Source organism: Lynx rufus, unplaced genomic scaffold (assembly GCF_022079265.1).
Source record: "Lynx rufus isolate CCGP_SWC_20201006 ecotype Redwood Valley unplaced genomic scaffold, mLynRuf1.p SCAF_7, whole genome shotgun sequence".
NCBI lineage: Eukaryota > Metazoa > Chordata > Mammalia > Carnivora > Felidae > Lynx > Lynx rufus.
In genome coordinates, this window is record NW_025814889.1 from 136,665,075 (window position 1) to 136,942,879 (window position 277,805).

The window sequence follows — 277,805 nt, forward strand, 5'->3', positions numbered from 1 at the left end:
TCTTTTTACTAAGAAATTGTTCTCATCACTTTTCCAACGATTAGCTCATCTCATTCCTCATAATGACTCCAGGAAGTGATGCACTCAGATTACCTGCATTTCACACTGAGGCCCAGAGAGGTGAAGTCACTTGCCCGAGGTCGCACAGCTGAATACTAGCAATGCTGGGGCTGGAGCCCAGGCAGCCTGGCTCTGGTCTATGCCCCGCACTGCTACACGTCCGTGTGTCCAGAGGGCCCATCCTACCCCAAAGCGTTGTGCAGGGGTTCTGGATGGGCTTGTCCTTCCCCTGACCCCAGAAACTCTTGCCCTGAGTACCTTTAATGGCTCTGCTGTAGGGCAGTAAGCAAAGGGCTTTGCGAACTGACAGATGTGTTTCTAATCCCAGCTCTGGCAGTGACCAGATCGGAGACCTTGAGTAAGTCACTCCACCTCTCTGGGCCTCCATTTCCCCATCTGTAAAGTGGGGGTGACCAGGGCATCTCTCATCGGGATGGTTGTGGGGCCTCAGCGAAGCAGGGATGCACGGCAGCAGAAAGGTGCCGGAGAAGCAGCCCCCGCCCCTGCCCCGCCCTCCCCAGCGTCCCAGGGGCGTGACAATGGCGACCATCTGTCCCCTGCCAGCCACGACGATAACCACAGCCACCAACCCTGGTGCCTTTTAAGGGCTCAGCGCCATGGGGCACTTCATGCCCGAGACCCTTACCAGGTGGTAGGTATTTTGTCCGCATCCTGACAGTGACACTCAGGACCTTGGCATGAGACCCAGGGTCCGGCACCAGGAAATGACAGCACTGAGATGGGAACAGAAGCGGTCAACAACCCTCGGTCACGCTCGCCCCGTGGCTGTCAGAACTTCCTCTGCACTCACCCCCACCTTCGCTCCCTCCTCACTCGCTGAGCCAAGCCGAGCCCCTGGGGGGGGGGGGGCGGAATCCCAGGGCAACCAGACCAAGCAGCCCAGGGGACCTGGATGTAAGAGGCAGGGCACCCAGACAGCGGGGAGTGCCAGCCTGCCCCGAGCCAGAGGGCCAGTCAGGCGGGGGCCTGGCCTGGTGGCCCCGCGAGCCAGCAGGGGAGCGAACAGGGGACCCCGCGGGGACAGACAGACCACCTGGGGGGTGAGGGCAAGGGCCAGGGCTGTTTCACCTTCAGGCCACTCCCCCAGGCCAGACACCGGAGAAGGGTCCTGGTGGCCTTCTGCACCCACACTGCCCTGCCTGGCTGGTCCCCGCGTCCCCAGCTGTCCCTTCTCAGCTTCATCGGGCTCCTCTCTCCGTCGTGCTGTGGCCCTGCTCCCTTTCTCTCCCATTTCCCGAGGGAATTATTTGGGGAACAGCCTCCTTCACCACGACCTTGCTGGTCTGTGTTCGGGGCTCTCCCAAGCTGTTGCAGCCAGGACTCCACGTTGACCCCATCTGCTTCTCACGGTCCCAGCTTTTAAGAAATAAACTCACCTGGCAAATTCTCGGCGATGACCCTGAGGCGTCGTGTGGGGTCTCGTGCGGAGGCCTGAGGTCACCCGGACGCAGACGCCAAGCCCAGCCTGCCAAGGCCACGCAGACTTCCCGAGTGACCTGTAGGAGCCACACGCCCTGCCCACAGTGCCCTGGCCATCTGTGTGCTCACCCTGTGCATACAGTAGGTGGCCACACGAGCAGGCTGGTCCCACCGGCTCTCTGGGTAACAGGGCAGGTCCGTCTCATCTCAGGGCCATTTGCAGAGGCCGAGTCCAGCCAGAAATTCCACCCCAGCGTGGCCTCGGGTTACCTGATGCTCTTTGTGCCCTGTGTCTCCGATGCCCTAGTGTTTTCCGTCTGTGCCCTGCCCACTGGGTCAGCCTCGCTGCTTCCATTTCAGTGCCGCTGCCTTTTCTCCCAGAAAAGTGGGCCAGGCACTCCCTCCCGCTCTGCCGGGCCCTTCTGGAAGCCTGCCTGGCTGCTGAAGGCCTTCCTCCCCGTGAGGCGCCATCCGGGAGGCACCAGAGCGAGGGGCATTGGGAGTCTGCAGTGGGTGCCGGTCCGTCTTCCGATTTTAGGTGGGCACGAGCTCTTAAAGCGGCTTTTCCTCCTCCTCTGCGGCCGCCTTTACAATTTCTTCAAAGGAATCTGCTTCCTTCATTACAAATGCCTCCAGGTCACTGTAAACAGATAGAAGAGGGTTGTTTTTTTTAATGTATTTTTTTAAGTTTATTTATTTATTCTTTTTGAGAGAGAGAGAGAGAGAGAGGGAAAGAGAGAGAATCCCAAGCGGGTGCAGCACTGTCAGCTCAGAGCCCGACGCAGGGCGCGAACCCAGGAACAGCCTTGGGTTTCAAGGCGGCTGTGGGCATCAGGGGCACTTCGGGGTGCCTTCCCCAAACCGCGTGGTCCCCGTGCTCCCCACCCCAACACACGCACACAGCTTCTGAAATGCCTGCCCCCACTTCTAACCGGGCCCGGCCCTGGTCACCTGCCGGGGCTAATGATCAGCACCGAGGTGAGCCCCGCGGATGCACTGAGGCAGGAGGGGGGCTTGACCTTGAGACTCTGGGGAGGTGGGGTGGGAGCCGGGGGTAGTGTCTCCCCAAGTCAGGAATGTCCTGTTCTCACCACTGGTCCGCATGCGGCCGGCCCCACCACCCCCTCAGTTCCCTGGCCCAGAGGTGAGCTGGCCCTGGCCTGGGACTCACTGCCTGAACTGAGGGCGTGCTGGGACCCGGTGCCACGGTCACTGGGCATCGAGGGTAGTGGACTGTCCTGGTAAGCAAGACAGGCTGGCGTGGGGTCAGTGAGGACGAGGCCGGGACCAGAGCAGATGCTCCTCGCGCATTCATTTCTCAGAGTCACTGAGTCCCCTCGGCCTGCGCCAGGGCCGGTGCTGGGAACTCGGGACAGAGATGTAGACCAGCCCACCCAGGTCCCCTGCCTCCAGGGGACGAGCCAGGCAAGTAACATGTGTGGATTCAAATCCATGAAAATGTCACTTCCTCTGGGAAGCCCTCCCCGATCCCCCTTCCTCCTCCCTAACTGAGGTGGCCCTTCTCCAGCGAAGAGGGGATCAGACTGCCTGGGTTTTCCAGGCCTGGCCCCACCTCCTGCTGGCCAAGGGCAAGTCACTCAGCCTCTAAGCCTGTTTCCTCATCTGTGAAAGGCGGGGGGGGGGGGGGTCAGAACATGGCTTCCCTCACCGGCTTATTGTGAGTGTGAAACAAAATCTGGGTACAAATCCTAGCACAGTGCCTGTCACGGAGCATGCTCTCGATGGCTGTTAATATTAGTATTAACATCAGTATTGCCCCAAGGAGTGACTGTTCCCCAGAGGGACGCGGTGAGGTGGCCCCAGCTCGCCAGAGGGCCACACCAGGCCCAGCCTGCAAATGTCCCAACGGGGAGGGGCAAAAATCCCAAGACAGCAAGGGGCTGGCCCCGAGTCCCAGGCTGCCTCTGGTTCTGCCGGGGTGGGGGCGGGGGGAGGCCCCAGGCCTGAGGTGAGCTGAACCCTCTGTTCCTGCACATCACAGAGCTTCTGTTTCGTATCAGCCTCGAGGGACAGACCTGGGCCGTGTGTCTTCAACATCTTGGGGTCACAGACCCTTTAAGAGTTTGGTGGTGGTGGCCGTGGTCCTTAGCGATCCTCAGCCACCACCCCGCAGGTCTACCCCCGATGCCACGCCCAGGACACCGGGTTCTCTCTCAGTGGGCATCCTCCTTGCTCCTCACCCCTGCTTCCAGACTGTCTCTCCTCCTTCATCCCTCCAATCCCCCGTGTTCGACTCACGTGCCCACTTCACGGTTCATACCCGGGCCTGCTGCTGCTGCCCCTGGACGGTCTCGTGCCCCTGGATGGACCCTCTCGGGCCGCCCTTCCTGGCGACCACGGCATCCACGTTCCGTCCAAGGACCCCCACCCGTTCCCCTGCAAGCCGCGTCCCTCCTCAGGGGAGCCGCAGCCGCATCGAGACCCCCAGGTCACTGACCCCACTGCAGCTTTGCCGCCCCCCACATCCCCTTTCTGGCTCTCGCGTCCCTCTTCCCCCAGCTTACATTCTGTGGCCCACCCGTTAAAAGATACACGGAGGCAGATTAAAAACTGTAAGAGTTTATCTGAGCAAACGGACGTGAACCGGGGCGTGTCACACATGAAGTGGCTGGGAGCCAGGGACAGGACTTTCTAGAGGGGACAGAAGCATAGCAAGGACTTTATCGCCTGGCTGTGACTTGGGCATTTGGCTAACTTGGGAAAGCCTGGTGGGCTGTTTGTGATGGATCGTCCTTAGGTTTTGGTTTCTTCTTTTTTTTTTTTAATACATATTTTTATTTTTTACTTTATTTTATTTCATTTTGTTTCCTTTCCTTTCATTCTTTCTTTCTTTCTTTCTTTCTTTCTTTCTTTCTTTCTTTCTTTCTTTCTTTCTTTCTTTTTTGCGGGAGAATGGGCACAAGTGAGCGAGGGGCGGGGGGGTGGGGGGAGAGAGATAATCCCATGCAGGCTCCGCACTGTCAGCCCGGTGCTCGAACTCACCCAGCTCGGGGCTTGAACTCACGAACCATGAGATCATGAGCCGAAGTTGGATGCTACACCCACTGAGCCGCCCAGGTGCCCCGGGGTTTTGACTTCTCAACCTTGAGGCGCTACAGGCAGGACTGCTAAGCCTTGAGGAGCCACCTCAGTCTGACGGCCTCCGTGATCAGTGAGCTTAACACACCGCGTGCCCCTTTCCTTACAAACACCTTCAATCCTCCTCCCTCTCTCCCTCTGTCACGCTGCCTGTAAAATTCCTAACCCTCTCCAGGAGTTCTACGCTTTCACAAGAGTGGGTGGGAGCTGCTGGAGAAGAGAACACAATCCCGAACACAAGCCCCCTTTCAATGAACGGCCCTGGAGCTCGCGGGCTCAGGCCCTACACAGCCTTGCGAGCTTTGCAAGAACCTCTCCAGAAACCTCTCCGTTCCCGCCCGTATGCGCCTTCCTCGCCATCCACTCTCACCCAGTGACCTCATCGTCACAGAGACTATGTGCAATCCCGTCTCATGTTGACAATCCCCTGGGCCACACTCGGGCCCAATCCAAAGGGCCCTTTTGGCGGCCGGCCCCGTCCAAAGTCAATTGCCTCTGGAAAGCTTCTTCCTCCCACTGGGTCCTTTTCTCCAAGAACCTGTCCAGCAACGTCCTCCTCATCTTCTGTACAACGCAGCCCTCTCTCCTTGACCGTTCTCTCCTGCATACAAAGGCAAGTTAACACCAGCTCTTTATTTTATTTTTTATTATTTAAAAAAAGTTTTTAATGTTTATTCTTGAGAGAGAGAGAGAGAGACAGAGTGCAAGCGGGGGAGGGACAGAGAGAGAGGGGGACACAGAATCCAAAGTAGGCTCCAGGCTCCGAGCTGTCAGCACAGAGCCTGACGTGGGGCTGGAACCCACGAACAGGGACATCATGACCTGAGCCAAAGTCAGACGCTTAACCGACTGAGCCTCCCAGGCGCCCCCAACACCAGCTCTTTCAAAAAGCCCCTCTTGACTGCCCTCCCTCCCTCCTTCTCCACTCCAGCTTCTTCAAGGAGCTGACTCCGCCAGCTGTCCCCACGCTTTCCTCCCCCACCGTCCCCAACCGGTTTTTGTCCCGTGTGCCAAGGCCACCTCCACGGTTCTTCTCTGTGACACCTGCTCTCTAGGCTGTCTCTCTCTTCCCTCCAGCACCTCCCCCCATGTGGGCCTGCCCTGTTTCTCTATTACCCCTCCTGGACGGTCTCCTCTGGTGTCCGGGCTCTAACTACCACCTCTATACCCCAACCCCCCTGAAATCGTGTTAATCTGATATCTGCGTTGGGCTGTCCAGCAGGCTCGCGGGGCTCAGAGAGCTCAGCGCGCCAGACGCGGGACCCCCATTTGCCCTTCTGGATTCACCTCCATCCACCAGCCAGGTCCACTCTTCTCTGCTGCCCAGGTAGCCCACCCACCCCTCCGTCGCCAGCTCCGGCCCCCTCGTGCAAGCACCCCCTGAATAGCTGCCCGTGACTGGCCCCACCTCTTCCGGGGCCCCTGCCCTGCAGGCGGCCGGCAACCCACCCCCACGGCCACCCCTTCTCAGAGGACGGTTTTTCAACACGTGAGATGAAATTCGTGGAATTACAAAGGAAACCACTTGGTTTTGAATCCAGTCATCAAAATCTGTTTTAATCGTGGCTATGATAGCAGATGTGCTTCTTTGTCCGTGCATTAAATAAGCTCTCACACCGGGGGTCTTCTCAGACACCAGGATTTCAAACCCACAAGCGTAAATATCATCTCAGATCCACAACTGCAATGCCATAAAAAAGATCGGTGACTTCCGTTAGGAACAAAGTCGCGGGTGATTCTATTTTTTTTAATTTGATTTTTTAAATGTTTATTTGTTTTTGAGAGAGAGAGAGAGAGAGCATGAGTGGGGAAGGGGCAGAGAGAGAGGGAGACACAGAATCCAAAACAGGCTCCAGGCTCCGAGGTGTCAGCACAGAGCCCAACATGGGGCAGAAACTCACAAACCGTGACATCATGACCTGAGCCAAAGTTGGATGCTTCGCCGACTGAGCCACCCAGGTGCCCCTAGTTTAATTTTTTAAATGTTTATTTTTGAGAGACAGAGAGACACAGAGTGTGAGCGAGGGAGGGGCACAGAAAGAGAGGGCCGGGGGTGGGGGGGACATAGAACCTGAAGCAGTCTCCAGGAGGGGCTTGAACTCACTTGAACTGAATCACTTGAACTCCAGGAGGGGACTTGAACGGACACAGGGCTTGAACTCACGGACCGTGAGATCATGACCTGGGCAGAAGTTGGACGCTTCACCGACCAAACCACCCAGGCGCCCCTAAAGTTGCAGGTAATTCTAATAACACTACCGTGGTTTGTTCCCTACGTTTGCGTGCGAAGGAAATACTACATTGCAGTTAGACGCAGTGAAAATGAAAAGGCACTTCTTTCCCGTCCAAGTTCACCAGCCTGCCGAATTCCGCTAGGTGGCTCTCCCTGCTTTGTAAATAAGATTGCCCCTCCCCTGCCTAAACCCTCAGCTTTCTCTGTTGCAGCAGGTATCACATGGGGACTCCTACTGGTCCCCGAAGGCCCTTGGGCCCTTCCCCTAGATTCCGCCTCCTCCTCTCCTTATCTTCCTGTCTCCCCGCTTTGGAGACCTTTTGCCTGGTCTTAAACTTGCAACTTCGCTTACCCAATTCACCTGTCTCCCTCTGGCTGGCTCCCTCCCTCCCCTTGTCACAAGGCTCTTGCTTCTGATCCCATCTGTTCTGAGGGTACCCACACTCCAAGAAGGCTTCCCTGGCTCTCCCTCCCTGCCCCCCTGCAGCTAACGGTGTCTCGCCCCCTAGCCAGCGGCCGGCCCTCCACCACGTCCTCTTGCGTTAAGAAGAAATAACAAACTCAAAATGGAGTCACTTGTGCTAAGCCCAGATCATCAAACAAAGACTTCATACCTGAGCTAATTTCAATTTCAGCCTCTCCCAGGAATATAGCCCTCAACCAGTTAACCCAGCATTACCTGCTCAGCAGTAGTGAGGTGATCTGCCCATTTGACAGGTTCCACTCCCCTTAAAAGGGCCCAGAAACAATGCATTCTTTGGTAACCATTTCCTTTATCTGCCCCCTGCTGCCTTTAAAAACCTTCCATCTGTGGGGCGCCTGGGTGGCTCAGTCGGTTAAGCGTTAAGCCTCCGACTTCAGCTCAGGTCATGATCTCTCGGTCTGTGAGTTCGAGCCCCGGGCTCTGCGATGACAGCTCAGAGCCTGGAGCCTGCTTTGCATTCTGGGTCTCCCTCTCTCTCTGCCCCTCCCCCACTCATGCTTGCTCGCTCTCTGTCAAAAATAAATAAACATTAAAAAAATGAAAAAAAAAACCCTCCTATCTGCTCCCCATGGCGTGTTGTTTCTGTTCGAGGACCCCAGTGCGAGTGAGCCCCGTTTACCCAGAGTGGTCTCCTGCCTCTGAGACCCCAACCTCGCAGCCCCCCTCTCCTCCCAGTGTCTCCTGGGATCACCTGGCACTCAAATCCTGGTCTCTGGGTCGGCTTCCGGAAGAATCCGTCTAAGACCACACCTAGGCTACTAACGAATAGTGAAGAAAATGTGGAGGTCTGTCAGGTGGTTAAACTTGGAGGAGCGTCTGTGTGTAGTCAGGACAAGGGAAAGGAGGGCGCTTTAGCGTTCATTCCCTCATTCGTTCACTTACTCATTCACTCAATAAACACCGCAAGGGGCTGGCTGGGGGGGCCAGGCTGTCTGCACAGCATCATCTCTGGTGGGCGGGCAATGCTGGTCGGCAGCCACGAAGCCTCTGTGTGTGGCAGGGAACGTCCGTCTGACTTCCCGACGGCTCAGTGACTAGACCCTCGGCGTCGCCCAGGTCTCCCAGAGCCGATTCCATGCCCTCCCAACACGGCCAACGGGGACTGTCCTATTCCCCAAGAGCCAGGACAATTGGGGGAATGCATGTATGACATAGGACTTCCCGGATCCCGTTCTGGGGACAGGGACACACCTGAAAATTATGTCATCCCTGAGGACCAGGGTTGAAGAGTGGGGTCCTGGGACCGGGATGGAGCAAGAGAGGTGTTTATTGGAGATGCGGGAGGGAATCACGTGAATGCATGCGCATACACGGAATGTACCGAAGGCGGGAGAAATCTCTTCTTCAGTTCCCGACTGGGACAGATTTGTGAGAGAAGCATAGTTATGCATTAATATAAGTAATGTGACACAGGAGGTTTCATATAGAAACGAAGACCCAAGGGCACTTGGGTGGCTCCGTCGGTTAAGCATCTGACTCTGGCTCAGGTCATGATCTCACGGCTCTTGGGTTCAAGCCCCGCATTGGGCTCTGGGATCACAGTGTAGAGCCTGCTTCGGATCCTCTGTCTCCCTCTCTCTGCCCCTCCCCTGCCTGTTCTCTCTCTCTCTCAAAAATAAATAAACATTAAAAACAACAACAACAACAACAACAAAGAAATGAATACCCAAAGGAAGGGTTCAACCTGAGCGTTTTAATGCTCAGTTTAACGAAGAGTGGAAAGTCGTGGAAAAATATGGGAGGACAAAGGGTAAGAGGTAAGTGTTGTGAACACGGCTGGAAACTTAGCAGGGCCCATTGGCTCAGATTCCTCTGTCCCCGAATCGTTGCAGACAAGCAGGCTCCTCTCCTCCGGGCATAGGGGAAGCCACCTCCCACGTGAGGGTCTGTGACCCGCTTCAGGGTGGGTCAGAGTCCCTGTAGCTGCCATTTCTCAGATTCCTTCAGCTGAAAATATTCACTACGCCAAGAAGCTATATTCTGGGGGGGGGGGTGTGTTCTGAACCCCATCGATACGTACAATGGACACTATTCGGCTTTAAAGAGGAAGGAGATTCTGACACCTGCATGATTGAAACTTGAGGACATGGTGTTCAGCGAAATAAGCCCGTCACAAATGGGCAGATGCTGTGTGATTCCCCTCCTTTGAGGTCCCTTGGGTATCAAATCCACAGAGACAGAAAATGAAATGGTGGGTGCAGGGGCTGTGGGGAATGGAAGAGGGAAATGTTTAATGGGGCCAGAGTTTCTGTTCTATGAGATGAAAAAGTCCTGAAACGGACGGTGGTGTTGGCTGCATACATTGTGAAGGTACTTAGTGCCACTGAGCTGTTAAAAAGTATTAAGGGGCGCCTGGGCAGTTCAGTCGGTTGAACATCTGACCAGCTCAGGTCATGATCTCACAGTTCATGGGGTGGAACCCTGCGCTGGGCTTTGTGCTGACAGTTCTGAGCTTGCTTCGGATTCTGTCTCCCTCTCTCTTGGCTCCTTCCCTGCTCTTGTGCACATGCTCTCTCTCTCTCTCTCTCTCTCTCTCTCTCAAAAATAAACATGAAAAATTTATTAAAATGGTAAGTTTTATGCTTGGTACATTTCATTACAAAGATAAAGAAGGAGGCGTTGGAGGAGGAGGAGGGGAAGGAGAAAAGTGTGAATTTCAGCCAAAGCTCAGGAGGCTGAGCCCAGGGTGGGGGCTGAGGGGGGTGAAGGGAGGCTGACGCTGGGCTGATCAGGGGAACGCCTTCCCTGAGGCCATTGGTGGCGGTTAGAAAATGCTGAGCAAGGAATATGGAGGCAGAAGGGTCAGAAGCAAGTCAGGGGCACCAAGGGGAGCACAGAAAAAGGATCAGGACACCTGGTAGGTTGATAGAGAAGCCAAACCCTCAGGCTCAGTCCCCGGATGTTGGGGTTTCTTAACTGGGTGAAGGATGCCTGCCCTCATTTTGCCCAGCCCTGCAGGAGGAGGTGAGGGGACTGAGCGAGCACCGTCAGAGCAGACAACTCTGCACTTTTGGTTCTATGGAGGAAAGAACCCCCAGGGTCCACAGAACCCACCTGCTCCCCTTCACGGAGTTTCGGTGAAGTACAGCCAGTCTTCATTATTCACAGTGGTTCTATCGCTGTGAATTATGCTTATGCTTAATCAGTGACCCCTGAATTGTTCTTATAGGAGATACAGGGTTGAGTTCCTATGTGCCTCTGGTCGTTAACACTTTTGCCAACCCATCAATACAGAACCTTTAAGTTACGCGTGTTTTCCGTTTAAAAACAGAAGTATATATTATATAGAAATATATATGTATCTAGATGACTCATTAATATTGAACTCAGAGCCACCACCAGCACTGTAACCTGTGCCTGGACGAATCGTATCTAATGCGGGTATTTTCTCTGCAAGGCACGCACAGCCGTCTCGAACTCGGGAACACCAGACAGCCCTTCAGCATTGTGTGTGGAGCCATTTTAGATAGCAATATCAGGGGCGCCTGGGTGGCGCAGTCGGTTAAGCGTCCGACTTCAGCCAGGTCACGATCTCGAGGTCCGGGAGTTCGAGCCCCGCGTCGGGCTCTGGGCTGATGGCTCGGAGCCTGGAGCCTGTTTCCGATTCTGTGTCTCCCTCTCTCTCTGCCCCTCCCCCGTTCATGCTCTGTCTCTCTCTGTCCCAAAAATAAATAAACGTTGAAAAAAAAAAAAGATAGCAATATCAGCAACAAAAAGCACAAAAATGTGAAATCCATCCATGAATCAGCAGGCCACAAGAAGAACACCTGTTTACAACAGAGGAGTTGAAACAAGAAGGTTGGACATCGCCCTGTCTGACCCCAGCTGGGAAGGAGCACATTGTGCAATTCTCTGCCCTGTTCCCAGCTCCCCACTCCCACAGGCACAGGCTCAGCAAAGCAGGGGATGTCTCGGGCTCAGGAAGGTTTGTGGGTGGGGAGGTCATGTGCAATCCACATGTCCAGGCGCTTCACAAGTGGTATTTTGATATTTTTTTCACGTTTATTTATTTTTGAGAGAGAGAGAGACAGAGAGAGACAGAGCAGGAGCCGGGTAGGCACAGAGACAGAGGGAGACACAGAATCCCAAGCAGGCTCCGGGCTCTGAGCTGTCAGCACAGAGCCCGATGCGGGGCTCGAACCCACAAACTGTGAGATCATGACCTGAGCCGAAGTCCCATGCTTAACTGGCTGAGCCACCCAGGCGCCCCCACGAGTGATATCTTGAATCCTGACAGGAAGCCTGTCATTTTCAGATGAGGACACTGAGGCACAGAAAGGGAGGGGTGACCTGATTCCAAAGCCCACACTCCTTGTACTCCACACTCCCGTCTGTAGAGAAGGGAGGAGGTTTCTCTGTCCACATCGACAGGGAAGTAGGATGGCCCGGGAGATCCAGACTTCTGGCTCCGGACAGATGCCTAACCTCCCTGCACAGGCTGCTGTGGGAATGCTCTGTGCAGAGCACAAGGGTCAGGGGGCATTTTTGGCACTTCCTAAAGATGCCCGCAAACTCCCTCGTTCCTGCACTGCCCACCCCCCAGCACCGGTTATCCCCAACTTCAACTTATCCATGACACGGTGGAACGGAAACCTCATGTCAGTATCACTCAACGAAAAACCTCTACCACTTGCCAGGAAGTGAAGGCATCACACAAAAAACAGGCAAGCAAACAAAAACGGCAGGAAAATCAAGCAAAGACCTTCCACTCTGTTGAGACGCTGGTGCCTGCTGGAGGTTCGCGGTCCCGTGTAAAGAGGGAAAAGATAGTATCACAGGATCCCAAGGAGCTAAGAGGGCGACTGCTACCTGTCTCTGACTTAAGGGATGGGAAGGAACGGGGGGAAAGGGAGTGGTTTCTCTCCAGGACGTGCACGGCCACTTGGGGATGGAAAATTACCCTCCTCCGCCGACCTGGGGGCAAGGTCCTCTTAGCTTCTCCGCCCCCGCCCCCAGCCCTGCCTCCCGAGCCGAGACCCAGGAGCGCCCCCTCCCCCCCTCCCCCCTCCCCTCCCTCTCCCCTCCCCCCCGCCCCCTCCCCTCCCTCCCCTCCCCCCCTCCCCCTCCCCTCCCCTAGCGCTCTGGCGGCCCCTCATTTGCATGGCCCGAGGGGGCGGGGCTGCCGGGCTGACGTCACGCAGGGACTGCTTGAGCCGCGGCCTGGAGGCCGCCCCGGGAGCGCGCGCGGGCGCCGGCGGTGCAGGGCGGACCGCGGCCCGGGACCTGGACGGCCGTCCGCGGCGCGCGCGGACCCGAGAGCCCCCGCGCCGGGCCCCCGGAGCGCCGCCGCTATGTACGACCCCAGGCGCGACTGGAGCCTGTCTTTCTCGGGCTGCGGCTTCCTGGGCTTCTACCACATCGGGGTGACAAACTGCCTGAGCGAGCGCGCCCCGCACCTCCTCCGCGACGCGCGCATGTTTTTCGGCTCCTCGGCCGGGGCGCTGCACTGCGTCACTCTCCTCTGTGGGATACCCCTAGGTATGTCCCGCGCGGGGACGGGTCGCGGGGCGCCCGGTGGAGCTGACATTGGACGCGGACACCGCGGGGTGCATCCCCGGGGCCCCTGCCCGGACAGAGGCTTCCTCCCAAGTGTCCTCTCGCCCTGCGCCGGCGGGTGGCTCACTCGCCAGCCTGGGAGGGGGACGCGCCTGGGGTTGGCTGCCGTGGGCGTGGGAACCCCGAGCGCATCCCCACCCCAACCCCGCCCTGGCGCCCGGGCTTGCGGGAAGCCCTTCGCCCCGGGACTGAGAGTGGGCTCATCTGGAGCGACGCGGAGGAGGGAGCAGGACCAGGGATGGGGCGTCGAGGGTGGAGCTGGCCCCTATGGTCTCCATCAGCTCACAAAGCTTTGGGCGATTTGCCCTGGGTCCGGAGCAGGGCGGGCCTGCCCCCAGGAGCAGGGCGTTGGCCTCTGACCCGGAGTGGGAGCCTTCTTCGCTCTGGCGACTACAGGGATTGGAGACATACCCCCTCCGCCCCACCTCCTGGGGGCTGGGTAGCCTTTCAGGGGGAGGACAACCCTCCAGAGTTTTCCTGGGCAGGTTTGCTGATTTGAGGTTAAAGGGACAAGGCGGGGTGGGGCGCGTGCGGGGTGTGTGTGTGTGTGTGTGTGTGTGTGTATTGGGGGAGTGCTAGATATCGTTCCTAGGGGCTGGGGTAGATCCCTGGACATCCCCCATGTCATCCTTCCACCCACCCCCACCCTGCTCAGTGCCGCTGGAAATGAGGTCCTGTGCTTTTGAATCTTGTGCTAATGAAACATCTGTGTGTGTGGGTAGTTGTGGGAGGGACAGATGTGGAGCTTGTGCCCAGCTGGGCCAAACTAGGGTGTGGCCTGGGGTTCTGAGCCAGGGGACAGGACCTGGGACTGATGGCAGCTAGAGCTGTTGGCACCCAGAGATCCCCAGACCGGAAGACCGTGCACCTCACTGGCCCCTGCTCAACTTCCTTAGCAGTTTATTCTTTGCCTTTCCTGGGAATGGGGACTGTTAGACTTCCACCAGCAGGGAATGACTTTGATCCCGGTGGCCAGGAATCGCCTGCAGTTAGATAGGATCAGTGAGCAGGCCTTGGGCTGACTGGGAGGTGGGGATTAGGAGAGAGGCCCCAGCTGGCTTCTCCACTGACAGGGAGGGGAGCAAAGGGCAGGAATTGTGGCCTCAGGGAGGATTCGTGTGGCCACATAGCCAGTCGGCACACTCTGGGCTTCGGGGGTGATAAAAGACGGCCTTTGTGTGTCAAGGTGGCCTGTGCTGACTCTAGTATAGAGAGGGTTCCTAACTGGCAGAGGACAGGTGCAGTCCTGGTCTGTGCCCTGTAGAACAGGGGGAGGCTTGGGGACCACCAGATCCTTGGAAAGTGGGGTGGTTTGGGCAGGAGCCCTGCTTTAACCTCCTGTCTCATTTGGGGACCACTGAGGAAAGTTTCCTAGGGCTGCAACTTGGAAAGAGTTCCCGTGAGTGCTTCTTAGCCAGGTGCTTGGCAGGAGAGGCGGGCAGAATGTGCCAGCTGTGTGCAACTTTGCCCCTTGCACCTGGGCTCCGTGGGGCCACACGTGTCGGGAGAGTTGAGCTGAGGTCAGAGGTGGGCCAAGACGGGCTGGCTTATGTCTGTCCTTCCGCATCTCAGGATTTATGACCCAGGGGTCAGGGTGGGGACTCGTGGTCCTGCCATGCCAGCGCCGTGCAAATCAGCCAGAGCGGTCCAGGCCGCTGAGTGAGGCTGGACGGAGCACGAATGTGGCCCATGCCCACTGGACAGCGGTAATCCTGGTGTCAGAGCCTGAAGATTAAATCTAGTCCTTTACGAGGAGCCTTCTCTGGGTTGAGTAGCTTACAGATGGTAGTGTATCTAATCCCCTCTGTCCCCAAAGTGAAAACGTGCACAATCTGAGACGGAGAGAGGCAGTGAAGCGACTTTCTGAGGTCGCTCGGCTAGTAGGAACTGGAGGCAGGCTTCGCACTGGGGCCCCAGCCTGCACTCATTCTCTGCTGCCTGCAGTGTTAGGTAGGTCCTTTGTGCTGACGCTCCCTTCCTGAGGAGTTCCCGCTTCGGGCTTTGGGGACGTGTAGGTGAGAGTGAGCTCCCCTGGGCTTCTGGGGGCCTGTTCCCGTGGCGGGAACCTGGGCCCGCAGTGTCCAATAGAAAGACAGTGCAGCTGCGTGTGCTGTTTCACATTTTCCCAGCCGCCGAGCTGAAAAAAAGCGAAAGATACAATTGAAATGAAAATGTCATTCATCCCAATACAGCCAGCCTATCATTTTCATCTTTACAGCTAATCGATATAAAAACATTATTAATGACGTATTTTATTAGATTTTTTTTTTTTTTTGTACAAAGCCTTTGAATTCAGGTGCGTCGTTTATACATCTCGGATTGGACTGAGCCGCGTCGGAAGGGCTCCGTAGCCGCCTGTGGCTGCCGTATTCGTGCAGGACTGGAAAACGGTTGGCAGCTTCCTTGCCGCCTGGTTTCTGGTCACTGCCGTCTCCACGGGGCACCATCCTTTGTATATTTGTGTCTTGCTGCCCCCCAGACAAGATCATGCGTGTGCTCATGGGCCTCGTCTGTGCTGCCAGGAGACGGAACATTGGCATCTTCCATCCGTCCTTCCGTGCGACTAGCTACATTCGAGAACATCTCAACAGACACCTGCCAGCCAACGTCCACACGCTCGTCTCTGGCAGAATGTGCGTCTCACTCACCAGAGTGTCTGACGGTGAAAGTGTGCTGGTGTCTGATTTTCAGTCCAAAGACGAAGTCGTGGATGTAAGCAGTTTGCTTACCCGGGGGATTGTCCAGTAAGAAAAGCGATTTCACTTTGGCTGCAACCCAGAGAGGGCTGTCATAGGCCACTGGCCTCGTTTCTTAAGACACAGGGGAACTGGATTAGGGGGGATGCTGGTTGGCTTCCTGCCCCCATGGTGATGTTAACTGGGTGTGCCTCTGGTGGTCTGGTCCTAGCATAGGTGAACCTTGGATGCCCGCTGTCAGTTTCAGTTTCAAATACTACCTGCCCCCCTTCAAGACGTGGCTCGTGACCACGTCTTCCAAGGATCCCCATCCCCACGATGTGTGTTCTGCGATGAGCACATGTGGAGTGAGGTCCCACGAGGGTGGGATTACTCGCCTCTGGCCTGAGGGTCTAGCTCGGAGAAGATCACTTACTGTATCAAAATTCTGTTTATTTATTTATTTTTCTTTTCTTTATTAAAAAAAACTTTTTTTTAATGTTTATCTATGTTTTGAGAGAGACAGAGACAGAACGCGAGTGGGTTAGAGGCAGAGAGAGAGGGAGACACAGAATCCAAAGCAGGCTCCAGGCTCTGAGTGGTCGGCACAGAGCCTGGCGCAGGGCTTGAACTCACGAGCTGTGAGATCGTGACCTGAGCCGGAGTCGGTCGCTCAACCGACTGAGCCACCCAGGCGCCCCTATTTATTTTTCTCTTAAATGTTTATTTATTTTTGAGAGAGACAGAGACAAAGCGTGAGCAGGGGAGGGGCAGAGAGAGAGGGAGACACAGAACCCGAAGCAGGCTCCAGGCTCTGAGCCGTCAGCCCAGAGCCCGACGTGGGGCTCAAACCCATGAACCGTGAGATCGTGACCTGAGCTGAAGTCGGATGCTTCACCGACTGAGCCACCCAGGCGCCCCTCAAAATCCCATTTAATTTGGCTGATGCCTTTTACCAGAGTTACTCGGACTATATTGCACTTAATATGCCCCATAGGAGCCAGCAGCCTGGCACGTGTAACCAGCAGCATCTCAGCAGCCAGGATCAACCTCTGTTTAGCCTTGTTTCCAGAAGCCTTGTCTAGATAGCCAGCACTGGCCCGTGCTCGCAGGAGCCGGGTTCTCTCAGGGGGTCGGTCCTGCTTCCCGCCCCATGGCTCCATGCTACTCAGTGTGCTGGTTGGACCCCCAGCATCAGCGGCACCTAGAAGCCTGTTCAGATGGTAGGTTCTCGGGTGCCTCCAGCCTGCTACGCCAGAATCCTGGGGTAGGCCGTGGAGCGTGTGGGCGGCATGCTTTCCACGTGACTCTCAGGAAGGTCAGCATTTGCAAAGCCCCTGTCTGGTGTCTTCCCTGTCGGTCAGCGACGCTGGGTCCCGTCTGCGAGGGCCCCGTACGGCTGTCTCCCGTGGGGAAAGGGACAGGAAGTTGATACCCACAGTGTTTTAGGAGCTTATCCTTAGGCCTGAAATACAAGTGTGAGGGTTCGTTTGTTACCCGTTCAGCTCGTTCATGCAAGCACCCCATCTCCAAAGAGCACTCTAGGCTTGCTTCTCTGTTCATTTGAAGAGGGCTCATGCTGGCCCAGGGGAATCGAAGACAGGATGTTCTGGCCTGTAGTTACACTTCTTTTTGTCTCCTCAGGCCTTGGTTTGTTCCTCCTTCATCCCTTTCTACTGTGGCCTAATCCCTCCTTCCTTCAGAGGCGTGGTGAGTCTGCTTTGGTTTTGTTTTTTTTTTTGTTTTTAATCTTTTTTAATGTTTGTTTTTGAGAGGGAGACAGAGCACGAGCAGGGGAGGGGCAGAGAGAGGGGGAGACACAGATTCCAAAGGAGCTCCAGGCTCTGAGCTGTCAGCACAGAGCCCAACGCGGGGCTCAAACCCACGAACTGTGAGATCATGACCTGAACTGAAGTCAAACGCTTAAGCGACTGAGCCTCCCGGGCACCCCGAGTCTGCTTGTATTTGTTTATTTATTTTTTAATGTTTGTTTATTTTTGAGACAGAGAGAGACACAGCATGAACGGGGGAGGGGCAGAGAGAGAGGGAGACACAGAATCCGAAGCAGGTTCCAGGCTCTGAGCTGTCAGCACAGAGCCCGACGCGGGGCTCGAACTCACGGACCGTGAGATCGTGACCTGAACTGAAGTCAGACGCTTAAGCGACTGAGCCTCCCAGGCGCCCTGAGTCTGCTTTTAAACTAACTGCACAGCTCCTGCCTGCAGAGCACTTGCTTCAGGCAGTCTGGGACCCGTCCCCAGATGCAGAGTCTTTTGCTCTCTTGGCCTTTCAGACAGAGGTTCCCTAGCCATAGCCCCCTTCTAGGCTGCCCGGGGAAACAAAACCACCTTCATGTAGAATTAATTATCTGGCTACCTGGAAGGTAAGCTGATTCACTTAATCTTTGCCAGAGCACCAAGGATAGGTCCCCGGTGCCCCGGTTAAAGTATAAGATGCTTAAGGGTCTGTTACTTGCTTAAGGTAGTGCTTTATTCTCAGGGCTTGAGGGTTTCAGCCCACCGTGGGTCCGATTCTGCCCTTTGCGGCCCATGGCTTTAGGCAGAAGCTGCCAACAGGGCTTTGGATTTGGTTCCATTCCACAAGTATGTGTTTTGGCCCATTGCTGAGCCCTACTTGGGATGGGGAAACACAGGCCGAGCTGTCTGTTCTGCAGGCATATATATGGTTTTTTTTTTAAACTATTTTTTTAATGTTTATTTATTTTTTTTTTTTTTAAATTTTTTTTTTTTTTTCAACGTTTATTTATTTTTGGGACAGAGAGAGACAGAGCATGAACGGGGGAGGGGCAGAGAGAAAGGGAGACACAGAATCGGAAACAGGCTCCAGGCTCCGAGCCATCAGCCCAGAGCCTGATGCGGGGCTCGAACTCACGGACCGCGAGATCGTGACCTGGCTGAAGTCGGACGCTTAACCGACTGCGCCACCCAGGCGCCCCAATGTTTATTTATTTTTGAGAGAGACAGAGAGAGAGAGAGACAGAGCACAAGTGGGGGAGGGGCAGAGAGAGAGGGAGACACAGAATCCGAAACAGGCTCCAGGCTCTGAGCTGTCAGCACAGAGCCCGACGCAGGGCTCGAACTCACGGACCGTGAGATCGTGACCTGAGCCGAAGTCGGACGCTTAACCGACCGAGCCACCCAGGCGCCCCAATATGTTAGTTTTTTTAATGTGTATTTATTTTTGAGAGAGAGACAGAGTGCAAGTGGGGGAGGGACAGAGAGAGAGGGAGACACAGAATCTGAAGCAGGCTCCAGGCCCCGAGCTGTCAGCACGAGGCCTGAGGCAGGGCTTGAACCCACAAACTGTGAGATCATGACCTGAGCCGAAGTCTGCACTCAGCCGACTGAGCGCCACTGGTGCCCCTAAGGCGAGCATGTCTTCATGCCTAAGATATGGCTGAGCATGGGCCGTTGTCTGGACTCGTTTAGGCCTCGGGAAGGATTGGCTGGGGAGTCTTCTGGCTGTGATACTTGAAGGCCTTCCTCTGTGGGCACAGACAGCTGAGCTGTGATGGCCTTGGATTTGGGAATCATTCTAGACTTCACTTTGATGGGTGCAGACTTTGTCCAAATTGTACCAAAACCTGCCTGTGGCAGCCTAAAGTTGTGGGAGGATATGGATGTAGGGAAATTGATGCCCACGGTAGCTGATCCCAGATGCCACTAGGCCGTGGATACAAAAAATGTTTTCTGGCCGCCTTGATCCCAGGTTCACGGCCATTTAGGTCTCCAAAGCTCCTCAAGGTGCTCGTTCTGATTTTCCAAGCAGCAAGAGGGGTCTGGAATCTAACCCATGACCTCTGTCACTTTCACGGCAGGATCTACATCATACTCTGTCTCCAGCGCACACAGAGCTCCTGCCCAAACAGATCCCTTTCATGCAAATTATATGGGCACACCTAGAGGTGGCCTCCTGGGCTTCAGACTTGGCCAGCATGATGTGGGCTGGGCTCCAGCCTCTGTCCGCCTCATCGCCAGGCACTTTTTGTGCGGTGCACAAACTACACAACAGGATATAGCAATCCTGAGTGCCAGCCTAGAGCCTGGTCTGGCATAGAAATGTTCAATGAGGATTTGTTGACAGAAAGTTTCCAGAACCTTGTCTTCTCACCATACCAGCCTGAGGCTCTGAGAGGCCTCTCCCCATAATCTGGAATACACATAAAACACCAGCCCGGAGTTTCTGACGCTATGTCCTTTATTCTTCCCCATAAAAGCGATACGTGGATGGAGGAATAACTAACAACATCCCCTTCTTTGATTCCAAAACGACCATCACCGTGTCCCCCTTCTTTGGGGAGTATGATATCTGCCCTAAAGTCAAGTCCACAAACTTTCTTCACGTGGAATTAACCAAGCTCAGTTTGCGCCTCTGCCCGGAGAATGTCTACCTTCTAATACGAGCGTTATTTCCTCCAGATCTCAAGGTGAGTTGGGGGCTGTGTGTTTTGGGGGTGCAGCTCTTCTCTGCTTCCCCATTTGCCGGGATATCTACCAATGGCTCTTTCCACAAACGGAATCAGATCCCTCCCCTCCCCCCCCCCCCCCCCCCCCCCAGTGAAAAGGAACTCAGGGAAGAGTGTCCGTCCTGGGAGCTCAGTGCTGCCCCACTCTGACCACTGGAATCACCTGGGAAGATTTAAACAGCCCTGTAGCTCAGATCCCACCTCCAAGGGGCTCTGATTCTTATCTCCAAGTGTGGTCAAGAACCACACCACATTTGGTGGTTTAATCTTTCTCGATTGTTGTAGGAGGTTTCTTCTCCCTAATATTAAAACAAACAAACAAAAAACAAAAACAGAAAACCAAAACGTAAAACGTGTAAACCCTGGACACGAATGGTGCTCTGGGGAGAAGGAAGGCTGTGTGTAGGCTGTTGTGTGGACAGCGTGTGTTCCAGGCGACAAGGGAAGGCTGGACCTTGGTTTGCATGTGTGGTTTGTATTCAGAGGAGTAGAGACGGCTGCCGTTAACTGTCCCAGTGACAGCTGGAATGGGCCCCGGTATTTGTTAGGGTGGAGGCTGGTCTTGGGACGGAGGGGGCCCAGAGAAACCAGCCCCCGTCATGCTGGGCCACCAGCAAAGGCTCCACGGAGGGGATGTCCTCTGAGCCCAGCCTTGCATGAAAGTGGAACTTGTGCTTTCTCAGAGCACGGAGCCCTTTGTCCAGCGTCTCTGGGGCTGTGCTGGGCCATTGAGCAGCTCGGAGTGGGGAGGGTTCTTCCGTTTGTCTCGGGAGCCTTCGGAATGGCCCCCTCCACTGTAGTGACCTTACTCGATGTGTTGCCAGGTGCTTGGAGAGATATGCCTTCGCGGGTATTTAGACGCCACCAGATTCTTGGAAGAGAATGGTATGTATGGGCGAGGTGGGGGGCAGACGTGTCCTTCTAACAAGCTTTTCGTTAGCAGTCAGAAGCTGGAGGTTGAGGTTAGGTAGAAACTCGGGGCTGAGGGTCTTCACTTCGCAACTTGCTTACCCCACATGTTAGCGTTGTGAGAGAGGAAATCTTTGTCCCATTTTATAAAGGGGGAGATGATGTGAGCCAGGGGCCACACTGCACTCACTGAGCGGCAGGGCTGGGGCTGGGACACCGGGTGTCACAGTTCCAGGGCTCTCTCCCTCCTTAGTGCCACCTGTCTGAACCGTTCTGTTCGTTTTTCTTTTCTGCTCAAACTATTTTGAACGTTTTGGTAAACAAGAGAGGAAGTTAAGCAAGGTGTCCGGCCCTGAGCCCCAAGTTATCTCCAGCCAGGTGTGGGTCACACCCACAAGGTCAGCTGACGTCCTTTGTGGGACAGGTTCCTGCCTTTGGGTCATCTGGCTGGTCTGGGCCGTGGGAGTTGGGCTCTCGCAATATTAGATGTATTTGGAGCTATTTTTCTTGAATACTAAACGTTGGTTCCTGGGGCGCCTGGGTCGCTCAGTCAGTTGAGCGTCCGACTTCGGCTCAGGCCGTGATCTCACAGTTGGCGAGTTGGAGCCCAGCGTCAGGCTCATCACCGGCAGTGCAGAGCCGCCTTCGGGTCCTCAGTTCCTCTGTCTCCCTCTCTCTCTGCCTTTGCCCTGCTTGCGCCCTCTTTAAAAAAATAAAAATAATAAAAGTACGTATGTTTTCTGTATGGCTTCTCGGAATTAGTCTTTGGCCAAGACCACGGAGAAGTCATGGTTAAAAGGACATACACGTATCTGTCCACTCAGAAAGCATTGACTGTATACCTTCTAGGTGCCAAGCTATTGGCTCTGTGCCAGGGATGCCACAGTGAATAGGCAGATGTGGCCCCTGCCCTCCTAGAGCTTAGTCTGGTGGTCAGGTGGGCAGATAAGTAAACGGAAGGATGACGTGTGCCGAGTGCCCTGATAGGAAGATACAGGATGCCGTAGGATCACGCAGGAGGGATCTGCATGGCCTGGGGGAAGGCATGGCTTCAGGAAGATGTCAGTCATGTTGCAACTCTGGGATGGATGGGAGCGTCCTACGCACGGGGGGACACGAACAGGAGGCTTGCAGACCACAGAGAGCACGGTTGGTTGGAGGATGGGAAGAAGGCGCACGTAGCTGGAGTGGCAGGGGGTGGGGGACGCTGAGAGGTGGGCAGAGAGGGGGGAGGGGCAGGGCTGGACCTGGCTGACTCCTGACGCCTGCAGCCGTAGGGAGCCACTGAGGGCAGCTGAAGCAGGAGTGAGGGAGGTCAGCAGAGGGCTTTGGCTGCAGGTGGAGAGGGCAAGATGCTGGTCTCTGGGGGACTGGCGAGGCCCGAGGGGACAGGGCTCAAAGATGACCAGTTAGAGATTCAGGAAGGGGAAGGATCTGGAACGAAGTCCCGGGTCCTGGCTTTAGCAGCCCGGGCAGGGGATGCCCTGTCCCCTGGTTCAGGGCTCTCAGGAGGGGGAGGGAACGTGTTCTTTGGGAAGGGTGGCCTGCTCCTTGTGGGCCGGGTGGGTGTGCAGTGCCCCAGGGACATTTTTGGCCACTTGTGCTGGAGGCAGTTGATGTCAGGGCCCGAAGCGCTGGAGAGCCGTCTGGGCTGGGGACGGAAGTTGGAGGGAACCTGGGAATCGGTGACAGCAGCAGACCCCTTAGGCTCGCACTCAGGTGATTCAGTGACTTTCCTAACTCGGTGACTTTGGACAAACCACCTCCCTCCCAGGGCCTCTGTTTCTCCATCTGTAGCAAAGGGAGTTTGGATTAAGAATGCCCAGGTTGGAGTCTTGGTAATTCCAAAGCCTGGCATTTGCAGCTTCTGTGCTGGGTTTGAGTCTAAAGATCTAAGTGGGGCCCTCAGCCAGGCTGGCCCGGGTAGGGGTTGTCCTCTGGGAACAGATTATTATGAAGTTCCTAACTCAGGGCCCGCAACACAGGCTTAGCCGGTGGTTCAGTCGTTACCCGTTAATTAGAATTCCCGTTTTACCTTCATGCCCCCTCGTGTGGCTGTGGAGCCCACACCGCTAGTGGGTGATCAAGCCAGAGCCAGCCAAACTCACATCTCTCTGGCTTCAAAGCCCCACCCTTCTTTCTCCCTGGCAGGGAACCCCTGCCCTCGTGGATCCCCGCCTCGCCTCGTAGTTGGCTGGCAACAGGCCTACGGCCCGTGGCTTTGCCCCCACGTCGTTCTGTGGGTGGGTGTGTGAGCAGTGACCCCGGCCGCCCAAGTTCACCTGGTGCCTGGTTTCCCGCACCCTTGGTAGGCATCTGCAGCGGGCCTCGGCCGGGCCCGAGTTTATCTCCAGAAGAGTGGGGCTTCCTCGTGCCCCCCTCGGAACACACGAGGCCGGCGTCTCCCCCGAGGGCGGCTGCCTGGGGGACGAAGATGGAGGGAGACGAGCTGCTGGACCACCTGCGTGTCAGCATCCTGCCCTGGGACGAGAGCATCCTGGAGACCCTGCCGCCCGGGCTCACCACAGGTGCCGGCAGCTCGGGTGGCGGGGATGGCAGGCGGTGTCGTTTCCCATGACAGCGACCCAAGGGGCTTCTTTTCTGTGTGTTGTGGAGGAAGGTGACCCGGCCCTGCAGGAGATGGAGAGGGCGGGGTGTGGGGGCCCCGCTCCTGGTGCAGGCCCATCACCCCCCTCGGGCACCTTGCTCAGTCTCTCTTCCCGTGGGGTCATGGCCAGAGGGAAGCTGACTCCAGCTGTTTTGAGTACCAGGCACACTGGATTTCCAGGGGCCACGGGGGCGGGTCTGTTGTTTCAGAACCGCTCTTTGCCTGCCCACCTGTCTCAAAGCCTTCTTTCTTGAGGATCCCCCGCCCCGGTGTTTCCCTGCCTCCCCAACAATGTTGAATCTCCGTTGGGTGGTGATATTTTGTTTTTAAGTTTTTTTAATGTTTTTATTTATTTTTGAGACAGAGACAGAGCATGAGTGGGGGAAGGGCAGAGAGAGAGGGAGACACAGAATCCGAAGCAGGCTCCAGGCTCCGAGCTGTCAGCACAGACCCCGACACGGGGCTCGAGCTCACAGACTGTGAGATCGTGACCTGAGCTGAAGTCGGACGCCCAACCGACTGAGCCACCCAGGTGCCCCAAGTGGTGATCTATGTTTATCACATCATCAACTATTAGGTGGATAGGAGTGCACAAGCCAGCTTCAGATCAGGCACTTGGGGAAATTCAAAGACGGTACATCATCCCTTGCCCCAAGGCACCAACACCCCTACTGTGATAACCGAGCAAGCCAGCAGCTGCCTGGGTTAATGTGATCTGAGGTGTCGGGAGGTGGCTTAGTAGGTTAAGTGTCTGACTCTTGCTTTTAGCTCGGGTTATGATCTTGTGGTTTCAGGAGTTCTAGGATCTCCGCCGGCAGCACGGAGCCTGCTTGGGATTCTCTCTCTCTCCGTCTCTCTCCCCCTCCCCCACCCGTACCGTTTCTGTGTCTCTCAAAATAAATAAACAAATTCAAACAAACAAAAAAAAAAAAAAAAAAGAGGGGAGGGGTAGCAGGCCAGAGGGTTCCAGGCAGAAGGAAGTAGAGTGAGGCTGTAGGTCCAAAGAAAAGTTCATAAAGTCGATGGGGTATTTGGGAAGTTTGTGTATCCCACCAAAACTAGCTATTGTTAAAAATGTTTTTAATGCTTATTTATTTTTGAGAGAGAGAGACAGACAGACAGACAGACAAAGTGTGAGCAGGGGAGGGGCAGAGAGAGGGGGAGACACAGAATCTGAAGCAGGCTCCAGGCTCCGAGCCGTCAGCACAGAGCCCGGCGCGGGGCTCGAACCCATGAACTGTGAGGTCATGACCTGAGCCGAAGTCGGACGCTCAACCGACTGAGCCACCCAAGCGCCCCTAAAAATGGTTCTCATTTAAAAGAGAGTTGTTCATTGGGAACCCTTTGTCCTGTGGGCTATCGAAGGGCTCTTCTGGGCTTACTCCTCGTTGGATCTCATTTGTGAATGCGTCTGATTCTTTGTACGCCAGGATTTACGTATTTCACAGAAATTCCAAGCACTAGCTGGACAAGGTGGTTTGGTGTTCACACTGGTGGGAGGCACGCCTCCAAATTGTATTTTTCAGCTCTGAGTGAAGCAATTAAAAGCCAAGAGAGATGCATGAGCAAGATTTGCAACTCCTTGCCAGTTAAGATCTTGTCCTTTGCGATGCTGCCTTGTACGTTGCCCGTGGAATCTGCCGTTGCTGTGGTCCAGAGGTGAGCGTTTTTGCGTGGCTTTGTGCCTTCCTCCCTGGTTGGGTGCAGATGGGGAGAATCCACGTGAGCGTCTTCCCCCGTGGCCTGGCTCCTGGTCGAGCGGGATGGAGCTCCCTCTCTGTAAGGAGCACCCCGAAAGGTGCCTCACTTCTCTCGATGAAGAGCCCCCCTCTTTTCTCGATGCTTTTCTCGTTTGCTCCCTCTTGTAGGTCTGCGCTTTTCATTTGGGGATTTTATTCATGGTGTGTCGGGAGGGCATGAGGCAGACTCTTGAATTCAGGGTATTTGTCTCACGTCTGCTTTCTTCAGATTCACGTTGGCGTTTACGGTCTTTTTAAGGGGGTTGGTCGGCATGGCCTTCCGTCCACCTTTTAGAGGCCAGACCACCCTTCAGAATCCAGCTCAGTCCTCTTGTCCTTGGTGAACCTGTCCAGATCCCTTCCCCGCTCTACTGAATTAGCCGTCTGCTCCCCGACACCTCTGCCCTGGGGTGGGGTCTGATCAGGTGTTTACAAAGCCCACCGCACGGGTCCTTTTGGCGACCTGGGCGTCAGGGGTCGGGGGAGTCTGCTGGGCTCGAACACAACCCTGGGCTACCTTGGCTATGAGATTCTCTGCATAAGCTACAGCGGGCACCTTGCCCCAAGGGGGAAGCCTGGCAAACCAGGCCCTTTTTCTTTAAAAAAAATTTTTTTTTTCAACGTTTATTTATTTTTGGGACAGAGAGAGACAGAGCATGAACGGGGGAGGGGCAGAGAGAGAGGGAGACACAGAATCGGAAACAGGCTCCAGGCTCTGAGCCATCAGCCCAGAGCCCGACGCGGGGCTCGAACTCACGGACCGCGGGATCGTGACCTGGCTGAAGTCGGACGCTTAACCGACTGCGCCACCCAGGCGCCCCAGGCCCTTTTTCTTTTATTTCCACGTGTACCCCTTGAGCTTTCTGGAGCCCAGAAAGCAAGCCCAGAGTGACCTAACTTTGCTCTGGGGCTTTTACGTCGGTTTGTCTTTGGTTGACCGTCCCTAATCCACCTCCTGGGATTGATCAGATTAGAATTAGGAGTGCCTCTGGCGGTTTACCTGGACAAAGGGCATGGTGGTAAGATACCCGCCTTCCGTTTTGGTTTTGTGTTTGTTTGGGCTCGTTTTCATGCGGCTACATGTGTGTGTGTGTGTGTGTGTGTTTTGTGTCTGTGTTTTGTTTTTATCCCTGCAGACTGGTGACGTGGCTTCCAGATATTCCTGAGGACATCCGATGGCTACAGTGGATCACCTTGCACACGTGTTCTCGAGTGGTGACGCATCTCTTCCCCACGCGCCAGGTAGATGATTTGGTTGTGGGTGTGTGGGTCTGGCAGGCACCCCTTTCATCTGGAAGTGGGGGTGTGTGTGCCTAGTCACGTAGATTCTCGTCGGACCTCAGACTTACCGGTCAGAAGGAGGCGGCCCGGGGATGGCACGCAGTGCAGGCTGGTGGGTGAGCTGGTCTGTGTGAGGAAACTGATGGGCTCTGTTGTGCCCGTGGGCGTCCAGTGGGAAGTGTCCAGGTGGCTGGGAGGGCCACAGGCTTAGAATCCCAGGATGGTGACATCACCCCAGCACGGAAGCGTGGGGGACGCCGTGGCTTTGGACACCACCACCCGGGGGCGCCCAGAGCGTGCACGGTGGGGCGCTCAGCTTTGGCTGGTGGTGTCCCTCCACCCTTGCCGAGACTGAAGACCTGAGTTAGCGTCCTTCATGTGTTTCAGACCCCAGGTGCCGGCAAGCAGCCAGCGGCCTTCCCCGGGGAACGTGAGGGCGTTTCTAGCCTCCTGGCTCCCTAGCGGACCTGCACACCTGTGGACGTCCAGTAGGGGCCAAGCCACTCAGCAGCGCCACCCTCCTGTCCGGCCTGGCCTTTTGGGGCTGGGGTTGGGCAAGACCCCTACTTCCCTACCCTCCGAGGGCAGACGAGTTTCTGAGTCATTTGAGGAGACAAGTTTAGGACGTCCTCTCATAGATGCTAGGCCTTTCTGATCTTTGCAGGGGTACTTGCACGCTGGCGTCTAATGCTCCAGTGTCTGTGACGCGTGGGGTCCTGCCTCTGTGCCGAATTTACAGATTGTTGAAACCCAAAGCGATGTACTGTGTTTACGAAAAGCCAGGCTCAGGCTAAGCTACTTTAGGGTGTGTGTGTGGTGGTCGGGAGCATAAGGAAGTCTGATATGTAAGTTCTTGTGTCTGTTAGCTCATCTGGCTGGGAAATGGCAACGGGAAGCCCGGTGGGGAGGGGCATTGCCAACTCCGTCTTGTAGCCCTCCCAGTGCAGGGTTCCTCACACAGCCGGTGTCGTGACAGGTGGTGGGAGACTTGTGGCTGGGGGCTGGGCTGCCCGTTGTGCAGTGTTGGGGGCTGCAAGGAAGAGAAACGTGATCCCATCTCCCATAGAGGAGGTGGTCAGTGGGGGGGGGGCGTGGGGGGGCAGCCTTCTCCAGGGAGGGCGCTGCTGGTCATGGTCATTAAAAGGCGGTAACTGACTTACGTTTTGGAACACTTTTTTGCCCTAGCCTAAATATGTGATAAGAGTTTTGCATAAAATATACAGGAATCTTATTATCTGTTGCATTATAGGTTATGTGAATCAGTGAGGTGTTAGCAAGCCTTAGGAAAAATCTGGTGCACAGACAGGCATCCCCGGCCCCCAGGCAGGAGCCCAGCACAACAGAAGGGGCTTGTGGTCCGCGCCCCTTTTTCCTCAACGGCCCCTTCCCGCTTCTGTACTCCCAGAGCCTCAACAGAGACAAAGAGACAGGGACCTACCTTCTCCCCAGGTGTGGTTTGTCAGCAAGGACAGAGTAATGTGACTCAAGGTGAAAGGTGCTGTTTTCATTTATGCATTCAAGTGGAACAGAAAAGACACTGATCAGTTCAAAATCCTCAGCATCAGCTCACAAAGCTGCAGCTGTCACCTATGCTGTGTAAGCATGTTGCAGCTGAAGAACCAGCAGGTTCAGACAGAGCACTTCCTTGCAAACACATCCCCTTGAAAAGGGAATGTGGTTCTAGGAACAGCCTCTGTGTGAGCCTTGAGCTGCCATGAGATTGGGACCTCCCAGGCAGGCTCCTTGTGAACATTCGGGGCCACCGCCCAGCGCACAGAACCCCGCTTTGTGGCTCCTTGCTGGGTCCTTGTGTCTCCAGGATGTGGGCACCAAGGCTCCTGTTCTGAGAGCGCTTTGCCCCCTAAGTGAGGCAAGGGCTCGTGAGCGGTAGGTTCTCCCCGCCTCTTGAGCCCCAGAGCAAGGCACTGTCCCCCTTGCTGAGCTGGCCTGGGGGTAGGAGAGGCCGGGTCCACACCCACCTGGGCAATTTGGAGCATACCCTCACGCCTTGCCCTGAGCCCCCGATTCTCAAGTTTCCCAATCACCGCAACTGTTAATGGCTGGTAGAATGACATGCAACTTATTTTCTTACTACTTTTTGAAATGGTTCAACCTCCTGAAAATGAAAACGTGTTTTATCATTTTTAGAAAATGTGTGCTAAGACAAAGAAGGATAATATTCTTTTAGAAATGGCCAAGGCTCCACTCACCACCTGTGCCTTAAATGCCACCCCACTCGCACCCCCCCACAGACCCTCACCTCTCCGGCACTGCTGAGGGTTCTTCTCAGCGCGGAAACACATTCTGAAGTTCCTACCACCTTAGCAAACGAACCCCTTCCTCCTTATATGGTACATTTGTGCTCTGGAATTTTCCACTGTCAGGAATCATCACTGTGTAGTCTACTGAATGCCAGGGAGCCACAGTCTTTATTTGGGGAACAGATAATGAAACTTGGTGCAGAGCATGAACCTAGTCTTGGTTTAACCATGACAAGAGCAACAACAACAACAAAAGGTGTGCATGTGGGTCTATGGAGAAAAGACTGAAAGCATCTTCACCAGAAGCACTGACGGTAGTGATCATTATGCTGTTATCTGTAATCGTAGTTTATTTGTTGCACTTGTGTTTTGCAAATTTCTATGGTAAATACTTATCACTTCCACTGGAAAAGATCTCCTAATAAATGTGATGTTGAAACGTTTTCCGTCGGGTCTGCGTCCTTTCCCAGAAGCCCTGCTTTCGTTTTCTTCCCTTGAGCCCCTTCAAATGCCCCCCCTCCCCCAGGTTTATGGCCCCGCCAGCCAGGTGGTCTCCACATGGACCCTATCCTAGACACTGGCCCAGACCCTCCCCTAGAGTCCCTCTCCTTCTGGGACCCCAGACTGTCCTGAGTGCTGGGCTTGTCCCCAAGGTTCAGCCTTGCCTGCTGTACTGAGAGTTCACAGCTGCATCTGGGGGCCTCACCTTGAGGAACCCCCCCCCCCCCCGTCTCTGAGCCCACCTGGCCACCTCCACTGGCCATTCCTCGGCTACTCACCAGTATAACCCTCCAGTGCACAACTGCCCTGTGCCTGTCAGATTCCAAGTCACCTGAGCTGGGCACCAGAGACTCCTTGAACCCATTCTCCCCCACCCCCTCCAGCTGGTCCCAATCTTGCTGGACTATGGAACCCAGCCTCTTGTCCTGAGCCTACTCACTGGAGCCCATGCCCGGCGGGTGCCGTGTGGGGCCACATGCTCCCGCGAAGCGCCAAGCCTCACCTCCCCTGACCTCGGGGGTAGCCTGGATCCAGGCCGGAGCCTGCTCCCCTCTGGCTGCCTGCCCGGATCCTAACAGTCGTGTTCCAAGCTAAGAGATGAGTGACCTCTATGGCATCTGTGGGGAGACCCAGTGTCCCTTCCTCATGACCTCTGAGATTTGAGGTTTCATTTTATTAGGGGAGCCAGTGTAGTCACTCAACTGCATTTCGACTACTCACGGGGCCAGATCTATACTTCGTGAACCAAGTTTCTCAAAAGCTGGTGTCCTTGCGGGTATCACTAAGGGATTTGATCAGTTAGGTTAGTCTGGGTTAGGTGGCCTTTAACAAAGATTCCCCCAGAAGGTTGATTTCTTATACTGCATACCCATCAGACTTGGCTGGCCTAGCCTGAAACTGTCCCCCCATCTGGAGGGTCACTGATTGCAGCGACAGTGGGAAAGGAATATGGTGCTCAAACGTTGTCATCCAGAAGTGATAACTATCCCTTTGGCCTTCAACTTGTTGACCAAAGCAAGTCACATGGATAGGGGCGGGGAAATGCTACTCTACCTTTTGCCTGATGAACACTGTCACCGAGGGCTGAAGAGCCTCAAAAACCAGAACCCGAAGTCTCTATGACCCAATCAATTCAGGAAATACCGGCTTCAAGAAAGTGAGATAGAGGTACTGCAGGACTTCTCAGAGCCTTCAGTATGTTAATGTGCATTCTGACTGTCAGACATAGTGTTTGAGGATAAAGCTGTGTTCCTGATGTGGCTTCTGTCACTCTGTCACCAGTGCCTTGTACACAATAGGCTCTTGAATATTTGGCTCAGGACTCATTGCCGTCTGCAGGTCAACCTCATGGATTACCTTTGAGAAGACAATAATGAGAAAATGCAGGAAGATGTAGTTTATCCAGTGTCTGCAGTGAGCCAGGCCCCACGCTTTAGCTCATCAAATCCTCAGTATACCGCCATGCCTTAGGAACTGCTATCGTCCCCATTTTCCAGATGAGGAAACAGGAACTGGCAGAATGAATTCTGAGCAAGTGTCCAGCTTGTGTGACTTGTGCTTAAAGTCTGCTCCTAGATTAACTTTGAAAATGTCCAAGTTTTCACATCTCCAATAGCCTCTTGAGTCTGAGCTGGGGTTCAGGAGATACCAATAGACTCACTTTGGTGGTCAGGGACAGGTTTCCTGAACCCCAGGAGCGGGGTGGGTGGGTGGGGGGGGGAGTGTAGACGGGTAGGTCAACCTGCAAGGGGTGCTGGGAGGTTAGGACTTGGCCCTAGCGGCGCTGGCTTGGGTTTCTTCCCAGGCAAGAAGGGGAATGTGGTCTCCAGGGCCCCTGGGGACTTGGGGTGCTATTTAAACGGGAGAGGGTGTCAGGAACTCTGGGAGGGGGCGGGGGGGGGGGAGAAGAAAAGGAGTTGAAATGATACTGTTATCAGAAGGGAGAGGGGAGAGGACACATAATATGGTCCCTCTTCCCCCATCCCATCACTCAGCTGTTTCTCCCTGCTTTCATCACTACACGTGGCTACTATTTAGACATGGTTTTGACGGAGGGAAGGGGACTGCTGCCTCCACCGAGGGGCGAGAGGTGAAGCCCCGTGGCCATCCGGTTCTCCGCCCCTGGCCCGTGCCCGGGGGAGGGGGGTCCCATCTAGCACTTATGGGCTCGGTTGAATGGACGATGGTCGTGCACCCACGGCCCACCCAGAGCCTTGTGCTGTGCCGGGCGTTGTCACGCTCCCTGATTCCTATCCAGAGACGTGGTATGACCCTCCCCTTCCCTTTACCAAACGGGGACAGCCCTGGGGGCTTCCGCGACTGTTAGGACCCGGGCGGCCGGCCGGAGGGGGGCAGGCGCCGACCCGGATCTGTGCTACCCCCGAGGCCAAGGGAGGCGAGCCTCGGCGGTTCGCGGGAGCGTGGGGCCCGCACAGCATCCGCCGGGCCGGGGCGCCAGGAGGACTAAGGGAGGACCCTGGCTGAAGCCCCGGCGCACCCACCAGCGGGTTTGCTCTTTCCCGGGGGCGACTCCGGACTCCCGCTGCCTGGGATCCTCACTCCGACCCGCGCCCCACGGCCAGCAGCTACACGGGCGTCTTAGGAGGCTCCGCGCTTGCGCGGTCTCCAGGCCGCGGGACTTCCCGAGGTCCGTGCGAACATCCGGGTCATGGGCTCTTAAGGACCAATGAGCGGAAAGACCGTGAGCCGGGGGGCGGGTTATCATGGCTGCCCCCAGTGCTCCCCGTCCGAGGGCTTGTAGGCGTCGTACTGACTGACGGCTCCGCCTCCGCGGACCCGCCCTCTGCCCTCGCCAGCCGTGCCGCGTTCGGGTCCGGGGAGCTCCGCGAGGCGGCGGCCGGAAAGGGAGCCATGGGGACAGTGCACGCCCGGGTAAGAGGCCCAGCGACCCGCGGGCCGCGTGACCTCTGGGCAGGCACCGCGGGGAGACGCTCTCGCCGCGGCGCCCGGGGTTCCTCCCAGTTGCGGGGGCGCCGGGGGCGGCGCGGCCTGCAGGCCGGGTGGAAGGAGGCCGCAAAGACCTCCGAGCAGGAGACCGGGCCCCAGAGGAGGGACGTGACTTGCCCAAGGTCGCCCAGCGAGGCAGTGGCCCCGAAGGGACTAGCGAGCTTTCCGTGGTGACCTGGAGCAGAGCAATAAGCCTTTCTCTGCACGACCTGACTTCTCTACCTTCAGCCGAGCCGGGTTACCGGTCGCCTTCCGCAGGCTCCCGCTCAGCCCCTGCCGGGGTCGCGGTGGACCCTAGAGCAAGTATCCTTTGAAGACCTCCGGCCCAGACCCATCTAGAAGCCTGCCTTTCTCCTGCTTAACGGTGCAGAGACAGAACCTCTCCATGCTTTAGTTACCCCTTTTAAAGTGGAGGCGGGAATAGTATTTTCCAGTTTGTTGCGAGAATTAAGACACGATAGGTGAAGGTCCTTGGTGCGTCCTACCTGCTGGCCAAACTGCTCTCCTTGGTCCTAATCTTAACTGAGGGCCAGAGAATGAGTACTTGGCCCAGGTCACACTTGTTAGAGCCTCAGAATGTTCCAAAACTCAGACCTCCCAGCCTTCCAACGTTACTTTTATACTACGACACGGGTTGTTTCACTTGTCCTGCTCAGAAGTTTCCCGTAGTTGGCCGTGAGCTTCCCCAAGTATTTCGCACAGGCCCCTCGGCTTGGCCCTGGGAGTTGGACTTCACTCGGCCTCACAGATCACGCGTTCAAATGAAACACCGTGGCTGTGCTGACACACTCGTTGCCCTGTACTTGCTGTTCCGCGGCTCCTGGCTCACCCACCCCCACACTCGTTCCCCCCTCCTTCCCCCCCCCCCCCCCCCAGCCCCGGGACACAGTCCCATCTTCTAGAGCTCAGTTCAGGCCACTTGCTACATACACCTCCTCCTTATCTGGCCTCATTTGGACACGCTGACTTCCTTGATATTGTTCCTGTGCTGCCCGTCTGAGCGCTGTTTGGATTTTTGTCTTACCCTCTTCTGGTCTAAGTTTCTAGATGTTACGACAGGAGCCGCATCTGACTTGGTTTGCATCCCTCGTAGCATCTCCAACAAAGTAAACGTTCCGCTCATTTATTACCGTAACATTTACCGGTGGTCTGCTAGGTGCCTGGCATGGCTATAGGCGCTGGCGATTCAGAAAACAACGACAAAAATCTTTGCTTTTATTGAGCTCCTTTGACGCTGACGTTGCTGCTCCTTTGATTCATGTGTTGGCAAGAAATGTTCTTTGATTTGAGCGGCACATGTCACCGGCCAGTGTTATTTGAATGTTTCGGTCAGGATTCGCAGTGAGAAGGCATTTTATGTTTGGCGGGTGGTGTTTACTATAAATATCAGTTTTGTTTTCTTATTTTTCTTATTTTTTAATATTTATTTTTGAGAGCGCATGCACCATCCGCATGGGGGAGGGGCAGAGAGAGAGAGAGAGAGAGAGAGAGAACAAGTGGGGAAGGGGCAGAGAGAGGGAGAGAGACAATTCCAGGTAAGTTCTGCTCTTTCGGTGCAGAACCTGATACGGGGCTCGTGCTCACAAACCATGAGGTCATGACCTGAGCCAGAGTCGGACACTCAACTGACTGGGCCACCCAGGTGCCTCCAAAGTTGGAAATTCTGATTAAAGGATATAAATGGGAGTGGCAGATCTTTGGTAGACCATATTTCATGCTTCGAAATTTCAGGAACTGTAATGGAATTTTTTTTTTTTTTTTTGGTATAATGGACTATGCACCTTGTGCGTATTTGCTAAGCATTCAGATTGAATAGAGTCACTACGTGCATATGTTCCTAACCATAGTATATACTCTGCAAAGTTTGCACAAATTTAATATACTTTTTTACACTGTGTAAACTTAAATACAGGAAGCATATGTGTGAAATGGTGCAGGTAAAAAGTTACTTTTTCAATTAGTTAACACTTTGAGAAATACAGTAATGATTCAGTTTTTTGAAATATTGCACAACAGGGGCACCTGGGTGGCTCAGTCGGTTAAACGTCTGACTTCAGCTCGGGTCGTGATCTCCCGTCTCGTGAGTTCAAGCCCCACGTGCTGTGCTGACAGCTCAGAGCCTGGAGCCTGCTTGGGATCCTGTGTCTCCCTCTCTCTCTGCCCCTCCTCCTATCCCTCTGTCTCTCTCTCTCTCTCTCTCTCTCCCCCTCCCTCAAGAATAAACATTAAAAAAAAGTATCACACAACAAAAATGAAAAGATGACGATATGAAATAAATGATCTGTTCTTTGTCCAGCGTGGTCTTCCCTTTTCACTCACGTAAATATCCCGCTTCCGCCACTGTGAGGCAAGGGCTCGGTCTGTCTTGTTCACTGCTACATCCCCGGCTGTTAGCCCAGTGCTCAGCAGGCAGTAACACAGACTTCCAGTACCTAGAGGTGTCCCACTACGGGAAGGGCAGGTTCTGCCCCAAGAAGCCTGGCTCACATAGATGACGTTTAAGGCAGATCGTTTTAGGGAGAAAGTTATTCTGGGCCGAGAGAACAAGGTATGCGCAGACGTGTGCGTAAGGGTCAGGGGAGTGGTGGGGGTTGAACTTGGAGGAGCAGGTGTGGGCCTTCTGGTGGCGGTCCCTCGCTTGCCCTGCTAAGGAATTTCGTTGGATTCTCTATCTGCAGGCACTCTTGAGGGCCATCACAGTCTTTTAGAGCAGGAGTGGAAAAGAGGACATGCCAGGTCGTTACCTTTCCAGAGAACCGGTGACGTGTTGGAGGAAGGACGTACTGACAAGAGTCTGTCTTGTGTCTGGGAAAAGGGGATAGTGTCCCAGAGTCTCCATTGCGGCACACGCTGCAGAGTCAAACGCTTCTGTGCGCTTTGAAAGCACCTATTTGTAGAGAATTGGTGGAGCTAGAAGCAGCCAGATACTGGTTAGGACAGTGTTCCTCCAAATCTGCGAATTTGTGCATTTGCCTAGTGCCACACTGGCCCTGAATCCATACCCGGGAGGGCCTGGGTGTCTCCGTACTTAGGCAAGTCCCCATATTAAACACGTAATACCGTGTGTGTGTGCTTAAACATTCTGTTGTATTATCATGGCCCCCTGGAAGTCTATACCAGGCACAGCCTGTGCAATTCTTATTTCGAAGTTGCTTTAATGCTTTTGAGATGATGTCGGTTCAGTTTGCACAAGTGACTGCTTTCTGGCACATTTTATGAACATACGCAGCTCCTTTTAATGTGTGAATGAGACTTTCAGGGTGTGGAAAAATATGTTTTAGTAACTTGGTTGGTCAACGTAGTTATCCTATCCTAGGATGTATCCAATCTGGATGAAAAACATGAGGATAATTTCTGTAACACCAAAACAATTTGTTTTATCTTTGATAAATGCCTTTGTGGCATCTTATTTTGAACTACTTTTTTCTTGAGATGGGCCTTAGGTATACAGAACCAAACAGCCATAGTCGCATAGACCTCAGTTCGTGACACAGTCATGAGTAATACACTGGCCACCAAGGGCTCACTGCCTATCCGGGGCTTGTACGTCAGCAGTACTTACGTCTACCCTGTGCTCCCCAGCCTCCACTCAACAGAGGGAAACACAGTACCGAGCTTTCTGGAACACCATCTAAAGACAAAACTCAAAAGATTAAAAAAAAATTTTTTTTAAGTTTATTTATTTATTTTGAGAGAGAACGAGAGGAGAGGGGCAGAGACAGAGAATCCCATGTGGGCTCCACACCATCAGTGTGGAGCCGACGTGGGCCTCAGGCTCCTGAACTGTGAGATCGTGACCTGAGCCGAAAGCAAGTCAGGCACTTAGCTGACTGAGTCACCCAGATGCCCCAGAGATTTTTGTGTTTTTGTGTAAGTTTATTTAACTGTGTTTTCTCCCTCCCTTTCAGAGTTTGGAGCCTCTTCCAGCCAATGGACCTGATTTCGGGGCATTAGGAGAAGAAGCTGAGTTTGTTGAAGTTGAACCTGAGGCTAAACAGGAGATTCTCGAAAACAAAGATGTGAGTTTTTGTTGAAGTGCTTGATGAAGTCACTGCCAGAGACATTGGCTTCCATAGAGCCCCAGGGAGACAGAGGATTAACCTGTCTCAGTGCCTTCATTGAAGAAGAGTTTATAGCCAACTGTTTTGGAAAGGCTGGTGACTTTTAGAAAAATAGCTTCTGGTTTTAGAGAAATAGTTTATTTTATTTTATTTTATTTTTTTTAATATACTTTATTGTCAAATTGGTTTCCATACAATACGCAGTGTTCATCCCAACAGGTGCCCTCCTCAGTGCCCATCACCCACCTTCCCCTCTCCCCCACCCCCCATCAACCCTCAGTTTGTTCTCAGTATTTAAGAGTCTCTTATCGTTTGCCTCCCTCCCTCTCTGTAACTTTTTTTACCCCCTTCTCCTTCCCCATGGTCTTCTGTTAAGTTTCTCAAGATCCACATATGAGTGAAAACATATGGTATCTGTCTTTCTCTGCCTGACTTATTTCACTTAGCATAATACCCTCCAGTTCCATCCACATTGCTGCAAATGGCCAGATTTCATTCTTTCTCATTGCCAAGTAGTATTCCCTTGTATATATAAACCGTATCTTCTTTATCCATTCGTCAGTTGTTGGACATATAGGCTCTTTCCATAATTTGGCTATTGTTGAAAGTGCTGCTATAAACATTGGGGTGCAAGTGCCCCTATGCATCATCATTCCTGTATCCCTTGGGTAAATTCTTAGCAGCTATTACTGGGTCATAGGGTAGTTCTATTTTTAATTTTTTGAGGAACCTCCACACTATTTTCCAGAGCAGCTGCACCAGTTTGCATTCTACCTGGGGAAATTTAGACAGACATTTTTATATTTATGTTATTTAAAAAAACAAAACAAAAACCTAAGTGTTTCAAGGATAAACCCAAATTATAATTAAGTTTATACTGTGTCCAGAAAAAAGAGTGAAACGTTTCCTAAACCTTGCTCCCTTTGAAATTTAAATCCAGCTGAAGAAGTGTAAGCACGTTTTCAGTGATTATATGATGAAGACCTTTTGCGACATTCTGATTACCCTCAGTTATGCATTTCCTTAATATTCCGTATTATCTCTGCTTTATTTCTCTGTTACTCATTGCCATCTACTAAACTGTAAACTTGTCTATTGCAAGCCCCTTTAGAAGGTAAGCTCCACTGACTCAGGAATTTATGTCCTGTTCACTACTATATCCTCAATGTTTAGAATAAAACCTGGCTTGTAGGTAATCGGTGCAGTGCACTGTCACTGAATAAATGAATTAAATAAGCATCTACAGACCGGGAGGTGAGAGGCTCTGAGCCAGCATGTATCACGCTTATTGAAATGCACACAAGCGCTCTAGCAAGATGTGCAGTTATTAAGTTAAGTTGGAGGTCATAGCATCAGTGATCATCTGGCTACAGAGACCTTGTAAGTCTCAGTCACAGGAAGTAAACACCTGGCAAAATATAGGTTCAGATAACCAGTTGTTCTAAAAAGGCAGGAAAATAAATGAAGTCTGGAATGAAGAAGTGTGGATCATTAAACTTGAAAAAAAATCCTTGACTTACTTTTCAGACATTTGTCTTTAGCCTTGATCTCTTGTTGTGTCTCATACCTAATAATCAGTGTCCTTTTATAACTACATGCAAAAGAATGAAACTGGACCACTGTCTTTCACCATACACAAAAAAGAAACTCAAAAGGGATTAAAGACCTAAATGTGAGACCCGAAACCATAAAAATCCTAGAAGAGAGCACAGGCGGTAATTTCTCTGACATCAGCAGTAGCAACTTGTTTCTAGATGGGTCCCCTGGGGCAAGGGAAACAAAAGCAAAAATAAACTGTTGGGGCTGCATCAAAATAAAAAGCTTCTGCACAGCAAAGGATACCATCAACAGAATGAAAAGAGAACCTACGGAATGGGAGTAGATATTTGCAAATAAAGGGTTAGGATCCAAAATGGACAAAGAACTTATATAACTGAACACCAGAAAGAGACAAATAATCCAATTAGAAAATGGGCAGAAGACATGAACAGACATCCAAGGAAGACATCCAGATGGCCAACAGACACATGAAAAGATGCTCCACATCACTCATTATAGGGAAATGCACATCAAAACCATATTGCGATATCATCTCACGTCTATCAGAATGCCTAGAATCACACACAGAAGAAATAATAGGTGTTAGCAAGGATGTGGAGAAAAAGGAGCCCTCATGCACTGTTGGTAGGAATGCAACTTGGTGCAGCCACTGTGGAAAATAGCATGGTGCTTCCTCGAAAAGTTAAAAACAGAACTAACCTATAATCTAGCAATTGCACTACTGGGTATTTACCTCCAAAACACAAAAACACTGATTCTAGGGGATACATGCACCCCTACATTTACTGCGGTATTATTTACAGTAGCCAAATTACGGAAAGAGCCCAAATGTCCATCAACAGATGGACACACACACACACACACACACAACTGGAATATTACTCAGACAACAAGAATGAAACCTTGACATTTACAAGGACGTGGATAGAACTAGAGAGTATAATCCTAAGTGAGGTAAGTCAGAGAAAGACAAATACCACGTGATTTCACTTGTATGTGGAATTTGCGAAATGAACAAAAAGAGACAAACCAAGAAAACAGGGTTTTTTGTTTTTTTTTTTTAAGTTTGTTTATTTTTGACAGAGATGTGGGCAGGGGAGGGGTGGAGAGTCAGAGAGGCACAGAATCCGAAGCAGGCTCCAGGCTCTGAGCTGTCAGCACAGAGCCCGACGTGGGGCTCGAACTCACAGACCGTGAGATCATGACCTGAGCCGAAGTGGGATGCTTCACCGACTGAGCCACCCAGGCGCCCCAAGAAACAGACTCTTAACCATGGAGAGCACACTGATGGTCACCAGAGGGGAGGTTGGTGGGGGGGATGTGTGGAAATAGGTGAAGGAGTTAAGAGGACACTTACTGTGGGGAGCACAACATAATGTGTGGAAGTGTTGAATCACACCATACACCTGAAACTCATACAACACTGTATGTTATCTCCACTGCAATTGGAAAAAAACCAAAACGGCATTTAGAACAAAAAAATGACAATCAGTGTCCCTTTGTCACATTTAGGTGGTCGTTCAACACGTTCATTTTGATGGACTCGGAAGAACCAAAGATGATCTCATCATCTGTGAAATCGGAGATGTTTTTAAGGCGAAAAACCTTATTGAGGCAAGTTCTCTCTGCTTGGCCCCGTTTCCCATTCCCTCCCGAGGAACCTCCACGTCTGTCTCAAACCACTGAGCTGCGCCCCAGCCTCTCTGCGCATGACCTTGCCCCCCACCCTGAAGGGGAGCCTTGGTGCGCCCAGGCTGAGCCTCCCCAGCCCCCGAGCGCCTCCCGCAAACCTAATGTGTTTTGCGCACGCCCTCGCCTCTGGTCTCTCCTGCCCCAGAGGCTGGTCCGTCCCGTGTTCTTCGCCGCCCGCCAGCGTTGTCGTAGGCACCTCGGCTGGCTCTCTCTCTGGCACCCCGCTCGGTGCTCCAGCGTGCTCCCACGTGTGGTGGGTGCTCCGCTGTTAGCCGCTCCTGCTGTCACCTTGCGGCCTTGGCTCCGTTTATCCCCTGGTGTCTGTCCTGGACGTCAGCATCTCCGGTCCTCTCCCTGGAGGGCGCCTTCTGTCCTTCTCGGCCCTTGGAACCACATTGGACATGTCCGGGCAGAGTCCCCAACAGCCTCCTCCAGGTGGCCCCTGTCCGTACCTGATGTGGGAAACTGTTGGGGTTCGGAGCTGTTGGCCAAGAGAGAATTCTTGAGATGTCGTGGGTGCAAAAAGCGTGGGGACAAGGACCCGTGGGCAGAAAGAGCTGCCCCAGGATTGTGAGGAGTGACTGGTTACGTACTGGGGGAGTTGGGGGAGGTTTCCAAAAGGACTTTCAGATGCTAAAGAGGATTCCTAAGATACTGGAGGCCTGGCTGCGGTCAAGCTAAGGTGGCTTTTCCCTCCAGCAAAGCATTAACATTGAGACCTTAGGGAGCTCCTGAAGGAATGTTCTACTCTGCCTGCCTCAGGTGTTTGTCAGTGCGCTGCAGGTGGTAAGGAAATTTAGTTCTATCTACGTTTCCTTTTTGCCTTTGTTCCCCACATCAGTACCCAGCTGTTTGGCCTTTCTCACCTTAAGGAAATTGCTATTTAGGGGTGCCTGGGTGGCTCAGTCGGTTAAGCAACTTCAGCTCAGGTCATGATCTCACGGTCTGTGAGTTCAAGCCCCGCGTCGGGCCCTCTGCTGACAGCTCGGAGCCTGGAGCCTGCTTCAGATTCTGTGTCTCTCTCTCTCTCTGCCCCTCCCCTCTCATGGTCTGTCTCTCTCACTCTCAAAAATGAATAAATGTTAAAAAAAAAAAGAGTAAAGTTGGGCTCTGCCCTGACAGCCTGGAGCCTGCTTAGGATTCTCTGTCTCCCACTCTGGCCCCCCTGACATGCACGTGCAATCTCAAAAATAAAGAGAAACATTAAAAACAGGGATTAAGGTAATACATAAGCACAGTGTGATGGTCCCCAGGGCATTGAGCTGAAAGGTAGGTATCCCCCCCCACCGCCGCCGGCCCCGGGCTCGCTCTGCAGAGGTAGCAGGGCTGGGGCTCCTTGTGCAGCCTTTCCGTGATAACCGCTGTGTTTCTGCACCTTTCATTTGTGACGCTGCGTGGAGAGCTCTTTTGTGGAACTTGTGCCCACCTGCCGGGTGAAATACCTGGCCGTTCTCCTCCAGTGCTTCGTCCGTCCCCTCACTCGTCCCGTCTCAGCGGGGCTCTCTTCTTGGTGGCTCGGCACCAAGCACTAAACCTCCGTCCTGGCCACTGGAGGAAGATAGTCTCTTTTCCTTCTCTCACAGGTGATGCGCAAATCTCACGAAGCCCGGGAGAAATTGCTTCGCCTGGGAATATTTAGACAAGTGGATGTTTTGATCGACACATGTCAAGGTACCTACCTGTTGTTGGCCTAGTGTCTCTGACTTCCCCTCCCGCCCATCCTGCGGGATCACGAAAGCTGTGCGTGTGGCCAGACGTAGGTTGCTCCTGGAGGTGTATCGAGCACATAGGTAGTTAGCCGTCCCAGGGGAGTAACTGGGATGATGGTGGTGAGTTTTATGTCTGGCTGAGGGAAGACTGGTGAACTTTGAAGGTACTGTCGTCCGAACCTGTAGATGGTGCAGGCGTTCTGAGAAGGATCGCGAGGGAGGGGGCCAGGCTTCGTTCGGGGTAGCCCAGCCCAGCAGGTGTCCGAACGGGCTCTTGGCAGCCAGGTTCCACCTACACATGTGCTTTAAACAGGAGGGTGCCAGGAATCGAGATCTCACTTTTTTCGTTTTTGCTCATTTGCTCGTTTGCCGTCTGACATTGTGCGAGGCTGTCAGCCTAGTCAACGTTTCTTCTTTGACCGATGAGCACCTGCTTCGGGCAGGCCCTGTGCTGGGTACCAGGGTGAGTCCAGCGGCAGAGCTTCCAGTCCGGTGGGGCGGCCAGCTCCTCTGTGCCCTCGGGGAGAGCCCCGGGCGAGGCTCTGCCCTCCGCGCGCGTCCAGCTCCGTCCTCACCAGAACCTGGGCCCGGGGCTAGCGTTGTTGCAGGAAACGTGTTTCCAGATAAGGAAGCCAGGGCTCAGAGAGGTTTAAGTTGCCCCAGTGACCCAAGTGGCCCTTGCTGCTGCTCCAGAGTGCTCTCCTCCTGGCAGGTCTCGTTGGCAGCTTGTAGCCTTTGCGTTCTCCTGCCTGTCGTAAACGTGACGTGCATGTGGTCCATGGGGGCGCTTCTGTCGGGTTCTCCGCCCCAGCTGCCCGCTAGAATTACCCGGGAAGTTGTGAAAAAGAACGGTTAGGGCAGTGAACTGTTCTGCGTGGTTCTGTGGTGGGGTGCTCGACATCAACCATCTGTCAGACCCTCTAGGAGGTACAGCACCGAGAACGGACCGCACAGATCTCCCTGTATTTTCTCCTGATGTCTCGCTATTATCGTGTGACTTGTGACAGACGTCCCACACCGATGCAAGATGATCAGAGACAGAAGTGTGTCGGGGTGGGGGTGGCTCTATGGGGACTGTCTATACTTTCTGCCTGATTTTTCTATAAACCTAATGCCTCTCGCGACAGTGAAGTCTATTGATTTAAAGAAAAAAAAAAAATGGTGCCAAGGCTGCACCCTGGCCTGTGTCTGAGGACCCAGGAGCCAGTGTTTAGGCAGCTTGCCACATGTGGCCGCTGCCCAGCCAGGGTGGCAGGGTGGGTCCTGCCCTTCTGTGAGCGGCGCCCAGGCCTTGCAGAGCTCGGCCCTGCTCCCTGGCACCCCGGGGCACATGGCGGGCGTCGAGGCAGCTGCAGGCACCGCACCCCTGGCTTCGCAGAAGGACGAGGACAGTTGCCTCTTAATTTGTGCTGAACTGCTTGCTCCTCCTTCGGGGTTGCCGCAGTCCCTCCGGTCACAGGAATTCTGCATTTAATGTCAGTTGCACGGAGGCCCCGCGTGTTTTCAAGGACCCCTCAGCAAATGCCCTCAGCAAATGACGTGTGCTGAAACAAATCCTGCTGCTTGTAGTTCCCTCCTTGTAGCAAAGTCTGACTGTTTCTGGTCTCTTCTGCCACAGGAGCCAGACACAGCTTTCCAGGTGTAGGAGTGCATTGTGGTTTTTGTGTCGGAGTGTTCTCGAACTTTAAGATAGAGGGTGTGTTTTCCGAAGATCGTACAGCACGCTGACTTCAGAAGGCTCTGTCTCCTTGTTAGCAGTGGGACCTACGTGAAATCACAGGTTCTAGCTGTCCTGCTGACCAGCATTTCTCGTACACGTAGGTGATGACGCCCTTCCAAACGGGTTGGACGTTACCTTTGAAGTAACCGAACTGCGGAGACTGACGGGCAGTTACAACACCATGGTTGGGAACAACGAAGGCAGTATGGTATGATGTACTTCCTCGCGGTGGAACTTTCACTTAGGAGCTTTGAAACTGTGCCCGTTCTCAAAACTGAGGGTGGGTTTAAGACTCTGTCACACACCGCCGTCTCTGCGGGCTAACGCGTGATCTCAGCGATCTTCCTAGAATTGATCGTAGTATGTTGTAGTTTTTAACTTAATTATGCTTCCAGTTAGTTAACATGCCGTGCTACGTTAGCGTGGGCACTCGAGGTAGCGATTCAGCAGCCCCACGCACCGGACCCCCGGTGCTCCTCACCTGCTTCACCCATCCCGACCAGAGTACGTTATAGATTGTTTGACAACAATACTAACGTCAGTGGTTCATTAGGGACGATTTGGGGAGTGTTTGTATTAAGTTTTCTAGTTCAAATTCTCCTGATTCCCTGGCTTCGCAGTTAGCAAGTGGGGCCTATCTGTCGTCATCAGGCGTATGTGAGGAGCACATGCACTCAGCATGTTTGTTTTTTCTTTTTTAACATTTATTTCTGAAGGAGAGACAGAGCGTGAGCGGGGGAGGGGCAGAGAGAGACACACACACACAGAATCTGAAGCAGGCTCCAGGCTCCGAGCCATTAGCACAGAGCCTGATGCAGGGCTCAAACCCACGAATCGTGAGATCATGGCCTGGGCTGAAGTCGGACGCTTCACCGACTGAGCCACCCAGGCGCCCCCAACAAAGGCATGTTTTGATGAGTAAAAGCAATTCCAGATGAAAGGCAAGCCCTTCAGTCTGCATTTTTGTCCTGTGTTTAGGAGGACCCCTTGGCAGAGTCCTTCTTAACAGTTGCCATTCCTCCCGTTTAAACCACCGCTGTTTTTCCGTTCCCCTTAGGTGCTTGGCCTCAAACTCCCTAATCTTCTAGGCCGTGCAGAAAAGGTGACTTTTCAGTTTTCCTACGGAACGAAAGAAACTTCGTATGGCCTGTCCTTCTTCAAACCACGGCCTGGAAACTTCGAAAGAAAGTAGGAAGCCAAATAGATCGTTGAGTACGGTGGCTTGGCTGGTTTAAGAGTTAAAGTAGAGGCCTTGGTTGCGAAAAGACACTTGACAGGATCGGCTGACGCTTCTGCCCTGTCACAGGGTGCCGTAGCTTTCCTCCTGAAGATGAACCCCAGAAGTGTATTTTTAAATCTGTTGATTTAAATGTGTACAAGTTATAATCCCTGTTTCAGCTGTTAAAGCTCTGTCCCGTTGTCTCCTAGTTTCTCTGTAAACTTGTATAAAGTCACCGGCCAGTTCCCTTGGAGCTCACTGCGGGAGACGGACAGAGGGGTGTCGGCCGAGTACAGCGTGAGTGACCTCCCGCCCTTCCCTTTCGTGCGCTTGCATGGGGGACCAGGCGCCTGCGTAGCTGACTGCCAAAGTCAGCAAGTGGGGGCGGGCCGGGGGGCGGGCAGGCCTGGCAGCGGGCTGGCTCTCGCAGCGTGCGCGTCGCAGCCGGGGTCACCCTCTGTCCTTGGCCCTCTGCTGTCGGCTGCTTTCCCAGCCAGGCGCCTTGCCACGGGCCACGCTTGGACTGCCGGGGGTCAGAGAGTGGCCCAGCTCCGTCGTGGCGGCTGCGCTTCTGGCTTCCCGTGGGGCCGTGTGCTCATCCTTCCGTGGATGTGCTGAGGCCGACAGCTTCTGAGAGCCGGCAGGGTCGCTTCAGGTTACCGAGGGCCTCCCTCGCTGGTTTGCCCTGAAGGGCGCTTCCGGCAGGACGTGGCGAAGTGCAGCAGGTGGCATTCCTGCCGTCGGACCACTTTTTGGCTTCCTGACCACCCTGCCCTCTTTCCCTCCTTTCTACACTCGTGCCGCCTCCTCCCCTCCTGTTCGGGCTTCGGTTAGTGAGGAAAGACGGCACGCCGTGCCGAGTGAAAGCAGTTCTCCAGGGGTGGCCTTCAGACCAGCAGCATGGCCTCGCCCGTGAGCTGGTTAGAAATGCAAGTTCCTGGGCCCGCCTGCCTGCCGAACCAGCATCTTGGGGCGTCTGCCTGCCTGCTCCCTGGCGGTTCTGGTCTGAGAGCCCCTGCTGGAGCCCTGCCGTCACCCCCGGGGCTCGAGGCTGCTGTGCCGCTCGGCCCTTGTCGGCACCGGGGACGCTGGCCGCTCGGGCTCCTCAGCCTCGCAGACAGACCAGGGTCGGGGAAGCCCCCGGCACGGAGGCGGACCGGCGGCCACTGGCTCAGGACGCGACGTGAGCATTTGTAGCTCCGTTTTCGATTCTCCGTGTGGCCACCTGCCCTGTGTGACAGGAGTAGCCCTCAGACTCCTTCCTGCCCTGTGCAGGGTGGGGAAGGCCCCCCCCTCCAACCCCGGCTGACGCTGCCCTCTCCGGAGGCCACCGGCAGTGTGCCAGGGACTGCAGGCTTTCTCCCCATCCTTCTCCTGTGTCCCCCTTTATCCCTTTGTTCTAAGCCTTTTCTAAATAGCAGATTCTTAGAAATACCTCCTCTATCCACAGGAAATAGCAGAGGCGGAAGCTCTGTTGGAATAGGCCGTGGGGGAGGGGAAAAGGGAGAAGAGGGACAGAGGGCACTTGTGGCTGGCAGCCCTGGGCTTGAGAGACGAGCTCCTGGAGGCATGGTGCGCTCTTGGTGCCAGCGCAGGGTGGGGCTCACTGCGGGAGACGAGAGGCACCATCTGGCCTCTGCCTCGTCCTCCTGACGGTGCACACCGAAACATAAAATGTGTCTTCTGTGGGCAGTTGTGTTTCTCTTGGGACGAGCTGCCTTATAAGTTCTGGAAGATGGGGCGCCTGGGTGGCGCAGTCGGTTAAGCGTCCGACTTCAGCCAGGTCACGATCTCGCGGTCCGGGAGTTCGAGCCCCGCGTCAGGCTCTGGGCTGATGGCTCGGAGCCTGGAACCTGTTTCCGATTCTGTGTCTCCCTCTCTCTCTGCCCCTCCCCCGTTCATGCTCTGTCTCTCTCTGTCCCAAAAATAAATAAACGGAAAAAAAAAAAATTAAAAAAAAAAAAAATAAGTTCTGGAAGAAATGATTTAGGCCAGCAGTACAGCTGCCTCAGGCATTTTGGGGGAGCAGCGGAGTCTCGTGCGGCCCTAAGGGCAGAAATGGCAGGTGAGCAAGGCTGGCCTGTATCTTCTCTGCTTCGCCAACACCTGACGCGGTGCCTGGTGGGTGCTTGATAAGAGATCGAGTTGACGCGGGTGCCCCGCGTTCTCACCCTGAGCGAGGCCCGAGAGGGTGCCCAGCGCCTGACTCGCTCCAGGGAGTGTGAGGTGACCTGGTTTCCTCGTAAGAGTCACCTCATCGTCGCACCGAGGCCACCAGCCAGCGTTCACTGCCGCAGGAAGGACGCTCTTCACTCAGCAGCGCCTCCGTCTCCCTCTTCTCGCCGGCCGATGTGGGTCACGGCCGTCCCCCGGCCTGGCTTGGGATCCGGGGCTGGGAGGGTCGGGTGGGGCCAGGTCAAGCCATCGTAGAGCCGGAAAAGAGGCCCGTGGGTTACAGAGCTGAGTGCGGCCCTCACACAGGCGGCCCGTCTCCTCCCCGGGGCACGGTCCTGCCGCTTTGAGCAGTGTCCCCGCTTTATCCCCTCCCGCTGCCCTTCCTGCCCACCATTCAAAATAATGCATCTTAGGTATTTAACTGGTTGGCCGTGTGACGACGCCTCCTCCTGAGGCCCGACTGGGGACGACTCCCCATGTGTGCTTACAGTTTCCCATTTGGAAGACCAGCCACACGGTCAAGTGGGACGGTGTGTGGCGGGAGCTGGGCTGCCTCTCGAGGGCGGCGTCCTTCGCCGTGCGGAAGGAAAGCGGGCACTCGCTGAAGTCCTCTCTTTCGGTAAGGGCTCCCCTGTCCCACTGCGATTCGCAGGCGTTGGGAGGGTAGTCTCCACGCCCCCCGGGGACCGAGAAGGGCCGTGGGTTGGGCGGCTGGTGGCACCACCCCTGTTACCGTGGGTACTGTCAGTGGTGACAGCAAAGGTGTGCCTGAGAGCCGGTCCTGGGGTGTAGCGGAAGCTGGCGGAGGTCACTCAGGTCAGGGTCAAGCTCCTTGAGAGGTTTGCCCCACCCTGTGGGCCCCCCCAGCTGTGAAATAGGGACGAGGTGCTGCTTTCCCAGAGGGATTTTCTGATGACGAAGTGACGTGATAGGGCGAGGGGTGCGGCCGGGAGCCCAGTCTGAGGTTGGTGCTCAGGAAACGCTCCTTGTCGCCCGACGCGCCCGCTCACAGTGAAATGCCTGATGCGCACGCGCGTCTCTTCCAGCACGCGATGGTCATCGACTCCCGGAATTCCTCCATCATGCCCAGGAGAGGTGCTTTGCTGAAAGTTAACCAGGTACCCTTCCTTCGCAGCGTGGGACCTGCTGGCCGGTGACCCGGGAGGGGAGAGAGCCCCACACGGGAGGCACATTCTCTATACGGCGCGCCTTCCTTTAATTATGGAGATTGTTCTAGAACGGCTGGAGGGGGTGTCGGCTCTGGACCCGTTCCCCGTAGTGCCGTGTCCTGCGTCCACAGACAGAGTGGGGGTGGGGTTCTGGCCTCGGGGCTGGGGTCACTTCCTAGGCCGGGAGGAGGGTTGTGAGTGGGCTGAATGAGTCCCTTGGCCTGGTTAGACACCTCAAGGCAGAGACTCTGGATGCCGGCCGGGTGGCACCCTGGTTGTCCGCCTGGCCTTCGGGATGAGAGGACCAGCAAGAAATCAGATTTTTTCTGGGGCGGGCCGAATTGTACACGATGGGCGAGTTCTGTTTTCCAAACGCTGGTTGGGCGGAACGAGCCGGGCTGCCGGTCTTTTCTCGCTCACGTACGGGAGTCACTGTGCAGCTGTTCACTAAGTTTGAGGCCTCTCCGTTTCTGACAGTCCCCTGGTACCTTCTAGAACAACTGGAATCGAGCTTCTAGGAGACAGACAGAAGCAGTCTCTTGCCCGTTTAAAAGTACAAAACAACAAAATTAAAGAGCCCTCGCGGTGACGTGGTGTCAAAGCCTGGGCCTAAGTCTGCCTGCTCCGTTTTGACCTGCGGATTATTCGCCCACAGGAACTGGCCGGCTACACCGGAGGGGACGTGAGCTTCATCAAAGAAGATTTTGAGCTTCAGTTGAATAAACAGCTCATATTCGACTCAGTGAGTGTCCAGCCGGAACGGCCACCTGCATTTTTGTCCCCCGCATTTGTTGTCAGGAGCTCAGGTCCGAGGTAGTGAAGGCGTGACCCAGACCACAAGCGCAGAACATTCGTGCTTGACCTTTTCAACCTAGCCAGGGTTGAGGAAACTCTGGGGAGAAGCGATCCTTCTTCTCTCTATAAGGAACCCGTCAGCCATTTTATGCGGGACCCAGGAGAGCAGCTTCCCCGTTTGTCGGCTCGGGGCCATCGTGGGAACGTGTATGGAGGACAGAGGAATGTGCCTCCTTTCCCTCCTAAGGTCACTTCCATAGAAATTCTGAGTCTTCACCTTATTTTGCTGAGTCTGCAGGGCTCTGGGCACTTCCAGGAATTTCTTTTCTAGATCTTTAATCCAGTTTGGTCTGGTTTCTCCTGACTTGCTCAGGAATGGGGAGTAAGTGACTGGATTCTGACCGAGGCACAGGAGCCCCTGAGGTGTTCTCCCGTCCTCCCAGAGCCCCGGGGACTGGGGACAGCTCTCTGTGCCCTGCCCCCCCTTCCCCCGACCTGTGCCCTTTGCTACCGTAAAACTCGGGGAGCCAGCGTGAATGAAATGATACACCGGTCTGTTTCTGAAGTCCCTTATCACTGCCCCTGGCCAGGCCTGGGCTCATCACCCCTTGAATTTCCTTCCTGCCTTTCCCCTGCTGCTGCTGGTCCGGTGGCCTCGCTGTTGTCCAGTTCAGTGAGCGGCTCCGGGTCCCCTCCCCGGGCCTCGCCACAGCCCGTGACATCGTCATCACTGGGTGCCGTCGTTTCAGTGGTCTCCCTCCATTTCCTCTTGGTGGAGTCCTGTCGTGGCCTGTCACACTGCCCCTGGATTCTCGGCGAGAGGTCCTACGCAGCCACGGTCCCTGGGGCGTCTCGTCCCGCCTGGGGCTGCAGCTCCGTCCTTGTGCCGTGCTCCCAGAGCTGGGCACAGTCCTCCCTCCCGCCCCCGGCATCATGTGCTGCCAGGCCTTTTGACTGTGTTCCTCCTCGCAGACGCTTCAAATTCGGCGCGTCTGAAACCCACTCTTTCCTCCCTCCCAAATCTGTGTCTGACCCGGGCTCCCGAGTCCACTGGCTCACACACCTGTCCGCCCAGCTGCCCTTGACTGCCCTGACCGCTCAGAGCCCTCGCCCTGAAGGCCACCAGGCGCCAGGTCCCGCCTCTTCTGGCCGCTCAGCGTCCCCCAAATCCCATGCCGCTCTTTCCCGCCTTGGCAGGGATGTCCTTTTCTGGGCCGTGTCTGCTCCCCCTTCTCCTCCACGCTGCAGACGTGCTGGTCTTTCTGAAATGCAAGCCGTGGGGCACCGCTGTCCTGCGTGAAGGGGGTGCCGTTGACGGGGCACGCAGTCTGTGGTCCCGTCTCTGTCCCCTTCTCCCCGTACTTTGGCTCTGCTAAACTTACGTCCCGTCTCCCAGAAGGACGAGGATCTTTTACGTCCAGGCGCTCGTACTTTGTCTTCTGCTGGGGTCCCTTCTTTCTGCTGGTGGCTGGCCTCTCGTCCCAGCCTTGTTAACAGTTTGGCACGGGCTCACCTCCTGCAGGCCTCCTCTGACCCCCGGGCCTGGTCGGGGCTCCTGCTCGGTGCTCACAGCGCCTGTGCTTGTCTCCAGGTGTCACTCATCACCACCCCTCACCCAGCACATCGGTATCGGCTGCCCAGCACCGTCTGGGCACCAAAAGTACCTCAGGAAGTAGAACGCGGCTCCTGCCCCCTCACGTTCTAGTGAAGGGAGACCCACGAGCAGGTCCGTGTGTGTGTGCAATTTAGCAGGCGGCGAGCGTCCTGAGGAATGAGACGACAGAGTAAAGAGAAGCGGCCCCAAGTGGGTGCTGTCTTATGTAAGATAGTCCGGGAAGGCATCCTGGGTGAGGCAGCAGAACCCAGGGCAGAGCAGGGGAGCCAGCCACGGGCTGTCTGGGCACGAGCTGGGTGGGGCCTGTTCCAGGATGAGCCGGGGTCTGCCGGGGCCACACAGGGGGAGGAGGAGGGGAGAGCGCAGGGAGGACAGAGGTTGGACCAGGTGGCAGAGGGCTTTGGGCACCACGGTGAAGGTGAAACTGGTTTCCTCTGGGAGGGAGGCCCAGTTTGGTGTCACCATCGGGGTGAATGGGGCGCCCGTAGGAAGCGGGGAGCGCTGCTGGGGGCTCGTAGGGCCCGCTAGAGATCAGGACACATGTAAAGGTGCCGTCCCCTGGCTGCGTGGGGCGTGTCTCCCACCTCGCTCAGCCTCGCCCCTCCTGGAATCAAAGCCCTGGAAGCCACGCCCTGCTGGGGCTTTGGGCTTGGGGTTTGCTTGTGTTCCTGTGTCTTGTTTGAAATTGGAAGTGGCAGGTTTTCAGAGTATCCACAAAAGACTGTCACCAAGCCAGATGTTCCCGGCGTGTAGCCCCCAGCGCAGAGCTCTGCCCCTGCTCGTGGCCAGATCTTGGTGTGGTTTCCAGCCCAGGGGGCTCGTCGCCGGGAAGGGGCGCGGAAGAAAACGGCTGTGTGTCTGTTCCTACAGGTGTTTTCCGCATCTCTCTGGGGTGGGATGTTGGTGCCCATTGGCGATAAGCCCTCAAGCATTGCCGACAGGTAAGGAGTAATGAGCGAGTGGGTATCTTGCACATGCTTTCCTTTGGCTCTTTTTGGTTGGTTTCTTAGAAGTTCTTTTAGAGAACCTTAACCATTTGGGAGAGGGAATATTTTAAATTTTATTTCAGTTTTTATGTTTAAGTTAACTTCAAAATATCCAACATACCTCATGCTGAATAGGTTTTGCTTTTTTGATGGGGAGGGAGTTAACTTACTTCAAAGTATTAAAAATCTTATATTCCCGGGGCGCCTGGGTGGCGCAGTCGGTTAAGCGTCCGACTTCAGCCAGGTCACGATCTCGCGGTCCGTGAGTTCGAGCCCCGCGTCAGGCTCTGGGCTGATGGCTCGGAGCCTGGAGCCTGTTTCCGATTCTGTGTCTCCCTCTCTCTCTGCCCCTCCCCCATTCATGCTCTGTCTCTCTCTGTCCCAAAAATAAATAAAAAACGTTGAAAAAAAAATTAAAAAAAAAAATCTTATATTCCCTTCTGAGCATGAGAGAATATAGTTCACATGCATTGCAGAAACATAAAAATAGACATTTAAGGAAGTAAAAAAAAAAAAATCCTGCTCGGTGATCAACAGAGTTAACATTTGGAATTATTTCCTTCTAGTCTGTTATTTGTGGACGTGTGCTTGTGTGTGTGTGTGTGTGTGTGTGTGTGTGTGTGTTCACGTGCACATTATGTTGTCAACATACTATAATTTGCATACGCTTTTGTGGTCTCTCTGCTTTTAATTGTTTTACATTTTGTTTTAAAGATTTTATTTATTTATTTTTTTAATGTTTATCTTTGAGAGAGATGGAGAGACAGAGCATGAATGGGGGGAGGGCAGAGAGAGAGGGAGACCCAGAATCTGAAGCAGGCTCCAGGCTCCGAGCTGCCAGCACCTGGTTCCAACCCATGAACCATGAGATCATGACCTGAGCCGAAGTCGGACACTTAGCCAACTGAGCCACCCAGGTGCCCCTTAAAGATTTTAGTTTTGGGGCCCCTGGGTAGCCCAGTCGGTTGGGCGACCGACTTCGGCTCAGGTCATGATCTCATGGTCTGTGGGTTCCAGCCCCACGTCGAGCTCCATGCTGACAGCTCAGAGCCTGGAGCCTGCTTCCGATTCTGTGTTTCCCTCTCTCTTCTCCTACCCCCCCCCCTTGTGTTTTTTCTACCAAAAATAAGCAAACGTTAAAAAAAAAAAAAAAGACTTTCGTTTTAAGTAATGCCTATACCCAACATGGGGCTCGAACTTACAACCCCAAGATCAAAAGTTGCATACTCCACTGACTGAGCCAAAACAGGTGCCCCTGTGTTCTCCCTGCTTTTTAAAAAGTTTTAAAGAAATTGTGGAGTAAACCATTCACCAAGTCATGAGAAATTGTTCGAAAGCTACATTTTAATGTTTCACTGTTTGCATCTAAAGAACCCTGTGAAGAATATGATTTTTTGTTTTATTTTTGAACAAAATGAAGTTTGGTTTTATTTTTGTTTTATTACTTTTTTAAATGTGTACTTATTTTTGAGAGAGAGAGAGAGACAGAGAGAGAGACAGAGAGAGCAGGCAGTGGAGGGTCAGAGAGCTAGAGAGACACAGAATCCTAAGCAGGCTCCGGACTCTGAGCTGTCAGCACAGAGCCCAACACGGGGCTCGAACCTACGAACTATGAGATCATGACCTGACCCGAAGTCGGACAGTTAACCAACTGCACCCCCTAGGTGCCCCGAGAGTAACAATAATTCTATTTTGGTCTGTTTTCTTTTAGTATTATTTTTCGCTTTCTGTAAGTTGGGATTGTACTATTGTATAATTTTTATCTTGCCTTTTTAAAACTTAATGTCACACTGAGCACATAGGAGGTGGTTTTGAAACAGAGCTGTGACGTAATGAATTCTTATAGACAGTAGATAATTCCTTTGTAACGGACAGTCCACACTGTCCCTCGTCTCTATAGAGACGGTCTATAGACCTCTATAGAGAGGTCTTTATTTGTGCCTCCTATCTCACTTATATCCCCCAGAAGTTTGAGGTGTTGGTTTAGATTTTTATGAAATGCCCCAGTACTCCTGTGCGTCTTCCCAGTCCTTCAAAGTTTTGCCATGTGACAGTGTCGCTGATGATGCAGTAGCAGACGTGAGCCTCACTCAAGTGTTTTCTGCATTTCATTGTAGCTTGTAGGTTTTCCCCTGGTGACTTTCTTGTGCCATCTGCCATTCTTTTTTTTTTTTTAATTTTTTATTTTAACATTTATTTATTTTTGAGACAGAGAGAGACAGGGCATGAGCGGGGGAGGGTCAGAGAGAGGGAGACACAGAATCCGAAACAGGCTCCAGGCTCTGAGCTGTCACCCCAGAGCCCGACGCGGGGCTCGAACTCATGGACCGCGAGATCATGACCTGAGCTGAGGTCGGATGCTTAACCGACTGAGCCACCCAGGCGCCCCTCGTGACATCTGCCATTCTGCTCTAGGTTTTACCTCGGAGGACCGACCAGTGTGCGTGGGTTCAGCATGCACAGCGTGGGGCCACAGAGCGAAGGTCAGTCTCTGCTCACGGTACCCGCCGCGCCGAAATTAGGGTCACGTCGCATTTTTGAAAGCGTGCGCGCCAGACCCTTGAACAAAGCGGGCCACCCCCCTCCCCCACGCAGGTGATCTGAGCATAATTTTGCACTTCCCGAAGACTCCACGACGAATGGCCTACCGGAGGCCTCACTGGTAACAGTCAGTCGTCACTTACTCTGTAGGTCGTGTGTCTCATGTACTCTATCCTCACACTAAAGGAAGCTGCAGAAAAGAGAGGGCTGTGAAGGAAATCGTGAGGAGGAGGAAACACTTTTACAAAACTGTACCTAGTGAACATTTGTGTGTAAGCGCACTTGCACGGCCCGCGGCGTGTCTTTCAGGGGTCAGCTCTGTTCCGGTTCCCACAGCATCACACGTCTGTTTCCCCACGGCGCAATTCACACCTAACACGGCGCGTATCTCACGGCAGGCACGGGCAGGTGATTGTTGAGGGAACTGCAGAAAAATGAGAAAATCTAAGGAAAAAACGCTCCGTGCCGACCCGTGGTCCCTCTCCCCAGCGATGATACGCGTGAGCGTTCGTCGTCTGAACAAGCACCCGTTCGCGCCGGTGTTCTGGTCCGTCCGCCCGCTGCGTTCCAACCTGCTCCCCCCACCGCCCTCAGGGGCGCGTACGAGGAAGAGTTTTACGGGAACGAGCACTGTGTCGTTTTTAATAACCTTCGTCTTTTTTTTTGTTCGTCTTACTAAACATACTGTAACTTTTCTAAATGAGTAGATTTTGTTTTTGGGAGCAGTTTGAGGTTCCCAGAAAAGTTGGGCAGAAGGTACAGAGAGTTTCCACGTCCGTCCCCTAGCGTCCTCGATGATCGGCATCTCGCGTTAGTTTTCAAGTCATCTCCGCGTCCAACGTGGGGCTTGAACTCACAACCCGAGGTCAAGTTGCCGTCGTAAGGCAGTACTGACGCATTCTCACTAAATCCCCCGTCCGCGTTCGGGCTCCCGCTGTGTGCTGTGGTGTTCCGTGGGTTCAGGCACGCAGCCACCGTTACGGCGCCCTCCAGGATTCCACCCTCCCCCGCCCCATGCCTGACAACCCCCGAGCCGCCTCCTGTCTCCACGGTTCGGCCTTTTCCAGAGGCTCGCATAGTTGGAATCCTGCAGTACGCGCCCCTTTCACACCGGCCTCCCCGAGGTTCCTCCGGGTCTCTTAGGGCGCGTTTGCTCGTGTCCTTCTACTGCCGAGCGGCGTTCCTTGCGTGCGTGTCTGCACCGTCTCCGTTCGCGGGCAGGTTTTGTCTGGACATAAAACCACAGCCTTCGACTGACCTGGGGAAATAGCAGTTCAGGTGGTTGCTGGGTCGGAGGAGAAAAGTGTGTTGCCTGCGTACGAGATTGCCAGACCGTCTTCCAAGATGGCACGGCGTTTGCACTCCCGCGAGCGGTGAGTCGGGGAGACAAAACCCTGGTCGGTTTTCACGGCCGCGCGTCTCATCCTGTTGCCATACTCTCATCTTCGCAGACCACATCCCAAGCGTTGGACATTCGGGCCTTCTTTTTTCACACGATTAGGAAACAGTGTATCCGTGAATAAGCTGAGTCTCTGTGCTCCTAAGTTTTACTCTTATGATGTGAAGTTGTAGGTGTGGAATTGCTAGGTCGAGGATTTTGAATGTTTTAAAGCTTTGCGTTGCTCTCTGGAAAGCCTGTTTCAGCCATACTTGTGCCGCAGCGTGTGAGAATTCCTGTTTTCTAGAACCCTCTCCGACATTGACACTCTATCCGAGGTATTTCCGCACGTTACTAAAAACTTGAAAAACATCATTTAAACGGATGTGTGCTATTCCGTTACAAAGTATTGGGCCCTGATTTTCTGAACTGTTCTTTTAGTATCTTTGTTGTCTCCGCTCTGTAGTGTGACAAATAACGGCTGCCCTGTGCATAAATTTTTGGACAGAGTATACATTTCTTGTCACTTGTTTTTAGAGTAGTTTATTAGTGTGTCATTTTTTTAAAGAGAAGTAACACATCAGGGGTAGTGTTATCCTTTTCATTACAAGGAAGTATTATATAGTGACTCTATGGAAGTTTAGGAGTTTATCATGTGCCTGAAAATTAAAACACAGTGACAGTCCACGTGGTTCCCAGTCAGCTAGGCCCTTGGGAAGAGTCTACGGGCAGGAACGTAAATTGTATAACTTTTAGTGAAAGTAGTTTGATATTTCATAGTCCGTATCAAGAGCCTAAAATGGGCGAGGACTGTTAATAACAGCTCCAGACTGAGAACTAGAAACCAAATGCCCGTCGACCCTGGAGTGGGCGAGCAATAGCGGTATCTTCACCCCGTGGACTACCACCCAGTGAAGAGGCTGAGTGAGCAAGAGCCCCTGGCCGAATACGCAGGAATGAGCCTCAGAAATGTGCAAAATCAACAACAGCAAAGCCAGGCCCAGGGGAGGCGTCAGATGGGATCCGATCCACGTAAAGTTTAGAGACAGGCTGGAGCGATCTGTGCCTCGGACAGCAGGGGAGCGGTCAGCAAGGAGAGCGGAGCCTTCTGAGGGCTGCACACGCCTGTTTCTCAGTCTGGGTGTGTTCCCCGTGGGGAAACTGACCGAGCTGTGTGCTTAGGACGTGCGTACTTTGCTGTGCGCATACTGTACTGCAAGACAAGGGTTTAAATGTGCGTGCAGGGGACTCCACGGGTTAGTGTCCACCTGTGTCCAGAAATTAGACACCAATATGACAGTAGACAGGAATAGGTAAGTGTGGTACACAAGTGATTATTCAGGCATTGAAATCACATTTCCAACTATCGAACCAGCTTTTTAAAAGCAGGACTAAACTATACGTGTATGTATGTGATGACTCACATTGCATTTTCTGAAGGATTCATCACACTTCACTGGGTGAAACACACCAGCATGTTAGCTGATTGAGTGTTTTAATAGTAGAGATGAAAAGACAGGGGCACCCGGGTGGCTCAGTCGGTTGAGCGTCCGACTTCGGCTCAGGTCGTGATCTTGCGGTTTGTGAGTTCGAGCCCTACATCTGGCTCACTGCTGTCAGCTTGCCAGTCAGGGCAGAGTCCGCTTCTGTCCTCTGTCCCCCCCTCTCTGCCCCTCCCCTGCTTACGTTCTCTCAAAAATAAATAAGCATTAGAAAAAAGAAATTAGAAGATATTTCCCCTTGTCTCTACTTCCCTAGACTTACCAGATCTTCTGCAATGAGTGTATTACTTTTATGACCAGAATAAAATAGGTTGTTTAAAAGGTGGGCAGTTACTGGGAACTGGCGAACAAACACAGCTGACCTCCTGTTACTGGTCATTTTTGTTCCCTCTGGAAGGTCGGTACTAGACCAGGGACTGAGGAGATGGCTGGTCTTTGGATGAACAAGCAGGTTGTTCCTTGAGGTTAATCTTGGAGACACCACAGTTTTCTTTTTCATGATTCTGTCATTTTGTATTAAAGAGTACTGAGCAAGACGCTCTACAAATAGTGTCTTGCAACAAAGTATAAACATTCAGGGTTATTTTTGTTTTCTTGTTGCTTTAACATCATAGTCGTTTATAGTTAAAAAGGGCTGGATGGGAGCATTTTTTAGAAATAATACATTTATGTCTCAGTGGATAGCCTTCAATTTTGGCAAAAGTAACCTCGGTCAAAAAGAAGCAAGCAAACCGTAGGCGGCTACGAACCGTCAGCCGTGGGCCCCTGCCCTGCGCATGTGGAGCTGGGCCTGCTGCTTCCCCACACAGCGGGCCGTGGGCGTGCTGGGCCTTCTGATGACGAGCACGGACGGCCGTTTCCCGACACCGCAGACCCCGTCCTGCGTGCTGGCCCGTGTTGTGCTCTTGAACTTGTGGCAGAGGAATCCACTTCCTTTGCCGGGCGGCCGCGATCCGGTAACCTAGCAGTCGTGGAAAAGACGATTTCCATGAGCTCTCTCGCCTTACCCCAAGTACTCTACAGATAGGATACATTTCTCACGTCATCCTTTTCTAAACGACACTAGCATCGTTCTTCCAGTCCAAGCTTATAAAATAAACCAGGTGAGAAAGAAATGCACCAGGTGAGGCCAGCATGGAGCCCCTGGATGGCTCAGTGAGTTGAGCGTCCCGACTCCTGATTTCGGCTCGGGCCGTGGTCTCACGGTTTGTGGGATCAAGCCCCGCGTCAGGCTCTGCGCCGACAGGTGCTGGCAGGGAGGCTGCTTGGGATTCCCGCTCTCCCTCCCTCCCTCTCCCTCCCTCTCTGCCCCTCCCCCGCTCTCGAGCACACTCACTCTCTCAAAGTAAAGAAATAAACTTTAAAAAGAGGAAAATAAAAGAAACAAAGTGAGGTGGCCAGCACGGGGACTTGGCGAGCTTGCGCAGTGTGTGGCCTGCACCCACACACACCCACACCCACACCCCTCGCTCGTACAGCTTGTGGGGCTTCAGTGTGATTCTGCACGCGTGAGCCTTTGTTTTCTCTGCACCTATTCCTTGACTAGGAGACTACCTGGGCGGAGAAGCGTACTGGGCCGGCGGCCTGCACCTGTACACCCCCTTGCCTTTCCGGCCAGGCCAGGGCGGCTTTGGAGAACTCTTCCGAACACACTTCTTCCTCAACGCGGGGAATCTCTGCAATCTCAACTACGGTAAGGCCTGGGGGGCTCGCAGACCACCGCAGCACCGTGGCCTTTGTGTTTAAAGCACGGCGCGCGTGGCCTCTGTGTTAGATTTCGTAGTCTTTACATTTAGAGACGGCCTTGCCTGACAAACTCCTTACGACGCCTGACATGGTGCTCAGAATAAAATTGGTGAATGGAGCACAGGTGAAAAATCGTCATCGGATGCTGTCCTGCAAAAATCTGCTTACACATTCACTCAGCAGACATTTCTGGAGCACCTGCTCTGTGCTGGTCGTTACGGCCACAGAGCTGAGCTGGGTTTGCTTCCTCCTCACGGGGCTCGGGGCGGAGGAGACTGAGGGCCAACGCATCCGGTTAGGGGGTTGTGAAGAGGTGTCTGGAGAGCTCCCTGGAAGACAAGGCCCTCAGACGGAGGCGTGGAGCAGGAGTGGTGCTGGTGGTCGGGTGCTGGGGAACTGCCCTTTCAGGCCAAGGGGACAGTATGTGCTGGGCCCGGAGAACTGCTTCCGGGGCAGTGAGAGGAAGTATGCTCCCAAGCCCTCTCTTGATTTCAGTCCTAGACCCACTTCATGTGTTCTCCTTGAATAGCTAGGCCACATGGCAGGGAAGAGAGCCAGGGCCTGTCTGAGGACAGCTCACGTGAGGTCACATCCTCTTTCCTCTTTCCTCTTTCCAGGGGAGGGCCCCAAGGCTCACATTCGTAAGCTGGCTGAGTGCATCCGCTGGTCCTACGGTGCCGGGATCGTCCTCAGGCTCGGCAACATCGCCCGGCTGGAACTTAATTATTGTGTCCCCATGGGCGTGCAGAAGGGGGACAGGTAAGTGCTCAGAGTTCTTCCCCGCGGTTACGTTATTGTACCGGCTAGTAATCTTGTTTTGGTTTGCACCTGGTTAATCATTTTGTCCGTGGCCTTTAAGAGTCAAGATTTTTAGTAGAAAATTGCGGAATAGCTAGCAAAACAACGAAAATAGGGGCGCCTGGGGGCTCAGTCGGTTGGGCGTCTGACTTCGGCTCAGGTCATGATCTCGCGGTTCAGGAGTTCGAGCCCTGCGTTGGGCTCTGTGCTGACAGCTCGGAGCCTGGAGCCTGTTTCAGATTCTGTGTCTCTTTTCTCTCTCTGCTGTCCCCTGCTCATGCTCGCTCTCTTTCTTTCTCTGTCTCTCAAAAATAAATACACTTTAAAAAAATTTAAAAAAAAAAAAGAATGAAAAAATATTTTTCTCCATGGTGTTTTCTCCATCCAGTCTGGAGGAAAAATGTGACGTGTTCCCATCCCCCTCCTCACCCTGTTTGCACTCCCTGTTACCAAATGATGAGGGCTCCTCCGTGGGTCCGGGTCTGGCTGGAGGAGTTGGTGAGGCATTATCGATCCTGCTTGTTAAAAATGGAATGAGGTATTTCTGGTGCATGACTTTGCAGGCCAGGAACTGAGCACTGGAATGGACAAGGCTTTGCTCCTGGCCACAGGGGACTCGTTCTCCAGAGCCTTCTCTTGGGAGCAGAGCAACCCGCCATCTTGGCCTTTCTCCACCAGCCCCCTTACTAAGCAAGATTTGTTCAATATTACGTGGTTGCATGTGGCCTGAGGTCATTTATGGTTACACAGATCAATTCCATTTCTTGGTTTATATGGTATCCACCATATGCGTTGTAAGAAGGCCAGAAGTATCATCCTGGTCTGCGTTACATCGGGCTGCTTCGACGGAATGTCACAGCCGGTAGGGCTTAAATGGCAGACACTTAGGTCTTGCGCTTCTGGAGGCTGGGAAGCCCAAGAGCAGGGTACTGGCCACTTCCGTTCCCGGCGAGAGCCCTCTTCCTGGCCAGTAGACGGACGCCTTCTTTCTGTGTCCTCACACAGCAGAGAGAGCACACCAGCCCTGTGAGGCCCCTTCTTACACAGACACTAATCCCACTGTGGGGACCCCTCCTTCATTACCTCATCTAAACCCAGTTACCCCCCAGAGACCTTCCCTCCAGATACCATCTCATGGTTGGGGCTTTAACATAGGAACTTGGGGGGGACGTAAACATTCTGCCCGTAACGGTGTTTATACTGTTTCTTGTCATTTTCATGTTGATACTTCAGTGCCGTAGGCTGTATTTTTCTCTTCTCTGTGTTCTTTCTGCACTCACGTGGCCACCGAGTGGCGGTGCTGTCTGAGTCATAGCCCGAGTCTCAAGCATGACGTTGGAGATTGTCCTGACTTAAGGAAAGACTACTGGCTTTCCTCCCACTGTCTTCTACTTCGACGTGGTCGGTGGTGGTGCTTTCTAGAGGGTAGCCACGTCCCCAGGTTTTGAGAAAGGACTCCTTCTCAGGGTGCCTGGGCCACTCAACTGGTTTGAGCGTCCCGACTTTTGACCTCAGCTCAGGTCTCAATCTTGTGGTTCGTGAGATCGAGTCCCTCATCGGGCTCTGTGCTGACAGTACAGAGCCTGCTTGGGATTCTCTCCTCTCCCTCTGTCTCTGCCCCTCCCCCGTTCACATGCGCGTGCGTGTGCTCTCAAAATAAATTAAAAAAAAGAAAAAAACATACAAAAAGAAAGCACTAGCTGTTAGGTGCAGTTCAGGATCTGTTGTCCGGGTCCCGTGCAGTTATCTGCTCCTCAGGCTCTAACAGGGAGGCTGATTCTGGCTGCAGGGCCGCCCTGGCTCCCAGTGACGTTAGCGCCCTTCCTTCCGGTGCCCCCCGCAGACAGCAGCCGCCCAGATGACTCACCTCCACCCTGTGTTTGTGCGGGAGCCCCGCTGTCCAGGCTCGGTGGTTCTGTGGCTGTGTGACCCAGGGTGAGGGACTTAGCCTCTCTGGTCTCAGTCTTCCTGCCCAGAGAATGGGTGCTGGTGACCTTGCCCGGATGAATGAATGTGCGGGAGGCACTTGGAGCAGTGCTCAGCGTGCTGTGAGTAAATGCTGGTTATCGCTCACGTTGGGCCTCGTGGACTCGCTGTGGCCCTTTGCGCGCAGGAAGCAAAGCGTGTTCCCTTCAGAGACATCTTCCCTCCGCCTACGCACTGGCCGCCCCCTGGCCGTGTCTGAGGTGCTGTAGATGGGATTTGGTTTCCCGATTTCAGAGATAATGAAATGTGAAAACGGGAATTTTTCTCCTAGAGCAAGGTTTTCACGTTCGGTACCTTTCTAGCAGCTTCCATACCTTTACAGTCTCGGGTAAATGAGCCTAGTCTTACAGGCTGCTTTCTGCAAAGCCTTCTTCCCACCACAGGTGCGAATGTGGGTCTCCCTGGCTTAACCACCAGGCGCTAACTGGGAGCACCAGCTGTGCAGGTGTCGAGGCCACGCCAACACCAGGATGAGGTCAGATGTGGGTGCTAAGGCCCCCTGAGCGTGCGCTTCTCAAAGTGTCATGTGCCTCCGTCTGGGGTGGCCCTGACACTGCATCCCTGACGCACTGTCTTGGTGTGGCTGTTGCTTGCGGACCGGCCGCGCCGAGGGAGACCCACTCTGTGTCTTCCGAGAGCCACGAGAACGTTTGCGGAGGGAAGGCGATCATTCGTGTTTATTGAACGCTTACCTTGCACGAGATGCCGCGCGAAGCCCCTGGTCTTGTTATAGAAGCCTCTCGACAGCTCTGTGCGGAGGAGGGTGTTAGTCCTGCTGACAGGTGAGGACGGCCAGCCTCGGCAGGGCCAGCGGTGGGTCCGCGGCAGAAACAGGGGCCAGAACTTGTGTCTTTTCCTCTGCACCGAAACCACGTGAGCACGGACCGCCCCCCACTCCCCCCAGTCCTCTGAGAGACCAGATGTGGTCTCATCCCCACACTGGCTTTTCTGCACCTCGAGTATTTTTTTTAAATGTTTATTTATTTTTGAGAGAGAGAGAGAGAGCGCAAGCAGGGGAGGGGCAGAGAGAGAGGGAGACACAGGATCCCAAGCAGGCTCCAGCCTCTGACCTGTCAGCACAGAGCCCAACGCCGGGCTCGAACCCACGAACCGTGAGATCATGACCTGAACCGAAGTTGGACGCTTAGCCGACTGAACCACCCAGGCGCCCCTCTGCACCTCGTGTACTAATCATGGCAAGAGAAAAATCACCTCTTCCTCACTCGTCTTCTTGGAAGATCTCCTTATTCAAACTCAAATTCTGTAGTTTCTCATTTCAGAGATTATATAGCTTGTTTCCATGACACTCAGTGTGTGTTAATTGTGCTAATGTTAGTGCCAATTATGTAAGTGCGTACGTCCTAACTGCTTTGTATTAGAAAGAAGTGCACGTGGGCTTTTGGCTGTAGCTACACCATCTGTGTAACCAAGTGACCATCGGCCGCCAAGAACTGACTGCTCCTCTCTCGGCCAGTTTTGAGATGGCAGGAGATGTGTGGCCTCTTGGCGGGCCCTGCCTTGTCTCACCCCGGCCTCCTCGTGACTTGGGACCAGTGCCTGGGGCTGTGGGGCCTCCTGCCCTTCAGCTCAGCCCTCCCGCTGCCGTTCAAGGCCACTGGATGTCGCTGTGCTCCCAGGATCCGTAACCCGGCTCCCGAGCCGCCCACAGGCTTTCCTCCACTCACAGAATCTTCACAGAGAATGCTTCCGCTCACCTTTCAGCTTTGCCTCTCTCTGAGTTGGAAAATCTGTTTCAGACACAAATCTCAAGTGTGGTTTCTTCTGGGAGGAAGAGGCATGCTGTGCATATGGTATTTAAAGACCCAAACATGAGGAAACCGCCCTCCCCGCCCGGCTCTGCTCTGTGGCCCCCGATCGTGGCTCTGCTCTGTGGCCCCCGATGGTGGCTCTGCTCTGTGGCCCCCGATCATGGCTCTGCTCTGTGGCCCCCAATCGTGGCAGTTGCAGCAGGTGCTGCGGTGTCCCCTACGCAGGCTCAGCCTGGCACCCGGGGACGTGGGACCCGCTTTTACCCCACGTGTGGCTTTGTTGTGACGTTTTATCCAGCTGGGCGTTTTGTGAAGCTTGAGTGATATCGTCACAGTTTAATCTTCGTTTCTGAAGTTAGGCAGTCGCAGGACAGGGATGGTGTGTGTGTGTGTGTGTGTGTGTGTGTGTGTGTGTGTGTGAATCACCTGTAGGTTTCCCCCCACTCTTCACGCAGACTCTATAATTAGCATTTCAGGCCTTTACACAAATGGAAACTGCTTAGAAACGTTGGCTGCGTTTCATACCGGGGGGGGGCATTGGTGACAGGCACACTTGTCTGAGACCTACCCGTGTTCTGTGGCTCCGGTCTCCCTGAGTGCGGCCCCCAGAGACTCGGGGATGAACATGGGGGGGCTCCTGAGACAGACATGCACCGCGAGGAGGAGGAAGAGGAGGAAGAGGCTCCTCCCACCTGGGGAGGGTGTCCGAGGGCTTCCTGGGGGAGGTGGTTTCCGGGATGAAGCTTTCTGACACAGACAGCTGGGGACTCGCAGGGGAGGGCACTCCAGACTGCAGAGCAGCCCGAGCCCAGGTGTGCAAGCACAAAGTGCCAGGGGCACCAGGATTGTCCTCGTGTAGGCGCGGGAGGGAGGTTCGGGCAGCCCTTGGGCCCGGTCGCTCTAGTCTCGCATCCTCTCTCTCCTTTTCACTTTGGGCGCACACGCGAGGGCTTCGAGTTCCAGCCCTCGTGTGCCTGGTTCGCCACCACCTTCCCCATGTCTCGGCTGGCACCTGGTGTTCCCGTGTCCCTGGGGTCTGTGCCTGTCCCCGGCGTGACCTTCATCGAGACCCCGTGGCGGCCGTCATGGTGCTGAGTTGGAGGCGGGCAGGGTGCAGGCAGGGTCGTCGTCTACGGTGGCACTGGAGGGCACGCGGCCAGGCCCGTTCGCAACCCCGGGGTGGGAAGGGGCCCTGGGGAGATTTGGAGGACCTCCTTCTGAGGTGGACACGCGACGGGAAGGTACGTGTGGCCTCTTGTAACCCTGCGACGCTGTTGTGTTTGTGGGGGGAGGTTTTCATTTTAATTTTTTTTTTTCAACGTTTTTATTTATTTTTGGGACAGAGAGAGACAGAGCATGAGCGGGGGAGGGGCAGAGAGAGAGAGGGAGACACAGAATCGGAAACAGGCTCCAGGCTCCGAGCCATCAGCCCAGAGCCTGATGCGGGGCTCGAACTCACGGACTGCGAGATCGTGACCTGGCTGAAGTCGGACGCTTAACCGACTGCGCCACCCAGGCGCCCCTGTGGGGGGAGGTTTTCTCTGTTGCGCCGGGACGGGCTCCAAACGCGGTTCGAGTGAATGAGCCTTTGCTTGTGCCCGAAAGCCGGGGCTTGACGGACTTGTAGCTTATTTTCAGGCATCTGTCTGAGGAGTGAGTGCAGGCAGGGACGGCTTTCATGGACCCCAGGGTGTAAAATACAAAACAAATCACTTAGGTTCGAGCAGAACTAACTCATAAACGCAGCCCTGGTTGGGGCTGTAGATCTTTGCGTTTCTAAGGACATTGGTGCGGTTTACCGTAGACCACAGGGGCCCCTGTCCCTTCTGGCTGGAGCACCCCTGCGAATGCAGTTGGCCCGCGAGCAGGGGTGCCGCAGGGGTCCCAGCGATGGTGACGGGCCCGCCTCGAGCCTCTCACGGGTTGGATGCCCTGTTCCCTCACTCGCAGGTTGAAGAAGAAAAACTTCCTGCTGGTTTTCATACGCCATAAACCCCGAGGTTGGGCAAGGACGCAGGTGTTATGACGATAAAAATGCCAACTTTTCCTCGAACAGAGGAGCCACCCTCGTTGCCCGTCTTCTGGGAATTGTCCGCAACTTGGGAAAACACCGTGTCCCACGAATGCGCTGTCAGCGGCCATTAGGGCTCAGAAAACCATTTTTCCTCGAAGCTTCCGCTTCCTGGCGTTGACGTCCCCGGGCCAGGCCCCTCTGCCCGTGTCCAGCGGGGGTCCAGCCCCTGGGCACGGCCTCCAGGTGGGCAGTGCCGCGGGCTGGCTCGGGCTCTGCCCTCCGCACCACGACCAGCCCTGTGCCAGTGTGGGGTCCACCGCATGGGTGCCGGGTCTCCTCCCCCGGGTGTGGCCGGGCCGCGACCCTGCCTTTGCGCAGACAGGAGGCCCCATGGCTCGGGCCCTCTGGGCTCAGTCAGCACGGCTCACAGGTGCCCTTGTGTCTGGGCACGGGGTCCCGCTCTCCTCCTGCTGCGACTGGGGCCTCGCGCATCCTGTCGCTTATCTGAAAATGGGCCCTGTGGTCTGCCGGCCGCACGTGGAGTAAAACCCACAGAATAAAACCTGTGGAGTGTCAGCCTGTCGTCAGCATTGTCGCCAGGGCAACTCCTTTGCACCTGTCCTTTTCCTGGGTCAGGAGCAGGTTCTCCCTGTGGGGCTGGGACGCTGCCGCGGCCGTCGGCCCCCGTAATCCTTCTAGAGCCCGGGCGGCCCAAATTCCGCCGGCTTCCCATCCCCCTCATTTCTCCTGCACCGTCTCCCTCTGCCAGCTCCCCCCTCTGCCTCCTCCTGGCCTCCCCGACCCCACTGAGGGCTGTGTTTGTCCCCACCTTCCCCAGCCACCTCTGTGGCTTCCAGGCGGGTCACCTCTCTTGTCACCGCTCTGCTCCGCATAGCCAGCCTCTCACAACTCGCTGCTTGCCCAGCAGCCTTAGAAATAAACCCAAAGCTGTTGTTTTTCCCTCAGGGGTTTTCTTATTGTAAACGTTTCTCTCCTAGGTCCTTCTTTGCTTTTTGCCTCTTGGGGCAGGACTGGAGGACATGAAGGGCACGAAGGAGGGATCTGTGCCCGCTCATCTTAACCATTTGTTTGTCCTCCAAAGGCTGGTTCTTAAGCCAGCAGAGGAGGAAGCCGCAGGGCTGGGGGGTGGGGCCCCCAGGAGAGGGGCCAGTCCGCTGATGGTTCTGGAAGGCCGGTGCCCGTTTGTGGTCTCATGATGCCGGGGGCGTGAGCAGAGCAGCCACGGTGTTGACTTTCTGCCCTTTGCTTTTTTAGGATATGCGACGGTGTGCAGTTTGGTGCCGGGATCAGGTTCCTGTAAGCTGACCGCGTCCTCTAGACCCCGCAGGAGAAGCCCTGGGACTCGGTGGCAGTGAGTCACTTTCCGAGCAGACGCGTTGAGCCACTCTTTGCCATCCTTGTGGGAAAGCACGTCAATAAATTTTAAAGACGAATACTCAGCGGCATCGTGGACGTGATTTGCTTTCCCAACCTCTGTGTCCCACGCTGGCTTTTCCCAAGGACCACGTGGAGGGGACAGGGCGTTTAAAATGGCCATGCATTCTTCCACGGGGACCGCCCCCACGGAAGGTCCCGTCAGACAGCCTCCTGATTGCTTTCCCTCGCAGGCTCCCCGAGCCTCCGTGTCTGGTTCCCTTATACCGGAAAGTACTGGGCAGAGCCCCAGGGACGCCCGGGCTGCTGGCGGAGGGCGTGTGGGTGGGGTGCGGGCGATGCCGAGGGGGGGGGGGGGACCCTCTGGTGGCCGCTGCAGTCACAGTTCTGGGTGTCGGAGCCCTTTAAGCGCATGTGGGTGGCGTGGAAGAATCACGTGTAACGCTGGGGACACCGAGGCAGAGGGGGAAAATGTGTTCTTTAGGGGTAATAGTGTTAGTAAGACAAGTCTACCAGCTCCCGGAGCTGCTCTAACGAGTTACCGCAAACACAACACAGTCACTGGAGGTCGGAATTCCTGAATGGGCCTTATGAAACCAGTGTTAGCCTGACTGCGTTCCTTCTGGAGGCTCCAGGGGAGAGTCCGCTTCCTGGCCTTCCGGCCTCCTCGGCTGATGGCCGTGTCCTGTGTTTTCAAAGCTCACCACCCAGCATCTGCCCGTGTCCCTCTGCTGCGTGCCTTCTGGTGCTTTCTCAGACCCTCGTGAGCACGTTGGGCCCCTCTGGACAGCCCGGCTGCTCTCTCCATGTAAGGTCAGCCAGCTCGGGTCTGTCTGTGACCTGAATTCCCCCTGGCCGTGTTCTGGGACAGTCACAGGTTCCCGGGATGAGAACACAGGCATCTTTGGGGGCCCTTATTCTTCGGAACACACCTCGTATCTGTCAAAGTCACATTTCCAAGATATACATAGTTGGTCACGTGAAAAAAAAAGTGTTTTTGAAAGTTAAACCTCTCTGAATTCTCCCTGTGGAAGAAATGTCGGGGCTGGAGACAGTGCCCGGTAGCATTTTACTCTCTCTCGCAGCTGGGGCTGAGTTCCTTCACTTCCAGGCCTCCCTGTGATTTGTTTGTGTCTTTGCCCAGTGAGCTTGGCTGTCGGGAGCAGCTTGGGACCACGGCCCTCGAGCCCCCCCAAGCACAGTCTCCCCTCCCCCTGCCCTGCCATTGCCTGTGTGGCCTACAGGGATGGTGCAAAGATGTAAGAAGTGTAACAGGTGGACCGTTCCGATTAGTTGGGAACACGGGGAAATACACGTTTCCCCTGAGTTGTTTTATCGTTTACAGTCTCGCATTTGTGCCTTTGGCAAAGTAAGAGGCCCTTGTTACAACACTGCCACGTTCAGACTGTAAATTAAGAACAGAAAGACCCGAGTATTTCTCTCAGACACCGTGACCTTTGAGAACCCGTCTACTACGCCACCGGAGAACTGGAAGGAGAAGTCATTTTTGAAGGGTACGTGTCTCATCAAGCCCTGCCCGGGTCACTGGCACCAGCGCCTTCATTAAAGCGCACCCACCGGGTCCAGCCGCCCCGGTGCGCTCAGGGCACGTGCCATTTGCCAACGAGTGGCCCGGCGGCCGCTTGGCAAGCAGATGTGAAAACGGCGGCGGGTGGAAGTCAGACATCCGCTCGTTCTCAGGCGGAATCGGGTGGGCAGACTGGAGCCGCACTTCACACGGCGCTCCCCGTGGAAGACCGGAAGCCAGGCGAGTTTCGTCGTGGAAAGTAGTCTCCCATCACTGCTATCTGAGGGCATCACATGTGACGGGAAGGAAACCCGAAGAGCTAACCAATCCCTCCGCAGAGTACGACCCGGCCTCCGTGAATCTTCGCATCCTCAGTGTACTCCCTCCATTTTTCTGTAAGTCCCTGGAAGAGAGCTGGATGTTTGTTTCATTAACTGCCGGTTCCAGGCTGCGGCCAGTGGGCCACGAAGGCCGCTTCTCTGTTCTGACCGGGACGCCACCCCGTCCCGCGCCGGGCCGCTCAGCTGTCGCTCGTAACGAGGAGACGAAATCAGCGAGCCCGTTCTTCCTGGGAGGCAAGCCCCTCGTGACGGCTCACGTCCTCTGTCACCGCGGACGTGTGGTCTCTGCACCACTCGGGTGACCTTTCCACGCGGCTTCAGCAGCAGCGTGCTCACCCAGCGGTGCCCGTCACGTCTGCCGGTCCGATGACCCAGCCAGGAGCAAGTGCCACAGTTACCGGAACAGGGGACGGTCCAGTCGGCCACACCGAGACGATCTGCCCCTGGCGTTACCGGGTCACCTTCCCCCCGTGCCAGCTCCTACAGGGGCCCTGCCCTCCCCATACGTGCACCTCCCTAAGCTAAGCATCCTCTTTCTTTGTGGATTTCCTTTTTCTTTTTGAAGACCAGATAAACTAACCTTTGGGACAGTTAGATGTGTTCAGGCACACCGTATGGGTAAAGATCTGCAAGGGAGAGAATGCCTCAGTCTAGAGAACCAGAACCAGAGAACTGCATTCTAAGTGAAGTGTTTAAACTCCGGCATCTGCACTCAAGATTCAGATCTCTAGCTTCTCGTGAGAAACTGGGTCTGACGACGAGAAGCCTTCCTGCCGAGAGCAGCAGAGGGCTGGGGCTGGGAGGTGGTGTTCCTGTAGCCTGCGGCTGCCCCGCCGGCTTCTCCTCTGCGCTTCCTGCCTTTGGCCCGTCAGAAGGGGCAGCGTGTTTGGGGAGGAGGCAAGTTTCCGGGGGAAACTGTCGGGGTGGAACAGCCCTGGGTCAGAAGCCTGGCTCTCGCCCTGTGGGCTGTTCACCGAATCCCCATCTGGCCTCCGGGCCTTGGGTTGTCTTCTGTCAAGGAGAGGATTTTGGTTTGGCACCTCTCGGCGATGGCTTGCACGGCCCTGGATGGCTGCCTGCCGCCTGTGGGTTTTCCAAGGCTTTCTGCCCCCAGAGACACGCTGGCTGATGATGCATGACGCTGTTGACTGTTTCGCCCGGTTTTGAGCATTCGGTGCAGGGGGTGAGGAGTCGGCACCTGGTTGGGATTCAGACCGGACGCCATCCCCCGCTCTGCCACTAGCTGGATGAGGCACTTGCGGCACGGGTTAGGACACTCCCAGAAGTCTCTGAGGCTGTCAGTTCCCGTTCCCAAATGGGAGCGTGGCCGATGATCTCCACAGTGTAACCACTTGAAGCTCGTTCCCGGCACCCAGCACGGGAGCCCCGGGAACGGTAAATAGATTCCTTTTTTTTTTTAATCTTTTTACTGATCTTATCAATCGATTGTTAAATATAACAGCAATTCTCAAACGTTTTGGTCTCAGGACCCCTTCACATTGTCAAAAATTGTGGAGAACCCCCAAAAGGCTTTGGTTTACGTGGGTTCATGCTAATCCTTACTGTATGGGGTCTGAAGACTCAGAAGTAAAAAAAAAAAAATTTTTAATGTTTATTTATTTTTGAGAGAAAGAGAGAGCAAGAGAAAGAGACAGAGCATGAGCACGGGAAGGGCAGAGAGACAGGAAGACAGAACCGGAAGCAGGCTCCAGGCTGTGAGCTGTCAGCACAGAGCCGGGTGCGGGACTCAGACTCATGAACCACGAGATCGTGACCTGAGCCGAAGTCAGACACTCAACCGACTGAGCCACCCAGGCTCCCCAAGACCCAGAAAATATGCAGATCTTCCAAATAGTGGCCCAGTCATGATCGTGTAAGATAAAAAGATCACCGTTGTTAATGCCATCACCGATTTCATCAGGAGAATCCTTAAGCTGCCCAAGTTCGTGGGGGCGGGTACAAGTTCCCCCAGAGTCCAGTTTTTGCACGGAAGCTCACATTTTATCACTGACGGTGAATACTTGTCAGTCGCTTTCCTTGAGGCTCACTTCATTTTCAAGGAAACGTCGACCAAATACCCAAGTCTGAATAACCAGTTGGTCACTCCTCCAGCACAAACGATCGACGCTCCATGACAAGGGTGGCTGGTTCTGTCTGAAGCCCCACCACGTAGCGTTTTCCTGGAGCAGACGTGCCTCCGTGCGCAAGCTCGCCGCTTGTCGTCACGCAGAATGTTAAAGCGGCCGAGATTTAAGGGGATTGGGCATTTCTGCTTCCCTGAGGCCACCGCTCAGCGAGTCTGGCCTCCCGGCTTTGCCCGGTGCGTGCGGGGGAGAGCGCAGTGACCGCGGGAGGCGAGGACTCGGGCACTGGCACTCCCACCTGCCGCACGGTGCAAAGCAGGGAGTACAGATGTCATTGTGAGCCAGATCCCTAAGTTACGCCTTGGTCTTATAAAAACGGTTTTGACCTCACAGACCCCGTGAAAGTTTCAGGGGCCCGGGGACCACACGCCGCCGAGAACCGCTGATCTCTCCTCATCATCTCCCTGCCCTCAGGTTGCTCTTCTGGAGGAACCTGTGTGTAGCAGGAAGTGCATATAAAGGGCCTGGCGCACCAGAGCCCCTGTTGGGGGCGGAGTGGGTATGGGGGTGGGGGCTGGGGTACGAGGGGTGCAGGAGCGCAGTCTGCATCGGTGCACGCGGGCTCTGCCTTGGCTGGTAGATGTGATCCAGAGGACGGCGTTAGCAGGCAGAAAGTGGGGTCTCTTCTGCAATGGTATCGCCTGGAAGTGAGGGAGAGAGAAAATACAACGGCATACACTTGGAATGAAACGGACTCGTCTTACGTTCCCACTTAGTCACGTTTGAGACGGGAGCTGTGGGACGCCGTCTCAGCACTGCTTTGCTGGGGTCAAACCGGCTGCCCTGGTTTTAAAAATGAACAAGGCTTTGCTAGAGTGGGGCTTACGGTCATCTCGGACATCTTGCCCCCGTGCCTGGGTTGTGACTTTCCACGTGGCGTTTTTGTGACGAGTAAATCACCAGATTCCTTTGCCAAATCATCAGACGCCTCGTGAGAACAAAGAACGCTCATACAGAAGGAGATGCACCATTATCTTGCTGGGAAAATAAATAGTTTTTGAAAAGAACACATTCTGTGACTTTGGACAAACTGAAAATTACAGCCTCTCTCTCCCGTTTTTTTTTTTTTTTTTTTCCTCCTTTTCCTTTTCAATCAATTCATTTCTAATGGAGGAAGCATTTCCTACATTTGTCACTAGATAGATGTGCTGGTCAATTAAAATACTCTGACTTCAGACGGTTGAGATAATAGCTAGCCTGGATCCATCCATCACTGTGAAATAGAAGGTGACCTCCCCGTATGGAGTGAGAGACCCAAGTACAATTGCTTCGATCTTATTATCATACCCAGAAATTACTGCTCATCTAAGTGTAATTTCCCTGAAATACGAAGCAGGCAGAGGCACTGCTAGAAATATTAGAGCATAATAAAGAGGCTGTGGTATGGCCTTGACGCTGAACAGGGAGGGATGGAAATTGACACGCCGTCCTCACCGGGAGGAAGTGCTGAGGTCAGCAGGGTGGCGTTTCCCCAGATGTTACCGCTGCTGCTAAAGGTTTCGTAGGATTCCTCGGGCAGCTTTACCCCAGACGCGTTTGCTCACCAGGCGCCCAGAGAAAGAACTACCCCGGGGCGGTTTGGGGGCGGGGGGGGGGGGGGGAGTCCTGCCTCTCCATCCGGCAGCCTCCGTGCCGCCCCCCAGGGCCCCTGCCTGTCTGCACGCTGCCTCCTGCCGTCTCCTCCTGGCGGGGAAAGGAAACAGGCCCGCGGTGGAAAAGCACCGTTTGGGAGTCAGAGCCGTCTCGAATTGTCACTCCTGCCACTCCCGTTGTTCGTTGTTCGTTGTTCGTCTGCTCGTTCATTCCACACCGCGTGCTAGGGCTGGGCCGGGGCCAGGGGCGAGGGCCAGGGCAGGTGCCTCCAACACAGACGGATTCGTTCTGGTTCTCGGGAAACACGCGGTCCTTATCAGGGTTTGTGTGGATGTCACCCTGTCGTCAAGAGAAAATATGTAAGTGTCCCCTTTTTCTGGGCTTGAGTAACGGAAAAAACAAAAAGCCAATCAAGCTAGATATTTACGCAGGCGACTTGGTGGCAGAGCCGAAGGCACACAAAAGGGGAAATGCATCAAGTGCCCCTGGCGCCCCCTGCCGGCCGCGGTGCCCGGGTGCAGGAGCAGGGTCGGGTTTGCTGCGGGCGGGGCGACCCCCTCCCCCCCCCCCCCCCCCCCCCCGCCTGACCTTGCCGAGGCGGCCCTTCCGCGGTCGCCTCCGTTTCCCTGCCGTGAGCCTACGCTGCCCCTGTCTTCTGACTAAGCCAGCAGCAAAAGGGTTAATTCTGAAGTGAATTTTAAGGAAGGTTAGGAACCATTGGTCCAAAAGGATTCTAAAAATAGATGATTGATTTGGAAAGCATCTTGGGGGTGCTGCATCTTGTTCATAACACATTCCCCAGCCGACCCCCTTAGGCGCTTTGAAAATTCTCTAAATCTTTATTTTGCAATAAAGGTGGGGAAAATGCAAGAGCTCTGTGAAAATCAATGATGGTAGTTTTTTGAATACACTTTCCATTTTGTAGTTTTAGATTTACAGACACATTCTGAAAATGGTGCTGAGTTCCCATATACCCCACACCCAGCTTCCAGTATTAACGTCTTACGTTAGTCTGAGTGCATTTTGTTACAATTAACAGACCAATATTCATACATTATTATTAACCAAAGTCTGTACTCGCATTTCCTGTTTCCACCGCACGTCCTGATTTGGCCCAACGACCCGATCCAGGATCCCGCATTACACTGAGTCACCCTGTCTCCTGAGGCCCCTCCTGGCTGTGACAGTTTCCCTGACGTTCCTTGTTTTTGACGACCTTGACGTTTTTGAGGAACTCTGGGCAGGTATTTTGTAGACTGTCCCTCAGTTGGACTTGGTGGTGCTTTTCTCCCAAAAACATGAGAACGTCTGTGGAGTTACGGGGTTTGGGGAGGAAGACCGCAGAGGTAAAGTCCCCTTCCCATCATGCTTCAGGGCATGTGCCACCCACACGACCCACCTTCATCACCTGGCTGAGGTCTGTCTGTCAGGCAGGTTTTATAAGAAATATTGGTTTAAAAGGAAAACTCGGAGTCCCCTGGATGGCTCAGTTGGTTAAGCATCAGACCCTTGACTTTGGCTCAGGCCGTGATCTCACGGTCCGTGGATTCGACCCCCACATTGGGCTCCACATTGACAGCTCAGAGTCTGCTTGGGATCCTCTGGGTCCCTTTCTCTCTAAATAAATAAATAAATAAATAAATAACTACATAAATAAAAAGAAAACTTGGATGAAATAGGGAAGGTGTATATTTCTGGTGATTTAAGTCCCAATCCATCTTTTTTTTTTTTTTAATGTTTATTTTTGAGAGAGACAGAGACAGAGAGAGACAGAGAGACAGAGAGTAAGCAGGGGAGGGGCAGAGAGAGGGAGACGCAGGATCCGAAGCGGGCTCCAGGCTCCGAGCTGTCAGCACAGACCCCGACGAGGGGCTGGAACCCACGACCCGTGAGTTCATCATGACCTGAGCCAAAGACAGACGCTCAACTGACCGAGCCGCCCTGGCGCCCCAAAGTCCAATCCCGTCTCGATGCTCATCCCGAGATGTAAACGTTAAAATCTGGAGTTTGCATTCTTTGCGAACGGAACGGAAATGCAGAGGCAACCTAGGGAACAAGCGGGATCGATGTGAACTGCAAACAGCAGGTTGGTAAACGCCGGGAATGCAAGCAGCCCTTTCACTGACGTGGCTCCAGATTTGACGGCTCCCAAAATGGGGCTGCCGGTGCCTGTGGGGGCCTGGACGGTTCTGGAAGGCCACAGCAATGGGGGCGGAGGTCAGCGGCTCCCCTGCAAGTTCTTGGCTGTTTCATGGGGAGATGAATTAATGTGCCCCTGAAACTGATAAGGTGCAACCAGACACACAGGCAAAAGGCTTGTAGAGGTGCCCGAGTTTGAAATCCAGCGAGGAGTATAAACCTCAAGTACCACCGTTAGTGTCCTGGGCCCTGCCGTGGAGTCTCGACCTCCAGTCAGAACAGTTCTCTCAAACGTTCCTTGTGAGTATTTCCAAATGTCATCTTTCCAAGTAGTAGCAGAATTAGATCAAGCACTTGAAAAATGTCTTTCTCTCTCCAAGGAGAATGAGTACTCTCACATTAAAATCTGCCATAGGGGTGAAGAATTTGACCCTTAAAAGGGCAAAAGGTTGCCAGGAAGTGTTCTATCATTAATAATTTTTAGCCATTTAAAAATGTAAAAATAAAAACCAGGGCGCCCGGGGTGGGGGGGGGGGGCTCAGTCGGTTATGTGTCAGATTCCGGCTCAGGTCATGATCTCGCGGTCTGTGGGTTTGGGCCCCGCGTCGGGCTCAGTGCTGACGGCTCAGAGCCTGGAGCCTGTTTCGGGTTCTCTGTCTCCCTCTGTCTCTGCCCCTTCTCTGCTCATGTTCTGTCTCTCTCAAGATAATAAATAAACCCTAAAAAATAAAAATAAAAATGCACAAACCGTCCTGAGCTCTGGGGCCACACAAAACAGCCGCAGGCCACATTTGGCCTTGGGGTGTAGCTCGCGGACCCCTGAGTGGGTGAAACTGGAGACCACGGGCCAGCGCTGGACCCGAGACGTGTGTGGGAATTCTCAGTATCAATGCTGAGTCCACACAGTGCCCTTCAGTCACGCCAACCTACCGCGTGTGTGTGCGTGTGTGATCTGTGTCCAGAACGTAAGCTGTGTAAGGAGAGCACTCAGTTGCTCCCCCGTGTGATACCGCTAGACCAGAAGCACGTCCGAGGAGTGGAAAGACAGACGCCCCCCCCGGGGGGAGTGGCCAGCCAGGTCTGCGAGGGAGTCAGGCTGAAGTGATCTAGAGCAGGGTCCCCAGGGCAGGAGGGTGCCCGCCAGCCGGGCAAGGTGGGCAGAGAGCCTGGGGGGCTGTGGATGGCTTACTTGGGCGGCTGTGATTGGCGCGGGGCTGACGGGAGGCGACACTGGGCACTCGGGGGGCAAGACCGTGGGGGCCTCGGGCAGCAGGCCCGGCAGGGATGAGCCGTGAAGGCAGGGGGGGCGGTGATGAGCTTGGGTTTTACCCGTTGGGAGATCTTACCTTGATCCAGCTGAGAGATGGGGGTGTGAACGCAGGCTTCCTGGGGGGGGGGGGGCTGGGCGACAGGGACGCAGAGGAGGCCGACCTCACAGGGCTTGGGGCGCGGCCACGGGTGACGCCCCCATCCCTGCCCGGTGGCTGGGTGAATTCACTAAGTATGGCAGGCTTCAGTGCCGTCCTCCAAATACGCCTGCTGTCCCTTGGGTGCCCCTCTGCTAACTTGGGGCTGGTTGTGGCTGGACCCCACTCGAGGACGCCTCTGCACGTCACCAGGCCCCGGAGCGAGCGAGGGCCGCGCCAGCGGGGCACGGGCGCCCGCCTCCTGGGTACCCACCGCTCGGCCCAGCCTGTCCTGGGTGGCGAACGAGGACCAGATTGGAGGAGGGGTGGGCTTTCGGGGAAGAATCTGCCCAAAGTTCGAGGCGTGGGAGAGTGTCTGGGCCGGAGGCGCAGACTAGAGTCGCAGCACAGGGGGGCTCTGAGGCCCGTGGGGATGAATGACAGCACCCAGGGGCGCGGCCCAGGGACAGGAGGCTTCTGGGGGCAAGACCCCGCCAGGACGGGGTGGGTAGAGGAGCCCGTGCTCGGGGAGGGCAGCGTGGGCCTCCTAGAGCCTCCCTAACAAAGCACCACACACCGGGCTCCTGAAACGACAGGCGTTGATCCTGTCCCCGTCTGGAGGCCCCAAGTCCAAACTCAAGGTGTCGGCAGGGCGGAGCTCTCTCCAAAGACTCGGAGAATCCCTCCCCCGCTGCCCTCATCTTCTGTGTCCCCAGGAGCCCTTGGTGCATCCCGGCCCCAGCGTCCACCTCCATCTCCACGTGGGCTCTCCTGGCCGCATCGGACGAAGACCCACCCATGGCGTGCCTGAACTCCATCACACCTGCCAAGACCCCATTTCCAAATAAGGTCACATTCCTGGGGACGGGGTGGGGGGGGGACGGGGGGTGGGACCCAGCCTATGTTTCTTGGGGAAACGGTTCAAGCCACGGCCAGCGGTCACCACGTCGTAACACGTTGCGGGGTCTGGGCCGTGATGTCTGGACTGGCTGAGAAAGGCATCAGGAAGGGGGAAGGGAAAGCGGCAGGTGTGGGGGGGGTGGGGGTCAGGATGGGAGAGGCCCTTGGCCTGTCCTTTGGAGCCTCGTGTGGTGACTCCACTTCCTTTCCTAAAACGGGGGGCTGGGGGCCACCTGGGTGGCTCAGCCGGTTAGGCATCCAACTCTCGATTTCAGCTCAGGTCATGATCTCACGGTTTGTGAGTTCGAGTCCCGCATCGGGCTCTGCGCTGACAGTGTGGAGGCTGCTTGGGATCCTCCCTCTCTCTCTCTCTCTCTCTCTCTGCCCCTTCCTGCCTACTCGCTCTCTTTCTCTCTCAAAAATAAATAAACATCAAAAAAAAATAAAAACAAAACGAGGAACTGGATTTCAAAGGAGACCTTTAGGTGTCGGTGCAGGGGACGTCATGATGACCTTTGTGCCCTTCTCTTGCACAGAGGACGCCTCCTCCCTGTCAGGGGTCAGCACCTCCCTGTCCCACCACCGCCTGGCTCCCCCCGGGTCTCCTGTTCACCGAAAGGGTGGGGGAGAGGGGAGATGGCCAGCACACGAGTTTTAGAAAGTAGTTATTTGAAACACGTGGTTGGCTAACACATCGTGAGTGCGGAAATCCCGGGCACAGGCCTGGTCCCTCGGTTGTCACTGTGCCGCCTTCGTGGCAGGTGGGGTGCTGTGCTTTACTTCGAGGCAACTGACGCTTTAAAGTCGGTCTCCCTGGCCCCATAAACATCAGCATTGCTGAGAAGGCAGCTGGCGTCCCTGGAGGGCAACTTCTCACTCCAGAAGCCCAGGGGGGACACTTTGGTCAAAGAGCCTCTCCACTCAAAGTGCGGTGCAGGGGTATGGAGGGCACCTGGGTTGGACGTGCGGAGTCCGGGGCGCAGCCCAGCCCCCCTCCGCCAGGACCTGCGCTTTCCGGAGACGCCAGGTGACCCGCGTGTGCCTTTTAGACCCACCGGGAAGCGCGGGGAGGTCCGAACCGGCAGCCTCTGCCTGGAGGCTAGAGCCCGGCTCCCCACCGCACCCCCCTTGCCCTCCACAGCAGAGCCCCCCTGAACAAGGCTGGTGACAGTGAAGCTTTGTTCCTAGTGTTTCCACGCCACGCCGTCCTCTCTTGTGTCCCTCATCACTAAGGCTGTCACTGGGGCTGAGTGCATGAGGAGCTATAAATAATTTGCATCGATGGAGAAGAGCTTTCCTGTGGGGGTGCAGACGTCCCCATAACCCCAAGTGGCCATGATAGTCTTATGCAGTCATTACCCCCAACCCACTGTCATCAATCATTTGCCTTTTATTTATTCATTCACTCATTCATAGACTCATTCATTCCCTCATTCATTCATTCCCTCATTCATTCATTCACTCACTCATTCACTCACTCATTCACTCACTCATTCACTCATTCATTCACTCATTCATTCATTCACTCATTCATTCACTCATACACTAATTCATTCATTCACTCATACATTCATTCACTCATACACTCATTCATTCGCTCATTCATTCATTCACTCATTCATTCACTCACACACTCATTCATTCACTCATACACTCATTCATTTGCTCATTCATTCATTCGCTCATTCATTCATTCACTCATACACTCATTCATTCATACACTCATTCAGTCATATACTCATTCATTCACTCATTCACTCATACACTCATTCACTCACTCATTCACTCACTCACTCATTCATTCACTCATACACTCATTCATTCACTCATTCACCATTCATTCACCATTCATTCACTCATTCATTCACTCATTCATTCACTCATTCATTCACTCATACACTCATTCATTCGCTCATTCATTCATTCACTCATACACTCATTCATTCACTCATTCATTCATACACTCATTCACTCATACACTCATTCACTCATATACTCATTCATTCACTCATTCATTCACTCATACACTCATTCATTCACTCATTCACTCATTCATTCACTCATTCAGCAAGCTCAGCTCTTGGTGTGTGCCAGGCCCGGATGTGGGGTACAAAGGCACAGATGATGACCGTCTGGCAGGGAGCACAGACAAATCAGCTGGGAGGAGGCCCCGATGGGGTCAGCTGGGTGCTCGGGGGGGTGGGGGGGGCTGGAGGTGACTTTGCCTAAACAAGGGCCATTCCCCCTGTGCCTGCTCTGCAGGTTAGCGGGGGGCCTGTTTGGTGGCTTCCTCCGCCACCCCAGGGTCTGTTTCTATTGCCTTCCCCACCTCCATCCTTCCCCTCCGGGTCCTGGTCGCTGCTGCCTCGATCTTCTTCGGCTCTTTCTTTGCCAAAGGCCGGCCCTCCGGTGAACCCTTTGCTGCCCCTGACACACCCTCTTACTCTCTGTTCTTCCTTCTTTGTCAGCTCTGTTTCGTTGTCTCTCTTTCCTGCTGCCTCTCCTCTGTAGGAAGGGCCGGGTCTCGCCCGCATCCCAGTGCACTACTTTCCAGTTTATTAAAATTGCCTTTAGTTCGCGGGCTTGATTTACTTTGGGTCTTAGACACAGGATGTAAAAAAAAAAGTTTGGGGGCACCTAGGTGGCTCTGTTGGTTAAGCATCTGACTTGGACTCAGGTCATGATCTCAAGGTTCTTGAGATCGAGCCCCGTGTCAGGCTCTGTGCTGACAGCTCAAAGCCTGGAGCCTGCTTCGGATTCTGTGTCTCCCTCTCCCTCTGCCCCTCCCCTGCTTGCACGCTGTCTCTCCCTCTCAAAAATAAATAAACATTAAAATTTTTTTTAAACAAGTAGATAAAAATTTAAAAACCTGTGGTTAAAAAAATAAAAATGAGAAACATTGCGGTAACATATACATAAGATAAAATTTACTATTACAACTATTTTTGTAAGTTTATTTATTTTGAGAGAGACAGAGAGAGCATGAGCGGGGGCGGGGGGGCAGAGAGAGAGGGAGAAAAAGAGAATCCCAAGCAGGCTCCCCGATGCCAGCACAGAGCCCGATACAGGGCTGGAACCCATGAAACCACGAAAGCGTGACCTGAGCCAAAGTCAAGAGTCAGACACTTAACTGACTGAGCCACCGAGGTGCACCTGTTGCAACCATTGTCAAGTGTATGATTCTGTGGTACGAAGTCCATTCGGAGTGTTAGGCAGCCCCCAGTCCCATCGGTTTCCAGGACTCTTCGTCTTGCAAACCCGAAACTCTGTCCCCGCCAAACCCCCCGCCCCCGGCAGCCCCTGGTGACCGCCATTCTACTTTTCGTCTCGATGACTGTGGCTCCTCTAGGGAATCATACAAGGTTGTCCTTCCGTGTCGGGCTCATCTCACGGAGCACGACGTCCTCCGGGTTCATCCGTGCTGTGGCCCCGGCTCAGAATCTCAGGTGCATACACGTGGATTGACCACGTTCTGTTAGTCCGTTCGCCTGTCGACGGGCACTGGAGCCGTTTCTCCCTTCAGAGACAGGCTCTTGTGACTCATCCGCTATTCACGAAACATCTACTACGAGTGATGCTTCTAGAACAAAGATTCTCGTTTCACATCTCTTTTTCAGATTACGTGGAAATGACCGCGTTCGTTGTCGAAAAATGTCTTCAGTCGCAGGTCTTCTTGGACGGACTCTGCGACACGAGGGCCCGCGTTCGGCTGCCGTGGTGCTCCTGGCGGGGGGGAAAAATTAAGCTCCATATTTTAACAGTTTTTGATACTAACCACTTAAATAGCACTGATGATTGAACAGTCTTTTCAAGCCTTGCAGTTTACTGATTTCCTGGAGTTTGAAATTTTGACAGTCTTGAGATAATTCGCCACACACGGCGGAGCTTCACGTTTTAACACTCCCGATTCGAGAGCATAATTGGCTCACAGCTGCTCAGCCTCTGATCTCCGTCAGTGACAGACTGTGGGAGGTGTGGCAGGTGGATAATCCTGGAACACTTGCTTTTCCCCCTGCGAGCTGGGAACCCGAGCGAACCACTGATAAATGACACTGTTTTCAACTGATGCTCCGGCTCCGCCTGAGGATCCGCTTTCTCAGTCACAACCTGTTCCAATTAGCCCTGAGGTCCGTGCTCCTCACTCCGCGTGAACACCCATTTGCTACTTTTTGCACTGACGGAAAGGCAAAGTTCGCGTTAGTCGTTTCCCCTTGACAGCGTATCTGGAGATTAAAAGGTGGGCTTCGGGGCGCCTGGGGGGCTCAGTGGGTTGAGCGTCTGACTTCGGCTCAGGTTGCGATCTCGCGGCTCGTGGGTTCCGGCCCCGCGTCGGGCTCTGTGCTGACGGCTCAGAACCTGGAGCCTGCTTCGGGATTCTGTGTCTCCCTCTCTCGCCGACCCTCCCATGCTCATGCTCTGTCTCCGTCTCGAAAATGAATCAAACATTTAAAAAATAAGTAAATAAATAAAAGGTGGGCTTCCCTAAAGGTTTATGTACACGTGTAAAATGTATGCGTGTATACACATGTACGTAAAACGTCTGCAGGGGTGGATGTGGGTTTTACAGATTGCTAATTCAGTTCCCTGGCCGTTAGAACGTAAGCTCCACCGGGCAGAACGTAAGCTTCCGCTCCGAGTGTGTCCCAAGGTCTGGGATCATGCTTTTCCGCTTGAAACCACACCACGGATGGTACATCCGCGCGAGAAAACATTCGCGAAATGTTCTCTCGGTGCAGCTGGACTCCGCTATGATTTACGTAATCACGGATGCACATTTAGGTGGTTCCTATTTTCCAAAAAGACAAGCTATGTTGCAATATACTTCTACTTTATATAATAGCACAGAAAGTTTTATAGCACGTAAGAAGTGGGATTGTTACCAACCCACTCTTGGAGGTGCTAAGTTAAAAAGGCATTTGTAACACGAGGAAAGGTTTTGTGTACTTCCTCAGAGCTCAACACAACAGGATCTGAATCCTGGTCATCTTGTAGACGATGATTTTTAGCAGTCCCACCATCGTTACCGCTGTTAGGGCTTTCTGGCAAAAATGGGCGGTAAGTCAAATTCAGTTTGGGTTTGGGCACGATCTGCCCCCGGATCTGGCCCAACGCCTATTTCTGTATGGCCTGTAAGCCAAGAATGGCTTTACATTTTAAACAAGGTTTTGGAAAAAAAAAATCAAAAGAAGATCTTCTGTGACAGGTGAAAATGCTATGAAATGTAAATTTCTGTGCACATAAATAAAGTTTTATTGGAACACAGCCACGCACATTTGCTTATGTATTGTCCACGGCTGCTTCCGGGCTGCAACAGGACAGTTGAGGAGTTGTGACAGGCCGTATGGGCTGCGAAGTTGAAAATATCCGCTGTCTGCCCCCTAACGGACCCCTGCCCTATGCCACTGTCCTTCCCAGCCCCAGAGATGTCCTCATGATGGGCTGTGGTGGCCGAGTCTGCTCCCTCCAGCAGCCAGGAGGAAGTGGGTAGCGCCCTACCCTTCATCGTCCTCCCCGCCACCCAAAGCATGGCTGTCATTCTCTCACTGCTCCCACGTTAAGTGGGAGGAGGAAAGCAAAGCCTTTCATTGTGTAGGCAGATGATACATATATAAGGCAAGTTAATAGTGAAAGAAATTCAGACTAAGGTGTGAGTGTCTAATAGGCCTGGCCTCCGCTCTGCCCACCCGTATAAAAAGTGCTGGCATTTTTCAAGGGGCTTGCTCCCTAAAAGCTTGGGGGAAGTCTTTCTTGAGGGGGATGCATCATCTTTCAGGGGGCCCTGCCGACTCTCCTCCGCGGAAGGAAGCAACAGCTCCGTGCCAACCTCTCGCCCTCTCCTCATCTATAAAATGCTTTCAGGAACAAAGCGCCTATGTGGTTTAGTTTGCCTACTATGCAAAATGGAAACTCAGAGGAGTTGCTAATAAGTGGAAATCCAACTTCCCTTGTTGCAAACTTTGCTGATGTTTCCAAAATCCCCAAGTAAGAGGCTGCTGATCAGGGATTCCTGTTTAATCCGCACGCGGTTGGGGAGAAAGCGTTACCGCGCCAGGTTTTAAATTCCAGGCGAGTGTGGTCATTGTGCGCTCCCGGCGTTTCCCGCGAACATCGCGCGGTACTCTCTTGCCAGATCCTTCCGGGAGCAAACTGATGGCATCGCACCCCCGAAAGCCGACTTTAGAGACGGTGCGGGCAGCCCGTCACTGAATTAATGATTCCCTTCGCTTCTCTACGCACTTGGGACTCGCCCACGACTGCTAGGAGGTTTGAAAATGAGCAACACAAGAAAATGTTTCACAGGCTCCATACGCCCTTGGACGAGTTCCCTTTCCTCTCCCAAAGAGCTAAGGGCTGGTTTGCGTTTTTGGAGAGACACTTGTTTTTAGTTCTGTGAAGGGGCAATAGAAGAGAGCGGGAAGCTCTAAAACCCTCCTTAAAAGCTTCTAGAGCCGAGCCGCGGTGCCGTGAGAGGCACGTTTTTAAGGGAACGCAACCCCAAAGCAGGCAAGGTAAAGAACTCAAATTGTCCTGCCTACAGGTGTCGTTGATTTTTCCCCCAGACGTTACGGAGGGAGAACTGATATGCAGGAAAACGTGCAAACCCTCGACATGCAGGTCTACACCCGTGTGACTACCACCCACACCACCGCACGGAACGTGCGCATGGCCAGGTGCTTCCCGGTGCCCGCATCCGGGCCAGTCCCTCTGCCCTTTGGGGGGGGACCACTGTCATCATAGCAAAGAGGCCATCTGTTCTTACACGTCAAGTGAGTGGATTCCCTCAAGGGTGTACCCTCGCCTCTCGACAGAACGTCTTTGAGAGATCTCTGCCGAAGCGTTGGGACAAATGGCACGCGCTCAGGAGACATTTGTTCCCTGTCCTCAATGAAGCTCCTAAGGAACTGGCCTCTTTGGAAGCCACACTCCAAACGCACATCAAATGGTTTTCTTTCATAGGGGCAGCTGCGTGTAATCCGATTTTCGTAATTATTCTCCATATGTAAAATGGATGTAGAGTACGGGCGTGGGCTCTACGTGTGTGACATGCTAAGAAGAGGGAGGCCGAGTTGGCGAGGACAGCAGATCACGTTTCTGCTCCTTGTGAAATTCTCTCTTTTTTAATGAAAAAACAGTACTTTCCAGTCTTCAGGTGAGTATCGCTGTTTGCTGCTCTGTACCGCGATTTGGAAAGTGGTTTTGGTTAGACTGCCCCGGCAGAAATGCTGTATAAAATCCCTAAGAGCCAGGCCAGGAGGGAAGGAGAGTTTTGGGGGGTTAGATCATTGCCCCTCCTTCATCTAGCCTGGAAAAAAAAATTACAAACTAATCCACGGCCATTAAGTCGAGGGAAGGAGAGTTTTGGGGGGTTAGATCATTGCCCCTCCTTCGTCTAGCCCAGAAAAAAAAAAATTACAAATTAATCCACGGCCATTAAGTTGATTCTTGATTGTTATTTGTGGCACACACACGAGACAAGCCATTACAACGAACGCAATAATTTAAAATAACCTTCAAAGCTGCATTTAATAAGAGATCATCCAATTCTCCAGCCCAAAATGTGCGAGGAAAATTGTGTGTGTGAGTGCACATGTTGTCTCTGCAGAAAAGGGAATGATTATAAACACGACTGAGACATCATCACTTTGCACGGATTTCTTGGTAACAAGCACCACGCCTGCATTTGAAACATGATTATATTTTTGTGCAAACGATTCCTACAAAACTCCAGGAACCCTACTATCCTGTAAAGCCCAGCTCGGTTCCTCTTACAGCTAGGAATCACTTGGTTGTAGTGAGTAGTCCTGCTGGGAACAGGTGGGCCAGGCGTCTTCTAGAGAAATCTGTTCATGGGGTAATGACATTTATTTATTTCTTTTTTAAATTAACTTATTCTTTTGAATGTTTATTTTTGAGAGACAGAGCATGAGCAGGGGAGGGTCAGAGAGAGAGGGAGACACAGAATCCGAAACAGGCTCCAGGCTCCGAGCTGTCAGCACAGAGCCCGACGCGGGGCTCGAACCCACGAACCTCGGGATCATGACCCGAGCTGAAGTCGGATGCCCAACCGACTGAGCCACCCAGGCGCCCCTGTAATGATATTTTTAAAAGTAGGATTCCACCTGTCTCCACAGCGTTCAAAGTAGCAGCTAACAAGCAGAAACTGTAAATTCTGTGTGTTCCCTGGGAAGCCGGACCCACTGATGAAATACTCAAAAATAACTGATTATTTACTTGGGGGGGGGCACAGGACTGTATCCTCTGCTCCCGGGTCTCGTGGCCCAGGAGCACGGCTCTGCTCCCTTTTCCTTCCCACGGCTACCTTTCCACTCGCTGGGACCTGTGGTAGGTGTGCCGAGGGCAGCGGGAGGGTGGGGGTGTCCGTGGGCCCCTCAAAGCGGTAGTGGACTTCTCGCGTGCACACTTCTCTAGAGTAAACCATCAGTGCTGTGCACAGGATTCTCAAAGGGGTCAGAGCCCCCTGCCCTGGATGCCAGCCTCCCTCCCGCATCCAGAGAGCGCTGTCTAGCCCTGACTCTGCCATGACCCCATTGGGATGTCAATAACCGAGTTCACAACCTTTCTGTGTTTTCCCCAGCCCGGTTAGAGACCCCCCCCCCACCATCAAAAGGGGTGTTGGAAGCCTCTGGGACCTCTGACCCTGACCCCCAGTTATTGTCCAAATGTTGTGGTTTGCAACCCTGAGAGCTCATTCTTGTCTGGGCCCTTCCCTCTGCCACGGCCTCCGAGACTCTGGCCTGGCCCGTTTCAGTGACTTGTGAATTGCTCTCGGGCCCTGGGTTTTGCTTCCTTTCATCACTCAGTTTTCCCATTAATCCAACGTGTACGGTCTCTGCTCAGACCCTCTCAGTGGCCCAGGGCTCCTTGAACACGGCATCGATCTGGTTCCCTCCACCACAAAGGCTCAGTCCACGCCAGGCAATGTGCCTTTGTTTCTTGTCACTTCACACCCCCAGGTGCCTGTCTTTACTTAGCATCCTCTCCCCGTCCGTCACCCCTTCTGCCTGCCTGCCTGCCAAGTTTTCTCTCCCTTTACTGAACCAAGGCAGAAGGTTCAGATTTCACCCGGGTCCCAGGTCAGACGGCCCTTTCCGGACAAGCCTCCTCTCCCCCACCTCACGGGGTTCCTAAAGGCATGACCTGTGAGTCCCGTATTACTGCGGGTCAGCATGTGCTCTCCTGGAGGGCAAGGCTCTGTCCTTGTGGTCTGTGCACCCCCAGAGGGAGGACGGGGCTCGGTGCCCGCTCAAGAGCACAGAGTGTGCCGGGGACACGGAGCAGGCACGACGGGGACATCAGCCTCAGGCCATCCTTGCCACCCGAACTCTCCTACCCTTCCCGGCCGTCCCCCTCTGACAGCCCTGCCTCAGACTGACCCAACCCCTCAGCCCTGGCCCCGCAAGAAACAGCCTTAACTCTCTGTCCACTTCCCTCCTAAGTCACCTCGGCGCTGGAGCTGGTGCCTCAGACCCCGGTCTTACGCCTTCACCCACTGTCCCGCTGCCAGCAGCAGTCAGGCCTGCGGACCCCAATCCAATCCCGTCATCCCAGTCCGGAAACCCTCTCTCAGCCTCCAGCGCTTACAAGGTCTGCCCTGCCCTCTTCTCCCCTTCTCCCCTCCCTGGAGCCCCCATCTCGTCCCCTCTGGCCCCTCTCCTCCCTCTGCCTGAACACCGACCCCCCGATTCCAGGTCAGCCCTGGAACCCTCACCCCTCGGGAAACATCCCGAGCTCCCCTAGGACCAGGGGAGGGGTTCAGAGGGCGCCTATCGGCCAGCGCGGCCCACCCCACCGCTGCCTCTTAGGAGTGGGGACAGTTCACAGGGGGTTCCCCCAGCCCCGGGCCTGGTTCCGGGCAGAAGTTCGACGAGCGAAACGCGGTTCTTTGCCGCACGTCGGCCGCGCTCCCCACCGGAGCCTGGGCACCAGAGCCCTCGGGCGCGGGGCTCGAGCGTGTAGGACAAAAGGTCGCCGCGAGCCCCGGGGGTGCGGCCCGCGCGGCCCTCGGGAGCCGAGCCCCTTCACTTCTCGGAGGGGGGAGTACGGGCGCGCGGCGCGGGATCGGCCGAGGGCTCAAGGCGGCGACCGCAGAGCGGGGACGGCCGTGGCCTCTGCGGCAGCGCGTCGGACCCGGGGGCGGGGGGATGGGGGCGGGGACCGAGGGGGGCGGGGGCGGGCGGCGGGGGCCGCGCCCTCCGGCCCCTCCCCGGGCGAGCGGGCGGCGGCGGCGGCGGCGGCGACCCGGGCGGTTCCCACTCGCGCTGCGCCCGCCGGCGGCCCCCGCGCGGCCCATGTCCTCCGCGCCGCTGCGCTCGCCCCCCCTGCGGCCCCCCAGGATGAAGAAGGACGAGTCGTTCCTGGGCAAGCTCGGCGGCACGCTGGCGAGGAAGAAAAAGGCCAGGGAGGGTGAGTGCGCCGGCCGCGCAGGCGTCCCCGCGCGCCCCGCCCGGGTGGCTCCCCCCCTTCCTCTCCCCCACCGCCGGGTCCCCGCGTCCCCGCCCCGCCGGGCCCCGCGCACGCGTCTCCGGGCTCTGCCGGGGTCCACGCGTCCCCCGCAGGGGGTGGCTCCCCGGCCCGCGCGCGCTGCGGTCGCCTGACCCCGCCGGCCCGCGCGGCGCGCCGCCGTGACCTTCGGGAGAGGCCTTGACCCTCGTTCCTCCTCCCTCCCGGGCCCTTTAAACGCCAGCCGGGGGCACTTGGGCGAGCCGGGCCGCCCCCTCCCGCGGCGGGTCGCGGATGGGCGCTCGAGCGGAAGGCGGACGGCCGACCGCACGTAGCCGTGCGCGGTCACCCTCCCTTCGCCGGGCATTTGCTGGCTCGGCCCGGGCCGGGGGGCCCGGCGGGGGACGCCGCCCCCGCCCTGGAGCGGGGAGGAAGGAAGGGGGCCAGAGTGTGCAGAGGCCCCGGGCCGGGGGTGGGGGCGGGGGCTGCGACCTAGGGCTCCGGAGCTCCCCTCCCCCTTCTGTGTGCTTCGGCAAATAATCCTAAAAAGACCACCTGCCTTCCCTTACATTTTAAAAGTTTTCGAAAAGAGTTGCCGCGGACTTCACTTCTGCCGGCCTGTGTGTGCTTCAGATGCACTGCTGTTCCCAGGGCCTCTCGGAGGACTTGCATTCCTGAATTTTCCCTTTGTCTGGCGAGGAGATTCCTCCTCTGGGACAGATTCCGGATGGGCCTGGGTGAGCCGCGCTTACGGGGAAGGGAAGAGGCAGCTGGCCTCAGGCAGGTCCTGGAGAAAAAAGGACCTGAGTTAGGGGTGTGTCGAGTGATCTCCTGAAGCCACCTGGGGCTGACTTATCCCCTAAAAAGCCTTTTGTTTTTCCAGGTTGATTGTACCCCCTGGGACACATGTACCCCAAGGATGCGTACCCACGGGGACACCAACTCCGTTAATTTCCCCCTGGGACGTGTGTATTCCCAGGGATGCCTGTGTGACGCTTTTCCCTCTAGGGGATGCGTTCCCTTAACGGATTTTGGTGGAGGTGGGGGGGTGCACCCTGGCATCTCCCATCAGGGAAGCTTTTACCGAATTAGATTATTCAGTTCCCGTCGGGGGAGGACCTTGTCACCTTTTAGTGGCTTCCCCATAGTCCTGAACAAATTGGCCACTCCTCTCTCGAGCCCTACGAGTCATACCTCCCAAGTGAGATGATATACGTGAGAGTCACCCCTCTGTGTCATTCAGTCTGCCTTGGTGATGTGTGTCCGCACCCACAGTCACGTTGCCCTCAACAAAAGTCATTTCAGGGCCTCAATTGCAGACGTAAGTGACATTTCCTCTCCCAATTTGTTCAGCCTCAGAAGAGACAGACAAGGTTCTTTTTTTTTTTTTTTAATTTTTTAAAGCTTATTTATTTATTTTTTGAGAGAGAGTGAGCAGGAGAGGGGCAGAGAGAGAGAGAATCCCAAGCAGGCTCCGCACTGTCAGCATAGAGCCCGATGCGGGGCTTGAACTCACAAACTGTGAGATCATGACCTGAGCCAATATCAAGAGTTGGACGCTTAACAGATTGAGCCACCCAGGCGTCCCCAGCCAAGGTTCTTGCTTTCCTGGAACAGGGAGTCCGTTGTGATAAGTAAACAGACTAGTGGCACTAGAATAGCGTGTGATCTGAAGGAGACGTGGAAAGTGCAGGCCGACAGAGAAGGGCTCAGAGCAGGTCATGTTTGGGTTGAGATCAGAAGGAACCAGGGGAAGACAGCTCCCACAGAATAGCAAGTAAGTGGAATGTTCTGGACTGCTGCAGCTTTTTAGGGGTGACATCTACGCTCCCGGAATAGGAAGAACACAGGCCTGGAGTGGTGGACTGGTCCCGAGTTCCATAGTGAAATGCTTCTCGTCTGTGCTTTCTCGGAACTAGCGTGCGTCTAGTAAATTGAGGGCCAATCTGGTCTGATGTGAATGCACCAAGAATCCCAGTGGTCAGGGGCATCCTGTGATGAAGAGGGTGGGCAGGGATGCTTGTGGTTTGCTGTGGTTGCTTTTGTGTATGTTAGGCAGGGAGCTCTGCCTCGGTTCTCAAAGTTGGGGTGCCTGGCATACTGGGGGGGGTTCCCCCATACAAACCAAAGGCCCAAAACCCGAATTGAGCTCAGACGTAGGCACTGGGGCGAGGCTGGGCCTAGAAGGGCTTATTGGCTTCCGACTGGTCTTCTGGGAGGTGGACCGCACAGATGCAGAGACTGGATAACGAGGTCCTGAGTAATTGAGGGTTGCCAGGACTCTAGGGGGCCAGTTGCTTGGCCGTGTGCCCTCCCTATCTCTGTGCTGTTCATGCAGTTCTTGAGCTGGGGCGGGACCTGGCCCGGACCTCGGGCCCCTGCGGGATGGCACTCATTTGCCTACCCTGGCACCATCAGGAAGAGGGTGGGTGCTTAGAGATTGTCAGGCACTGACAGGTGTATGGTGGGTTTCATTTTCCTTTTTGTTACAAAGTTGGCGGTGATTTCAGGAGCGTGGGTGGTGACGCAGCCCCTGTGGGGGTGGGGGTGAAGATTCTGGAGGTTAGAGATGTGGGGAGCCTGCAGGCACTGCCCACTCCCCACCAGATTGGCAGAGGTTGTGGTTGTGACAAGGCACAGAGAGACACGTTGGGGTGAACGTCCTGTCTTCTGCAGGATGAGATCATTTTAGGAAATGCGTTGTTCTGGGGTTCGGGGGAGCCGGTGCAGGAAGTGCCCATGGATGAATTCACGGCGTGATTAAGGCTGATGTCCTCCGGGAGGGAACCACATCGTGTCACGTGGTGGCCCGGTTTAGAAAACAGAACTGTGACTAACTGTGGACATCGGAAAGTGTGGGAAGGAACCCTTGAAAACCCCCAAAGCTCCCCGTAGAAGGCCCGGAGACTTTCGGGAGCAACTTATTAGAAGCTGCTTTGGTTTTGCTGGAGCTGGGCAGAGCAGGTGCAGGGGAAAGACTGCCCACGCCGGGTCCCCCTGGTGACCACGGATGAAAGACCCTAGAGGTCCAGTGGGCCACGAGGTGGGGCCAGGGGACATTCCGGGGACCGCAGCTGCCTTGTTAAGTCTTTAGAGGTGAGCAGCCAGTTCTGGGGCCGGGATGGCCCTGGATGGAAGGGGCCGAATGGAAGGCCCAGACACCTGTCCCTCCTTTCTGAGCAAAGAAAGCATTTAGGAAGTTCTTATTGTCTTTTTTTTTTTTTTTTAACATTTTAATTTAATTTTGAGAGACTGAGAGAGACAGAGCATGAGCAGGGGAGGAACAGAGAGAGAAGGAGACACAGAATCTGAAACAGGCTCTGGGCTCCAAGCGGTCAGCACAGAGCCCGACGCGGGGCTCGAACCCACGGACCGCGAGATCGTGACCTGAGCTGAAGTCGGACGCTTAACCGACTGAGCCACCCAGGCGCCCCCAGGTCAAGGTATTTTTTTTTTTTTTAATTTTTTTTTCAACGTTTTTATTTATTTTTGGGACAGAGAGAGACAGAGCATGAACGGGGGAGGGGCAGAGAGAGAGGGAGACACAGAATCGGAAACAGGCTCCAGGCTCCGAGCCATCAGCCCAGAGCCCGACGCGGGGCTCGAACTCACGGACCGCGAGATCGTGACCTGAGCTGAAGTCGGACGCTTAACCGACTGAGCCACCCAGGCGCCCCCAGGTCAAGGTATTTTTTTTTTTTTTAATTTTTTTTTCAAACGTTTTTATTTATTTTTGGGACAGAGAGAGACAGAGCATGAACGGGGGAGGGGCAGAGAGAGAGGGAGACACAGAATCGGAAACAGGCTCCAGGCTCCGAGCCATCAGCCCAGAGCCCGACGCGGGGCTCGAACTCACGGACCGCGAGATCGTGACCTGGCTGAAGTTGGACGCTTAACCGACTGGCGCCCCACTTGGGCTCTTTTTTAATCGAGTTGTTTGATTTCTTACCGTCGGACGCTAAGAGCTCCTTGTGTGTTTCAGATGCACTGGAGCCTTTTGTAGATATTTTCTCCTGGTCTGGGGCTCGTCTTCTGCTTCTCTTCCTGCTGGCATTTGATGCAGAAACATCGATCAACGAGCAAGATGCTGATGGAGACCTCCCGCAGGATCTAAATCTAAAGGGACCATGAGGTGGCTGTGACCTTGAACTGAAGGTTGAAAGCATTAAGCTTCTTAAGTAACTTCCAGGAGAGAATCTCTACACCACCCATCTTACATTTTTTTTTTTTTTAATGTTTATTTTTGAGACAGAGAGAGACAGAGCATGAGCTGGGGAGGGCCAGAGAGAGAGGGAGACAGAGAATCCGAAGCAGGCTCCAGGCTCTGAGCTGTCGGCACCTGGTTCGAACCCACGAACCTTGAGATCATGACCTGAGCTGAAGTTGGATGCGTAACCAACTGAGCCACCCAGGCGCCCCCCTACACCACCCATCTTAAGCCCTGTCTTTTACGGAGTGATCAGCCGTGTTGATTCTGCGTAGACCCCAGCACAACCCGCTCACACATTGCTCTATAATAAGAACACCGGGATAAAGATGCTATGTACTTTAGCCCTGCGAGGTAGGAATTTTTAACTCACTGCAAGTTCTACGCGGGGCAGGAATTTCCCCCTCGTTTTACAGCTGAGAAAACACAACCTCGCCCAGGAGCCACTTCACCATGGGTTTAGTGGTTCTGGGGGTGCCTCTGCCCCCAGGGGACGCTGGCGTTGTCTGGGGACATGTTGGGTGGTCACGACTGGGGCTGGGGGTGCTTCTGGCATCCAGGGGATGCGGGTCAGGAATGCTGTGCACATCCTACAACACACAGGACAGACAGCTTGTGCTGTAACAGCACATAGCAGTGAATTATTGGCCCCAGATGTCCGGTCAGAGTGCCAACGTGGACGACCCGGATGTTTGTTTCTGGAGGTGTCTCGAGAACTCCAAGAGAGGGCTGAGTAGTCCCAGCTGGTGGGGAAGCAACTCCGGGCTCAGCCCCTGGAGTCGAGAAGCCCCTGCAGCCCCGCCGTGAACCTGCCTGGCCTGGGGCTCAGCATCTGGGGCTCTCTGCTCAGTTTCCTGAGGGGGAGAATCCACCTGGCCTCCTTGGGCCCAGGCACCAGTCTCAGGCTCCTGGTGAGCGGGGTCCCGTTGGGGGGCAGGTTCCCAGAGTGTGCGAGATGGGAGAGAGCTCCTCCCCAGAAGAGACGAACTTTCAAACTTTCCTGAAGGTTCAGAGGACGTGCAGCCAGACCCCCTCCCCCCCCCAGAAGGGGGAGGGGGACGTCCTCCCCTTCCAGGACAGCAGAGGGAGGAGGTGGCCCTGACTTCTAGGGCCTAAGGGCACAGGTGGAGGAGTCTTGACGGGCACTTACCTGGCAGGCTGGGAGCTGGTGATGGGGCAGTGACGGCCACGGGCCTGTCCTCGGGAGCTGGCGATCGAGACCTTTGGGGGACACACAACCCGTTCCGGCTGGAGGAAATGGTCCCCCTGATGGCATGCAAAGGAAGGCTGGGAATTAGCCAGGAGGGGGTGGGTGTGTGGGGCTTCCCGCCAGGGGGCCTGGAGGAGATCCCGGCTCGTCCCGGCTTTTGGGGAAATGTAGGCAGTTCACGGTGGCTGGGCTGTGGTGTGGCATGTGGGTCGCGGTCAGCCGCGATCTGCGTTACTTTAGGTCTAGTGGGTGCCGGGGGTGGGAACGGCCACCATGCGCACGGGCACAGGTGGACTTCCCCCAGGCAGTGCGGTGGGTGGGGAAGAATCTGGATTCCCAGACAGTGAGGACAGAGCAGCTGCAGAAGTCATGGCCCAGAGGCTGCTCTAAGAATGAAGACGTTTTGCGCGAAAACATCAGATGAGGCCGCGTTCTCCGCCTCGTCCCCAGCTCCCAGTGCGTGCAGGGCTGACACACCCGGATCGCCACTGGAGTGGTAGTTTGCAGCCCATTCAAGACATTGTGCAAACTTTGAAGTGATTTCTACATGCTGTTTTGTAGCAGAGCTCAACAGCCCGTTGATTGACTTTTATGTTTTTATTTTTATCTTTTATTTATTTATTTTTATTTATTTTTATTTTTCTTTTAACGTTTATTTATTTTTGAGACAGAGAGAGACAGAGCATGAATGGGGGAGGGGCAGAGAGAGGGGGAGACACAGAATCGGAAGCAGGCTCCAGGCTCCGAGCCATCAGACGCGGGGCTCGAACTCACGAACCGCGAGATCGTGACCTGAGCTGAAGTCGGACGCCCAACCGACTGAGCCACCCAGGCGCCCCTATTTTTCTCTTTTAAAGTTTATTTATTTTGAGAGAGGAGAGAGAGAGAATCCCAAGCAGGCTCCGCACTGTCAGCACACAGCCCTACGTGCGGCTCAAATTCACGAACCGTGACCTCATGACCTGAGCTGAAATCAGGAGTCAGATGCTTAACTGACTGAGCCACTGGGCGTCCCTGATTTACCTTTAAAAATAAAAACGGAATGGTGCCAACATAGAGGGAAAGAATTTGTAATGAGCTTCGTGTCTTTGGCCCGGGAGATGGGACTCTTAGAATTCCTTGCGTTTCCAGGCACGCACGTGATCACTTTGCCGATCTGCAGGACCCTTTGAACATGAACTGCAGATCACGTTTTAGGTCAGTGGGACTCCTAACCTGTGAGAAGGGAATGGGACCATGGAGGCATGTAAGTAGGTGAGGACCGGGGCCAGGCACACGGTGGGTTCTAGAATAGTCTACGGTACGAGGAGCCAGTGTCGGGCCCACGAGGTTCTCTGAAGAACTCCGCACCCTTTTCTCCAAACGCAAATGCCTCTACTTTGAGCCACTTCTGTTCATGGGCGGTGCGGAGGGGCAGCTCCGGTCGGAGAGGAAATGCACTGTCTGTTCATCTGTGACTCTGTTCAGCTCCTGGATTGCGACAGATTCCTTAGGGAGGTGGGGTAGAAATCACTGGAAACCGCTGTGCTGTTTTTCCTCTCTCCGGCCCAGAGGAAGTGGCTTTCAGGGAGCTTTTGGTGTGGCTTTGTAGTTTCCTTTGATTATTATCCTGATGGCGATCTTCAAGCCCAGCATTTCTCCTTGTTTGTTTCCCCAGGTCATGGGGGAGGGGAGCGGGCCGGGGGAGGGGTGGTTTTTACAAGAGAAACACACGTAGGCATGTCAACTTGTACCAAACTAGGCTCTTTTTCTTGGTGGCCCACTAACATCTCTTGGAAATCCTTGCTTCGGTGAGAAAGGGAAACTGCCTCGGGGCCCAGAGCGGTGACTTTCATGCTCCTTACCTTTCTGTGCAGAGACGGCCTACTTTAGGAACAGCTAACTCTGGGTGGCTCTCTTAGCATCCTGGTCCTACCTGCCGGGCCCCAGAAGCATCAGTCGCCTTGGCAACCCCACACTCATCAGAGGAGCTCTGCTCTGAATGCCTGTCTTAACTCCCCGGAATTAATATTTATCGCACATCCTGAACTTGCTTTATCATCGTGCTCCCTGTCCGGTCGTCAGAATAATGAAGGGATGTTTATAAGACGTGAGTGGGTACGTGCTTGCTGGGAGTGGTTTTTAAGTGCTCCGTGTGATCGATCCCCGCCCCCCACCCCCGCTGTGGTTGGCAAAGGCCAGGTAGGTACCTTTACCCAGCCGTCTCTTGGTTTCCAAATAGCCGGTTCCGTCACATAAAAGATGTACCCTAAGGAAGCAGGTTTCCTCTCTGGCATCAGCTCTCAGCTCTCGCTTTATGTAGGTTTCAGATGCAAAACTGCTTTACTTCCTAGCGAGTCTGTTTGCTGTTTATTATGTTAACGCAGGGGCTGAAACAACAGATTAGGAGGCTTGGGAGTGCGCTGTAAATATGTTGGCTTGGTGGCGTGAATCTGCTTGTCTGTACTAATTGCTGTTGGGGTAAAGAGAGCATCGTATGGAATGCGCTCAAGTCGAGAATTTTTGGCGGCTCTCGCGTCCTAGCGACCACGCTTTCTGGTTGTCACTGAGAACGGAGTGAGCAGGTCTGGGAGGCGCGGGATTGTCTCCGCGAAGCTGGTGGGGGGGGGGGTCCTTTACTTTTCTCCCGACTCGGAGTGTGGAGCCGTGGGAACCCCCTCGAGGCTCCGGGTTCAAGCTCCGGAGGGGGAGTGCAGGGGAGATAGCACTCCGCGGTTCCCAGCTGGCTCGTCTCGGCTGTTCCTCAGGAGCGTGGTGTGTTCCAGGGGGAGGCCGAGGGCGGTGGAGGAGCCAGGTCTGGGCTTGGCACCCTTGCCGCGTGCGTCTGCTGCTTCACCCCTGAGCCTCTGTCCTGACCACACGGGCCACGTGGAGCCCGGTGGCACTGGCCCTTGGGCCATGCATGTGAGGATAACAGGTGAAGTCTTATGAGCGCCTGGGGGCGTGCCCAGGCCGTGGTCCTTGAGGACGATGTTGGCAAGTGAGGGCACTGACACGGACACCAGAGCCGCTTAGGGGCCGGGCAGGGGCGGCGTGACGGCTGCCTCTTGAGGGCGGACGCCGCTGCTTTTCTAAAGACTGCTTGCTCCTGGGTTAAGGAGGGTTCTGACGCGGCGTCTGGGCTCAGGGGGAAAGCGTGCTGAGATTGATCAGTCAAGCCTGCACTGTACTCCGGAGGCTCACTTCCTTAGTGACGTCATCCCCCCGAACAGAAGCCCCTTCCCTCTTCTCCTCCGGGTCCCGTGTCGTTTCAACAGCTCTGGCTTCTCCTTTCTCACTGCGTTTGTTCCCTGGAGCAGCTAGTTAGTTCTTGGTAACAAAGGCACGTGAATCCTTTAAAAAATACGCGTTTGAAGGGTGCTGGTACTCGACCTTGTGTCCTGGCCCGCCGTGACCAGGAAGTGCAGCGCACGCGCCCTTGAAGGGTATGACTGCGGAGAGGTGGCAACTTCCTCGCTTTACTGAGCAGCTGGTGAAGGGAGGTCAGCTGGGACCCTGGGAAGGGCGGTCAGCTCAGGTGCGCGTCGTCCGCCTGGGTTTCCGATGGGGCTTCCTTGCCAGCTTAGAGAACTGGACAGTAGGCAAACTCTACGTGGTTTTATGCTTCGTGTTCGTAGTCGAAAGTAAACGGGTTTGAGCTTAGGCATCCTGAAAGGACCGCTCTTGGCTGGGGGTCTTCGAGCCTTTGCTCGTTAGCCAGAATCCGTCACGAATGTGGGTTGCCCCAAGTAAGGCTGTCTTAATCTGCCTGTTTTTTTTTTTAATTTAAACAAGTTTTTAAATTTTTAAAAAAATTTTTTGAGAGAGAGAGAGAGAGAGGGAAGAAGCGGGGGAGGAGGGGGCAGAGGCAGAATCCCAAGCAGGCTCCACGCTGTCTGCGCAGAGCCCGACGCGGGGCTCAGACCCACGAACTGTGAGATCGTGACCCGAGCCGAAGTCAAGAGTTGGACGCTTAACCGCCCGAGCCACCCAGGCGCTCCACGCCTGTTGTTCTAAAAACTTACACACTTTTGTACTTTCATTCGAAAAACCGTAATTGCAAAGGATCTAGGCTTTGCTCTAATAGTAAGTTATTAAGGAGGGAACAGACGTTGCCTGACTCCTGGGGCTCGCTCAGAGTTTGCGTGAACCCAGCAGTCCAGGAAGCAGCTGCCGGTTCCATGGAACCGGCGGCTGCTCTCAGTGTTTGCTCCCCCCTCCCCCCACCACGGAGCCTGCCAGAACCATGCAGGTGCTTCTTTGTGGACAGAGCATCCTCGCAGCAGGCTGGGGAGAGGGGGACGCCGTGCTGGTGCAGATGGAATTTAAGGGAGCTCCTTCCCAAAGCTTCATTTGAAGCGTCTTTATCTCTCTCTTTTTCTTCTTATTTTGAAAATGAATACTGCCTTTCAAAGTAAGACCTGAGCGCATCCATACCTGATATACACAAGCTCGATAGAAGATCATCAGGGAAGACGTGAGGGAAAATGATTAAAAGAAGAATTAAACAGGAAGGAAAGCCGGAGTGGGGTCTCCCGCAGCCGCAGCCACGGCCACGGCTAAGCCTTGTTGGGCTCTTGTAACGTTCCGGGCATCACCCTGTCCGTGGCTCACACAAAGCGGGGAAGCAGGTGCTATGTGCTTATTCTCATTTTGCAGATGAGCGGACGGGGCGGGGGGGGCTGGGGGAAGCGAGGTCCCTTGCAGAGGTCATGCCCCCAGCCGGGGAGATTAAAACCCCAGCAGCCTGGCTTATAAGTGGGCCAGCCTTGCAACCTGGAGAAGTGATTCAAATGTGAATAATTTTCCCAGCTGGCTCACAGTAAAGCCGGTTTTCTCCTCTGGCATTTGAGACGCACTCAGCCACGGTGGCAGGAAGGTGCTCCGGAGGAGACAAATGGCATCCATTCTGTGCCGAATGGACTCACTGGCATTTACAGAAAGAAGACAGACCCCCGGCGGCTACAGTCCAGAGCCTTGCTGACTCTGTGTTTTCTGCCCTGCAATCGGCCAGCCCCCGCCCCGCCCTCCCCCTGCTCCCCCCCATCCTTCCCTGGCTGGGGGCCCCTTACAAACGCTGTCCCTCTGCCCCTTCGTGTCACTGGTGCCTCCAGCAGGTTGGGGCCCCTCTCTGCCCCCTTGAATGTTCCCGCCAGAGTTGCTGGCCCAGCGCCCACCTCCCTCCCCCCCTGGCCTGAATCCTAGGCCTCTTGTGTCCTCTCGGAAGATAATGATAAGAAATGACCTTCTGTCGCTCACCCTGTGGTCTTTGTGTATTTGCCCGGTAAGCAGGAAGCAATCAATCCACGTGGCGGTTCAGGGCCACGCATCTTGGAGCCCAGCTTCCAGGGTTTGAACCGAATCCCGCGGCACTCTGGGGCCTCGACCTGGGGAAGGGTACTTCCCAGCCCTGAGCCTCGGGTTCCTCTTCTGCAGAGAGTACTTACCTCTAGCGTTGTTGGGCAATTAAGTGGGTTATTAAATGATGTAATTTGAACTGGGCCCAGTCAAGCCACAGAGTGGGAGAAAATACTCCTAGGGTTCTGGTGCCGGTTCCCCTCCCATCACCCACTCTGGTGCCGACAGAAATTCTGATGTGGGGGTTCTTCTCCCCAGCACTGCTAAGCAGTTCTCTGACACCAGCCGGGTGTCCTGTAATTCAGCCCGATTCTGACACTCTCTCCAAGGACAGGGCTCAGCCCCACACGTCTGCCCCAGCCCTCCAGATGCCGGCACAAGTCTGGGCCCTCACCCGTGCTTCTGACCCGTGGTGACAAATCAGAGGTTCCCATGACCCCTCCTTGGGTGCCCTTGATTTCCTACCACGGCTCGCAGAGCTCAGAGAAACGTTCTACTCTCCAGATGGCTCGCTGGCTTGCATGCAAGGGTCACTCAGAAGTGACCTCCTCGCACGGAGGAGATGCACGGGGCGCCGTGGGGGTGGGTGGGTGCCAGTCTCGTGCACTCGCACACGCTCACCAGCCCGGGAGCTTTCCCAGCCCTGTCCTCTTGGGTTTCTATGGAGGCTTCGTTACATAGGCACGATGGATGAAATCATTGGCCATCGGTGACGGAAGTCCCATCTGTAGCCCCAGAGGGCCGTGTCGGGGTGGGGGAGGCTGAAAGAGCCAGCTCTCTAATCTCCTGGTTGGTTCCCCCTGGCAACCAGCCCTTTCCTTGGGTGACTGTCTCTGTCATCACGTAGGAAGTTGCTAGGGTTTTAGAAGCCCTGGGCCAGGGAAGACCTTGCCGGAGGACCAAACAGATCTGTTTCTGTTGGGGAATTAACACAATTCCCCAAGCACCTAGCTGATAAAGGACTGCTGTCCATGATCTGTAAAGAACTCCTACGACTTGAGCCATGACCTGAGCCAAAGTCGGACGCTTAACTGACTGAGCCACCCAGGCGCCTCTTGAAAACGTTACTGATACAATATTGGGGGGAGCTGCCTGGGCCAGGTGCGTAGCGAGCCCTCCACGGGTGATAGCTGTCACTGTGACCACTGCCTCCAGACCCTACTTTGCCCGTCACATAGAGAAGACGGGTGAAGAGAAGACCAGGGGACCCGCAGTGGCAAACGGGCGGAAATAATAAAACAGAATGAGATCATCATGACGTGTTTGGATGGTTGCTTCCGTTTAAGAACACTTAGGAGACAGAATGTCGGCGAAGGGCCGGGAGCTCGTCAGTTGTCGTTTCTGCCTGTCGCCTGATCAGGTGCGGGCTGCAGGCGTTTGCAGCGACGGGGCGGGAGACGGCGGTGCCCCGAGAGCTGTCATCTTCAAACATCCCGCACTGCTGCTGCTTCTGAGAATGTCTGCACTTTGTTAGGGGAAGAGAGTGTTTTAGTTAAGTCTGACTAGAAAACATATTATTAGTATAATGAGATTTTAATGATTTGAAATTTTGTTGGAGCAGCACGCGGAATTTCAGCCTTACCGTGTGCAGCTGGGCTCTACTTTTGTTTCATTTTTTGCCTGGGCCTCCTCGCAAGGACACGTTTCTACAGTTATTATTTAGTTTTTCTTTCTTAGAGCCCTGCTGGTAGGCCGATCCTAACTTTCTTGCTGAGAAGATCTCTTGGGGGGGGGAGGGAGAAAAAAATACTCTTTTTGTACCCATTTAGCTGGCTTGATCACTTCCACGGTGTGAGTGCTGTCACCGAAGGAGATGTAGGTTTGTTTGAGATTTATGTGGAGGCTCTGCTGATCGTTCAGAATGGCCACGAAGCGGAAACGGCCCCGGATGCCCTTCAGCAGATGGGTGGATGAACACGATATGGTCTGGCCAGACAAGGGAATACTATTCGGCAGGAAAAGGGAATGAAGTACCAATGCGTTCCGCAACTTGGGGACGGGATACTCAGCGACAGAAGCCAGACCAAAGGCCACAGGTTGTGTGGGGCCGTAGTTACGAAATGTACGGAACAGGCAAATCCACAGGATGGAATAGGAGATTCGTGTTTGCGACAGGCTTGGGAGGACGGGGAGTTCCTGGCAGTGCGGGTACAGGGTTTCTTTCTGGGGTGATGAGAACGTTCCTGACCCGACTGTGGTGACGGCCGCAGAAGGGGTGAATATCCTCAAACCCACTGAATCGCGCACTTGACACGGGTGAATCGCACGGAGTGTGAATTCTTTGTCAGCAAAGCAGTTAGGAAAACAGCGCTTGGGCTGAGAGCTGAAGCCTGAGCTTGTCAGTTTCTCTCCCGCCGTAAGTCAGTGTCTTTGCGTTTCCAAGGTGGGCTCTTTAACCTTGGGGTGAGGATGGGCGGTCCGGTCGGCCGTGGGTTGGTGGAGTCTTCCTCCTCATCGTCCTGTCTCCGGTCCCTGCCTGTTTTGGTGGCAGCTGTCCCCCACCGAGGGGCTGCTGCTTGCTCAGATGGTCTCATCCGATCACCACTGCGATGCGTTGAGGCGGGTCTGATGCTGTCCTCGTTGGGGAAGAGAGAATGGGGACCCCCGGCGTTTGTGTGTGCCGTTTTGCTGACCTTGTGTGCTTCGGGAGGGAGACTTTGATGAGGTTCCTGTGGGGCTGACAAATGGTCAGAAGGTCTGAGCTGGGACAGGTGTCTGTGAAACTTTAATTTGACCTTGCCCCCATGGTAAGAAAGGCATTTTACGCAGAAGCACCAGTTCAAACCTACATTTATTCATAGCCACGGACTCCTGTCTTCCTGTAAGTGAAACACGTTGGCCTTTTCTATTCGATTCTGTTTCATTTCATTAGAGAAACGTGCTGGTCACACTGAGCTGATTGACGACCCACTGGGTCAAGATGATGGTTTCAGTATGTTGCTCTGAGAGATGTAAGGAGGGAAGTGAGTCAGTGGATGTTATGGGGCCCAAGGAATTTAATCTTTATTTATTTTTGAGAGAGAGAGAGAGAGCGCGCACAACAGCAGGGGAGGGGCAGAGAGAGAGAGGGAGACACAGAATCCGAAGCAGGCTCCAGGCTCCGAGCTGTCGGCACAGAGCCCGACGCGGGGCTCGAACCCATGAACCGCGAGATCGTGACCTGAACCGAAGTCGGACGCTTAACCGACTGAGCCCCCCAGGCACCCCAAGGGGCCCAAGGCATTTGAGGACTATTATTGTTGGGCCTGGTGTCGATGCTCAGGCCTGGCTTCTCAGACTTTCAATTGTTCCCTGTCATTCGTTATCCTTTGGCCTTCCAGGCAGGTGGTCACTCCTCTATGCATTTGAGCCCCCCTGAGACCAGGGGCGGTGTAGTGGCCCTGCCCTGATGCTGGCCCGGCGCTCACGGTACTGATGGGCTGGCAAGACCCTGTCTGGGGGCCCCCCTCACTCTTGCTGCCCACTCTTTATTCCCCACGATCTCGGCCCCCTTGCTGAAAGTCAGTTGACCATCCGTGTGTGGGTTTGTTCCTGGGCCGTCCCTGCCGTTTCATTGGCCGGTACGTCTGTCCTATGCCAGTCCCACACTGACCTGGTTACTGCGGCGTCGCGGTAAATGTCTTCCACTCTGTCCTTCGTTTTCGACATTGTCTTGGCGAGCTGCAGTCCCTGAAGATTCCCCATGAACTTGGGGGCGGGTTTTCCTATTTCTGTAGAAGTCGCCACCGGGATTTTGTAGGCATTGCATAGAAGTTGAAGATCGCTTGGGGTAGTATCATCGTCGTAACAACGTTAAGCCTTCTCATCCCCGAACGCGGATGTCTATCCACTTATTTAGGTTTTCTTTAAGCTGCCTTAGCAGGTGTTTTGCGGTTCTCGCCGTACAGGGCTTTTTGCCTCCTTGGTTAGGCTTATCCCCGGGAGGTTTATCCCTTTGGATGCCGTGTACGTGGAAGATTTCCATGCCCGGGATTAACCGGGTGCCTAGGCTTCAGCCCCGGTTCCTGGCCGGCAGGGACCCTCTGAGTGGCCCACGTGCTGGTTCTGGCCCCGTCTTGCTGGTGTCTCACTCTGAACCCAGAGGGGAGGTCGAGGCCCTGCCGATGGGGGTGGGAAGGGGCTGGCTGCAGGGGGGATGAGCTCCTGGCCCCGGAGGCGGAATAAGCCGGCGGCTCCCAGGTGTCCACCGGGCAGGTCTGGTAGAGGCCAGGCCCGGGCACAGGGGCCGGTGCATTTGACCGTCATTGAGCTGCATCGCAGCCTGTCTTGGTCACACGTTATCTCCCTGTGCAGCCCCCCTTGGACCCACCCGATTAACGGAGGTGCAGAGGGGCGTTCGTTGCTCTGATAGCGTGAGCCGGGGTGTCGTGTTAAGCACAGAAGGTGCTGCAGAAGCCTCGGTGAGGTCACGGGGGTTTGTCCCGGTTCGTTGTGGGCAGTGTGGAGGGTGCGGCGGGGGCTTGGAGGACGAGGTCAGAGTCTGCCGACTGGAGCCTCAGGGCCCTTATCAGTGAGGCTGGGAACGGCAGCCTGATGATCTCTGATGGCTTTGACGATGAAGCGAAGTCACGCACGCGGAGGTTGAGCACAGAGCCCAGCTGCAGGGAGGCCCGGGGCCCCAGTGTCCTGTCTTCCTCCTCAGCTGGGAGCACACCCGCAGCGCTGCGTGCTTTTCGCGCCTCCGTCCTCACAGCAGGGCGCTGTTGGGACCCATTTCGCAGATGAGGAACGTCGAGGAGGGAGACGAGAGTTTGAACGCTCTGGCCTGGGGCCCGGCGCCTTGGACTTGGGGAGCCGGGAGCCACACCGAGCCTGTGCCCCCGGCCACCGGGCTGTACCCCGCCTCGTTGCCCTGCTTGAATCGCCGTCACCCTCCGCCTCGGTTTCCTCGTCTGTAAAATGGGCACGAGGAAGGCCTTCCTAAAAGACTCGTGGGGAGGTTTCCCTCCAGACGATGCCTGGGACCCACGGCGGAAGTGCAGGGACGTATTCAGGGGCCCTCAAAGCCACCCCAGGACACGGGGATAAAGACATTTGCGGGAGTAGAGCCTGGAGACCCGTGTTCCTCCAGCTGCCTTCATCCATTCGCTCACTGGCTTCTTTGTTCCTTCAGAAGGCGTCGCTGGGGTGGGCATTGGGGGTAGAGCCTGGCCCGTGGCCAGCGAAAAGGCATGCCTTTCTGCAGAACAGGCGGGGGCAGATGAGACCCTCCAGGCCTGCCCCGGGGAGGAGGGACCTTAAGGCATGTGGTGGGGGCCAGCCCTGCCCGGGGGCCGGGAGGGCTCCCCTTAGAGGTGGCTTTTGAGCTCATGCTGGAGGGTGAGCGGGTTTAGCACATGGGGTGTGTACAGCCATAGGGAACAGCCTTTCGGAAGCTGAGGGGCTGAGTCGCATCCCCCGCCATTCCTGTGCTGTGAACCCAGCCCCCCAGCCCCCAGTACCTCCGAGAGCGACCTTATCTAGAGGGAGGGTCTTTGGGGCGGTCCCTGATCCGATGTGCATAGTGTCCTTATAAAAAGGGGGAAATCAGGACGTAGGCACAATACCTTGATCCTGGGCATCCAGCCTCCAGAGTGGGGACAGAGTAGGGAGAGCGTAAGGTCCTATGTTTACAGCCCCGGGGCTGTGGCCCTTCGTGACTGCAGCCCCAGGACACAAATAACAGCCTGTGTGGCTGGAATGCAGGGGACGGCGGGCAGGAGTGTGTAAGGGGAGGCGGGGGGCCATGCAGAGGCTGGCTCAGGCCCCTGTCTGGTCGTGACCACCAGTGACACAGGTGACACTGTCCTTTCAGGTGAAGGATCGACGTCAGGGCTGGCCACAGCCACAGGGAGGCCTGGCTCCTTTGTCCGCTGCCTCTTTCAAGGTGTGTTTATTTAAAACAATTTTTTTTTGTTTGTTTAATGCTTATTTATTTTTGAGAGAGAAACAACACGAGCAGGGGAGGGGCAGAGAGAGAGGGAGACCCAGAATCGGAAGCAGGCTCCAGGCTCTGAGCTGTCAGCACAGAGCCCGACACGGGGCTCGAACTCATGGAGTATGAGATCATGACCTGAGCCGAAGTCGGACGCTTAACCCACTGAGCCACCCAGGCGCCCCAAGTGTGCTTATTTTTAAAGAGGGGCCCTGGCAGAGGAGACCCATTATCCGGCTGGGCAGGAGGGAGACAGAGCTGTTAATTTGGGGGAGGGGGCATTCAGTCCCGGGGGGGGTCACAGTTTGGGGCAGAGTGTGGCCCTGGTCAGGGACATCTGTCTCTCGGTGGGCACTCGGATCCCTTCCTGCCCCAGAGACGGTGCCAAAAACCCATCAACAATAAACAACAATCCCTCCCCTCCCCCAGGATAAAGACCGGGGCCCCAGGGGGCCTTGCACTTGAATGAGGTGAGCTTACACAGAATCCTCATCACTGCTTCCGTGTGCTCGCGGAGCCGCAGGATTGTTCAGGTTGTCGGTGACAGAGATTGCAGTATTTCGGGCAGGAAGGTTTGTCTTACGTACCCAAGCCTAGAAAGGCAGAGGAGTGGCCTCAAAGAGCCTGACTCAGGGATGGGGCCCCCGCCGTGACCCTGCCCTGCATGTGTGGCTCACGTGCCTACAGCATCACAGGGGTGGGGGGTGGAGGGCCCTGCCTCCCCTCCCCCTCCCCCGGGCCACCAGGTCGGCCCCTGGCGTCCTATCCCGAGGCCGGGTCACCCGTGCACCCTCCTGTGTCGAGCTGTGCTGACATCGGCCCCACCACCGAGATCTTGTGGCCACGTGGCCCTGGGAGCTGGCTGCAGGCTCGGGTCCCTGGCCCCCGGCCGTGCTCAGGGCTGGGCCACCTTCCCAGAGAAATGAAATGTAAGCAGAGTCTCCTTGTCAGGAAACGGAGGCCCCGAGAGGGGGTGGGAAGCCGGGTCTCTTGCCGAGTGGCCTTCTCCCCGAAGCCGGCAGGCTTCTGTGTGTCGCTGTCAGAACGGACGACCCCGTCCACGAGCCAGGGCGCTCTTTTCCTCCCCCCTTTGCCCATTGAGCCACCGGACGAGGACCTTAGCTCGCCTCCTCGGGGTGAGCTGCAGCCTGATGAATCTGGGGGTGGTTCCGCACCTCCCCGCCGGTGCGCGAACTGGTGTCCTCCAGGTGACGGCGGGAGCAGGGGACTCACGCGGTGCCACTGGCGCTCCGAGCTCCGTTAGGTTTCTCCGGCAGTAACGGGCCCTCCGAGGCATCGTCCCCACGGCTGCCCAGGCCCCACTGATTGGTTTTGATTTTCCTCTGTGTTGGAGCCGTCCAGTTCGAAGCGCGCCTTCTGAGCGCCTTGCGAGAGCTCTAGGGGCTGCGGTAGCCCTGGAGGTGCCAGGCGGAAATCCAGCTTGAATTGGTACCTCGTTGCTCTGAAAGGCGGGGGCCCCCTGTCTGCCCAGGACGTGGGCTCAGCCACCCGGAACGTGACGCGAGTGCATTTTGGGGCACCGGCCGCGCAGGCCTCGGCCTCTGCGCGTCCCTGGCAGGGGTGGGCTCGCTGCGCCCACCGTGAGCGAGCCCCGCACCTGCTCCGTACTGTGGGCAGGCAGCGCCTGGGGTGCCTGTGCGGGGCTCACCCAGGTCCCTCCCTCCACCACTCAGTCCCCCCCCCCCCCACCCCCGCCCCGCCCAGCAGGGTCTGCAAACCTCCGCTTGCAGAGAGACAGATGGGAGGTTCTCTAGCCTTCGTGGCAACTACTCCACTCTGCCCTTGCAGCCAGAGAAGATCGTAAACGGGTGGGCGTGGCCGGGTTCCAATAAAGCTTTATTTACAAAAAGCAGACCAGAGGCCAGATTTGGCCCCCCAGGGGTTCACTGCCCCCCAGTCTGTGGCATAGACTCCATGCTCTAGATCCGAGGTATATATCCTTTCTGTCTTCTTAAACTGTTATTGGAAAAGAAATGCCAATGGCCCAATCCCTCCGGGGACCTTCCGCACCTGTTAAGACTCTATATGCTACAGACTGGTAGGAAGGCACAGGACCTAGGTCACTTGTCCCCTCTTAGCTCGGTGACCTTGACATGGGCCCAGCCTCGTCCTGTTGTCTGAACAAGGGCTTTGATGACAACAGCTCTCTTACCAATGCCAGGATTGTTCCAAGAATTAAATGAGTTATGGGGCGCCTAGGTGGCTCAGTCGGTTGGGCGCCCGACTTCGGCTCAGGTCATGATCTCACGGTTCGTGGGTTCGAGCCCCGCGTCGGGCTCTGTGCAGACAGCTCAGAGCCTGGAACCTGCTTCGGGTTCTGTGTCTGTCTCCCTCTCTCTCTGCCCCTCCCCCCTCCCCCGCTCCTGCTCTGTCTCTGTCTCTCTGTCCAAAAATGAATACAAGTTAATAAATCACAAAGAATTAAATGTGTCGACACGTGGGAGAAGGCCCCGTAAGCTGTGACGTGTCACCTGAGTGTGCCTGCATTTGTCACCGAGTGCAGAGAAGAGAAAATTGGGCAGAGAACTTGCCGCTGGGAACAGGCCGGGGGTTTATTGTTGCCTGTGCCATGCAAACGCCCCTTTTAGGTGCTGGGGTCTGCTTTTTGCCTTCTGCTCTGTGGAACGAAGTGCCCGGTGCCCTGTGGCTCTCTCCCTCTCGGTGCTGCCGGCTCCTGAGCCCTGTCTGTGCTGAGTAACAGCCACGAGAGGAGAAACACAGATCTTCCGTGACACTTTCCCCAGGCAGCCATGAAAGTCTTCCTGCCAGTTGGTGGAGAGGGTCTCCTTTGACAGGTGCCATGTAATCGAAGACAGGTGCTTTGTGGCTGCAGATTCCCTGCTGCAAAACACACATGTAACCCTGACGAAGTGAGAGGGAGAGCCAGGAAGGGGGGTTACATCACGCGGGCTGTTCGTAGGCGCTGGGGGGGGAGGAATCACAAATAAAATTCAGCGGAGACCGTTCCGCTGGCGAGGCTGCGGCCGTCTGCAGCCTGTGACTCCATCCCTGGGCGTCTGGCCGTTAAGGAGGGCCCTTGAGGCCCAGCCTGGACGCGAGCCAGGCGAGGGGCTCTGTGTCTCCGTGGGCTGGTTTCAGACTTGGCCACGGCCGCCAAAGGGAGAGGAGGAGTTGCCCGCACTCCCTCTTGGTGGAAGGCGCGCTTTCTCTGGTTGGCGTGCGTTTGGTAAGTGACGCCCACAGCAGGCAGCCCTTGGCTTAGGTTCACGTCAGTGCAGCAGACCAAGAGGTCTCCGCGATGGGTCGAATCGTATTAACCGCCCCCCCCACCCCCACCCCACAAAAGATGTCCTGACCCCCAGGGCCTGTGAATGTGACCTTATTTGGAAATAGGGTCTTTGCGGATGTGATTTAGATGTAGGTTAGGATGAGGTTCTGGAGTGGGGCGGGTCCCTGATCCGATCGGGTCGGAGAAGAGAGACGTCACACAGGGGCAGACATAGAGGTGAGGCAGCCACGAGCCACGGAGCCCTGGGGACTGACAGTCACCAAAAGACACCAGGGAGAGGGAGGAAGAACCCTCCCCGGAGCCATCAGAGGGGGCACGGCCCTCCACCTTGCTCTCAGTCTTGGGGCCTCCAGAGCCGTGGGTCTGTGTTAAGCGCCCCCGGTTTGTGGTCCTTGGTTATAGGTGCCGTCTTAGTCTCTGGCCTCGGACCTGCTGACTGCCTCAGTGGGTCTCCAGCCAGGGTGGCCGTGAGTGAATTTGAAGGTCCCACGTGGACGTCGGGGTAAGGCGCTGACCCGGAAGCGCTCCAGGCCTGGCCGCCCCCCGAGAGGCGGTGTGAATGCCGACCAGGCAGGGGTCCGGGTGGGTCTAGGATCCAGGAGAGGCCGAAGGACGTCAGACTCCCCCTCCTCCCCCCAGTCCCAGATCCCCCGCCCCTTGGAAGTATGGAATACGTGTGTTACGAAAAGCCGGGAATCTTTTCTTGCAGGGGTCCAGAGAGTAAATATTTCAGGCTCTGCGAGCCATCTGGTCGCTGTAGAAGCCGTCAGTGCTGCCGCTGTCGCGTGAAAGCAGCTATAGGCGATGCCTAAACGTATAGGTGTGGCCGTGTGCCAGTAAAGCCCGTTACAAAAGTAGGTGTCGGGCCAGATTTGGCCCACTGGCTGTCCTTTGCCAATCCCGGGTTTTTTTTTTTTTAACTTTTATTTATTTTTGAGAGATACAGAGACAGAATGCAAGTGGGTTAGGGGCAGAGAGAGAGAGGGAGACACAGAATCCAAAGCAGGTTCCAGGCTCTGAGCTGTCAGCACAGAGCCCGACGCAGGGCTCGAACTCACGAACTGTGAGATCGTGACCCGAGCTGAAGTTGGAGGCTCAACAGACTGAGCCACCCAGGCACCCCAAGAATTTCCTTTCTTTGTGAAGCTGAATCATATTCCGCTGTATGGATGGACCACATTTAGCTTATCCGTCCGTCCATGGACGCTTGGTTAATCATGCCGCTGCGTCGCAACATATCAGTTAAGCGTCTGACTCTTGGTTTCGGCTCAGGTCATGATCTCGCGGTGCGTGAGAGCGAGCCTCCCATCAGGCTCTGGGCTGACAGCATGCAGCCCACTCCAGACCCGCTGTCCCCGCCTCTCTCTGTCCCCCCCCCGCCCCGATCTGTCCCTCCCCTGTTCTCTCTCTCTCAAAATAAAAAAATAAGCTTTAAAAAAAAAAAAAAAAAAGGAAGGAAAACCTGCCGTCACATGGATGAACCTTGAGGACATCATGCCAAGTGAACGAGTCGCAAACGGACAGACAGTGTATAATTCCGCTTCTGCGAGGTCCCTGCGGGAGCCAGATTCCTAGAGACGGAAAGTAGGTGGGGGCGACAGGGGCTGGGGGAGGGGGGGATGGGGAGCTGTTTCATGGGGACCAAGTGAAGGTGAAAACGTGGAGGTGGACGGGGTCCCGTTGTGTCACCACGGGAATGTACTTAATGCATCGGACTGTCCACTCAACGGTGGTGGAAACGGTAATTTTTCTGTGAAGTGTATCTCACAATTTAAGAAACCAAGGGAAAAATTTATTCCCACGCCGTGCGTGTCCCCGGGACTCTTGGGATCGCCCATCTGCGCGGCTCAGCTCTGAGATGTGGCCACCCCGCCTCTTTGCACCAGTGTGTCGGGTCCCGTGCCAGGAGCACGGTGACTCGGGGCTGAGGAGCACCTGGGCTGAGTTTTGACTTAGATGGAGAGCAGGTGGCCAGGGGTGCGGATGGCGATCTTCCCCTTCTGCCCGTAGCGTCCCCTACCTTCTCATTGGACAGATTGCCCTCTGAGCCCTGGTTTTCCCATCAGCGGATGGGCATAGCCTCGGGGTGTCAGGCTGATTTCTAGAACACATCCAGAGACATCACCTGGGAAGCGCTCCGAAAGGCAGGTCGGCCGAGAGCCAGCACTGGGGTCCTTGCGGGGCCATTGGTAGGAGAAGTCAACACATTTAAGAGTAAATTAAATTAGGGGATTTGTGGTCATCGGCGGCGTAAAGGATTTTCTGAGACGCGCCATGTACCGAACAAGACCTAGCACGTGGTGGCAGGCTCCCTAAATATTTGTGAGAAGGCAGGATAATTTTATGAGCCAGTCGAGCCATATATAATGGGATTATTTGGGTCTCAAACTAATGAAGTGACTGTAGGGCAGGAGCAGCTGCTAAAAATAATCTGCGCTGGTGGAAAATCCAAAGACCGAGAAGAGGCTGGTGCTCAGCCAGGAACGAGGCCCAGAGGGAGCTGGCACACGGTGTCCCGGGAGCCGTCCGAGGGCCCGTGTGGGACCACGGTTCAGAGCCTGGACTTACCCGCACTCTGAGCAGACCTGTCTCAGGGGTGCACCTGCCTTGGCCGAGCTCCGGAAGTCAGCGGGTAGAACCGAACGCACACCCACTTTGCGGCTTTAACAGCGAGAAGCGCGGCCGGGGTCCCGAGTCTCGGTCCTCGGCCCCTGGTGCCTGGGGTGTGATGGAAGGGGGAATCCGTCCCTCCTTGCCTTTTCCTCGTGTCCGGTGGTTCCCACGGTCCTTGGTGACAGTCGGCTTGTAGACACGTCGCTCCAATCCCCACCTCTGTCGCCGCACGGCCACCTGCCCTCTGTGTCTGGTTTCCAGACTTCCCTCTTCCTCTCAGCACACCAGTAGTGACCTCTTCCTTTTTATTTTGTGAATTTTTTTTAATGTTTACTTGTTTTTCAGAGAGAGAGAGAGAGAGAGCATGAGCAGGGGAGGGGCAGAGAGAGGGGGAGACACAGAATCTGAAGCAGGCTCCAGGCTCCGAGCTGTCGGCACAGAGCCCGACGCGGGGCCCGAACCCAGGTCACGCAGGTCATGAACCGTGAGATCACGACCTGAGCCGAAGTCAGACGCTCAACCGCCTGAGCCACCCAGGCGCCCCTGACCTCTTCTTAGTAGCACCTGCAAAGGCCCCCTCTCCAAGTGGGGTCACGTTCGGGGGTTCCAGGTGGGTACGAATTCTGGGGGACGCCATGCCTCCCACAGTACCCCGCACTTAGTACGTGCCTCAAAGCCGTTAGTTATCATTACTGTGATTATTTTCATGGACGAGGGTGTGATGATGATAAGCCGTAAGCCCACGGTCGATCATGTTTTATCTTGGTGCTGCACATTTGGCGGTTGGCCTTGAAGTCTGTTCTTGGTTCTGAAGGGAGAAGGAGGGTCGGTCCTTGCTTTTCATTTGAAAAAGACCGTGGAGCTGTGTGTCTGCCCGGTGCCCCCAGCTTACAAATCGAGAAGCCTATTTATGTATTTACTTATTCTTATTTTTGATGTTTATTTTTAGAGACAGAGAGAGACAGAGAGACAGAGCGGGAGAGGGGCAGAGAGGGAGACACAGAATCCGAAGCAGGCTCCAGGCTCCGAGCTGTCCGCACAGAGCTCGACGGGGGGCTCGAACTCACGGACTGTGAGATTGTGACCCAGGCCAAAGTCAGATGCTTAACCAGACTGACCCACCCAGGCGCCCCTCGATAAGCCCTTGTAGATTCACTTCTGCTTTATAATTTCATTCTCTACAGTTTTTTTGGGGGCATAAGGTAAACAGCAGTTTCTCCTGACGTCCGCTCCTTTAAAACAAACACAGCTCACTGGTGGCCTTGGGGGGATTTGATGAGTGGGTATAGTGTCTCTTTCCTGTTTCTTATTTCTTTTAATTTTTATTTATTTTGAGAGAGAGAGAAAGAGAGAGAGCAAGCAGGGGAGGGACAGAGAGAGAGGGAGAGAGAATCCCAAGCAGGCTCCGCACTGGCAGCACAGAGCCCGACGTGGGGCTCGGACCCTCAAACCGCGGGATCGTGACCCGAGCCGAAATCGGGACTTGGACCGTTAACCGCCTGAGCCCCCCAGGCGCCCCTCTTTCTTGTTCTTCCGGGAGCAGGGCTGGCCGTGGGTGTTGGGCGTAAGTTCAGAATGCCACGTGCTTGGTGTTGATGGTGTTGTGGCTGAAAGAGAGGCTGTCACACGCCGTCTTCCTCGCAGAAGTCTCACTTGGCTTGTTTGACAGCTAAGGAGGTGTGTTATTAAACAGGTACAAAGACTGCTGTCGTCTGATTTCAAACAGCGCTTGTCATCGTCGGGGTGCATTCGCCTAGCACGCCGGAGGGGCGGATGTGACAGTCCTGGGTCGCGTGTTTCCCACGGCAGCGCTCTCTCTCCTGCTTGTCACCAAAGGAAACCGTTTCCTCCTGTTCTGAGAAGGTGGGAAGGATTCAGAAACGAGGGGTGGCTTGTTCCCCGGGAGTTTGCTGGCTGCTTGGCTGGGGTGCGAGGAACTGCTCTCAAACGGAGACCTTGAAACCGTCGAGCAGGACGGGGGCGGCTGGGTGGCTCAGGCGGTTAAGTGTCTGACTCTTGGTTTAGGCTCGGGTCACGGTCTCACGGTTTCGTGGGTTCGAGCCCCGCGTCGGGCTCTGCGCTGACCGCTTGGGGTTCTCTGTGTCTCCCTCCCTCTGCCCCTCCGCCACCCACACTGTCTCCGTCTCTCTCAAGATAAGTAAACTTAAAAAAAAAATTGTTTTTAAATAAACCGTCGAGCAGGACAGACTTCGGCTGAGCTGGAAGTGAGAGAAATGGGTGGTGAGAAGGGTGGCTGGAGCTGGGCGGTTTGGGGTTCAAGTCCTGGTGTTTCTGGCCCGGGCATGAGGACACCTGACTCTGCGTGAGTTGCCCCCCGTGGGCCGGTGTCATCTGGGGACACAGTGCCTGGACAGAAGTCGGGATGAACCCGGCTCCCTCGGGCCTGGACCACGAAGGTACAGTTTGGTGTCACTCGGGAAGAGGGGTTGAGGAGGAGCGTGACAAGGGGGAAAGAGGGCGCCGTTCCTTTCTGGAATACAGTCAGTTCACGGTTCTTACGTCCTCCCCACAAACACTCGGCAGCAGATACGGAACTGCTCTTGGGGGGGGACACAGGGCTAGGTTCCTTGGGGCATCTGGTCACGGTGTTTTCACGAACTGATGAACGTATAGCCTTGTTTTACGTGTGCTCCTGTTTAAAGAAACTTTATTTTATATTTTTGATTCATTAAAAATTTTTTTGAATGTTTATTCTTGAGAGAGAGAGAGAGAGAGAGAGAGCAGGGGAGGGGCAGAGAGAGAGGGAGACACAGAATCAGAAGCAGGCTCCAGGCTCTGAGCTGTCGGCACAGAGCCCGACGTGGGGCTCGAACTCACGAACCGCGAGATCATGACCTGGGCCGAAGTCGGATGCTCAACCGACTGAGCCACCCAGGCGCCCCCTTAATCTCCTCTTTAAAGGCTCTGTCTCCCAACACGGTCACGTTCTGATGTCCTGGGGGTGAGGACTCTGACATTTGAATTCTGGGGGGATACAGTTTAGCCCATAGGCCCCCAAACACGAGAACCAGTAAGCCAGAACCAGCCTCGGGACTGCACTGGCTTCGGGTCGCTCGTAGTTGCTGTCCCAGTTCCCCGGTGTCACCTCTGCGTGAACCTCGGTTTTGTACCGTGTCTAGTGGGGGGGGGGGCTGGGCGGCCCTGGAGGCTGGGATCCCGATGCCCGTGACTGCTCGTGGCCCTTGCCAGCCGGAGGCCCAGCTCCGGACGCCCGTGTCCCCGCTGGGCTCACGCACTTCTGTCTGAGCCAACCTGGGAACTGGAGAACGTACTGAACGGCACCTGCACGGAGAATGTGTTTCCGGGAGTTGGGGGTTGCTTTATCATCGTCGCAAAGAAGAGCTAGTAGCTAATAGTGCTTCCCAGTGCCAGGTGCCGTGTGAACTCGCCTATCCCAGTGACATCCCCACTCTCTAGATGTGGAAACGCAGACACGGGGCCTGTCCAGGTCCCCCAGCTCAGGAGGGGGTGGGGGGGGGCAGGCGGGCCCGGCCTTGAAACCAGATGGCGTGTCCCGTGGCCAAAGCGGGGAGAAGGCCGGTTTCTGTTTCTGCTTCGCGTCTCCCCATTGCGGGCTGTCCCCTGGTCCTTCCGTCCCGGGAAGCCAGGAGGCACCACCCAGGGCACATCGACCAGCCTCCACAGTCTGGCCGCGGCTCTGGCTTCGGCTGTCTGTTTCTGGTGTCTGATTTCTGTTGTCGTGGAGACGGGGTGACAAACGTCGTCCGCGCTGGCCCTCCTGACGCGTCGTTGGCGGCCAGGATGCAGCCTGGGGCGCCGCGGGCCTGCCCCGTAGCCAGGCCTCCGGCGTCGGGCCGAGATCGGAGGCTTATCGGAGGCCCCAGCCCGCCGTGGTTTTTCCCAGAGCCAAATAAACACGAGCTGGGTCACACCGCGGGAGTGGACGCTGTCTTCCTTCCTTCCCTGTGCCCCGTGGGTTGGTTTTCCCGGAGCAGTTTGCTTGCCCACGAGGCCGTTGGCAGCGAGGATAGAAATAGCTCTATGTGGTCGGCGGAGTTCTATCGTCGGAGAGCAGCCCCGTCCTCCGGGCACCCCGATCCCTCACGGGCCTTCCTCAAAGCCCTAAAGAGGCCCCTTCCTCAAATTGCAAGTCATGCCCTCCCCGCCCGTGTCCGTATATGAACGTGACGCGTGCCCCCCGGGTCCCCACCGGGTGCCCGCTGGCCTCCCACTCCCCTGCATTTCTGACGCCTCCTCCAGCCGCACCCCCGCCTGGCCAGTGAGTGCCCCCCGTTTTCTGACCGTTTTCGGCAGGAGTTAAACCCAGGCTGGCCCTTACCCTGTCCCTGCTTCCTGGGGCAAGGGCTGTTCAGACAAGGGAGGGCCCCGGGCTGGAGGGACTTTTGACTTTTCCTGGGAAGGCGTGAGGACGGCGGGGTAGGAGGGTCCTCGGGAACCTCACCTCGGCCCAGATGGACGGGCACCTGCTCTGGGCATTGAGGCGTGTGGGACGCTTCCATCCCTGGGTCTTTGGGCCCGGAAGAGTGGCGCTTGGAGCGTCTCGAGGGACGGACGGATTGCCACCAGGCTTCTTTTAGGGGCTCCCTGAAGTGATGGGTTTTCCTGCAACGACCTTCTGGTTCGGTCTTCCCCCCGTAACTGGCTCTTCCCGTCGCCCCCGGATGAGAGATTCATCCTGTGTTTTCTTCGGCCACGGCAGATGGTGGAGGAGTTTGTGTCGAGGGCGTGGGGGTGCGTCGAGGGCGGGGGGTGCGTCGAGGGCGTGGGGGTGCGCCCAGCTCTGCCCTCATCAGCACGATCATGGCAGCTGGTCGCGGTCACTCTGATGCTGTGTGTTCCCACCTGAGAAACGGAGAGAGGGGGACAGGCGAGGTGTCTCGTGCCAACCTCGTAACCTCGCAGTTGAGGGCACCGAAGCCCGGAGGGGCCGAGTGCCCCACCCGAGGTCACACGGCGGTTGAGACCTGGAGTCGGGTTCGTCTGGAGCTCTTCTCGCCGGCCACCTCCCTGGGGCCTGGAGGGGGGCGGTGAGATGCCGGCTGTTCAGACGCTCCTGTGTCTCTGACAGCGAAAGACGGCTCCTTCCCACCCACCTGGTGGAGGAGAAGCCCCGTTTCTCTTGGGCTCTGCCCGCCGTATCCTTACAGAGAGGGAGCTGATGCTCAGGTGGGCAAGGGAGGTCCCAGGCTGGGGCGCCTGCGGGGGCTCAGGCGGCGAAGCGTCTGACTCTGGGTTTCGGCTCAGGTCATGATCTCACGGTTCATGAGTTCGAGCCCCGCATCGGGCTCTGTGCTGAAAGCGTGGAGCCTGCTGAGGTTTCTCTCTCTCTCTCCCTCTCTCTCTCTCTCTCTCTCTCCTTTCTCTCTGCACTTCCCTGCTTGCTCTCGCTAAATCAATCAATCAATCAATCAATCAATCAATGAACAAACTTGGGGGGGGAAAAAAAGAGGTCACAGGCTGATTTTTGCCCATGCCTTGACCACGGGCTTTTCGTGGGCGTGTGGGGGACATTTCTGGAGGGGAAGCCGGCAGTTGAGGGAGGAGCTTAAGGAGACTGAATGCAGGGGGCTCTCTGCTTTCTCCTCTGCCGCCCTTCAGAGACCGAAGGCCTTACGGTGAGGAGCAGAAAGCATCTGAACCGGGCCTCTGGCTCTTCCCGTGCAGGGGTGGGCCGGGGAGGGGTGGGGGGAATGGGTGGCTGGTGGAGGGGCAGACCCTGCCACCCTCCCCTCAGGCCGTCAGGGGACCTTCTTGCCCCTTCTCCCGAAGCGCCGGGTAGCTGCCTTCCCTGTCTGCTCCCTGGGAGAGGCACGGGGCACGGGAGCACAGTCAAGGCTCTGAGAAGTCCTGCAGAAAAAGTCCCGTGTTTAGCTCCACTTCCCCCACTCCTTCCTCTGCTTCCTCGACCCTGGCTTAATTCCCGCCAGACTGGGAGCGCCCAGGTCCGTGGAGCCCACGTGGGGACCAGAAATGACGGGGGTGAACGGGCAGGCATCTTGCTCACCTGGGCCCCACGGTATTCCCATTTTCTCGGGGTCTGCTGGGCGTCCCAAAGCTAGTTTAAAGCTGTGCTGAGGGGCGCCTGGGTGGCGCAGTCGGTTAGGCGTCCGACTTCAGCCAGGTCACGATCTCGCGCTCCGTGAGTTCGAGCCCCGCGTCAGGCTCTGGGCTGATGGCTCAGAGCCTGGAGCCTGTTCCGATTCTGTGTCTCCCTCTCTCTCTGCCCCTCCCCCGTTCATGCTCTGTCTCTCTCTGTCCCAAAAATAAATAAAAACGTTAAAGCTGTGCTGAACGTACTCTCTGCCGGGAGCATACGGTGGCCGAAGGAGGTGGAGGTCCGTTAAACTCTCGGTTAGGAGAGGGGCCCCGGGCTCCCAAAGCTTGGGGACTGACGGGCCTGCTCTGCTCTGCACCCAGAGGCCTTTTCTGGAACGGCACCCGACACCAGCGTGTCTGTCCCCTCCTGAGGCTCGCGGCCTGCTGCGCGTGCGGGCAGGGTAGGCGTGATGGGGCTCAGGGTAGCAGGTGCGCATTTATTCTGGACGCTCAGCTCGTGGGACGGCGGCATACAAATCCCGGCCCCTCTCTTCCTGGTCCTGGGGCCTCGGCCAGTCCTCTCTCTTCCTCGTCTGTGAAGTGGGGATAAGGGAGGTGGCCTGCCTCACTGCACTTAGACCCCCCCACGGCCATCCACGGGCACCCGGAAGGCACCGCTCTCCCCGTGTCGCTGCCTGTTGTCGTCTCGTGTTCTGCCTCCCCTCTCCCTCCTCCCTACCCTCCTCCCACCCGTGGGGATCCAGGACCGGGAGAGGTTTCTAAGGTTTCTTAACTGCCCGTGACTCCCCCCGACTGCTGCGTCGTGGGTAGCGCTTTGTCGCTGGGGAGACTTGGTTCCAGTAGGAATGTCAGACTTGGCTGCCTCTCCTCGGGCAGGTCGGCTGTGTGCAGAGCCTCCGGTCCCCGGTCTGCAGCGGCAGGGGGAGCCCGAGTGAGCTCGTGGAGGAGGATGTTGGGGGGCGGGGGGGGCTCCCCATAGACAGACTTCCTTCCTCCACGGCGCCAGGTCCGGCCATCTCTGTCCCCACCCCGAAGGCCGTCGCTCGCTGCCCTCGCGGGTGGGGGATTTCGAGGTGGGGGTGGAATGGGGCAAGGCAATGGGACCTTGAGAACGGAGAGGTGGCAGTTTGTTGAGCGGGACTTCACAGACATCCTCTCTGCCCGGCTTATTAGCCAGCCTCCTGCTACAGGAGGTCCCAGAACAAAAGGACACACGTTTCCCACCTGCTGGGAACGTGGGGCCGGGGACTGGCACCGTCTCCCCGCCAGCCTTGTGGGCCAGGGTCCTTCAAGACTCAGTCCCAAGGTTACCTCCTCCAGGAAGCCTGCCTGGACTGCCGCCCGTTCCCTCTCCGGTCCCTCCACTCTTTGTGTCCTGGACGCTGAGGCCTCGGGGCAGGGCCTGTGTCTGCGTCCTTGCCCTGCCAGGCCTGGTTGCTGGTGGATGTCCGCTAGGGGGTCGCCGGGTGAGTAGAAGAGCAGAAGTAAACTGAGCCCAGTCCCCTTGCGGCTCAGCTGTAAACGTGCATCGAAAGCCAGCCTTCTTCTGTGAAGTGGAGGAAATATCGACTGAAAGTGGACGAACACAGGCGCGCCTGCCCTCCCCACCCCCTGACCGTTAACCCCTGTCTGCCAACAAAGGGGGGCCAGGGACTGAACCGCGTCCCTCAGTTCCTCCAGACGCAGACGTTCTGTGCAGCTGGGGAAGCAGGTGCGCTTTGAATTGGGGTCTGCTGGGCGGAAGTGGGGTCACCCCACTCCCACCCGCGGAGGCCCGGGAGGGAGCCCCCCTCGGAAGGGGGGCCGCAGGCCGTGGGGTGACCTTCCCCACCCCTTCCCCTCCGACCCGACCTGCTCACCAGCCCACACTCAGCGGCCCCTCAACTTCGTGCTAAAGCCGTGCGGTCCTGTCGCCTGTGCGGCCGACTGCGTGAGCAAAGCGGACAGAGGGCGGTCGCGGGACCGTGACCCTGGGCTGGGTCAGGGGAGCATTCGACAGCAGCTGTCCCGGCCGCACACTCGGCTGGCGGGTCCCGCCGTCCCCGCCTAGCCCCTGCTGTCACCATTGTGCAGAGCCTCACCCTGCGGGAGCCGTGGCTTCCTTGGGGACGGAGGGGGCCTGGTTGCCGGGACAACCAGAGGTGAGGGGGTGGGAGGCCAGGCCTCCGGCAAATGGCGGAGCCTCCCGCAGCCCCAGAGAGCGAGCGAGTGAGCGGGCGCCCCAGCGGGGCGGGCTGATCCTGGACTGCAGGGCACAGTAGCAGAGGATCCCTGTCGGCACCACCCCCTAGGAAGGGGGTACGGGGTGGGGGGCAGTAGGCGTTACTCGCTGCCTCCTCCCGTGTCCCCACCACCCCCCAGCTGCCTGGCGGGGCCGGGGAGGGTGTGTGGGCACGAGCGTGTGGCCGAGGGCCCAGCACGCAGCAGGGTAATGAAGAGAGGTGCGCACAGCTGCTGAGCTCGGCCCTGCCCTCGGGCCCCCACCCCGCGTGTTCCCCGGAGGCCGGAGGTGGGGCCTGGGTGGACCTTTGTCCCGAGGGTCTAGGGTCAGGGACCCTGCCCCACCCCGGCCACGTGGGCTGAGGGATGCGCACGCCCTACGCCTAGTTCCGCTCTGTTATTGTGCGAGATCGGCACGCTGTTACTATTTTAATACTGCATCGTCTCCGACAGGAACAGGTGCTCCCTGAGTGCAGGGCCCTCTGTCCCCTCGGAGCCCAGGGTGCGGTCTGCAGAGCCCAGGACGGCCGGGCGGGGTCCCTGACGGCCCCGTGAGATTCCGACCTGAGCGAGGGTCCCAGGGAGTCCCCGCCTGGCCAGCTTCTGGGGGTCCCGAGGCGGCTGCAGGAGGGCTTTCCCCCCTCGGCACTGTTCGTGCTTGGCACCGAATGATTCTCGGTGGCGGGACCGGCCGCGGGCGCAGTCGGGTGTGGAGCGGCTTCGCGCACTAGATGCCAGTAACACCTCCTGCCTCCAGGTGGACGGCCGTAACCGCGTCCGGACGCTGCCAGGCCCCTGGGGGACAGAACTGTCCCCGGAGGCTGGGGGAGGGGCGCCGGCGAGATGCAGGGGACAGCGTCCCGGCGCTCAGGGCCGCGCGCGGCTGTGCACGGACGTCTTTTGAAGGACGGCAGGACAAATCCCCGTTTTCCCGGCTCCGTACAGGAGTGGGAAGGGTGTCCTGTGCCTGCCAGAGACCAGGTCACGGCCGGTCCGGGCCCGCGGGGCGCACGTCGGTAGATCCCTCCGGCCCCTAAGCCGAGGCGCCTCTACCCCACGTGCAGGTGAGAACACGGAGGGTCCCGGGCGTCCACAAATGCGGAGGGTGCCTGGGCCCCACTGTGCCGCAAGAGCCCGCAGACGGGTGGCTTGGCAGAAACTCATTCTGTCACCGTCGGGAGGCCGGAAGTCCAAAGTCAGATGTCAGCTGTGTCGTGCTCCCTCGGGGGCTCGAGGGGAGGGGAGGGTCAGCCTCGCCTTCTCCGGCCTCTGGCGGCCTCAGGCACTCCTGGGTTTATGGCTGCACGATTCCGGTCTTTGTCTCTGTCTTCACGCGGCTGTCTTCTCTCTCTTTTTAAAAAAAAATTTTAAATATTTATTTTTGAGAAAGAGAACAGGGAAGGGGCAGAGAAAGAGAGAGAGAGAGAGAGGGAGACACAGAATCCGAAGCGGGCTCCGGGCCCCGAGCTGTCGGCACAGAGCCCGACGCGGGGCTCGAACCCACGGACCTCGAGATCATGACCCGAGCCGAAGTCGGACGCTCAACCGACAGAGCCCCCCGGGCGCCCCATGTCTTCGTCTTCGGGGCACCAGTGGTCAGGGTGGCCTTGTCTCAGAAATATCCGCAGAGACACTGTATCCAGATAAAGCCACATTCGGGGCACGGGGGCGAGGGCTGCACCATGTATTCTGGGGGCTGAACTTCAACCCTCCGTAGCACGTGATGGGTTCTTGCACAGCTTCCGGGTCTGGCTGCCTCCCAAGGGCCGGTACAACCCAGAGGAGGGAGGCCTCCCTGAAGAAAGCGTGCGGGGCTCCGAGGAGGGAGGCGTGCCCGGCGGGCCTCTGGGAGGCAGGCACCCGTGTCGGCGTTTGGGGAACCGCGTGGGCTCATTGTTCGTTCTGATAGAACGTCGTCTATCGCGCGCGGCTCTAGAACTCAGAGATACGACCTGCAGGGCTTTAAACTTTACAACGAAGGAAGCAGCCGTTCGAGGAGCCATAAAGAGTCACACGGGCGGCGTGTTAGTCAGGCTTGGGGACGTAAGTGCAAAGGCCCGGCTCCTTGAAAGCCAGGGGCGGCTTACAGAGCGTGGCGGGGAGCCCTGGATCGGCGTCCCAGGCCCCGGTCCTGCCCCGCTCCCCGCCAGCCCTGCTTGCCTCCTCATGTCGGAGCAGAGACCGTGGCGAGCACTGGGAGAAGCTGCCTTGCCCGAGATCACAGCCGGGTGGGCAGTCAGACCGGACCTGCTTCACCTGAGTCCTCCTCCTGCTCAACCCTCCCCCCCCCACCCCTGCCTGCACCTAGAGAGCATGCTCGGGTCCTGGCACACGTGGGCGAAGCCACAACGAGGTACCTTTTCTTCGTCGGCTTGCTGACGAGCTCCCGGTACCGGTGTCTCCCGAGGCCGGGCGCCGACTCTGGCGTCTGGGCCTGTGTTTCCTGTTGGTAGTGACTTGAGCGATGACCTCGAGAAAGAATGGGTTGACAGCGGCTGGGGCTGCTGCCCGGGATGCCGGGGGGCCGAGATCTAGAGCAGCGGAGGCGGGACTGAGAAGACGCATAGGGCAGGTGCTCCTGGGGCCTAGAGCCAGACGCAAGGGGTCAGGCCCAGAGAGGTCGTCGGAAGGGGCAGGCGCCTAGCGCGTCCCCGGCTGTTCCCCGTGACCCATTCAGTAGCCAGGCGCAGGAGGAGGTGAGGAGCACGGTGGCCCCGTGGGCTGCTGTGGTGGCCGGTCCTGAGCAGCTGCGGGGACGGGAGCCACCTCAGGTCTCGCGAGGACACGAGTGTTCCTTCTGCAGCTAAGGTAACAAGGTGACTCGTGTTAGTGGGTTTGCCACCACGAAGCCGACCTTCTGCGGCCCCATCGTCACACGAGCGTGACCTGGGACGCTCGGGGACAGCTGCGTTTTTATCCACGGCGTTGGCTGGACGCATCCTCTGTGCTCGCGTGTGTCTGTTCCGCTCGCGTGACCCAGGCTGTGCCTGTTTCAATAACGGTTGTGTCCCCGGGGCTTATTAGCTTGGGGTCTGGCACACGGTAGGTGCTCAGTAAAACGGGCGCAGCCAAAGAATGTTCTGGGCCTTTTGAAATGATGTGGCGTAGCTGGGGCCGTCTCGGGGCCGTACGAGTTTCCTGTGGTTGCAGTCACAAATCACCACGTTCAGTGGTTCAGAGCAACACAGACGCACCGTTCTGGAGGTCTTACGTCCTCAAATCCAGGCGTAGGCAGGGCTGCCCGCCTTCTGGAGGCTCCGGGGAGATTCCGTTTCCTTGACTTCTCAGCTCCCGGAGGCTCCCGTGTTCCTTGTCGTGGGGCCTGTCCTGCATCTGCAAAGCCAACAGCGCGGTGTCTTCGGATCTCTCCCTGTCTCTGCCGTCTCCTTGCTCACGGTTCACTTGTGTCCTTTTTTAAAGGACCCTTGCAGTGTCTTTGGGCCCCCCTGGATGAGCCAGGATAATTCCCCGTGTCACGATCCGTAACTTAATCACACCTACAAAGGCGTTTTGCCGTGCAAAGTCACGGGTTCCAGGGATGGGGATGGAAATATCTTTGGGGGGAAGCGGGGCGTTATTCAGCCGGGCACGGGGGCCCTAAAAGAAAATTGCCCTTAGGAGCTCCAAAGAGGAGCACCGGAGGGGGATGTCAGAGTCCTGAAACGTTCACTCGTTCGTTCATCGACAATTTTGCCATCGACTCGCCGTGTGTGTCCTCTGGGCTGGGCCCCGTGCACCTGCCCTTCCAGCAGCAGGTGCACACAGATGCCTCAGACGTGGTCATACTCGAAAGGGCGACAACAGCACGGGGCCCACGGGATTGTGTGGGGTGCCGCGGGGAGCCTCGCTTTGGCTGGCGGGGAGGGGTTCTCCCCATTGGCTTCTAGCTGCTCCTTTGGGGCTTTCCCTCCGAAGGCTGGTCACCGGGAAACCCTCGTGGGTCGTGACGGTCCTTCCCCTTTGTTGCCTGGAGTGTTGCATCCATTCGGGGTGGGTGTGGTCCCGTTTGCCCAGGTGGGCCACCTGAAATGCCACGTCGGCCCCTGGAGTATCTCAGGAGGGGGCGTAGCCGCCTGCCCCAGGGCTGCCCCAAAGCCACCTGCTTTGGGAAGGTGCCCCTCTGCCCAGCGGACCGGATTCTCTAGTTTGGATGGAACCTTTAGCAGATGGTATGTCGTCTAACTTGCACTGGCGGAGATGGGCCACTAGAGGGCGCCATCCTTCAGGCGGTTTCCGCAGGCGCTTCGCTCGTTTTTTCTCTAGTTGAGGTTTCGTGTGGCAGGTGCACATGAAATTTTGTGTGTGTGTGTGTGTGTGTGTGTGTGTTTAACGACTTAATGATTTAATCTTCTTATTTTCTCAGCAGAGCACGCTTTGGATTTCCCCGAATACAACGGGACATTACTGATCAGGTTAATTAATACGAGTTCGCCGAGCAGGGACCAGGCTTTGTTTTTCCCTGCCATTTCCATTTTCTCTTTATTAAGCAGACTTCTCTCCTGGTGTGTTAACCTTGTTGGGCTTGTCCGCTCCTGGAAATGACCAGATTTCCTTACCCGCCCCCCCCCTCTTTGGTCGGGGCACCCTGCCCCACTTGGCCCCAAGGGGCCGTGGCCGATACGCATAAGGGGAGACGTCGGACATCGATGTGGCTTTTTTGAGAATTCTGAGTTTCATTTGGGGGTGGTTTCCCTCCTCTGCCCCCACCTAATGCTTATTCTAGATCCTTCCTCCCTCTTTGTTGACTCATGGCAGATTTTCATGACCAGTGATTGAAATTGCTTCCACGTCCTCACCGAAACCCGGCACGATTGATTGGTAGAAATGTGATAAACTCACCATCCGCAAATCAAGGGAACAGAGCACACACATCCCATCCAGATTAGCACGGATGCAGCCAGGATGTGGTGATTACCAGGCGTTTGTGCGAAGGGCGGGGGGGAGGGGGACCGAGAAAGCAGGAGGCAAAACCGGACGGCCCTTTCGGGGGTCAGGGGAGGCTGGCCGCGGGGACGTGGGTCCAGCTGTTCGTCAGCTCACGGACATGTGCCAAAGGGCACCCCCTACATGATATGATGTTGGCCCTTGAGGTTTTCGGGAAGCCAGGATTCTTCCTCACCCTCAGAAAAGCAGGTTTGCCTGGGGGGGGGGCTCTCCCCCATCCTTTGTTCCTGGCACGTATATGCATTTTAATTTCACTGTGAGTCACTTGAGACATGCTTCTGAGCCTCCCGTGGGCTCTGACTTCCTTGTCCTGGTCGCCGGTCACCATTCGCGGTGGCTGGCCTTGGCTCCCTGCTGGCAGACTTTGGGCGGCACCTTGGACTTCAGAATTGGCGTGGCGGGGGGGGGGGGTCGGGTCACACCGTGTTGCTGGCACCGTCCAGCCGCCATCGTGGTGTTTTATGTAGAGTCGAGGTTCTGTTACAATTCAGCCTGATTAGCGTCTGTTTTAAATGCTCGGCCACCGTATAAAGATGTTCGCGGTGATGCCTGTGCAGTAAATTAAGGATCTTTGAGATCCGATCATGCCTGGTTTGCAGTGAAGTGGATGTTTCCACGTCTGGATTCTTTGGGAACGGGTGACGTGGGGGTTCGTGGCCTCTTGTCATCTGAACATGCAGTTAATGAGGCCGTCCCGCCCCTCGATACTCACAGATGCCTGAGGCTGTCGGGATTCGGTTCGACTCGGTCCCATCAGGTGAGCGCACCTTCGTGGGGTCGTCTCCACGCGGGGCTGACCCCTGGGGACGCAGGGGTGAGGGAGGCCGGCCTCTGCCTCCGGGACTCTGTCATCCGGCGGGGAGACGTGCACACACCCCCTAGGTCGTAGCCTCCGGGAGCACCGGGGCTGTGAGTGAGCTCACGGCCAGACCCTGCAGACTTTCATGGTGCCTGGCCCCCCGGGTGAACCTGTCAGGTGGGTGACTCTCCATGACGCTGGGCCCTCCCTGTCACCCAGCACAGATGCTGATGGCGGGACCGAAGGGGAGAGCCAACACTTCCCGCTCTGCTGTTTCTTGTTAAATTAGTTGTCACGACAACCTCACGGTCGCGTCTGGTTATTATCCCTCTGCGGGGGAAAGACAGTAAAAGACGGAAGGAGATGAAGCTTGTGCCCAAGGTCATTCTGTGATGCACCTGCAGAGCCTCGTGCTCTCTGTTCTGCCCGTCCCAGCACCTGCCCTGGGCCCGGGGGGCTTCGGAGGAGGGCGCAGGGCCCTGGAAGAATGGAGGTTGGCAGCGAACTGTAAGAGCGCACGGCGTGTTGGGCTGGTTCAGCTGCAGGCTGTGGTGCTGCTGGAGGAGGCACAGCCTGTGCAAAGGTCCTGGGGCGCCCGTGCCCGGCCCCGAGCTCTTCAGTGGCGGCTGGGGGTAGGGTGCCATGGGGAGGGATTTGGTCTTTGTGCAGGGAGGCGGTGGAGGACGGGGACGGTCTGTGGGCACAGGAGTGACCTGATGGGCTGTGTTCACGGGACACAGTCTTGAGAACCTGTGGGAGCTGGACCGGGAGGGAGGGACCAGGCACCCGAGACCCGCAGAGACTAGAGCGGACGCCCCGGCCTTGCGCTCGTCCCGCCACGGTGTCCGGCCCCCGAAGAGTCTCCCTGGGGCATCCGGGAGGTGGCTTGAATGAGCTGACCCACTTGCTCCCCGTCTGAGCAGCCGGCACGTCGACTCGCCCCTAAAGGATCAGTCGTCCTTCGTGAGCCAGCAGCCCAGACCCCTCCCGTGTCCCGGTTTCTGCCCGCCAGGTGGTTTATGTGGTAAAGCTGACATTTCACGTTCACCTGGAAGTCTTTCTTCCCACCTCCTTCCCACAGACAATTGGTTTTTCTGTGGTCCTGGCGTTTTTCTGATCAGCTGGGGCGAAGGGGAAGAAAAGGCCTGATCTGGGTCGGGAAGTTCTCCGCTTGACATCAGCCTCTGAGCTCCAGGCTTTTTTTTTTTTTTTTTTTTTTTAATATTTATACTGAAGCAACTTTTGGTATTCAGAAGGCCTGCTTTCCTGGAGACGGGCGGACAGCTTTGTTCTTGCCGGTCTCTGCTCCGGGCGCCTGCAGCAGGTAGCTGGTCGGCGTGCACCCGCCGGCGGCCGAGGTCTGCTCCAGAGGCGGCTTGTCCCAATATGTCCCTAATTGCAGAGCAGAATCCTCCCTCCCGGGTCCTCGCCCTCCGCACAGCCACATCACAGTAATTGGGTCCTTGGTGACCCACGACTGCCAGGCTAATGTAAGCCTTAATGGAAACTCTCTTTTTCCACCCAATTAAGTGGCTGGAGGTGGAATGTTTTGCAAGAACACTCTGTTCCCTGCTCTTCTGACTTTGTGCCTCTCGCCTAAATTCTCCGCTCAGCTCCATTTTGTCTGCGTAAACACGTAGTCGTTCGTCCCTTCCCTCAATATTTATGGCACGCTTCGTGTCAGGCTTTGTGCAGGATACGAGGTCGTGGTCCGGACCAGCACCTGGCGCCTCTACGGCCCTGGGGGAGGGGGGGCAGGGTGCAGGGAGGCGGACACACCCCACAGCCACGTGACAGGGGGCAAAAGATTGTAGCTGTCGCGTGCAAGGGGCTTGGGAACCGGAGGAGCCCTAACTCTGTCTAGGGCGTGAGCGCAAACGGAACGCTGTCCTGACAGATCCGGGGGCTGTAGTTGGAGTTAGCCGGGTGGAAACAGGTCGGGTTCGCTCATCACGTGTTTGGGGGGTTTGGGTTTTACCCCGGAGCCGGTGGGAGCCGTGGTGTGGATTACACCATGGTTAGCTTTGCGTGCCGGGAGGACTGCTGCTTCAGACGGGACTCAGTTTGCAAATGGCAGGAAACTCAACCCAAAGTGGAACAGGAACAAAACAGAAGCCCCCGTTGCGTTTGACAGAAAAAGCTGCCTGTGGCTGGCCTCAGGTAAGGCTTGATCCAGCACACGGATGGTGTTGCTGAACTGTTCCCTCCGTTCCGTTGACCCTGTCTTCATTTCCAGGGTCGGCTGGGGGGGGGGGGTAGGATGATGGTACCGCTCCCACGTGCATCCTTGCTGGATCGAGGCCGTTGGGAGAAAGTGCCCGTCTCGTTCTGCATTCCCAGCATGGTCTCCCTGGGGCCGCTGACCCTGATCAGGCCAAGCACGTTCCTGCCTCGATAACTGTGTTTTGGGGAGAATAGATCCCCACCTGGATTGTAAGTCCCGAGAACGGTGGGTAGATGCTGGGCTCTGTTTGACCAGAAGAAGGGCGACCGGGCACTGGAGAGAAGAAACAGCAGAGTCCAGGATGGTCACCTGCAGAAGCGGAGAGGCTGAGGCGGGACCCGCGGGAGGTTGAGTGGCCCTCCTGGTGACGGGTTCCTCCCCTCTCCCCACCGGCTGCCCCTAGGACCGGACACAGGATGCAGGGTCTGAGGAGGGTCCTGTCTCGCGTCTCGGTTCCTCTCTGTGCCCTTTGCGCGTATATGTGTGTCGGGGACTTTCCACCTTCAGTCACCCACGGCTCCAGATTGAGGTTATCATTCGCGGTGGCTTCTTGTGGTCAGGGCTGTGCTGTGGGGTTCCCTCTTCTGATTTCTCTGTCCCTCCAGATTGCGTGCTGTGTCCCCCGAGGCTGGGGCAGTGCTGCTGGGGGAACCCCAGCCCGATGGTGTGGGCGCCAGCCCTTTGGAAAAGAGGGTCTCGGGAGAAGCCAGGGTGGGTAAGATGATCGCCGTGGGGACAGGCAGTTCTGCGTCTGGCTCAAAATCGAGAACAGGGATTTGGAGAAGGAATGAAATTCTGGGTTCCCCCTCCCGCAGGCAGGAAACGGTCTGTGCTTCCCTCCGACCCCGCTAGAAGCTGGGAGATGTTGTGGTTCGGGGCCTTGCAGGCCCCGGGTGCTCGGACCCATCCCTAACCAGCTGCGCCAGCTCGGAGGTGGCTCGCTCTTTTTAGAGACCTCGTCCCCGGTGGGAGCCTGGCCTGATAGCTCGGGGAAGACGTGCTCAGTAAATCTCCTTCCTTCCTGGGGAGGCAGTCACCTGGGGCAGGCGCTGGCCGGGTAGAAAGTTGCTGAAACGTGGCCCCTGTCTTCATCTCTGAAAGGGACACAGAAGCCGCTCACCAGTTTGGATTTCGGGGGGCCGGTGGGGTGTGCTCGTGTCTTCTAAGTTCTTGCTGCTCTCGGCCCGGCATCGGCGGCGTCACCCTGGGGTGATGGTTACTGACGCTGAGCCTCGGACCCCGCCCAGACCTGCCGGATCAGCCTCTGAGCCCAGGGGCATCCCAAGTTCAGTGCTTCGGGGGGGAGCGGTTAGCCAAGGCCCCAGGGCAGAGGCTCTGGCTGATGACGGGGGGGGGGGGGACGATTGGCATCCCAGCGGTGACAACAGGGGTACCCACGGTGATGTCCCCCTAGGGCTGGTCTCCCTCTGCAGGTGCCCCCTGCTGGGTTCCCCAGGATGTGGCCCCTGAGCCCCCCTCCCACGCCCTTCCCACGCTGATCCAGGCAGCGTGCATTTCCCCGGTGTCACTGGAGACAGAAGGCATGGAATGATCTTTTCCGTCAAAGCACAGAGGAGCAGCACAGGGTCTTAAAACGGTGCTGAAGACAGGGGATTCCAAGGTTCTGAGCTGTGTAGATGCGTCTTGCATCCAGCAGAAGGTATTCTTCTGAGCCTGTGGGTGATGACAGCGACCTATTTCTTCACCCCCAAACCTACGGCTTCTCTCTTGCCCACACGTGAAGGCACAGGCGTGTGGCCCTCTGTGACTTCCTCGGGGTGGGGGTGGGGGGTCTGCTGCAGACAGAGCCCTCTTCCTGCAGGGCCGCCTGGCAAGGCGAGTTCTGCGCCTCGGCCCTTCCTGGCCTCAGAGGTGAGCACCCCGGGACAGGCTCGGCTGCGGCAGGGCCCCCCTCCCTGCGGCATTGGCTGTCGTGAGCTTTGGGGCCGGGGGCACGTCCTCCTACCACAATGTCCTAATAACTTTATTTCACAAGAACGTAGGAATACGGCCATGGCCAAGCCTTCCCCGTCTCCTCCTTTCCTCTGCCCTCCCCGCTCCCAGAGGTTTAACACTGTCCTTGTCATTGAGGACCGGGGCCTTTCCTTCTCTATGAGTTTAGATGCATACACCTAGGAATATATCGCTTTGAGTTTCTGATTGTGCTGTTTGCATAAATATCACGCAGGATTGTCTTGAAACCTGTTTTTTATTTATTTTTTAATGTGTATTTATTTTTGAGAGAGAGAGAGAGAGAGCGAGAGAGAGAGAGAGCATGAGCAGGGGAGGGGCAGAGAGGGGGAGACCCAGAATCCGAAGCAGGCTCCAGGCTCTGAGCTGTCAGCACAGAGCCCGACGCGGGGCTCGAACGCATGAACCGTGAGATCATGACCGGAGCCGAAGTCGGACGCTTAATGGACTGAGCCACCCGGACGCCCCTGATACCTGCTTTTTATAATTCAACACCATGATGCATATTGAACTTAATTAATTATACATTGGGCACCTGGGTGGCTCAGTCGGTTAAGCGTCCCAACTCTTGATCTCAGCTCAGGTCTTGATCTCAGGGTTGTGAGTTTGAGTCCTGCGTGGGGCATGGAGCCTACTTAAAAATATATATATATATATATATATATACATATATATGTATACCTATATTTATCCCATTAGTGCTTTCTCTGCTAGGTGCTGGGCCAGGCCGTTGGATGCCAGGGGCCAGGACACATCCTTCCCCTCCGTCTCCTGCCGGCTCGCCACGATCGGCACAGTGAGGACAGGCTCCGTCTCGTTCTCCCCTTAGTGCCCGGCCGAGCGGCGACAACGTAGGTGACCCTCGATGGGTGTTGGCTAGATCAGCAGGCTGTAGGACCCGGCCCGAGGCTTGCTTGCTGCTGCCCCAACGGGACAGATCTTTAGCCGCGAGCTCTTGATGTGACGTCAGTAACGCCTGCTGACCTCCTGTGGATTTCGCTTTATTGAAATGCTTGCACATTTATTTTCGCCTGTAAACGTCGGGAGCCGGGGTAGAAGCGTGTGCCCCCGGCAGAGCGAAACCCCATAAATCAGATGTCAGACCGAGTGACCCATGTGGTTTGGGTAACCGTCACGGTACTTTTTTGTTGCTGGGGTGGTGTCTGTGCGGTTCAGGCACTCATCCTCCGCCGAGAAACGACCGCGAGGCAAACACACACAAATATACGGAGCTCGTGACGGTGGGCCGGCGTGCTCGCGACGAGGCCAGATGTCATTCCTCAGGAAGAACAAGCCGGATCTGCCACTTTAAAGGTTGAGAGGCTCAGGGGCGCCTGGGTGGCTCAGTCGGTTAAGCGTCCGACTTCGGCTCAGGCCACGATCTCGCGGTTCGTGGGTTCGAGCCCCGCGTGGGGCTCTGTGCTGACAGCTCGGAGCCTGGAGCTGCTTCGGATTCTGTGTCTCCCTTTCTCTCTGCTCCTCCCCCACTTGCACTCTGTCTCTCTCTGTCTCAACAATAAATAAAACATTAAAAAAATTAAAAAAAAAAGGTCGAGAGGCTGTTTTACGTTGCACTACTGGATCGGGTCGCTGGAAGTAATTTCACTCCCGTCCCACATCCGGGTCGGGAAGGACAGCTGCCCCCCGGGGGACTGTCCGCTCCCACAGACTCTGACCCTGGGCCGAACACTGCCCTCCATCTGCTGTTAATTCTGGGGATGGTGGAGATTCAGCCCGGACCCCGTAACCTCCTGGGAAAGACTGGGCCTCCCGTTTCAAGGCCTTTGCGAGCGTGATACGCCGGGAGTAACTCACCCCTTGGAGTTGTGATCTGTAGCTCGCTCTGAACACGGAATCTGCAAGTGTCATGGAGGGCTGTTCATGGCTTCCCCTCCCCCAGCCGTGGAGCGTGTTCTTGCTTAGATCTTCCTTGGGCCCTGTTTTTATGTATGTATGTATGTATTTATTTATGAATGTTTACTTTTGAGAGACAGAAACAGAGCACGAGTGGGGGAAGGGCAGAGAGAGGGAGACACAGAATCCGAAGCGGGATCCAGGCTCCGAGCTGCCCGCCCAGAGCCCGACACGGGGCTTGAACTCGGGAACCGTGAGATGATGACGTAGCCGAAGTCGGATGCTTAACCCGCTGAGTTGGGCCCTGTTTGAACTGTGAGATCTTCACATGAAGTACAATTTGATTTATTGTCTGGAAGAACCACTGTGTTAAGGTCTTCAAGGCTGATGCATTTAGTTATTCTCTTAAAAAAAAATTTTTTTTTTAAGTTTATTTATTTTGAGAGGGAGGGAGAGGGAGAGAACGTGTGCACATGCCTGCGAGTAAGGGAGGGGCAGAGAGAACGGGAGACCCGACTCCTGATTCACGGGGCTCAAACTCACAAACCGTGAGATCGTGACCTGAGCCTTGGACGCTTCAGTGACTCAGCCACCCAGGCGCCCGTAATTATTCTGATAAAGTATAACTTCTGCAGAGAAACGACCCCCCTGAGCGAGGACGGAAGCCGGAAAACTCCCAGGAAGCCCTCACTATTTGGCAGGGGCCTGGAAAGCCTCATCGTTGGGTCTCCTAAAGCACAGGGAGGTTACCGTCCCCCCAACTGTCCTTGCCCCGGCCTTGGCGGGGGGGGAGGGGGGGACACGTCCCTACCCTCCCTCACTTTTCCTGGCAACTCTGAGGACGCTCCGTTCCTTTGAGGACCGGCTGTGACTGCAAGTGGGTGTGTTTGGACTCGGGCCGGTAAGCTTTCCTCCCGGTTTCAAGTTCCTCCTGTAGACGGGGATCGGGTGGCCCGGCCCGCACGCTGTTTTTGTTGGAGTTTTCTCTTTGAGCTGGTTCACACGGGGCTGCTGAAAATTCTCCCCCTGATCTGTTCGGCACCAAAATCAGGACGTGTACATATGGCGTAAAAAGTCTCCCTAGGAGGCAAAGCATCGTGGAAATGACACCCTTAGAAAAATGGCAGAAAATGGAGTTGTCACGCTTGAGCTCCGGGGGCCATGGCTCACCCCCCCCCACCCCCACCCGTGAGGCCTCTGGATCCTCCGCGAAGCAGGTGAGCCCCCAGTGGGCTCCCTGCACCCCATCGTGGCAGGCCTTGTGCTGTGGTCCCCCTTCCTGCCCCCGCGCCCCTCACGGAGCGAGAAGCCGAGAAGCCTCTATGCATTCAGACCTCTGCCTCCCTGACCGTGACCTTCCTCCGTGAGCCAGCAGCTCTCAGAGTTGGGCTTTTGCAGTCATGTCAAAGGGGAAAAAAACAAGGTGCCTAAAAGCATTTTTTTTTTTTTTCTGGGAAAGAGCCTGGGTATAAATAAATAAATGAAACCCATACGAAGGAAAAGATTAAAAAAAAAAAAAATCAAAGATGAAGCCTTTGCATTTGGCCTGGGGTGTGAGTAGCAGGCTTTTTATGAGATATGCTTTCAAGTGTTGAGGTTGTGGTTTTCAATTGTCGTTCCTCCGTTTTATGTGCTCCTAATTCCAGGCAGGAGAGGTGGGGTTTTTTTTGTCTTTTTGTTTTTTTTTAAGCCTTGCCCAGTCCTTGGGTGGGGTGATGGAAAGGGAACGGGGCTTTGGAATCATGCCTTCGTGCATTGACTCAACAGATGCTAAAAGGCGAGCGTTTATGGAGTACTTCCTGCAGCCTGCCCAGGATCAGCTCGTCGGCGGCCGAGCCGGGATCCGAAAGCGACAGGAGGCTTCTGTTGTGTTGTTACCCAAATGCAAAGGCCTGTTGTGTGCACGGGCCGAGTTAGCACTGGTGTGGATGGGGGCGTATGGTCCAGGAAAGAGAGAGTTCTAGGGCTGTGTGATGTGAGCTAGGCAGAGGGGAGCCCGGGGTGGGAAGGGAACACCCAGGAGGGCTTCCTGGAGGAGGTTGCCAATAAGCTGGGGCTTGAAGGTGGGGAGGACTTAGCTGGGTGTAGGGAGGTGCAAGACCAGGTTTGGTCCTGACTCTGGGGCTCACGGGGCGGGGGGGGGGGGGCGGGGGGTGTATGTCAGGTGCATTCACAATGAGGAGACTGGGGCTCAGCCAGGACCCGGCCACTCCCTCCCGCACTTGTTAGGAGATGAGATGAATGGGTGGCATGGAAGGTGCCTGGCCCATAGTAGGTGCTCAGGAAATGTTAGCGGCCCTCAGTCCACATCCCACGGACAGTAAGAACGTGGATAATCCGTTCACTGCCACCTGAGGTCGCAAACCGGTGACCCCTGGTTGGCCGACAGAACTGGAATGATTTGCACACGTTTATAAATTGGGAGATTCCACACTAAACCCTGAATTTCGAGCCTTTTTGAAAGCTCGTGACGCTGGTGACTGCTCTCGGCCTGCCCCCAACCCCAGGCCGAGCGACGGGCGGCCGCTTGGCTCTGTCTCCTGACCCGGGCTTCATCCTGTCCCCCAGGCTCCCGGCATCTCCCCAGCCCTGTGTCCCCTGTCCCACAGCCACGCGGTCACCCCCGCAAGCTGAACTTGGGTGCCGTGCGAACCTTGGCCATCGATTTCCTCCTGGTTGGCTGTCAGGCTTGGCGTGGACAAGGGCGTTCACCTCAAAACAGTGATGCACGCTCAGGAAATCAGTGAGTCCCCAGCCTCGTGACACGGAGCCCCCATCCCTTTGAACGTCCACACCCGTTATACAGCCCAGACGCCGGCCCTCCCAGGCCAGCGGATCTTTCTCCGTGACTCAGGGCAGCTGGCAGTTTGCATCTTTGAAGCGTTCCGCTTTCTGGCACATGGACCAGTACTTTAGAAACCAGAACATTCCAGGGATCAATGGAAAGCCACTAAGCTGGCAGAGTAGGGTCCTTGGGGAGAAGCCACCGCGGTTCAAGCAGAGCGCCTCCTTCCAAATGTCAGACTGACCGTCGGAGGACGGTGACACATTCAGACAGAAAGGTCCTCCGTGACGGGGCTGTGTCCCTTGGGGAACCCCGTCTCTGAGGAGCAGCGGAGTCCTGAAGAGGCGACTGTGGATCCCTGCCGTGGCTCAGGTCCACGTGGCTGCCACGTTGGGCTTCCAGAATCCCGGCTCCGATGTGTCACCCGTATGCTTTGCAGAATCAAGATCCAGATTCTTGATCGTTCAAGGCTGCACCCAATTGCTTCCTCCTACAAGAAGCCCTCCCTGGTTCTTCGTGGGATGCCTCCCCTTTTCCCTCAGTGCCTCAGAGCTTGTGCTGTGAACCCGGAGCTGAGCATTCATGATCTCGCTTATTCCTCAGAACCCCTGCGAGGCGGGTACTGCCGCCGCTCCCACATTACAGACGGGAAAACTGAGGCTTAGCAAGGCAAAGGGACCCACTCCGGACCACGGGCCCGAGCGTGTGGTAAAGTGAGATTCCAACGCCGAGCTCTGTGGGCACAGCCCCGGGCTCATAACCGCCGGCCCTGTCCTGTCCCCCCCGGGCTCTGAGCACAAACTCCTTTGGAATGTGAGTCCTTGAGCCAGACAGAGCCTGGGTCGTTCTGCGAGAGCGTTTCTCGTTTATTAAGGTCGAGAAATCTCGGGTCCTGTTTAGTGTTATCTTTGATGTTCAAGGGCGGGGTGGAAACTTCTCTGTGTTCATGTGACCCAGTTTCTGTGCTTTGAAAATGCGGTTCCTTTCCCTTGCCCTGCTCCCTGTGTCTTTGAGACCAGGCGGCAGGGCCCTCTGGAATCACCTCTATGTCCACGTGCTCTGCCTCACGTCCTGTGTCCCGGTGGGCGGACGACCCGTGTGGCGTCTTTCTTAGAGGTTCCACGGGCTCGTTGTCGTGACTCACCTGTGTGGCGCACCTGTGTCCCAAAGCCCACCTGGGCCACCCCCCACTGACATGAATCCAAAGCCTTTTGTTCTCCTGGGCTGTGAGCATAACCACGTCTCGGGCGGCCTGGACCCCAGCGGACCTCCTTGGCCTCTCGGTCCTTCTGTGATGTCCGCCTGGGAAATGGGATTTAGGAGCTCAGGGTCTCTGCCTACACCCACAAGTATGCGCCTCGTGTATACGTGAGGACTTCCTCTGTAAGAGCTCTTTTCCTCTTTCCTTTTTCTGCCTTTGAACACGATGGGCTGGTTAAAATGGCTTTTGTAACTCGTTACATAGTGAAAAACAATTGCTGAAAGTGGGCGGCTGTTTTCTCGGCTGGCCTGGGCCACCGGTGGGTGTCATCTTCAGAGTATTGCTGGGAGAGTGGGGGTGGGGACTTCTCAGAAACCCACCTGAGCATCCTTTACGCGTCAGGGTGGTGACATTTGTCTGGATCTTGCACGGAGTCAGGCTAAGGGCTTGGGGATGAAAAGACGGCTGCGCGTGGGGCCAGTTCCTAGGATGCGCCCTGTGGGGGTCGGATTAGGTTGTGTGCGTGCGAGGGGCCGACCGCCGGGCAGACCTCCAGACCGGATGTTGTTGGCAAAGCATTCGCTTTTCCTTTCCTCTTTTTTTCTTTTCTTTTCTTTTCTTTTCTTTTCTTTTCTTTTCTTTTCTTTTCTTTTTCTTTCCTTTTCTTTTCTTTTCTCTTTCTTTCCTTTCCTTTTCTTTTCTCTTTCTTTTCTTTTCTTGTTCTTTCCCTTTCTTTTTTCTTTTCTCTTTCTTTTCTCTTCTTTTTTTTTGTGGTAAGACATACATAACATGAAATTGATTATTTTAACCCTTTTTCAGTGGCTTTTTCAGTGGCGTTCATTCCATTCACAGTGTTGTTGTGCAGTCACCACCCTCCCATCTCCTGAAGCTGCTTTTCATCAGGAACTGAAACTCGGTCCCTGTTAAGGGGACTCCCCCTCCCCCCCTCCTCCCCCTCCCCCCACCATTCCACTTCATGTCTCTGGATGTGACGACTCCGGGTCCCTCACTGTGTGAGTAGAATCATACAGTGTTTGTCCTGTTGTGAGTGTTTCAAGGAGCTGATGCCCTCCAGGTTCACCCATGTGGTAGCTGGTGTTAGAATTTCCATCCTTTTTTTTAAACTTTTTAAAAATGTCTTTTTTTAATTTATTTTTGAGAGAGAGAGAGAGAGACAGAGTGTGAGCGGGTGAGGGGCAGAGAGAGAGAGGGAGACACAGAATCCGAAGCAGGCTCCAGGTTCCGATCTGTCAGCACAGAGCCCGACGCGGGGCTTGAGCCCATGAATTGTGAAGTCGTGACCTGAGCCGAAGTCCACTGCTCAACTGACTGAGCTACCCAGACGCCCCCTTCCTTTTTTTTTTTTTTTAAGTTTATTTATTTGAGAGAGATGTGAGCAGGAGAGGGGCAGAGAGAGAGAGAGAGAGAGAGAGAGAATCCCAAGCAGGCTCTGTATTGTCAGACACAGCCTGACGTGGGGCTCGAACTCCCCAAATTGTGAGATCATGACTTGAGCTGAAACCGAGAGTCCGACACTTAACCGGCCGAGCCCCCCAGGCACCCCAGAATCTCCTCCCTTTTTCCGGGTGCACAGCATTCCATCGTGTGGGTACATCACATTCTGCTTCATTCTGTCACCCCTTGCCGGGCACCTGTGTTGTTGGCCACCTTTTGTGAATGGTGCTGCTGTGGAACATGGGAATGCGAAAGTTGACCGCGTAAAAAGCCTCGCCTCAGGCCCTTCACCGATGGTAGAAGCAGGCGACCTGGGGCCCCACTGCTTTTGTCCTTGTGCGGGGCGGAGGGTCGGCTGTCCGCGGAGCCCGCTGTGTGCCTGGCTCTGGGCTGGAGACCTGGTGTTCATCATTTCACCCTTCCAGGGGCCCTGACATTTTGGGGAAAGAGGCTCAGAGGGGTCACTGGGTCTTGCCTGGGGTCACAACACTAGCAAAGTTGGGGGGATCCCCCCCACCTGCCTGCCCCAAAGCCGTCAGGCCCTGTCCCCATGCTACTCTTCACATGCCCGGGATCGGACGTGTGGTTGGTTCACAGTGACTGGGGTATTGAGAGAGAACGCGTGAGAACGTTTCGCGGAAGAGAAGACCTGGGCAAACCGGTGACCGATGGAGAGGCCGGTCTGTGGCGTGTGATGGGGACGGTTGCCCAGTGTCCTTAAGCAGGGCTGTCAAAGCAGCAGGTGCCCAGGCCCCACCCATTGAATCGGATCTTGCGTCTGGAGGCTGGAGTCCCAGGAGCAGCCGGGCGCCAGAGGAAACATAGTGTGACAAGGGCAGGGGTGTTAGTCCTGGGGGTCCCCCATGGAGGATGTGACTCCAGGCATTCTCCTGGAGGGCCTCTAGTGTGGGGAGCGAAGGATCCTCTAGGATCTGAGCCCTGTGACTGTAAAGTGCGCCCTCTACCCAGCACGTGCACGCACGCACGTGCACACACACACACACACACACACACACACACACACTCACACACACAGACACAGGCTGGTGCTATCTAGACCCGAGGTCATGGTGCCTCCAGCTCCGAGCCTGTGGTCTGGTTTGTTGGATCCTATTGTGTGCTCTAACACCACAACCCTGGCCATTACCTGCTTGTCAGCTTTCTGTCCCCTTGAACCTGGCCGTCGACCACAGCGTTGCTTTAAATTCCGGACTTGCGTGTGCACGTGCTGGGAGGGGCCTGCACCCCCAGATTCCGCGGCTGAGGACACAGCTCTGCCGGGAGCAGAGGGGCGCCTGCCTTTGTAGGCCCGGTCGCTGTGATATTCCAGCTTTGTCCATCTCAGCAGCCGTGGGAGGGTCTGGAAGCATCCAGAAGCTTCCGTGTCTTACTCATGTGTTCCAAAGAGCAGCGAAAACAAGACTGGCAGGGCTTGGCGGGCCCGAGAAGTCCTTGGCGAGAGGGAAGAGCCAGGGGATGTATTCTCGGTTCGGAGCATTTTCCCTCGGACTCTTTCTGGGCAGCAGGCCATTTAGGAATGTTTGTTAAAGGCTTGGAAAACAGGAGTTGATTCCTCCCTGTTTCTGCTGCCAACGTGCGAGGCCACGGAATTCTGTTCTCACCAACCCTTGTTTTCCTCTCCCTTCCTGCTCCACAGTGAGTGACCTACAGGAAGAAGGCAGACATGCCATCGACTCGCCGATGTCCCCTGCCTCGGTGGACGTCCACCCCGAAGACACTGTGCTAGGTAAGGCGGGTCCTGCCGGCCCCCTGTCGTGAGCGAGCTGGCCTTCCGCGGCGTGTGCCCGGGGTTGGTGAGGCTGACAAGGGGCACCGTCGGTCGGCGTGGTCTGCGGATCTCACACCATCCCAGCTGGCGTTTGAGAGTCGGGGCTCCTGGCTCAAGGGCACGTTTAGAAAAGGCCGTAGGAAAAACTACATCTTCCTCTGAGAGTTTCCGCCTCTCTGATTTCAGGTGTGAGCTTTGTTAGTATTTAAGTACGACGAGGCCCACAGATCAGGGGCTGACCACCCCCAAAACGATGGCCTGTTACACGCACAGTTCCCGGGGGGGGGGGTTCCTGCCAGGGGCTGCTGGGAGGCAGGAGGGGAGAGCGGGGCCTTTCTCTCCTTGCGGGAAGGGCTGGGTGGGGCAGGGTAGGCAGGTTTGGCTCGGCGACTTGATCATCTCCGTGGGCTCTAGAGGCTCTCTGGAGAGGTCTGTAGCTGCCCCCGGGTGACCAGGGACATGTGGGCAGGGGGTGTGAGAACCCAGTCAAAGAGGTGGCTGGGGACGGGCTCCGGGTTGGTTGGTTTGCCCAGAAAAGGCAGTCGCGGGGGCCTTGTTTGCCATCTTAGGAACTGGCCAGCCCGGGAAGGGGCAGTAGTATCTCTAGGTCCACAGGCCCCGAGGTGTCACAGCATTAGCGAATATACAAAGGAAGAAACGTAATTAGTACACCCCCATCTGTGCGCGAGCCAGAGCTATCCCAAGGCCACGGGCTTGCTAGGGAGGACCCAGCGAGTGGCAAGGCCCCTGCACCCACTTCCTTGGGGCCACGTCACAGCCGGCACTTGAGGAGGCGACAGGCGACGTGTTTTTCTCAACGCGCGTTTTGGGATCTGATCAATCTGAGAGGCCGTTGTGGGACATTCCGTGTATTTCCAAACCCTGGTTCAAAGGGAAGTCCTGGTCGGTCCCTCCCTCGTGGTTTCCACGACAAGGGCAGGCCAGCGGGAGCTTGTGGAGAAATGCAGACACAGGTTCAGCCTGGCAGGCTTGAAGCCCAGGGCTGGACGAGCCCCCTGAGATCCTGCTGGGGTCCACTGTGGCCCCTCTCTCTTCTTGGAAGAGTGTAACCCCTCGCTGTCCTGCTTTTGGTTGTCTTCAGCCAAGCTGAAGTTGCTGTCCAGGCAGATGCTCCCGGGTGACCCTTTCCAAGGGGAACGCGGGGACTAGCTCGTGGGTCCGGAAATTAGCCTGACACAGAACAGGGTTCTTCACCTCGGCACTGTGGACATTTGGCACTGGGTCATTCTTTACTGTGGGGGCCTGTCCTGTGCGTTGTGGGTTTGAGCATCCCTGACCTCTGCCCACTAGATGCCACCAGCTGGGATGACCAAAAACGTCTCCAGACATTGCTATAGCCTCCCAGGGGTGGTGGAGGGACTGTCAGTCCTGTTGAGAACCCTGCTTTAAACCAACAGGAGGGCTAGAAGGTTAATTGGAAACATCTGTCAGGCTGTTGTTTTGTTGATAATGCCTTGAACTTGCCTTTGCCTGGGCCCTAACCCTCCTGTTTTACCATCTTTATAAATAGCTGCTCCTGGGCAAAGGAGTTGGTACCCTTCAGTTTGCTTCGTAACATTCTACTCGTCCCTGAAGCTTGGGTGACCTCGATAAGGACTGACCTTGTCAGCACCTGGAACTGAGATCTGAAGGCCAGAGGGGTTGTGGAGTGGGGGGAGAGGGTGTCAGATGGACAGCGGCATGTACCAAGGCCCTGCGGCAGGCAGCGGTGAGGCTTGCTGAGGGGCAGGGGAAAGCTGGGAGGGCTGGAGTGGAGAGTGCCTGGGACAGCTGGGGAAGCCAGGCTGCAGAGGGCCTTGGAGGCCACGTGGAAGGGTCTGGCCCTGGTCCCAGGAGTACCAGGAGGCTGCTGAGGGCCCTAGCAGGGACATCACAAGGGACCCCTGTGTGGTCCCCCGTATGTCACCTGGAACATCCCTCTCAAGCATCAGATCTGCACGACTCCAAAAATAGTTCTCCACTTTGTCACGTTTTAAAATTTCCTGCTGTGAAGCCAGTGCCACTCAAAGCCCTTTCGTTCCCTCCGGCACGGACTGGGCCCCAGGAGCCTGGTCATTGTCACCTGTGTGTCCTGCGGGCCCACCCCTGCCCAGGCCCCGAGGCCTCCCTCTCCGCTTCCCCCCGCACGCAGTCAGCCGTGCCTCCCACACCCCCTCTCCTTCCGGGTCCTGGTCGGTTTTGTTCTGGTTTGTGTCCGGCCCCCGTGGATCTTCCTTATTGTCACATGAGTCCCTCAGGGGCAGCTTGCTGGGCCCCAGCGTCCTTGGATCAAGGCCTGAACATGGAGCGAAAACAAGTGACAAATAAACAGAACAGGGATGAACACGTTTTATTGTGAAACCTCGCCCACCATCACCCACACTTGTTTTTGCTATTTTTTCCTAATTTTTTGGTCCGTACTGTTTTACGTAGTGGTGAGCTTTCTCAGTATACGTATTTATTAACAGTGGCTGCAGGGAGCTCTTCCCACAGATCCGATTCGGGCCGTGTGCGTGCCGTCCTCTCCCTTCGTCCCCAGCCAGGGGCGGCTTCCTGCTTCCCGTTCAGGAAGGGGCCGGGCCCATCCACCTCCCAGAAGTCGGCTGCCCGTTCCGGCTCGTGTGACTTGATGTGGCACCGTGCGGGGCCAGTGGCTCTCTGCTCTCAGTCCGTCTGCCCCGCTTTGTGTGAGGGGAGCCGGCCGTCCCCGTGCCCCCGCACGCCCACTGGTGCTGACCGTGACTCTTTTCCCCGGCAGAGGAGAATGAGGAACGCACAATGATCGACCCCACGTCCAAGGATGACCCCAAATTCAAGGAGCTGGTCAAGGTAAGGAGCGTCTCGGTTAGCACGTTCCATTCGCGCTGTTGGGCTGCATCGGGGGGCGGAGGGTGAGGGGCTGAGCCCAAAAGATGGTCCCCGGGCCAGGGAGGCAGTGGTGGGAGGGCGGGGGGGGGGGGGGCCCGGGACTGCTTCTGAGCCACGGCGGTGCCTTCTGCGTCCTCCGCCTGATTTTCTGAGCTCCGGCTCAGCGGTGAGGCTGTATTTGTGGCATTTGTGTGTGTCCTCGTGTGGACTGTGGTTTTGACTGCTCTGATCTAAACCACAACAGGGCTTCAAAAGGCAATCCTTCTGACTTTGAGCAAAGGCTCGGGGCGCTGACAGCGTGCTCCCCGCCCCGGGAGACCCGGCTCCGGGCTGCCTGGGCAGCCGTGGAAAAGGTTTCTCTTCTGCAGCTCGAGGTCGGCTCGGGTGACCCCCCCAAGGCGCTGAAAACACCGTGCACGGCCAGGCCAGGCCACAGACATAGTCTATTAAAAGCGCTCCTCAAACATGTTTCTCCACCTCAGCCTCCGCCGTCGGACCCGAGGTGCCTGCTACACGGCCGTGTTCTCACAGGGGCTGACGCAGAATAAAGAAAACCTTGGCAAATTGTGTCCTTTTAAAAACTGACCTTGAAGATGACCGTTTTAGGACCCACCCCCAAATGTGGATTCTTAACAACTTAAATGGCCTAGTTTATTTTTTTGAAGAGTTTTTTTCTCCCATCCCACACAAGAGAATTGGTGAGAAAAGTGACCCTCTCTTTCAGCCCCCCAAGATGTTATTCCAGGGGATGTCGAGGTAGTGGAAAGGGTTCGGCTTCTCCGGAGAAACGGAACCAACAGAATGGATCCATCCGTCTCTCTGTCTGTCTGCCTGCCTGTGTATCTCTGGGACGTTTATTGTGACAAATCGGCTCACACGATTAAAGTCCCACAATTTGCCATCTGCAGCCGGAGACCCAGGAAAGTGGGTGCTGTCGTTCCAAGGCCAGCGAGCCAGGAGAACTGAGGACAGGGGTTGATGTGCAGAAGAGGATGATTCCAGCCTTCCTCCACCTTTTCGCGCCATTCAGGCCCTCCTGTGGATTGCGGGAGGTCCCCTCTGCAATGGGGAGGCTCCTGTGCTTTGCTGGGTCCTCCAATTCAAATGCTAATCTCTTCTGGAAACACCCTCACGGAAGGACAGACGCAGCCAGAAGGAATGTTGAATCAGACCTTCGGCTGCCCGTGGCTCAGTCCTGCTGACACTTAGTATTAACCACCACTGGGCTTTCTCCTTCTCTGACATGTGAGCAAAGCTTGAGAGTTCACAGCTTGAAGCACCCCCAGGGGAGCCGGTGTCCTCCTCGCTTTGACACGGGGACAGAGAGGAGAGGCACCCCGCCCCCCCCCCCCCCCGCCAGCTTACCGTGTGTGTTAGTGAGGTGCACCTTCACTAACTGTGAATTAAGCTGCGAATGTCCACAGGAGATCGGCCGCGTGGCCGAGCATCGACTGGGTGTTGTTCCAAAGCCGTGGCCAGCTCCGTGGTGCCCCTGCCTCGCCCCCCTTCTGGTCACTCTTGCTGGTCTGGGGTTGCGCCCCCCCCCCCGCAAGGGAACAGCAGCCAGCTTGGCCCCAGGCGCTCTTTCTGGGCAAAAGGGGCTCTGCAGACGTAACGCAGGGGTCTTGGTTTGAGAGAGGATCCTGGGATGCCCGGGTGGGCCCAGTCCCGGCACAAGGGTCCTCAGAAGAGGGGGAGATTCGACCACGGGTGTAGATACAACCTGATGATAGGAAAGCAGGTGCTGCGTTGCGGGCTCGGAAGGTGCAGGAAGGAGCCGTGTGCCAAGGAGTGCAGGCGTCGTCTGGGAGCCGGTGAAGGCGAGGAAACGGATTCTCCCCTGGAGCCTCCAGAAGGAGCTGGCCCTCCCACCACCTTGACCTTGGCCCCGTGGGGCTGATTCTGGACTTCTGACCTCTAGGGCTGGAAGGGGATAATACGCGGGTACCGTGGAGGCCGTTTGTTAGAGCAGCCATAGGAAACCTCGTCACCAGACTACCTCACCTCCCTTCCCCAAGGTGCCTCCTCCTGGCTACAGCTGCCGGTTTGTCCCCCAGTCCCCCTGGGTCACTCTGTCAGTTCCTGGAAGGGCCAGCTGCGAGACGCTTCGATGTGGCCGTCCCGCCAGCTTGGAGCACACGTGCCAAGAGATGGGCAATTTCCGGAAGGTTCCGCCTGCTTTCAGGCTGCAGGCAGCATCTCGAGGCAGGCTTGGGGGCGTACTTTTTACCTCCTCAAGCGTTTTCCAAATAAGCGTTAACACGGCAAGCGGGACGGTGGCACTGGGTGGGCATCGGCGAAACATTAGCTGCCGTGGTGGAGTGTGGAGGGGCCGATGCGAAGTGTTCGTTCTCACTAACTGCGGCCTCCCCTTTTTTTTTTTTTAAAGTTTATTTATTTTGAGAGAGTCAGAGAGCAAGTGGGGTAGGGGCAGAGAGAGGGGGACAGGATCTGAAGCAGGCTCCGTGCCGCCCGCACGGAGCCTGACTTGGGGCTCGAACTCGCAAACCTGAGCCGAAGTCGGATGCCCAACGGACTGAGCCCCCCCAGGCGCCCCGGTAACCACAGCCTTTTTGACCAGAGTCGCGTGTGGGGTGCTGCGTGCGGGGCCCGCGCGTGTCCCTGAGTCGGGGTTCGCTTGCGTCGGCACCCGCTTCTCCTGGGAGCAGCGTGCGTGTCCGGTGAGGGGTGAGCCGGGAGGGTCACCTGCCGTCCTCTCCTGGGGCTGGAGGCCGGGACCGTGGCCTGCCCTCGGGGGCCAGCAGCCTGGGCCGCGTCGCCTCCCAGCTCCCCTCTTTGCTCCCCGTGCTCGAGCCCCTGGCCTCTTTGTTGCCGAGCACGTGCCCACCCGGGTGTGAGGTTAGAGCCGCCGGTCCCCCGAGCCCGCCCTCGCTTCTGACGCCAGTTACAAGTTTGGGGTCCCCAAGGCGACATGGAGGTTCGACCCCAGAAAGACTCGCACAGCTCACGGAGCGCTGCCGTGCTCTCAGCCGTGCTTCGTCAACGGTGGAAGGACACAGGTTAAAACCCGCCGAGGGGGGAGGAGCTCAGGGCAGGCCCAGGAGGGCACCGTCCACTTGCCTTCTGGCGGCATCGAGGACAGCGTCACTTACTGGCGACGATATGACCGTGTTCTTCGAGCACTGCCCGCCAGGGAAGCTCCCAAGCCTCGTGGTCCGGAGTGTTTAGGGGAGCACCACCCCGTGGGCGGAACCGACTGCCCTTGCGGCCGGCTGCCCCCAGCCCTTCCGCCCCGACGGACAGAGGGTGACCCAGAGCCCCCATCCTGGGCCACGTGGGTCCCTTCCGGCAGCCCAGGCTCCCGCCCCAGGCACGCCGTCTGGCAGGATGCCCCGGGGGCCTGAGGTGCGGGCCAGCCTGCGCTCTGGGCAGGGTTAGCGTCTGCACCTGTCTGGGCGCTCCTGGCCCCCCGCGTGGAGTACCCTTCTCCCCTTCTCCACTGCCTCCTGCCACTCCCTCCTCCAGCCCCCTCCCTGCGCCCGGGCACTTCGTACCTCCTTGCCCTGCCTGGTCTCCTCCCCTCCACTTCCTGTGGCCTGGCACCTGGCCTTTGGTCTGGCCTGTGTTCCGCTGGGTCCCCAGGGCCTGGGCGTGTGCCCGCACACAGCGAGGCTGATCCGCACTTGCAGGACGAGGAGTGAACCGACGGGGGCGGGGAGGAGGGGGCACCAACGTGTGGTTTTGCGTCAGAACCACTGCCGAGGGCGTGCGGCTTCGGGACGACCCACGTCTCCTTGCCCCGTCCCAGCCCTGCAGGGTCTGAATCTCGGGAAGGGGCTCTGGGAGCACGGGGCGGGGGGCGGGGGCGCTTGTCGATTGGACGCTGACACGGGGGGTCCCCGGAGTACGTCCTGGGAACCGGGAGTGTGGACGGCCTGTCTTTGTGGTCCCGACGGAACGCCTCCATGCCCTTGACCTTCGTGATTCTTGCTGCTTTCCATACCCCCTTTCTGCACCAGGGACTCGCCTGGTCCAAGCCTCTGGTCAATCATGTCTGAGGAGGCCTCGGCAAAGGGCACCTGCCCGTGGTTCTTTGCAGGGATTTGGCTCAGAACCGGGATTTTTGGTGGGGAGTGTGGACCACGCGCAGGCCTGAGCGGGTCTGGGGTGAGGTCCGCTGGCCACGTCCCAGTCTGGGCACCCGAGGGACCCTTCAGCGGAAGTACGGTCAGCCCCCTCCTTTCCTTTCTCCGTTCTCCGTCATCTGGTCTTTTTCACCTCTTGTCTTGACCCCTGTCCTCTCTCCCTCTGTGGACTTAGCCCCGCCAACCTGCTGCCGCGGAAGTGTCACCGTTTAGGATGCTGTGAGCCGCCCTCTGCTTCCTTATAAAAGACAAGCCCGGCTCGGGCTAAGCCAGCTCATAAGGACGAGGCCGTTCGTTCAGAAATTCTCTTTGAGCATCTGTTGTGCATAATGCAGTGTTACGGGGCAAAGGTGCTTGGAGTCTGGCCTCCTCCATTCACATCCCGGCCCGGATTAAAGCAGGAAAGGTGGCGTCGTGACCGTGACGGAGGCTCCGTTATCGCCGTGTGGCAGGTGCTGGAACGTGAGCACGTCCCGGGCGGTGCGGGCACGGAGCAGAATGGGTGGGCCTGCGGTGGGAATCGGGGAGTGGGCACGAGCCTTCCGTGGGTTCAGGAGCCCGACAGACCTCCCGCAGCTCTCTGCTGGTGCTTTGTGCCGCAGTAATTTTCTCTAGCACCTTCCGGAAGCTCCCCGAACTGCTTAACGGGGCGAACGGCTTGCGTGGCCTGGGAAGATTGCAGCTTATAGATGAGACGCTGTGTGTTTTGAATGATCCTCGAAAAAGAGAGCACGGCAGCTGTCATGCTCTCCCGGAACAGACAGCCGGAGAAAGGCCTGCCCCCCGGGAAGCCACGCTGGTCCGAGGCGAGCTGGCCGTTTTCCTCCCCGTGAGCAGATTTCACATCTCATCTCCCGGCTTCTCGGACGAGACTCTTGCTGCTTGTTGAGTTCCGTTTCCTTCCTCCCTTTGTCCCTGTGAAGAAAACAGCTGCATATCAACGGTCTGGGCGGAAGGCAGTGCCGTGAGAGCCAGAGCCGCTCGGAGACGCCCCCTGTGATGCGTCCTGGCCCTGTACCCAGCCCCGGGTGGCCTCCCCGCCCGTGGTAGGAAAGCCCGCCTCAGTGGATTAAGCAGCGATGAGCCTGTTGGAAGTGATTAAAACATAACTGTCATAGCTTTGGGGGAGACAGGCCGCAGATCCTGATTATCATTCAGGAGGAACTAGAGAAACGGTAATTTTTTATTCTGCTTAGTGCACAGAGCGCTCTGCCACGGGCATCATTAATTTGTGTCCTAGACATTTGCCTGCAGGATTTGGGGCTTGCAGATGAGTACGTCCGAAAAATAATAACGGGCGTTCTCTGTAAAAAGCCTTTTGTGAAGCAGAGGACTGAGAGAGGGGACCAGCCGGGAAGTAGGACGGGGTACTTTGTGGTTGGCGTCCAGGCGGAGGTTGAGTCTCCCCGGGGCCGGTGATGAACTTGGGTGGACTGCTTTCGCTCCCCAGAGTCGACCCCCGTTGGCCTGTTGTGGAGAATATGCTTTTCATCCCTTTCTGTCTTGTTCTGTAACTGAGCTTTGATCAGGTCAGCGATCCGATGGCATTTTTAAGTTCTCGTTTCTTGGTAGCAGAAACGTTGTCTCGTGTTTAACGGCAGGACTGTGCTCTGGGCCAGGCGGCCTCTGGAACCAGATGTCCGGGTGCCCAGGAGACCGGCCCTGTTCTGCAGGCAGTGCTGCACTTGATCGGAGCGCCTTGCGTGGGTCTGTTCCAGGTTTAGCCACTGGGGATGTGTCGTCGGGCAAAACAGAGGCCCCACCGTTACGGAACGGACAGGCCAGCTGGAGAGACGGATCTGCCGAACTGTGGTCGGATGGCCGTGAGCGCTTTGCAGGAAGCCAAAACAAGAAGCACGGTGGCTTCCTGTCCCTCTGTGGGAGGTGTGGTGGTCAGGGAGGTGGCATTTGAACCGAGAGCTCCTCGTTGGTACCTAGGGGAAGAACGTCCCCGCAGGGGCAAGAGCAGATGCAAAGGTCCTGTGGTATGCGTGTGCCTGGCATGTATAAGGACCAGCGAGGAGGGCAGTGGTCAGAGATAAGATCAGAGAGGCGGCAGGGACGCCCATGGTGTTAGACTACCAGCAGGACAGGGACCAGTTCTTTCTAGTCGCCGTGGGACTAGAAAGGGGGCCCGGCTCCCGTGTCCCCCCGTGTGTATGCTCCTGCACATGCCCTTCCCAGCAAGCAGCTGTGACACCTTAACCGCCCCGTGTGGGGCACAGATGAGGTCATGTTTATATCTCCAGTGCCTAGGGGGGCCTCTGGTATATACGAGGTGCTGCCGGCTATGCTGAGTGAATCAGAACGGGGCTTTTGACGTGCGGGGAGCTCCGGGGATGGTCACATGCGAAGAGCTCCGGGGGTGGCCACGCTCACGTCTGCGGGGACCGTCGTAGCCGCTTAGGACTGCCAGCCACATCACCTCCCCAGATCCTCAGAATAACCCCGCGGAAGCAGATGTTACCCTCTGCCTTCCTGAGAGTCATTCAGTCACCGCTTTATTGGGATGGAGTTCACATCCCGAACGGTTTGGCGGGAGCTCGGCTGCGCCTACAGTCACGCAGCCACTGGCTCCGTCAATTTAAGAACGCTGTCATTGTCCTCACTCCCAAAAGACCCCCCCCCCGACCCCCGCCACCACCAACAGTCAGTCCCTACTCCTTCCCCTCCCCCCCGCCGGCAGCCACCGTCCCTTTGGAATTATTCCGTCTCCATAAACCTGCCCGTTCTGGGTATTTTGCATAAGGGGAATCATACGATGTGTGGCCTTTTGTGAATGGCTTCTTTAACTTGGCGTAATATTGGAAAGATTCACCTGTGGGGTGAAGTCAGTTTGAGCGTCCGACTTCGGCTCGGGTCATGATCTCGCGGTCTGTGAGCTCGAGCCCCGCGTCGGGCTCTGTGCTGACGGCTCGGAGCCCGGAACCTGCTTCGGGTTCTGTGTCTCCCTCTCTTCTCTGCCCCTCCCCTGCTCATGCTCACTCGCTCGCTCTCTCTCTCTCTCTCTCTGTCAAAAATAAATAAACATTAAAAAAAATTAAAAAAAAAAAAGCATCCGACTCTTGGTTTCCGCTCAGGTCATGATCTCCCAGTTTGTGAGTTCAAGCCCCGCGTCGGGCTCTGAGCCGGCAGTGTGAAGGAAGCCTGCTTGGGATTCTCTCTCTCCCGCTCTCTGCCCCTCTCCCTCTTGCTCTCTCTGTCTCTCAAAATAAATAAATACACTTAAAAAAAAAAGATATATCTGTGTTGTAGCAGCTGTTCCTTTTTTATGGCTGAATAACATTCCATGGTATGCTGGATGGACCATATACCCCCTTCATCTGTTGATGGACCTTGGGTTGTTTCCACCTTTTGGCTGTTTGAAACAGGGAAGGTATTGAACATCTGTGTGCGAGATTTTGCGGGGACACGTGTGTTCAGTTCTCCGGCATTGCTGGGTCAGCTGATAATTTTATGTCTCACCTTCTGAGAAATAGCCAGACTGGTTTGCAGAGCGGTTCAACCGTTTTATGTTCCCTTCAGCAATGTATGAAAGGTCCTGGTTTCTCCATATCCTTGCCAGCACTGTTTATTATACGTCTTTTTTTTTTTTTAAAGTTTTCTTAGTGTTTATTTATCTTTGAGAGAGAGAGAGAGAGAGAGAGAGAGAGACGAAGAGACAGAGCATGAACAGGGGAGGGGCAGAGAGAGAGGGAGACACAGAATCGGAAGCAGGCTCCAGGCTCCGAGCTGTCGGCCCAGAGCCCGACGCGGGGCTCGAACTCCCGGACCGCGAGATCGTGACCTGAGCCGAAGTCGGACGCTCAACCGACTGAGCCCCCCAGGCGCCCCTATTATACATCTTTTGGATCACAGCTACCCTAGGCGGTATGTCCCCATCGCTCTGACTTTCATTTGCCTCATTGCACGTGGCGCTGACCATCTTTTCGTGCGCACGCGTCCTCGGAGAAACGTCTCTTCAGATCTCTTGCCCATTTTAAAACCGGTTGTCTTTTTATTGTTGAGTTCTGAGAGCACTTTATGAATTCTGGAGAGAAATCCTCTCTCGAGATTTGCAAAATCTTCTCCCATTCTGTGGGCTGTCCTTTTACTTCCTTGCCGGGTAGCTGTGGAGGGACAAAAGTGTTTAGTTTTGTTTCAGTCCGGTGTTACCTGCTTTTTACTTTGGTGGTTTGGGAGATTTCTTCGCGGCTCTCAGTGGCGTTCTGTTGGTCTCTGTGTCCGTCCTTAGGCCCATGCCGCGTGCTTTTATTACCGCGGCTTTTTAGTTACGTTTGAAGTCGGGAAGCGGGAGTTCTCCAACGTTTTTTTCCCTCTTCTTCAAGATTGTTTTGGCTCAAGGGGACCCCTTGAGTTTCCATATGCGTTTCAGGACCTGCTTGTCCACTCCTGCAAAGAAGCCATCTGGATGGTGATTTTTTTTAATGGTATTTATTATTATTTTTTTCCTATCTACCACAGCAATATATATAGACACGCTGTGGAAACCTGGAAGACAAAAATCAAACAGAAGGCAGTGGTAATTTTCTTTTATTTGTGTCCCTTCAGGCTTCGTGTTTTGCGTATATAGCTTTTCCTGCGCAGAATTTAGAATCGTTCCAGCGTCAGTCAGTGTCTCAGGGGCACGTTTGGATGAGTATCTTGGCGGAAGCTTCTGGAACTGGAATTGCCGGGTCCCACAGCACACACGGGGATAGGAATTTATTTGTCGTCTTTTTCATGGAGACTCTGAGGACCGCAGGGGCTAAGTGACAGGCCCAAGGTCACACAGCTAAAACCCGGGGAGAGCCGGGCATCCAGCGCGGACCCCGGGTCCCGCGGCGTGGCACGTTTCGTAGGTGGTGGCGGTGGGGGCGTTTGCATGGGATGCGGATGCTTGAAATGTGTGACAGAATATGGCGTTTTAGTTTTCTCTCCACCTGTAGCCAAGTACCCGTTCAGCCGCTTAAAGCCACATGCGTTTATCCGCGCACAGTTCTGTAGGCCAGAGGTCCGCGTGGTGTGGCCGGGCTCGCTGCTCAGGGTGTCACCGGTTGAGTTCCTTTCTGGGGGCTCCGGGGACGCATCAGCTCCGAGAGGCCTGTCCTCTCCAGGGGGGGGGGGCGCCGTCCTCAGAGCCAGCAAAGGAGAATCCCCCCCGCGTGTTGCCCCTCTCTCTCGGACTGTGGTCTCTGACCTCTTGGTCACGTTCAAAGGGCTCACGTGATTAGGTCAGGCCCTCCTGGATAGTCTCTCTTTCTTGAGGTCAACTGGGTCCAAACGAGCCTGATCATGGGGCATATACCATCCTCTTCACAACCCTGGGAGGATCACAGCAGGCCGGGCTCTTAGGGGGCATTTTTAAACTCTGCCCACAGGGGCGCCTGGGAGGCTCAGTCGGTTAAGCGACCGACTTCGGCTCAGGTCATGATCTCGCGGTCCGTGGGTTCGAGCCCCGCGTCGGGCTCTGTGCTGACAGCTTGGAGCCTGGAGCCTGCTTCCGATTCTGCGTCTCCCTCTCTCTCTGTCCCTCCCCTGCTTGTGCTCTGTCTCTCTCTGTCTCAGAAATAAACATTAAAAAATTAAAAAAACAAAAATGCTCCGCCTACAAAATTGTTTGAAATCCATTAGCCAAAAAATTATAAACGACATTAGGGATGTGATTAGTAGTCACTTATCTGGTATTTGTTTGGTTATTTTTTATTTTTTAAAGTTGATTTACTTATTTTGAGAGTGAGCGAGCGCGTGCGTGCGAGCGAGGCCTGGATTCTGCCGTTCCCTCCACTCTTGCTCATAATTCATCTTCTGCGCCCGTCTGCCAGGGGAGCGCCGACTCCCGGAGGTCGGGGACACCTTTGCCCCCCACAGCCTGGCACGGGGAAGGTGCCCAGTGCCAGCTGTTGTGTTAAATGCGACACTGTCACTTGGCTCCAATAATCGCTGTAAAATTATCGATGGAAGGACCGTGGTGGAGCTTTGTGGGATTAAGGGATCGAGGGTGAGGGGTTCCCGCTGGGAGTCAGGTGGCTGGTGGCCAGGGGGAGGCGAAGGCATGGCGTGGGTCTCTGGGGTCCCTGACTCCGCCCCCGCAGCTATGTAACTGGGGCCCTGAGACGGCAGGCGATGGGGTCCAGATGCCTTGCTGGGTCTCTGCCTCACCCCATGGACGTCGGGGCAGGAGGGGGACAGACGTCTTCCCGTCTGCAGATGCTCCCGGCTGCTTCCAGATCTTTCCCTGCCTCCGTGGACTGGCAGCTGTCTCTTCCCTCATGGTGCCTCCAGCCTGTGGTGCAGGTGCAGGTGTCCTCCCTTCCCACGTCATTCCCGAGGCCTCAGCACCGTGGACGTGCCCCACGCACCTGCCCAGCCTGTCCCCCCTCCCTCCCACTCCTGGTCCTCTGCCCTGTTCGCCTGCCCGTTCCCAGGGGCATCTCCGACCCCTATTCCCGCCCTGTGTCCTCCGTCATGTCGGGGTCCAGCCTCTGCCCCCCTAGTGTCCGCGACCACTCTGCTCACCACTGCCCTGAACGGCTGCCCGGCCGCTGTCCTCGAGGCCAGGTGGACGTCCAGGGCTGGCTCTGTGTCTCCCTCCCCGGTCCTCCCACCCCAGCGTCCTGGCCTGGCAACGTCCCCTGCCCTTCCAGGCGGCCACGTGGTTCATGCCCTCCTCCTTCCTATCTCTGCTCAGATGCCTCCCCCCTGATCTCCTGGTCCCTGATACCCTCTCTGCCCCCCAAACTCTGTCCTGTTCTTTCCAACAGACTTTTTTTTTTAAGTTTATTTGTATTTATTTTGAGAGAGATAGAGTCCAAGCAGCGGAGGGGCAGAGAGAGAGAGAGAGAATGAATGAACGAATCCCAAGCAGGTTCTATGCTGTGAGCACAGAGCCCGATGCGGGACTTGAACCCACAAACTGTAAGATGGTGACCTGAGCCGAAATCAAGAGTCAGACTCTCAACCGACTGAGCCACCAGGCGCCCAGGCGACAGACTTGGTTATATTTCAACAGTTTGAAATTTACAGAAAAACAGCAAACATCCTACAGAGGGTTCCCATATGCCCACACCCAGTTTTCTCCATTATGAGCCTCTCCTATCACCGGGGTGCACTTGTTCAGGATTAATGCATTGTTATTACCCAAAGTCCGCCTTTTATCCACATTTCCTTATTTTTCCGTCCGTTTTCTGGCCAGGACCCCCTCCGGGATCCCACGTTATAGTGGCATCGCGTCTCCTTAGCGCCTCTGGGCTGTGGCGATTCCTTGCTTATGATCACCTTGCCCGTTTTGAGGAGGGTGGGTCAGGAATTCTGTAGAATTCCTCTCGGTGGGAACTTGCCTGATGTGCTTCTCGGGGTCAGACTGGGGCGATGGGTTTTAGGAGGAGCCCCAGATGCGTGAAGTGCCGACGTGACTGACCCCATGGGCGTCGTCCTCCATCACGTGGCTGACAGGCTTCTCCGCTGTGTCCTGCCTTGTTTTCTTTATAATATCGAGCACAGTCTGAAGTGTGTCTGTTGTGTTTCCTCTGATGTCCGATTAGAACGTAAGACCAGAGGCCCCTTTTGTCTTATTTATTCCCAGAGCCTGGCGCGTGGCGGAGGCTCAGCAAATTAATTAATCGACTCGGTACCTGCTTCTAGAGCACCAGTGCCGGGCAGGGGTCCCCGCGTGCTGGGGACAGAGCCCCTTAGTGCCATAGCTCCCGCCCTCAGAGAGCTTCAAGTCCACTGGGGGAGATCATTACAGACAAAGGTGTGTTCCCAGTGTAGATGTGAACAGGGAAACAACGCTTGGGTGTGGTGAGTGGGTGGGTGGGGGGTGGCCTGTGGCCTGGGGGGGGGGGCAGGGTGATCAGAGAATGATACAGAAGCTTGAGACCCGAAGGATGAGTGAGAGCCAGCAGCCAGCTGGTGGGGAGGGAGATGTGTTCAGGGTGGCAGGAACGGCATGTGCAAAGGTCCTGAGGCAGAGAGGACTTGGGAGTATTTAAAGAACACCAGCAAGGAGGCAGGATGCTCCATTGGAACCAGCCTTGCTTCGGGGAGGTGGTTTTGTCAAGGGGAGTGAAGAGGAGGGTGTGAAAAGTGGACCCAGTTATGAGGTGGGCAGAAGTGGGGTGAGGGGGGAAGTCCAGGCTCTCGAAAGTGGTAGATGCTGTTCTTCTTTCCTAGAAAAAGGGGCAGGTTTGGAGGGAGATGGATTCTTTCAGAGATGCTTTTAGGAGCACCTGAGCTGAAGGATCGTGGAGGTGGGGCTGTATCTCGAGGGGTTTCTGATTTGGGGACAGCGTCGGAAGGTGTGGGAGGGCATGAGCTGGCCTTGGAAGAGAGTCATCCAGGGAGAGACCTTGGAGACCTGCCTTGTAAAGGTCAAGGAGGACCCTGTCCTCAAGCGAACTGGGAGGGGGGGTGGTCAGAGAGGAGGGCACACGCCGGGCGAGCATGGTGTCCGTGGAAGAGAGTTCTGGAAAGCGGGAGGGGAGGCAGCTCGGCCGGGGGCTGATGGTGCGGTCAAGTCACGGGCAGGGGAGTGGGGTCCAGCTGCTGTGTTGGGATCCGGTCCGTCCAGGCGTCCATTTCGTCGCGTGACGTGCCTTCGGCAGGCTCGGCCAAGGAATCCTGTTTCTCCGTGGATCTTTTCCCCGCTGAAGGCTGTCTTCTCTTACAACACGTCACCGGTGAGGAGAACGGGAGCCTCGTCGAGAAAAGCCTCCAGCGGAAGGCTGGCCTGGAGAAAAGAGCGCGGGTCCCCGTGGGGGCTGGTGCGCCCACATCACAGCCATCACTCGGCGAAGCCAAAAATGTGGCGCCAGCCCGGACGCCCATCACCCGACGAGTGGATCAGTGAGACGTGATAGACACGTGCGCGGGGATATTATTCAGCCACAGGAAGGAAAAAAGCACTGACACGTGGTGCGTCGCCGCGGACGAGCTTTGGAAACAGCCTGCCCAGTGAGAGGAGCCAGACACAAAAGATCACATATTATACCGGCGTGTAATTTATACGAAATCCCGTTTGTGCGAAATATCCAGAATAGGCAAACCCGTAGAGAAAACAGCTGAGTGGTTGGAAGGGGCGGGTAGGGGGTGCCTGCTCCTGGGCGCGGGGTTTCTTTGGGGCGAGGAAGCTGGTCTCCAGTTAACAGTGGTGATGGCTGCATGATCCTGCAAGCAGATTAGAAACCGCCGAATTGCACGCTTTCGAAGGGTGAACTGTGTGGCGTGTGAATTCGGTCTCAGGAAAGCCGTTGAGGAGGACGGGAGTTGCTCAGAGCCCGTCAGTAACGGGCCATAGGGGACCCCCTTCTCTCCACGGCCTTAGGCTCAGGGTGACACGAGCTGCAGATCCTTTGGGAGAGGAGGGATGGACATTTTATGGCCGCGGGCCACGCGGGACAGAGCCGCTAATGTTCCTCGTGTAATCCCTCCTCCTCCAAGCCACGGTGAACGAGTTCATCCTTTCCTTTTGCTGAGAGTTTCCCCATGTACCCAAGTTCCTGCCAGGAGGACGTCCATGGCCACCGTGGTGGCTGCCCCCTGCCCGTCCTCTCACGAAGTCCCACGGGAAGTCTGGCAGCCCAGGAGGTGTTGGGGGGGGCGGGAGATGGGCCTTTCCCATCCTGCCCCGCCGGCCGCTGTGCCGGGGCGTGTCCGTCTCGGTGTCCAGCCGCCTTCAGTTCTGGGCTTGCCCAGTCATCGCCCTGGTCCACGTGGCATGGCGGGTGAGGCCATAACACTGCTTGCCCCCAGGTTCTCATCGACTGGGTCAACGACGTGCTGGTGGAGGAGAGGATCATCGTGAAGCAGCTAGAGGAGGACCTTTACGACGGCCAGGTGCTGCAGAAGCTCTTGGGTGAGTCCTCGGGCATGCCCAGCACAGGGCCACAGCAGGGCGGTCCCGGGGCCGGGACCGGGGCTCGATTCCCACAGGGCGGCACGGGTCACACGTGCTGAGAGCCTCAGAGCCGCAGCCCTGAGCCCACGCTCCTCGGCGGTGGCTCCCGGGCCGCCTCCTCTCTGATCATGTCCACGGTGGGCATTCCGCCAGAGCCCCCGGTCTCGGGGCTGCAGCAGGCCACACAAGGCTTCCAGAGCAGTCCTGTGGGTTGGGGGGGGGGCAGGGAAATGGGGCAAGAGCATCACCCCTTCCTGTGCGGGTCAGCCCTCCTGGCGGCCTCGCGTGCTCCCACATCCCAACGGTGAGGCCTGTGCCGGCTAGTTCCGCGTGGGTGGGTGGGTGGGTGGCCGAGGGTCCCCAGCAGATACTCTGTGAGTGGGCTGTGCCCTGGGGGCAGACGGGTGTGGGGTGCGGGTGGTGACGGCTGTCGGCTGGGGCCAGCGGAAGTCCCGCACCGAAGACAAAGCGCCGCAAGCAAGCGCGGGGGCTGTCGAGTCCCCCAGCTCCTGTGAGCGGCAGGGCCACGGTTTCTAGGTGTGGACGCTGCCCTTTCGTCACCACGGGGGCTGTGGGCTCCTTTTGCCGCAAGTGAAAGGACTGTGTGTCTGGGTCCTCCCCTCCCCCGCCCCCCAAGACGCCGGAAGGGTCCCTCGGCTTCAGGGCGCCCTGATGTGTTTTGGGGGTCCCCGAACACCCTGCGAGGTGGCCTCAAGGACGCAGTGTCCCCTTGTATGTAGATAACACGCTTCCTAGAGGTCAAGAGCAGATCCTGAGCCCCCAGCATCCGGGGGGGGGGGGGCTGCCGTCCTGCTGCCTGGGCTCCCAGCTGCCCTGTTGTCGTAGCAGAGACTTGACATTTCTCCCCGTTGTCGTAGCAGAGACTTGACAGCTGCAGGGCCTGGGGGCCGCTGCTCAGGGGAGGGCGCCCAGGGCGGGAGGACCCTTCCTCGGGCGGGGCGTTCCTGGGCGGGGCGTTCCTGGGCGGGGCGTTCCTGGGCGGGGCTTGCGCCCTCTGTGCGTGGCCGCTCTTGGGGGACCCTCTGATTGGAGGGAGCCCTGCGGGGGCTGGGAGGAGGGAAACCGCCCAGTGACCCGCGCGGAGGACGCAGGATCGATGGTCCACGTGTCGTGTCCTTATCCACCTTGCCCTCAGAAAGTACCTTTGTCATGTTTGTTTTGGTCATTCCTCTGTTGGGCAACGTTTCATCGTGTGGCAGGTGTGGATCTAGGCTCTGGGGACGCAGTGGTAGCAAGAGGGAGGGGGTCCCCCTCGCCCAGCCGTCCCCCTACATTCTGGCAGAGGGAAGAAAGAGAAGTATCATGGGTCGCAAACAGACGCTTTAAGAGAGTGGCCAACGGCAAGGAAAGGAAGCCAGAGGGTCACGGGGCAGAGAGGGGCCGGGCGGTGGGGGCAGCCCCTCTGGAGATTGGACGTCTGAGCAGGCGTCTGCACAGCCAGCCTCAGAAGAACATTCCAGGCCAAGACTCTGAGGTGAGGAAGAGGCTGTAGCATTTAAAGCCCAGTGACAGGAGGCTGCGAGACGTGGGGGGAGGGGGTGGGGGCCTGGATAAAACCAGATCACACGCAGCTCTGGTGGACAAAGGCTTTTATTGCAAGTGACAGGGAGCCACTGGAGGTTTTGAGCAGGGCCGTGACATGATCTGAGTTAAGGGTTTTAAAAAGTCACCTGGGCTTCTGGGTACAGAATGGAGGGGGCGGGGGGCGGGAGTAGGAGCTGAGATAGTCAGAACGCTGTTAGGACAGCCTGGGCCTCAGATAAAGAGACTCAGACTGGGGTGGAGGTGTAGACCCCGGGAGGGTGTGTTGGAGGTGGAGGAGTCAAGGCCGACAGCCAGGTTTGTGTTCTGAACACCCGGTGAATGAGGAGCCCCTTGGGAACAGCGAGGTGGGTGGGGGACGAGGAGGTGGCTTTACCTCGGTGGGGGCCCGTCCTCCCTGAGTCGGCGGCCGGTGGGGGTGGAGCTCGGCGGTGCAGAGATGATGTTTAACACCGTGGGATCCGATGGCCTCTCCTGGAGAGGGTGTTCAGATTCATGATTTGGCTGGATGCCGTGCGGCCGAGAGTTCATAGGTATTTGGCTGAGCCAAGGATCCCCCTCTTAGAATGACTTCTGCGGTCCAAGAATAAATCTGAAATGTTATCGGGATTGTTAATAATGATCACAAGTTTATTACTAAAGATGTTGGGGGTGGGAGTTGCCTGGCTGGCTCAGCTGGTTAATTAAGCATCCGCCTCTTGGTCTCAGCTCAGGTCACCGTCTCGCAGTGGTTCGTGAGTTCAAGCCCTGCGTTGGGCTCTGTCTCTCTCTCTGCCCCTCCCTTGTGCGCACACTCTCCCTATTTATGAAAGAATAAGTAAACGTTTAAGAAATGTTTAAACATTGAATGGTCAGGTTGAGCCATTGTATTTTACACCTGAAACTAATATAATGCTGTATGCAAATTGTACGTGAATAGGAAACAATGTCAGGATTTTGATGTTTTATTTAGTTTCATTTATTTAAAAAATGTTTATTTTTGAGAGAGAGAGAGGAGTGCGCCTACATGTGTGCATGAGTGGGTGAGAGGCAGAGAGAGAGAGAGAGCAGGCTTCCACACAGAGCCCCACGTGGGGCTCGAACCCGTGAACCACGAGATCATGACCTGAGCAGAAGCCAAGAGTTGGATGCTTAACTGCCTGAAACACCCAGGTGCCCCAGAATTTTAATGTTTTGGATCGTCGTGTTGATTGGGTCATTCTCAGGGTCACCCTCAGCACTGTCCGGGACTGCATTGTCCTCGGGGTCACTAAACTAGAAATATGTGATGGCAGACTCTCCTTTTCAATAGAGAAGGGGCGGGAGCCCACGGACCTTAGGCTGACACCGGGTGCGAGCAGCCTTCCGACGTGTCACCAGCTGCCCTCCTCATCGGTGGCAAAGACCTAGCTCCCCTTTGGCTCTCGGACCCATCTCGGACCCTGTGGGTGATGCTGTTATTGAAACAGTGCCCTGACCTGGGGGAGATGCCTCCTAGCGTTTTCAGAAGCAGACTCAAGAGTATTATACTCCCTTAGATTTTTTTCTTTCTGGTTCTTTTGCACGTATCTGCGGCTTCATTCTCCCAGTTGCTCAAAAAACGTTGTGTCCTAAGCCTTCGTGTTAGCAGGGTGGCCGCGGTACCCTGTGTCCGGATCCCGGGACAGGCTGTGAATTTGCATCCACATTTCAGCCTTGGCTGGTCACGAAGGATGCTGGTGCCTCCCTGGTGGTGAGTGACGGGGCGTCTGTAGAGCAGGTGTCTGGTAAGGGGTCTCGCCCCGCAAGGCATGTCCTTTGGGTCCCTGTCTTCCGGTGGCCCCAGCGGGTGCAGCCCTGGGTCTGGAGCCGCTGTGGGACCGCCTGCTACGTAGGTGACCACCTACAGACCGACGTGAGGCTCACCCTGGCTCCGGCAGCCTCTTTTATCACGGAGCAGACGCCCTCCCTTCCCGTTGGAAGATCTTCTCTCCCGCGTGTCAAGCAGACGGTTTGACACGCTCCTCTGAGGAAAAGAACAAAGGGAGAGAATATTCAGATATTAACAGGAAATCAGCGTGTCTCGCCCGGTTGTATCGCTGATGACGTCACCCGTGGGATCACGTGGCCCCTGAGCCCGGGACACCAGGAGTCCTATCGGGAGTGTAGACGAGACATTCGGCTCCCTGTCCAAAGGCAGAAGCCAAGGCCAGGAGGAGTTTGTGGCCGAGTGCCAAGGCCAAAGCTGACTTCTGTGCGTCTAGAGAGAGGAGAGGTCAGAGGCCTGGGCCCCGGGTGGTCGGGAAGGGGTCGGGAAGCGGAGGGGCCCGGAGAGGGGTCTGAAGGGTCCAGCCATGAGGGCGGAGGCACCAGGCAGGCGCCGTGTTCGGGAGGGAGGGGTAGAGGAGAAGGTGATTCGAGGAGGTGGGAGTGGCTGTGAGGACGCAGACTGGGTTGGGCCTCGTGAGGTCACCAAGTGCAAGTCATTGGCAGGACCCCAGACGGGTCCCTCTTCTTGGGAGCAGACTCCGAGGCAGCTGCTGACCCTGCCAGGTGGATGTGACTCTTCTGCGGGTGGACCTTCTGTGGGCAGAGGGAGGGTGCCCACGCTGGGGACCCGGGGGCTCCCCGGCTGGCTCCTGTCCTGCTTCTAACTCCGGGCACTCCCTTCTCCTTGCAAGAGGCAGGCCCTTCCGGCGTAAGGAGTGTCCACGGCCCCGCGTTCAGCATCACCCCCGTTTGCCTGTCGTATCCGAGAATCCGCCCTCCCCTTCCTCCGTCCCTTTCTGTGCTCTGAAGGCAGGTCCTGGCCGCCGCACAGCCCTGAGCCGCCCCCACAGCCCGTCCGTAGGCAGAGTGATGCCTGGAAATGCCGGCAGCCAGATGTTTTATTCTCTCCCACGGGGCAGAGCCCTCCAGGACAGCCGCAGGCAGCACCCAGGCGTAGCCAGCCTCCTCGGGTCCTGTCTCGGGCTGAATTGTGTCCCCCAGAATCCATAAGTTGAAGTCCTAACCCCCAGGTCCTCAAATGGAGACTGGGTCTTTCTAGAGGTCGTTAAGTTAAAATGAGGTCCTTGGGGGTAGACCCTAAACCCGTATGGCTGGTGTCCCTTTAAGGAGATCGGGACAAGGACACATGGTGGGGGCAGGAGGGGGGAAACCCATGTGAGGACACAGCGAGAAGCGGCCCGTCTGCAGGCCAAGGAGAGGGGCCTCAGGAGAAGCCAGCTCTGTCCACCCCCTGATCTCAGACTTTCATCCTCCAGGATCACGAGCACGTACATTTTCACTGCTTAAGTCCTGGGTCTGTGGTGTTCTGGAACTGCAGCCCTAACGAGCTAGCACAGGTCCCTTCCCGTCTCCATCACTTCCCCTCCCCCTTCCCCCCCCCCCCCCAGGTACCACGGCCGCGTTCAGTCTGCAGGGTTGGCTGGCGGAGCTGACCGCAGAGGTGTGCTGGGCGCCCCTTCTGGTGGGCGAGGCTCTCAGACCACACAGCTCTGTAACCCCCCTTCCTTCCCCAGGATCCCCTGCTCCACCCTGTAACACCTGGGGGGGGGCTGCTGTGTATTTTCAGGGTGATCATGCAGACAGACAGCTGTGGGTTATTCAGCCAGGACCTCTTGATGCGGAGGGACATCAAAATATATAAATGGGGACCGTTCCCATCCCCTGCAGCAAAGTTTTGTTTTGTTTTTAGTACTCACCGCTGCCGACCTGATGTTACTTAGATGTGGTGCCTCCCCACTAGAGAGCTCTCTGGTCTGTGCTGTATCTAGCCCCAGGACAGTGCCTGGCGCACAGAAGGTGCTCATATTGTGAGCTGATGGAGGGAGGGAGGTGGGTAGGTAGGCAGGAGGGAAGAGAGGGAGGGAGGAAGGGAGGGAGACAGGGAGGGAGGGAGGAAGGAAGGGAGGGAGGGGAGGGAGGGAAGAAAGGAATGAAGGAAGGAAAGCAGGAAGGCGGGAGGGAGGAGGGGAGGAAGCAGGGAGGGAGGGAAGGAAGGGAGGGGAGAAAGGAATGAAGAAAGGAAAGCAGGAAGGAAGGAGGGAGGAAGGGAGGGAGGGAGGTAGGGAGGAAGGAAGCAGGGAGGAAGGAAGCAAGGAAGGAAAGCAGGAAGGAAGGAGGGAGGAAGGGAGGGAAGGAGGGAGGGAGGAGGAAGGAGGAGAAGGGAGGGCGTGTCCCAAGCCCCGCAGGCATCGCTGTATAACATCATCCTGGAGGAAGCATCCAAAGTGCTTGCATTTCTTCTCTTCGAGGGAGGAGAGGACCTGGGGAGAGGACGTTCAAACAGCGGGGCCTCCAGAGCAAATGCTGAGCCCAGGGCTCTGGGGGGACCACTGAGACCAGCCTGGACTGCTCTGCTTTTACGCCGCCCCTCCCGTCGGTGCCACGGCCGGCAGCTGCCCCCCGGCCCGCAGGTGCCTCTGCCTCTGCGGTGCCGCTGCTGTTGCTTCCCGGAGGAGACCCGTCTGGAGACACCCACGCCTTAGCAGGCGGGGACGTGGAGGGGCCCCGTGGCTGAGGCTGGGCTCGGGGTCAGTCCCCCACCTCCAGGTGGCCGGTCTTGTGTGGCTCCGCCGGGTTGCTCCCCGCTCCCCGTGGGTGACGAGGTAGCGGCGGTACCTGGGAGCGTCTCGTGGTCCTTACGCGGCGTCCGGATGTCAGAGAACCAAGAAGGGCACCGTGAGCGCGGGGAGGCGGAAGGCCACATCCGAGACCCCCTGTGTTCTTCCTCGGAGCCCCCTTCCCGCCGTGCTCCAGCTCCCTCCCTGCACGCCAGCCCCCTGCTTCCGAGGGCACCTCGAGTCGCTTTTTCCACTTTGTGCGCACGGAGCGTTCCCAGGTTGTACCCTCGAACCCCACACCCCCTTTCCGTCCCGGCGTCCTTCCCCAAGGAAGGACTGGGAAGCTCGGAGCTGCGGGGCTCCACGACAGCTCCCCGCTGCTCGGGGACGACGTGTTCCCCCCCCCCCCCACCGGCACAGGGCACAGGAGGGTCCCCGCTGCGGCCAGGCGAGCGGGTGGCCCTGACGCCCTGCCTCCTACTCTCGCCCCTTCTTGTTGCAGAAAAGCTGGCGGGCTGCAAACTGAACGTGGCGGAGGTGACGCAGTCCGAGGTAGGGCAGAGGCAGAAGCTGCAGACGGTGCTGGAAGCCGTGCACGGCCTGCTGCGGCCCCACGGCTGGGCGCTCCAATGGACCGTCGACTGTGAGTAGCCCCGGGGGCCACACAGCCTGTCCCCTCGGCTCTCCACGGTGTCATTCGCTGGGGCTTCTGGGCCTGCGTTTTCCAAACCCGTTCAGGCTGCTGCCCCATGGGAGGCGGCTGGGACAGGACGGCGTCCCCACGCTTGGGAACCAGCTCCTAGGTGAGAGAGGAGGTCTCCCGTCTTATCTTCTTGTCCCCCGTGCTTCAGAGGAGAGAGGAGTTGTTTCTGGTCTGGGGCGTCAGGGGCGGCTTGCAGAGGAAGGAGGGGAAAGACGGAGGAGCTCCGTGGGGCTCCGGAAGGGACCCAACCCCAGGTCCCCGTGGCGCCAGCACCAAAAGGGCTGTTTCACCCGTGACCCACTGTGGCAGGTCCTCGGGAAAGGAATCACGCCGGCCCCCGGGGTATGTCACGGAGCGTGCTGGCACTACAGGCAGGTGACCTCACGGTGTTTCCAGCCTAGAGGCGGAGTCTGAAAGGTGAAGGGTTAAATGAAGCAAGAGAAGCCCCGGGGCGCCCGGGGGGCTCAGTCGGTTAAGCGTCCAACTTCGGCTCAGGTCATGATCTCGAAGCTCACGAGTTTGAGCCTCGCGTCGGGCTCTTGGAGCCTGGATCCTGCTTCGGATTCTGTGCCTCCCTCTCTCTCTCTGCCCCTCTCCCACTTGTGCGCTCTCTCTCTCTCTCTCTCTCTCTCAAAAATAAATAAACTTAAAAAAGACGTTAAAGAAAACAGACAGAAGCCAGAAGGTGCTGTCCCCCCAGCAGGGCAGTCAGGGCCCGGCTCAGAGGCCCCCCCCCCCCCCCGGCAGCCACCAGGGGCCCCTGTGCTTCGGAGGGATGAGCTCTAGGCTGTGGTGAGGAGACTGGCGCCTGGTTTCTTGGCATCGAGACCTGCCACAGACCCCAGCCTACCTCCTGGGTCGTGGGGGCCGTCGGTGGGGGGGAATCGAGAGTTTTGCAAGCCGTGAAGTCCTGCTCAGGACTCACTGTGACCACGGCTGGGCCCGAGGGCTGGAGCAAAGCTGTGTCTTTCCCCTTCCCTTGTGCTAATTTTGCTCTCCTGCCCATCCTGTCTCCTTCTCACACAACCCGGTTGACGCCTTTTAAAAATACCTTGCTTTGGGGGCGCCTGGGTGCCTCAGTCAGTTAAGCATCCAGCCCTTGATTTCAGCTCAGGTCATGATCCCAGAGTTGTGGGATCGAGCCTCGTGTCAGGCTTTGCGTCGAGCGGAGCCTGCTTGGGATTCTCTCTCTGTCTGCCCCTTTCCTACTTACTCTCTGTCTCTCTCCCTCTCTCCGTCCCTCTTCTGCTTGTGTTCGCTCTCAGAAAAACCCCAAAAGCCCCCAGACCCGTGCCCTTGAAAGTGGTCATACATGTTACCTTAAGCCGACAGGAAAGAAAACAGAAACAAGAACTGAGTTCACACAGGGTGCTCGTCACCATCTTTTTTCTGCGGCCCGCACTGTTTTCTCCATGGTTGTTCTCTGCGGTCTCATTTGGACGCAACGTCTTCGTTGCCTTGTGGGCCGGGGCTCCGGGCTCCTGCCTCACCTGGTCTATAGCTGCTCCCTCTTCCCTCCCCTGACCAGCCATTCACGGGAAGAACCTGGTGGCCATCCTTCACCTCCTCGTCGCCCTGGCCACGCACTTCCGGGCCCCGATCCGCCTTCCGGAACACGTGTCCGTGCAGGTGGTGGTGGTGCGGGTGAGTATGGGATGGGGCGGTGGGCTTGCCCGTGGCGTCGCGGGAGGGGCGCCGGGCCAGCTGCCTCCCATAGGTCTCCTGCTGCCTTTTCTTTTTCCCCTAAGAGGCCACCTTCTGTCCTCCCCGCCTGACCCAGTGTGTGTCTCACCCTGGCTTTGGTCCAAATGACTGGAGCGGGAGCAGCGGCCCTGATTTGGAGAGGGAGGCGGATTCAGAGGCATGAGCGTGTTGAATTTTCCAGACTTTTTTAAAAAGAGCATTCATCTGTCTCCAAAGCCAAGTAGCTGGAATTCAGTTCTCTTGAACGAGCTTGCTCCTCACCGGAGAGGGCCGAGTCCAGCGGCATGAACAGATGCCCCGGTTAGAGCTCCTCCGGGTCTGTTCCCCGTCATCCCCCTTGTTCCCCGGCTCTCTCTCTTGGAGCTCGTTCTCTTGCTTCACTTGGAGACGTGGAAGCAGGAGCCAGGGCCCTCCTGACCGAGGAGGGGCCTTTCCTGCCGTGTCCCCTGCATTTGAGGGGAGAGACCCCTCGAGTGGCTTTGTGTTCGGCGCTTGTCCTGTGAAATGTGCATGAAGCACCTACTGTGCGCACAGGCTGTTGGGGACGCTGAACGCGGAAAACACTCGGGTTCCGAACACGAGACCCGTGAGGTTAACGCCCGGGGCCTGGACGTCTGCGTGCTTATGCACTTGTGATGCCCAGCTCCACACTTGCCCTCTTCCGCTCTCTGTGGGCGGCAAGGCTCTGGCCGGCCCCACTTTCCCAAAGCCGTCTGACCCCGCCGTTCCCCCCCGAGCTCGGCCTTGACCCGGCCGGCAGTAACGCCCCCTTTCTGGCATCAGGCGAGGGTCACCCACTGCCACTTGGCCCCGCTTGCTTCCCGAGGAGGGATGTTTGTGGTCAGTGGTGGTGATGGAGACAGAGACCATCCCTGCCGCCCTTCTCCTGGACGTTCACTCGCGGCAGCCAGCCGGGAAAGGCTTCCCAAGGACACGCGGGCGCGTCCGTCAGACTCGGGGGCCCCATGAGTGCCGTGTAGCTCGGTAATCAAGGTATTTCCTTTCAGGCCCACACTTTGGTCCAAGAAAATCTCTTGGGTTTTTAGAAAGTTTTACTGACCCGGGCAAGCCCTTGCTGGTGCCTCATGCCTGACCAGGGTTACGGAAGGATTCTTAGGGCCACGTCCAAAGGGGTGTGAATCAAGAGGAGGTCCCGGGAACTGACTGGCCTCAGGCCTCAGAAGCCTGCCTCCCAGGCCCTGGGGCCTGTCCCTCCACGTCTGGTTATCCGGTCTGAGATGGGAGATGCAAGGAATGTGGGGGTCCATGGAGGGAAGGGATGAGGACAAGGGTCTCATTCACTACATAGCAGCATGGCCTTGGGAGACCATTTGATTTCTCTGAGTTGCAGCGAGTTCCTCATAGAACTGAGCGGATGCTATAAACCTTTGAAATACTCAGCTTCACGTATCCGGTACTCAGCCCTGGGCCTGGCACCCAGGAAGTGCCTAATACACATTGGACGCGTGAGCGAGAGAAGTGTCTCCGACCTCCCGCGGTGGACTGAGTCTCCTGGGAATCAGGCCGAGGCCCTGAGGCCGCTGATGGCCGCCCATGCTGGTTGCTTGAGAGTTCCCTGGAGGCCGAGCTGGAAAGGGGTGGGGAGCTCAGCTCTCAAGAGGTGTCCATGGTGGGTTGGCCAGCAGGAAGGGAGTTCCCCGTGTCTCGAGGGGTCCAAGTAGGGGCTCGCAGTGGTTGGGTGGGCTGGCCGCCCGAGCTCCACCTTGCGGTCCCGTGACATGCGGGCTGCCCCCCATTCCCACCACCACCCCCTTCAGTCCCACCATTGCTGCCTCTTCACACCCGTGGGGCTTTCGGAGAAGTCTGTCACGCACAGGGTCACGTCCCAGGGCCTGCTGTATGTAACACAATACTGCGACCTGGCTGTTTGAAACAACAGACCCTCGCCTGATGCCAGGAAGGAGCATTTCCACCTGCCGGGTCAAGGCCGAGCTCCCCAGGGTAACGGAGGGGTCAGATGGCTTCGGAAAACCGGGACCAGCCCGAGCCTTGCAGCCCGCGTTAGTAACGGAGGCCAGAAGTCCTAGTAACCAAGGGGTTGGCAGGGCCCCACTCTCTCTGAAGCCTCCAGGGGAGGATCCTTCCTTCCCTCTTCCGGCTTCTGGTAGCTTCCGGCAGCCCTCGGCATTCCTGGCCTTGTAGATGTGTCCCCCCAGGCTCTGCCTGTGTCGTCACATGACCTCTTCCCTCTGTGACCGTGTGTGTGTGTGTGTGTGTGTGTGTGTGTGTTTCTCTCATAAGGACTCCAGTCATGCTGGACTTAGGACCTGCCTGGTCCATTATGGCCTCATCCTAACTAACTGTATCTGCAAAGACCCAGTTTCCAAACAAGGTCACGTTCTGAGGTTCCCAATGGACATGACTTCTGGGCGGGGGGCACCTGCCTCAGTCGAGTGCACCTCCCTATGTTATGTTCCTCGTGCTCCTTACTTACTCTCCCAGCGGCACGGCACGGGGGAATCCCTTCGGGAGCTAGGGTTTCCCCTGAGACCCCCATAGCTGCCAGCTCTCAGGGCAAGGTGGAGAGCCTGGGGGGAGGGGAGGGGGCAGTTTCCAGCCACTGAAAGGGTCACCCGCTGTGGCCACCTGCAGTCCACCCGCCACGGGCGTGGCTCGGATGCTGTCCTCAGGCGGACTCCCGGCCCCAGGGCCATCTGCACACGGCTCACTTACCCTGCCAGTGATGCCCTCCCTCCCGTCCCCTCTGCCTGCCCACGTATTTGTATATTTATCTGTTCGTTTTGGGCTTTGCAGAAGCGGGAAGGCATGCTGCATTCCAGCCACATCACGGAAGAGCTGACCACAACCACCGAGTAAGTGGGCCTGTGGGAGCCGGGGACCCGCACGTACGCGGGGGGCTGATTTCCGTGCGACAAACCCCCCCCGCCAGCCTTAGGATGCGATTTTCATGCAAGTCCTGCCCTAGCTTTATGTCCTGCGTGTGCTTTCTTCAAAGATTTTTTTTTTCCTCATGAGGAAGGGCAAGATAGCAGTTTGGTTTGGCATTTATTTAAAAATTTTTAATGTTTATTTATTTTTGAGAGAGAGAGCGCGAGTGGGGCAGGGGCAGAGAGAGAGAGGGAGACACAGAATCCGAAGCAGGCTCCAGGCTCCGAGCTGTCAGCACAGGGCCCCACGTGGGGCTCGAACCCACGAACCGTGAGACCACGACCTGAGCCAAAGTCTGACGCTTAACCGACTGAGCTGCCCAGGCGCCCCTGGTTTGGTATTTAAATGAGGAATTCTCCCAGAGAGAAAAATAAATAATGTGCAGTGCAGGAATTAGAACGTATCTCGGCTGCCCCAAATCGTTTCTGGAAAGACACAGAGAATAATAAACAAGTAAAAACGTAACTGATCACATTCAAGATCTCTTTACAAGGAAGAAAAGGAAAAGGGGAACGTAAAACACTGGGCTTTTGTAGGGTGGGTATGCCAAAGTCTTCAAAGTTTTCTGTGTGAGAACAGAGTTATTCTCCAAAGCTTTTGGACTTTTACTCCTTATTTTAGAAGGTGATCTTAAAGAATGTAGAGGGGGCGGGAGGGAGGAGGTGTTCAGAATGGTTAGGGACCCCTTGTCCCTGCACCCGCTCTGTCGGAGAGGGAGCCGCACGTCTGAATTAGAACTTGCCTTTGAGAGAGTGCCGAGCCGTCTCTCGCCTCTTAGAGAAAGCCAGAGGGCAATTTTTAAGAAGTCTAAAAGGCTTCAAAATCTATTGAAAATAGCAAATCAAATGGTAAATTTTGCGTGTGGCTTTTAGGAGCCCCCACGACACCCCGTGAAGGATCTTTAAAATTCACTTGCGTTTGTGCCTCTCGACCAAACCTGTTTCAGATGAAACAGAACATTCGAGATTGATCTTCTCGGTGAACCCTCCTCCCGCTCTGTTCACGGAGTGATTAATTACTGTGTCACGAATTCAGGGACGGTCTCGCAAAACTTGAGGCTGACCCAGGAAACCACTCCCGGCACGGGAGCTGGCAAATTGGGGAGTCGCTGCCCGGAGGCCTGATGGGTGGCCTGATGCGCGGCGTGTCTGTTCCACGCCTGTGGCCGTGGGGGGGAGGGGGAGAGGGAGAGGGGAGACCCCGGCCAAGGGCCGTGGTGCCCAGCCTGGTACCCCTAGTGGGCCTATGGCAAGCAGCCCGGCCTGTTTGGGAGCCGCAGGAAGGCAGCTTGAGGGGAGTGAGGAGGGGGGTGGCATCTTAGTTATCCACAATTGTGTAGCAAGCCACCCCCAAACCAAGTGGCTTAAAACAACAGACACCGTATTTGCTGACAGTGCTGGATCAGACTGGGCAGGTCCTCATCTAGTCGGGGGGTTGGGGCTGCCTGGGTGGCAGGCCTCTGTCCTTCCATCTGTCCCTCGTCCTCACGGGGCTGGGCTTCCTACCTTTCTTCCCATTTCTTTTTCTAGAGGCCACGCTGAGCTCACCTCCTCCGGGAAGCCCTCCGCGGTTGCCCAGCAGGAGTGGCTGGCTTCCTTTTAGTGCCCATGGGTACCCATGGGCCGTGTTGAAATGGGGGTTTATGAGGGCGGGGCCGTGGCATTTATTGGTATGGGGTGTTTGTTTCTTTATTTCCATGGCTTGCGCCTAGTAACTGCTCAAGAGAATGTTTGTTAAGTAAGACAGAGCCAAAGGACTTGAGCGTGGAGGGACTTGGGGACGAAATAAGGACCTCCGTGCCTCTCCGGAAGGTCGATGCAGGGGGAGGGCCGCGTGCTGGAGGGACCAGCCTCTGTGCCTTGTGGTTTCAGCGTCTGCAGGCAGGAATCAGGGCCCAGCCTGCGCTCCTTCAGGATTCTTCCGTGACTCCCTGAATGAGAGGTGTGCTTGCACCCTTGCACAGGGTGACCCTTGCGCGTTAAAGCTTACGGTTCAGCGGCTCCAGGAGACCCGTTTTCTGCTGAACCGTTCTCTCTCTTAACCGCTGCCATGATGTAACTCCCCACCAGTGGCAAATGGCATCGAAGGGATGGTTTGAAGAAAGGTGGCCGTTTGCTGCCGATCTTGGGCCGACATTTAGAAATCCACACGAGCACCTGCCCTTTGTAATTAGAGGGGCAGAGACGCTATCGAAACGGGATTTACCTCTTTATAAAAAGCCCCTCAGCGGGGCAGCGGGGGGCTGCGACTTCCGCGTTCCCTCCATCGTGGCCTCCTCACGCCGCGTTCTGAGCGGCCCCTCTGACGGCTCCCTCTCTGTTCTGTTTGCAGGATGATGGGTCGCTTTGGTAAGTAAGGGTGGGGGTGGGGAGGCCCCGGGTCGCGGGCACTTTGGGGCGGTGACGGGAAGCTCACGCAGGGGGCAGGGCCGGCAGGACCCGGTGGGGTTTCCTACCCCACCGTCGGCAGCGCTGGGTCTCCGAGGAAGAGTGTGTGGATCCCCCTGGGGTCTGTCTGCTTCTCCGAGATGCCACCGGCCGGTGGGATAAGAAGAGCGTGGTGGGGGTGGCGTGTGAAACGGGGCTGGCGGGGGGGGGCGTGTCTGGGATGTGGCAGGTGCTCTCTGGGACGGGGGGGCGTTTCCAGTGGCCGTTCCCGGAGAGCTGTCCCCTCCCCTCCGGAAGCATGGCACGACCCTGTCTTCATCTCAGCAAGAGGTGTCAGATACAAGGACAGCTTGGGGCGGCATTTGAACCCTCAGGGGTGGGAGGCCCCCAGCTTCTCAACCACAGCCAGAGGCTGAGTGAAGCTCCTTGCTTTGGGGAAGATTTCAAAACAGAAAGCCCTCCACTCCCAAATCGCACGCTCTCCAGTGAGCACAGCTGTTAGAAGGAAAAGTGGAGGGGCGCCTGGGGGCCTTTGCGGGTTAAGCGTCCGACTTCGGTCCCGGACATGATGTCACGGCTCGTGAGTTCGAGCCCCGGGTCGGGCTCCGTGCTGACAGCTCGGAGCCTGGAGCTGTTACGTCCTCAAGCTTTCTTAAGTAGGCCTTAAGCTGCCCTGGGGAAAATCCCAGTCTTTGCTGGGTTTTTTTTTTTTTTTTTTTTGAAGTAAGCAGTTCAGTCGTTTTTAAATGTGTTTTATTATTTTTTAAAGAAAGGGAGAGAAAAGGAAACCCTCCGGTGCTGAGGGCAACAGGGCGACAGTGAGAGGAGCTCAGCCCGGGCCAGCGAGGGCACCTGGGGCGGACACGTGTCATGGCAGCTTGGCCCCCGCTGCCTGGGCGGGGGACACAGTGTACCCTTGTGTCACCTCCCTGTCACTCCTGTGTGGGCTCAGACCTCCGTGGAACCGGGGAGGTACAGAGGTGATCAGAGCGGGCCCTTCAGACCGTTGTTAAGTGTCTTTGATTTTCTGCACGTTGTCACGTCCCTGTTTGGCGGGGGCCCAGTTGGAGGTTTGGGGGCCCTGGGGAGAGTCTGCTCGGCCGGGGGCAAAGGGGGTGGGAGCCCGGCCGAGAAGCCCGCGCGACCCTGCAAATGGCGCAAATGGGGTGCAGGACCGTGATGCCTTGGGAAAGGGCCAGGTGTCACAGTATGAGAACGGACCCAGCTGCTGTGCCGGTGGACACGGGGGACGTGTGAGCCTTCAGGGGCCGCGGAACCAGGAGAAGCTGGTGGAGTTGTTGCTACTTTATAGGCTCGCCCTGCTTAGGAAGTGCAAACAGGCTATTAGCGGGGGACAGGCTGTTAGTTCCGCCCCCAGCTCCGGCTTCTGCTGGCGCAAGCTCCGAGGTCCCCTGGGTACCCAGATGGCAACCTCGGCCGCAGCTGGGCCTCCCCTGGCTCTTCTCCCGTGGGACCCTCGGGGTCCCCGACAGCCCTTGGCCCACCGAGGTCTGACTCTCCTTCCCCCCCCCCCGGGTCCTGGTCCCTGGCTCACCCCTCGAGCTGGAGTCGTACTTCCTAAAGCGCCCCCCAACCCCTCACTCTCCTTCTTACCCCCCACCTTGGCTTTAGCTAAAGCCACAGCCCTCGAAGTGGCCCCCAGACCCTCTCGGACCACCCCTTCGCACACCCCTCGCCTCCTCCCTGGCCGCCTCCCTCCCCCGGCCTGTCTGCCTCCTGTCACGCCCCCCCACCCCCACCCTCCAGCTCCACCTCTTGGAATGCTCTCCCCCTGGATTCCCCCACGGCTCACTCCCCAGCTCCTACCCAGGAGGCCCTCCCTGACTGCCCTGCCCCCACCCAGCCTGTCTCTTCGCTCCCCTCGCTGGTGCTCCCAGGGAGCTGCCACTACCTGGCAGGCTCGGGGAGCCCTCGGCGCCCTCCTTCTGTGCCTTCACACGAGGCCTCTTGAACTATAAGCATCCTATGGGCTGGAGCTGTGTCGTCCTCAGCGTGCATCCCCCTGCAGCCTCCAGCCCTGGGCTGCAGACCTGCCGGGAGCTTCCAGAATGCCAGGTGGACCCTCCTTGGCTAATGTCTGCCCGCTGGGCTTTGCGGGGGGGGGGGGGGGTCCTGTTCAGCACCTGTTTTTCACCTGGGCGCTCTGAGCTCGGGAGGGAGGGGGGTCGCCCTACCCCCCCCCCCCCCCCGCCCCAGGCCCCCTTCCGTGAGTCACCACTGTCCTGGCTGAGGTGGGCTGGGAGGCCCTTCTCCCCAGAGCTGGGAGCTGCTGCTTGGTCTCCATGGCAACAGGCTTGCAGGCTGCCTCTCCTCCGCGGCGGCCCCTCCCCTGCCCTGGGCTTCGGGACAGGGGAGCAGCTCTCCTCTACCCCCATCTCCTCCTCACCTCCCTCCCTTCCTGCCGACAGAGCCCCCCCCCCCGCCCCCACTGCAGCCCGACCGAGCCACCTGTGCCCCTCCCGGTCACCACCCTCTGGGGCTCCTCGCCCTGCCCGACCCAGTCCCTCTGAGCCTCCTTCCCAGGCCACGCCGTCTGCACCCCGCCCTGGCTTTCTTGTGCTTCTTTGTGCTTTCTGATCCCTCTGTCTGGAATGCGCTTCCCCCTCCTCTTGTCCCAGCAAACCCCCGCTCGACCTCAGGGCTCCTGTGTGAGGCCTCCCTCAGGCCCCTGGCCCTCTGTCCCTGGGGGCCTCCAGGGACCAGGCCGATAACACCAAGGGGGGAGCGACGAGAGCATCAGGTGATGCTGTGACTCTCAGCCTGTGTGCCGGGTCGCGGGGTCGGGGGGAGGGCAAACCGGGGAGCCACACCCCCACTTCCGTGGGCGGCTCGTTGACGCCAGGTGGGAATGCGGGCTGTTTGCTGCAGTTTCCCCTTCTTTTAGACAAGCCAGAAACGCCCACTTAGGTTTGAAAACTGTTAAACAGACAACAAATCGGGATGAAAGTCAGTCTCCGCGGGGGGTGGGGGGGGGTTGACCTTGGACAGACAGGGGCATGTCCTGGTTGACTTGGCCTCTCTCTGTGTCCTTTCTGGCTCCTTGTGGGTTCCCGCTCTCTTTGTGCTGTACCTCAGTTTCCCCGTCTGCCTCCACCCAGCCTGTGCCCCTCCCAGGGCTTTACTTCTGTGACTGTCCCCAGAGTCTGCAGAGAGACATGAGGCTGGGGTGGGGCAGAGAGGGCAGCTGGGGCCCTGAGGCAGTGGGCTTGTCCCTCTGTCCTCTGTTTCATTCCTACTCCAGCCGTGAGGTGAGGTAGGGACTATCGTCACTCCCACTTTACGGAGGAGGAAACGGGTAGGGAAGGAAGCAACTTGCCCAAAGTCCGGGACTTTGAAGTCGGGCGTCCGGGATTTGAAATGGGATCTATTTTCATTCCCGAGGCCAGGCTTCCCTCAGGGGTGCAGCGGAGGCTGGCCCGGCCGTGCTGTGTGGTGTCGCCCCTGTGCCCCCGGTGCAGGTAGGGGTGGCTCAGGGGCGGCAGGCCTCCGCACCCTCCCGTGGCGCCCCTGCACGCCTTCGCTCCGCGAGCCCAGCGGTGGCCCAGCTAAATATACGCGGCTGACGTCAGGCTCCGCTCCGCTCCCAGGGTTTTTCTCAAGCTGCATTTAAAGTTTGTATTTTGCTTTGTAAAGATGTAGCTTTTCTCTTCCCCTCCTTAGCAGGCTGTGGTATCGAGCCTAATCTGATTTAAGGGATTAGAAAAATAACGTCCAGCCGTCTTCACAGCAGAGCTGGAGGAGGGGCCTCTGCAAGGCCGGGGCCTCTGGTTGCTGGTGGCTTTTAGGCAGGCGAAACCGGGTGGCCCTCTCCCCAAGCACACGCGCCCCGCCATGCGTGTGTTGTATACGTGCCATGCACACACACACACACACACACGCACACGCACACGTACACACACACGCGCACACACACACATACACGCACCCCATGCATGCGTGTTTATATGCTACACACATACATGACCACGGCCCCCCCACGGGTGCTCATGTACACAACATACTCTCACGTGCACACACAAGCCCTTCCATCTCTCCCTTCCTCCTTGCCTCCCACCTTCCCTCTCCCCACCCCCGAGGCCGAGGGGGTCGCTACCTGGGCTGGGCTGCGAGTTGCCTCCCGGCACCCTCGGCCTTGGACTCGGAGCGCTTTCCTCTTGGGGCCAGACCAGGGGAAGGACTGGGCCGCCTCCCCCAGGAGACCTGGTTCTCTGGCCGGCTTGGGTGTCGGCCTGCCTTCTGATTTCTCCCTCTCTCCCCCTCCGTGGGTCAGGCCGGGCAGTCCTGAAGCTGGCCCTGGGTCAGCTCTGGTTCTGGGCTCCCAGCCATCTCCAGACAGGCAGTGGAGAGACTTCCTGCTCCCACCCCACCTGATCCGGCTGGGCTCCCCAGCCCCCAGAACGCCGCGTTGGGGTTTGCCCCCAAGCCCGTGCTAGTAATAGAGGGCCTCTCTGCTGGCTGGGGTCCTCTGGGCATATGTTGCCCCAGGCACCTTCAGGGAACAGCTGGCTCCTGGAAGACAGAAGTCGGGGCCCCAGGGCCTTCCAGATGCCCTCCTCCCTTTCCCCCTCTACCCTGCCAGGGAACCACTCTGAGGCCTCAACAGACTGGGCAGGTCTGTGTCCCCGTTTTCGGATCCCGGGTGGGCCATGTGAGCAAGGCCCCGCCACTCTGAGGCCTCAGTCTCCCTGCCTGGGCTCCAGGGTGCAGCGGGCTCTGTCCTGCCTCCATGAGGCCCCTGCCATGGCAGGAACAGGCTAGAACCAGGCACGTGGCCCCCAGCCCGCCCTGCTCCCTCTTATCCATTGAGAGCCATGGTGACCTGGCCTCCAGTGGCCTTACGTCAGATGGGTTCTGTGTTGACTTGGAGGGCATGGCTGGGCTCTTGAGTAGCAGAGCGGGTTAGGGCTCTCCTGGAAGAAGGCAAATGGGTGGGACATGATAGAACAGGCCGCCTCAGGCCCTGCAGATGTCCCCGCGGAGGGGGACACCCCCCAAAGAATTGCTGGGGAGGGATTCTGGAGCCGGGTCTCCTGGTTGGTTCATTTGCTCTGAGGCAGTGCAGGGAACAAGCGAGAAAGGTGTTTCAGCCAGCAAGGAGTTGAGAGGCCAGCAGATAATATCCAGCAGGCACGTAAACATTAGATGTCCTTTCAAGTAGTGATCGAGTGTTACAGGCAGCCCACGAGGGTCAGAGGACAGAGAGCGGGTGTGGGGCCCTCTTCTAGATGTGGATGGTCGTGGAAGGCTCTCCGGGGGAGTGATATCTGAGAGCAACCTGAAGGAAGTATGGCAGGTGGACAGCGGGTGCAAAGGCCCTGTGGTGGGCCTATGATGGAGGAGCGGCCTGGAAGCCAGGGAGGGTGCGTGTGTTGGGTGGGGAGGGGTGACTGTGCCTGCTGGATCCCGTGGGGGCACGGGAGAGGGAACGAGCGACAAGAAGCTGTTGGAGAGTTTCGGTCAGGGCAGGGATCGGGAGGGGCAAGAAATGACCCAGTCTACCCTTTAAAGGGCTCGCTGTACCTGCTAGGAGCAGGGATCGGAGGGCTGGGAGTAGAGGAGGGAGGCCAGGTAAGGAGGAGGCCGCCGCCACGTGAGGGCAGTGGGGCAGGCGTGGGGCTGGTAGCCGGGCTGGTGGGGAGACGCGCGACATTTACTGGTACGCGTGGCGAGTGGGGGGAGAGGCAGACAAGGATTCCTGGAGTCTGAGGATGTGATGGGGGCGGGTGTCCAAGTGCCGCCCGTGAGTTCCATGTTGCAAGACAGAAACTGACTTAGAGGAAGCATCTTTTCCTTGATTTTGTCCCTCATCTGCGCCTGCCCTCGGGCTCTGGTGGGAATGAGGGGGATTCTAGGCGGGTGAGAGAGTCAGGGGGGCGGGACATCCCCGGGAGGCGGGCTCCGAAGCTGCCCGGTCCCCGGGGGTGGGCGGCCCGTGCGTTTCCATAAACCCCACCCTGTGTCTCTTCCCCTTCGCCTGTCCACGCAGAGCGGGACGCCTTCGACACCCTGTTCGACCACGCCCCGGACAAGCTCAGCGTGGTGAAGAAGGTAGGCTCTGGGCTGGGCTCTCTGCCTCTGTCTCCAGGCTTTTTTACAGCGTGAACTCGGTGCTGGGAAGAAGGTGGGAACACGTTTGCAATCTCTGAAATGTTTGCCACATGGATTGAAGTGTAATTATAGGCAAAAACGTAACTACAGTGCATAAAATTAGCACCTTTTAACTCAACATCTCCGCTCCCCGGGCGTCTTCCTGCCCGCCCCGCCCGCTCCTGTTGAGTGAATTATCCCGCCAGTGCCACTGTGGTGCTTCGTTCCGACTCGGGGCTCTTTCTCAACGTGGGAATGTTTTTAAGCATGTCCACCTGCTGGCTCTTGCAGGCCTCGTGGCCATGAAGCTGTATTCACAACCTGCCCGGTAAACAGGCAGGCCTTTGAACTGCTCTGTGCGTGCACTTGGCCCATTTCCCCCACCGCCACGCAGGAGCGCAAGGACAGGCCCCCTCCCCGCCCCGCCCCCAGCCCAGGCAGCCTGCGCGTAAGACCCTGGATATGGAACAAACCGTGCCAACCGAGACTGGAGTCAGGGGCTGGGGAATGACGAGCTTCCAGGGGGATCCGCCAGGAGGGATTGTTCTCGCCCGGAAGGAATGGAGACCCAGCCCACTGGAGTTCTCTGAGCGCCTGCAGACTCCTCCCTCGAGGAGGCAACGGGAGGGTGGATGCGCTTTGCGCCTTCCTGTGAAATCCAAGGAGCAATCGTTTCTGCCCTTGACCTGGGGGAGAGAGCGCTTTGTCTGGAACAATTTCCCAGAACAGGTTTCTTAATGCAGGACTTCTCAGGGCCTTTAATATGCTGCCGTGCATTGGAATTCTCCAAGAGGGGGCTGGGTAGGGAGCATTTTCCAAACTTGTTTGTCGATAGTGACATCTGTTGATCCATTTATTTTGTTAAATGCATTAAATTAAATTCCTGTGGAGCCCACTTTTGGAAAATGCCGGTCCAGCCTGGGACCATGAGATTATGAGTTCTTGGAAGCACTTTGCAAAAGGCTGGCACAACCATCCCAGTGGTCCTTCTGGGGCGGAGCCTTCTTAGCATCCTTGGGTCACGAGTGGCCCGCCTTGGGGCCTCAGAGCAGTGCCCCTCCCCCCTCCCCCTGCCACATCTGGCCCCCAGCAACCCTGACAGAACCGTCTGGATGCACAGGGAGATTCAAATCTAGCTGCCCCATCTATCAACTGCAGTTGATAGCGCCCTTCTGAAGGGCACTGAGGATTCTTCTCGAGGATTGTTAACTACATGTGTGTGGTGGTGGGGGGGTGCTGGTGCTGGGGGGGGTTGGTGGATAGAGATGTGAGTTTTCTTCTCCAGCTGGGATAGATTTAGGTTTTATTCCATTAAAACTGAGGGTCGCTGTAAGAACGTGTCATTTCCCACATGAGCCTTTTATTTTAGCAAACAGATTAGGGAAGCGTCTTACAAAGCCAGTGACGGCCAGTGTCACGGCCGTCCCGTTGGACGGGGGTACATCTCTTGCTCACGGTTCCTGTCTCTCTGCCTTGACAGTCTCTCATCACATTTGTGAACAAGCACTTGAACAAGCTGAATTTGGAGGTGACGGAACTAGAGACCCAGGTGAGCAGTGTTTGGGTTGAAGCATGTGTCCCCGTTTTCGGCCCGTTTTCGGATCCCGGGTGGGCCATGTGAGCAAGGCCGGTGCCACCTTGTTCGTCTGCAAGGAATGCCCACCCCACAGCCGGAAGAGCTGGCCCCTGCCGCTCTGGCCTTCTCTCGGGGCCTCTGTCCTAACTTCCTGGGGCTACTGGAAGAAAGAGCCCCAGACTGAGTGGCTTCTACCTGAGACATTTACGTCCTCACGGTCCTGGAGGCTGGACGCCCCAGATCAACGTTGGGAGGGTTGCTTCCTCCTGAGGCTGTGAGAGGGGCTCTGTGCCAGGCCTCTCCCCAGCTGCCCGGCGGGGCTGCTGGTGATTCTTGGCTTCCGTCGGGTTATAGATGCCTCACCCCATCGGGTTATAGATCTCTGCCTTCATTGTCACATGGCATTCCCCCCGTGTGCGCGTCTGTGTGTCCAGATTTCCCCTTTTAGTAAGGACACGGGTTAGGTTGGATTAGGGCCCGTTCTAGTGACCTCATCTTTAACTCAAGTTACTTTAGTAGTGACTATTTCCAAATAAGGTCATGTTCACAGGTTCTACGGGTTAGGACTCCCAGCACATCATTTAGGGACGCACAATTCAACCCGTAACACCCTCTGACTTGCCACCCCCCCCTCCCTCTCCCCCCCCCCCGCCGAAGGGCATTTGCACGTGCAGGTTTTTCAGTTTACATTCCATCCCCCACCCCCCGCTTCTGTTCTCCATCACTATCCTTATTGAGCAAGTGCTCACTGAATACCTGTCCAGTGAGTGTGCACAAAATAGGGCTTCTGCAGGAAGTATATAAAATATACTCCCCCACCCCCTCGGAGCTAATCACATAGCGAAAATATGTTTCGAGGACTCAGCGGGCATTAAGCACAAAATATAATTTTCCCAGGATTAGCTGGGTGCTTGAATTTGTGGAGTCTTTATAAAGTTCTCGGTACAGATTCTTCCCACCCACCGCTGATCCTCTTAAACCCCTGGGTGATTGCCTCCCTCCGTTCTGTCTGTTTCTTTACCTTTTCTCATTTGCTTTCCTAATTAAAAAAGTAATTCAGGTTCATTGTGGAATGTCTGAAAACGCAGATAAGCAAAGCAAATAAAAATCACTCCTAATCCCGACACCCAGAGATCACTGTGCTGAGGGTTTCGTTCCGGACCTTTTCTCTGCACGGCTGGCTAATCGTGGACAGTGTGGGTCCGTATGGGAAAGCCAAACGGCCCGTTTCTAATGAGTGTGTTTATTTGCGCACTGTTTGCAGAGACATTCATTGTTGTTGCAGTTTACGGACATTGCACCCCTCGCCTCTCAGTATTTGCTGTTCGGTCCATCAGCAGTCCCGAAGTGTCCTAACACGTCATCCTTTGTCCCTCCCCGTCTGCCCCCTTCATCGTCTCCAGACCTCACTAACCACAGTTCACGGTTGATGTGTATTCTTCCAGATGGCTCTTATGCATAAATGTATTTTTTTTTAACAACAACATATCATACTGTACAGCTCTCTTGTGATGTGGTTTTCGTTACTTAATTTACTGCCGGCATCTTTTGGTTGGAGCCCGTGTGTGTGTGTGAGCCTGCCTAATCGTCCTCCCGTTGCCTGGTCTGTCTGTCCACACGCGTCGCCTCTGGGGACCGCCTTCTGTTCCGTCCTGGGGCTGCAGTGTGCTTCACTGAGGCAGCTCCTCGTTGCCGCCTTGCACTGGGCCGTGGGGAGCTGTCTGCACACAGCTCTTGGTCTCCTTCTCTGGGACGCGCTCCTGGAAATGGGGCCGTTGGAGCAAAGGCGGTGACGCTTTGAGGGCCCAGGAAGGTTTGCGCACCTGAACATCATGGGCCGTGCTAGCCATTCCCGGCTGTCACTTCCCTGATGGCCCACGCACCAGGATCGGTCACCGGACGTCCGGACTGAGACAGTCTCTTCAATTTGCATTGATCTTTATTTACTCAGTATCCTCCCCCCCCCCCTTTTCTTCCTATCACCACACTTAGCGTAGTATCTGAAAAGTATTTTTAACCACTCCCTGGTCCAGCAGAAAAGATCACTGGCCATAGAAAGGCAGGGAACTGTTTTCTTTTGTTGCAATGGAATCCGGGTATTTGTTTTAATGTTTTATTTATTTTTGAGAGAGAGAGAGCAGGGGAGGAGCAGAGAGAAAGAGAGAGAGAGAGGATCCAAAGTGGGCTTTGCTCTGACAGCTCAGAGCCCAAGGCAGGGCTTGACCCGCTCAGTCACTTGATCGTCCGACTTCAGCTCAGGTCACGATCTCGCGGTCCGTGAGTTCGAGCCCCGCGTCGGGCTCTGTGCTGACGGCTCGGAGCCTGGAGCCGCCTTGCGATTCTCTGTCTCTCCCTCGCTCTCTCCGCCCCTCCCCCACTCGTGCTGCCTCTGTCTCTCTGAAAACAAATAAATAAACTTAAAAACAGTTAGAATTTAGGAACTTCCGTCTTACACGATGACGTGAGCTCCGGGAACAGACAGCAGTGATGGTCGCACGCGGTGCGAACGGACTCCGTGCCGCTGAGAAGCGGTCAAAATGGCAGATTTCACGTTATGTGTATTTTCCCGCCATGAAAGAGGACGAGTCCACAACATCCAAACAAAGAAGTGTCTCGTTCCAATAGGTGTCACGGCCTGTTGGGACAGCACAGGCTCAGACACCTGGAGGCTGGGGTCCTCACAGGGCTGGCCCCACAGGGGACCCAGCAGGTCTCGACCCTTCAGAGACGCCATGTCTGTCCTCTGTGGGGATGGCCAAGACCCCCCTCCCCCTCCCCACCCCCCGGGGCCTCCTGTGCCTCTCTTGTCCCCTCGCCCTCACTGGTCTCCGCTGCTTTCTCTTTCAAAGCTGGAGCTGCTCCCTGGCTTATTGGGGTGGGGGAGGGCTGTCTGCCAAAGAGGGGGGTCTTTTGTTCTAGATGCCCGGTCCCCCTGCTGTGGGGGCAGGTGCTGCTGGGCCGGGTGGCAGGGAGAGGGGCTGGGTGGGGGTCTTGAGTGAGGGCCGCAGCCCGACCCAGTGCCACCGGCCTTCAGGGCCCGGCTAGGTGCCCACGTAGATGGACACACAGGAACTCTTCGTCACCGGGGCTCGAGCGTGGGAAAGCCTTGTCTGGCGCCGTGAGCGCAGCTAGAAGAAGTTGTTCCGTCAGCTGCCAAGGTGAGCGGGCGGAACGGGGCAGCAAACCCCACGCCAAAGCGTAGGGCCCCCCGCCCCTCACGGGTGGGTCACGGCGGCCGCTGACTCACCCCTGCCGGGGCCGCCCGGCCCGCCCTCTCGTCCGCATGCCAACCCTGAGAGATGGGGGGCAGTGTTCCCCCAGGGGCAGCGGTGGGGGGTGGGGTCTAGCAGCCGGGCCGACTGTTTCTAGCGCCGTGGCCCTGACCGCGTGGGCGTGCTGCAGCCCCAGACACCTGCACGGCCCCGTCAGTCCCGAGCCAGACGCTCTGCGCCCGGGGCCTTCCCCTGACGGCGGATTCCGGCCCCAACGAGGGATGGAGCTCTTCCCTTAAGACGTCTTCCTTCTCTTGAACGCGTGTAGAAGGTTCGCCCACCCCGTGTACGGCCCCGAAACCTCACCGAGTGCTTCTGTGCAGTTCGCAGATGGGGTCTACCTGGTGCTGCTCATGGGCCTCCTGGAGGACTACTTTGTCCCCCTGTACAACTTCCACCTGACCCCAGACAGCTTCGACCAGAAGGTACGTGTGTGCTCCCCGTCCTCAGAGTGGCCCGGGAATGTGCTCGTTACCAGGGCACCTCTGGTCCCAGCTGCTTCCCGGGTGCCGTTTTCAGTGGGGGCACAAGGTCCCACGGGGTGGCTCGGGCACCGCTGTCCCCTGGCTCCCTGTTCGGAGGCAATTAACTTGCTTCTGCTTTTTTCCCATTAAAATAATAGGGAGGGGCATCTCGAACGTGTGAGTGTGTGTCCGTCCTTGTGGATTGTTTTCTAGGAAAATTCCCCAAATAGGATCGTTTTGGCCCAGGGGCCTAACCTTTGGGGCACCTGGGGTGGCTCGGTCAGTTAAGCATCTGACTCTTGACTCCGGCTCAGGTCACGATCCCAGGGTCGTGGGATTGAGCCCCGCGTTAGAGTCCGTGCGAGCGTGGAGGCTGCTTGGGATTCGCCCCTCTCCCTCCACCCCTCTCCCCGCCTCGCGCTTTCTTTCTCTAAGATAACAGAAAAAAGGGACCCAACCCGTGAACATGGGCCGCCGCGTCCCCTGTGTCACTGCTGTTTGCGGCCAGGCGTTTTTGCCTCCTGCTCAGGGCTTCTTGAAGTTCAGCCCCTCCAGACGGCGGCTCGTGCGTTGCCTTGCGAAACTTGGCTTGCGGGGCCGTTCAGATTGCTTTGGACTGCCAGGCGTCTGTCATCTTGTTTTCCCAAAGCGCTAGACCCGTGAGTCAGAGAGGCGGACAGCGCCAGCGGGTGACGGCAGCCAGGGAAACATCCGACGGTGGGGCCCGGACTCATCAGTCCGCGTGCTTCTGGCCACCTTGCAGGCCGTTCGCTCGCGGCCGAATGTTGTTCCTGCCTTGCTGCCGAGACGGGCTCAGAGCAGAGCAGAGAGGTCCTGGAACGTTTGAGCCGCGCTGAACGGAGACAGCACGAGCAAGAGGGAGCGAGCAGAGCTCCCAGCAGGAAACAAGGGTGTCTGGGCTGTTGTTCCGGAAACGAGCGTGCAGATCACCTGCTGAAGAGGCTCCTGCGTTCCCAGGCCCGACGTGGCTGGTCGCAGACGCGTTGCTTTCTTTGTTCAGGTTCATGACGATGCTGGCACGCGTGGTTAATTGAGCCAAGTGGCTGGAACCGGGCTTCTTTCCGAGCTGAGGCTGTGCAAATGGCCGGGGCACCATCTCCCCGGCCCCGGTCTTATTCCCTTTGAAACAAAGAGGAGAGTTTTTGTTGGTTGCTGGCCTGGCCTGGGAGGTGTGAGAGGCCCGAGTGGCCGACTGCCTTCGCCTCTGCGTGAGAGCCGTGAGGGGAAGGCTGTGTCAGGGGACGGCGTCCGGCACGCCGGGAGCCCCTTCCCCCTCAAGGAGGGGGAGGGCCCTGGACGCAGCTCTGTGGGCAGGTGGAGCCCACCTTGGGGAGGATGCTGGAATTCTGGTGGATTCTTCTCTGGCACCCCGCCCCCTCCCCCGGATCCTCTCCCTGCTCCTCCTGGGGAGTGATGGTCACCAGAGCAGCCACTGGCAAGTTCTTTGTGCGCTCGCCGTCTTTATTAGCCTCCTGGTCATCAGGACCAGCTCACGGGCAGTGGTGTCTCCCACTGCATAGACCTGAACTCGCTCTAGGCTGGTCCGCGCACCCAAGCTCTCCAGCACTGCGTGTAGATGGGCAGGTGGGCCGGGGCTGCTGGGGGACCACCCACAAAGTGTCCTCTGGGGGCCCAGACTCTGTGGGGCGCGTTTGCTCCAACCCTGAGAATGTAGCAACTCTGTATTTCCAGGTCGAGGGCGCTGTGGTTCCGTGAGCAAAATGAGAGATGTATCAAGGGCTGCTCTCCCCAAGCAGAGTGAGGACCTGTGTTTTTAAACAGTCGTGCTGGATTTTAAAACATGAGGCCAGACGGCTCAGATGCCCTAGGCTTCTGCACACAAACAGTACCCTTTGAACTGAGCCGTCGGTGCGACCAGTGGCTTTTTGTTGTTGTTGTTTTTTAATTGTTTTAATGTTTATTTTTTAGAGACAGAGACAGAGACAGAGTGTGAGTCGGGGGAGGGACAGAGAGAGCGGGAGACACAGAATCCGAAGCAGCTCCAGGCCCTGAGCGGTCAGCAAAGAGCACGACGCGGGGCTCGAACTCACGGACTGTGAGATTGTGACCTGAGCCAGAGTCAGGTGCTTAACTGAGCCACCCAGGCGCCCCTTTTTGTTCTATGATCTTCCTCTGTGGTAGCCACTTTGCTGAGTACCCTGTGCCCATCAGTTACCTTTCTGGAAGACTCCACGGCATCCCTTTCTGTGGGGACTGCAGTGCATCCTGGAGACTCAGTGGTGGTTCTTAACAGGCGTTCTCAGAGTGCTCCTTTCCTTCTGTCCCCCCATCTGATTGTCTCCCTCTGGACAAGGAAACAGAATCTCAAAAGGGCTGAGACACAGCCCAGGCTCACACAGTCAGCAGGGCAGAGCTGGAAGAGCCCACTCCTATTCTGGAACCTTCTACTCCTCTGTCACTTGGCCAGGTTTTCAAAAATCCTTTGAATTGCAGCGAGAAAGGATTGCGGGGCGTCCTGGCCGTGTGGAGGGCTCCCAGGGGCAGCGTGGGGCTTTGGGGCACGGCGTGGGGCCTGGTCCCCTTGGGCCTGGAGAGCTGTTAGCTTTTCTGTCTGCCCCGTTCCGGGGGGCCCGGGCTCAGGGGGGGCTTTTCTGCAGGTAGGAAAGGTCAGTGGAGGCGACGGCGTGGCTGAGACGAGAGTAGGGTGGTGGTGACTTCCTGTCTGGCAGTTTCCTCAGACTGAGAAGGAAGCGGGAGGAAACTTGCCCTGCTGAGCCCAGTAGCTGCAGGGAAGGGGCTCTGGGCGGGAACTGCTCTCTGCAGGAGCACTTTCGAGGAGCCGTCTCTCTCTCTCTCTCTCTCTCTCTCTCTCTCTCTCTCTCGGAGTCTCGGGTCAGGTCCCGCTGTGTGACGAACGGGGACACTCGTCCTGTTCGTTCCCGGCCTCTGCTCGGGAAGGACCCTCGGGCCTGGAAGGGGCCATGAGAAGATGTCCCGAGTCGGGCCGCTCGAGGAGCCTTCCAGACCCAAGTCTTCTTCCCGTCTCTCCCTCTCTGCCACCCTGTCTCCGTCGCGACTCCAAGCCTCTTGTGCCCGTGTGGAGTAGGTGGGCTGGACGGTGCCGGCCAGCGTGGGAAGGGGCACGGATCTGAATCCTGCCTCCGACTCGTCCAGCCCCGAGCCTCGCTTGGCACAGGCCTCCTAACCCATCTCAGCCCCGGGGCCTCCTTCGCAAAGTGGCCGGGACATAGCCCACAGCCCTCCTCCGGGCCGGCTCCGTGCACCTCGGGCTGGGCGTCCGACATCCTGCCTGGCCTTCCCGTTTGGCCTTTCCCGAAGGCCTCGGGAATGGCCCGGGACCCTCCGGCCCCCTCCATCTGGCCATTTGCAGCCCCGCCCAGCCCTGGGTGTGAACGGCCTGTCCCCTCATTGGACCCCTCCCCGCACTGGATGCCTCCCCACACCGGGCCCGTCCCCGACCTGGGCCCCTCCGCCTGCCAGTGCTGCTGGGGGGCCCTAGAGGCCCCTCCACGGTACCCCCAGGCTGCTGTGGGTTTGCCAGCTGAGGGTTATTTTGTCACACATCTTTTTCCTGGTTAATTATTAAAACTAAGTAAAATGCTCATGTTTCTGGTTCACTTACACTGAAATCCTGAAGGTGTTACTGTGGAAAGGATGTTTGATTACTCAGAGCCCCGCGGTCCTTTCCAGCTCTGACTCTGCTCTGTGTTTTATTTTTGGTGCCCCCCTCGTCCGATCTCTAACAACCTTTGCGCTCGGGAGACGGCTGGCTGTGCTTTGGTCACCCTGTGTCTCTGTGATCCAGGTGGAGAAACACAGCAGACAGGGTGTTATTTTCAATCTCTTCACGACGTGTTAGCAGAACACAAGCTTTCAGCATCCTTGCGGGCCGAGTGGGGCCTTTTCATTTCGGGAAGATTCCACGTGGGGGTGGGGGCGGGGTCCACCTTCCTGTGACATCCAGCAGGTGGAGGCCAGCACCAGGGGGCCCCGCGGCCTGTCACCTGCAGCCACCACTGTGCTGGCGTCAGTCCCAGCAGCGTCCCCAGTGCCTGCCCAGTGCCTGGGCCACCGCTGCCCCCGAGGCCCGTGTCCTGCCCGGCTACGCACACAGGCTCCGTGTGTGAGGCCCTCCCAGCACATGGTGGGTGGCCGCTCGGTGTGCAGGGCTGAGGGCCTCTGGGACGTGACTTGTCCTCTCTGAGCCTCATTTCTAAAACAGGGTCACTGCCACGTCTCATCGTGTGGCCCTCAGCAGAGCCGGCCCTTGGGGACGCCCGAGCCCTTGAGGGCGGGTTTTGTGCCTCCCCCCCCCCCCCCCGCACCTCTGAGCTGCCTCTGATCACTGGTGAGGGCAGTGAGAACCATCTAGTAAACATCTCCACCCTTCCCTGCTCCCCCGCCCACCCCATGCCCTGCCCCTGCCCGCCCGTGCCCTGCCCTGGGCCGCTTGGGTCCCAGGGGATGTGCCGACTCCAGGGCTCCCTCTGGCCGTGTTTGTTCCCACCTCGTCCTTTCAGAAGAGAAGCAGCGGGCAGCGGGTGGGCCTGGGAGCGGCTGCAGAGCCTGACCCCTGCTCTTGCTTCCTGGACAGGTCCACAACGTGGCGTTTGCCTTTGAGCTGATGCTGGACGGAGGCCTCAAGACCCCCAAGGCTCGCCCTGAAGGTAATGCCCTGCCCCCGGCCCTGCCTACCCCAGCCCCGGTGCCCCCCGTGCTCGTAGCTTCGGGGACCAGGACCCGGAGGACTGTGCTGGTTTTTAGCAGCCCCTTGACTTGGAGGGCGTGGCCTCCGCCCACGAGCCTCAGGACCTTTGTCCCCCTGTGGGTGCCAGCGCTCAAGCTGAAGATGCTCTTTCCTGCCTTGAAAGGACATTAAAAGCTTGCTGCAGTCAGATGACTGTTGGGTTGATGTCCCTGACGGCCGGCAAAGGGCAGGGCTTGTGAGCAGGGACGAGGCGCGATCATGCCGTGTGGGGGTCTGAATAGCCGCAGGGAGGCCCGGGGAGCCGGTGGTGTGGCCGCCCGAGCAGGGAGCCTGGGGGACCAGGAGCGGGCCTGGTGCCTTCCTCGGACCTGCCCATTCGCAGAGGGCATCGGGCCTGTTGGCCGCCTCCGGCTCGGTGGCTCCTGACCTCCCGTCGCTGCAGCCGTGGCCGGCGGTGGGAGGGTGCCGGGGCCGAGGCCTCAGGACCGGGGAGACCCTGGGAGCCCCGGGTGTCGGTGGGAGCCCCTGAGTCCATTCTGAGGGTGAACCGGCGGGCAGGCCGTTTCTCCTCTGCGAGTCTTGGTCTCCTGTGCCAAACGGGAAGGCGGGGGGCGGGGGGAGGGTTATGCCGGCGCCCTGCGCTTGCCTCCTGCTCTGACAAGCTGGGCTTGGAAACGCTCTGGGACTCCGTGTAAGGACAGCTGTTGGCTCACGGCAGCCCCTCAGCCTGCCTTCCGTAAGAGATGCTATTTTTGCTTCTGGGGTTGAGTCCCTGCAGGGGGAAAGCAAGGTGATCGTGCTCTGGCCCGACAAGGGGCTTTTGCATCCCCTGCCAGTTCTACAGGGGAACAGGACTGGGGCCCAGAGCAGGGATGTCACTTGTCTGAGGTCACAGGGCAAGTGAGAACACCCAGGTGCCCAACATCCAGGAGGACCGGTCCCTTTCCCGCCGAAGAAGGCAGCCTAGACTTAGTAGGCTGTCGGATCCTCCGAGGGTCCTGCCGTGGGCTACCCCCGGCCCCGTTGCCTGGCCTCGAGGGGGCAGGATGGAGTAGCAGCCCCCACCCCGCCCTGCCCCAGAATGCCCACCGTCGGTCCTGGCACCGGATGGCCCGTGGGAGTTGGACCCAGCAAGCATCCTTGGCTGTTGGAGACCCCGCACCACGTGGACACCACTGGTCCCCAGACCGGCCTCGCTGCAGACTCTGTCCCGGCCATCCCAGGTGCTCACTGAGCGGGCAGGTGGCCTGGGGGCCCCTGTGGCAGTCTGTGTCTCGGGACGGCGCTGCCCAGGGCGTCCCGGGTGTGGTGGCTGTCGGTCTTTAAGCCAAAGTGCTCCGCTGTGGACGCGACAGCTGCCCCGTGTGCTCCTGTGTGCTGGCACTCGGGCTCAGGTGTCCTCACCCCGCCCACGGTTTCTGTTTCCTTCCGCAGATGTGGTAAACCTGGATCTCAAGTCCACACTGAGGGTCCTTTACAACCTGTTCACCAAGTATAAGAACCTAGAGTGACCTCGGAGAGCAGCGGAAACCCCTGTGCAGGGCGGGGAGGCCCGCCGGCTTCCCCTCCGAGCCAGGGTTATCCCCGCCCCCACCCCCACTCCACCCGGCCTTTTCGGGTCGTTGCTCTCAAACTCCCTTGTGCAACTCCTGTAACTCTGCAGCGGGCAGGACCCTTGCGAATCCGGGGTTCTGCGCTCCTGTCTCGTTTGTGGCTCCTCCGGTGCCCCGGTCGCACCCACACCTCCCAGCCCGTGGGAGGGGCACCCTGCAATCCTCTGGACCCAGCGATGAACCGCCCCGGGCGATGAGAACAGCATCAGTAGCTCTACCCGAGCCGAGACTCCACTGGACCGTTCTGGGGGAATCTCCATGGAAGCCAGACCTTTTCCGTAAAAAGCATTTTACGGTTTTGAAAACTGCTTTTAAAGTCCCAGGAGCTTTCGATGGAACAGGAGGGCCTGTGCCGTGTTCTGCTTCTTGACCGGTGTTCTTTCATTCACTTTTTGCATAAACATCTAAGACCCAGATGACCCGCTGCCGTGGTGTGGGAGGAAGGATTTGCTGAGGCTATGTCTGTATTTCTTTTCTTCTTCTTCTTCTTCTCTCTTTTTTTTTTTTTTGTGACAGCCAAATGGGTTGTGTTAGGAGCTACACCTGAAATGTTGCTCGATCCATCTCAGAGGCCCTGTTTGGGAATAGATGCGTTTTTCAAACTTCTAGAAAGGGGAGTCTATCAGCTTGCCAGGGGCTTCTAGAACAAGGTGCCACAGGCAGGGGGCTTAGGCAGCAGAAGTGGGTGGTCTCCCAGCTCTGGAGGCCAGAAGTCCCCACATCACGGTGTTGGCTTATAGATGGCCGTCCTCCCCCCTGTGTCCTCGTGTCGTCGTCCCTATGAGTGTCTGCGTCCTGATCTCTTTTTTTTTTTTTTTTTTTTTTTTTTTTTTAATATTTTTTTTTTTTTTTCAACGTTTATTTATTTTTGGGACAGAGAGAGACAGAGCATGAACGGGGGAGGAGCAGAGAGAGGGAGACACAGAATCGGAAACAGGCTCCAGGCTCTGAGCCATCAGCCCAGAGCCCGACGCGGGGCTCGAACTCACGGACCGTGAGATCGTGACCTGGCTGAAGTCGGACGCTTAACCGACTGCGCCACCCAGGCGCCCCTGCGTCCTGATCTCTTATAAGGACACCAGTCATAATGGATTAGGGCCCCCCCATGTGACCTCATGTTAACATACGACCTCTGTATAGACCCTGTCTCCAAATACAGTGACATTTTGAGGTACTCGGGGTGAGAGCTTCAACGTACGGATTCCAGGGGACACTGTTCAGCCCTTAATGGGGGGATATGAAGTGCTCCTCCCCCTCCTCCCGAGTGTGGCTTTCTAGAACCCTGCTGGCCTCTCCCGCTGGTCGCTTGGTGCCACCCGCCCTCCTCCCCTGTCCACCTTGGCTCAGGAGAGACATAGGGCCGTCCTGCTGCCCGTAGGCACCGTCGAGCTGGTGTGTCCTACTAAATCGAATGCCAGTGCTCACGGCTCACAAAACGGCTTAATATTCTGGCTCGGCCCCGCTGCTTCCAGGCCGGGGCTAGTTTCAGAATCGCCGTTTTGATGGAGGTGGTTTCCCAACGGGGGAAAGAAATAATTAAAACAGCATTACCGTGGTTCCTACGGATGCAGTGACATTAAAGATCCACGTTGACAAAATAGCCAAGGCTGGAAGGTTCCGCGCTGACTTCATTACACGCCTAGAATGCCAGCATCCTGAAAGCCGTGGAGACCAGTCGTCTGGCCCCGTTCACAGGCAGGCTTGGCGAGGGTGATCCCTGGGGGCCCCGGGGGCTGAAGGGGGGTAGGAGCGGGGACACGGGATTTGGAAAGCACACGACCTTGGGGTTTTCAGCCCAGACAGGCTCCGCACCGCGAAAGGGAGGAAATTGCCCTGGAAGGCAGGAGGGCTCCGCGTTCCCAGGCGACGAGCCCTCTTCAAGCCCTGTGTGTTTCTGGTCCGAGGGTAAGAGGGATACTGAGATCCGGGTCAACTGTGAACAGGCACCTTGGCCTCACAGTGCTGACTGCTGAAGGTCGTGGGTCCGGCAAAAGATGTCATCTCTCCAAACCGGTTTTATTCGAGTTGGATCAGGGGGGTGGAGGTGCCTTCCGCACACCTGTAAGGGGCCCTGGAGCTGTGTGCACCTCGTTTCCCTCCCTTCCCCGTCCAGTGAGAATCGGAGTGGAAAGCATGGCCTGGACATTTGCACGGTGGTGGGGGGGAGGGGTGCAGATGTGAGGCGGAGGGCAGGGCCACCTCTGGGGACGGTCCCCCCTCCTCCGATCAGCCCCATTGGCCACACTGGGGCATCTCCTTGGAGTGACTTGGGCAGCAGAAGCAACTTTCCTTAATCCCGGAAAGTTCTAGAACCCTTCCTCAAGTGACCCACATTTTCAGTGAATTGTGTTTCCATGAAGGAGGCCCCTCCACAGGAACTAAGGAAAAGCCAGCTCGTTTGTGCCTGAGCGGCAATGGCTCAGGGTCTCCGGGGCCCGAGTGCGGGGTCGGGCGGGGGTGGTGAGCTGGTCACCTTTGATCCTTCTCCGAGTGGCTTTTGTTCGCTTCCTCTGCCGGCCACGGGGAAGCCGCCTGCAGCTTCGTTTCCCTTGTGACAACCGCGGGGTATCCTGTCGGCCGAGCCCCGTGCGCCCCAGTGTCCCAACTGCATGTGACAGAGAGCTGTGTTTTAAAGGAACCAGATGCTTTTTTCAGCCCCTTTGTGTGCCAGTGTTTCACCGTCTTTTTAGTTGTTTGAAGCCATGTCTGTTTTGGGTTTCTGGATATTAAAGAAAAGCCACTAAAACCCTGGCTGTGCTCTTATGCTGCCCCCCTGGCTGGCCGTGGGAAGCTGAGGCTTTTCCTGAGTGCCGCTGGCCAGCACCCTCTATGCAAACCTGATCTGTCCTAAGCCGGAGACTCGGTCAGGAGGGTGCCAGGAAGTGCCAACAGCGTGCTGTTATTTATTCCAATAAAGAACTCGAGAGCGTGGGGCCGTCCGCTGCTTGTGTCTGGTTTTTCTCTCCTGCGCTTAGGGGTCATCGGTTCGCGCCAGCCCGGTGCTGGGGGCTGGGACACACAGAAGCTCCAGGAGCTTCCGATCGGACCAGGCCTGCTGGACAGCGGCGCTGTCTCAGGGGGTGGTGTCCCTACGCTGCAGGGCGAGGGACCCGGGTGGCCCTCGACGGTGGCCAAGGGCTCCGTGCTCCACGCCGGCCCTGCTGTGAGCCTTCCCTGCAGAAGTCACGGGGTGATTCGGGCGCCTCAAAAAGAATCCCCGATTGCCGCCCCAAAGAACCCAGGCTTCGGAGAATTGCCTGGTCCAAACCCGCTTTGTTCCCATGTGACTGCTGGCTGGTTTCCACGGTGGGAACGTCCCTCCAGTTTCCCTCCCTAAAGAGCCACCTTCCTTAATCCAGGTTTGGTTGCCTGTAACTGGGGCCGCTGTAGTTGCTCGAGGCAGAAAGGAATCGAACGCAGGAAATGAGGTGACCCCAGAGCCACGGGAAGGCTGGCGTGGCAGGCTGGGGACAGACCCCCACGGAGGACGCTTCGAACCACACCGTGGTGCCGGCCGTCCCTGCCGTGACCGGGAGGCTGCTGAGTGGCTGCTGGCCCGCGGTTTCAATTTCGAGCCGGATACTTCCCGTCTGCCTCTCCAGATGCCTGTCCAGCGTTTTCCACGCTGGCCTCCCGGACTGCGTCCGTGCGCTGTCTTGCCTCTGGCTTCTGTTTGGGCTTGGCCGGTGGGAGGCCCCGGCAGGAGGGAGCGTGGGGGAGAGTGAGCGAGGTCGGGGGGTTGGTACTCCAGGGCCGCCCCTCTGCGGGGCCACCGGGGTCGGAGGGCCCCTCTACCACACCCCTGGCTGGTGGATCTCTCTCTCTGGGCTCTGGTGTCCACTCTGGCCTCTGCCCCGTCGGGCCCTGGGGTCGTGAGAACTCGCTCATGTCGCTAGTCTTGGGCTGTGGCACTGTCTCTTCTGTGTTCCCTTAACCCGGCCCCGGTAGGCGCTTTGTCCAACACGCTTCAGTTTCCCTGCGTGGATGGGCCATCTCTGCCGGGACGTGGCGGCGCGCCTGGCCCGGGAAGCAGGGGACGCAGGGCCACGCCGTGCCCGCCACACCTGCCCCAGCAAAGCGTGCAGCTGCCCGTCCCCACCATGCTGCAGACTGCCTCTGCCTCTCAGGCTGGTACCTCTGTGAGCAGCGACAATAGTACCTGCCTCGGAGGCTGGTTCCAGTAAACTTAAAGGCCTTAAGGGGCACCTAGGTGGCTCAGTCCACTGAGCGTCGGACTTCAGCTCAGGTCGTGATCTCACGGCTCATGAGTTCGCCAGCTCCCCGTGGCGGGGAGGTGGGGGTCCCTGGCCTCAGTGGCTGGCTTGGCTGGTGCTGCCACTTGGAGATGGGGAGACCACGAGGGACTGCTGGGGTTGCGAGGCGGGGAGGGGAGAGGGAGAGAAGGAAGAAACGGCAGCACTGCGTCTCCTGCGAGGCATCTGAGGGCCCGGAGGTGTGGCTGGGTGGCTGGCGCTCGGGGGGCAGAGCTTTCCGTCGGGGCCGTGGAGGCACCAGGCCCTGAGGCCCAGCGAGGAGGAAGCTCCCTGCAGACGCAGCCCAGCAGGCCCTGCGGAAGCCACAGGCCCGGAGGAAGTGAGCAGCGTGGGGGGTGGGGGGTGGGGGGACCCTGCCCTCCCCCGGCCCCTCCAGCCCCCAGGGTAGGAACTTACTTTTCTCTGGAAGCCGGTGATCACGATTTGAGCTCCGCGGCCTTCATTTCATGGCAGCCAGGTGAGTCTCAGCTCCCGGGAGCCCTGGGCTCGGGGCTCTCTGCCCGTCTGTAATGTTCAGGAGCGAGAGGGCACAGAGGGAGGGCTCCGGGGGTGGGGGCTTGTGGCGGCCGACCCCAGAGAACACACCCTTAGCTGAGGGAGGGACTCGGGCCAAGCAAAGCCCTGAGCCCCTGTGCACCCCCCCCCCCCCCCGCCAGCCACCCACACGTAGAGAGGCGCATTTCCTCCCTCCCGGGGCCGGACAGGCAGAAGGGCACGATCCCACCTCCCCGGTAGCCAGGTGGACAGTCTCCCTTTCTCCGCGCCATCTCCCCTGAGTGTCATCCGGCGTGGGGGGGGGGGGGGGGAAGAAAGGCCACCCTGTTTCAGGTGGAGAAACTGAGGCCCAGGGCGGGGAGGGGCTGCCGGGGGAGGGGAGATACCCTGAACAGAGCTGGGGCAGACACCCCCCGTGTCCGCTCCACTGCCTTCGGTGAGCTCTGAGTCCGGCCCTGTCTTGTAAAGACCTTCAGGACCAGGAAGGGAGGGGAATCGCCCAAAGTCACGTAGGGTGAGGAAGAGCAAGCCTGGAACCCGGGCCTCCTCCTAACCCCCAGGCAGGGCTCTTTCCTCTTCTCTGGCCACGTCCCTCGAGCCGAATCCTGTCCAGAAGGAGGCTTGGGAATTCAGGGGGCAGGACCGGTCCCACAGCTGTGGTCTCCCCCATCCTCTGTTCGGGATGGGGCCTCAGAGGTTCCCCGCGGGCCGGCTGCTAGGGCGATGGGGTGGCCCCTGCCAGTGTCCCCATCTTGCCACAGCTCTGGGTCCCGCTGCTGTAGCCAGGTTTCCCCGGTGGGGGGGGAGGGGGAGGGCTGGAGCTGCCCCCCATTCTGCGGCCCCCCTGTCTTTTTGGGGCCCGAAACGCTGGGGAAACGCGGGGGGCCGAAGAGGAGGGCAAAGCTGCCGGCTGAGCAGGAGAGGAAGTGAGCCCTGGGGCAACAGGAAGGAGGCCGGGCTGGCTTCTCCAGGGGCCCCGTCCCGCGTGGGGTGAGCCCGGCCCCTGCCCAGAAGGAGCACACGAAGGGGGCCGCACACGCCCCTCGCATGCCGGCCCCTCCCATGCCGACGTGCGCAGTGAGGCCCCCAAAGCGCAGAGAGGCTGAGCCCGCCGAGCCCCACCGTGGACAGCCTCGTTCCGCGTCGGGCCAGGCGGGGCCAGGCCGCCCCCCGAGAGCCAGGCCCCCGTGGAGTGGCAGCCGAGCCTGGGGGATGCCACCATGCCAGCGTGGTCCCCGCGTCCGTGCCCACCTGTCTCGGGCTCAGGGACCTGGAAGGGACAGATCCGGTGCCCCCCTCGCCCTGCCCCCGCGGGAACTCAGCCACCGTAGATGTCACCCGTCGGTGGATTCGCCTCAGCCAGCCCTGCCATACGCCCACCCCGGGCATCCCTCTGGAGCTTCACTCCAGGGTTTCCCGGATCTTGACAAGCCCTCAGCCGCGGGCCTCCCTCCACCCCTGCGTCCCGCCAGAATGGGCCCCACGGCCTACTTCTCATCAGGGAGACCCGTCTCCTTGGCTAGGCAGCCCCCGCCCACTCCCCGTGCCTCATGGTCGGGAAGGAACCGACCCATGGCCGGCCCATGGCCCAGAGCCAGCGTGGGGCTCCTCGGATGGTGATGCCCCCTGTCCCCTGCATCCCCCAGGGCCGGCAAGGCAGAAATGGAGCCGGAATCCTTGTACAACCTGCTGCAGCTCCCGAAGGCGGTGGGCCGGCCGGCGGAGGAGGAGCTCCCACAAGGTGCCGGGCCCAAGTGGGGCTGGGGGGTCCGGGCAGGGCGGAGGGGCGGGTCTGCGGGCCGGTCCGGGCCCTGCCTTGCTTCCCAGGTTGTTAACTGAACACCCAATTTGTGCAGCCCCTGCCTATGCCTTCTGCTCTATCCTTGACAACTCCCACCCCCGCTTCTGGAAACTTTGGCAGGTACCCCCATACCGCTCATAACCACACATCTCGCGTTTGAGGATGACACTGGTAACGCGATATTAACTGCTCCTACGTGCTGTGCACGTCCTACAAGCTGCACCTCGTTTATTGCTCTGAGGGTAGGCGTTCCTGCCTCCCTTGTATGCGCGAGGAAACTGAGGCCCAGTGAATAATGTAACAGTGGCAGGTGACTCCGTTAACGCGGTGGAGCTGGGGTTGGGAACCCAAGGAGGGAGCCCCAGCATTCAGGTTCCCCTCCCGCCATGCCCTACTGGCAGATATCTGCAGACATCCGACTTGGCGGGGGATGGGGGTTATCGATCTGCTTCCTTCACTCGTGTGGGTCCCTTTAAATAGTGGGCGGGCACAAGGGCGCCTGGGTGACTCGGACTTTGGCTCAGGTCACCATGTCCGTGAGTTCTAGCCCCGTGTTGGGCTCTGTGCTGATAGCTCAGAGCCTAGAGCCTGCTTTGGATTCCGTGTCCCCCTCTCTCTGCCCCCCCTCTCAAATATAAATAAACATGAAAAAAATTTTTTTCATGTTTATTTATATTTGAGAGAGACAGAGACAGAATGCGAGTGGGTTGGGGCAGAGAGAGAGGGAGGCACGGAATCCGAAGCAGCTCCAGGCTCTGAGCTGTCAACACAGAGCCCGACGCAGGGCTTGAACTCACAGACCGCGAGATCATGACCTGAGCCAAAGTTGGTTGCTCAACCGACTGAGCCACCCAGGCGCCCCCCAAAATTTTTTTAAAAAGTGGGTGGGCATGGGACGGGGCAATTCAATGGGTGTGGGTCCCCCTTTTAGCAAGTCTGTTTTCTGAGCTCAGGGAGTTTGTGGCCACTGCCCCTGAAACCTCCCTTCCCAAGGAGATGTTTGGAAAGGACAACGCAGGTGCCCAAAGCTGTCAATCCCCCTGTTACAGAAAAGAGGCGAATCGGGAAGCAAGCCAAATGTCCCGCTCAGCAAGGGCGTTAAGTGAACTCACTAGAATTTATGTAACCTTTAAGACATAAATATGACGACGGAGGAAAAGTGTGACATAGTTGAAACGTAAGAGCAGGATGCAACTTGAGCTAGACCCTGTGAATACAGCCTGAATTTTAGGATGGGCCATGTGGCCGAGAGACCCCGGAGCAGCGAGCGAGACCCTGGGGGCCGGGCGGGCATTGCCCAGAGTCGAGAAGCTGACTTCCTTAACTGCCTGGTGCTCTCTGTTTATAGATGGTTTAACGCTGGAAAGCATCGCGAGCAAAATTGCTGTTAGCGGTGGGGCTTGGTTATTTGAAAAAATATTTATTTTTTGTTTTGCAGTGGATTTAGAAATACTCAAAGTACTGGCAGGCGCAGCTGGAACATGGGATGATTCAGAGCGGCAGGAAACCTGCTCCAGGAAGGAGCTGACGGGGGCTGGGGGTGGGGTATCGCCGGAGGCTTTCACCCACCCACCCACTCCCCACACATGGGTCCAGAGACTGCCCGGGCCCAGCGTGTTAGATATCCCCGCCTCTTGTCAGGAGATATGGGGCCGGGGAGAACTTGAAGGTTTTCAGATCACCTAGGAAAAGTCTCCAGCCGCGTCGTGGGAAGACAGAGGCATTGCATTTTGGGAACCTGGGCAAGGCAGTGCCCCCCGTGCTGACTCAGTTTCCCCCATGTTCATCGAGACTAGATCCTCTCGGCCCTGCCATTTGTGGGTGCTGCGAGTCTAAGGCATCGGGAAGCTGCTGACCAGAGGGTCAGCCAGGGTGGTCTCGGCGTCCTGCCCGTGCCAGGGAGCCAGACGGACTGGGGTGAAATCCGCCGTGGCCCCCTGGTGCCCGGCCCCTGGGCTCGTGCGAGCCCCTCTGCTTAAGTACGTGGGTAGAATTGCCAGATAAAACACAGGACACCCAGTTATCATTTGAATTTGAGGCAGGAAACAGTTTTCCAGGCGAACTGTGTCCCCAAAATATATTGTTGTGGCTGAGGATGAGCTGGTGCTCATGAGGGGAACCAGAGGGAAGGGCATTTGGGCTGTGGCTGGAACAGCACGGGGAAAGAAAGAGGTGTGGAGGACGAGGCGTGTCTGGGAGGACCAAGTCACTTTAGATGTTTGATGCTCAGGGTGTGTGTGTGTGTGTATCTGTGTGTGCGTGTGCGTGTGCACACGTGTGTATCAGTGACCGTGTCTGTGGATCTGTGTGGGCGCGCGTGTGATGTAGCGGGACCCAATTCCCCGGGTGTCGAGGTGCCAGGCTGCCCAGCCCCCCCCCCAGGGACCCCACACGCATGTCACACTCGCCTCTGCTTCCAGGAGAAAAGAAGAAGTACCTGCCACCCACCTCGCGGGGGGACCCCAAATTTGGAGAGCTGCAGAAGGTACAGCTCCTTCCGCGGTCTCCCCACCCCCCCCCCGCTTTCTCTGGGGGCAGTCTTTCCGTCCCCTTGGGGCGGGGTCTGTCCCGCTCCTCCCCTCTCTGACCTCCGCCTGGCGGGTGGTGACCCTGCAGGTCCCCGGGAGACCTGTTGAATGGCTACGTGAGGGAACATTTATTGAGCACCGACTGCGTGCCTTTACGTAGATGATCCCCACGAGCCTCACGACGGTTGAGAGGGATCGGCCGTCCTGAATCCCATGGAGTGAGTAGGAGGCTCAGAGGGGTGACCTGGCCTGTGGGGGACACAAGGCCGGCCAGCAGAGTTTGACCCAGGCCCCAAAGCTTGTGCACTTGCCCCTGCTCGGCTGCGCACGGCAGTGGAGAGCTGGCAAAAGGGGCAGAACGGGGGGTGAGTCACCCGGGCCCCCCGCGTCTCTCCTTGGCTGGGAGGCTGCCGCTGCACCTGCTGGACCAGCTCGGTATAGGCAGGTTCAGGCCTCCGTTTTCGTCTGCCTTATTGCTCCAGTCTCCACGTGGCCTTTCTGGTGCCTCCTCCAGGGAGGCCTCCTGGCCTGCACCACCTTCCATCCCCCCAGACTGTGGCCGTTTTCCCGTCCCTTCCTCTCTCCCTCCCGTTCCCTGGCTCCCTCCATCCCACCTTCCCCACCGTCAGGCACTGGGACCCGAGTAGAACCAGCGAGGCCCTTCCTGGAAACCTGACGGGGTGCCGACACATCCTAGTTGGGGCTCCTCCTGGAGCTTACCCTGAGAAGGATTTGGGTGCAGGTAGTGAGCCAGGAGAAAGGAAAGCAAGTGGGCGGGCCCCTCCGGGAGCAGGTGCAGAGACGGAGTAGCTGGGTCCCAAGTCCGGAGTAGCCGGTGCTGCTCCCTTAAAGGCACGGGGCTCTGCTTCCTGTGCTCCCGGCCCGTTGAACCCAGGCGGGGACGGACGCCCTGGCAGAGGTGCAGAGGGGAGGAGGGGTGTGTGCCTCAGTCGTTGAGTCTGGGGGATCAGGCGGGACCCCAGCAGCCCCTGTGTGGGTGTCCTGGGGCTGGTGCCACCGAGTACCATGAGCCAGGTGGCTTAAAGCCAGGGGAGTTGAAGGTCTCCCAGCCCGTAGGCCGGAAGTCCTCAATCGAGGTGTGGGCAGCGTGGGTCCCTCCCGGAGGTTCCGAGAGGGAACCCATCCCGGCCTCTTGCCCGGCGTCAGGCGGCTCCGGTGACCCTTGGCGCCCCTTGGCGCCTAGACTCGCCACTCGGGTCTCTGCCTCCCTCGTCACGGGGCCTCCTCTGTGTTTCCAAAGGCGCGTCCCTCCTCTCCTTCTGGGCTCTCCCCAGAAGTGCCTACTTAGATCCAGGTTTCTACCAACAGCCTCTTCAGGGCAATTTAGGCCTTTCCTGTCGAGGGTCTTCAAAACTCTTCCCATTATCCAGTTCCACGGCCACCTCCCCGCTCTCAGGTACTTGTTATGGTGGCCTTCTGGGACCAGCACCTTGCACAGGACAAACAGCACCCCCCCCCCGGGCCCAGATTCCTGCTGAAGAGAAGCAGAGGGTCTTTGGGAAGTCAGACTGAGAGGGCAGGGAGGGCTTCCCAGAGGAGGTGACGTTTGACCTGGCCTTGAAGGATGGTATAGGAGCTGGGGGGTGGGAGGAGGGCCTTCTTGCGGGTCAAAGCTGAGCCAGGTGGGGGACCCGGTGAGGAGTGGTCCCGGTCAGCCATCCCCTTGGGGTCTTCAGGTGCTGATGGAGTGGATCAATGCCAAGCTCCTCCCGGAGCACATCGTGGTCCGCAGCCTGGAGGAGGACATATTCGATGGGCTCATCTTGCACCACCTTTTCCGTAAGCGGCTGCTCCCAGGGTACATGGGCCTGGGCCCCAGCACCCCCCCCCCCCAGCCTGGCCCCTTCAGGCCCCAGGGGTGGACTCCTCAACAGCCGCCCCCTCCCCGTCACCGCTGTGATGTCGGGTTTGGTCTGCGCACCTGCCTTCTGCCCACAAAGCTGTGAGGTCCCAGAGGGCAGGGGTGCGCCCGATTCTGGCCCTCGGCTGACCTGGGGCCTGGCTCAGCAGCGCCCTTTGTGGGACCCTTGGTAGTTGGACAGAACGATCCTGCCAGCCCCTTCCGGAACACCTGCCAAGGAGCAGGTGTGGTTAATCCTCAGAAAAACCCTATCCTCTTACTATCCCCAGTTTACGGATGAGGAAAATGAGGCTCGGAGAGGCCTCGTCACTTGTCCAGCGTCTTGCAGTGGGGAAGGCGGGGGAGTCAGGGTCTGAGCTTAGGAGTCTAGGCCACCCTGCCTTGCGAAAAGGAAGTGCACGTAGCTGAGCAGAAGGCTGAGGTCAAGGTGAGGTGGGCCAGTGGAGGGCGGCTCGGAGGGCCGGGGCTCGCTCGGGTCACAGGGCTTTTGGCGGTGGAGGGGAGCCTGGGGGGGGCACGGTCCTCACCCCTCCCTCCCTCTCCTGCCTTTCTCGGCCTCTCCCCCCGACTCCCTCCTGGGCCCTCTCCCGATCTGCCCTCAGAGATGCTGACCGGGCTCCGGCTGGACGTGGAGGAGATGGCTCTCACGGTCCCCAACCAGAGGCGCAAGCTGGAGGCCGTCCTGGAGGCGGTCAACCGCAGCCTGCAGGCAGAAGATGAGCCGCTCAAGTGGAGCGTGGACGGTATGTGGGGCCCCGGCTGGGGCGGGGGCCCCGGGAGGGCGGGGGAGCCTGGGTCCCTGTGCAGCACCGGCCTCTTGTTTCCTCTGCCTCTGGGGTGGGGGCGCCCTGGGGGCTTCCGGGGAGCCTCCCGTGCAAAGTCGTGCACCCCGTTGAGGGCCAAGAGCCCTACACGCTTCTGCGCCCCGGAGGTGTCGCCGCAGCAAAGCCCGCGGCCGTGTAACGGCATAAACGCGGTCAGTGAGGCCCCTACTGTTTGAGTTCCAAGCACCACGAGCTCCCACGTATCTCGTCAGATGGGTGCTACCGGTCTCGTTTCGTTAATTGATTTAAGCTCTACCCGAGGTGCCTGCTTGGAGCGAATGGGAGGGAGCAAAGCCCCCACTCTGATCTCCGCCCCCTCCCCCATCTTCCAGATGAGAAAACTGAGGCTGAAGGGGTTGAGTGCCTTCTCCGAGATTGGGAGGTGGTGATGTAACAGTTTTCAAGCCCAGTTTTTGTTGGGTTGCGTGCCTTCACCGCTGCATTTAACGTCCCGCTTTCAAAAACTGATGGGCGTAACGTTGGCCCTGAATTAAGCCACACTCATCTGAAGCCAACAGTTTCTTGCACTGGGGCCCCCACTGTAGGGCCTCGAGCGGCTCAGAATTGTAAAGGGTGGCTGTCTCTGTGTCGAAAGCCCCGTCCACTTGGGGAATTGTGCCCGTGGGCTGTATTCGCAGAGCAGGGTGATGAGAGCACGGGGTGGCTATTTTGGGTTCCGAATAAGTATCTCCAGCCCTCTGCCTTCCAGAAGGCTGGAGGCAGATCTCCTTGGTCTTCAGAGGGTTGTTGGCACAATATGGAGCCCTCCGTGTGGCCCCAGGTATCGGTGGCCCCTTCCGCTCTGACCTGTGCCCTCTCCCCTCCCAGCCATCTTCAACAAGGACCTGCTGGCCACCTTGCATCTCCTCGTGGCCCTGGCCAAGCGCTTCCAGCCCGACCTGCCCCTCCCGACCAACGTCCAGGTGGAGGTGATCACCATGGAGGTACGGGGCTGGGTGCTGGGGGGACCCCTGTGTACAGGCTGAGCATCTTGGGTCCATGTCACCGTACCCTGGATTAGGGGGTGCTGCGTGGGGAGGGGCTGAGCCAGGATGTTTTCTTAGGAGCCTCAAGATATATCACATCCCTCCAGGACTGCAGGGGGGCCTGGGCTGGAGCTGTGGGTGGAGATATTGAGAGTCCGTGGTGGCGGGGGGCCTAGGGTCACATGGTCACATGGTCACATGGGCCATAAGTGGTCATCTATCTGTTCAGGGCCTTTCCGGAGCCTTCATAGTTTTGGCCCGGGCCACTGCGGTGTTGTCCCTCATTCACCAACGATGGCTGTGACTGTGCAAGGGAGCCTTCTCGTTTCTCCACCTGCAGGGTCCCCTTGCTCTAGCATATGCAAAACTGGTGCTGAAGTTCATGTCCCCGGAGCCCATGGCTTCTCCCTCAGGCAGAGTCTGAGCATCCCAAACGGGGCCCCCACCTTCTCCTGCTCCCCATTACTCCCTCCCCCAACTTCTGAGTGCCTGATGAGCCAGGGGGCTTCCCGTCTTGGAGCTTACGTTTCACTCAGATGAAATCATTCTTACTTCTTTCAAAACCGTTGATTAAAATTCTCCACTAAGCAGTGTCATGACTTTGTTTATACTTCTTATATAAATCAGAGGTGACTTCATTCCTTCATTCCTTCACTCATTCACTTATTCATTAATCCATCCACCTACCTATCCACTCATCCATTTACCCATCCATCCATCCATCCATCCACACACTCATCCATCCAACCATCCATCCATCCATCCATCCATCCATCCAACCATCCATCCACACACTCATCCATCCATCCATCCATCCAACCATCCATCCAACCATCCATCCATCCATCCAACCATCCATCCAACCATCCATCCAACCATCCAACCATCCATCCATCCATCCAACCATCCATCCATCCATCCAACCATCCAACCATCCAACCATCCAACCATCCATCCACACACTCATCCATCCATCCAACCATCCATCTATCCATCCATCCATCCATCCAACCATCCATCCACACACTCATCCATCCATCCATCCATCCAACCATCCATCCAACCATCCATCCATCCATCCAACCATCCATCCAACCATCCATCCATCCATCCAACCATCCATCCATCCATCCAACCATCCAACCATCCAACCATCCATCCATCCATCCAGTCATTATTCATTTGTCATTCAGATCAACACATGTTTATTAACTCCCTGTGAGCCAGGGACTGAGTGAGACTCTGGGGATATCTGGGGAACAAGACAGACATTGTCCCCATCCTCATGGGGCCCAAGGCTCATGAGCAAGAAAGACAATTGAGCCAGGCCACAGTGATGAGCACCATCCAGGAGCCGCCCTGAGGAGGGAAAGAGGTAGAGTGAGCTGGGTTCTGGGGCTGCGCTGGCCACTACAGTCTTTCAGTGGCTGCTGGCGTGGGTCCCCGAGTTTTCTGGGATTACTCAATTTCTTCCCTGTTTTTCTTTCTTAGAGCACCAAAAGTGGTCTGAAGTCTGAGAAGTCGATGGAACAGCTCACTGAATGCAGGTGAGGGAAGAGTCAGGGCTTGCAGCACAGGCCGAGCTATATTATTTGGGGAATGGGTAGCAGGGCCTGAAGCTGGGGACAGACCTGCCCGCCCTTTGTGGGAGGGACCCTCACATCTCGCCAGCTTCCTCTCAGCCCCCAGAGGGCCTCGCTGACCCCTCAGCCCTGCCGGGCGCCTTTCCATGTTGCTGGGCCTCGCAGGGCATGGCCCTGGCTGTTAGGCATGCCCCCCCCACCCCCTGCCAGCTCGTTTGTCCTCTACACAAAAGCAAGCAGAGTTGGGGACAGAAGGGGCTGTGGCTCCCAGTCATGAGGTCACACTATAGCCATTGTGGGCCAGGAGGAATCTAGACCTGGGGTCACAGGACCCCGATGCCATGTCGCTTCCCAGAGCCTGGTGGCCGAGGGCTGGAGCCAAGGGCACCAAACACCTAGCATTTATAGAGCACCTAGTGTGTGCAGGGCGGGAGGCTCTGTCCTTGCGTGTCCACGACAGCCAGCTGCTTACCTTTCGTGCGTCTGGACAAGCAGGTTGCTCGGCTAATGGGCTCTTCCCTCTGCCCTCCTGGAGGCAAAGCCTGGCTCTCTGTTTCAGGCTGCCCTCTCTACCCTGCACAGCCCAGTCTCCTGTTGAGGACCTTGGTCGCAGGGCCCACCCGGCCCTCCTGGGACAGCTTGGCCCGCTTTGGGCCCAGAACCTTGCTTCGAAGGGGTGTGGCTGGGGTGGAAAATTTGACACAAGGTCGAAGACAAACCATTCAGAACAAGAGAAACAGAGTGAAAGAAGCCAGACGCAGAAGAGAGCGTGATTTCATTACACGGGCTCCCAGAATAGGCAAAACCAGCTCACGGAGGGAGGAATCAGGGCAGGGGTGATCTTTGGGGGGGGGGCGGGGGCGGGGGAGAGCACATGGAGGTGCCGGGAAGGGTCTGTATCTTGTTGGGTGCTGATCACACAGGTGCGTGCATATGGAAAAACACACGCGCCTTAATCGTACAATTTGTGTGCTTTATTGTATGACACCGCCCACCCGAACTAAAACAACAACCACAGAAATGACAAAATCCAGACATAACTAGGTGTGGAAGCCTCCAGGGTGGGGTGTGGGCCTCTTTCTGCCCGCGCCCTGCGCAAGAGCCCTGCCTGCTTACGAACTGCAGGGAAGAAGGGAGCTCGCCCGTTTCTCTGTCAACCTTGCTAGTGCTGAGTCTTGTCGTAGTAAGAAACTACAGGTCTGAGGATATTTTTTAACCACGTGTTTACCTTTCTCCCCCCTGCAATTGTCCCTTTAGCACAGACAAGGACTCAGCTACCAGTGAGTACTTTTCCCACCGGGTGTGTGTTAAAACAGACGGGAGGATGAAGGGTCACTTGCTGGGTGTTCCCTGCTCTTGCCTCTGCGCCCCGCTACTTGTATCTCGAGCCTCCTTCTGCTCCGTTTGCCCCTTCTTCTCTCCGTCAGTCCATCCCAGGATCGGGCTGTTTCCTCTCACGATACTGCTCGAACGGCAGGGAGAGGTTTACAGTTCCCGCCGGTGGTCATGGTGGAGTTGTTATGAACATCTGGGCTCTGAAGCCACATGGCCCGGGTTCAGACACTAACGTGTCCTCTTGTTAGCCATGTGAACTTGGGCAAGTGACGTAACCTGTCTGTGTCTCAGCTTTCTCATCTGTAAAATGAGATTAGTAACGGCACCCACCTCTTGGACTGGTGAGGAGGGTTAAAAGATGATTTGTGAATGTGTTTAGCCCAGAGTGGGTGCCCCATAGTGACTGTGCAGTGGTGTGGCCACTTCTTTTGTGACAGACATCTTCCCCTATTGAGGGATTGGTCCATCCATTTCTTCTTTCATTCATTCACTCAGTTGGCCTAGTCGGCTGTTCATCCATCCATCCATCCATCCACCAATCCATCTGTCCATCCACCCACCCAACCACCAATCCATCCATCCATCCATCCATCCACCCACCCACCCACCAATCTATCCATCCATCCATCCATCCATCCATCCATCCACCTACCCACCCACCAATCTATCCATCCATCCATCCATCCATCCATCCATCCACCAATCCATCTGTCCATCCACCCACCCAACCACCAATCTATCCATCCATCCATCCATCCATCCATCCACCTACCCACCCACCCACCAATCTATCCATCCATCTATCCATTCACCAATCCACCTGTCCATCCACCCACCCAACCACCAATCCATCCATCCATCCATCCATCCATCCATCCATCCATCTATCCATCTACCTACCCACCCACCAATCCATCCATCCATCCATCCATCCATCCATCCATCCACCTACCCACCCACCAATCTATCCATCCATCTGTCCATTCACCAATCCGTCTGTCCATCCACCCACCCAACCACCAATCTATCCATCCATCCATCCATTCACCAATCCATCCATCTATCCACCAATCTATTTGGCCATCCATACACCAGTCCACATCACCCACCCACCAAATTACCCATCCGTCCACCCACCCACAAATCCATCTGTCCACACACACGCCCACCAGTCCATCCATCATCCATCCATCCTAACATGATTTTTCTCCCTGAACCCTCCCCACTTAGAACACAGAGCTGTATGGGCAGGGGGTTCCATGAGGGGTGCTTCACCTGCAAAGGTGGAAATAATGACCTTTGAGGGGCTTCTGAGAACAGGCTGAGGGAAGATGAGTGGGAGAAGGAAGGGAAAGGGAGGTGCAGGGAGGCTGGCCAACGTGTGTGTGTGTGTGTGTGTGTGTGTGTGTGTGAGGACATGGGGTGTTGCTCGGGGGGCAGTGTTTGTCAGGGAGCAGCATGAGGGTGGGTCACATGGTGAGGGGAAAGGAGCCGGGCCTCCCCACCACCCCGTCTAGCACATTCGTGCTGTTCTGGCTCATGTCAACCGAGCACACATTCGCCTCCCCACTTCCCGGCTCCTTCAGAGACCCGATTTCCCTGGCCACCCAGGCCAAGGGGTCCGAAGGGACTGGTGTCTCCACCATGTTTCCTGGTGCGCGATGCTATCTGGTGCTACCTTTTCCCTTTCACTAATGAGAGAACCGAGGCACAGAGAGGTGAAGTGACTTGCTCAGAGTTGCACAGCTGCTGAGCATCAGCATCTGAAGGTAAATCCTTCTAGCCAGCTTGGGCACTCGGTGCCCGAGGACCCATCTTCCCTGGGGAGATGTGTTGGCTGCACATATGAGGAGGGCTGCTTGTGGGAAAAGGGCATTTGGCTGAGGACTCGGGTGTCTGAGGCGGGACGAGGCCCGGGGCTGCCAAGATGCCCCCCTTTGTTCCTAAACCAGGCAGGCGTGACTCAGCGGCTGAGGGTGCTGGCCTTTGGCACGACGCGGGGCTCCGTGCCCTCATTCTGCCAATCCAGGAATGCGAGGGAGGAGACGCGCGGGCCAAGTGTCTGTGTGGGGCTGGGCCCTGCTCGGTCACCTACGGCAGTTCCATGGGCTCCGTGGGCCTGCGGGTGGAGGGGGGGATGGGGACGAAGGAGAGAAGCTTTCCAGGGGGAGGAGCGGTGGCTGAGCAGACGCACAGGCATCCACGGCAGAAAGGATGACCTTTTTTTGTTTTGTTTTATTTTTAAAGTTTTATTTATTTAGAAAGAGAGAGAACACGAGTAGGGGAAGGGCAGAGAGAGAGGGAGAGAGAGAGAGAGAGAGAGAGAGAGAATCCCAAGCAGGCTCTGAGCTGTCAGCACAGAGCTCGATGCAGGGCTCGACTCACGAACCGTGAGATCATGACCTGAGCCGAGACTCGGATGGGTAACCGATGGAGCCACCCGGGTGCCCCAAGATGAAGTTTATCGAGGTCCTACTGTGTGCCCAGCCACCGAGCCAAGTGCGTTATCTGGTACCAAATCTCATCTTTGCGAAGACGCCTTCTAGTAGGTATGATCAGCCATGATGTGCAGATGAGGAAACCAAGGGCCAGAGAGGGCAGGCGACTCCCCCCGGGCTACACGGCCAGGGGCTCAGGGACAAAGACGCAGGCCCATGTTTTGATTCGAGAACCGTTGCGATGACACTACATCTCTCTGCGGACTGGGTATTCTGAGAAACTTTTATGGAAATGCGTCCCTGTTTGGCGCAAGGATAATAGCATCGTAATGAGGCGTTTATTGGATCTGTCTGCAGAGGACGTCTTTGATGAATTATTTAAACTGGCTCCGGAGAAAGTGAACGCTGTGAAAGAGGTAAGAGAGATCAAAGCTCCCAGTCACTCTCCCGCCCGTCTGCCTCGTGTCCTGGGGGGTGCAGGGCAAGGGGCAAGGCCCTCGCTCCTCACCTGCTGTGTTTCGGGCGCCATGGGGGGGCCTTTCTGTCCCCCCCCCCAAAGCGGGAGGCGGAAAACCTGAGCCCCGGGCCCGACGTCCGTGCTCTTCCTTGTGTAGGCCATTGTGAACTTTGTCAACCAGAAGCTGGATCGCCTGGGCCTGTCTGTGCAGAATCTGGACACCCAGGTAGGGACTCAGGTGCAGGGTCCCCGGGTAGGGAAGGGTCACGGGGTGCAGGCGGGGAAGAGGGTCCTGCGGGGCACGGGGAGCCTCGATCCGCCCCCGTGGGGCCTGTGATGTGTCACCTCTTGGAGACCTGGCGCCTCTCCGATGGCGGACGTAGCTGGTAGGTAGGCAGCCTCACCCACCAGGGACACCGTGGGGATCTCGTGAGGCAGGGACCGTGGGTGCGTTTTACGCAGGGGCTCATCTATGCCGTGGGAGCTCTCCTGGTGTGAGTGCGTCTGCTCACGGCTTTGAGCTACCTGCCGGGCGTTGTCTCAGGTTCCGCCACAGCCCTGGGTCTGTGGGCCCCCTGGCTGCTCGGCCCCCCGGGGCTGACCTACACCTAGTCCCCGCGTGGGGCAGGAGCCGGGTCTTGCACGGTCGGCATCGGCATTCCGCGGGGGGCCACGGTTTTCCGTGGGGATGCTGTGCACCTGCGATACTCCCTCAGCACGGAGGGGAGCAAGGAAGGCGACGGGCTGATGGCCGGCGCGGGGCCTTCTGGCGGTGATGGGGCCCCCTGGACACCAGACACATCAACCCGCCGTGGCGGGGTCGGCGCTGGGCCACCCGGGTTCTGCTCACGCGCCACGGTGGCGGTGGGGGAGGGAGGCGGAAGTCAGGTCTGGTCCCTGGTGGACCGAATGACCTGTGGTGACTTCAGCCAGACGTGCTGACTTCTCAGACACACCCTGACGTTAGCCAGAGACGGACGGGGTGTGATCTGCTCCCGTGCCTGGTTTCTAAAGCCAGTAAAGCCCTCACTATGCGCCAGGCTCTGCGCAAAGTGCTTTATACCTACGAACTCATTGACTCCCGCTGACAGTCCCCGAGGTGGGAACAGATACTGCCCCGTTTTATACAGGAGGACGCTAAGACACAGAGATGTTAATTAACTCGCCCAAGGTCACACAGTGATAGAGCAGAAGACCTGGGATTCGAACCCAGGGTGCCGAGGCCACAGTGTGTCCTCATCACCGCGTCACACGGTGGCCACGTGAGAAGCCTGTGTGTGACGTGGCACGGTGACGTGGCAGGGCGGACATACGAGGCTCGGAAGCCAGGTGGACACGTGTGGCCCCTGGGCTTCAAGGACACCTCCTCCACATTGTCTGCACGGCCTTGGTTCGGACTTCTGTGGACCTCGGACCCCTCTTCTTTTAAAATGAGCGTAAGGATACGAGCCTCGTGGACCTGGGAGTAAATATACAAGACAAGCAGCCCCCGGAGTTGACTCCGCTCCCTGACACGCTGTGGACACGCAGTAGACGACGAATTGGGGGTTTCGGTGTCGTTCATGTGGGTGCGAACAGGATGATCTTGTGGACTTCCACTTCACCTGTTTTATCTCTCTCTTCCTCGATGAAATCATGGCGCTTGGAAAATATTGGCTTGGGTGACGATGATGCGTAGAGACTGTCGGACAAAGGGGTAGTCGAAGCCTCTGGTATTTCGGGGATATCATGGGGGCACATCAGCAGGAAAGATTTCAGGCCAAACTCATAACGGCGAAACAGACCTCGTAGGAGGGAGTTCTGTTAAGGACGTCGAGCTCGAGTGGCGGTTTTCCCTCCAACATCCAGTCTTGCGTCTGGTATCTTTGAAGAGATTGAGTAGGTTGATATGAGCTTACGATACGCGGGTGGCGGGGCGACGCTTTGTCCCTGAGCGTACAGACAGCGCAGACGGAAATATTAATGTGGCGGCCAGCGACACGAGCCCGCCGTGCTGTGGAATGATGTTACGCTCGACTCCGTTTTCTCCTGTGCCTCTGTCGCTCGTGGAGCGGGGTGTGGTTTTGAAGGCGACATCCGGCTATTTCCCAGCTAATGGAAAGACAGCTTGTTTTATTGGGCGTGTGCTTTGCGCCAGGCAGCGGATAACTGCTTCCTCCCTGCCGCCGCCCATGTTTACAACACGCGGCAAGGTCGGGGGTGTCGTCCTGGAGTCGCAGAAAGGCAGCCTCCCGCAGCGCCACTCCGCCCGCCGAAGGCGGTGCGGGACCCTTGCGGCCTCTGCCCCCCATGCTTCTCCTTTGCAGTTTGCAGACGGGGTCCTCTTACTCTTGCTGATTGGACAACTGGAAGGCTTCTTCCTGCACTTGAAGGAGTTCTACCTCACTCCCACCTCTCCTGCAGAAATGGTGAGTTCTCCAGAGGTTTCCTTGAGGGTCTGTTCCTGAATGGACAGACTTGTGATATTGACAATACCAGTCTCCTTATTCACTTCCAGGTGAAGTGAAGCATGGAGGGGAAGTTTGGTCATCCACGTGTCTACGCATCCATTCACCCATCCATTCAATTCATTCACCCATTCACCTGCCTGGCCATCCATTCATCTGCCTATTTATCTTCTCATCCATCCACTCATCCATCCATCCATCCACCCACTCATCCATCCATCCATCCACCCAACGATCCATCCATCCATCCACACACTCATCCATCCATCCACCCACCCATCCATCCATACACCCATCCATCCATCCATCCATCCATCCACACACTCATCCATCCATCCATCCATCCAACCATCCATCCATCCATCCATCCACACACTCATCCATCCATCCACCCATCCATCCACCCAACCATCCATCCATCCATCCATCCATCCATCCACACACTCATCCATCCATCCATCCATCCATCCACCCGTCCATCCACATACTCATCCATCCATCCATCCATCCATCCATCCACCCATCCATCCACACACTCATCCATCCATCCATCTATCCATCCATCCATCTGTCCATCCATCCATCCATCCACACACACACTCATCCATCCATCCATCCATCCATCCATCCATTCCAACCATCCATCCATCCAACCATCCATCCATCTATCCATCCATCCATCCAACCATCCATCCATCCATCCATCCAACCATCCATCCACCCAACCATCCATCCATCCATCCATCCATCCATCCACCCACATACTCATCCATCCATCCATCCATCCATCCATCCACACAATCATCCATCCATCCACACACTCATCCATCCATCCACCCATCCATCCATCCAACCATCCATCCAACCATCCATCCATCCATCCATCCATCCAACCATCCATCCAACCATCCATCCACCCATCCATCCACACACTCATCCATCCATCCATCCATCCACCCATCCATCCACACACTCCTCCATCCATCCATCCACCCATCCATCCATCCACCCATCCATCCATCCACCCATCCATCCAACCATCCATCCATCCATCCATCCATCCATCCATCCATCCACATACTCATCCATCCATCCATCCATCCACCCATCCATTCATCCATCCATCCATCCATCCATCCATCCATCCAACCATCCATTCATCCATCCATCCATCCATCCATCCAACCATCCGTCCACCCATCCATCCATCCACATACTCATCCATCCATCCATCCACCCACCCATCCACCCACCCATCCATCCATTCATCCATCCAACCATCCATCCATCCATCCATCCATCCAACCATCCGTCCACCCATCCATCCATCCACATACTCATCCATCCATCCATCCATCCACCCATCCATCCATCCATTCATCCATCCATCCATCCATCTAGCCACCCAACCATCCATCCATTCATCCATCCATCCATCCATCCATCCATCCATCCAACCATCCATCCACCCATCCATCCATCCACATATCCATCCATCCATCCATCCACCCACCTATCCATCCACCCATCCTCCATCCATCCATCCATCCATCCACACACTCATCCATCCATCCACCCACCCATCCACCCATCCATCCATCCAACCATCCATCCACCCATCCATCCATCCATCCAGCGAGCCAGCCAGCCATCCACCCTCACACCAATCCATTGACTTGCCTATTTGCTTATCTGCCAGTTCATCCACTCACTCACCTGCCTGGCCATCCCTTCATCTGCCTATTTACCTGCTCATCCATCCACCCACCCACCCATTCATCCATCCCAAGGAAGGATTTCCGTCCCCTTTGGCACCGCTGCGTTGCCGGGGAGGGTGAGAGCCACGGTTCCGGGGTTGGATCAGACCTCGTGACCTGCCTGGGGTGGGGGTGGGGGGCTGCTGGGTTCCATCCTGGCTTGGCCGCCCCCCCCCACACCCCGGTCCCTTCCTCCAGGCCCCTCCCCACACATCCACAGCCCTGTCCGTCCACGTCCCACTGACTCCTGGTCTCAGCGTCACAGCCTACCCGCAGCCCGGTTCTCTCGCATCTCCAGGCCTTTTGCCCAGATGGCTCCTCTGCCTACCCTGCCTCCCGCTTCATTCCCACCTGCTTAGCCGGGCTGTCGGCTCCGACCACCTTCGTGGCTCATCCAGGCTCCTCGGTGTTCCATAGGCCCCCGAACCACAGCCGTGCTCACATCCTACTTCTGGCCTCACCTGGCCCTTTACCCCGTTTCATCCCCACCCTGCACCCCTGCAGGGGGACAGGGCACGGGTTGTGTCTCCACTCGACAGAGGGGAAAGCTGAGGCCCGGAGAGGCTCTGGGGCTTGCCCAGGCCCACTCCGCTGCTCAGTGGCAGGTCTGACACGAGCACTGGCCTTCTGACCCTCAGCCTGCTCAGTGGGCACGGCCTCCACCTTCCCAGGAGGCAGGAGCGCACTTGACTGGAAGACTGATTCGGGGCTCAGACTCTCAAGGGCTCGGCTCTAGGGTGAGGAGCTAATCGGCTGGAGCCGTGCAGCGTTTGTGGTTCTAGAGGTAGGAGCAGGAACGGTGGGCTCACTGTTTGCCTCCAAAGCCAGAGCCTTCTCCCTGTTTCTGGGGAGTCAGGGTGAGCCCTAAGGGAGGCAGAGGGGGTGTGAGCCTCTCCGTGGCCAAGAGGGAGGCTTGCCCGAAGCTGCTGGAAGGCTCAGGAGGGTCAGAGCCCAGCCGGGGCGATGGTGTTCGCCCTGCACCCAGAAGGCAGGACACGGAGGCAGGAGAAGGCAGGAGAGCGGGGAGGCGGATGGAGAAGTGAGGGCCACACGCAGGCCAGGGAGCCTTGGGAAGGGGCGCAGAACCAAGACCCGGGACGGCACAGGGGTCCCCTCTTTGTTCCTCGGCTGTCGGGCTCCATGGGGACTTCAAAGCCTCTGCCCCACAGTCGGCACGCTCACAAACCCCATTACGAGCCAGGGACAAACGTCCTGACTCCTCACGTCCCCGGGTGCCGTCAGCCTGCTGAACCCACTGATGTTAGAACCAGCTTCCCGCGATGAGCCACATTCCACACAGGGGAAGAGAAGCGGCCTCTGAGCTCAGACCCCAAGAATGGATTTTTACTGTGGGAGGTCTCAGCTGCGGGAGGGTGTGACCAAAGTGCCGAGAGGTCATTAGCTGAAGAGGGCGGGAGCGCCAGCCCTTTGCATCGTGATCTTGGCGGAGCGGCCCCTCGACGTTGGTGGTCTCCTTATCAGCCCTTCCTGGCCACCGGTGTTTCCGCGAGACTGTCATTCCTTTCGGGAAGACGAGCTCTAGGGACGGAGGGAGGGAGGCGACGGTCTGCTCTGCCGAAAGCAACACACCGGTTCCGGGAATCGCGGGCCTCCTCCCACGTTCAATTATTTCTCCCCGGGGGGGGATTTGAGCGCATCCTCCTGGGTTACAACCTTCCCCCCCTCTCCGTGCAACGTGGTGCCTCTGTCACCATCTCACACCGTGCACGGAAGCGAGGTGACGCTTAGGGAGGAGCGCGGGAGACGGATCTGATGCCTGCAGCAGCTCCGCGGGGCTCGGGTCGAGCACGGGCTTGACAGGTTGAAGCAAGTGTGGTCGTTCTCACAGTGTCGATGGTGGCGGTTCTCAAAGCACAAATTCCATGGGGACAGGGAGTGGGGGGCGGGGGGTGATTTTGCCCTTGTGGCACAGCCAACCCACAGTAGGTGCTCACAAATATTTTTTAAATAAGTGAATGGACCAAGTGTTTCCAAAACACTGGTCCCCTGAGGGGCCCCATGACAAGTGGATCCTACGGTCAAATAACTTGGGCAACCACGCATTGTCTTGAAGGTTCGCGGTACACTGTAGACAGTCAAGGCTCTGAGAAGTCCCGCAGCGAAGGATTTCCATCGTATTTTTAGCTAACCTTTCCCCAACCCGTTTGGTCACAGACGCCCTTTCCCTCTATGCCCTGGGTCATGCTCTGGGAGACGCCGGTGTGGAGAGTGAGTCCATCAAAGACAGGGCTGGGAGGCGGGAGAGCACTGTGCCGAGAGTCCAGTCTCAGCCTTTCATTCTGACGCTTACCTTGTGGGCAGCCGGTGACTAGTGTTCACGATGAGAATGTGAACAACAGCGGCCCTCATTTTTTCAGAATATTCCGGGCTGGGGGGAATCCTTGGGGACACAGTGACAGCAGCGAGCAATGGAGCCGTGACCTGCTCCCTCTGAGACTTCCTACCTGCGTCTGCACGGTCCCAGTGGTGTGTCCCACCTGGCTGGGGGCTTCGGCACCAGTGACAGCCTGGGGCTCCTCCTGACCGGCTACAGCGCCGCCCCTCTCCCACTCTTGCGTCTTGGACCCCCCACCCCCCTGTCCGGGTCTCTGTCCATTCTCTGCGGCAACACCTCTCCCCGTGGAGAGGGACCCCACAGACGGCCTGCCTTGTCCCCGCACAACCTGCTGCGACCAGCCACCAGGGAGCGCTCTGCCCCTTGCCCCAGGTTGCAGCGGGAGTCCTGGGGTGGGGGGTGGGGCGGAAGGCTCTCCCCGGCCCCGCCCAGTGTCCTCGGACCAGGACGGGGTGACCCTCGGGAGAGCTCTCTTAGGGGCTTCGAGCCCCCCCCCCCAAACGTGTCCCATCTCCTGGCCCCCGCGGGAGCCCAGACACAGGGAATTTGCAGGGAGGCCCCGGCCGAGGCCAGCCCCCCGCTGTGCCTTCATCGCCCGCCTTCAGCTCTTGCTTTGTGGCCTTCGTTCCGTGTCCGTCATCATGTTTGACCCACGTGGCAGCTTTGGGGAGGCAGGCTGGAAGACGCGCTGTGCTCGTTGCAAGAGGAGGGAAACTGAGGCCCAGCCAGGACGGGTGACTTACCTGACCCGTGACCCGTGAGCTGGTGGGGGTCGGGGCACGGACGCCCCGTCCAGGTCGCAAGAGTCCTCCTACCCAGAGCCACTGGGAGGCCACCGGGCTGGGCCGGCTTCCCCAGGTGGCCTTGCTCGGCTGTTCCTCTGCCCGCTGGGCCTCTAGGCCACCGGTGAGGTTGCCATGGGGACCGTGGGAAGCCGGGGTGGGGATGGGGCCGCATGGCTGGCGGCCAGTCGAGGCCTTCCGGGGCCCACAGTCGCCCTGTCGGGGGCCGAGACCATTGAAGGGAGGGCCTGCTTGAAGTCACAGTGAATGAGGGGTTTAGCTGCCTTCAGACCTGCTTCACCCCACCCCACACCGTCGCCGTCACCCCACACCGTCTCCTTCTAAGACACCAGGCTGCTGCCCCAAGAAGGGAGGGGCTTTTTGATCGTATCGAGGCCCCAGGGAGAAAGTAGCCGTGAACACGGAAATCTCCACTAACAGAGCGTCTCTCCAGGGCTCCCCAGGGCGCCCCACCCAGCATCCCGGATCGGGACCCGGGGGAGATGGTGGGGACCCCGCTCTGCAGGTGCGCAAGGCAGGCGGGGGGAGCCTGGAGGTTGCCCGGCGACCGAGCAGGGGTCTGAGCCCAGGTGGGCCTGGGCAGGGGCGCTGCTCCAGCCTCCAGCCTGCTTCGCACGGACATCGGAGTGAGACAGACCTGGTTCTGACGCTCTCCGTCTTGTAAGCTCAGACGAGCCCCATGGCCACTCAGAACCTCAGTTTCCCCATCTGTGCGTTGCCCCTGGAACTGAGCTGCTTCTGGTGGCGTCTCCGTTGCCCACAGCGTAGGGGCTGCATCAGAAAAGGTCAGGATAAACCCCTGGCTACGTCCCCTCCCTTGGCAGGACTTACCTCTAGACGTCACCTCCCCCAGGAAGCCCTCCCTGACGTCTGGACTAGATGCCCCTCGCCGTTACTGCTTTTCCCACTCGGGGTGGACTCCTTGAGTGGTGGGCGGGCCTGGTACTTGGGGACCAGCACCCGGGTGGAGGCTCCCTCATTTTGCCAACATCTGGTGGGGTCTTATCACAGCTGCACAATGTCACCCTGGCCCTGGAGCTGCTCAAGGACGAAGGCCTGCTCAGCTACCCCATCAACCCCGAAGGTGAGGGTGCGGCTCGAGGGGGTGCCGCGGTGTCAGGGGACAGCATGTGGCCGTGCGGTCCCCTTGTGTGGCATGCCAGACACCGAGTCTCTTCAGGGACTTCCTATGAGGGGGTGCGGTGCCCATAGCCTCCACCAGCCCCAGTGGGGGAGGGGTCACAGGGAGAGGAGACCGGGGATTGGGGACCCTGGGGCAGGCTGTCCTGACAGGTGTGGGGGGGCACCGGGGTGCAGGGGAGGAGCAGGGAGGCAGGGCCACGTGAGGGTCCTGGGACTCAGGCCTGGCGTGACCAGCTGTCCCGTTGGACAGGGATTCCCCAGCCCCCGGGTTTAGCACGGAAGTCCCGTGTCCCAGGAAGCCACTCGGTCCCGGGCAACGGTGGGACGGTGGTCACCCCCTCCCCACCCCCGCCTAGGCCTGACCGGCTGTCCTGTTCTCCTCCGCCCTGCAGACATCGTGAACAAGGACACCAAGAGCACGTTGCGTGTCCTCTACAGCCTGTTTCGCAAGCACAAGCTGAAAGAAAACGCAGACAGCACGCCCCGTGGATCCCCGAATTAACTGTCACTGCCCCCCCAAAGCTGCTTCTCTGAGCCTGCTTGCAGGACCCAAGGGAGGGCCCAAGGGCCACAGAGGGACCTCCCCCACCATACAGCCGGCTGCCCTCTGTTTCCCTGTGTGTCTGTGGCACGCCTGCCCCTTCCCCCCATCCCTGATCCGCGTTTCCATCCGAATATCTTTGAATTCACTAGGCCTGGATCTGTTTTGAACCAACCTCTGGCCTCACTCAGTTTACAGTAACTAATGTATTTCTGGGAGGGATTGGGGGAGCCTGCAGTGCCCCGGGAAGGACCCTCCAATATGCATAAGTACGAGCTGACCCCCCAAAGCAGTTCCCCTTTCCATGGGGCGGGGTGTGGAACGTTCTCAGGGTCTCATCTCTGAGGGCATCTGCGGGAGCAGCGAAGAGACCAATGGTGCCGACCTTCACTCGGGCTCCTGGGTCCGACTTTGGGAGCAGAAAGGACTCTCAGGTGTCAGGGCTGAAGATCGGAGGCCCCAGCCCGCCTCTGTCTCAGCGTGATGGGCCCTGGGATCACCATCTAGAGGCAGGAGTCTCATCTGGCCCCCAAACCAAGCCCCCGAGCCCCTTGGGGGAAGTTAATCCACTTACTTGACAGAGGAGCCATGGCCCAGAGCCACGCCTACAGCTCGATGGTGAGCCTTGCCTGGAAGTCACAAAGGAGAAATCTCTGTGGCTGACGAGTAGGTCGGATGGTCTCCTGGTCTGTCCCCAGGGATGTGCCATCACGTCACGCTGTCTCTGGTGAGAACTGGCCCTTGCTGCCTGTGTTTCTCAAAGAACAAGTCCCTGCAGGGGGGTGGAACGTGGCCGTCCCAGGAGCGGACGTGTGGCGGGAACCAGCCAGGACAAGGCACAGGGGGTGGGGGTCGGGGCTGGCAAGGGGACGACTGAGCTGGGCACCCCCAGGGCTGCCTCTCCCCTGCCCTCCGGCTCCGGGCCCCCGCTGGGTCTGGGGTTTTACCAGTTTGACAGCCTTGGATCTGGGGGCGGGGGTGGGGGGCTTGTGGCGTGTGGGAGGACGTCCCATGGGGTGTGGCATCAGGAGTTGATGTCTGAGGGTGAGACGGTCTCAAGAGGTCTCTCTTCCACCCCACCCCCATCCACCTGCTCCCCTCCCCTCTGGACTCACAGGCGATTAGGTATAGAGGAGTTCGCGAGGGTGGGGCCCCGGATGGGATTAGCGTCCTAATAAGAAGAGGGAGAGACACCAGGGCTCTCTCTCTCTCTCTCTCTGTCTCTGCCGCGTGAAGACCCAGCCAGAAAGTGGCCATCTGCAAGCCGCGAGGAGGCCTCTCACCAGGAGCTGAACCTGCCGGCACCTTGACCTCGGACTTCCAGCCTCTAGAACTGTGAGCGATGAATGGCGTCTAAGCCCCCCGGTCTGCCGTATGCCGTCACAGCAGCCTGAGCTGACCAACCCGGATTCCGCAGACCGTCGTTCCTTAGGGAAGTAAAACCACCAGACTGCCCGCCGTGCACCTCCTGTCACGGCGAAGTTGAAGAGTCTGACGATATCAAGAGTGGGCAAGGACGTGGAGCCCCGAGACGTGGCACACGTCGCGGGTGGGGATGTGGGTTCGGCAAGGAGTTCGGCGGTTTCCTTCCGGACTAAAACAGACCCTCATCGTCCGACCCGGCCGACTCACGGCTAGGCGTTCATCCGAGAGAAATGAAAACGTACGTCTACGCGAAGACCTGCATGTACACGGCGGTCTGTTCACAGACGCCTCAGATCGGGAAGGACTCAGACGTCCGTCGCTGGCAAAGGCATACACGGGTCACAGGGCGTCCGCGCACTGGGTCCTGCGTGGCCCCGAGGGAGGGGGTGCCGATACAGAACCAGCGGGCAGGACCCCAGGAGCACGGGGCAGGTGACAGACGGGAGGCCCAGCAGGCGATGCGCTGATGCTACAGTTTGTAAGAAATTCTAGAAAAGGCCAAACTGCGGTGGGAGGGGGGCGGGGGGGCGGTTCCCAGGGGGGCTTGGGGAAGGGTTCCGACACCAAAGAGGCACGAAGGGACCTTTGCGGGAGGCGGCACTGCCCTGCGTCATGAGAGTTGGGGCGGCGGTTACGTGACTATATGCCTTCATCAGAACTCATCAAATTGTGCACTTAAAACACTGGGGGACCTTTCCTTTTATAGGTTACTGCTCGATAAGGCTACAGAAAATTAACGGACACGTTTAAATTTGCCGTGACACTGCACAGGGGTCAACGTTGTCCACCTGCACGAGCGAGGCAAGACGGCTGGGGCGGCCCTGACTCGTGCTTTCTGGAAGCCTGGTGTGAAGGGGACCAGGGCCGAGGGCCGAGGCGGGGAGTGCAGAGGACCTGGCCCCATTAAAGGCCTGCTGGGGACGGCGGGGGATCTCCTGGTGGCTCTTGGGTTAAGTGTCTCCCTCTTGGTTTCGGCTCAGGTCGTGATCTCACGGTTCGTGGGTTCAGGCCCCGCATCGGGCTCCGCGCTGGCGATGCGGAGCCTGCTTGTGATTCTCTCTCTCCCTCTCCACCCCTCCCTCTCTACCCCTCCCCTGCTCCCTCTCTCTGTCTTGCTTGAAATGAATAAATAAACTTAAAAACGATTTTTTAAATAAAAAATAAATGACTGCTGGAAGGTTCTGGATGAGAGAAGGGGGTGGGGGAAGAGGGAGATGTTCAAAGTGTGGGAGGGGGCGACAGGCGCAGGGAGGGCGGGAGGGGCGGACAGGATGCTCACCTGGGGCCCCCCGGGGAGTGCCGTCTGTGCTCTCCTTGTCCCCTGGAGCGTCTCCTGCGCTGAAACCTTTGATGCTAACACAGCGAGCTATCATTTCCATCTTGCTACTTTCGCACTGTCTGTGTCTCTGTATGTAAAGAGGATTCCTTGCAGACACAAATAGCCGTATCCTTCTGGCCAATCTGGACAGCTCTGCCTTTTAATTGCACCGTTCCGTCGCTTTATTGTGGAAAAACGCACCTGACTTCTGGAGTGCACCGATCAGTGGCATTAAGGTCCTTCACATTGTCCCGCGACCATCCCCACCATCCGTCCGCAGAACTCCTTCCGTCTCGCCAAACTGACCCTCGGTCCCCCTTGGACGGTAACTCCAGCCCCCACCCCCCAGCCCCTGACACCCACCATCCGCCTTCCCGACCACACCCCCGTTTCCAACTGCCCAGGGCCCGGCGTCCCTTGGGTGGGGGAGGGGGACCCGCCCAACTCACCATATCCGGGTCAGCCCTCGCCCCTGCCCTGTCCGACCGCCTGACTCCCCATCTCCAGCCTCCTGGCCGCCAGACCCCAGACTCCTCTGGACCCTCCCTTCCCCCCCTTCCCGGGGAACCAAGTCTCGCCCTTCCCTCCGTCTAGCTCCCTGGTCCTGGCCCCCCACCCCCTCCCCCCGGGGGAGTTTGGCTCCTTCAGAGGAGGAAGCAGGAAGCAGGACGATGACAGTGGCTGAACAGGAGGCCCTGAGGCCTGAGCAGGAGCTGGCAGTCTGGGGCTGCGTGTGCAAACAGCTTCGGAGCGACGGGAAATGCCTCGAAGGACGGCCGGGTGCTGCGGAGTTGAGCCGCTTCCCGAAATAATCCAGGGGGCAGCTGTCTCCGATTCTGAAACTGGGTCTGGCTGCCTGAGCTACATACAGGAAGCCCCGGGCCCCACACCAGCCCCGCTCTGGGAACAGATGGCACTAGGAATATTTTTTCTTTTACCAAAGTCAGCTGGGAAGCAAACAGCTTGTCTGGGGAAAAGTGTGTCCCTCCTCCCTCTCTCTGGCAACAGACCAAAGCCCCCACCTCCCTCCTCCAGTCCCCACCCCCGTGGGCTTTCTTTCCCTGTAAGACCCAGGCAGCGGAGGAAGGGGGCATCACGGGCCTTTCTCACCTGGGAGATCAAATGGGTCCTCGTATCCCCCCCGATGGGTTTATCCTAGGGGGCAGCGGGGGCTGGTCGGTCCGTGGGGGCCCGGGCTGAGCTGGCACAGGAGGTTCTGGGAGGCCTGGCTGCTTGGAAAATGGACAGCGGGGATGGCCCAGGCATGATTCTCCCGGGAAGAGCCGGCCAGCTGGTCTGGGTTGGCCAACCGCAGGAATTCATTCATTCATCCGTGAGCATTTCGGATGGGTTGGTATGCTTCCTGTCTGCAGGGGTATCATCAAGGCACGGGTGGGGTTTCACATCCGTACAAATCACCGTGCACAAACCGTTCCTAACAGACCTTCCCCGCGCACCTACCCTGCGCAGGCCCTGGGCTCAGAGCCGGGGATACAGACGGCCTGTTGGAGGCTCTGTCCAGGAGGAGCTCAGTGCCTCTCTCGGGGCATCGGCTGCCCTGCAGTGCTGGAGTCAGGTCCCAGGGCGTGAATCCTGGGTGTAGCCTCCACCTGCCCTGTGACGCAGGGGGAATCGCTCACTTCTCGGAGCCCCAGGCCGGCCACCCTGATGCCCCAGGGAGCTGGTGTTAAAGCTGAGCTCAACTCTAGGCTCACGGCCCTGACCTCCGATCAGTTTCCTCAGCCCCTGGGTCCACTAGAGCCTAAGCTGGGAGATTCACCAACTCAGCTGAACACACAGAGGCCAACGGAGGACCCCTGGCTCCACGATCCCTCTCCTTTCCCCTGGTTGTCCGGAGAGAAAGGCAACGGTGTGATGTGGTGGGAAGTCCTGGACTCCGATCCCAAGCTCGGCCTCTCAGCAGCTGTGTAATCTTGGGCAAGTCACTGCCCTTCTCTGAGCATGAGTTTCCTCATTTGGAAAATGGGAAGGCTGCTCCCAGCTTAGCTCCATCCCCAGGGTGGGAGTCACGAGGATTAACGGAAGTAACGATGGGCAAGGTTTTCAAGAGTGCCGTTAGCTAAATAATGGCTGTGGCTGACACTTACTGGACCTTCATGTTTCTTCACCTGCCGTGGTCCGGACGGCCTGGCCGCTCAGCAGACCCACTTTCTTTTCCTGCTGGGCGCACAGCTAGCCCACATCTCCCAGCCATGGAACGGACTCCAAGTCACCGAAATGTGAGTGAAGCAAGATGTACCATTGCGGGGCCTGGTCCCCAAACCTGGTCCCCGTATGACCCTTGGTGCTCATACAGGGATGTTCATCCAGGAGGCCCGGGTGATGCCCTAGTGCGCAGGCAATGGGGTGACATTGGTAGCCATGTGCTGGAAGATGGCAGGGGCCACAGATGGAATCGTTCTGGGAGGGAGGGCTGCCGGGTAGGAACACCCGCTTTGAACTTTCTTGAGCAAGAAATGTGTGAACTCACCCCTTGGATGGGCGTTGCAGTAGCTGGGGGTGGGGGTGGGGGAGGGGACCTTGACCACAACGGCTACATTGACTCTGCTGTTTACTTCATTCATTTTATTATTGAGCTGGCGCCTGAAGCCTGGTCTGCGGCGGCTGCCTCTTGTTTGCGTGGACTCTTGCTCATGGTGCTTTTTCCCTTGTGTGTCTTCTGTGAGCTTTGCCGGCGGTCGTTTCTACCTGCTGAGAGTCACTTCCATGTGGGTCCCTTTCACTAGAGTCTTAGTTTGAGCTTTGTGGTCCACATGGCTAGGTATAAAATCCACATGAGGGCTGGTTTGTGGTTATGACTTCAGGGGAGAGTGTTTTTCCTTTTGTCCTGTGCCAGGATTGATAAAGTAAGTGTTCTCTTCAAGTTTCCCCTCTAATTAAAAAAAAAAAAAAATCTGTATCTATATCTATATCATCTATCTATACATACATATGTTATTGTTTATTTTTTGAGAGAGAGAGAGCGAAGGAAAGGCAGAGAGAGAAGGAGACACCGAATCCAAAGCAGGCTCCAGGCTCCGAGCTGTCAGCACAGACGTGGGGCCCGAACCCATGAACGGTGAGCTCATGACCTGAGTCAAAGTCAGATGCTTAACCGACTGAGCCACCCAGGCGCCCCACCCCCTGCCAACTTATTTCAACAGTGACATCGTAGCCCTTGGAAAACCCGGCTTTACGTGGGCTCCCTGACTCTCCAGCAGGACAGGCCCAGGCTTTCCTCCCACCCCAGCGCCGTATGTGGTCCTGACAAAGGAAGGTCAAGGTGACTGGGCTTGGCAAATGCTCCCGCTGGGCAAAACCAGCTTAGGCAGTGGCTTACCTCTGGAGAATTCCAATTCCATTTTTAGTTCCTTGGCTCGTGAGGGTCTTCCTTGCTCTTGCTTGCTCTGTGTGACGCATATTAATCTGTCCATTATCCATATCTGTATGAGTATATGCACACAGAAAAAAATACCTTCACGCACACGCATACGCATGGCACTTTTCTGTTGCTTTGCCACGTGACTCGTGCTCAGCGACTCAGTCCATCGTACTGTGGGAAGGGGACGTTCGTTGTTCTCTGGTCTCACGTAACAGATTTCTAATAGGCAGCAACGTATCTTCACTGATCCCTTTCGCCGTGTTGGCCCCTCCTGGAGTCTCCACGTGGAGGGAGGGATCTGCTCCCCCATCACCCCCTGTTCCTTGTCGAGACCCACTCCCCTTGCCCGGTCCTCTCATCCTGGACCCTGACCCAGGCCGCTTTTGTCCGTGAATCATCTCCATCACGGCAGTATACGTCACTAACAAAAGGCTTTGGGTGCTTCCTTCTAGGGACACAATTAGCGTGGTGTTAGCGAGATGGGATCTTCTCGAACGGCCGGTCCTGGTTGGTCTGGGGGACAGGTCCCACCCGGGGGACAGTGGGGGGCGCGGTGCTGAGGCAGCAGCTCGGGAGGAAAGAAATCGGCCTAAAGGTCCCAGGCAGAGGGAGACAAGAGACAGGTGCTGGGGAGCGGACAGCCTGAGGTGGAGACCAGGCCCCGGCAGCTCACCCGGGGGAGTCAGAGGCCGGGGAGCCCTGCGTCGGATCCGGTAGAACTTTCTAACAGGCAAGGCCCGTGGAAGGAAGGCGTGGGCTGCACAGGGTCCCGGCATCCTATGGCAAGGTGGGAACAGAGCACGCCTGATGGGGCCAGGTGCCCCGCTCAGACCACCCTGGGTCATCCAAATCTGGGCCGTGATGGTCAGACGGGCCGGCCAGCTCATGTCCATCCGCCACTCGGGGCCTCCGGGGACAGGAAGTACACCTGGGTTTCACGCCATGCACCAGGCAGCGGCTCGGAACGCACATGCGCGTTGCTCACCCTGGTGACAGACGCAGACTCTGGATGGCTGACGCGCTCTGGGAGGCCCGGAAGCTGCCGGTCCACGGACCACCCTTTGAGAAGCTCCAGGAAGGTGGTTCCCATCTTGGCTGCACTTGGACTTCTGATCCTGGGCCTTACCCGTGCCCGTTCTCGGTCCCTGGGCCGGGTGCGGTTTGGGCGCTGGGAGGTCTGGACCCTGTCCGGGTGATTCTAACGGGTAGTTGAGCCTCAGAACCATAGTTCTAAAGGCCACCGAGAACGGGGAACTCATAGGCCCTCCTGTTCATCTTCCATCGACAGAGGTTTGGGTGTGGAGAAACACCTGTCTTCTCTGAGAAAAAGCGGCACAGAGCTAGTGACCGGCTGGCTAGGACGCGGAGACCCAGAGAGGGGCCCCCACAGACCCTCAGGGCCTTGTACGGCCACCGTAGGCAGGAAGGAAGCCTCGGGCCTGGCTGGGGTTGATCTCCTCGCTGCGTGTTGCAAGTTGCCCTGTCCCGCCTCCGTTCCTGTCCTGCCACGTCTGGGTCAACAGTTCTTGAACTTGAACCCACACCACATGTGAGCTCTCTGTGCCTTGACCCTCTCTGCCGGAGCCTGAGTTCCGGGGCACAGAGCCCTGCTCTGAGAGTGCGGTGCCCACGGCTGGGCCTTGTCTTCCCTGGCCGGTGGGCTACTTCAGGGCAGGGCCTAAATCTGCCTCCCTACTGAATGCCCCGCGCCCAGCAAGGTGGGCACGGGCAGTGGCCGGTGAGGATCTGCTGAGTGAGTGCGTAATGGGCACGCTCTCCCCTCCCTCCCTCCCTTTTCCACCTCCCCTTCTCTCTTCTCTCTTCCCTTCCCTTTTCTCTTCCTTCTTCCTTCCTTCCCTCCTCTTTTCCCATCTTTCAGACTCCTTCCCTCCCATTCACGCGACAGCCCCATGGGGCACGATGCCCAGGGACACCAAAGCAGACAGACTAGCCCCTAACCCCAGGGGTTGTCATTCCGGGTGACAGGACCCTTCCCCTCAGTCTCCCCACCTTTAAGGCCAGGTGCTCCGAACTTGGGCTTCCCATGGGATCACCCTCCCTGCTTTGGAACTCTTAGAAGGGCCCCTCCTACCCCATCTCGCGCACTGTGAGTGGCCGTATCTCCCAGACCCCGTGTTTGTGGGGGGCAGCAGGCCCCCAGGGGGATTTTCTGGGCATGTGTGCTCTGTGATGCGGTTTGGACAGAGCAGTGACAAATCCTGGTGACACAGTGATGGTTTCTGGAACAAAGGTCAGCCTTTTTTTTTTTTTTAATGTTTATTTATTTATTTTCAGGCAGGGAGGGACAGAGAGAGAGAGAGAGACAGAGAGACAGAGACAGAGAGAATCCCAAGCAGGCTCCGCACTGTCGGTGCAGAGCCTGACTCGGAGCTCGAACTCACGAACCCTGAGATCGTGAAGGCTCTGGGCCTTCTCCCTCCTCCACTCACACCTCCCTCCCTGCCTTCCCACAGCGTGGGGGTCCTGCACTTCTAATCCAGTCCCTTGACTCAGCCACCAAACTGCCCTCTCGCAACGGGGTGCGTAGGGGAGGGTGGAGCTTTAAACGCGGGACTTCTGGGGCGCCTGGGTGGCTCAGTTGGTTAAGCGTCCAACTTCAGCTCAGGTCACGATCTTGCGGTCTGTGAGTTCGAGCCCTGCGTCGGGCTCTGGGCTGATGGCTCGGAGCCTGGAGCCTGCTACCGACTCTGTGTCTCCCTCTCTCTCTGTCCCTCCCCCGTTCATGCTCTGTCTCAAAAATAAATAAACGTTAAAAAAAATAATAATAAATAAAGGCAGGACTTCTATTAAAATCGTGCTCTGCCCTTTATCTGCCTTGACCTTGGGGAGGGGACTGGAGCTTTCGAAGTCATATTTCCTCATTTTTTTGGGGGGGGGGAGGAATCTATTAATAACACTTCTTCCCTTACAGTTTCCATGGCTCTCTGGTCACCCCCTGCTTACCTGCGGGTCAACCCAGCAGCAGGAGAGGACCACTCTTGTTAGGCTCCTGGCCTCTGCAGGGGTGAGCTCAGACGGGCCAGCCCACTGCTCTGCCGTGGGAAGAGGGTTAGAAAGGCTGGGGGTGTCACCTGAGGTGTCTCAGGGGCATGTCCGGTCCCCCGCTGGGCTTGGCTGGCCCCGCCGATGGGCCGGTGCCCGAGCACGGCGGCTGCTGGGCACCTTGGGATTCTCCTGGCAGGAGATCGGGGTTCCGAGTGTCCCAGGAGGAAGCCGGTGGCCTTTGGTGACCCGGACTGGAAGTCAGGCGGCGGGAGTCCTCCATGTCTGTAGCTGACACCGTCACCGGCCGCCGTGGACTCGGCCACGCAGAGCGTGAGATGTAAGAGGCAGGTGTTTCTAGGTTTTGCTCATTCGAGGCCGAGACGGAGACCCCGGAGGAGACGCGCAGAGCAAATCGACCTGGAGACAGGCTCCGGCCTGAGATGAACCAGGCCAGTGAGCCCGGCAGGGGAAGGAGCCTCAGACAGGCCCCGGGGCCAGTGTGGCCGTGTCAGGCTGGCTTCTGGTGGTGGACAAGCCAGGTCCTCTCCCGGGTGAGGACAGAATGTTTTAACGGCGGTTTTCCTGACAGCAAGCCTTCTTGTGGGCCAGCTTGGCACGCCCGGGGGGAGCTGGAGGAGGAGGGCTGGACGCTGGCACAGAGAGCTTGGCCTTGGCGGGCGGAGAGGGGACAGGGTCTGGGGCCGCACCCTGCGACCGGTTCCCGTAGCCCCGCTCCTGCCGGCGGTCCGACAAAGGATGTGCCCCTCCATCTGCGAGTGGGTTTTCGGGGAAAACCTTCCACAGCTGTGAAATCCTTTAAATACACCGAGCTGTGCATTTTACAAGCTGCCACCATCGATAAGAATAAAATTACACACAAGAAACATCAGCTTTAGGGGCGCCTGGGTGGCTCGGTCGGGTGAGCGTCCGACTTCGGCTCAGGTCATGATCTCACAGTCCGTGGGTTCGAGCCCCGCGTCGGGCTCGGTGCCGACGGCTCGGAGCCTGGAGCCTGCCTCGGATTCTGTGTCTCCCTCTCTCTCTGCCCCTTGTCTGCTCACATGCTGTCTCTCTCTCTCTCTCTCTCTCTCTCTCAAAAATAAACATAGAAAAAAAACACAGTAGAAACATCCGTCTGGGGCAAAAATACCCTCCGGTCAGCACACGTCAATTCAGTCACTTGCCGTTGGGACTGAAGGCTCATGGGCGTGTTTGGACGTAGGGGCCACTCCCCGAGCACCAGGTCCTGGCTGTGTGGCCTGGGAATATTGTTTCCAAGCCTCCCGATAACGTGAAATGGGAGTTCTCGCACTCGCATGTGGCAAGAGCCCAGAGAGGTGGATGGCAGGCTCCAGGCCACACAGCTGTGGCCCGACAGAGCCAGGAGCCCCAAGTGTGGCCCAGGGCGGGGACTGGGGGCTGGAGCCGGGAGCTCAGAGTCACATGATGCGCAGAGGCACAGGGTGAGGGCCCCCCGCCCCGCCCCTGCCCTGGGCCAGTCCCCTCTCCGCCCGTTCCTCTAGGGTTCTGCCGAATCTGCACCTGAACGTGTCCCAAATCACCACGCACTGGGTGCCTTAACATAACAGACATTTATTGTCTCCGTCTGCACATCGGGGTCAGAACAAGATGCGGTGGGGTCGGCCCCTCCTGGAGGCTCTGAGGGAGGATCCGTCCCAGGCTTTCTCCAGGCTCCCGAAGCACCCGGCGACCCTCAGCATCCCTGGCGTGGCCGCACCCTTCCTCTCTCCTCGTCCTCACGGCCTCCCCTGGGCGTCTCTTCTGCGTCCGTGTCTCAAATGTCCCTCTTCTTTCTCCTTGAAGGACACGCCAGTCATTGGACGTGGGGCCCACCCTGGATCTAGGATGACCTCATTTTAATTCTATCTGCAAAGACCCTATATCCAAATAAGGTCCCGTTCACAGGGACCGGGGGTTAGGATGCAGACGTCTCTTTCTGGGGGCTCTTTTCAGCCCACTACCACAGGGAGGGGAGCCTCTGTGGGGCTGACCCGCGGCAGGAAGTAATCCCGAGGGTCCCGGGGGACAAGGCTGGGCCAGGGGGTGAGGCTGCAGGGACTGGGAGTCATACAAGGGCAGCTGTGGAAGGCCCAATAAGCGTAAGCCGGGGCCTCCGAGGCTGCCGGGAAGGAGGGTCCCCAGGGGTGGGGAGGGGTGGGGAGAGCAGGTTCGGCTCAGGCTCCCGCCACGGAGACCTTGAGGGGGCGGGGGCGGGGAGGGGACCGGAGGGAAACGCAAGCCCGAGGGTGGCACACACTCGCAGGGCCCCTCTGGGCTCAGGGCGGAGGCACGGGACCCTGCCACCAAATGCCCCATCGCCCCTTGTCCAATTTCTGCTCCCGGGACTGACTCTCCCCAATTAGGACATTGAAGACGGCCACCCACCTCGGGGGGTGGCCCCCCATCCTCAGAGGCCAGCTGGATCCCGCCGCCCCCCCCCCCCCGCCCCCGCCACTCCGTCCTCTGTCCGGAATGCTGTCCTCTGATAGTCACACGTACGTGACCCGGGTCTCAGTGAAGTTGTCACGGCTCCGGGTCACCCGTGCGAACCGCCCTGTCACTATCTCCCACCGCCCTAGAGCCCCTGCATTGCCCCACACTAGCTGGTAGCTGTCTCCTCCCACCCCTCCTTCAGCCGTCTGCGTGGGTTCCTGTTGGTCCACTGAGGGCAGGGGCCCTGTGGGCCTTACTGCATCCTGCGCCGAGAGCAGTGGTCAACACATTGTAGGCATGCAAAAGAGAAGTTGTTCAGAGAAAAGAACTTTCTAACCTGTTGAACCATCTCACGATGATGCTTGTGATAGTGAGCTGCCCGTCACGGGTGGCATTCAAGCAGTACCTGGGTGGGCGCCTGTCAGGGCGTGTTGGACGGACAAAGGCAGGGGGGAAAGCCGAAGCGGAGGGCGGCCCCAGATGCCCTGCAGGGGCTCTGACCCTCCTGCGCCCCCTCCCCGTCGGCCACCACCTTTCTGTGGGATGCTGGGTAACGCCCCCCGCCCCCCAACCGGGCCCCAGTCTCTCCACACTTCTAGAAAACAAGAGGTGGCCGTATCTATTTGATTGAACCACCCAGAAGGAAAAGGCTGCAGAAGGAAAGAGTAAGATTTATTCATGATCATGTTCAGAAATTAGGCTGGGGAGCCACAAACAGGCGTTTCCGACGAGAGCCCGTCTGGCCCTGCCTCTCGGGCTCATGCGGCAGGTTCCTCGCCCATGTCACGTCCTGCAGCCTCAGGCTGGGTTTGGCTCGAGTATCTGCCGGCCGCTCGGGTTGTCCTCCGAGTGACGAATGGGGAGATGGGGTGTCCGACGGCCATCGGGGCGCGTGCCGCTTGAGGCCCCACCTGGGGGCTGGCTGAGCCTCCGTGCGGTTCGGGGCCTCCCCCCACGGAGGCGACCGTGCCCGCTGGGCCAGGGCAGGTGCGGTGAGGGTGCCGGCTGGGATGGGGGTTCGGCAGATGTCCCCCCCACCGGGACGGCTTCGGCACTCGGGCACCCAGCTCGCTCTCCGTTTTCGACGGGCCTTCGGCCCTCTCTTGAGAGCAAAGCTCCCCGAAGGAGCAAAACCCCTCCCGTCTTTTGTGAATCCCCCCCCCCCAGAGCCCTCCAAGCGGGCTCTTGACCCCATGGGTTCCCTGAAACGGCTCTGAATGAACTCAGCAGCGACCCCCACCCTGAAACCCGCTATCAGCTGTCAGACTTCGGCTCGGTCAGCAGCACCCAGCTCTGTGCATGGGTACCTCTCTCCTCCTGGTCGCCCTCCCTCCCCTGGCTGTCCTCTCCTCCCCTGGCTGTCCCCTCCTCCCCTGGCTGTCCCCTCTTCACTTGACTGTCCCCTCCTCCCCTGGCTGTCCCCTCCTCCCTGGCTGTCCCCTCCTCACCTGAATGTCCCCTCCTCCCCTGGCTGTCTTCCCCTCCCCTGGCCATCCCCTCCTCCCCCGGCCGTCCTCTCCTCCCCTGGCTGTCCCCTCCTCTCCTGGCTGTCCCCTCCTCCCCTGGGTGTCCCCTCCTCCCCCGGCCGTCCCCTCCTCCCCTGGCTGTCCTCCCCTCCCCTGGATGTCCCCTCTTCACCTGGCTGTCCCCTCCTCCCCTGGTTGTCCCCTCCTCACCTGGATGTCCTCTCCTCACCTGGATGTCCCCTCTTCACCTGTCTCCTCCTTGCTGGCTGTCCCCTCCTCTCCTGGCTGTCCTCTCCTCACTTGGCTGTCGCCTCCTCACCTGAATGTCCTCTCCTCACCTGGCTGTCCCCTCCTCTCCTGGCTGTCCCCTCCTCCCCTGGATGTCCCCTCCTCCCCCGGCCGTCCCCTCCTCCCCTGGCTGTCCTCTCCTCCCCTGGCTGTCCTCCCCTCCCCTGGCTGTCCCCTCCTCCCCTGGCTGTCCTCTCCTCCCCTGGCTGTCCTCCCCTCCCCTGGTTGTCCCCTCCTCCCCTGGCTGTCCTCCCCTCCCCTGGCTGTCCTCCCCTCCCCTGGCTGTCCCCTCCTCCCCTGGCTGTCCCCTCCTCACCTGAATGTCCTCTCCTCACCTGGATGTCCCCTCTTCACCTGACTGTCCCCTCCTCCCCTGGCTGTTCTCCCCTCCCCTGGATGTCCTCCCCTCCCCTGGCTGTCCTCTCCTCACTTGGCTGTCCCCTCCTCACCTGAATGTCCTCTCCTCACCTGGATGTCCCCTCCTCCCCTGGCTGTCCCCTCCTCACCTGGCTGCCCCTCCTCACCTGGCTGCCCCTCCTCCCCTGACTGTCCCCTCCTCCCCTGGCTGTCCTCCCCTCCCCTGGCTGTCCCTTCCTCTCCTGGCTGTCCTCTCCTCACTTGGCTGTCCCCTCCTCACCTGAATGTCCTCTCCTCACCTGGCTGCCCCTCCTCCCCTGGCTGTCCCCTCCTCCCCTGGCTGTCCTCTCTTCCCCTAGCTGCCCCTCCTCCCCTGACTGTCCCCTCCTCCCCTGGCTGTCCTCCCCTCCCCTGGCTGTCCCTTCCTCCCCTGGCTGTCCTCTCCTCACTTGGCTGTCCCCTCCTCACCTGAATGTCCTCTCCTCACCTGGATGTCCCCTCCTCCCCTGAGTGTCCCCTCCTCCCCTGGCTGTCCCCTCCTCACTTGGCTTCAGGGCCCTGAACACTCACTCCCTTGCAAATGCTTCCTGTGTCTTTGACTTTGAACCCATGTGGTGTCGCAAGACTCAGTCTCCAGACCGTGCCACCTTTTATTAGCCACGGGCTCCCTTAGTGAACCTGCCCTGTGGATTTAAACCCCATCCAGATGCCAACGACGCCCACAGTGTCCTCCAGCCTGGTCGCCCGTCCTCTCCTCCAACCGGGTTTCCCGCTGCTTCCGCCGTCCCTCTTGGATGTCGAGGCCACGTCTTCTCAAGCTCAGCGCGTCCACCACTGAGCCCCCGGCCTCCCAGCCTCCCTGCCCTTCGGCCGCTCAGGCCCAAGTACCTGTGCTCAGCCGTGGCGCCCCTCTCACAGCCCACGTGCCGTGGGCGGGAAACCACGTTGTCCTCTGCCGTCGAAGCACATCCAGGACCCGACCACCCTCCACCCCCGCTGTTTCCATCCTGGTACAGGCCACCTGCCTCCGCGCGCCTGGCGGTCTGGCCTCAGCACGGCGCTCAGAACAGTCCTTCGAAAACAGGAAGCCAGGGCGCCGGGCTGGCTCAGTCGGTAAGTCGAGCACGCGACACTTGATCTTGGGGCCGTGCGTTCGAGCCCCGTGTTGGGCGTAGAGTTTACTTAATAAATAAACCAATAACCAACCAACCAAATAAATAAAATCTTAAAAAAAAAAAACAAAACCAGGCGGGCTCTGAGCCTGGGTGGCTCAGTCGGTTAAACTTCTGACTTCGGCTCAGGTCATGAGCTCCCGGCTCATGGGTTCGAGCCCCGCGTCGGGCTCTGTGCTGACAGCTCGGGGCCTGGAGCCTGCTTCGGATTCCGGGTCTCCTTCTCTCTCTGCCCCTCCCCCACTCACACTCTGTCCCTCAAAAATAAATAAATAACATAAAGAAAAAAACCACAGCAGAACCTATCACTCCTCTTCCTCTGCTCAAAACCTTGCAAAGTCCCCCACTTTTCGCCTGAAATGCAAGTCAAAGTCCTTACAAGTCCTACAATTTTCCTGGACCTTCTCCAGGACCCCCCACTTCCTCCTTCACCCCCAGTCTCCATGCCGTGAGGAAGCCCGAGCAGCCGCGCGCAGAGAGCCCATGGCCAGCCTTGGGGGGGGTGGGGGGGCCTCACGCGGAACCCTCCAGCCATCTCAGCGCCCCAGAGAGCCCCTAGGCTGAGCCCACAGAATTGTCACAGTAAATGGTTGTTGGTAATTTAAGCTCCTACGTTCTGGGGGGTTTCGTACACAATGATGGACACCTAAACGGCCACCCCCCTGAGGACCTGGTTTTAAAATGCGCTTTAATGACATGAACACATACATGCAGATATTATGCACAAATGCCAGAATGTGTTAACATATGTGCAATTTGTTTTACTGGCAGTCTTTTTGTTCTGTTTTCCTATTTTGCTTGGCTCCCTTTCCCCTTGCCCACACATCACACCCTATGTCCTCAAACCATGTTGTCTGATTTGCTGGAATATGCACGTCATTACTTCTTGATGTGTATGGACACAGGGGGCGGTCACTGTGCTGCAAAAATGTGGTCGGGGCGCCAGGGCGGCTCAGTCGGTTGAGCGTCTGACTTCGGCTCAGGTCGTGATCTCGCGGTTCGTGGGTTCGAGCCCTCTGTTGGGTTCTGTGCTAACAGCTCAGAGCCCGGAGCCTGGAGTCTGTTTCAGATTCTGTGTCTCTGTCTCTCTCTCTCTCTCTCTCTCTTCCTAGCACTCTCTCTCTCTCAAAAATAAACATTAAATAAAGAAAAAAAATTAGGGCTTGGGTTACGTTTCACTGGTTGTCTGGACTTGAGAAACACTAACATTAATAATGTGAATCAACGTCAAAGTCACGTCCGTGGCTGGGGCATTGGGAAGAGCACAGACAAATCAAGGAACGAAAACTTGCCCAATTCAGCGAAGAGGGCATTCGTGCCATGGCCAAAAAAGTCTCAACACGTCTTTGGTTTCACTTTCTACTCTTTTCACGAAAACAGAACGGCCAATGAACGTTCACGTTGGATCTAGACCTGCTCATTGGTTGCAAACCTCGGTGGGCTACAGGTACAAGACTTTGGCAAAAACTCAACAAAAGCACCCTCTGAGAATGATTTGACTGTATAAAGTTTATAGCCCAGAGTATCGTATATTTTATTATTACTCGTAAACTCAGTGCCACACATCCTTTATGTTAGTCAATTTTATGATAAATATAAAGTGCATGCATTTTCTTTGCCCCCTGGAGGAGGCTGGTTTGTTTATCACGGAGCCGCACGCCTCTCAGTCCGTCCCCCTGTGGATAAGCGTCTTTTTGTTTCCTTTCCAACACGGAGCCCCCTTCCATCCATGCTGGGTCAAATGGGGTATGAATTTTTAATTAAAAAAATTGTTCTGGAAAATTGTTTTTCTTTATTTCTTTCTTTTTTTTTTTTAGAGAGAGAGAGAACGAGCAGAGAAAGGACAGAGAGAGAGAGAGAGGGAGACAGAGGATCTGAAGCAGGCTCTGTGCTGACAGCACAGAGCCCGACACGGGGCTCAAACTCACAAACCGCGAGATCGTGACCTGAGTTGAAGTCGGACGCTCAACCAACTGAGCCACCCAGGCGTCCCATAATGTTTATTTATTTTTGAGAGACAGAGAGACAGAGCATGAGCAGGAGAGGGGCAGAGAGAAGGAGACACAGAATCCGAAGCAGGCTCCAGGCTCCGAGCCGTCGGCACAGAGCCCGACGCGGGGCTCGAACCCACAAACTGCGAGATCCTGACCTGAGCTGAAGTCGGGCGCTCAATCGACTGAGCCACCCAAGCCTTTAGAGCCAACCCTTTAGAATTTCTTGCTGAATGTTTATGGTTGTAGGTAAGTCTCTAATGGGAAGTTGGTTTTCACATACGGCTGCGATAGGGTCCAATCTTATTTTCCTCTGGATGGGTAGCCAGTCGGTATCATTCGTAAATACTTGTGGCTTAGTCCAACAATAAAAGCAATTATATATTAATTAGTAATTCCCCACCGGATTGAGACCCTGCTCTGGTGTATTAAGTGCCACACACGCTCACTTATATTTCTGTTATTCCAATCCATTTGTCTATTCTCAAGCCAGCCGCGTACGGATTTGATCATAGTGCCTTCATAGTAGGTTTGCGGTCAACGTTGGGATGAGGTCTTAAGAGTGTTTCTTCGTCTACTGCCTCTCGGTGACCTTCACATCCGGGAGGCTCCGAGTGAAAACCGCGGAGACCTAAAATGGAAAACGGCTGGATCCCCCTGTCGCCTCGCGGAGGGGAGCCTCCCTGCAGCCTGCCCTGATTGCGTCGTCTCTGCATGAGTGGTAGGCAACCCTCGTTCTGGCCTCCGCGTAGCCTAACCCGTCCCGGTAAAATCTGTGTTTCTGCGTCAAACAGCTAAAAGATACGGCATTGGCTTAGCGGCTGGTGGCGGGTGACGAGGAAACAGTGGGTCTGGGGGATGCGGATTCGGCTGCGGATGGGGACGCCTTTACCTGAGTCGGTCCACGTGAACTTACAGCCTATTGAACTTGCAACACTAAAATGAGATTTGAGGAAGTAGGAGCTGACAAGTTTGCCTTGGCTGTTGACTACAGGCAACACGATGTTGCAAGAAAGCCAAGGAGTGGCTCTTTTTTTTTTAAAACTTTTAATGTTCATTTATTTTGAAAGAGACAGAGAGAGAGAGCCTGTGCGTGAGCGGGGGAGCGGCAGAGAGAGGGGGGTGGAGAGAGAGAACCCCAAGCAGGCTCTGGCTGTCAGCACAGAGCCTGAATGAGGGGCTCAAACTCGTGAACCGGGAGATCATGACCTGAGTCAAAGTCAAGAATTGGACGCTCAACCAACTGAGCCACCCAGGCGCCCCTTATTTATTTTGAGAGAGAGAAAGAAAGAGAGGGAGATGGAGAGAGGGGGAGAGAGAATCCCAAGCAGGCTCCGTGCTGTCAGGGCAGAGCCCTACGTGGCGCTCGATCCCATGAACCATGAGATCAGGACCTGAGCTGAAATCAAGAGTTGGATGCTTACCCGACTGAGCCCCCCGCAGGCGCCCCTCTAGTTATTGTTCTCGGATGTTCTACCAACCCGACATTTCTGGGACCCACCTGGAGGTGGGCCTGGAGTTTGCTTAGTGGGAATAATTTGCCTACGGATTCAACGTATTTAATAGTTACAGGGCTCTTTCGACCTCTAGTTTCTAGTGTCAGTTTGGGGAACTTGTTTTTCCCAAGTCTCTTATCGGTTTTTACGTTTTTTGGATGTGTGGTGGGGCCTCCTTCTGGATTCCTGGTATTGGGAACTGACGACATCCCTCCCTTGTCCCACACCTGCCCACGGCTCCCCATTGCCCATTCGATCCAGCCCAAGGCAGTTGGCTGGGCGTCCGCGGCCCTGAGGGATCTGAAGCCAATCACTGTCCCTTGCCATGTGTGGTCCCCTTGCCCCCGGCATAAGGGACAACTGGGGGGACAGAAGGCAGCTTTCCAGGAGCACACTCTTCATTCGGGGTGTTGATCCTGTCCCCTCCTCGGAGCCGGGCGGGGGAGGCGCATGAGTGTGTGTGTGTGTGTGTGTGTGTGTGTGTAGGGATGGGATTTCGAGATGACCGCTCACAAAGACATGGGGCGCCTGCAGGGAGAGGACTGGCATTTCTTCCCTGGTGGCCAGTCTGCTCCCCACCAGCAGCCCTGCTCGAGCCCCCAGGCAGAGGCGGAGAGGCTTGGAGGAGCGGGGCTGAGGAGGGGGAGGTCACAGACCCTGGGACCTGTCACCTCTGGCTCTGCCGAGGGCAGGGAGCTTCCAGGGAGACAGGATGGCTGCCTGGGAGGGAGGGGTCTCAGCAGGGACGCTGTGGGGTGGCTTGCTGTCGCAAGACCACGTCCCTGTGTGTGTGTGCGCATGTGTGCGTCTGTGTGCACGCGTGCACAAATGGCTGCATCCTAGGAGCACGGGGCTCCCCAGACACACCTCCATGTGCCCCAAGAACATGCCTGCGGCAGCAAAAGCAGTGACATCCGTCCAGCTCCCTGCCCTCCCCTCCTCTGGTCCCTTTCCTCCCCTCCAGCCGGGATGCCCCCTGCACTGGGGAGGAGAGGGATGTGCCGGGTCTGCCCTCCCCCCACTGGGCCGTGGGACCGGATGCCAGGCCGTCGGGTGTGGGAGGCAGGGCTCCGAATGGCCTTTGAGACCGGAGCTTTGCTCTGGCCACATTGTCAACGGGGCTGAGACCCTGGTGGAAAGAGGCCCCCACACGGTCCCCACAGGCGGCAGGTATGGGAGGCACAAAACCCCCATTTGCCGACAAGTGTGTCTGTCCCTCCTGGAGTGCGGCGGGCACGGTCGTCCTCCGAGAACCCACGGGCTGGTGGCGGCACTCGGTCACCCAGGGCCACCTTCCAGGCCAGGTGTGGGAATACACGCTGCCCCCAATGCCAGGCCAGGCTCAGGCTTCCCGGAGATAACAAAGGAGCAGGGCCGCCTCGTGCAGCCCCTGTCCCCACCCGCACCTGTGTCCTTGTGGACGCCACCGGCCGGGCCTCGGGGCTCGGCTCCTTTCCGACCTGCTCTTGTCCCTTGGGCAGGGGTCCCCCATCTGGCCTCTCCATCTGCCCTCGGGGCCACGCCCCCGAGGTCTTCCGGATGGACGCGTGTGACCAGCTGCCCGTAATGTCACCCCGGACGCCTCCCCAGCGAGACCTCAGGCCCTCCTCTTCCAGCCTCCCGGGCGCAGAGTCACAGATCACGGGGGCAGGCTCCCTCCGGTGCGCTTGAAACATTAAAGCAAGTTTCGGCACAGGGAACAGTTGACATGATCCTCCTTTATTAAAACCTAAGGACATCTTTATAAAAACTACTGTATATAAAGACCAAAACAGTGCAGCAACAGTCAGTGTAAAATACATTATTATTATTATTATCAGGAATATTACTGGGTTTTTGTTTTTTTTTTTTTTTTTTTTTTTTTTTTTGGTTTTCCCGGTTATCAGCTCCCAGGGAGACCCGGTGCCTGCTCATGGGAAGTCCGGCCACGCAGGAGAGAGGACGCGTTCTTTCCCACCCTCACCCGCGTGCCCTTGTCTGGCTGACCCACCTGGGGGGGGGGTCCTGCCTTGTTGGGGTGACCGAGCCCCTCACCCTCGGCGTCCCAGCTCCGTTATTGCACGTTACTCAGGCTGCCTGCCTGCCTCTATGCCCGTGATGTGTCCCACCAGTCGGAACACACGACACGGGGGGGGGGAGCAAAAAGTGAGAAACCAAGGTGGGGTTCCAAGAAGACATTCTCTCAGGCCACCAGTTTGGCTCCGCTGGGGGCCCGCGGTGGCAGCGCCGTCTGTAACTTTCAATCACGCGCCCCAGCACGCGATCCCCCCTCCCGCCCCCCCCCCCGGGGTTCATCTGACTTCCACGGGATCCTGCACATTTTGGAGGGTGGTTTAGGGCCATTCACAGGGCACCTCATTGCACAAGCCCACTGGGGCCGCTGTTGGCAACGTGGTCCACAGAAACGATGTTCCTGGGAACCCATGACCACTTCTGTGACAGCACTGTGAAAGGTGCCTCCCGGAGGTGGCCCCTGCAGCAGCCCTGAATTTCACTCTGTCAAGGGCAAGCTCACTGGGGCTTTGATGCAAAGATAGGAGTTTTCGATACAGTGTGATTAACGGTCAAAGCGGCTCACTCACCGAGCGTCTACCCAGCACCAACTATCTGGCCGGGTCTGGTACTGAAAACTTGGGGGTGGGGCGGGGACAATGCCACCTCCAAGGTCACCATCATGGAGGGGATCCCTATTTGTCTTGTGGATCTGGGCCTTCCTGTTGGGCACGACTCGCCAATTCCCAGGGGATCCCAGCCCATGTTCCCTGACATCCCTGTGTCTGGCAGGAACTGCTCCCAGATGTGCGCTGGGTTCAGAGCGGGATAAATATTTGTCGAACTGATGAACGAATGCATGCGTGAACGAGTGGATCTTCTAGAACCTTCTGTCTCGCCTAACTGTTCAAGTTCGACATCTGTTTTCCAGGCCACAGCCCCCAAGGTTGCCTATGTTTGTTGAACTCCCATCTGGTGCCGTGTTTGTGCCGCAGGCTGGCTGGGGTGGGGGGGGGGGCCTCAGGTGGTGCTGGCCACACAGCAGGTGCGCAGCGTCTGAGTTCTGGGCGGGGGAAGGGCATTGCCCCCGCCCGGTGATGGGCTCGGGGGCTGCAGGTGGCAGTGAGCAGTGTCACCACTCACTGGGGGGTTGGCTCCCCTCACCCTGACCTTACAGATGGCTGTGGGGGACCAGACAGACGGCATCCGACACCCACCAGCTAAGCGGTAAGGTCAGGAGTTCCTGAAAGTCACCTCTGCCATTCCGACCCCAGATTTCCACGGCAGAGGATGGGGGGGGTCTCCCACGGACGTCGCTCTGTGATGACAAGGCTGCCCCTCCACACAGACAAGAAACGCCCCCGATAACGCCACTCGGAGCTGTCACGTCATTCTGGATCGTCGAGGAACCTGCAAATTCACTTCTGAAGAGGCACAGCTCTTCCTGCCCAATCAGCCACGGTGAAAAAATTAAAGTGAACCAAGACACCATGTTTTTAAAGTCTGTGACTCTGGAAAAGGTGGTTTTGGTTTGTTTCCGTTTTTGTTTTTGTGTTTGATGGCATGGGCTCCAGCAGACCCAGCGAATGGGGCGTCAGCTGAGCCGGCGGCCGGGCCGGGGCCGGGGCCGGGGCCGGGACGCGGGTGACGGGCTGGGGAGGGGTGCGGTGGAGGGTCTGACTCCCCACCTGCTGCGGACGAGGGTCTGGGGATCTGCGTGGGAGACAGTGCCCGGCACGGCCTCACCCACAGTCTCGCTGTGACTGAAATGATCTAAAGAGAGCTTCTGATTGGACGGTGAGCCGAGAGGGGTCTTGTGGCCGAAGTCTCTTTGCCCCACCCCTGGCCGTGTTTCTTCCTGTCCCCCCTCCCCGCCCCACCTCCCGCCCCAAGCCCTTCCTTCCAGCCCCAGGGCCAAGCTTGCCTCAAGGGTGTTTGGGATGGTGAAGAGAAACCCCACCCGCCCTAGCTAACTGCCCACCTGTCCTGGTGAAGTATCAGGGACCACGGAGACACGGGATCCACGCGCGCGTGTGTGCAGTTAAGGCCCGTTTCGTGTCAGCCGTCCCCCAGGCGGCTGGCGGCTCCGGGCAGGTCTGCGGGAGAGCGGGCTGCTCCTTGAGGCGCGGGCGACGTCAGAGGTCAAGGTGAGGGCGGAGAGGCCCGAGGGTGCTGCCCAGTCCTGGTCCCGAACAGGCGCCCGACCACACCGATTACCCCATACACGGCCGACAGTTAAAGCATCGATCGAACTGCTCGTTAATCGCACAGCGTTCCCGGGGGGCGGGGTGGGGGGAGGCCCTTACGGATACGGGACCGGCCGGCCGGCGTCGGGGACAAATTCTTCAGGAAGGTACGTCGTCTTCTCCTTTCTCTGCTTTTTATTTTTCTTTTTGTACTATTATTACTGGCATTGTTACAAATGACGCGGTGATAAGCCAGAAGCTCACAGTAAAAAGGAAACAGAGGCAGCTTGAACACCCGGGTTTGCGAGTCGCTAAAAATAAAAAACACTAACGCGGTAAATCTCTACCGGAACTCGTCACTACCCCGTATCTGGTTCTCAGGGATGCGCTACTGACTGGCAAGGCGGCCTGCCACAGTAGGATGGGGACAGGTTTTCGCTGGGATGAGCTGGGCTCCTGCCGGCCTTGGAGGAGCCCTTGACACTGGGAGGGATGCACCTGCGCACCCGTCCCCGTGCCCGCCGCGCGGGGCGCCTTGTCAGCCCCTCTGGGAGGCCGTGACTGCCGGCCCCTCCCTCTCACGCCCCCCACCCGACCCACACACCCGTCAGGTGACACACGGGCTCGGAGAGGACCTGGGAAGGGGCGCTGCTGTGGGTCCCCGCCCGCCACGCGCTCTGCCCGGGAGGCTGTCCCGCACTGGCCTGCTGCGTCTTGGATGTCTGCTGAGCTACATACGGGAGGCCTCCGCTCCGACGGAATGTTCCATCCCGAGCCCCCACAGGGTTATCAGTCAGTCCCGGAAAAGACTGCTGGTGGGGCCCAAAGCAGAGCCTTGCAGACCGTAATTCTCGGGGCTGCAGATCAGGTGGGTCCGAGCCCCGGCTGGTCTAAGGGATAGCAGCCTCCAGGCCTGGGGGGTGGGGACAGCCAGCCAGCTCCTTCCTGGCCCAGGAGGCACCTCTGAGCGAGCAGCTGTGTGTGGGTCACCCACAACCACGGGAAGCCAGACACGCAGCCCCCTACATCCCTGGCCTGACTCCTTCCTCTTCCCGAGGGGTAAACTGAGGGCAGAGGAAGCACAGGACTCGCCCGAGGTCACACTGCTCTTGGGGTAGAGCTGATGTCAGAATCTGGGTCTCTGTGGCCGCCCCACCCCCGACCCTCAGGTCCCCCTGATTCCCGAAGCTCAGCACCTAGGATGCATACAGGTGAGGGGTGACCCGCCCGGGAGGGGTGGGGTGGGGACGGCTGCCGAGCCCCTCTCCAAGGTCCCCCCACGGTGTCCGGGGAAGGGAAGACACGCCCAGCCCTACTCAAGACCCCAAGCAAAGTTTTCCCACGTTGCCCCTGCCAAGCCATACGCTCGGGCACCCCAGTCTGGGGAGACGCACGGAAACCGTGCATCTGGTCCCCCACGGCCTGTGGCAAGCCGCGGGGGCCATCGGGGTCTCAGCCTTAGTCCACAAAACGAGCAGCGTCCTTTCTTTACAGAGCTGTGGAAGGGACAGGGAGTCAGGGTGCACGGAGAGCGCTTCATCCAAGGACGGGCCGTTGTGTGCACAGCCTGACGGACTCCCTCACCCTCCGCCCCTTCTGCCCTCCCTCTGGGTCCCGGCCACCCTGGATTTCTCCGGCTCCTCGAAACCATCCAGCGTGTTGCTGCCTCAGGACCTTTGTACTGGGACGCCTTCCCCCCCTGGCTTTAATGCCCGTGGCTGACTCTCGCTTCTCAGCGAGACGGTCACCAACGGCCGGTTTGGGCTGAATTCTCTCGGCCACGCACTGGTCGCTATTGGTAGCATCCTCAGTCGTGACCCACCTCTCCCCAGCCGTGAAACCAGCGCCACGAGCAGGGGCCCGCCCGCTCACTTTCTGTGTCTGAAGGGCAGATAGTCCGTGTGCAAGAACACTGGGTCTGGCCAGGTGAGGAGGTGCCATCAGGGGACACCCGTGTATCGAGCAGGGGCCACCGAGTCAAGAGCTGGGGGAGGTCTGGTCTTCGCTGACACCAGCAGGACGAGGGTGTCTACACTGGCAGCGTGGCCTTGGGGGATTCATGTGATCATTTCCGGGGCAATGCCCTTCCGTGTGTGTGCCCTGGGCCAGCAGGGGTGGCGGTGGTGGTAGGGAGCTCTGCGGACGGATGTCACAGGCATCGGGTTTCTGGAAGTCTCACCTTAAACTAGAATGGTTTCTAGAAACGTCCCCCTCCCCGGGGGCTCCCACAGCCCCCTGTCCGGCACAGATCTGTGTGTCTGTCTATCCCATCAGATGGTGGCCCCACCAGGGCAGAGGCAAAGCCCGCCTGCCTCAGGGCCGGTCCCCAACACGGCCCAGCGTGGGGCCTGACACACAGCAGGTGCTTAACCAGGATGTGCTGTGTGGATGCGGGCTTCAGGGCAGTGGTGGGCGGAGAACTCGGGGTGACAGCCAGTCCGCCGAGAAGCCACTGGCGAGATTCCCCAGGGACTGCGCTGGGGGTGCCCTGGGCTGGGGAGCTTGGACTTTGGGTTCCCACACCCCTAAGATCAAACAAACAGAGGGGACGGTCTCCTCCTGGCCTTGTGACCCTGGCACCTTCATTCCTCAGAGCCGTTTCTGCAGGGGGCTCACCACACCCCCCTCCCAGGCGGCGGGAGAGCGTGCGCACAAAGACACGCGGCCGAGTGCCTGCGCCATGGATGGCCCAAGACGCGTCTCCTGTTACCACGTTGTGACAGGAATAAATTCCAGAAGCACAAACCCTCACTAGCATTTGCGAAGCCCCAGTGGCCTCTGAGACACCGCTGATGGCAGCTGGGTCCCAGCTGCCAGCTGTGGCGAAAAGCTTGCCCCGGGACGCCGGCAAGGACCCCCAGCACAGGGGACCTCTGCCCATAAGACGACTCGGGGACCCCAACAGAGACTCAGCAAACAAAAGAACACCCCAAATCGCACACACGCACGCACACACACACACACACACACACACTCACATTCAGTATTCTGACACGGAAAGGCCCACAGGCCACGACTGGAGGGAGCGGAGGCAAGGGGCCCACGGGTACATCGCACAGGCTTGCATTAGAGTGGCTCTGTGTTGCCCATCCTGAGTCCACGTTGGCGTCACCTCTCAGAAGCCACCGGCCCAGAACGGGACTATTGCTTGCGAACGGGTGGCTCACGACCCCCTCCCTCCCTTACGGCCCCCGGCCCCCACCCCTGAGTTTGCTCCTAGTCTTAGAAGTCCGCGGAAGGGGGTTTGGGGCACAGGTGGCATTCCCTCCTGTGCCACCGCTGCAGCCACCTCGGCTCTCCCCGGGGTCTCTGCTGACGTGGTTCTTCTCGGAGGTCGTGCCGGGCGCTTCGGGTCTCACCTCCCCCATCCTGAGGCACGGCGAAAGGGTTTTCTGGGGAAGCAGAAGGAAAGAAAACATCACCTGGTGTCTCCTCCGTGGGGACTCACTGAGGACCTTTCTGCTGGGCCTCAGTGCCAGGAGAAGCCAGGTTTTCTCCGAGTGCGTGACTTCTGGATACTGAGAACCATGTGGCTTTAACACGGGAAGCAGGACGATCACGTCCGCCACCACTATGGCCCCATCCAGGACCAGCACCCGTGGCCCATGCAATAAGACAAGAAAAAAGCACAGTGTCTCAGGAGTGGAAAAGAAGAAACTGAATCACAACTAACAGCAGACAATGTACACAGAAAATCCAAGAGAATCAACAGGGTAATTGTTAGGACAGAACGCAGATACAGAGATACGACTTTCAATCCACGAGACATCAGATTCACCTCCAAAGCCCGATGGTGTTTATCTGTGGCAACAATTACCAGAGTGACCACGTGTCTCAGCTTGGGTCATCCCAGATAACACCAGCTGTCCTGACATAATTTTTAATACTGTTCCTCTTCCGGGCTAGTAAGGATTTTCATTTGGATGATAAACCATACAGTCACCCTTGCTATAAAAAACTAGAAGATACTAAGAACAGGCACCAATACCACTCACGATCGTAATAAAAACCATTGTGAATCTTGGAGTCACGTCACTGGATGCGACCATATCCTACGAAGCGATGGGGCGGAAACCAGGGTGCTCCTGGCACAGGGACGGGCCGAGAGACCCATGGGGCAGGGGCAGGAGTGCAAACACTGGCCCACAGGGAACTCACAGCTTTGAACAGCAGCGTCGCGATGGCACTGTGAGTCCTCTGTCCCACATCCATTCAAAGGGGTAACGGCCTAGTCGCAGACACTTACCTTCCCAGACTTCCTGGCAGACGGGCTGGTCACGTGACCCAGTCCCGTGTAGGCGGAAGTCCACTGCGGAGGGGACGTGAATCCAGGTAAGAGCGCGAGAAGGAGGGACACTCGCTAATGCAGGTGACGTGGGGGGCGGGGAGGAACCTGGTTCTGGTGCTGGGTCCTGACAGCTCACCTCCATGCCAGGGCGGCTGGCCTTCTGTTACTCGCATCTGATCACGGCTCTTACCCGATAAGCCATCTTCAATCAAGCCCCAGGGTGTGTTAGGGGGGCCAAGGCCGGGGAGTTGAGGGCGGGGCTCTGACAAGGCCAGCACAGCCCATCCTTCCAGAGCAGGCGAGAGGCCGAGAAGCAGGCCAACCTCCCTGCTCTGCATCCGCGGGGACACGCGTGTGGGCGCAGGGTAGGGGTTCCACAGAGCCTCGTCCTCTGCCCGGAGCAAAGCCAGGTCCAGTGACCCCCCCCCACCCCCACCTGCTTTACCTTTCTCCATAGCATCCACCAAGTTTACTTACTGGTCCAATTTACTACGTGTCTCCCCAGCTAGAAAGTAAGCCACGAGGGGACCAAAGGGTTTGAGTTCTGTGTTCACTGCTGTATTCTCAGGGGCTGGGACGGTAATCGGCAGGCACATCACAGGGGTTTCCTACGTACGTGTCGAAGGATGCACGAACCAAGAATGGAAAACCCAGATGAACCATCTTTCAAGTTTCCCATCGTCTTTTTGAGCCTCTTTTTGAAACAGAGTTCTCGCGAGTCCTTATATATAAATTACTCGAGGACCAAGGCCAAACGGGGGGAGCACGGCAAGGGCCCTGGCAGCGAGAATCTATTTAACGGCAGGACCGTCTGAGACAAAGCCGAGGGTCGTGACTATTATAGGAAAGAAGGAAAGCGAAAACAGAGGGCCGGTGTAAATGATAACGGATAGGAGGGTAGAGGTGAGACGGAAGGAGGGGACATCCCATCAACCACGTCTTCGTCACTTACGTTCAGGGGTCTGAAGAATCGTTCCGAGGTTTCAGTAAAATTAGACGCACAACAGTAAACAGAAAAAAAAAATCATAAAACACAAGCAACCAAAAGCATTTGGCGGAAGGGAGAGAAGGGGAAGGAAAACAGAAATATTCGGATTTGGACATCCTTCATATGTAGGGAAAAAATAAACATGGTCTAAAGAAAGAGAGAATTAAGGGTGTCCTATCACAGCATAATTATAAAGATAACCACAGGATCAAAAACACAGCCTTGCAAATTGTCACAAGACACAGACACAAAAAATGAAACAAAGAAAACAGAGACCATATGGCGAAAATTGACAAACCTCCACAAACGCTAGAAAAGCGGGAAGCCCATCACAAACCATGACAGAACTAACACCAAATGTAGCTGCCACGTCAGGAAATGCTAATGAGCCATACACACTCGCTTAAAAAAAAAAAAGACTCTCAGACCAGATGACAAACAAGGTCTCCTGAAGGCAGAACGGGGTCACGTGGGTGTAACGTAAAAGGCTGGGCAGATGGCAGGGGTCTTGATCCGAATCTTAGGTAAAGCTGGAGTCTAGCAGGAGAAAAAGCAGGGCGCTGGGCGGGGGCCGATCAAGGATGAGTCACCACGAGGATCTCAGAGTAATGGGCCCAGATAACATGGCCTCTGCCTTACGGGGCCAGAACTGCTGGAAATGTAGGAAGCAGGAGACACGTTGGCTAGTATTTGTGCATTTTTTACAAACGTAAATGAAAATACATATTTTTTTTATTTCAGAGAGAGAGAGCGCGCCAACAAGAGTGTGCATGCAAGCCGGGGACAGGGGCAGAGGGAGACAGAGAGAATCCCAAGCAGGTTCCACGCTCGATCCCAGCACCCTGGGATCATGACCTGAGCTGAAATCGAGTCGGACGCTCGACCCATTGCGCCGCCCAGGGGCCCCACTGGTACTCACGTGTTTTGATTAACCTCTCTGTCCATTACAGAGTAAGTTGACAAATGTGTGTGTATGTGTCGTGTGCAGATGTGTGCGTGTGTGTGCGCATTCAACACAATCTGCCTTCTATTCAAAGGGTCTTGAAAACAAACACACAGAAAATGACTATCAGACCACGAAGAGAGCAAACTCCCAACTTCAACAAGGAGATAACGTTCTCTGATCACGATACACTAGAATTTGAAAGTATTTACAACCAAACCACAAATCAAAGCCGACTCTACCACCAAGACGTTTCGAAACTCTCTAATAACTCTTGGGTCCAAGAGAGAGCCAGGGAATTAAGATTCCAGAATATGGGGACCATAATAAAAATGAAAATAGCACATCTCAGAACCTGTGGGATGCTCAGGAGACGCTCAGAGGAAAATTTACAGCTTTAAATACTGGTATTAATAGAGAGGACATGAATTAACGATCCCACTCAGAAAATTAAAAAAGAAAGGCCAAACAAACTCCAGGAAAAAGCAACTGCTACCTTAAAAGTGAAATTAAGTCGGGGCGCCGGCCGGGGTGGCTCAGTCGGTTAAGCGTCTGACTCTTGGTTTCAGCTCAGGTCATGATCTCACGGTTTGTGACCCCGAGCCCCGCGTCGGGCTCCATGCTGACAGCACAGGGCCGGCTTGGGATTCTCTCTCTCTCTCTCTCTCTCTTCCTCTCTCTCCGCCCCTCCCCCGCTCTCTCAAAGTAGATAAACACTCCTTAACAAAACTGAAATGAACTTAAAGACAAAGGCAGGAAGGAATAAATAAATAAATGCAATTTCTGGTTCTTTGCAAGACACTGAGACGTGAGCTGTGGCTGAATCGAAAAGGCAGGAGGAGGAAGTGACCGCTGGCTTTCCATTTCCGCTGTCCCTCGGCCCCCGCAGACAGGCTTTTGTCCCAACTATTCTGCGGAATTTGCCTTTGTCAAGGTCACCCAAGGCTTCCGTGTTGCTAAATCCCGTGGTCGATTCTGGTCCTTTTCTCCCTTCCCCTCCCCCCCCCCCCGCCCGCCTCCGCCAGTGGGGTTGCCACAGGGTCACTCCTCTTGTCTCCGCGACACTCCGGAACCTCTCCCGGTTCTCCTTCTGCTTCTCTGGTCACCGCTGCTCACGCTCCTCTCCACGTCCCTTCCCCCCTTCCCCTCCCTTCTCCTCTCCACCTCCATTGCCCCTGAGGAGCTCATCTCCTCCCGGGGGCTCAGACACCATACATCGAGGCCTCTCTGACCTCAGGGATTTCCAAACTGTCCACTTGGCATCACCAACTGGAGATTCACCGGACATCTCAGACGTAACCTGCTCTAAACTAAAACCGGGATCTTCTTCCCCAGTCGGCCTCCCCACGATGGTCCTGACCTCAGGAAATATAAGTCCATCCTTCCTGTGGCCCGCACCGGAGCCCCAGGGCTATGTCTGGCCCCCCTCTTCCCTCAAAGCCCACTCCGATCCGTTAGCGGGCCCGCCTTCTGCTGTACCCGTGAACCACACGCTTCCTGCACCCCCTTCTCCCACCGCGGGTCGGGCCCACAGGTTTCCTGCAGTGGCTTCCTTGGGACCCTGGGCCAGAGGGACCCTGTGAAAACCCGAATCAGATTATGTCACCGCTCGGCTGAAAATCCTTCAGGGCCCCCCGTCCCATCAGAGAGGAAGCCAAAACCTTCCCTCTCCATCGCCTCTGATCAAGCTCTTGTCTTCTCTCTCTTGTTCACTCCACCCTGACCCGGACGCCTCATTTCGTGGGTCAGCTCGACTGGGCAGTGGGGGTGGAGCCACGTATCTGGGCAAACATGATTCTGAGTGCGTCTGCTCCGGTGTTTCTGGATGAGACTCGCATCGGAATCAGGTGACTGTGTAAAGCTGACCGCCCTTCCCGGTCCATCGAAAGCCCGAATCGGACAAGCTGGCTGACCGGGGGAGAGTCCCCTCTCGGCCTGGCGTCTTCCGACTGGGACGTCGGTCTTCTCCGGCCTTCGGCCTGGGACGCGTACCGGCCCGCGCACACCATCCGCTCTCCTGGGTCTCCAGCTTGCTAACTGCAGATCGCGGGACCGCTTAGCCTCCAAAACTGTGCGGGACCGCGTAGCCTCCAAAACTGCACGAGCCAATTCCTTGTAGTAAATCTTTTTCTATATCTGCACCTGTACTCACAGGGTGTCAGTATCTATTTCTGTAGCCTATCCGTATCTACGGTGTATATATATCTACAGCGTGTCTATATCTACATCTGGAGTGTATCTCTACGTATATGTGTATCTGTATCTGTATCCACAGACTGGTGTTGTTTCCCGAGGACCCAGGCACCCATCTCTTCTCCCAGAGAGACACATGACTTATTCCCTCATGGCCTTCAAGTCACCTGTGCCTCTCTGACCACCCTAAGAAGCTGCATTCCGGCTCCAATTCCTTCCGTGCTATGCTGTTTTGCTCTCTAGCACTAACCAAAATCTAGCCGTGCACAGGTGTTACCCATGTAGGTTTAAAATCCTCTGCGCATAAAAGCAGGCGTTTCATCGGTTCGGTCGACTACCATATCCCCAGGACAATAATGATGCTGGGCACACAGCAGGTGCTCGGCAAACCGAGGGGAACAGACAGATAATCAGAGAGGAGCGAGGGAGCCCGCCCGCTCAACTCCGTCCAACGACATCAGAAAACCTCGACGAAACGAGTGAAGTGCCAACAAAACAGAAATTACCCCCAAGGATCCAGGAAAAGAGCATCGAAGCAGACCAATCGCCAAGTGGAGAGACAAAAACTGTCAAATCGCAAATCCCAAGTCAAAAATAAGATCGATGCAAATCAAAGCCATAATGAGAAAGCATTCCGGGCCACCAAACGGGGACCCTTCCGCGTGCTCGCGCCCACCACTTCGGCAAAGACCAAAAAGGTTGTGCGCTCCTCGTGTTTGCTGGTTTGTGGGGCTGGGGGCGGGGGGGGGGGGACCTCTGCCTCGTTGCTACAGTAGCAGAGACATCAAGGTCATTTCTGGAAGGCAGTCTGACGTGCTGCAGAGTTACAGACGCACATGCCCTCTGACCCCGCAACTCCATTTCACAATCATCCCCCAAATCTGCGCGCAAGGGCGAAGGATGTACAAGCCCGTTCGCTGCAGCAACGCGGGCGATGGCGGGAGGTGGGGATCGATGACGTGGCCGTCGGTAGGGCACCGGTTCAAAAGCAATGGCTCCCCACGCGTGGAGAGAGAGGCCGACATCAGAAAGGACAGTCTGTCGCCGCCCCAAGGCCCCACGCCCACACACCCCCCGTCCTCTGGTGTCTGTCTTAGCCGTCATCGGGATTGGTGACTTTAATCCTGTCTACGTGCCGAGGCCTCTTCCCCGGACTTTATTCTGGAACATCCAACCACCTCCTGGCTGTCCCCTTGGGTACCCAGCTGGCATCTCGTCCTCGACACGCCCGAAACCGAACTCCTAGGCTTCCTTCTAAACCCGCTCCTCTTCGGTCCCCTTTTCGGCTGATGGCAGCTCTTTTCTCGCACACCCAGGTCCAACCCGCCAGCCGGTATCTCGTCGTTTCAAAATACACGCGGAACCTAACCGCTTTCCCTGCCGCCGCCCTGGTCCAAGCCGCCGCCCTCGAGGATTTCAATACTCTTAGCTGATTTCTCTGCCCTTACCTCCCGACAGTGCATTCTCGACACGGAAGCCAGAGTTCTCTGTGCTTCTTATATATTTTTGAAATATAGGGGGCGTGGGGCGCCCGGGTGGCTCAGTCGGTTAAGCGTCCAACTTTGGCTCAGGTCACGATCTCGCGGTCCGTGGGTTCGAGCCCCGCGCCGGGCTCTGTGCTGACAGCTGGGAGCCTGGAGCCTGCTTCGGATTCTGTGTCTCCCTCTCTCTCTCTCAGTCTCTTCCCTGCTCACGCTCTGTCTCTCTCTCTCCAAAATAAATAAGTATTTAACAATTTTTTAGAAAGATATAGGGGGCCCCTGGGTGGCTCAGTCGGTTAAGCGTCTGACTCTTGATTTCAACTCAGGTCATGATCTCAGGGTTCGTGAGATCAAGTCCTGCGTCGGGCTCCGTGCCGAACGCATGGAGCCTGCTTGGGAGTCTCTCTCTCCCTGTCTCTCTCTCTCTCTCTCTCTGCTACCCAACCCCTGCCCATTCGAGCTCTCTCTCTCCAAAATAAATAAATAAATGTTACAAATAAATAAACCTTTTCTGCTTGAAAGTCTCTAATGGCTTCTTATTACCAAGGCTCCGGTGTCTCTCCGTGCTGCCCCCTCATACTTTCCCGACGTGGTCTCCTGCCATGCCTCCTTTGTCTTCCTCTCCAGCCCTCTTAGGGCTTCTTAGTTGTTCCTCCAACATTCCTGGGCGCCCCTGCCTCAGGGCCTTTGCACTTGCCGTTTCCTCTGCCCAGGCTGCTCTCCCAGACATCTGTGCACGGCTCATTTTCTCAGCAACCTCAGGTCTCGGTGCAGATGGCTCTTCAGGGAGGCCTTCCTGACCCACCTGCACCCCCAACCCCCTGCTCACTGCCACACTCTTCACATTTCTTCATTTGAGGACCGTCCGCCTTCCCGCCGCCACATCTGTTCCCTAAGAGCAGGGCTTATCTGATGCAGGGTTTTCTGCTCTATCCCAGCCCCGGGGACTTAGTTGGGGGGGAGGCCTGGATGATTCAGACTCTGGCCTTGGCAGCTGCATCTGGAGAGGCAGACAGTGACATCAGGCAGGGAGATGCTGAGACAGAGGGAGCCCCAGGGGCTCAAGGAAGAGGAAGTCTGAGGACGCTTGTGGAGGAACTCCAGGTGGTTGTCTAGACCTTGCTTGGCTTCCCCCAGGGACAGGGAGCTCACTAGCCCACAGCCCATTGCTTTCTACTGTTCAGTTAGCTGGGAAACCTTTATCATATGGGCCGAATCCTTCCCGTAGCTCCCCTCCCTGCCTCTGGTGGCCCTTCTGAGACACGGAGGCAGCAGGAGTGTCCTTCTTACTCGTCTCTGCTCTTCAGCTGACGTGGAAATGAGGCTCCCCTTTCTCTGAAGGGAGGCGGCATTACCCGTGACCCTGGCCAGGGCCTCCAGGAGGCAGTCCCTGCTTCTGGGCCCCGCGATCAGGCCAGCCTCTGTATTTGCCCAGAGAGACTTCTCCGGACAGCAAAAGCTGCTCCAGCGACCGCCTGGGGGGAGGTGAGTGAAGCCAGCAGGTGCGAAATTCAGGCCGGGGGAACCGAGTCGGGGGCGCTGGGGTGGGCATGCGGGGGGCCTCTTGTCATTGCTCTGTGCACAGGCCGGGCAGCGGGACGTGGCGTTTATTGCATTATACATTTTATGTATGTTCTTTTTTTACGCTTATTTATTTTGAGAGAGAGAGAGAGAGAGAGAGAGCGAGGGACCGCATGAATAGGGGAGGGGCAGACAGAGAGGGAGAGAGAGAATCCCAAGCAGGCTCCACACTGTCAGGGCAGAGCTCCCCTCGGGGCTCGAACCCACCAACTGAGAGATCATGACCTGAGCCGAAATCGAATGGAAGCTCAACGGACCGAGCCCCCCGGGCGCCCCTTACGTATATTCTTTTGCGCAAAGTGAAATATTTCGAAATCAATGGCATTAAAAAAAAATTGGTCAGGGTTTCTTCAAGGGTAGAGTTTAGAGGCCTTGGCGGGCACTCGGGGCCTCTCACCACCAGACTCCGACTACTGTGTCCACACCTGTGCTCCCCTCTCCAAAGCCTCTCCAGAACGCCCGAGTTTGCTCCCACAGGCTGGGGACACCGCCCCTTTCTCTGCGTGGTAAACTCCTACTCATCCTTCAAGACCCTGCTCACAGGGCACCCCCCCCCATGCAGCTTGTCTTGGTTACAGTACCACAGGGCCCTGCAGACGGGCTGGGGGTGGTGACTGCCCCTGGCCTTGGGGGGCAGGCCTGGGTTCAGATCTCAGGTCTCTCCCTCGCAAGCCGTGTGACCCTGGGCAAGTCACTCAACCTCTCTGGGCCTCAGAACCCACCCGACTGCCACTCCTCACTGCTGGCCGACGGGGCCTCTCACTGCCAGCTCTGGCCTGGCCCATCTGGACACAGCAGGGCCCGTCACCCCAGGGCAGTCCATGCACGTCAGGAACACTGCACCTCAGAACAAAGAGTCAGCGAATGTCAGCTTTTGTTCTGCTTTCGTGGCACTCACATCGCGGTCACGCAGGGAGCTCCCGTCCGTGAGGGCAGGAAGCCGATCGATCGGCCGGCTCCTGTCCCTGAGAGCCACCCGCCCCTGTCCCTGGGGGCCACCGGTGCTCCCGGGCGCCTTGCGGGTGGCCTGGCCCAGGGTCACCAATGCTCCTTTCGCTCAACACCAGTGTCCACACCTAAGCCCTCACCGGCCGCACCTTCTGCCAGGCCTGGTTGGGCGCTGGGGGCACAGACCTGAGCCAGGGGTGGGCCCTGCCCTTCGGGGCTCAGAGCTGCTGGGGGAGCCGCACGGGGACCCGCAAACAAGAGCGGGAGGTCCGCGCTGTGCCAGCGGGGAGTGCCCGGGGGCCGTGCCTGGTGCAGAGGTGGAGGTGGGGCTCAGGGAGAGCCCTCGGGGAGCCGGGGGAGCTGGTGTCGGGCTGAGCCCCGAGCAGAGTCAGGAAGATGAGGAAGGGACGCAGGGGGAGGGCACGGCCTGAGCCGAGGCCGTCCAGGGGCTCAAACGGTGCAGGACAGATGCTCCTGGCAGGGGTGAGTCTGGGGGGTTGGCGGCCACCAGGCACTTCCATGCCAGGCGAAGGCACTGGGACGTGACCCTAGGGCCCCGAGAGCAGACGTGGAAGCCGCCACTCCCCCGCCCCCCACCTCCCCGGCTGTAATAAGGGCGGGGGGCGGGGCCGGGGTCAGGGGTCGGGGCCGGGGTCAGGGGTCGGGGCGCTTGGGCTGGGTGTTTCTTCTGTGCCAGCGCTTTCCACGCACAGTCTCGCCGAGCTCTCCCACAGCCCTACGAGGGGGGAATGTTATTTCCTCCGCGTACAGATGGGGACACTGAGGCTCAGGGGGGTCACGCAACCCGCGCACGTGTGGAGCCGGGAGGGCGAGCAGCCTGGGCCGCTGGCTGCTGTGCGCGCCCATCGCTCTGATGCTCTGACGCAGGGCAGTGGCCTGGCGGGCTGGGGGCAGGGAGCTGGGGGGAGGGGGGAGGGGAGAGGGGGCGGGGGGGGGGGCGGTGCAGAGAGAGCTGCGAACCGGCAGCAGCGGGGGGGGGGGGGGGAGGGGGACCCACCAGGATGACGAGTGTCCCAGCTGGTGTCTGCGTCCTAATTGGGACGATAAGACAGAGCACCTGGCAATTTGAATAACAATGAACGCTTCCAGAAGGCTGAGAGAGTCGGCAACAATAACGCTTAGCTGACAGAGGCAGGAGTCAGGAGACCCAACATGACTCATTGCCTGGGGGGGGGGGGGGGGACCGCAGACAGTGCGCCCCTCCAGGGCGGGGGTACTTCCGTCTGCGTCTGCGTGGCACTGACCATATATCCACTGCACCCCCCCCCTGCCCTCCCCAGCCCCGAGATGCGGGGATGCTCGGATCCACCTCTCACGAGGGGCAAACCGTGCAGGTGCCCGGAGTGAACCTTCGGGGGTGGGGGGGGGAGAAGGCAATCCCACCGAGGCGAGAGCAGAGTCCCCCCCCCCTCCCAGGGCAGAACTCTGAGCCACAAAGGGGGTGGTCTCGGAAGGCTGCATGGAGGAGGCGGCCGTGTGTAACACACACCTTCGGGAAGAGCTGGCTGGGGCCAACGCCGCCGACGTCAGGCGCTCTAAGACTCATCTGGGAACTGCTGGGTCGTGGCTTCCTGGCGTCCTTCCCTGCTCTAGGCCAGGGCTGGGAGGGGAGCACGGGTGCGGGTCCCAGCTCTGCGGCTGCCAGGGTGGACCGGGCACGTGGCAGGTGGAAGGGCGGGCGGCACCCCCCGCCAGGTGCCTCCGGCACCCCAGTCCCCTGCCGCTCCCTAGGCTTCCGGGAAAGGTGAGACGCTATCCCAGCAGACACCCTACTCGTGGACAAGTCAGACATATTTTGTGTTTCGGAGGACGCCGGGTCATCTTAAAGGCAGACGATGGCTGTCCTCCCAGCGAACAGAGAGGCCAGACAGATGGGGGAGGGAAGGACGGTGTCTCTGGTGCCAGGTGCTGCCCGTAGCTTCCACAGACGTGACGTTGTCTCTGTGTTTCAGGGAGCACGCCGACGGCACCGGGGGCAGGGGAGGCTATTCGGGGGACAGGGACGGGGCGTCATGGGGGCGACGGGCCAAGGGCAGGGCATCTGGTCCCCCACATCCCTAGGACACCCCCTCTTTGAGCCTCTGGATCCCACGCCTCCTGGTTTCCTCCAGCCTCCTGTCGGACGCTCCTCCCGACTCCCTTCCAGGGGTCCCTTCGTCCCCCCGAGAGCTCCCACACACTCCTTCCTCTCCCCAGGGGACCCCCAGCCCCTCAGACTCCACGACAAGTCCCGCTGACCAAGTCTAAGCTGGGCTGCAGCCCAGGCCTTCCTCTGAGACCCTCCTTGACTTGTCTGCGGCCCTAACATCACCCCCCCCCCCCGATGCTCACAGATGCTCACAGGCCTCCAGAACTTCAGATGTCCCTGCGCAGCTGGTACCCAAAGCCACACCCACCCCGGGGTTCCCATCTCACAATATCCCACCGGTACATCCCCAGCGGCTCCGTCCAGGGTCCCGGGTCTCCCCTTTGGAGCCCCCTCCTCCGTACCACTCGCCAGCCGGTCTCACGGGCGCTGTCCCCTGCTTCTGCCGACAGCCCTGCCTGTGACACCCCGATGGCCTCTTCGCTGCCCGAGGCAACTTTTTAAAAGACACATCGAGCCACGTTCCTCTCCTCGAGGGGTGTCCCCTGTGCCCGGACTCAGAGCCCACTCTTCACCGCGGCCCCGCATGATCAGGCCCCGCATGATATCTCCGGCTCCTCCCTCCTGTACTCCCCTTCTTCCCCCACCCCTGCGCCCCGACCTTCCTTCTGATGCACGGACGCCCCAGCTCTCTCCGCCTCGGTGCCCACGGCCTGTCTTACGTGGCAGGCCGCGGGGAGCCTCAGAGGGGCTGGTGGCCGAGGAGGGCTGACCCGGCAGGCGCCCCTCGGATGCAGGGCTGGAGGCCGTTCTGGCTTTCGGGGGGCGGGGGGCTGAGGGTCCGTGGGGAGCTGGCTCTGGGAGCTTCGCCATCCAAGCCCTGCACGCGGCCTTGTTCCCGTCACTTCGCCCTCCTGACTTCCGGGCGTTTCTCGGGGAGCTCGGGGGTCTTTAAACACCTACATCCTGAAGGTGAATTTTTAGTGCCGCTTTGGTAAATATTTAATGCCACTGCTCGCGCCGGGAGATCTGCGTTCTGCATTAAATGCCACAAAGTGCTGGAGACGCTGTGTTCCTTTCTGCCGCCACCCCACCTCTTCCTGCCCGACGAAAATAAAGACTCCCTTTGCCTCCCGTCATGAATTTTTCAAGTGCTCTCCACATCCATTCTGGTCCCCGATCGGCGTCCCCATTAGGCAGATGGAAGGTCAGAGGGCTTTTAAGTCGAAAGGCACCGTAGAAGCCTTCTGTCACATGAGAGGAAAGCAAAGCCCCGGCAGGGACGTGGCCGTCCAAGGTTAAGCAGCAAGCCGGCGGCAGAAGGAATCCAACAGCAGCCGTGCCTCACAGCCCGGGGCTCGGCTCCGGGCACTGGGACCCGCGGGACTCAGGCCGTCCCTGCCCTCACCGCATCCGGCCGGCCCAGACGTGACAACAGACCGCGTGGGCCTGGCCGTCATGCGAGTGGGGAGCAGGGAGAGAAGAGAGGAGGGTGGGAGGCCTCAGGAAAATGGCCACCGGGAGCAAGGTTTTGAGGGAGGAGTAGGAGCTCGCAGAGGAGACTGGGTGGGAACCCAGGGAGGTGACCAGGCTTGGCTGGGGCCCGGCCCGTTCTGTGTACCCGGCCCTGGCCTGGGTCCGTCCGGGATGTGTAAATCCTGGGGAAGCTAACGCGCCTCTAGCTCCCAGGGCTCTTTCTACCTTGCCCGTGACCGTCCACGGCTGCTGGTCCCCTGGCCCTAGCTCTGTCCAAATCTCTGCTTTTATGTTAACGCGCCCCTGGGCTGCTCCGATGCCCTGCCCCGCCCCCACCCCCCACCCCCAGCCCTTCCTGTGCCCTCGGGTTGGGACAGAGGTGGCAGGAGGGGGCGAGGCTGGAGCCAGGGTCACACCCATGCACGTGAGCGTGCACACAACACACACATTTGTGCACACGCACGGCACACAGACGTGGTATCACACACGCACACACTCACACACACGCACGCACGCTAGTCTCTGGCCTTCCTGGCTGGGACCAGAGCCGGGGGAAGGCTATGTGTCACGGGCAACACGTCCTGAGTCTGCCGTCCCTCCTGGACCCGCCCCCGCCCCCGCCCCCCGCCCGGGAGGCACGCCCTCCCCTGTCCCCTCGCGCACAGCCCCGGGGTGGGGGGCCCCGTAGCCAGGCAACAGGCCCCCACCAGGCCACCTCCAAAACGTCCCCAAACTTGTCCCCCGCCCCCAGCCTAAACTACCAGGGTCTCCTCCCTGGGGCGCAGCAACGGCCTCCCCCCCGCGGCCTCCTTGCCTCCACCCCTGCCCCCCACGGCAGGGGCCTGTCACCAAAGCTCCCATCTGGCCAAGTGGCTTCCCGCTGAAAGCGCTCTGCTGTCCCAGGTTTTCCTTGAACTGAGGGACACGCTCTCCCCCCATCAAGACAGCCGCCTCGTGGGGTCCTGGGTTTCCTGCCTCCTCCGAGGCCACCAACCATGAGGTGCAACATCCCCGAGATCATGGCTTTTGGGGGAAGAAGCAAGCAGCGCTCCGTTAAATGGACACCTTGGCCGGGGACGCATGTGGATGCCAGCGGTGCCGAAGATGTGCCCCTCAGCGTCACGTTAGTGATGGCATCGGGCAGGGTCCTGGCGAGGACCCAGCCGCTGGGCTGTTACGGAGGAAGGCGCTGAGTACGGGAGCTTCTGTTTCCACACTCTGGGCCAGGAAAGGTCAGGAAAGGGGAGCCGAAGGCTCGGGGCGGGGGGTGGTCACTCAGCCGCACTGCGTGGGGGGGAAGGGCCCATCTGCAGGGCCCCGGGGGCTGAGGGGCCGCCGAGGGGGCCTGGGGTCCAGGGAAGGGTCCTGCCTTCTGTGAGCGCCCTGGGGCATGTCTGCGGGGTCTGCGGCCTGGGGTCGGCAGTCGGGAGAGAAGAGCAGGGCACAGACGGAAAATCCGACGACACGCTGGGGCCCGGGGACACCTCCGTAGCTGTGCCTCCCCGGCTGTGAGACCACCAGGGTCTAGTGACGCTGTTCTGGGCTTCCTGAAATTCAGACGACTCTGGCCGGCCTTCCCAGGGAAGTGGATTCTGGGATACGCAGGCCCCAGGGTAACCAAGCTGCCAACACGACAACCTAGCACAATATCCCCTTTTCTTGTCTGGTTGGATGAGCCAGGACAGAAGGCACCAGCAGCCTCGGCTGGGGGCAGGGACCCCTTTTCCTGCTCACAAAGGAGACAGCAACGGGCAAAGCGGAAACTGTGGACGTCCTCCGCACATCCCCGGACGGCACCCCCTTTATTCCCCCGCCAGGTGGGAATTATCTGCTTCCCCGATGGTGTCTCAGAGAGCTGAAGCAGCTCGTCCGGGGACACACAGCCGGGCAGCACAGAGCCGGGTGCCATTCGGGCTACCACACCCAGCAATGCCTGAAGCCACAGGTCCCCGTTCTTGGGGGCAGGCGGGAGTCACTCCTTGAGCCAAAGCAATCTGCCAAGAAGCTCTCCCGGGCCTCCTCAGGGGCGCCTCAGAAACGGCAGTAAGACTATTCTGGAGGGCGTTTACGAGGACCGGGCGCCCTCTCGGCCCTCAGGCGAGCGTTGGTTCCCATCATTCTGACGGCAGCGGGATGCCCACGCCGGGAGGGCTGTGCTGGGCCAGTAAGCATCTATTCTTGGAAGCAAATATTTTAGCAGTGAAGGCCAGAGTTTTAATGATGGAGGGAATAAGGAAGGAAAGGTTCTCTGGTCCTCCCTGGCCTGCGCTGATGGAGATGAATTCCTCCTTCCCCGGCCCTGTGGCGCCCGATCTGGGAGCCGGCCCCATCAAGAGCCCCTGCACTCAACGGTTTGGGGACGTATAACGGCTATGGGCCCGGCCGCGCTTCCCTTCGCGGCAATCTCGCGTTCCGCACGCCCCCCCTCCCCCGCTGCGGCCCAGGGACCCATAATGCGGGATTCCTGTCAAATTGACATGAAGGAACATCCTCCTTTCTCGCAGGCGATGTTCCCCGGATTCGTCCAGGCCTCCGTGGAAACATCTCTTTGTTAACTGCTCACTCAAAGCAGCCTCTTTGTCTGAACAGTAGCTGGCCGCAGTTACTGGGTTAGGGAATCTTAACTGATTCCAAACTATTGTGCCGACTGGGCAGTGTGGGTCCTCCCCCCCCCCACCGTGGGGCCAGGTGGCCGGGAGCACGGGCAGGACCGCAGGAGCCCCTCCCAGGGCGAGGCACGTCTGATGAGGCCATCCAGCAGCACGCCCTTGGCAATGCAGCGCCCTGTGGCTGAGGGCCTGCCCCGTGCCAGGCTCCTGGTGGGCACCATCGCCCAGCGTCCCCTTTTCACAGCCGGGCAAACAGGCCTGGGAGGAACAAGTGACTCGCCCAAGGTCACAGGGCCTGTGGATCTGGCCGGCTCGACTCACGGCCCTGGCTTGTCCACCCCACAGAGCTGCGATCCGGGCCCAGTGACCCTCCGTCTGGAACCTGGGCTCCAAGAGGGGTCTGTGGACAGTCAAGGCCAGTCTGGTTCATTCTGAAAGTGCACCTTCAAAGAGACTTTTCCAAAACCCTCTCTGAGGTATACTCGCCCTGTGGCCGACTACACTGATTTTCCAGGCAAAGTGGTCAGGATTGATTTTCTGGGCATCACTGGCCGGTGTTCCTTGAGGGCGGGGCCTTGTCTTTCCTATCTTTTATTCCCTGCCCTTGGCCCTAGAGCACGGCCAACTCTCGGAAAGCACGTGTTGAAGGAATGAATGAATCGATGGGGTCTGGCCGCATCCTCAGAAGGGCGCACACGGGTTCGGAGAAGGAAAAGCGGAGGGGGCAGGCAAGTTGGCAAAGGGACTGGCCAAGGTGGTCCCTGCGGGGACCGAGGGCCAGTGGGACGACAGGAAGGTCTGACCAGTCCTCCTGACTTCTCACCTCCCTTGCTTTCTTTGCTCCGGGAGGGACCGGGAGCTGGAAAGGGCTGATGAATCCCTTTCCAGGACCACCTTGCCTCTTGGCCCAGCTATCACTGCCCCGGACGCCGGTCTGTGGGTGTCTCTGGAGGTACTGGGGTCCCACTTTGGAAAGCACGTAAAGACACATTTGCTTCTCCACGCTAAGATTCGCGCCCCGCTGGGGCAGGCAGATAGTGGGAGGTGCTGAACACAGGAGCATCTGAAACGTTGCGAGCAGTGAAATGTAACCAGGGAGCATTTGACGGCCAGTTCTCGAGAGGAAAAAGCCCTGATCTGTAACATCTGCTGCCCGTTTCCATGGCGCAAATCCTGTCAGCATGATGTCACCGGACTCAGAGTTGGGAAGAGATACACAGTAGCCAATATAAGTAAGTTTCACTGCACCCATACGCTAAAAAGGCCCAAGAGCTCAGCTGGTAGGAAATGTAGGAAAATCATTATTAGGAAGTGAAGCGTTTCGAATATCGATTACTTTTGTGTTTCATGTAATTTATTTATTTGTCCGCTCCTATCAGTTCATTGTTGGAGTGGCTGTCTTCAACACGGGGTCACAAAATTCCTGAAAATTTTAACTACCAGCTCGCGTGAGTCAGTGCAAGGTGGCCCTGGGCACGTCTTGGCGATATTTATGCGTTTGTCTTTATGCGTACTGGGAAAAATGTCACTCTTAAACCAAAGATACCGTGAAAAATGTAACTCTTAAACCAAAGATACCGTTGCTTAGAGCAAGCCTGAGTTTTCTAAAGAAGCGACTTGATTTAAAGTCAATTAAAAATATATTAAGTAAACAGCATAGGAGAAGGGGAGACGCAGACAAGAGGAACAGCCGGGAGCTGAAGTCTGGGGACGAAAAGTGGCTTTCCGGAAATGCCTTTAATTAATTATCAGCTGTCTTGGGGCACGGTAACATAGATGGGCAACCCACAGGAGAGGAAATACAGTCAATTAACAGATTAACGGAAAGGTGTTCAGCCTCCCTAACAATCAAAGAAATGCAAACCACATAAAAATGAGGGGTGCCCCGCGCTCACAAGCCGCTGCTGGTGACAGTCCCCTGGGGAAGGAGGCTGGCGCTGGTACAAAGAACCACACAGCTCTTACCCCCTGACTCAATCAGCATCCTGCCTGGAATGTATCCAGAGGAAATAATTCGAAAAAGGCAAATCCACAACCACTTAAGTGTGTTTACGGCTGCCCCTAACTTTCTGGAGTCCGTCGACAGGGCAAGTGGGGCTGAGGGAAGTGAGATCATTTGCCCGAGGTTCCCCACTGCCAAGTGGAGGGAGGCACGTGGGAACCCAGCTCCCACCTCTCTGCGCATTTGCTGTGAGATCTTCCAGGTAAAAGTTGTATTCGAAACAGCCCGTGCGTCGCATTTCCCCTTCCGAGCTGCTGGGTCCTCTGACGGGCGGAAGTTTCCGGAGGAAGGAGGCGAATAGGGAGCTGCCAGACGGATGGTTGGGGACACTGGCCGCCTCGGCTTCTCCTCGGGGCTCCGGAGAGATACCGAGGGCCGAGATGCACCTTCACAGGTGATGCCGGAGGAAAGACGGAGACCCCAACGCCAACCACGTGCTCCCCAGAAGCCACACAGAGCCAGCTCCGGGTCGGAACCCACACCGAGTTTCCGGCTCGTGTTGGGTCCGGGCCAGAGAGGGCTGGAGGCCTCACGGGTCCTCGGGGTCCTGCCCCAAGAGCGCGTGGGGCCTGACTTGCGCAGAGAACCCCCGTCACCCGGTCCGGCAGGGGGCCGCGTGCTCTGTGCGCGCCGCTCAGGGTTTATTCTCCCGGTGGGAAAAGCACGGGCGGAGGCACTGCCTCCCGCTCCCAGAACGTGGGCTTTGCAGAGTCCGCTGGACTTGGGTGTGAATCCCGGCTCGGCCTGTGCGACGCAGGACAAGTTGCTGACCCTCTCTGGGCGTCTGTTTACTCCCCCCCCCCGGTGCGGATGACAAGCTGTGCTGGGGACACGAAATGGCACTTGCTTGCTACAGCTGTTTAGCTCCCAGTTCCTCGAGAAGTGGGAGGGCCTGTTATTAACAATAATAATGCAATTAACTCACTGACCTGACCCCTCACAGGGGCCTGCTATGGGCGGGGCGCTGGGCAGAGGAGGACACATGGCGTTAAGCACTGACAACAGGGGCCGGGGGGTCCGGGCTGAGCGCAAGACGGACCCATCGCGACTCTCCTCGGGTCTCCTGACAGCAGAGGAGGCAGACACCAGGCAAGACAATAAACACAGCAGCAGGCGGTAAGCGCCATGAAGAGACGAAAGGGGGTGAGGGGGAGTAGAGAGGGGAGGCTATTTATAAAATAGGGAAACTTATTTAGACATTTATAAGATAGCACAGCTATTTTATTGGCCAGGGGAGGCCTCTCTGACCAGGTGACATCGGGGCGGGCCCCAGGTGGAAGGGAGGGAGGGAGTGGAGCAGGCGTCCGGGAGAGGAGACATTCAGGCAGAGGGCGTGGCAGGTGCAAAGGCCCTGAGGTGGCAGGGAGCTCGGCGAGCTCCAGGAGCTGCAGGGAGGCCGGGGTGGCTGGAGCAAATGGGGGAGATGAGGACAGAGGGACCGGGGAGGGGTAGCAGGACATGGGGCGGGCCGTTGAAAGGATTCGGGCTTCATCTCCTAGACAGAGGGGAGGCGCCAACGGGAGTTGACTTATGTTTTAATAGGATTGTTCTGCCGCTGTGGGGGGCAAAGGATAGAAGCGGGAAGAGATTTAGCAGGTGTTGCCTCAGTCCTGGCAAGGTGGACCAGATGGTTGGTTTCGGGAGAGGGGTGAGGAGGGCGGGTTTGGGGTCCGTTCCCTGGCGTCCCTGATAGGATGTTGACATGGTAAAGAGTCAGTCACCGGGCCCTCCGGTGTCTGAGGTTGGGGAGAAGAGGAGGGAGACGTGAGGGGCTGGGAGCCCTGAGGGGTGTTACCCAGGACCCGGAGCTCCCCAGGGCTCCCCATTTCTCACTAGCCTTTTCCATCCTCTGGGACTCAGCCTGAGCCGCATTCCGCCCGGACGGCCGTATCTCCACTTCCAGCAAACTCCTACTCATCCGTTGAAACCCTTTCTGGCTGTTGACTGCCCCGTGGCCAGCCAGTACTCGGCCCAGAGGGCTGTGGGCCCTGGGGCACCTGACTGCTGTCCTCAACATCACAGAAAGCCTGCCACCCCCTGACGTGACGCCAGGGGCGGGGGGAGAGGAGGGCCACTGGTAGAGCGGCTTCTGTGCGCCACAGTCTTCCACACCTCCTCTTGCTGAACCAGACAGCGTGGATCCTACCATCCCACTTTCCCCGTGAGGGGAGTGTGGCCACATCACCAGCTATCCAAAAACGGGGCAGCAGGGCGCCCGCCCGGCTCAGTCAGTGAAGCATCCGATTCTTGATTCTTGTTCATGGGATCGAGCCCCGAGGCGGGCTCTGCACTGAGTGCAGAGCCTGCTTGGGATTCTGTCTCCTTCTCTCTCTGCGTTCCCCACCCCCAAAAGAAATAAATAGACTTTTAAAAAAATGGGGAGCAAGATCTGAACCCAGGTCTGTCTGCCTTTCACAGCCTCTGCATCTGAACGCTGTTTCCTGCCTTTTAAAGAAAAAAATAGAGCTTCCTAGAAGGCAGGGCTGTCCTAACGCGGCAGGCGGCTTCTGGAGGAGTGAGTGGTCCTTCCATCACTGGGCGTGCTTGGCTGGGCTTCCCTCCATCTGGGAAGCCTCTCGTCCTGGGGGCTGAGGGGCCCGCACGGGACACAGCGATGCTCTGAGAGCTGGACGGAGAAGGTCGGCAGGGGGCGACGGTCAGAAGCCCCGGGTGGCCTGAGACGGGGAAGTGGGTCACTGACTTATGGACCATCACCTCTCAATGGACAATTAAGGCAGCCATTAAAGCAGTGTTATGAAAACTTCTCAATAATGCCGGCAGCTCCTCGAGACAGAACGTTGTATTAAAAACCCTCGACGCGCGGCTCGATGTGCAGATGGCAACAGTCCTAAAACGGGAAGAGTCGCGGGGGACAACGGGCTGCATTTGTGGGGGATGGCCATCGGTGTGTCTGGTTCCCCGTGTTCTCCAGCGAGCACGGGCACTTCTACGATGGAAACTCAGGGGGCGCCCGGGTGGCTCGGTCGATTAAGCCTTCTAGTCTTGACTTCCGCTCGGGTCACGATCTCACGGTTCGTGGGTTCGAGCCCCGCGTGGGGCTCTGTGCTCGGAGCCTGGAATCTGCTTCTGATTCTGTGCCTCCCTCTCACTCCGTCCCTCTCCACCCTCTCAGAAATAAACAAATAAACTTAAAACCCAAAGAGGGAATTAGGCATAAAAGGAAACTGTGGCCACTCCCCGGTGGAGGGCTGAGGCAGAGGTGGCCGCAGAGCAGGGAAATAATAATGAAGACGCGTGACCAGGATCGCCGCGCTCTGGCTCTGGGCGGGCCGGCCTTCCCCTCACCCTCTCCTGATGACCTCTGAGCCACCGGGGCCTGGAGACAGGTTGTAGGGACCTGTTCGGGTGCCGTGACCCGGGGGGGGGCCGACGTAGGATTCAAGCTGTGCACTGTCCGTGGCTTTCCCTCCAAACGGTTTCCTTCGACCCCTCCCTGCTGCTCCCTTGTCACAGTTTACTCAATGTTACAAGCGAGAAAATCTGCCAGCCCCAGTCACTTCGGATGTGGTCTGGTCCTTTCTTCTGGACCCTGGGGCCCAGTCTGTCCTAAGCACCCGAACTTAATCCTTTAGGTTGAATTGGGGTCTCTGGGTCTACGGTGGCCCTTGGGGCAGGGAAAGAGAAGAAAGAGAGAAAGCCCTGAGCCCCAGAAAACTTTCAGGGGGGCATTTGTGGCCTCTTGTGGGATGTTATCAGTAAAGGGGCTCTCACCAGAAAAAAGAACCTGACTATTCTACTAGAGAAGGGAACTTTGAGATGCACTCTGTTCCAGGACGGCTGTTCCCTGCCGAGACCCCGAGGGTCCCGGCCCCTTACCCAGGCCTTTGTTCATGTTCTTCTTCCCACCAGCAACGCCCTCCCCCCTTTGCTTTTTGCCTAATTACTCCTCATCCTTGAAGATCGCCTCCTCCAGGAAGCCGTCCCCGATGCCCGGTCCGGACGACGCACGCTTTGCGCGTTCTCCTATCACAGCTGACGGTTCATCGCCATCGTCTGCCCCCGACTCAGCCAGACTGTACGTCCAGGCGCCCGGCCCAGAAGAAGGGTGCGACCAGAACCGGACCCCACACCCTGGCTTCCTCCTGGCCCCTGAACCCTCCCCGGGGCCCTGGGTCCTGCCGTGGCTGATGGTGCCCGTGGCACAGACCCAGCTCCTGCCCAAGGCTTCGTCGGGCGTCTGAGGCCCTCGACCTCTGCCTCCGGACTCCTGCCTGCCTTGTCCGGTCCGGCCCCCTGGCTGAAGGGACCAGACCGGAGACCGGGCCCTGACGGCCGAGCAGTTCTCCAGGCCGGTCACAGCAAGCTGCCTGTGTTCAAACGCTGGGTCTGCCAGTGACCAGCGGGGTGGCCCCGGGCCAGTGACCTAACCTCTCCGTGCTTTGGTTTCTTCACCTGTAAAACGCGGATCAATGAAATAAATGCTTGAAAGCCGGGAACGAGGCAGCGAACCGAGCGGACAAAACCCTCGTTCTCGCAGTCTCGCGGGGGACGGGCCAGGAACGTAGGGAGCCCTGTCTGAGTGCCCAGCGTGGCCCCGGCTTGGCCGTGACTTTCAAGCTGCTCCCTAGCACCAACCCCAAGTACTCCTCCTCGGGCCAAGCACCCGCGGGGTGAGGAAGGACAGGCCAGCTGGCTGGCGGTAAGGATGTGGTGCCTGGAAAGGCGTCGACGTCCCCTGCAGCCCTACTGTGTGCTCGGCCCTGGGCAAGGGCCCCCTCCTTCGCTCCTCGTCACCATTGCTGAGGGGAAGGAAGCGCTGAGACTCAGAGGGGGCCAGCAGCTTGCCTGAGGACACACAGCCGATGAGGCCTCTGGGTCTGGGCCCGTCACCCCCACCCTCCGTGGTGCTGCCTGGTCGTGGAGCATCACCTTCCTGGGCTTCTACCAGAGCCGTGCGTGCCGCGGACACAGCTGGGGAAGCAGCAGGATGTGCCTTCCGTTGAACTGGGCTGCGGTGGGAGGAGGCCAGGGCTCCGGCCTGGAAAGACAGCGGTTGCAGAGGACGGGTCCAGGCTTTCCTAGTCCAGCTGAGAGCCCCGAGGCTTGGATCTGCGCCCGCATGCAGACGCTGACTTTCTGGAATTTCTTGCTGCTGGCTGGCGGCCTGCCAGAAACCGCGCACCAGGGATCTGGCCACGGAGCCGGGGAGAAAAAAAGTGATGCCCGAGCTTTACTGGGAGGAAGGTTCTGGGGTCGGGCAAAACCCCGGGGACCCCCGAGGGAGGCGTACGGATGAGTTCCGTAAAGAGCCAGAGGGTGTTCTGGGTCCGGGAGGAAGGAGGCGAGAGCCGCTTGGGGGGCCTTGCTGGCGGGCGGAGGGAGGCCTCTGGGCCGAGAGGGGCGGTACGTCGGGGCCGGGAGTCTGGGTCCGTCTCGGGTCACGTGACACATCTGCAGCCCTCTTGCAATTTCCGGGGTCGCTGCGGCCTTTTCTTGGGCTGTTTCTTCGGTCTGAAGTGGCTCTGCCCTTCTGTTCCAACCCCTCACGTCCCCGGGTCTGGCTTGATGTTGCCTCCTCCTCCAGGAAGCCCGCCCTGACTCTCCCTTCCCCTGCAGCTCATCATGGGCTCGCCCAGTTTCTCTGGGCGCTCTGGGCGACTGTGGCCGTTCTCTGTCCTGCTCCATCAACCCGGGAGCCTTCTAGGGGCAGGCCGCCCACCCCCCCACCACTTAAGGCACCTCAGGGACAGGTCAGAGCCTGATGTAATTTGGTTCCACGTGATCTCAAGCCACATGCGACTTCCTGTGCACACCCAAGGCCGCCCTGAGGGCCGTGGGGACCTGCCCCTCTCCTGCCTAGGGGGCCAGGTTATTCAGTGTCCCCCATGGGCACCATCGGCATCTCCCAGGCCCAACCCAGACCATGCCCTTCAGAACTGGCAAATCCAACAGGACCCCAGGGGACTGAGTGCCCACTGAAGCCTGAGATACACAAACAACCGTCTTCCCGGGCCAAGTCAGGAATTTCCCCCTGAGCTCTGAAAGACTGAGAGGCCCCGGGGGCTGGCCAGCCTCCTCTCCTCCCGTCACTGCCCCATCCCATACCCCCCCCCTCCCCTCCCACACCAGGCCCCGGGCCTCTAGGCCTGACCAGGGCTCTGACTTCAGGGAAGGTTTTGAGGGACGAATAGGAGTTCCCGGGGAGATGCGGAAGAAGACAAGAATAGCACGTGGGGAAGGGAACTGCGTGTAACGGCAGGGAGGTGGGAATCGGCAAGGGCCAGAGCGGGGCCGGCCCGCGGCGGAAGGAGTGTGGCTGGGGACGACGTAGGCAGGGGCCTGTGGCGGTTGGCTCAGGGTCCTGCTTGCTTCTGGGAGGCCCGGGGCTGGGGAGATCCGGCTCAAGCCCACGAGCTTACTGTGTGGCCTCGGGCCAGTCGCTTACCCTCTCTGGGTCTGTGTTTGCCTTTCTGTAAAGGGGGCGACAGCAGTCACACAGGCCCAGCCGGTGGAAATAACGACGGCGGGTGGCATCTAAACGGGGTGCGGGTGTGGCTCCCGGTGCGTTTCAGAGGGAGATGAGCAGAGCTGCCCGGGCTTCAGAGAGAGAGCTGTGGGTGGGGGCGGGGGCGGGGGGCTCGGGGGCCAGGCTAGGGGCTGAGGCCCTGGGCGCGGGAGGGCGGGGACAGTGCGGGAGGCTGGGGGCCCAGGTGGTCATTCGGTCCTCACGACGGCACTCTGAGGTCAGGCTGCCCTTGTCCCCATTTTACAGGTGAGGAAACCGAGGCTCCGGCAGGCGAGGCAGCCTCCAGGGGCCGAGCTGGGATTCGAGGCAGGTGCGTCTGCCCGTGTGTGGCTGCTGGCTCTCGGCCGGACCCGCCACAGCAGCAGCGAGGAACGCGGGCCCGCGCCGGTGACGGCAAGGATGACGGCACCACCCCTCGGGGACTGTCCTGGCGGCCACGGGCACACAGCGCCACGTGGAGGCACCCGTGCTGGTGCGAGCGGCCCCCCAGCTGCCCCGTCCTTCTCCCTTAGGCCACAAGGGCCCCCGGGGTGGCCACCGGCACAAGGAGAGCCGGCCCGAGGGCCGGCGCGAGGTGACGCAGGTGCGCCCCGGCTCCAGCGGCGTTTGCTGAGCACCTGCTACGTGCCCTGGACACCGGAGGCAGAGAGAGGTCCCTGCCGCGGTGTGGGCTGAGGTCCTGGCCCACGGAGATGGTGGCCTGGTATCAGTGATGGGACTCGCCAGAAGGTGGGAGGCGCTGGGCCAAAGACAAACCAGGGGGAGCAGGTGGGGGGCCCTGGGCCTGGGAGGGGGCCGGAGCACGGCAGGTGCTGGGGGAATGCTTGTGAATGTGGGAAGGAACCGAGAGGGGGAAAGAAGGGGGAGGGAGGGAGGGGGTAGAAGGGAGGGATAGATGGGGAGGGGGGAGGGAGACAGAGGAGGGGGAGGGAGACAGAGGAGGGGGAGGGAGACAGAGGAGGGGGAGGGAGACAGAGGAGGGGGAGGGAGTCAGAGGAGGGGGAGGGAGACAGAGGAGGGGGAGGGAGACAGAGGAGGGGGAGGGAGACAGGAGGGGGAGGGAGTCAGAGGAGGGGGAGGGAGACAGAGGAGGGGGAGGGAGTCAGAGGAGGGGGAGGGAGACAGAGGAGGGGGAGGGAGTCAGAGGAGGGGGAGGGAGACAGAAGAAGGGGGAGGGAGACGGGGGGTGGGGAGGGAAGAGAGAAGGAAGAGAGGAGGAGAGGGAGGCAGGGGAAGGGTCCTGCCGTCTGGGGAGCTTCTGGAGCACAAGGGGGGCAGGGCGACCGACAGAACAGGCAGGTGCGCAGGGCGCCTGTCACCACTCTGAGGAGGACGTGAGCCCGGGCAGCGGGGCGCCTGGGGGGACTGAGCTCGCGGAGCTCGACCGCCAAACCTCCCGGTCTGAGTAACAGGGAAAGCCGGCTTCCCGCGAACAGAGGTCACCCCCACCCCGCCCCGAGCGCCCCAGTTTGCACACGGGAGAATGGGGCACACGAGCCTCACCCCACAGGGCAAACGGGCAACGACATCAGCGGCACGTGGCTGGCGGCTTCCACGTCCCCATCCGCCCGGCAGGGCGGGACCCCGACCCCGACCACGTTGAGTCACCCACCTGTGACCCCAAGAATCCACAAGCCCCCGGGGCCAGGCAGTAGGCCAAGCCCCTCCTCCAAAGGATGCTCCCACTTAACTCCCAAGGCGGACATGCCCCCCGGTATGTTCGTGGGGGAAACTGAGGCAGGGCCGGTCACAGAGCGATGCAGGTGGGTCTTGAACCGGGACCGTCAGCTCCAGCCCCAAACACGCTAACGGTGCCGGGACAGCAGGGGACAGCCGATGGGATCTGTACCCAACGGGGACGAGCTGGCTGCTTGGGGAACCCAGGGTGACAATCTGGGGGCGGCTGCGGACTCCAGCTCTCGCTCTGGGGGAAGCACTGAGCACGGCCCTCCCCCTACTCCCTCCCCAGCCACACGCCCCGTGTCGCCTGACGACGACGCCCTGGTGGCCACGCTCACGGCTCTCTGCCCAGGACGCCCGCTCAGCCCTGCCCGGGCCGCACCCCTCCCCGCCCCGCCGATGGTCACATCTTCCAGTGTCACTGACGTCTTCCGCCCAGGATGGGGCCGGGGGCTGATGGGGAAACGTTAGCCCCGCTGAACGGTGGGAAGGAGGGTGGCTTCGCCCACCGCGTCCTTTCTGCCAGCACAGAGGACCGCGGCCTGATCCCCGCTGCGTCACTGGCCGGTGGCTTTGCGGAGGCTCCTTCACCTCTCCGCCCATGGGGTCAGAGCAAGAATGGGACACCGCGAACACGGAGCCAGGGCCACGGCGGGCGCTCCGCGGATGACGCCAGAACCGTGGGCATCCGCCAGCAGGCCGGCAGCCGACGGTCCCGCCAAGGCCACCCCCTCTCCCCGTGGTGGGTGACGTGGAAGCCCGAGCAGGGAGCCCCTCGCCCAAGCTCACGCCGGGTGTCGGGGGCACGACAGGAGCCGCAAGGCCACCCGGTGTGAGCCCTCCATCCCCCGTCACACGCTCGCCGGCTTCTGATGGTCTGTTTCGTGAACGCGCATATGGTTACGGGAGCGCCCCTCGGAGGCCACAGTACGGGAAGCGGGGGGCGGGGAGGGGGGACACGAAAAGCCTCTGAGCTCCTGGGTGAAACATCTCCCACTCAGCACAGCTCGGGGACGCGAGCTCAGTCTCGTGTCTGGACTTTATGCACGGTCCCCGTGAGCTTTCTCACGAAAACTTGGCCGCTCGTACGAATGACATTGTCCAGTGGTTCCCAAACTGTGGTCCCTCAGGTACCCCGCCCCCTCCAGAGTTTTCCGATTAGCAGGCTCCCAGGGATTTATTTCGACAGACGCCCCAGGTACGGCTGCCGCCAGAGACCCATATTTCAGAAAACCCCACCATCGGGGCCAGGTCTGTAGGTTTGTGTGGGCCCCCGCCTTTCCGCCCCGTTCCTCGGGGTTCTCCACCCATCACCTCGATACCACCAGCGGCCCGGCACGGGGGAAGGGCCCAGAGGGCCGGCTCGGCCGGTACCTGCCAAGCTGAGGTGCACGGGGCCGTGTTTTTGTCTCCTGCACGACGGATGGGGCAATTATTCAATCAATAAGCTGATTTAAGTGCCTCTTCATGAATTATTTAAGTCATTCATTATTGAAAAGGTCAGTACCTGCTAGCTATGTAACGATCATTCACTAGCTTGGTCGCATCTCCGGCAAGGAAGGACCAGTCGTTAACTGGGCACCTACTGTGTGCCAGACAGTTAATTCAACCCTCGGAGGGAGCTGGCAGGGGGCTTTGGGACGATGATCGGGAAGGTGACTTGCCCGAACGCGTTGCTGGGGCTCAAAGCCGGGTCGGGTTTCCCGCAAAGCTCAGAGACTGTGGGAGGGACCTCGTAGGCTGGGCTCAGTGGGAGGATGTGCCCCACGTCCCACGTGACCACGGCTGCAGCCCATCCCCACATCAAACCTCCTGACTGGGGTGTCTGCCCTCTGCGTGGCTCTCGTCTCCTGCTCCAAAATGTACAGGCCGCGGGGCACCCGGGTGGCTCCCTCGGTTAAAGCGTCCGACTCTTGGTTTTGGCTCGGATCACGATCTCGCGGCTTCGTGGGATTAAGCCCTGCGACGGGCTCTGGGCTGGTGGCGTGGAGCCTGCTTGGGATTCTCTCCGCCCCCCCCGCCCCTCCCCTCCCCTCCCCTCCTTGCACTGTCTCCGTCTCTCTCAAAATAAATAAATAGAGTTAAAAAAAAAATACGTACAGCCCTCCTCACTCCGTCCAAGTCCGCCCTGCCCAAGGACGGTCGGTCATTCCCTACCTACCTCCCGCTGGCCTGGGACTCACACAGTAGAGAGTAGAGAAAGTCAGGTTTGAACATACCCCTTGGGCGGAGTACCCGGCTCTCCTGGGGCAGCCAGGCTACTAGGCCAAGCCCCCAATATCCCGCTTCCCTCCCCGCCTCCCTTCCTTTCCCCTGGACCACCCCCGAGCAGCTGGCCTGCATAACCTCAGCCGTCCTTGTGGGGCTCAGTGCACGTGAACCTAAGGAACCAACCCAGTAACAGGCTTACTTTCTAACTCCATGCCGAAAAAGCCTATCCCCCAACCTCCAAAAAGCCACTGGCTTCCTCTGCCTAGACCGCGCAAACTCGGCAAGCCATCCAGTTTCCCCTCTTGCCGTGGTAGCCGGGAGACTCACGACTCCATTAAACGCTCAGTGGCGACCACTCCCGCGCCAGGCTCTGAGTGCCATCAACTTGCGAGCTCGGCTCCCAAGCTCCGCGTCCACCTCTCGTTTTTGACCTTCTTGCCCAGGCTCGTGCTCTCACGGGCACCTTCGAATCCTTCTCGGCAAGTAAGACAAGCAAACGATCAGGCGGTCGGCGAGCCAAACACAGCAAGCAGTAAGGACCCGCTCTTTTCCGAGCTTGTCAAGGGCCCGTGATCCGTGGCGGCCGGGGCCTTGATCGCAACCACTCACCAGGCAGACGAGCTCTGGAAGGTCATCAGTGGTGGGTGGTGAGCATTTCCCTGCAGCGTGGGCGCGGCCTGCGGCAGCAGCCCCGGGGGAGGCTGGGGCTGCGGGGCCGGCTGCCCTGGCCGCGGGGGCCGGGCAGGATTGCCCCACCGCCGGGGGTCCTGTTTCATCCATTGTCCGTGGATGCCCCACCGCGCCAGGTAAACCTTGCAAATGTCGTAGTTCATTGCCGAGTAATACAAAAGATCCAGGACCAGCAGCATGAACACGAAAAAGCCATAGATCCACACTCCCAGCAAGGCGGTGTAATTGCTGGGGGGAAACAGAGACAGACACTGAGAGCAAAGACAGCAACAGCCCCCATCGACAGTTAATCCTCGGGGCTCCTTCGGGGTCCCAAGCCCCTCCCTGGGGGCACGGTGTCCTGGCTCCCCTCCTCACACCCACCCTCCACTTCCTGTCCTCCTAGATCCTTGGAATCCATTCCTCTGTGCCCTGTCCCTCCCCCCCCCCCCCCACGGAGCATCGCCCCCAGGACCCCGGGGGGGGGGGGCAGGGATCCCAGGGAGTTGGGAAAGACCTTCACCCTCATGCGTGCTGCTCTTGGGCCTGCCGGCTGTCCCCTGGGGGTGCCCCCTGCTTGCCCGCCCCCGGGCCTTTGTGTGTGCTGTCCTCACCTCCCGGGATGTTCTCCTGCATGGATTACTGCCTCCTCCCTCCCTGTCCCCCAGCAGCTCCTCCCTACCTTACTGGACCCAGGGCAAACGCAGGCCCTAACTTCCTGAGCCATACACCCCTGGCCCTCGGCGTCCCCCCCATGGGCTGTGGGGGATACGGCGGGGGCACCCCTCCCCCGGGCAGCCCCTCCCCCTTCGGACTCTCCCTCTTGCCCTTCCTCAGGAGTCCAGAAAGCAGACGTGGGCTCAGCCTCCCTCCCTGCGCCCCACGCAGCACTCACAGCCCCTGCCGCCACTGCCCTCTCCCCCTCCCCCCAGCACCGCCACAGGGTGCGTGGCTGGGGCTCTCAGGGTCCCCCGCCAAGGTCTCCGTTGTTCATTCACCCAGGACTTCCCCACTGAGGGCTGTCAGCCCCAGTTTTAGGCTGCCGGGGCTCACAGCTCCTTTGTGAAGCTTGGCTCCCCGCCACCCTGCCCGACTCCCCCTTGGCCTCCTGGACACTGCTTCCCCCAGGAAGCCTTCCAGACACGCTGCCCCTCCTACAGACCCCTCCTCTGACCCACAGTCCTGAGTGCCCGTCAGACCCGGCCCCCACCCCCCGGGACCGAGTCGTCTGGGTCTATCCGTCCCCCCGCCCCCACCTCCAGGCCAGGGTCTGAGTGTCCCCTGGGAGCCCAGGGAGGGCTGTTTCCTGGGCTGGGGCTGCTGTGCTCCAAACAGTGCTCGCCAGGGGCTGTGGCTGTTTAAAGAGACTGATTTATTAATCACTCAGAGACCGCCTCCATCTGGTCCCTGCTGCGGGCATCTGTTCAGGTGGGTGAGCGCTGGCGGGTGGCAGAGAGGAGGGGCACTGAAGAAAAGCAGAGCCAGTGTCCCGCCTCACTGCCCCCTCCCCCAGCTCCGGCCCAGACAGGGCCCCTGGGTGTCCTGGGTCCCCACGGCAGGTCCCTCTGGACCCTGCCCGAGGCTGGAGAGCACAGGCCTGGAGCCAGGGCACCTGGTTCCGTCTTCAGGTTCCTCCCTGGCCCAGCTTTGCTGTGCGGCCTGGGAGAACCCCTGTGTGTCCCTGGGCCCCGGCAGAGACCGTCTCAACTCACCCCGCCCAGTCGTGGCCTCAGCAGCGAGACGGGGGCGATTGCCCTCCGACTCCTGGGCCCCGGGCCAGGGCTGTTCAGTTTGGCTCACACATGCTCTTTGCCCGGAACGCCTTCCCTTCCCCTTGCTTAGCCAGTCTTTCGCCCTGAAGACTTGGCTTGGGTGCTTGGAGGTCCCTCAAGTGGGAGGTCTCTGGGTGCCCAAGCACTCAGCACGGAGCAGGCCCCGGTAAGTGCTCAGGGCTTGGTATCTGCTTGGGGGGAGGGGGGGGGACATGCGAGTCCGTATCTCAGCCACCCTCCTTCCCTGGTGTGGCCCCACCTCCAGCCACCACCTCCACGAGGCCTGCAGCAGTCTCGGGGGCTTGTTCGTGCTAAGGTGTGAATGACTGACAGCCAGGCCCCACGCTGCCGCACTTCAGGCAGAAGCCAGCTTTGCCTTGATACATCTGGATGTGGAATTTCTGGGAGGGAACAGAGGCTGGCAGTCCCCGCCTGGCTCGCCGAAGCAGGAGTCCTGGGGTGGACGTCCACGTGGACAGAGGAGGAGGGCCTGGCTGCGGTCTCCGGCCCTCCTGCTTTCCCCAGCACCCTCTCTCCAGCCTCCCCGGAGCCCCCACCGCATCGCTCCGAACATCAGGTTTTTCCTTGGTGGTTCCCATGGCAGCGGCCTCCTCGGGGCTGAGGGAGGGGAGCGGGAAGCGGGAGGCAGGGCCAGCTGCTTACAGATGCTGCCCCTGCAGAGAGGGAGACCAGGATGCCAGCCCGGGGGTGGTGGCTGGACCGCAGCTGGGCCTGAGCCAGCAGGGAACAAGAACAGTAATGAAAGCGGCAACCAGCGAACCTCGCTCTTCGCGCTTCTGCACGGCGGCCCCTTCGGCGCTCACAGCCAACACGGAAGGAAGCATCGTTGCTATCACCACCATCCCCGTGTTACAGATGGGAAACTGAGGCTCGGAGGGGTGAAGAGACTCATCTAAGATCTCACAGCCAGTGAGTGCAGAGCCAGGATTTGAACTCAGAAGTCTGGCCCCAGAGTGCACATTCTCAACCGTGGCGCCAATAGCGTCCTGGACAGGTGCCCCCAGGTTCCCAGGGCAGAAAGGTCGCCTCGAGGCCTTGGTCTGTGCCGCTCCTCTGCCTGGAACCCGCTCCCTACTTCCCGTGCGCCCGTGTCTCAGCTCAGCCACCTCCTCCTCCAGGAAGCCTTCCTGGGTGTCCCCTGTCAGATCCAACGCCTCCCTGGGGCTCCCAAAGTCACTGGGTTTCCCAGAACACACCGTGTCGTCTTGGCTGTTTTGTGGGATTGTTGGCCCCTCGAGCTCAGAGCTCGAACGCACGTCGAATGCTTCGGTGAGCTGGTGACAACGGAGACCTCGATATATAACTAGCTCCCTCACGAGACCTCACCTTCTCTCTGCACGTTCACTAATTGTTCATAGCGATACAGGCGATCACAGCACGCCGGTGCCCCGTGCTTCTCACTCCCCGCAACAATCCGGTGAGTTAGGAGGTCCAGGTGAGGACACGAGGTCCAGAGAGGCAAAGTCACCGGCCGGCTGGGAAGGGGCTGCGTCGGGATTCAGACCCGGGTCCGTCTGACCTCGGGGCGTGCCGAATCTTGGGAAAACCCCAAGGTCACGTCCAGATGTCCAGGGGGGGGATTTCCCACAGTGGCTGGGCTCACCCTGCCCCCCGCCCCGGAGCATCCTGCATCCCACTGTGTTGCTCTGTCCCAACTGGCATTTGGGGGGATGGGGAGTGGTGCCCTGATTCTCCCCCGCCCCCCACCCCCCGCTCAGGGAAAGGACGGGCGCACCGACAGGAGACGCAACCTTCACGGACTTCCCGCCAGGGAGCCCTCGCCAGACGCGGTGGGTGGCTGGAAAGCCCAGGCCACGGACAGCATCCCCAGGCGGCTCTCCTGCCTTTCTTTGCCTGCCTTCCTCACGGTTGGCCGGCTGGAACCATTCCGGGTTGTTGTTGTTGTTGTTGTTGAACCTCATTAAAAAAAATGCGATTTGGACATTAATTCCACCCAGATGCAGGGGTCTTTGTCGTGTGTACGCGTGTGCTTTGCAAAGGGCAGGATATAAAGCAGCGGCTGTTTTGTGGGGCAAGATGCGAAGCCAGAGGGAGCCCCAGAGGGCAGGTTTTCAGTGTATCTGGGGATATTTACAGCCTCCAATTCTTTTGGTGTTTCCCAAACAACAAACAAGAGCCTGGAGGGGTCTCACTGAGGACCTACTGGTTACAGGAGCAGGTACGTAGGCAGGAGGCCGGCTGTGGCCGGAAGGCGGCTCCCGCCAGGGCCCCAGAGGCGGTCCCCGCTGAGGACCCGCCGAGGCCAGCGGGTCAGAGAGGTACACGGGCCGCAGGGCCCCCAGCCGACCTCACCTAAGCTACCTGAGCCCCGAACCCGCTCACGAGGCGGCCTGTGGGTCCGTGTGACGAGCTGGTAACCCCGGTGACTACACTCTGGGCCCGAGAGGTCAGGCCCGCGTGGATTCAGAGCCCAGCCGTGCGCGTTTCTCCCTCCGTGATCTCGGGCCACAGCCTTGCTCTCTTCATCTGCCAAGTGGAGACAACGGTACCCCTGCTCGAGGGGCGGTGTTGTTTATGAGGCTTCATGCGATCACACGGGGCCTAGAGGGGAAAGGACCCAGCGGCTGCTGGCTCCTATGATGAAGGCACACACAGGAACGCTCAATGGGCCTGGGCCCAGAGAGGCCAAGCGACGTGCCCGGGGTCACACAGCGGCAGGGAGCCTGTCGGGCCAACGAAGCTGCGTCCACTACTATCAGAACGCTCACTGTCCCTCCCGCCCCGCCGGCAACGGGCTTGGCCCCACGAGGACAGGCAAGAGGAGTCCCGGATAGGCCCCTCACGTCACAGCAAGTGCTCAAAAGCGTTCCCCTCCCCCTGGCTCAGCAGAGTGTATTCTGACGAAGGAACGTCGTGATTCTAGGACCTCTCCGGTCGTTACAAGGCTGCCCGTGCGTCTGCGGGCTCCATGCCGAACAGGGCTTGAGGGGGTCGAACAGCCGACGAGAACATCTGGAAGCTTCTGACAGCCCTCAGGGGCTGCGTTCCGTGGCTGGAAGCGTCTGGACGGTGACGCGAGGCCTGCGGGACGGGGCCCAGGGCCCCGGGGAGCCCAGGTCCTCAGGCACCGGGGAAAGGAAAGCTTCTGGGGCAGAGAGGTTGCACGTGCGGCCAAGTGGGGAGCCAGAATTCATCCAGTCCGTCCTTGGAGGCCTTAGAGGACCCCTGTGCCTCCCGAGGGTCCCTCTCCCAGGCTCCCTCTCTTGCAGCCCACCTGCCTGGTGAAGGAACACCCGCTCACTGCACGAGACTCCGCCCCAGGCCACCGCTGTCCCCAGACAGAGCTGACCGCCGACCCTGAGCGCCCCGCCCCACCCCGGGCCCCAGGCGGACGCCCCCAAGGCAGGTCCGGGGCCCCGAGCCTGAGCCACCGGCCCCGGGAAGGCATGCGGCATGCGTCTCCTGAACGCCAAGGGCCCCTGCCCGCGTGGCAGGAAGTGGCACCTTGCCGTGGCCGTGGGCTCGGCGAGGCTGCTTCCCTCGCTCTGCCTGCCTTTCTGCCAGGACCAAAACAAACCATTCTGTTCCTCCAGAAAAACACAAATAAATAAGTCATCAGAAGTGCTCTCCTTTTCCCTGTCACCGGCCCTGCCTCCTCGCTGATTCACCAGCGGGGTGGGTGGGGTGGGCGGGTGCCAGGCAGGCGTGTGCTAATGGACCCCGTGCATCTTCAGAAAGCCCCACTGGGGGTCACGGCTGCCCTGGTCCCCCCGCACGGGCCGCGGCGGGCGCTCACGGGTCCGGGAGGTTGGCACATCTGGCCTCTTGGCTGAGATCTGGTGCGTTCCCCAGCATCAGACAAGTCCTGGCTTTCCAGGGACCGGTGACCCTAACAAGGGCCCCGGGCGTCCCTCAGGCCTCGACGGTGGCCGGACCCGGTGATCTCACCAGCCTGGGCCCAGCCCCTTCTTTCTTCCTCTCAGAGTAGCTGTGAAGGCAGCCACTGTTAACAAAATAACACAGGCGTCTTGCCCAAAGGGGTCAGGGCCCCAGAGGGCAGGACGGTCCCCGAGGTGGCTACCACCTGGCTCTCCTTCACGTCCCTCCGGGCTGTCCCCTCTCTGCCGCAGGCTCCCCCTGGATGCAAGGCCCCGGTCTAGCCCCCTGAGCCCCAGTCCCTGAGCTTGGGCGACTGCCTGGGGGCCTCTGAGCTGAGCCCTGGATTAATGATCTCTAGATGATGCTGGCCTCTCTCCTCAGCAGGGCCCCGGTCTTGCCCAGGCCACCATCCTGGCTTCTGTGGTGTCCTATGTCTTTGTCCCGAGCACCATCCATGAGAACAGACCCAGCTAAAGCCCTCGGGGCACCTCACGGCCCTCAGGAGAAAGCCCACGGCCCCTCTACCCTCACCCTCCACCTGTGCCCCACCGCGCCCGCCCCCCGCCTCTCCCCACGGCTCCCCTTGGCTCTTGATTCCATCGCCGACCGGCTGCCCGGAGCAGGCAAGTTACACGGCCTCTCCGCGCCCACCTTCCCCGCGTGCGACGTGGGCTAAGGATGGGCCGTGGGGTGCCTTCGGCGACATGCCGTGCTAACCCCGTGCCGCACGCCCCGTAAATGCTTTCTGGGGCTAAAGGGTAAGAACTAAGCTAGGCTTCTTCAATAGTTCCAGCCCTGCCCAGGGGAACGGCTTTATTTCAGGGCCCAACTCTTTATCACCGCAAGCAGGCCCCGCGGTGCTGAAATGATGGGGTATTCTGCGTGAGATCCTGTGGAAGGGTGCAGATTATAGAAACCTGTGGGCTTCAAAATGAGGATTCCAGACACCAGTCGCCAGAGCCTTGGAGAAGCCTGCTCGCCTTGCCAAGCCTCTGTCTCCCGTCTGGCTTTCGGCCGACAACGACAGCCCTCGGGGGTCCTAACCCCAGTGCTGGTACCGCCCTCCTCCCTCGGGGAGTCAGTCTTCGGTCTTATAAAAGACTTGGGTCAGATCCCAGGCTCGATTCCAGCCCTTGTGATGGACAGGACTTGCTAAACGACTTCACACACAGAATTATTCTAAGGCCTGAGCAGATGGCAAGATATTCAGGGGAAGCACCCATGCATTTGAGGAAGGAAGGGCTGGGGAGTCGGCCTTGGCGGGAGGAGGGAGATTTGGACGATAGTCAAGGAGTCTGCATCTCCCGCCTGACCAAAGGGAAGAGATTTCCCCGGAGTGATCACGGCACGGCGGCAAAGCATCCAAGTCCCAGCGCTGGACAGAGAGATTGGGGCTCAGACCGCGCCCCCCACCCCTCCGCTGTGGTTCCACAGTCACTCAACAAACCCTCCTTCCTTCCAAGTGGACTTTTCCTTACCATGAAGAAAATACAGCCAGCCTCAGGCTCCTTGGGAAAATATTAGAAGCATCCCAATTAATATCAGGGACAAGAGAAGAATGCCTGATCACTGTAAAGATGGTTTTAGAGGTGCTAGCCAATGTGATTGGACAAGAAAAAGAATGGAGGCACAAAAACTGGAAAGCAGATAAAATTGTCACTGTTTGCAAATAGCATAATTGGAAATGTGATAGAATCAACTGAAAAAGTGTTACAAAGAGAATTTCAGTAAGGTAGCTGAGCATAAAATTCGTATATTTTTATGTATTTATTTTGAGAGAGGGTGAGCATGGGTGGGGGAGGGGCAGAGGGAGAGAGAGAATCTGAAGCAGGCTCCACACCCAGGGAGGAGCTCAACGTGGGGCTCGATCTCATGACGGTGAGATCATGACCTGAGCCAAAATCAAGAGCTGGACGCTCAACCGACTGAGCCACCCAGGCGCCCCTACAATTCTTATATAGAAGCCATTAGGTTTTGTCATCGAAACGAGAGTCAGTTGGAAGATGCAATGAAAGAAGAGATCCAGCATCAAAAGAAGTAAGGAGGAATAAACGCAAAAGATATGCAATACGATACCCGTGAAGATAATCCCAAAACGCTACGGAAGAAAATTTGAACTGGGAAGACATACAGAGCTTCCTCAACTGATGACGCGGTTATGTCCCAAGAAGCCGGCTGTAAGCCGAAAATATTGTAAGGACACACTGCACATCGCAGCTTCGCCCAGCTGCCCTCAAACGGCTCAGAACACTCCCGTTAGCCTGCAGCTGGGCAATCATCTGCCGCAAAGCCTTGGGTGATAATCAAGTGTGGACCACGTCACGTAGTTTAGCGGATGCTGTTCCGAAAGCGAAAAAAGCAGAACGCCGATTGACATAGGCGCAGACTGCTGGTTAAGTGTGTTGGAGGTCGAGCCCCATGGTCGCCTGGCCGACTGGAAGTTGTAAGGCTGCCGCTATCCAGCCTTACCAACGAGGGTTGTACGATACGCTGCTGGCCCAGGACGGGATCAGAATTCAAAGTACGCGTCCTACTGAACGCACACAGCTTGCTCACCCTAGTGAAGCTGAAAAATCCTAAGTTGAATCAGCTTAAGTCAGGGACTGTCTGTACTCTGTTCTTGGATTCAATGTCATGGCAAGTCCATTCTCTTTGGATTAACCCATGCATTCGACACGAGCGCAGGAAAAAATGCTACCTGGATTCTTGAAGCGGGGAGCAAGACGACACAAGATACGTCCAAAGTTCGTGTGAAAAAAAGAGCTGGGGGAATAGTCTAAGAAGGCATTGAAACATATCAAAAGCCACAGTGGTTGACAAAGTGAGATGCTAGTGTATGGATAGACCAGTGAAAGGCATGAGAATGTGTCACCATCTAGATACTCAAATTTATATATTTTAGTATGTAAGTTTGACGTTTCCATCAGTGGGGGGAAGATGGGCAATTCAGTGAATGGTGTGGGGACAGCTGGCTGCCTATCTGGAAAGAAAAAATAAAAGTTGGATTCCTACCTCAAAACTTACATCCAAATAAATTCCTAACGGATCAAAGATTTGAAAGTAAAAAAAAAAAAAAAAATTAAAACATTAAAAAAAAAGTACAAGAAAACATAAGGGGATTTTTATGAGCTCCGAATCAGGAAAGACTTTCTCGGTCTGAGACAACACCCAGAAGAAGACACCAAAGATAAGAAATGGATCCGATGTGATCCTATAACAGCTAAAGATTAAGCATGAGGTGAAAGCATCACACATTCAAAGGCACACTGAGAAAATATTTGCAACACATCACATCCCCTTCATATATAAAGAGTGCCTGTAAATCACTAAGAAAGAACAGCAGAAAAGTCAATGGGGACGGGGCAAAGGACATAAACAGCTGGCTCGCAGTAAAAGCACAGACGGCTTTCAAACATGTGGAAAGATGCTTCGCTTATTTCGCTCACGGTAAGAGAAATGCATGTCGTTTCGATCCCGCACGCCTTTACCTAGCACACTCCCACTGCCTTTCTGCCGGGGATATCTCTCTCTCTTTCTTTACGCTCTTGGTCCCTTCCGTTTGGGCCTCGGTCTCTTGTGTTTGAATCGCCTTAAGGAAAGGGGCTGCGTGGGATTGATCTCTGGGTCAGAACTGTCAATCGATATTTGTCGTGCAAATAAATAAGGAAGGAAGGAACGAACGAACGAACGAACGCGGATTCCAGGCCCAAGCACCTTCCACGCCTCAAAGTCTTCCACATCCTTGACATCATCTAACTTCTGCAGCAGCCCTGGGAGCTGGGGGAGGTGGGCAGGGAGGCAGCCGTCGGTATGACGTGCCCATTTCCCAGAAGGGAAGGCTAAAGTCAGGCCAGAACGCCCGTCACCTGAAGGCTTTCCCAGACTCCTCCCGGGCCCACCCATCCTGTCCGGTGAGCTGCCAGCCGCCCCCGGGGACGGAGTGTCGGAGCGGGGCCGCGGCCCCAGCGCGGTACTCACTTGTGCATGTAGCCCTCGGACCCCGCCGTGAGGTTCGCCTGCATCACCGCCTGAAACTCTGTCTCGTTGCAGCAGTATTTGAAAACCGTGTTGTTATGGTGACAGCAGAGAATGAAGGTTTTGTTGTCCGAGAGCCGGGGGCAGTGGAAGCCGAAGTGATAGCGGCCTTTGTGGTCCGTGTATGGCTCACAGACTCGGAAGTGCGCGGACAAGACTGGAAAACAGAGTCACCGGCTCAGTGGGGTGCTTCCCCGAGCCCGGCTGCCCTGGGAGCCCACCAGCTCAGCCTGGTTCGCGGTGTCGCCAGCCTCTTCCCTCCCCAGAAGGGCTCTGGGGTCCAGTGTGAGCCTCACTTCTGCCAGGAAGCTGGCTCTGGGCTGCTGTCTCGGCCCAGGCCCCCCTTGCTGTCAGCCCTGCTTACACTGTGTCCCCCAGACTGGGGGCCCCTTGCGGGCAGGGCTTCATCTTAAGCCTCCGGGGCTCTGCACACGGCAAGGACACGACATTCGCCGAGCGCCTGCTCTGCACGTCACGCGCTGTATCTCGTTGAACCCGCTTGGCCTTCCCACTCTACAGATGGAAACACTGAGGCTCAGCGGCCTCCAGTGGTCTGCCTGAGCTGGTAAGGGGTGGTAGAGGGAATCCAGCTCAGGCCTGCCTGGGTCTGAAGTCCAGCCCTCTCCACTCCCCCGTCGCTGGCTTTAAGAACCTCTCCGACCCCGTGGGCTGGTGGCGGGCCTGTCGATAAGCCCAGGAAGCCTGGGTGGCGGGCAACCTGGGTGAGGGAACCAGGCTGCCCTCTTGGAGGAAGCGACGCCTCCTCTGTACCACGGTTGCTACTGAACGAGTGCCCGAGACCCGGAGGTCCCCAAGAGCCTGGCTTGGCCGCCCCCCTCTCACGGTCACAGGGCCGTCCCAGCTCTGGACCCCCCGTCCCCCAGCCCAAGGAGAGGGGCCCCTATTCAGCCACAGAGGCTGCTGCAGGCCCAGGCCAGTATTTACCAGTCGCGCCGACGGTGATAAATAGGACCGAAAGCCTAAGCAGATATAACAATGGAAAAAAATCTGGAAGCTGCTGTCTCGGGCTTAATTAGTATCTTCATAAAAGGGATCGCTGTATCTAATTTGTATCGCCGAAAAGGGGCTTCTTTGGCTGAGGACGCTTCTGCAACCACAAAGCCTCTGGTTTTGCAAAAGCTTCTCAGCCATTTCAAAGCTCTGTGTCTGCTTAGAGGTAATCAGACTGCGGCGAGGGGAGTCCCAGCTGGGCTGCGGGGCCGGTGGGCGGACGGGCCTCTGTGAGCTGGGGTGCCGGGGCCGGCTCGGGTGGCCTCGTGAGATCCTGTGCCCGAAGTACAGCACCCTCTTTCGTGGGGCTGGCATGGCCACGGTGGGGAGGTGGGCCCCCGTCTCAGGAGTCAGGGGAGCCCCCCCAGGCCCCCTGCTCGGCCTCGACCTTGGGAAA

The 277,805-nt window shown here is 57.7% G+C and overlaps 5 protein-coding genes and 2 long non-coding RNA genes across 13 annotated transcripts in view; 5 read left to right on the plus strand and 2 right to left on the minus strand.

Moving 5' to 3' along the window:
- The first annotated feature begins 12,607 nt into the window (after window positions 1–12,607).
- Window positions 12,608–27,032, plus strand: PNPLA3 (patatin like phospholipase domain containing 3). The gene is made up of 9 exons (XM_047064935.1): window positions 12,608–12,794; window positions 15,352–15,584; window positions 17,192–17,257; window positions 19,785–19,994; window positions 20,858–20,918; window positions 23,255–23,470; window positions 25,077–25,209; window positions 26,426–26,531; window positions 26,958–27,032. The coding sequence occupies exons 1-9, from the start codon at window positions 12,608–12,610 to the stop codon at window positions 27,030–27,032; spliced, it is 1,287 nt and encodes a 428-aa protein (XP_046920891.1).
- A 5,072-nt stretch (window positions 27,033–32,104) lies between these two features.
- SAMM50 (SAMM50 sorting and assembly machinery component) lies at window positions 32,105–66,194 on the plus strand. The gene is made up of 15 exons (XM_047066083.1): window positions 32,105–32,224; window positions 36,208–36,318; window positions 39,433–39,534; window positions 41,196–41,283; window positions 43,143–43,249; window positions 44,099–44,229; window positions 44,470–44,557; window positions 46,926–47,054; window positions 47,482–47,553; window positions 48,260–48,346; window positions 50,885–50,955; window positions 53,416–53,483; window positions 57,968–58,114; window positions 58,785–58,926; window positions 66,010–66,194. The coding sequence occupies exons 1-15, from the start codon at window positions 32,204–32,206 to the stop codon at window positions 66,053–66,055; spliced, it is 1,410 nt and encodes a 469-aa protein (XP_046922039.1). The 5' UTR covers window positions 32,105–32,203; the 3' UTR covers window positions 66,056–66,194.
- A 20,261-nt stretch (window positions 66,195–86,455) lies between these two features.
- PARVB (parvin beta) lies at window positions 86,456–185,682 on the plus strand. 3 transcript variants are annotated; one of them, XM_047064824.1, is made up of 13 exons: window positions 86,456–86,605; window positions 136,364–136,453; window positions 139,254–139,324; window positions 153,202–153,304; window positions 159,938–160,078; window positions 161,667–161,782; window positions 164,618–164,676; window positions 167,084–167,100; window positions 173,147–173,208; window positions 174,728–174,796; window positions 178,419–178,520; window positions 183,157–183,229; window positions 184,705–185,682. In XM_047064824.1, exons 1-13 carry the CDS (start codon window positions 86,491–86,493, stop codon window positions 184,779–184,781), a joined length of 1,095 nt encoding a protein of 364 aa, XP_046920780.1. In that variant the 5' UTR covers window positions 86,456–86,490; the 3' UTR covers window positions 184,782–185,682. The 3 variants fall into 3 exon arrangements, with proteins under 3 accessions (XP_046920780.1, XP_046920781.1, XP_046920782.1); XM_047064825.1 differs by lacking the exon at window positions 86,456–86,605 and adding an exon at window positions 111,516–111,610; XM_047064826.1 differs by lacking the exon at window positions 86,456–86,605 and adding an exon at window positions 113,360–113,454.
- Window positions 156,551–159,931, plus strand: LOC124500961 (uncharacterized). The gene is made up of 3 exons (XR_006959675.1): window positions 156,551–157,142; window positions 158,568–158,674; window positions 159,127–159,931. It is a non-coding gene; the product is annotated as an uncharacterized LOC124500961 (long non-coding RNA).
- Window positions 185,683–187,766: 2,084 nt separating the features above from the next.
- On the minus strand, window positions 187,767–190,549 carry LOC124500960 (uncharacterized). The gene is made up of 2 exons (XR_006959674.1): window positions 189,554–190,549; window positions 187,767–189,450 (listed from the first exon to the last, which is right to left on the minus strand). It is a non-coding gene; the product is annotated as an uncharacterized LOC124500960 (long non-coding RNA).
- Window positions 189,461–214,052, plus strand: PARVG (parvin gamma). 5 transcript variants are annotated; one of them, XR_006959672.1, is made up of 14 exons: window positions 189,467–189,614; window positions 191,299–191,393; window positions 193,874–193,938; window positions 195,679–195,781; window positions 196,466–196,606; window positions 197,516–197,631; window positions 199,165–199,220; window positions 200,514–200,536; window positions 203,387–203,445; window positions 203,644–203,712; window positions 205,793–205,894; window positions 211,861–211,933; window positions 212,385–213,260; window positions 213,770–214,052. XR_006959672.1 is itself a non-coding variant. In XM_047064828.1 (13 exons), exons 1-13 carry the CDS (start codon window positions 189,604–189,606, stop codon window positions 212,492–212,494), a joined length of 1,023 nt encoding a protein of 340 aa, XP_046920784.1. In that variant the 5' UTR covers window positions 189,467–189,603; the 3' UTR covers window positions 212,495–214,052. The 5 variants fall into 5 exon arrangements, 3 of the variants coding, with proteins under 3 accessions (XP_046920785.1, XP_046920786.1, XP_046920784.1); XR_006959673.1 differs by lacking the exon at window positions 205,793–205,894 and having other exon boundaries at window positions 189,466–189,614; XM_047064828.1 differs by having other exon boundaries at window positions 212,385–214,052.
- Window positions 214,053–266,665: 52,613 nt separating this feature from the next.
- The window catches only part of SHISAL1 (shisa like 1), a 13,516-nt gene continuing 2,376 nt past the window's right edge, over window positions 266,666–277,805 (minus strand). Inside the window, exons 2-3 of the mRNA XM_047066415.1 lie at window positions 276,341–276,554; window positions 266,666–266,978 (exon numbers count right to left, since the gene is read on the minus strand). Coding sequence (XP_046922371.1) covers window positions 266,666–266,978; window positions 276,341–276,554 — 527 coding nt within the window. The remainder of the gene's footprint in view (window positions 266,979–276,340; window positions 276,555–277,805) is intronic.

Bases quoted from the DNA above. Each gene is read 5' to 3' on its own strand.
- PNPLA3 (XM_047064935.1), top strand. From the start codon at position 12,608: ATGTACGACCCCAGGCGCGACTGGAGCCTGTCTTTCTCGGGCTGCGGC. The intron at 15,585-17,191 runs GTAAGCAGTTTG...TTGTCTCCTCAG, and splicing joins CCAAAGACGAAGTCGTGGAT to GCCTTGGTTTGTTCCTCCTT. The intron at 20,919-23,254 runs GTATGTATGGGC...CACCCTTGGTAG, and splicing joins CAGATTCTTGGAAGAGAATG to GCATCTGCAGCGGGCCTCGG.
- SAMM50 (XM_047066083.1), top strand. From the start codon at position 32,204: ATGGGGACAGTGCACGCCCGG. The intron at 44,558-46,925 runs GTGAGTGACCTC...GTGTGCTTACAG, and splicing joins GGGTGTCGGCCGAGTACAGC to TTTCCCATTTGGAAGACCAG. The intron at 53,484-57,967 runs GTCAGTCTCTGC...TTCCTTGACTAG, and splicing joins CGTGGGGCCACAGAGCGAAG to GAGACTACCTGGGCGGAGAA.
- PARVB (XM_047064824.1), top strand. From the start codon at position 86,491: ATGTCCTCCGCGCCGCTGCGCTCGCCCCCCCTGCGGCCCCCCAGGATG. The intron at 153,305-159,937 runs GTGAGTCCTCGG...TTCTTGTTGCAG, and splicing joins GGTGCTGCAGAAGCTCTTGG to AAAAGCTGGCGGGCTGCAAA. The intron at 174,797-178,418 runs GTGAGCAGTGTT...GCTTCTGTGCAG, and splicing joins TGACGGAACTAGAGACCCAG to TTCGCAGATGGGGTCTACCT.
- PARVG (XM_047064828.1), top strand. The intron at 203,446-203,643 runs GTAAGAGAGATC...TTCCTTGTGTAG, and splicing joins AAGTGAACGCTGTGAAAGAG to GCCATTGTGAACTTTGTCAA. The intron at 203,713-205,792 runs GTAGGGACTCAG...TCTCCTTTGCAG, and splicing joins TGCAGAATCTGGACACCCAG to TTTGCAGACGGGGTCCTCTT.